The sequence below is a fragment of the Mytilus edulis genome, chromosome 1, assembly GCF_963676685.1.
Source record: "Mytilus edulis chromosome 1, xbMytEdul2.2, whole genome shotgun sequence".
NCBI lineage: Eukaryota > Metazoa > Mollusca > Bivalvia > Mytilida > Mytilidae > Mytilus > Mytilus edulis.
Genome location: NC_092344.1, coordinates 109,113,165 through 109,330,574, shown reverse-complemented (window position 1 = coordinate 109,330,574; position 217,410 = coordinate 109,113,165). Strand labels below are relative to the sequence as shown.

The 217,410-nt window shown below is 32.0% G+C and overlaps 7 protein-coding genes across 13 annotated transcripts in view; 3 read left to right on the top strand and 4 right to left on the bottom strand.

Moving 5' to 3' along the window:
• The first annotated feature begins 19,390 nt into the window (after positions 1–19,390).
• LOC139517467 (WASH complex subunit 5-like) lies at positions 19,391–75,046 on the top strand. Of its 4 annotated transcripts, none has more exons than XM_071308575.1 (28): positions 19,406–19,942; positions 22,011–22,117; positions 22,830–22,914; positions 25,711–25,811; positions 26,287–26,409; positions 26,723–26,948; positions 27,261–27,374; positions 28,227–28,369; positions 36,292–36,326; positions 40,142–40,266; positions 40,628–40,757; positions 40,896–41,008; positions 42,059–42,225; positions 42,715–42,790; positions 43,557–43,676; positions 46,405–46,536; positions 47,093–47,173; positions 48,652–48,753; positions 49,125–49,304; positions 50,822–50,946; positions 52,358–52,448; positions 53,101–53,281; positions 54,296–54,375; positions 54,733–54,836; positions 55,275–55,501; positions 73,441–73,597; positions 73,856–73,943; positions 74,798–75,046. In XM_071308575.1, the coding sequence occupies exons 1-28, from the start codon at positions 19,718–19,720 to the stop codon at positions 74,861–74,863; spliced, it is 3,504 nt and encodes a 1,167-aa protein (XP_071164676.1). In that variant the 5' UTR covers positions 19,406–19,717; the 3' UTR covers positions 74,864–75,046. The 4 variants fall into 4 exon arrangements, with proteins under 4 accessions (XP_071164667.1, XP_071164676.1, XP_071164685.1 ...); XM_071308584.1 differs by lacking the exon at positions 36,292–36,326 and adding an exon at positions 33,196–33,230; XM_071308593.1 differs by lacking the exon at positions 36,292–36,326 and adding an exon at positions 31,972–32,006.
• Positions 75,047–78,658: 3,612 nt separating this feature from the next.
• Positions 78,659–95,070, bottom strand: LOC139517561 (mitochondrial enolase superfamily member 1-like). Its single transcript, XM_071308771.1, has 16 exons — positions 94,909–95,070; positions 94,190–94,292; positions 93,339–93,454; positions 92,126–92,212; positions 90,851–90,877; positions 90,265–90,305; positions 89,900–89,931; positions 89,289–89,327; positions 88,348–88,430; positions 87,715–87,749; positions 84,570–84,657; positions 83,511–83,645; positions 82,761–82,932; positions 82,262–82,361; positions 81,677–81,758; positions 78,659–80,715 (listed from the first exon to the last, which is right to left on the bottom strand). The coding sequence occupies exons 1-16, from the start codon at positions 94,993–94,995 to the stop codon at positions 80,602–80,604; spliced, it is 1,341 nt and encodes a 446-aa protein (XP_071164872.1). The 5' UTR covers positions 94,996–95,070; the 3' UTR covers positions 78,659–80,601.
• A 3,277-nt stretch (positions 95,071–98,347) lies between these two features.
• LOC139517549 (mitochondrial enolase superfamily member 1-like) lies at positions 98,348–118,123 on the bottom strand. Of its 2 annotated transcripts, none has more exons than XM_071308754.1 (16): positions 117,979–118,123; positions 115,718–115,820; positions 113,398–113,513; positions 112,837–112,923; positions 112,118–112,144; positions 111,578–111,618; positions 110,539–110,570; positions 109,898–109,936; positions 109,054–109,136; positions 108,697–108,731; positions 107,866–107,953; positions 104,471–104,605; positions 101,743–101,914; positions 101,054–101,153; positions 100,297–100,378; positions 98,348–98,502 (listed from the first exon to the last, which is right to left on the bottom strand). In XM_071308754.1, exons 1-16 carry the CDS (start codon positions 118,063–118,065, stop codon positions 98,389–98,391), a joined length of 1,341 nt encoding a protein of 446 aa, XP_071164855.1. In that variant the 5' UTR covers positions 118,066–118,123; the 3' UTR covers positions 98,348–98,388. The 2 variants fall into 2 exon arrangements, with proteins under 2 accessions (XP_071164855.1, XP_071164863.1); XM_071308762.1 differs by lacking the exon at positions 115,718–115,820 and adding an exon at positions 114,603–114,705.
• On the top strand, positions 118,101–177,798 carry LOC139517446 (nucleoprotein TPR-like). 2 transcript variants are annotated; one of them, XM_071308493.1, is made up of 62 exons: positions 118,101–118,341; positions 126,205–126,309; positions 127,806–127,879; positions 128,203–128,299; positions 128,589–128,692; positions 128,984–129,097; positions 129,490–129,714; positions 129,866–129,953; positions 131,053–131,121; positions 131,942–132,013; positions 133,227–133,312; positions 133,969–134,061; positions 134,580–134,684; positions 134,961–135,068; positions 135,680–135,810; positions 139,676–139,777; positions 140,054–140,138; positions 141,048–141,104; positions 141,464–141,651; positions 141,818–141,896; positions 142,231–142,374; positions 143,006–143,179; positions 143,705–143,845; positions 148,187–148,297; positions 148,814–148,880; positions 149,346–149,444; positions 149,747–149,841; positions 150,273–150,315; positions 150,514–150,611; positions 150,934–151,068; positions 152,934–153,008; positions 153,297–153,374; positions 153,703–153,813; positions 155,124–155,236; positions 155,528–155,675; positions 156,141–156,278; positions 156,655–156,839; positions 157,166–157,228; positions 158,231–158,272; positions 158,733–158,774; positions 159,099–159,140; positions 159,722–159,800; positions 160,035–160,295; positions 160,734–160,932; positions 161,679–161,881; positions 162,500–162,588; positions 163,065–163,372; positions 164,671–164,872; positions 165,458–165,506; positions 166,066–166,227; positions 166,601–166,645; positions 167,433–167,516; positions 168,491–168,634; positions 169,011–169,131; positions 169,932–170,098; positions 170,612–170,706; positions 172,392–172,477; positions 172,874–172,969; positions 173,577–173,682; positions 174,110–174,165; positions 174,817–174,909; positions 176,044–177,798. In XM_071308493.1, exons 1-62 carry the CDS (start codon positions 118,185–118,187, stop codon positions 176,286–176,288), a joined length of 7,173 nt encoding a protein of 2,390 aa, XP_071164594.1. In that variant the 5' UTR covers positions 118,101–118,184; the 3' UTR covers positions 176,289–177,798. The 2 variants fall into 2 exon arrangements, with proteins under 2 accessions (XP_071164594.1, XP_071164585.1); XM_071308484.1 differs by having other exon boundaries at positions 169,008–169,131.
• Positions 177,799–181,338: 3,540 nt separating this feature from the next.
• LOC139517575 (tektin-2-like) lies at positions 181,339–186,524 on the bottom strand. The gene is made up of 6 exons (XM_071308796.1): positions 186,403–186,524; positions 185,226–185,644; positions 184,364–184,578; positions 183,455–183,677; positions 182,682–182,905; positions 181,339–181,941 (listed from the first exon to the last, which is right to left on the bottom strand). Exons 2-6 carry the CDS (start codon positions 185,637–185,639, stop codon positions 181,749–181,751), a joined length of 1,269 nt encoding a protein of 422 aa, XP_071164897.1. The 5' UTR covers positions 185,640–185,644; positions 186,403–186,524; the 3' UTR covers positions 181,339–181,748.
• A 73-nt stretch (positions 186,525–186,597) lies between these two features.
• Positions 186,598–198,219, top strand: LOC139517604 (uncharacterized). Of its 2 annotated transcripts, none has more exons than XM_071308844.1 (3): positions 186,598–186,650; positions 193,198–193,417; positions 197,769–198,219. In XM_071308844.1, exons 2-3 carry the CDS (start codon positions 193,223–193,225, stop codon positions 198,090–198,092), a joined length of 519 nt encoding a protein of 172 aa, XP_071164945.1. In that variant the 5' UTR covers positions 186,598–186,650; positions 193,198–193,222; the 3' UTR covers positions 198,093–198,219. The 2 variants fall into 2 exon arrangements, with proteins under 2 accessions (XP_071164945.1, XP_071164937.1); XM_071308836.1 differs by lacking the exon at positions 186,598–186,650 and adding an exon at positions 190,247–190,385.
• Positions 198,220–209,333: 11,114 nt separating this feature from the next.
• The window catches only part of LOC139517455 (multiple epidermal growth factor-like domains protein 6), a 16,391-nt gene continuing 8,314 nt past the window's right edge, over positions 209,334–217,410 (bottom strand). The window contains exons 3-5 of the mRNA XM_071308508.1: positions 213,872–215,674; positions 212,540–212,676; positions 209,334–211,648 (exon numbers count right to left, since the gene is read on the bottom strand). Of these exons, the coding sequence (XP_071164609.1) occupies positions 211,623–211,648; positions 212,540–212,676; positions 213,872–215,674 (1,966 nt within the window). The 3' untranslated portion in view covers positions 209,334–211,622. The remainder of the gene's footprint in view (positions 211,649–212,539; positions 212,677–213,871; positions 215,675–217,410) is intronic.

Below are 217,410 nucleotides of genomic sequence, written 5' to 3'. Positions count from 1 at the left end.
TTAGAATGTTATGGTATCCATAGAATATACTTAGAATGCTTAGAATGTTATGGTATCCATAGAATATACTTAGAAAGTTATGGTATCCATAGAATATACTTAGAATATACTTAGAATGTTATGGTATCCATAGAATATACTTAGAATGTTATGGTATCCATAGAATATACTTAGAATGTTATGGTATCCATAGAATATACTTAGAATGTTATGGTATCCATAGAATTTACTTAGAATGTTATGGTATCCATAGAATATACTTAGAATGTTATGGTATCCATAGAATATACTTAGAATGTTATGGTATCCATAGAATATACTTAGAATGTTATGGTATCCATAGAATTTACTTAGAATGTTATGGTATCCATAGAATATACTTAGAATGTTATGGTATCCATATAATATACTTAGAATGTTATGGTGTCCATAGAATTTACTTAGAATGTTATGGTATCCATAGAATTTACTTAGAATGTTATGGTATCCATAGAATATACTTAGAATGTTATGGTATCCATAGATTTTACTTATGACTTGTTGTTACGTGCATCTATATTTCATTTATATGTTGTTGGGTTTTTTTAAATATTATTATTGTCTGTGTTTGGATCACGCCTCTATTGAGCTCTTTCCAATAAATATTGAATGAATGGATAATTAGAAACATTTATGCCGTTATATACCTTGTTTTCCGTGTAATTATGATGGTCCTGACCTCTGTGCTTTGTCTTAGTTGTTGATATGTATATTTGAATAAGAAGATGTGGTATGAGTGTCAATCAGACAATTGTATAGAAAGTTAACAATTATAGGCCAAAGTACGGCCTTCAACATAGAGTATTGTCTCACACTGAACAGCAATCCTAAAGAGCCCCAAAATGACCATTGTCAAATAATTAAAAAAAGGGAAAACTAACGTGTCTAATCCATATCAAAATCAAGGAGTGAGAATCACCTATCAACAACACCAACACTACAAACAACGAAAAATAGGCTCCTGACTTAGGACAGGTGTACAGAATTACATCAACACGACAAACACCGAACAATAGGCTCCTGACTTAGGACAGGTGTACAGAATTACACCAACACGACAAACACCGAACAATAGGCTCCTGACTTAGGACAGGTGTACAGAATTACACCAACACGACAAACACCGAACAATAGGCTCCTGACTTAGGACAGGTGTACAGAATTACACCAACACGACAAACACCGAACAATAGGCTCCTGACTTAGGACAGGTGTATAGAATTACACCAACACTACAAACAACGAACAATAGGCTCCTGACTTAGGACAGGTGTACAGAATTACACCAACACGACAAACACCGAACAATAGGCTCCTGACTTAGGACAGGTGTACAGAATTACACCAACACGACAAACACCGAACAATAGGCTCCTGACTTAGGACAGGTGTACAGAATTACACCAACACTACAAACAACGAACAATAGGCTCCTGACTTAGGACAGGTGTACAGAATTACACCAACACGACAAACACCGAACAATAGGCTCCTGACTTAGGACAGGTGTACAGAATTACACCAACACGACAAACACCGAACAATAGGCTCCTGACTTAGGACAGGTGTACAGAATTACACCAACACTACAAACAACGAACAATAGGCTCCTGACTTAGGACAGGTGTACAGAATTACACCAACACGACAAACACCGAACAATAGGCTCCTGACTTAGGACAGGTGTACAAAATTACACCAACACGACAAACACCGAACAATAGGCTCCTGACTTAGGACAGGTGTACAGAATTGCACCAACATGACAAACAACGAACAATCGGCTCCTGACTTAGGACAGGTGTACAGAATTACACCAACACGACAAACAACGAACAATAGGCTCCTGACTTAGGACAGGTGTACACAATTGGTTAGTGTCCTACAAAAAGTATCAAAAGCAAATTTATCCTTCTTACGATGAATTCATTGGTAGTTCTGTTTTTTTCGATCCGGTCCTCTTACATGTACTAGTATCTATTATATCGTGATTTGAAAATAACCAAAATTTGTACATAAATGAAACTGATGGCGTTATATTAATTTTTAAACACATTTTATCAAACATGATATTATATGATGTTATACCATATTATAAATACATGTACATAAAAAAAATCCTGAAATAATTGTTTATCTATTTTTGTAATTCTGATATAATTCACAAAACTTATTTATATCTGTAATTTCACTGTCAAGTAGAAGTGGGTATAGTTATGCGACTTCACGATTCAGGAAGTGTACAGAAAATAAAAGCAATTTGTTCCATATTTGTAGCTAAATTAAAATTTAGATGAAATAGGACCTGGATTCTATTTTTATTGATAAAATTGATGTGGGAAACCACCAGTATTTAATAAAACTGTACAAAGCAAAGAATACGGAAACTAAACCAAAAAAAGAACAGCGAAGTGTCCTACATGTTAAACCATTATGAGTTGATTGGTTTGTAACTAAAATAACATTCACCGTCTTGGACTTGATAATTAACATGCGCATTTAGACGTACAGTCCATATATAGCTCTAAGAAGCAAGATCATGAAGTAATGTAAAGAGACATAGCAAGTTATAATACAATAAATGATCTAATTGTAGAAATCAATGCTTTCAAGGTTTTTTTTTTTTTTTTTAGAAAATTTGTAATGGTTGATAATGATTATTCTTAGTCGAACATCAAATGTCAAATACATTTCTTGTATATAAACAGGAAGATAACAAATTGAATATAAACTAGATTGGAAGATACTGAAAAGTTTGTCGCCCAGGATGAAGAATGTGAAACATGTTCAGATACAGAAAACTTTGGGAGGCCACGTTGGGTAGGGTTAGAAAGTGTGCCTTGCATCAGGCCATCTAAAACACATAAGGAATTTGATGCAAATGACCTTTAGCATCCAGTTGATAAGGAATTTGATGCAAATGACCTTTCGCATCCAGTTGATCCTGACACAGTCTCGAATTTAATATCTACAATCCGCCCAGGCTTGACTTTTATTTAAACATTAAGCACAGCCAATGAAACGCGACACACCCCTTTCAACATTGATTTTTCTGTCAGAAAAGTGAATAGAACCAGTAATTCATATACCTGTTAACCCCAGGGTTTCAAACCACCTGAAAGTTGCATTATATCATGAATAGGCAATATAAGGGTTATAGTAAAAGACATAATCTTCGCTTTCTTGCTTTAAATAATCTATTGGTACACAATATGTGTCAATTATATGTTGCCCTTGTGTCAATTATATGTTGCCCTTGGGTCAATTATATGTTGCCCTTGTGTCAATTATATGTTGCCCTTGTGCTTCGACACATTGAAAAATTATATCATGTATTTACAAGATTGGAATACAGTTAAAGGCGCTATATTTAAGCTCGAGCTAAATTATCTGGCTTTTTTTTCCTGATTTTTTTCTAAATCATTTGTGTTCTCGCTTGAAATGTTTTATACGATCTATGTCAATTATATGCCGGGTTTTTTTTCCTATATATTTAATCTACTCGCGAAAAAGTATCTCTACGCGTCATTATATCATCTGGTCAATTAGGTGAAAATGGACGAATGTGTTACAGAGTTGGGGCTAATAATCTGAAAAAGTGAGGAATCCAATTATATTTCATCAAGATGTTTTGTGAAAATTGCACTTGTTATATGATATATATCCAAACAAAAACACAAAAAGTTGATATATCGATGAGCTCTTGAGAAGGAACTAGTCGAAGGGAAATCTAACATTATTAATTTTTATCTTCACGTTTAGATATAATTGTGACGTCCTATTAGTAATAATTGATAATAGAATTGAAACTAATTGCATCACAGAAAAATTGTACTTTTCTGAATACTTTGAACTCATTTCCAGAAGTATGTCAGAAAGGCTGAAATTGTTCTCATTGACCAATATAGTGATTCTTTGTTATTGACACAGAAAAGGGATGAGTAAGGAAAATTAATAAAAGAATGCTCTTCAGGAGATTATAATTTATTTCATATAAGACTACTTACTTCTGGTCATTCTCTATAAGGTGGCATTTTTGTTATTGGGTATTGATAATTTTAAATATCATACACTAAAATCACATGATAACTTATAGAGAATATACTTTTTTTTTTAGGTTAATATGTCCGATTAGACAGAAAAAATTAATTGCGATTATTATAATTTAGAATTATTACATTGTTATATCGTTTAAATGTCGGTATATTTCTTCAAGTGATTACAATGTTACTTTGTCAATGATATATATAGTACGATACGAAATGCAATTAACCTTCAAGAATAAATCAAGGTTACAAGTGTTGCAAATAGCATCAGAAATTAATATTTAGTTGTGGCCTATCGGTAAACGCGAACAATTACCACCACCACGATGGATGTTCCCGAGCGTTTTACCCCGAGAAGCACAATCGCTAGACTGATTATAGAAAATAGTCATAAAATAATTATCACTCTGATATTTGAAGAAAAAAAACATTTAAAATACAACTATCCTGATTGTTTACACTTACAACGCTATTTCAGGCTGCTGTGTCGTCTTATGGCAATATTCAGCAGTGTTGCCCCTAGTGACGTCTTGTTCATGCAGAAGTAAATCAAATGTTATGACACTAATGGTGTTATATTAACAAGATGGTAATATGATTGTTTAAGGTTCTTGCAATAAAATCACATTTGCAAGTACACTTTAAGAAAAAAATGCATAAAAAACATGAACTACCAGTATCTCTATACATGTATCTCCTTCAGATAGAGGAAACGTTTTCCTTACTTTTAATATTCAGCAAATGAGCTCATAAAGTATCAAAGATACGTATGACGCACTGGTGACATTTATACTCTGTAACAAAAACTCTGTAAAAGATCCCAAATGTCCGATTTTGCCATGACACAGGTTGACACTTTCTGCAAGAAACGACTTGAGATTCGTGATTACTGATTATGTAACAATTCCAGATACTGTATCTGTATGGTTTTACACCGTTTGGAGTTTATTCAATTCACTTTTTATCAGTAATATCTGCTTTATACGTGGTGTTGACTGTACAATGATATGCTTCCATTAACAAAATGGTATATACAACACTAACATTAAATTACTGATAAAACAATACATGTTACAATATTTTTTCGTTATCGTGTATATGTTGCAAAAATTGCAATGAAAGGAAGATTTCATATTTATTGTTCTAGAAATACAGAAGCTATTGTTAGAGCAACATTTAGTAATTATTGTTAGTGCCGAAACGATATTCTGTAGGACCTGTGGGTTGTTTTAATATCGCCTACTGTATAATCTTTGGAAATTAATACATTATGCAGAAGCTATAATCAATACTTCATAAGTCATTTTCTTGTCTTCTCTTCAAAACTCTGAAAGAAAGGATTTATTAAATTTCTTGAAAAGATGAAAAACGTATCTAGAATTCTCATTGTAACAATTTAAAAATATTAAAAATCAAATTAAAAGTCGAAATTCGTAGACAATTCGACTCCTGGAGAGTGAATTTAATTTAAACAACAAAACACCAAAACGATATAAGTTATATATAACCTACACCCAGGAGCAAAGAAAATGAACCCCTTTATTATAGCATACTAAAATCATTCTTTTTATAATTTCCTCGTTTAAAACTTTTACGACCAAAAAAGATAAATGTCACATCTAAGATATAACACACATGTCACTGAATATGAGTGCATCAGCTCGATTTGGATATCATGGCAGTTTCATACTGGAATCTCTATACAAAAAATTACAACAAAAAAAAAAGATTTTCGTTCCTGGTTGTTTATTTTCCCTTTTTGGACGGTGAGGTTTATTTGGTCCCTTCGTATATTTTACAACTGGGTCGCAATCCGTGTCAGTAGGCGATTTTTAGATTTCAATGAACGCGTAATATATATAGTCTAAAGTGAAAACAACGCTCTAACCTGTGATTGCGTTGGATAAAAACCGTAATATTTATACGTGTGCACGCAAAATAAATTTCTAAGTAGAGGGATCTAATTATAAAAAAAATGGTATGATTGCCAATGTGACAACTCTCCACAAAAGACCAAATGACACAGAAATTAACAACTCAAGGTCACCTTACGGCCTTCAACAATGATCAAAGCCCATACCGCATAGTCAGCTATAAAAGGCCCCGAAATGATAATGTAAACAATTCAAACAAGAAAACTAACAGCCTAGTCTATGTACCGAAAATGAACAAAAAACAAATATGTAACACATAAACAAATGACAACCACTGAACTATAGGCTCATGACTTGAGACATGCACATAAATACAGAATGTGGCAGGGTTAAAAATGTTAGCGAGATCCCAACCTTCCCCCTAACCCGGGACAATATGGTGTAACAGTACACCATAAGAACGCACTACAAAAATCAGTTGGCTTTACTCATCAGATGGATAAAGATACAAATACTACATATACATGTGGACGTGGCCAGGTACATGTTCTTCCCAACAACAAAAAGACACAAAGTACAGATCTGAGAGTACTCGCAGTTACTGATAGCTAGTTCAAAACCACTAACAACTAATAAAAAAAATCCTGCATCTAAGTCTACATTATAAGTTCACATCCAACATCCGATGGATTTAGTGTAAAGACGTCATAAACAGTCAGAGAAAAACATGACCTTGTGCAATGCCAAGATATCTGTAAGTATCGACAGATTGTAGATACATAAATATATATATGTAGATTGTAGATACATTATAAATATATATATGTAGATTGTAGATACATTATATATATATGTAGATTGTAGATACATTATAAATATATATATGTAGATTGTAGATACATAGACAGATTGTAGATACATAAATACATAAATGTGTATATGTATATAAAAATTATATTTAGTTTGCTTTTAATTTACTGATAACAAAATCAATACTAATACCAATAAACACAACATTCAATAATCTAATTACAGTGTTGAATCGGTAACCTTTTAGAATAAGTTTATTTAAAGGATCGATAAGTTTACCAGGATCGTTTCTCAATTTCAGGGCACGTTAAACAACATTTCCGTAATAAATGAGGATGAAATCTTTATATCTTTGGACGAATTTAGTAAAGGTTTTAAGTAGTGTGTGGTAACGAATTCCCTGGCTTCATAATTTACCAGTAATACATAGATTACGTTCGCTAAAATCAACTCAGAAAAATATTGCACTGCATTTTCTCTTTATAACAATAATTTCATATTCAAGAGAAAGGTCGTAGAAAATCCGATAAGAAATGTTCGGAATAACTTTTACTTACTCCCTATACTGTTGCAACATTTAGTAGTCTCTTGATGCCTCTTACATAATACAAAGTATCGATTATTTGTATCCAAAGAAGAAGTTCAGAAGATTTATGCTCATATACTGATAATAAGAAAACTTCATATATTTCTGTTTCCTTTTATCTTAATGCAGTTTACTTTTGAGGGATATAAAAGTTTGAAGGTTTGAAATATATATTTATTATCGATATTTCATAACAACATTCATAATCATAAACATTTTAGTACCTATGGATTGTAACTATATACGTAGTGAAAAATAACGAAATACTTAGTAGAAAATTAGAATTCAAAGGACGGAACATATAAATCATCCGAGTAGTGTTTATATTAGTCATATCATTAGCATTGCTCACGTGTTTCGTAAGGATATAAGTTATTTTCCAATGAATTATGTCATTTTATATGGTTTGCAATTCGTGCATAAAATTCTAGTTAAACAGATAGATGTCATTATGTAAATATTACATAATACTTTCTTGTATATTTTTATTTTTACAAGCTGTTGATTTTCTAAGTGTGCATATTGTTAGCTTTCCTGCCGAGGGTCGGTGCATATTGTTAGCTTTCCTGTCGAGGGTCGGTGCATATTGTTAGCTTTCCTGCCGAGGGTCGGTGCATATTGTTAGCTTTCCTGCCGAGGGTCGGTGCATATTGATAGCTTTCCTGCCGAGGGTCGGTGCATATTGTTAGCTTTCCTGCCGAGGGTCTGTGTTTTTCCGGGCACTAAAACACAAACCAATCAAAGAGGGGCGAAAGATACCAAAGGGACAGTCAAACTCATTAATAGAAAAATATGACAACACCATGGCTAAAAAATTAAAAGACAAACAAACAAATAAAAATACAAAAAGACACAACATAGAAAACTAAAGACTAAGCAACACCAACAATTAATCAATTTAAATCCGCAGACTAGTAACCATGTGTAAGAAAATTGTACTATAAACATTTTAAAGTATTTTGACAGATATAAGGGTGGAGAATTGCAAGATTTCATACATATCAGCAGTGTTATTACTTTGAGCTTATTGTAAGTTTCTGGTAAAATTAAGAATGGAAATGGGGAATGTGTCAAAGAGACAACAACCCGACCATAGGACAGACAACAGCAGAAGGTCACCAATAGGTAGCATTCTTTGATTTGGAATGGGGTGGTTGTTTTTCATAACTGAAAAAAAAGGAAAATCTTTGAATATCTCAGTTGAATAGATAACGAAAACACAAGTTACAACATTGATAAATTGTTATACAGTATCAACGTTATAAACAGTACAGGCAGATAGTACGGGGCGCCGAATGGGACTCTTGTGGTTTTGTACAAAATTCAATTCTGTCATAACAAAATCATTTTTGTCTTACAAAACTATGTGCTACAGACTTGTTTTGTGAGAACTTCAATTTTGTGATGACAAAATTCATTTGTGTAGACAAAATTCATTTTTGTCATGACAAAATTCATTTTTGTAGACAAAATTCATATTTGTCATGACAAAAGTCAATTTTGTCTAAAAGGTATGCAAATATAAACATATTTGCATACAAAATTGACTTTTGTTACCTGATATGGAAATTAAATCACAAAAGTCAATTGTGTGAGGTAAGATTCAATTTTGTGAGACAAAATTGACTTTTGTGAGACAAAATTAACTTTTGTGAGACAAAATTGACTTTTGTGAGACAAAATTCAATTTTGTGAGACAAAATTCAATTTTGTCAATTTTGTTGAGACAAAAGTCAATTTTGTTAATTTTGTTGAGACAAAAGTCAATTCTGTCAATTTTGTTGAGACAAAAATCAATTTTGTTGAGACAAAAGTCAATTTTGTTAATTTTGTTGAGACAAAAGTCAATTTTGTTAATTTTGTTGAGACAAAAGTCAATTTTGTTAATTTTGTTGCGACAAAAGTCAATTTTGTCAATTTTGTTGAGACAAAAGTCAATTTTGTGACGACAAAATTCAATTTTGTAACGACAAAATTCAATTTTGTAACAACAAAATTGACTTTTAAGAGACAAAATTGACTTTCGAGAGACAAAATTGACTTTCGTGAGACAAAAATCAATTTTGTTGAGACAAAATTCAATTTTGTCAATTTTGTTGAGACAAAAGTCAATTTTGTAAATTTTGTTGAGACAAAATTCAATTTTGTTGAGACAAAAGTCAATTTTGTCAATTTTGTAGAGACAAAATTCATTTTTGTCAATTTTGTGTAACAAAAGTCGTTTTTGTATGCAAATTAGTTCACAGAAACCAAACTAAACTAATTTGAATACAAAATTGACTTTTGTCGCCCAATTTTCAAATTAGGTAACAAAATTCAAGTCTGTACGTAACAAAAATGAATTTTGTCATGACAAAAGTGACTTTTGTCCGCTGATAGATAATTTTGTATGACAAAATTTTAAATTTGTAGTATGATACAAATTTTGTTAAACTGAACTTATTTTTGTTGAACAAAAGTCACTTTTGTCCGTACAAAATTGAATTTTGAGTACAAAACCACAAGAGTCCCATTCGGCGCCCCGTAGATAGGATCTTGCTAAAAACCTTTACAGAATTACAACGAAAAAGGAATCATAGATAAGCGAATTAATTGTATAACAACACATGAAAACACCAGACACAATGATTAACACCAGTAGATACTATTTATAAACAGAAATATTCGGTCGTGTTCATGAGACCATTAGATAACACAATTACTAGTATTTGAATAAAATGTAAAAAAACCAAAATCACCAAAACACCAAAATGGTATTTTTATATAGGGCCTAGTCCCAAATGAGCCCCTATACTAAAAATCATTCCGCTTACAATAACCACGTTTAAAAATTAAGACCAAATAAGAAAAAAAGCTACATCTAAGATATGAAATGCATTTCACTGATTATGCATGCATCGGTTTCTGAAATAATTTGCACTGTTTACGTTACAGTTGAAAAGTTTGGACAGATACACATATAAAACGTTTGAAAGTACAAAACCAAAAAGGATCCAATCAGAACTTTGTCTGATGCTGTTTCAAAGTTAGTTCTAGCATAATTTCATAATTTTAAGCAATCGGAATTGATACATAAAATAGACATAAATATATCATTCAAAGCATGTCAATAACGAGGCGCATGTCAATGAGACAAAACCCTGGTGGGGATAAAGTCCACATGCAGCAATACTAACCTAGTTTCCAGTAATCATATGATTTCCGTTCGCACAACACATATTTTACATGTACCATGCGTCAAGACCAAAATATTTAGAAAGCTAAAAGTATAATCGTCAATGTACACCAACAGACGACAATAGACATTTTGTAAAAAGAAGAATATGAGGAGATAGAAAACGTTAGAATATGAAGTCAAACGTCTTTTATTAAATTAAGTTAATTTTAAAGCTTAACATTTCCTATTTACACAATAAGATTGTCTAGACAACACTGTGACACTACTTACAACTTCTATTTAAATCTACTCTATAAATAAGTGCTTGATATATAACAGAATGCGACCACCAGAATTGTTTCAGTATAATTATGTTTTAGCTCTCTGCGTTAACAACAGATGCAATCAGCTGTCACAGTGTTTGGAACGATAGAAATTAAAGTGATAAAGACGATCCGGAGAATAACAGAAAGTCAAAATTGCTTCGTGCATACAATTTTCATTACTTGTTCAATTTAACAAAAATACTATTCTGATTTAATTTACTACCCAACGAAAATTGCTTTGCTCGAAAATTTAATTAAAATGTTGCTGTTCATTTACATGTAAAACATGATTAACTTTGGGACAATGATTTACAACTATTGCATGTATAGCGTTGGTGTGGAACGCAATTATTTAACTTTAAAATCAACAGCTAATTGAGTGCTATTTTGTATACCGAAAGTGAAAAATGAAGCTACTATGAAACTAAATACTAGTACAATTTATATTTTACAAAGTGTAATGGAAATTTCCCATATATTACATCAGCATTGTTCTTTTGTCAGAATGAATTGTCTCTTCTTTTAAATGGGTATTAGATATGTTGATGATGTTCTTTCCATTAACAATCCGAACTTTTCTCCTTGGGTTCCATCAATATATCCCCCAGAACTAGAAATTAAAGAAACAACCGACACTGCTTCCTCCGCCTCATTTTTAGACTTATACCTCGAATTTGACACACAGTAACACAGTCATCTCAGTATCAGAATATATGACAACGAGACGATTTTAATTTCGAAATTATCAATATTCCCCACCTTAGTAGCAATATACAAACTTCACCTGCATATGGGATATACATTTCCCAACTTATTCGATATTCAAGAGCTTGCAACTCAACTCTGAGCAGAAAGTTGATGAACCAGTGGTATGTCAAGGAAAGTCTCGTCCTTTTTCTTAGAAAAATCATTGGAAGGTACCAAGACCTTGTTGATAAATATTCCGTATCAACTCCACAAATAATAGATGGTGGTCTTAGTGTGTATATTCTGCATACTGACGTTGTTTATCATTATAATAACGTGTTATATTGTTCTTTTATTTGTCTTTGTTCTATTATTATTAGTAATATAACTTTTACTATCTGATCGTTTTCTTGGTGATATACATTTGACGTGACTCGATCGGTACTTATGCATCCCGTCAATATTCTTTGTATTATCTATCATTATTGCTGGTGTGCTTTGTACGTGTGACTTTTTGTGTTTTTTTGGTACATATGACGTGGCTCGGTACTTTTAAACATCCCGCCATTATGTTATTGTTCTATCATAATGCCATTATGTTCTATTATAATTTTAAAAATAGTTTGACAAAATCATTTTATCTCTCTACCGGTGTGACGTTTACATTCTGACGTCAATCAACGATTACCAGAGTTGATGTGATTCTAGCCATTCAGTCACAGAACTTAACATATTTCAATCTTTTAAGGTTTGATTTAAAATGAAAAAAAAATAAGCAATGAAAGTGGTCGTTAAATTTGATATATGCTTTTTGTGCTTCTTTGTTAAATATTTTGTTTGTTTTTGTTCTGATTAAGATTGTGACACAGAGATGACTGTTGTATCCCTATTTTGACAATTTTATCTATCATGTCTGTTTTATTCACCCATCGTTGAAAATATAATGGAATTTGATGCAACTGTCATACAAGTGAGAGGTTTAGCGCTATACAACTGGGTTCAATTCACCATTTTCTACATTTGAAAATACCTGAATCAAGTCAGGAATATGGCAGTTGTTATCCATTCGTGTGATGTGTTTTATCATTTGACTTTGCCATTTGATTTGAATTTTCCTCGGAGTTCAGTATTTTTGTGATTTTACTTCCTATACCAGTTAGGGGTAAATTTACCATTGAAAAACGAGTAAAGACAATTACCTTCAGCTTATTCTTCTGATGTATCTGTTGAATTCATTATGCTCTTATTAAAATACCATAGTTATTTGGCATATTTCGAAATGTCTATTTTATAGCTTTCTAACTCTGAATTTCTCAATGATTTTACTTCAAATGGCGTTTTCCATGTTACTGTTATATCGTTACCCTGTTTCTGTTATTAAAATATTTACCACTATATTGAATGAGATATTAATAAACACCACTGTTAGACACAACGAGTCAATAAATAATGACACAAACCCGATGATGGTATTAGTGTTGAGTTTTTGTTCCTATGAAATCAAATTGTCTTACACTTTTATCTGATGTGATGTAGCGAGCCTTGTAATTTTTAATGCAACATTTTCACATTTAGTCTGGCGTTAATACCATATTAGAGGTATTCTAATTAAGTTTCAAATTTGGCTATGTTCAATCGGTCGTATATTTGTTCAAATTGGTATTTGCACGATTAAATTAAATCTGAAAAGTCGGATCCCTGATGAAGCAATATTTATTAATGACTGTTCAGGTTGTAAATCCTGTTACGTTGTTTTTACAATTTGTTCTGCATTTGGAATCAAATAAAAACAGAACAATTCAAATAACGTTGTATGCGAGTTTCGCAGACATTACTTCTTTGTGCATAATTTGTTAACCTTTAAGTACAGTGATTACTTTTTATTACAGCATAATGCCATTAACTGTGAAACGGTATAACGCTCTAAGTTGGTTTTCTTGTATAAATAGTCATAGGTCACTGGATTGCTATATATCAAACTATTATTCAATAACACTGTTCTTGCTATGAAAAGTCGACGAAATGCGACTTCACAACGACTTTGTAGAATGTAACGGTTGTGATATTATATTTGGAAGGTTGTTGATTACGTAACGCCCACCAAAGCACACCAAAGTAAATTCGATGACCATATGAGTATAACACATTATTACAATAGAAATCCATCTAGAAATATCATATTAACTGAAAAAAAAAAGAAAATGTAATGGTGATTTTAGGATAAATGGATCCTTTAAGACTTTGATTAAACATATCAATTACACGCCAAAGAGGTTCTCATTGTGGTTTGCAGCTGACATTTTACGATATCAATGTGCATGAAGAAACTGATAATCTATAAGTAGGCCTATAACACGGACGTTCATGTAAGATTCTGAAATCCCAAGAGAAAACGTCTGACGCCACAAAGCAATACTGATTGTCAATAGGTCATGTGTTGCAAGCCTTTCGGAATTGTACGTGGTTCGTCGTCTATATCTTCACCGATTCGATGTTTTTTAGACGTAACGTGCACGGTCTGGCGTACAAAACTTTAATCCTGAAATCTATGACGAGTTTCTTTGATGTCACAGAACAAGGTCCGTTTTACTGGCCAAAAAAAAGTGAAACATATTGATTTTATGTTAATTGTGGATTTCGTGGAAGTTAAATACGGAACAAATAAAGATGGTGTGTAGATTGAGAAGCTTGTCATAATTCTAAATCAGTTACATTGTCCAAAACGTGTCTATGATCGTATTCTGGTGGATATAATCATTGTTTTTTCTTGTCTCTTATTAATGAATTAGGTTTCATTGTCAAAATATATTTTACCATCGGTTTTTATGATATATTAATACTGTTGACATAAACAAGAATGAAAACAATATTTACGCTTTAGAAATGTGTCCTAACTTTGTCGTATGATCATTAAATGACGTTTTAGTGGTTTATTTCCATAGCTTGAGTCCCGCAGGATATCCTGGTTGTAGACATATTTCCATTAGAAATTGCATTTTTGCGACAATATATGCTGTGAAATGCTATAAAAATCCATTTATCTTTCTAAAACCGAACCTAGTACATTAACATATTATTGTTCACAAATTAAATAAACAAACAGCAGACTGTCATTTATCATTTTCACCCATATAAAAGACAAATATACCTTAGAGGTGATAGTTAATATATCAAAGCAGTGTCCAGTTAATAGCATGTCAAGATATAACACTAGCAAAACATGATAGTGGAATATAGCGAACCTATAATTAACGGAACCAGATCAGGCCTTAGGTCATATAACTTAATTCAGTACTTGGGAGTACATAGTTTGTGCCAGGTGCAAAGACACGTAAAACATTCCCTGCTATGCATGCATCATCCACCACACAAAGTCATTTCAAATAGTAATTCTCAATGTCAGGACTATCACCACATCGGCATTAATGTTAGATGTAAGTATTCGTGAATATGTTGGATCATACAAATGTCACATGTTAGTTGGGAATCTGAGAAACTGTTTTAAAATAATCAATCAATTATTTATGGCGACCTTGCTAGTTAGGAAAATTGTAGTTATTCTTCCTAGAATGCTCTGTTAGTGAGATAACAACAAATGAGAATATGTATATTCATAACTCGTCAACCTAGAGTCGACTTATTGTGCTTTTGGGTAGAAAGGGGATGAAAAGGGAGCTCTGGTTCGTTTATCGAAACACTGGGAAGAACCTACCACCCAGAGCACAGTATTGTACTCCGTTAAAACGAGCGTTTGTCTGTTTTGTTAGTTGTCAGCAGATATGTCTGTTATCTTCAAATTTATCTTGTTCCTGAACTGTCTTCTATTGATAGATAAATATATATTTTGATTTTAAAGTACAACTTGGTACTTATACATGAAATTCAATATATTACAATTTTAAACATGAGCAGTCAATTTACATAACATTGAGAATGCATGAAATGAGGAATGTATATTTATACCAACCAGCCTTTAGAGGCTTATAATTCACTGTCATTTATGTACGAAAAATTATATGAATTAATTTGAAATCCAATAATCTTTATTATATCTGAAGCTTAATTCTTATTAGATACAATGTAGTTTCAATATATCAGTATATCTATATTTCGATGTTAGTAACTTACATTTTGAAGGCGCCTCAGCCAAGAGAATTATAACATTCGGTTACAATAATACAAAGATCAAAGTCAAAACTAGAAAATAAGTACGAGCATGACATATAGTAAGACTTAGAATGTGTATAATGCTACTAGTATGTTGCACTTTAATGACACATGAAAGGACATAACATAATATATTCGACATTCATTTACTTGATAATGACGTCCAAGATTGACTAACTTTAAAATCACACCATCTAACTACCGATATTTACCAGTTCTTAGTGTTCTTTTACTACTTTAACCTAAAATACAGCTACAAACTAATTCTGACAAAACAGATGTGCATCTATAACGTATACTTTCTTCTTCGAAAAAAACCCCAGTTTATTAATAACCAAGTTTGTTAATAATTTGTTGATGACATCTTGTTGAACAAACATTGTTGGCTTTACGACATTAGCAAGGAAGAATATTACATTTTCCTGCACAATTACAGACGGAAACCTAATGACAATCATCACCCAAGTTTATTTTGTACATGCTTGACTCTGTGAATTTACTGATAGTCTGTGGAATTGATTTTAAGAACACGAACGTCAACAGGATTATACTCTGAATAATGATTTGTAAAATATGATCCTTTATAGAGGAAATCTTATAAATGCATTTTGATATCGTTAATATTTTGAATAATGCAAGCGTGTTGCACTGTTTTAAAGTCTAATTTATTAGATTTGTAAACCTTGTAAACTAATTTTCCAACTTAAAGTTATAATGTTTCTTTTTCCGAAAGGATGTTTCCGACTTATGTAAAGAATAATTTATTTTTGCATACTTTCTCATTCTCATCTTGATATCTATATCACTAACAGAAAGCTGAATACTAAAATTTATGGTAAAAGAGATGATTTTTCATTTCCTATCGTTAATTATCCATTTTTAGATGGTGACGTTCCCTTGTCACCATCTTACGGTGTTTATATATCTCAACTTGTACGATTCGCTCGTGTATGTAACAATGTTTTAGATTTTAACGAGAGAACTTTATGTATTACTGAAAAATTATTACACCAGGGTTTTTTGATATCACAAACTAGTCAAAACATTTACTAAATTTTATCATCGGTATAAGGACATCATTCGTAAATATAGCTCAACATGCAGACTTCTTATACGTTCAGGTATTTCACATCCAATTTTTTATGGAAATATTCTTTATAAAGCACAAAGGTGTCAGTATTCACCTCAAAAACTAACAAAACCTTTGAATAGACTTATTAAGAAGGTATATAGTTACAATACTGTTGTCAGGTCATTAAAGATTGCATATTTTGGCGTTAATATTGATTCACTTATAGGGTCTTTGCATCGGAACTAAACACATTTATTCAAAAACCAGTTGTTGGCATGACACGGGTTATGTTCTTCTCATATATGTTATGATGGCATGATACTAAACCCCTAACGGGAAGGATTGTGCCTGATGTTCATATGATGAAATCATAATCTTTCAGTCAGTTTAATTGAAGTCTGGAGCTGGCATGTCAGTTAACTGCTAGTAGTCTGTTGTTATTTATGTATTATTGTCATCTTGTTTATTTTCTTTGGTTACATCTTCTGGCATCAGACTCGGACTTCTCTTGGACTGAATTTTAATGTGCGTATTGTTTTACGTTTACTTTTCTACATTGGCTAGAGGTATAGGGGGAGGGTTGAGATCTCACAAACATATTTAACCCCGCCGCATTTTTGCGCCTGTCCCAAGTCAGGAGCCTCTGGCCTTTGTTAGTCTTGTATTATCTTAATTTTAGTTTCTTGTGTACAATTTGGAAATTAGTATGGCGTTCATTATCACGGAACTAGTATATATTTGTTTAGGGGCCAGCTGAAGGACGCCTCCGGGTGCGGGAATTTCTCGCTACATTGAAGACCTGTTGGTGACCTTCTGCTGTTGCTTTTTCTATGGTCGGGTTGTTGTCTCTTTGGCACATTCCCCATTTCCATTCTCAATTTTATTTCTCATTGTTTTCTAATTTCAGGAGAAAATAAACTAAACACAGATTTAGGTAGATTGGAAGTCAGTTTTAGTCAGTTAAAATATCTAATTGTAAATGGCTGAAAATGATTTGTCTAGATTTTAACAGCTTGAAATTAGTATTTGATGCATAATTAGTATTTATTTGTAAGACTTCATTAAATTGAAGATTTTTAAAGGAATATATCTTATATTATAGGGGCATTAACTACGGAGATTTTTTTTTCAATCATTCTTGAAAATTAAACAGTGAAATAATAATTCGCCTTAAGCAGCCAGTTTGGTTATATTAGGTCAAAATAAGCTAAGAAATATCGCTGATTAATTATTTACTTGCAAGTGAATAATTCTACCTAATTGAATCCGTATGCATGTGATCTTACATTTAACTCCTTAGCTAGCGATGGGTTACGCATTAACAAGGCTTGGTCAGCTATTAAAAGGATAAAAGGGTAAAGAATTTGTCGACGGATTCGATACAAAATCTCATTCTTATACAGCGTAAGAAAAGAGTGGTTAAAGATACCAGAGGGACATTCAAACTCATAGATAGAAAACAAACTGACAACGACATGGCTTAAAAAGAAGAAAAAAAGACAAGCAGACAAGTACACAAGACACAATCAAACAAACTAAAGACTAAGCAACACGAACCACCAAAAACTGCACTGGGGCCATTCGGATATCAGGTGCTCCGGAAGGGAAGGCAGATCCTGCTCCATATATGGCACCCATTGTGAACGTACTTCCTCGTTGTTTAACGACGATTAACATATGTTTTTAACCTATAGCATAGGTCCTATAATATGAAATCAAACAGACCCTAGAAAAATCCAATTGCACGTGTTCGCTATCAATGTATTATAGCTATATTTATGTTTATGTCAGGTTTTCGTCAGCAGTCTTCTTGATGGTTAATTATATGTCGTCTAGACTAAAGTACACACGAAATGCTGATACATATTATCGAGTCCATACATTGTAAATCATTTATTAGTTTAGACCCTTTATTATTTGGATATACGTTTTAGTAGGTTATCTATCAAATATGAGAATTTTAATAAAAGAAAAATTAAACAAAATCTTTTCAAACGATGTGAATTTGAAACAAAAATGTGATATCAGGGAAATAACTAAGATAGCATAGTATTATGTAATGTAAGTTTACATTATTTTATGTAGCCAAACCGTACGGTGACCCTATATTTTTTCATTTTTTTTCTCATAGCACATTTTCACAGCTATCTTATCATGTCAAAAATCTTTCAGGTTTTCCTATTGAGTTAGTCGTATGCTTCAATCAGATGATTAACCACAATTGTAATTATAATAACTTCATGTTAATCTAATTTTTGCATTTCAGGATTCTCTTTGAAAGTCGGAATGTGCTTATCTTTACTTGTAAGGTGACATTAAAATTCCTACTAGTATAAATCAGATTTAAATTTTTTACTAGTGGAAAATGTCAGGTTTTTCTTTTCGAGTATTGGTCATTTGATATGATTTATTTTGGTTACAGTTATTTAATATTTTTGCAGATTGTATTTTCTCCATTATTATTCTCTATAATTTAATATTTTCTATTTTCTTCTTGTATTATTTGTTGTCATTTTTACTTTGTGCTTGCTCTTTCTTTAAAAACATGGGTCACAATGTGTACATTGAATATTTGTGTCCTTTGCTGTGCGTTGTTGTATATGATTTCTGGTCGGTTATTGACTTTACTCAATTTACTAATGATAATAGGTGTCGCTGTGGCTGTTTCCGGATGTTGACTATCTGTCTGCTCTTTACACCAAAATGGACAAGGAAAGTGTGCTGTGAAGAGTAGAAACACAAGTTTCTGTTTGAGTAGACAACATTTTATATTGAAAAAATAAGTTACGGTAGCATTCAGATGCACTTACCCTGAGGATAATTGAAGTTGGTTGAGGGTTGTCACATGTTCATGAGTGCCTGGCAGAGTGGGCGTAACTTCTGATGTTTTTTTTCTGATTTGAGTTTAGATTCGACTTGTCTTTAGCACAAACTAACATTACAGAAACAAGCAATGGCTGATTTCCTTGCAGAAAATAACCAGTGTGGTCAAAATATTTTACGCCTTGTGTCAAGGGGAAATGCAATACTTGCTGAATTATTGAGACTTTCAGAAGTAATACCACCAGTTTTTAGACAGGAAAATCAACACGAAAAAGTTAAATATGCTGACATTATTAGTGATTTCAGTTACTTTAGAAATGCAGAATACTTTGACAATAAGATTGAATCCAAAGTGGTAAGATATTGGAAATAATCATTTAGGCCTACCTTGTAAATTGTTTACAAAATAAACAGATATATGCTTTATTGTATGTGACCACTTTTAATAAATTAATTCTATGCAAATCTATGACAACTCACCCCATTGCCAAATCGCTCCAGACCAACTTGCCTTACTTTTTTGGATAATTTTAGGCATTTATTAGGCCACAGCACTTGGGACAATATTACTAAAGCACCTTGAAATGAGGAACTCAAAAGTCATGTGTAAACAAAAAATCTCTGTGTAGTGATATTTGACACTTCTTATGATAAACAAATGACTGAACTTAACCATTTGTGTTAATTAAGAAAGAAGGGGAACACAGAATAAATTTGTAAAATCTATGGAGTCATTAAATGTGTTCAAAGTATTTAATTTTCATAGAAATTATTGTGTTAAAAATGGGATTTTTTACCTTGAGGAGCCGCATCACAAAAGGATACTCAGGGTTTGCTAATTTACGGAAAAAGTAATCTCACTTTGTACCCCGAAAATTTAACCACATATGTCAAAATGTCTCAGCTTCGAAACGAGCCATCACACATATCCAAGTTAACGAAATGGACTGAGCAACAGAAGAAAACGTAACTATTACCGCCTATGGAGAAACTAATACGCATCATGACCCACTTGTCTCAAATTTAAAAAATTTGAGACAAGAAATTGTTTTTCTATACAGTACATTGTATACTTTTATATAATGATCATTTACAATAGAAATTTAGCTAATCTGCAAACAATTCAATCTTCATGTCTAATATATTATGTACTGTGTTACAACTCTAGATTCTACTCAGTACTGACGAGGAAAGGTAACACTAGCCCACTAAAAGCTGAATTATTAGTTTCATCTAGGTGGCTGAGTGGTCTTGAGCTTTGGACACAGTGCAGGTAGTGTTGTCCAGATATCCCTATAGCATGACTTTGAATCCCAGCGAATTTACAGATTTAACATTGTTGTCATGGTTGTGCTAATATTTCATGTATTTAGAGTAATTAGAATAAATATGTGTTTTCAGCTGTGTATCACCTTCAATGATGATCCTATGGATGGATCTGTCATAGAGTTGTCACTTGTTTAGACTTCTTGAAAAGTTATAAAATTTGACCTAGCTGTGCATAAAATAGGGAAGAAAAGATCTGTCTGAAAATGCACTAAATACATTCAAATACATGTACATTGTATATATATATATATTTATAAATTATAAAATATCAAGTGACTGAAAAAAGCCAACTATAAATCTTAAGGGGCAATGGATCATATAATTATGATACAGCACACTACAAAATATAATATATAACAAGTCTAAAAGGGTACAACATCACCAAAAATAACAATAAAATGAGCAATAACAGATATATTATTAGTAAGATCACGATGTAAAAGAATCATACATTGTATCAATCAATTCTGATTATAAAACTAGAACAATCTTGAAATTTATACAATGAAACAGTCAAATCTGAACATAATAGAGACATGCCCGTGTACAACTCTAAAATTTATTAAACATGATGTAGGTTATATAGCTACAATGTATTTACAACAGAGACAGCAAAGATATGCTTCAAATAAAAATAGTTATGTGCAATATGAACTGGTACAACTCTAAAAAGTGAAGACAATTTTAACAGATGTTACAAAAACGATATACTAATATCTATATAAACATGTATACAGCTGACCATTTCTTCATCCAAATGGCATTTCATCATCCAAATGGCATTATGTACTAATTATTTATTGCAAAAATGTATTATACCATATCAGAGTTTGTGCCTTTATTTGAAAGGAATTGCCCTTGATTTCTTGCAAAAGTATTAGCAATAAAGGAAAAGTTTACTGACATAATTAATCTGAACACATTAACTCCAAATGGAGCTTTCGTTAGTATAAGCCATATTAATTAGGTGCAGGGGAAAATATGAAAGCATAAAAATATAGTACATGTATATGCCAATACACAGCGCCTGGTGATGTTTCATAGCTTGACCGGTTTCGGTCCGAAAAGTAAAGTTTGTTTTCTTCTTCTTTCAGGAACTTCAAGATTTGGATGAAGAATTCAGGGAAAATAACATTGAAATTCTGACAAGATTTTATCAAGCTTTTTCTAGTGTACATAAATATATAATAGATTTGACAAAGTAAGTACACCTGGATAACCATATATAAATTGGTACATGTATCCTTGATGGATGAGGTACTATGTATAATAAAAAAATATTAAACAGTTTTGAGGTTTGATATTTATCTTTGTAGTGATAAGTTACAATACAATGGAAAATAATGTTTTCATTTCTAAAAGTACTTGCAATTGGCTGTAAGTTTATATTAAATAATTTTTTATATCATGACTTTTATTTTAAAACTTTCAAAGTTCTATTTGCTTGCTCTAACACATTTACATGATTTCATTTAAGATTGAAGCTACATGTACTATCCAGGAGATAGATATAGTTTTAGGCCTGATCGAGTTCTGTCTTGAAACATAATTACATGGTTCAAATGTTTGTCCTTAAAAAGTTCTTATTCGAAGAAATCTGAACAAGTTTTTCTAATGTTTACAAGATTAGTTTAAATGTGATTTTTGTTTGTACAAAAATAATGAAATAAGCTGTAAAGAGAAACAGTTAGCATGTCTGATTAAATCATAGTAAAAATTAAGTAGTCATTTATACTTGCACTTGTAAGATTGTGTCTGATTGAATGGATTTTCTATTATTTTTACAGTATACCATATCAGAAAGGCCATTCTCCAGTGCTTTAAGTTAGAAAGTTTATAATTCAAATTGATGATACTAAATTTGATAAGATTAAAATGTTATTGATCATGCTTCTATAATTTGATTGTTATAGATTCCTGGAAGATTTAGAAGAAGGAATATACATACAACATTCATTGGAAAGTGTTTTGATTAATGATGATGGTAAACAGTTATTGGTAAGAAACCATTAGAATATAGCATTGTCTGCTGTTGTCTGCTCTATGGTCGGGTTGTTGTCGCTTTGACACATTCCCCATTTCCTTTCTCAATTTTATATATTTTGAAAAGCATTAGCAAAAGGTAGAAAGAGATAAAGACCTATTCATATTCACTACACTACTCCCATTTCAAAATACAAGTAGAATGGATAAGCTTGGGCTTATAACACAAAGAAAGTATTATTATAAATTTCCCAATGCAAGTTCTTTGATAAGGGTGAAATGGAATTTCTTATGTTTTTTGTTTTTTAATTCACATACTAGAGATTCTTTCTTTTTAACAGAATATGTCAAAGTATCTTTAACTTGAGGTTCCTGATTATGACAATCACTTGCACATCTGACTTTGGACATGTACATAAACATGTTAAGTTCCTGACTAGGCAACCGAACATGTCAGTCTCCTGACTTCTGACAGACACATAAACATGCAATGTTGTTGACTTAGAACAGATACTTGAACATTTCAATTTGGGATTCTGAGAAGGGACAAACAAATGAACATGTGAGGCTCTAGACTTATGAGTCACATGTACATGTGAGATTTTTTACTTGGAACAGGTGAAGGAAGCTCCTGACTTGTAACAGGCATATGAACATATGGCTGATCTTGTAACTTGTGAAATAAATATAAATGACTGATTGAGATTACTGTATTTGATACTCAGTCCTGTATACAATTCAATTTTGCACTGGTTGGTATATCGTCAGACTTTTGATTTCTTTAATGTGTTTCCATATATTGACACTAAAACATTCATTTATTACAAATAAGTAATCTCTAAATTAATGTTTTCCTATTTGAATAAAAGTAGTTGGCGTGAAGAATTTTGTCTCGTTCAAAAAGTCTTAGAAATATTTGATGATCAAAGATAAAGATTTTCTAACATTTGCATAGACATTGCCCTTTTGAAATTCATTATACTTTACCGGACAACTACAAATTTACTATTTGGTAATTTAGAAATGTAAACAGGGCAACATCGTAAAGGAAGAAAACAATTTCAAAGTAATGCTTTATCAATGCAAAAACATTTAAGCATTTATAGATATCTCACAAGTTACAAGATCGGTTAAATACCAAAACATATTTTTTCCAGCGATTTGTATACCATTCCTAATCCTTGTGAAAAATACAACAAAAAAAATACACAGTTTTGTTTTAAGTTTGTTATCAGTATTCTCCCTCTAAATCTTTACATGTTATACCAGGAACAATTTTGACTGGCCAAATCAGAAAAGTATATTTTCCTACATCTTATTTTATCAAATCCAAAGTTGTAGAATGAGCTTTCACAAACTAATAATCTTTCTATTATATTGTATTTTCATTATTTATCTCAAAATGTATATATGAACAAATAATACAGACATGTAAATTTGGACATCTATACACTTATAGATTAAGCCTCGGTCACACCTTACCGGATAGCTCGAACGGATGCCTAATGGATAACTTTTTTTCAATCCGCTCATGTCCGTTAGACGTCCCTTCTTATCTGTTAGACGTTCGTTCATATTCGTTGCATGTCCATTAAGCTTACGTTTTATCCGTCGACGTCCGTTCTGTCCGCTGGAAACTTTTGAGCATGTTCAAAACTTTGAACAGACGTCCAACGGATAAAATGTCCGTTGAAAGTCCATTAGGCGTTCCTTTTGAAAGGTACTCGGCCGTTTCGTTTCGGTTTTGTATCCGTTACATTTCCGTTATTCATCCGTTGCAGGTCTGGAGGATAAATTTACCAATGGACTTCTACCAGACGTTTAACAGATAAAACGGATGTTGAACAAATGAGAAACGGACTTCTACCGGACGTATTTATACGGATAAAACGGATGATGAACGGATTTGAAACGGATAAATGCTAATTGAAACTTTTGCGTCAGAAATGCCAATTATTGGTATGTCAGATTTCTTAAGGTTCATGAATTCTTAATATTCATAATCAATCTTGTAGAGTAAGTGCACGTCTTCATAATCAAGGAGCTCTTATTCAGTTCAGACACTGCCAAACCAAAACCAGTTACACAGAAACATTTGAATATTTATGCGATTTATATATACATGTATTATTATTGAAACCTTTAATTTTTCCGTATATCTTGTTCATCCGTTTTATCCGGTACGCTTCCATTAGGTGTCCGTTTTATGCGGTACTCGTCCGTTGAATGTACGGTCGACATCTGTTTTGTCCAGTACGTTTCCGTTTCTCGTACATTGCATTTCCGGTGTGTGTCTGTTATGCATTTGTTACACATCCGTTGTATTTGGTCAGTACATCAACAGACCCCCAATGGATAACAATTTTGTCAACGGACAACTTTTATTTTCATCCGTTAGGCGTCTGTTCCTGCTATCCGGTAAGGTGTGACCGAGGCTTTATATATGACAATATAAATTTTGGAAGTATATAAACATTTTCAACTGTATAACTCTGGTTTATCTATTTACCTTTGCAGTACCAGTTGCCATAAGAAAATCACAAATTTTCTCAAATATTGTTTAATAAGAATAAGGTTTGTACATCACTGTAAGGTGTCAAATCAAAATAATATAATAGCCTTTCAAAACCTCATAACTATTTTGACTGCTGTATAACATATGTTTCCTAACTGTTGACAGATACACGGAGACTAAGTATATGATACTGTATTTATATTCTTCATATGTTTACTAATGATTTCTTCAAATGATGGTTAAAAATAAGTTGCTGAAATGTTGTACATATTTTGATATTTTGGTTTTTTTTACAGTGTGAGGCTTTGTTTTTATATGGTGTAATGTTACTCATAATTGATACAAGAATAGAAGGTATTATTAGAGAAAGAATACTGGTTTCTTATTATAGATATAGGTAAGAAATTTTTAATACTGGTGGGTTGTCACTTTATGTTACAAAAATTGATATGTTTATATTATTATTACTGCCCGTGCAGATGACCATATCTTCACACCTTATTTCCTTTAATCTCATAATAAAAAAATGTTTTATATTTTGTCTCTCACTTTTAAACTGGATGCATCTTTGTATGTATCTCTTTTAAACACCTGCATGTTGTCTTTTTAGGCTTAAATTATCTTCCTTTGTTGACCTTTTCTAAATTCCTTGAACTCAGTTTTCATTTAAGAGTGAAAATATAAAAATGGTAGAAATTTGATTTTAAAATTTTATCTTTAAAAAGAATTTTGAAAATGCAAAACTGTTTGTGTTATTTTAGCTGTAAAAAAATTTAAAAGTGATCTGTTTGCTGACAAAAATATCCAAAACTGGGTCAATTTGCTTTTAAATTGAGGAAATTTCTTATACTAACAATGTTCTTCCTTTACAGTGCCCAGAAAGCTGCTGCTGGTGATTCTAACATAGATGATGTTTGTAAACTATTAAGAAGTACTGGATTCTCTAATGCACCAGGTGCTAAAAGACCTCCAAATTATCCAGAGTCATACTTTAAGTAAGTACTAAGTCATACTAAACAATAATTATATACTTTAAACTTCCCAGAATCATACTTTAATTTAGACCTGAACAACTCAGAGGCACACTGTAAATTCAGAATTAAATCTGTGCACTAATTGTAAATCTTTGCAATTGACAACAAGAAAAAATATGAGATTACTTACATATACAAATAATATCAAGCTGCCAAAAATCAACCTTATCTTAAAAAAACTCCATATTGTTGCATCTTTTGGGAAAAGTCTTAGGCATTGCTCATTTGTATTTAATTTTTTTTAGCTTACATAGCATTTTCCTATATCTTTCAGTCGAGTACATATCAACAGTGACTTTATCAACATGGTGATTGGTCGATTGAGGTCAGATGATATATATAATCAGATATCAGCCTATCCTCTACCAGAACATCGCTCTACAGCTCTGGCTACACAGGCATCCATGCTTTATGTTATTCTATATTTTGAACCTGAAATTCTACATAACCAACAAGCCAAAATGAGGGAGATAGTAGATAAACATTTCCCAGATAATTGGGTAAGAAATTATATATAGCAATGTCACCAGACTAAAGTTAAAGAAAGAACATAACATAAGTCATCTATTATATTTATCATTTATCAAACAGAATATATTATAAATGAAGCATATCTAACACAAATTTGTGTATTTGAATGTTTAAACGGGGGTAAAAGTAATATCCAGATCAAACACATTTGACATCACAAAGACATGATATGGGATTTTACAAAGAGCTACATGTAATTAGCAGAATGATACAATCACATGGAAGAAAGATAAGTCCTATACATTTTCCCAACTATTAATTTTAAATGAATTATATTACAGGTAATCAGTGTATACATGGGAATGCCAGTCAACCTGTTAGATGCCTGGTCAACATACAAAGCAGCATCAACAGCATTAAACAACACATTAGAAACGGGAAATGTCAGAGAACAGGTATGTAACTTTTTATTTAATTAAAACAGCAACAGAGTTCTGTCACCTGAATAGAAGATTTATTTTCAGATGGGAGATGTATGAATGTTTCTTTTCACTTTTTTTTAAGAATGTATAACTACAATTTGTTAAATGAACATTTTGAAATTACCTTATCCCAAAAAACAGTTTAGGATTAATGCAACAAGATTTTAATCACCAATTTAGGCATTATGTATTTCTGTCTGTGCGTCTGTTTGTTTGTTCATTCCTTATTCTTTCGTCTACCTGTCCCACTTCAGGTTGAAGATTTTAGTTAAGTTTTTGGTCAACATAGTTTTTGGTGAACTTGAAGTCCAATCAACTTGAAACTTTGTTCATATGTTCCTTATGATCAGATCTTTCTAATTTTAATGCCAAATTAGAGTTTTTAGCCCAATCATGGTCCATTGAAGAAAGAAAATGATAGTGCAAGTGAGGCATCATTGTACTATGGACACATTCTTGTTTTCTCACTTTTACTGGTTAATTAAATATCAAATTTTAAGTTGACATAGGAAAATACTACAAAAAATCTTCACCTTTAAAACCTTTCTAGAATAAGTTGAATACGATTTTATAAACATTGCCAGATGAAATTCAGGCTTCATGGAGCTACTATGATATATTAATGAAATATAATTTTGAATACTTTTATGCTTGTAGTACTACAAAATGTATATGATATATTCTAATGGTTAAATTGTTTAAATACAAATAATCATATATTGCATTGCAATAAGAAGTAGATAAGATAATAAAAATCAAGTTAATTATATGAAACAAATGCAATCAATACACAATATAAACTATGTAAATTTCTTTATTTATTAGGCTACAAAATATGCCAATAAAGTAGTGAAGCTGCACACTCCATTAGAGAAGTATCTTAAAGAAGGTGTTCTGACAGAAGAGTTCGTACTGGACAATATACCAAAGATGATGAATGTTATGAGGGACAGCAATGTTACTCTCAGGTGGCTAATGTTGCATACATCAGCTCTCTCTCCTAGTAAGTGTGTAATGAGTGGTCACGGCACCACAATGTTTTGGACGTATCGATAATAAAGGCGAGTAAACACAAAAGCGTCTTCAATGTTTCGTATGCTTTACTAGAGTCTAAGATATACAAAGAGACGTCGGCAAGTGACGACGTTGCGGGCCTATTGTTACGTAAATGGCGGTAAAATGTTTAGCAAATAAAAGAGTATAAAATACTAAACTGAAACTATAACTAATTCACAACAGACAGCAATGTTACTCTCAGATGGCCAATGTTTTATACATCAGCTCTCTCTCCTAGTAAGTGTATTATGAGGGATAGCAATGTTACTCTCTGGTGGCTAATGTTACATACATCAGCTCTCTCTCCTAGTAAGTGTATTATGAGGGACAGCAATGTTACTCTCTGGTGGCTAATGTTACATACATCAGCTCTCTCTCCTAGTTAGTGTATTATGAGGGACAGCAATGTTACTCTCTGGTGGCTAATGTTACATACATCAGCTCTCTCTCCTAGTTAGTGTATTATGAGGGACAGCAATGTTACTCTCTGGTGGCTAATGTTACATACATCAGCTCTCTCTCCTAGTAAGTGTATTATGAGGGACAGCAATGTTACTCTCCGGTGGTTGATGTTGCATACATCAGCTCTCTCTCCTAGTAAGTGTATTATGAGGGACAGCAATGTTACTCTCTGGTGGCTAATGTTACATACATCAGCTCTCTCTCCTAGTAAGTGTATTATGAGGGACAGCAATGTTACTCTCTGGTGGCTAATGTTACATACATCAGCTCTCTCTCCTAGTAAGTGTATTATGAGGGACAGCAATGTTACTCTCCGGTGGTTGATGTTGCATACATCAGCTCTCTCTCCTAGTAAGTGTATTATGAGGGACAGCAATGTTACTCTCAGATGGCCAATGTTTTATACATCAGCTCTCTCTCCTAGTAAGTGTATTATGAGGGATAGCAATGTTACTCTCAGGTGGCTAATGTTACATACATCAGCTCTCTCTCCTAGTTAGTGTATTATGAGGGACAGCAATGTTACTCTCTGGTGGCTAATGTTACATACATCAGCTCTCTCTCCTAGTAAGTGTATTATGAGGGACAGCAATGTTACTCTCCGGTGGTTGATGTTGCATACATCAGCTCTCTCTCCTAGTAAGTGTATTATGAGGGACAGCAATGTTACTCTCTGGTGGCTAATGTTACATACATCAGCTCTCTCTCCTAGTAAGTGTATTATGAGGGACAGCAATGTTACTCTCTGGTGGCTAATGTTACATACATCAGCTCTCTCTCCTAGTAAGTGTATTATGAGGGACAGCAATGTTACTCTCCGGTGGTTGATGTTGCATACATCAGCTCTCTCTCCTAGTAAGTGTATTATGAGGGACAGCAATGTTACTCTCAGATGGCCAATGTTTTATACATCAGCTCTCTCTCCTAGTAAGTGTATTATGAGGGATAGCAATGTTACTCTCAGGTGGCTAATGTTACATACATCAGCTCTCTCTCCTAGTTAGTGTATTATGAGGGATAGCAATGTTACTCTCTGGTGGCTAATGTTACATACATCAGCTCTCTCTCCTAGTAAGTGTATTATGAGGGACAGCAATGTTACTCTCAGATGGCCAATGTTTTATACATCAGCTCTCTCTCCTAGTAAGTGTATTATGAGGGATAGCAATGTTACTCTCAGGTGGCTAATGTTACATACATCAGCTCTCTCTCCTAGTTAGTGTATTATGAGGGATAGCAATGTTACTCTCTGGTGGCTAATGTTACATACATCAGCTCTCTCTCCTAGTAAGTGTATTATGAGGGATAGCAATGTTACTCTCAGGTGGCTAATGTTACATACATCAGCTCTTTCTCCTAGTAAGTGTATTATGAGGGACAGCAATGTTACTCTCTGGTGGCTAATGTTACATACCTCAGCTCTCTCTCCTAGTAAGTGTATTATGAGGGACAGCAATGTTACTCTCAGATGGCTAATGTTACATACATCAGCTCTTTCTCCTAGTTAGTGTATTATGAGGGACAGCAATGTTACTCTCCGGTGGCTAATGTTACATACATCAGCTCTCTCTCCTAGTAAGTGTATTATGAGGGATAGCAATGTTACTCTCTGGTGGCTAATGTTACATACATCAGCTCTCTCTCCTAGTAAGTGTATTATGAGGGATAGCAATGTTACTCTCAGATGGCTAATGTTACATACATCAGCTCTCTCTCCTAGTAAGTGTATTATGAGGGATAGCAATGTTACTCTCTGGTGGCTAATGTTACATACATCAGCTCTCTCTCCTAGTAAGTGTATTATGAGGGATAGCAATGTTACTCTCAGGTGGCTAATGTTACATACATCAGCTCTTTCTCCTAGTAAGTGTATTATGAGGGACAGCAATGTTACTCTCTGGTGGCTAATGTTACATACATCAGCTCTCTCTCCTAGTAAGTGTGTTATGAGGGACAGCAATGTTACTCTCCGGTGGCTAATGTTACATACATCAGCTCTCTCTCCTAGTTAGTGTGTTATGAGGGACAGCAATGTTACTCTCTGGTGGCTAATGTTACATACATCAGCTCTCTCTCCTAGTAAGTGTATTATGAGGGACAGCAATGTTACTCTCTGGTGGCTAATGTTACATACATCAGCTCTCTCTCCTAGTAAGTGTATTATGAGGGACAGCAATGTTACTCTCAGGTGGCTAATGTTACATACATCAGCTCTCTCTCCTAGTAAGTGTATTATGAGGGACAGCAATGTTACTCTCTGGTGGCTAATGTTACATACATCAGCTCTCTCTCCTAGTAAGTGTATTATGAGGGATTGCAATGTTACTCTCAGATGGCTAATGTTACATACATCAGCTCTCTCTCCTAGTTAGTGTATTATGAGGGATAGCAATGTTACTCTCAGGTGGCTAATGTTACATACATCAGCTCTCTCTCCTAGTAAGTGTATTATGAGGGATAGCAATGTTACTCTCTGGTGGCTAATGTTACATACATCAGCTCTCTCTCCTAGTAAGTGTATTATGAGGGATAGCAATGTTACTCTCAGGTGGCTAATGTTACATACATCAGCTCTCTCTCCTAGTTAGTGTATTATGAGGGATAGCAATGTTACTCTCCGGTGGCTAATGTTACATACATCAGCTCTCTCTCCTAGTAAGTGTATTATGAGGGATAGCAATGTTACTCTCAGGTGGCTAATGTTACATACATCAGCTCTCTCTCCTAGTAAGTGTGTTATGATGGATAGCAATGTTACTCTCAGGTGGCTAATGTTACATACATCAGCTCTCTCTCCTAGTAAGTGTATTATGAGGGACAGCAATGTTACTCTCCGGTGGCTAATGTTGCATACATCAGCTCTCTCTCCTAGTAAGTGTGTTATGAGGGACAGCAATGTTACTCTCCGGTGGCTAATGTTACATACATCAGCTCTCTCTCCTAGTAAGTGTGTTATGAGGGACAGCAATGTTACTCTCAGGTGGCTAATGTTGCATACATCAGCTCTCTCTCCTAGTAAGTGTGTTATGAGGGACAGCAATGTTACTCTCAGGTGGCTAATGTTACATACATCAGCTCTCTCTCCTAGTAAGTGTATTATGAGGGACAGCAATGTTACTCTCCGGTGGCTAATGTTGCATACATCAGCTCTCTCTCCTAGTAAGTGTGTTATGAGGGACAGCAATGTTACTCTCCGGTGGCTAATGTTACATACATCAGCTCTCTCTCCTAGTTAGTGTGTTATGAGGGACAGCAATGTTACTCTCAGGTGGCTAATGTTACATACATCAGCTCTCTCTCCTAGTAAGTGTATTATGAGGGACAGCAATGTTACTCTCCGGTGGCTAATGTTGCATACATCAGCTCTCTCTCCTAGTTAGTGTGTTATGAGGGACAGCAATGTTACTCTCCGGTGGCTAATGTTGCATACATCAGCTCTCTCTCCTAGTAAGTGTGTTATGAGGGACAGCAATGTTACTCTCTGGTGGCTAATGTTACATACATCAGCTCTCTCTCCTAGTAAGTGTATTATGAGGGATAGCAATGTTACTCTCAGGTGGCTAATGTTACATACATCAGCTCTCTCTCCTAGTTAGTGTGTTATGAGGGACAGCAATGTTACTCCCCGGTGGCTAATGTTACATACATCAGCTCTCTCTCCTAGTAAGTGTATTATGAGGGATAGCAATGTTACTCTCAGGTGGCTAATGTTGCATACATCAGCTCTCTCTCCTAGTAAGTGTATTATGAGGGATAGCAATGTTACTCTCAGGTGGCTAATGTTACATACATCAGCTCTCTCTCCTAGTTAGTGTATTATGAGGGATAGCAATGTTACTCTCTGGTGGCTAATGTTACATACATCAGCTCTCTCTCCTAGTTAGTGTATTATGAGGGATAGCAATGTTACTCTCAGGTGGCTAATGTTACATACATCAGCTCTCTCTCCTAGTAAGTGTATTATGAGGGATAGCAATGTTACTCTCAGGTGGCTAATGTTACATACATCAGCTCTCTCTCCTAGTTAGTGTATTATGAGGGATAGCAATGTTACTCTCTGGTGGCTAATGTTACATACATCAGCTCTCTCTCCTAGTTAGTGTATTATGAGGGACAGCAATGTTACTCTCAGGTGGCTAATGTTACATACATCAGCTCTCTCTCCTAGTAAGTGTATTATGAGGGACAGCAATGTTACTCTCAGGTGGCTAATGTTGCATACATCAGCTCTCTCTCCTAGTTAGTGTATTATGAGGGACAGCAATGTTACTCTCAGGTGGCTAATGTTACATACATCAGCTCTCTCTCCTAGTAAGTGTATTATGAGGAACAGCAATGTTACTCTCAGGTGGCTAATGTTTCATACATCAGCTCTCTCTCCTAGTAAGTGTATCATGAGGGACAGCAATGTTACTCTCTGGTGGCTACTGTTACATACATCAGCTCTCTCTCCTAGTAAGTGTATTATGAGGGACAGCAATGTTACTCTCAGGTGGTTGATGTTACATACATCAGCTCTCTCTCCTAGTAAGTGTATTATGAGGGATAGCAATGTTACTCTCAGGTGGCTAATGTTACATACATCAGCTCTTTCTCCTAGTTAGTGTATTATGAGGGACAGCAATGTTACTCTCCGGTGGCTAATGTTACATACATCAGCTCTCTCTCCTAGTTAGTGTATTATGAGGGATAGCAATGTTACTCTCAGGTGGCTAATGTTACATACATCAGCTCTTTCTCCTAGTTAGTGTATTATGAGGGACAGCAATGTTACTCTCCGGTGGCTAATGTTACATACATCAGCTCTCTCTCCTAGTTAGTGTATTATGAGGGATAGCAATGTTACTCTCAGGTGGCTAATGTTACATACATCAGCTCTCTCTCCTAGTTAGTGTATTATGAGGGACAGCAATGTTACTCTCAGGTGGCTAATGTTACATACATCAGCTCTCTCTCCTAGTAAGTGTATTATGAGGGACAGCAATGTTACTCTCAGGTGGCTAATGTTACATACATCAGCTCTCTCTCCTAGTAAGTGTATTATGAGGGACAGCAATGTTACTCTCAGGTGGCTAAAGTTACATACATCAGCTCTTTCTCCTAGTAAGTGTATTATGAGGGACAGCAATGTTACTCTCTGGTGGCTAATGTTACATACATCAGCTCTCTCTCCTAGTAAGTGTATTATGAGGGACAGCAATGTTACTCTCCGGTGGTTGATGTTGCATACATCAGCTCTCTCTCCTAGTAAGTGTATTATGAGGGACAGCAATGTTACTCTCAGATGGCTAATGTTACATACATCAGCTCTTTCTCCTAGTTAGTGTATTATGAGGGACAGCAATGTTACTCTCTGGTGGCTAATGTTACATACATCAGCTCTCTCTCCTAGTAAGTGTATTATGAGGGATAGCAATGTTACTCTCAGGTGGCTAATGTTACATACATCAGCTCTCTCTCCTAGTTAGTGTATTATGAGGGACAGCAATGTTACTCTCAGGTGGCTAATGTTACATACATCAGCTCTCTCTCCTAGTAAGTGTATTATGAGGGATAGCAATGTTACTCTCCGGTGGTTGATGTTGCATACATCAGCTCTCTCTCCTAGTTAGTGTATTATGAGGGATAGCAATGTTACTCTCAGGTGGCTAATGTTACATACATCAGCTCTCTCTCCTAGTAAGTGTATTATGATGGATAGCAATGTTACTCTCAGGTGGCTAATGTTACATACATCAGCTCTCTCTCCTAGTAAGTGTATTATGAGGGACAGCAATGTTACTCTCCGGTGGTTGATGTTGCATACATCAGCTCTCTCTCCTAGTTAGTGTATTATGAGGGACAGCAATGTTACTCTCCGGTGGTTGATGTTGCATACATCAGCTCTCTCTCCTAGTTAGTGTATTATGAGGGATAGCAATGTTACTCTCTGGTGGCTAATGTTACATACATCAGCTCTCTCTCCTAGTTAGTGTGTTATGAGGGATAGCAATGTTACTCTCAGGTGGCTAATGTTACATACATCAGCTCTCTCTCCTAGTTAGTGTATTATGAGGGACAGCAATGTTACTCTCAGGTGGCTAATGTTACATACATCAGCTCTCTCTCCTAGTTAGTGTATTATGAGGGATAGCAATGTTACTCTCAGGTGGCTAATGTTACATACATCAGCTCTCTCTCCTAGTAAGTGTATTATGAGGGACAGCAATGTTACTCTCAGGTGGCTAATGTTACATACATCAGCTCTCTCTCCTAGTAAGTGTATTATGAGGGACAGCAATGTTACTCTCAGGTGGCTAATGTTACATACATCAGCTCTCTCTCCTAGTAAGTGTATTATGAGGGATAGCAATGTTACTCTCAGGTGGCTAATGTTACATACATCAGCTCTCTCTCCTAGTTAGTGTATTATGAGGGACAGCAATGTTACTCTCAGATGGCCAATGTTTTATACATCAGCTCTCTCTCCTAGTAAGTGTGTTATGAGGGATAGCAATGTTACTCTCTGGTGGCTAATGTTACATACATCAGCTCTCTCTCCTAGTTAGTGTATTATGAGGGATAGCAATGTTACTCTCTGGTGGCTAATGTTACATACATCAGCTCTTTCTCCTAGTTAGTGTATTATGAGGGATAGCAATGTTACTCTCTGGTGGCTAATGTTACATACATCAGCTCTCTCTCCTAGTAAGTGTATTATGAGGGATAGCAATGTTACTCTCAGGTGGCTAATGTTACATACATCAGCTCTCTCTCCTAGTTAGTGTATTATGAGGGATAGCAATGTTACTCTCTGGTGGCTAATGTTACATACATCAGCTCTCTCTCCTAGTAAGTGTATTATGAGGGATAGCAATGTTACTCTCAGGTGGCTAATGTTACATACATCAGCTCTCTCTCCTAGTAAGTGTATTATGAGGGATAGCAATGTTACTCTCTGGTGGCTAATGTTACATACATCAGCTCTTTCTCCTAGTTAGTGTATTATGAGGGATAGCAATGTTACTCTCTGGTGGCTAATGTTGCATACATCAGCTCTCTCTCCTAGTAAGTGTATTATGAGGGACAGCAATGTTACTCTCAGGTGGTTGATGTTGCATACATCAGCTCTCTCTCCTAGTAAGTGTATTATGAGGGATAGCAATGTTACTCTCAGGTGGCTAATGTTACATACATCAGCTCTCTCTCCTAGTTAGTGTATTATGATGGATAGCAATGTTACTCTCAGGTGGCTAATGTTACATACATCAGCTCTCTCTCCTAGTTAGTGTATTATGAGGGACAGCAATGTTACTCTCAGATGGCCAATGTTTTATACATCAGCTCTCTCTCCTAGTAAGTGTATTATGAGGGACAGCAATGTTACTCTCAGATGGCTAATGTTACATACATCAGCTCTCTCTCCTAGTTAGTGTATTATGAGGGATAGCAATGTTACTCTCAGGTGGCTAATGTTACATACATCAGCTCTTTCTCCTAGTTAGTGTATTATGAGGGATAGCAATGTTACTCTCAGGTGGCTAATGTTACATACATCAGCTCTCTCTCCTAGTAAGTGTATTATGAGGGATAGCAATGTTACTCTCAGGTGGCTAATGTTACATACATCAGCTCTCTCTCCTAGTAAGTGTATTATGAGGGATAGCAATGTTACTCTCAGGTGGCTAATGTTACATACATCAGCTCTCTCTCCTAGTTAGTGTATTATGAGGGATAGCAATGTTACTCTCCGGTGGCTAATGTTACATACATCAGCTCTCTCTCCTAGTAAGTGTATTATGAGGGATAGCAATGTTACTCTCCGGTGGCTAATGTTACATACATCAGCTCTCTCTCCTAGTAAGTGTATTATGAGGGATAGCAATGTTACTCTCAGGTGGCTAATGTTACATACATCAGCTCTCTCTCCTAGTAAGTGTATTATGAGGGACAGCAATGTTACTCTCCGGTGGCTAATGTTGCATACATCAGCTCTCTCTCCTAGTAAGTGTGTTATGAGGGACAGCAATGTTACTCTCCGGTGGCTAATGTTACATACATCAGCTCTCTCTCCTAGTTAGTGTGTTATGAGGGACAGCAATGTTACTCTCAGGTGGCTAATGTTACATACATCAGCTCTCTCTCCTAGTAAGTGTATTATGAGGGATAGCAATGTTACTCTCAGGTGGCTAATGTTACATACATCAGCTCTCTCTCCTAGTAAGTGTATTATGAGGGACAGCAATGTTACTCTCAGGTGGCTAATGTTACATACATCAGCTCTCTCTCCTAGTAAGTGTATTATGAGGGATAGCAATGTTACTCTCAGGTGGCTAATGTTACATACATCAGCTCTCTCTCCTAGTAAGTGTATTATGAGGGATAGCAATGTTACTCTCAGGTGGCTAATGTTACATACATCAGCTCTCTCTCCTAGTAAGTGTATTATGAGGGATAGCAATGTTACTCTCAGGTGGCTAATGTTACATACATCAGCTCTCTCTCCTAGTAAGTGTATTATGAGGGATAGCAATGTTACTCTCAGGTGGCTAATGTTACATACATCAGCTCTCTCTCCTAGTAAGTGTATTATGAGGGATAGCAATGTTACTCTCAGGTGGCTAATGTTGCATACATCAGCTCTCTCTCCTAGTAAGTGTATTATGAGGGATAGCAATGTTACTCTCAGGTGGCTAATGTTACATACATCAGCTCTCTCTCCTAGTTAGTGTATTATGAGGGATAGCAATGTTACTCTCAGATGGCCAATGTTACATACATCAGCTCTCTCTCCTAGTTAGTGTATTATGAGGGATAGCAATGTTACTCTCAGGTGGCTAATGTTACATACATCAGCTCTCTCTCCTAGTAAGTGTATTATGAGGGATAGCAATGTTACTCTCTGGTGGCTAATGTTACATACATCAGCTCTCTCTCCTAGTTAGTGTATTATGAGGGACAGCAATGTTACTCTCAGGTGGCTAATGTTACATACATCAGCTCTCTCTCCTAGTAAGTGTATTATGAGGAACAGCAATGTTACTCTCTGGTGGCTAATGTTACATACATCAGCTCTCTCTCCTAGTAAGTGTATTATGAGGGACAGCAATGTTACTCTCCGGTGGTTGATGTTGCATACATCAGCTCTCTCTCCTAGTAAGTGTATTATGAGGGACAGCAATGTTACTCTCAGATGGCCAATGTTTTATACATCAGCTCTCTCTCCTAGTTAGTGTATTATGAGGGATAGCAATGTTACTCTCAGGTGGCTAATGTTACATACATCAGCTCTCTCTCCTAGTTAGTGTATTATGAGGGACAGCAATGTTACTCTCAGGTGGTTGATGTTACATACATCAGCTCTCTCTCCTAGTAAGTGTATTATGAGGGATAGCAATGTTACTCTCAGGTGGCTAATGTTACATACATCAGCTCTCTCTCCTAGTAAGTGTATTATGAGGGATAGCAATGTTACTCTCAGGTGGCTAATGTTACATACATCAGCTCTCTCTCCTAGTAAGCGTATTATGAGGGACAGCAATGTTACTCTCAGATGGCCAATGTTACATACATCAGCTCTCTCTCCTAGTAAGTGTATTATGAGGGACAGCAATGTTACTCTCTGGTGGCTAATGTTACATACATCAGCTCTCTCTCCTAGTAAGTGTATTATGAGGGACAGCAATGTTACTCTCAGGTGGCTAATGTTACATACATCAGCTCTCTCTCCTAGTAAGTGTATTATGAGGGATAGCAATGTTACTCTCAGATGGCTAATGTTACATACATCAGGTCTCTCTCCTAGTAAGTGTATTATGAGGGACAGCAATGTTACTCCCCGGTGGCTAATGTTACATACATCAGGTCTCTCTCCTAGTTAGTGTATTATGAGGAACAGCAATGTTACTCTCAGGTGGCTAATGTTACATACATCAGCTCTCTCTCCTAGTAAGTGTATTATGAGGGACAGCAATGTTACTCTCCGGTGGCTAATGTTACATACATCAGCTCTCTCTCCTAGTAAGTGTGTTATGAGGGATAGCAATGTTACTCTCAGGTGGCTAATGTTGCATACATCAGCTCTCTCTCCTAGTAAGTGTATTATGAGGGACAGCAATGTTACTCTCAGGTGGCTAATGTTACATACATCAGCTCTCTCTCCTAGTTAGTGTATTATGAGGGATAGCAATGTTACTCTCAGATGGCCAATGTTACATACATCAGCTCTCTCTCCTAGTTAGTGTATTATGAGGGATAGCAATGTTACTCTCAGGTGGCTAATGTTACATACATCAGCTCTTTCTCTTAGTTAGTGTATTATGAGGAACAGCAATGTTACTCTCTGGTGGCTAATGTTACATACATCAGCTCTCTCTCCTAGTTAGTGTATTATGAGGGATAGCAATGTTACTCTCAGATGGCCAATGTTACATACATCAGCTCTCTCTCCTAGTAAGTGTATTATGAGGAACAGCAATGTTACTCTCTGGTGGCTAATGTTACATACATCAGCTCTCTCTCCTAGTAAGTGTATTATGAGGGATAGCAATGTTACTCTCAGGTGGCTAATGTTACACACATCAGCTCTTTCTCCTAGTAAGCGTCAATAGAAAGGTTTCAGGTGCTAAAAGGGAAATAAGATAAAGCAAAATGATAAATGTAATTTGTAATGTCTCTCAAAATAAAAAAGGAGATTTGGTATGATTGCCAATGACATAACTATTCACCAAATTTAAAATAAAGCCTTAAACAATGAAAAAACCTTTATTGTATAGTCAGCTATAAAAGGCTCTGACATTAAAAATATAAAACAATTCAATTGAGAAAACAAATCAACAAATTGGTTGGGTAGTTGTAACAATAGTCAGATCTACTAGTCTGAGTGATAGTAATGTTAGTCTAAGGTGTCATTGTTAACTTATTTCAACCTTGTTTTCTAATGGTTATCAGAATAATAGGCCCAAATACACATTTTACAACAAAAATATAATTGTGTTAGCCTTATGTCTCATGAATCATGATATGTGATGAAATTATTTCACAAACTCACTTTTTTCAATTTAATCCTTTAATGACAAATATTTTATTTATAACATACACTTTGACTTTATGCACTTGAAATCTTTTAACAGATCGTTTTGTGATGTTTTATTGACTTAATGCATATTTCTGGTGTGTATTGCCTAAATTGCTGGTCTTTTAATGTTATTTCCTGAGATTACTGTACTATATATGTTTTGTAGGTGCTGATATGAATAAAAGATGCAGACAGCTGAGAGAACAAGTGTTAGCTGATGCTAAGTTTAATGCCTTAACAGTATTTAGGTTGCTGCTAAGTGTAGGACAGTTTGAATTCAAACTTAAAGAGGTATGTGTTTTCCTCCTTATTACAATTATGTCCTCTGCATAGTAATTAGATTATCAGTGTTACTTTGATAAGGTGTTATAACTTTACTAAATTTAACTTATATAAAGGGGACAAAATTATTTGGGGAGAACTTTTAATATGTTATTTGGATTCACTGGCAAGCATTCCACTTCTTCTTCTTTGTTTTTTAGATAACGATTATATTATCCAAGAAAAAGAAAGTATCATACCACATCGACATATTTTTTATAGAGAACAATTCTATAAAGCTCAGAAAAAGAAAGTATGTCCTCTAGATAGTGTTCAAACTTTAAATAAGTTTTTTTTCACAAACGTTTTTCATTCAAAATAAATCTTTTAGATGTTTAGACACATGTTGAATGAGAAAGAAAATAAATGGGATGAACACAAGAAGGAGGGAACAGAGAGAATGCAAGAACTTGGGGAAGTTTTCTCAGGGACCAAGCCACTCACAAGGGTGGAGAAAAATGGTAAGTTTTATCTATATTGAAAGAAAGAAATCCTTCTATTCATAATTTCTATGTTATAATTTGAAATATTAATCTTTAAAAAATAATACATAGATTAACAATGTTGTAATTAAATTCATCATCATTTTTGATTGATAGAAAATTTACAAGCCTGGTTCAGTGAGATGAGTAAACAGATAACATCACTGAGTTTTGATGATTCAACTTCTGCAGGCAGAAAAATAGTCCAACTTATCCAGGCTTTAGAAGAGGTAAGTCCACACTATATGGTATGTCCGTAGAAAAAAAATCCAATAAACATATATATATTATGATGTTATACCACTAATTTGGGGCCAGCCAGAAAGTACATACCAGAATGTAATAGTACTAACACAAAATAGTTCCTACGCAGGAGTGTAGCTTTGAAAATAAGTCGAATATCTATGTTTTTATGGTATTAAATAGAAGCTGAAGACTGGTGATCATTGAAGAACACTTTTTGACTCATAACTTGGAATATTAAAAAAAGTGCATCAAATTTAAAAAAGCAGATTCATTTTGCCTGTTTGTAAGATCTGCAGTACCTGTTTTTGGTACATCCCAAGTTCTGGGATTTAGTTCTTTCTTGTATGCCATTAAAGGTATGTTAGATTTTCTCAGTTCAAGAAACCATAAAGTGTGGCTTTGGCATGCAATGGTTGTCACTTTAATTGAACGTAAAACAAAAGAGAATATCTGCTTGAAATTGAGGAATTTAACATAGAAAGCTATAGGGCCATGAATTAGTGGTGTATTTCCTTATCCCCGTAAAAAGATGTGTAAAAAGAATTTGATTGGTCCTGAAATTCAAGAAAATGAAAAAAAGTAAACCATTTTGAATTTATTTTCTCTTTAAAATGTGTGTGGTAAATGTAAATATAAGCTGTTACATTGTTGCCCACTGAGTGACTCTCTTATGATTATAGAAACATAATAATGGAGGTATACCAGATTTTTGCATAAAATTGACAAAAAGGTTGACATAGGGCACAAGTTATACTCAAATTGATTTATTTAATCAGCGAATAGATAATCCTAAAATCACTTCCTTAATGAATATCTTTTTGGGCTAGGGATTTTTTCCATATTATTTCTTTGAATGTTCAAATCATGGATGGATATTATGTTGTTTTTTTTTAATTTTACTGTACATTTCTGACATTTAATTACTGTGTAAGTTATCTGTAAATAGGAAATATTTCAAACAATAACAAAAATATTTTCTTAAACTATACAGAATTGTCAAGTTATGTTTTAGCTAATATCCTTTTACTTTTTAGGTACAGGAGTTCCACCAGCTGGAGAGTAACTTACAAGTAAAACAGTTTTTAGCTGACACTAGGAAATACTTACATCAAATGATCAGGACCATTAATATTAAAGAGGAGGTGTTGATCACTATTCAGATTGTAGCTGATCTGTCCTACGCCTGGACAATCATTGATAGGTACTTAGAATAAAACTACTTACAGTAAAAGCAAATTTAGATAATCTGTGTAAAGTGTAGCTGGAAATTATTTCCCTTTTATGTGATCAGTTGTACATCAATACTCTCCCTTACATGTAGTTTAGCATTTTTGATATGTAAATCAACATTTATAGGATAATAGCATTATACTACAATATCATTCCATCATTTGTAAGGGGTAGATATCATGCTTTTAAATTTTTGCTCTCTTACATGTAGTTTGTTTTTATTCTTTTCTTAAACTTATTCTTGTTTTACTTGTATGGAAAAAAAGAGAGATATCTAAGGTTTATAAGTTTATAAAAAGAATTGGGTACTTTCTAAACTTACTTTTATTAAAAGTCCTGTTTCAGGATCTGTTTAATACCCTTTTCAAATTGTTTTACCTGTTTCAAAATGTTTTAAAACATGTTGTGCAAAACATGTGATATGTTATTTAAAGTATATAACAACATTGTTATGTTACAGTTACACAGGCTACATGCAGCAAGGAATTAAGAAAGATCCTTCTCTTGTCATCAAATTAAGAGCTACATTTTTAAAGGTAACAAATCATTTTGATATGCTGTAGTTGTTCCATTCTAATATGATGTGCTGCTTTATTCTTTTTAAACAACAACAACAAGTTGAAGTGCATTGAGGATCCAAAATTCCAAAAAGTTGTGCCAAATACAGCTAAGGTAATCTATGACTGGGATAAGAAAATCCTTAGTTTTGAGAAATTCAACGTTTTGTAAACAGGAAATTTATAAAAATGACCACATTTTTGATATTCATGTCAACACCGAAGTGTTGACTACTGGGCTGGTGATACCCTCGGGAAGGAAATGTCCACCAGCAGTGGCATTGACCAAGTGGTGTAAATAGTTATCAAAGGTACCAGGATTATAATTTAGTACGCCAGACGCGCATTTTGTCTACATTAGACTCATCAGTGACGCTCATATAAAATTATTCATAAAGCCAAACAAATAGAAAGTTGAAGAGCATTGAGGATCCAAAATTCTAAAAAGATGTGCCAAATACAGCTAAGGTAATCTATGCCTGGGATAAGAAAATCCTTAATTTTTTCGAGAAATTCAAAGGTACCAGGATTATAATTAAGTACGCCAGAGGATGAAGATTCTATAATCTTCAACCGTTTCAATCTTGAGTATATTACTCCTAGGAATATTCAAGAACTATTGATAACATATATAAAGAAAACATTTATATCATGGACCTTCCTTTGATGAAGCTTTAACCAATACAACGATTTTGACTTTGTGACAATATGAACCAAGTAAAAATGTTTACACATATAATTGCAGATGGCTTCTGCTCTGGACTTACCATTGTTAAGGATCAACCAAGCCAACAGTCCAGATTTAATGAGTGTATCCCAATATTACTCGGGAGAGTTGGTCAGCTATGTTAGAAAAGTATTACAGGTAATATACTTCTTTTAAATATAACTCACATTTTATTTTCTAAGTTTGATATATTTTATAATATCATTGATTTTAAAAGCAAGATACTGAAATATAATATCAAGGTTCAAGAATTCCTTCAAGTAATGAACTAAAGTAAACAAAAATTGACAAACGAATTTGTTTAGCATTCCATAGTTTATGACTCTGTATCTTTCAAGCAGGGTCTATCACCACTTACTATTTCCAAATTGTAAGTAAGTTTAAATGAAAATTAGAGCTGTGCTATTTGAGTGTATGGCCAGGGACCACTGCGTTAGCCAGAGTGGTCTTGTATGAAGAATAAAAACACAATTTGTACGTAATTTTGCTCATTTTCTTTCCTTCAGCTATTTCTGTAATCATATTCTTATCAGTTTAAAACAGCCCATGCTGCACTAAAGTATTTCTGAACTTTTGTAACCTGCATATGTTTAATGCCTAACATCAATATGTTTATCCAATTTATTTTTACAGATTATACCACAGACAATGTTTAGTTTACTGGCTAGAATCATAGACATTCTAAATGTATATCCAATTTATTTTTACAGATTATACCACAGACAATGTTTAGTTTACTGGCTAGAATCATAGACATTCTAAATGTATATCAAATGTATTTTTACAGATTATACCACAGACAATGTTTAGTTTACTGGCTAGAATCATAGACATGCTAAATGTATATCCAATGTATTTTTACAGATTATACCACAGACAATGTTTAGTTTACTGGCTAGAATCATAGACATGCTAAATGTATATCCAATGTATTTTTACAGATTATACCACAGACAATGTTTAGTTTACTGGCTAGAATCATAGACATGCTAAATGTATATCCAATGTATTTTTACAGATTATACCACAGACAATGTTTAGTTTACTGGCTAGAATCATAGACATGCTAAATGTATATCCAATGTATTTTAACAGATTATACCACAGACAATGTTCAGTTTACTGGCTAGAATCATAGACATACTAAATGTATATCCAATGTATTTTTACAGATTATACCACAGACAATGTTCAGTTTACTGGCTAGAATCATTGACATACTAAATGTATATCCAATGTATTTTAACAGATTATACCACAGACAATGTTCAGTTTACTGGCTAGAATCATAGACATACTAAATGTATATCCAATGTATTTTAACAGATTATACCACAGACAATGTTTAGTTTACTGGCTAGAATCATAGACATACTAAATGTATATCCAATGTATTTTTACAGATTATACCACAGACAATGTTTAGTTTACTGGCTAGAATCATAGACATGCTAAATGTATATCCAATGTATTTTAACAGATTATACCACAGACAATGTTCAGTTTACTGGCTAAAATCATAGACATACTAAATGTATATCCAATGTATTTTTACAGATTATACCACAGACAATGTTCAGTTTACTGGCTAAAATCATAGACATACTAAATGTATATCAAATGTATTTTTACAGATTATACCACAGACAATGTTCAGTTTACTGGCTAGAATCATTGACATACTAAATGTATATCCAATGTATTTTAACAGATAATACCACAGACAATGTTTAGTTTACTGGCTAGAATGATAGACATACTAAATGTATATCCAATGTATTTTAACAGATTATACCACAGACAATGTTCAGTTTACTGGCTAGAATCATAGACATACTAAATGTATATCCAATGTATTTTTACAGATTATACCACAGACAATGTTCAGTTTACTGGCTAGAATCATAGACGTACTAAATGTATATCCAATGTATTTTTACAGATTATACCACAGACAATGTTCAGTTTACTGGCTAGAATGATAGACATACTAAATGTATATCCAATGTATTTTTACAGATTATACCACAGACAATGTTCAGTTTACTGGCTAGAATTATAGACATACTAAATGTATATCCAATGTATTTTAACAGATTATACCACAGACAATGTTCAGTTTACTGGCTAGAATCATAGACGTACTAAATGTATATCCAATGTATTTTAACAGATAATACCACAGACAATGTTCAGTTTACTGGCTAGAATCATTGACATACTAAATGTATATCCAATGTATTTTAACAGATTATACCACAGACAATGTTCAGTTTACTGGCTAGAATCATAGACATACTAAATGTATATCCAATGTATTTTTACAGATTATACCACAGACAATGTTCAGTTTACTGGCTAGAATCATAAACATACTAAATGTATATCCAATGTATTTTTACAGATTATACCACAGACAATGTTCAGTTTACTGGCTAGAATCATAGACATACTAAATGTATATCCAATGTATTTTTACAGATTATACCACAGACAATGTTCAGTTTACTGGCTAGAATCATTGACATACTAAATGTATATCCAATGTATTTTAACAGATAATACCACAGACAATGTTCAGTTTACTGGCTAGAATCATTGACATACTAAATATATATCCAATGTATTTTAACAGATTATACCACAGACAATGTTCAGTTTACTGGCTAGAATCATAGACATACTAAATGTATATCCAATGTTTTTTTACAGATTATACCACAGACAATGTTCAGTTTACTGGCTAGAATCATTGACATACTAAATGTATATCCAATGTATTTTTACAGATTATACCACAGACAATGTTCAGTTTACTGGCTAGAATCATAGACATACTAAATGTATATCCAATGTATTTTTACAGATTATACCACAGACAATGTTCAGTTTACTGGCTAGAATCATAGACATGCAGACTCATCAAATTAAAGAAGTACCCACTAGACTGGAGAAAGATAAAATGAAAGAGTTTGCACAGTTAGACGAGAGATATGAGGTTAGGATTTATAATAACGAAAGAGTTTAAGTTGAATAAAACATCATATTGGTTATAAAGAAGTTTTTTTTTTTTTTAAATTTGTATATATAAAATTAAAATTAATGTTATGTATAGTTGTTTGAATAATGGTTATACAAAGATTATGAGCAAAAAAAGAAATAAGTAGATACCTAGAGCATAATCAAAAACTGAGGAAAGAGAACCAACATGTAAACAGATATATACAGATAACCAAAGACTGAGTTACACAGACAACATGAAAATCCAGGGCCAAATATTTTAACAACTCTGAAGTGCCTTCTCTGGGTCCCATGGATATCTTTTTATTGAAAAACACAAAAAATAAAATATCTCATGAGACCAAAGATACTTTAATTAAAAATACTATTTTTCAGTTATGCAAGTAACTTAATGAATTAAAAGCATAAAATAATCTGCATATTTTTTTTAACCATGTATCAATATGGTAATGGACCAGTTTCTAAAAATATCTTTACTTAAAAATTTTGATAATAATATACTTATTTCTGGAATGTTAAGCTTTATTTTATAGGTAGCAAAACTAACACATTCTATATCAGTGTTTACTGAAGGTATTCTTATGATGAAAACTACTCTGGTGGGAATTATTAAGGTAAGTAACTGTACTTAATCATTGCATTTTGATATATGCATAGTATTAGGATTAATATGATAGCAACATTAACCCAAATTTATTTGCATAAACCATGCTTGTGTAAGGCTATCTGAAGATGTTTGAAGAATAGCACTGAAAACACTGCAAAAATTGTAGATAAGAAATTAGACTGACAGTATACTTTTTGAAAGTATGAATTAAGGAATAAGATTCTGGTCTGAAAAATACAAGTCTTAGTGCAGTTAAGGAGGCTCGCGGGTACAAAAAAATCAGCAAAGAATTAAACATTTGTTTTTTCATTAAGTTGTGTTTTATTACACTATTAGTTATTACTTATTGATATGGTACCAATAAAAAAAAACAAAAAATCGATTCGGTTTGGCCCCATATGAAATTTAAAATGTTAATATCATTGTAAAAGCCCCAAATTATCTCCCATTGGTGCAAAATTGCAATTTTTTTAGCATTAGAATTGAAATATCTTTTTTAACTTATCGGTGACCTATATGTTTTATTATTGTTTTCAAATAAGCTGTACATAAACTAAATAATTGTAAAATTAAAGTGATTTCTGTAATTTAGTTCTTTTTATGCCCCACCTACGATAGTAGAGGGGCATTATGTTTTCTGGTCTGTGCGTCTGTTCATCCGTCCGTTTGTCTGTCCGTCTGTTCGTCCGTCTGTTTGTCCGTCTGTTCGTTCGTCCGTCTGTCCCGCTTCAGGTTAAAGTTTTTGGTCAAGGTAGTTTTTGATGAAGTTGAAGTCCAATCAACTTGAAACTTAGTATACATGTGCCCTATGATATGATCTTTCTAATTTAAATGCCAAATTAGAGTTTTGACCCCATTTTTACGGTTCACTGAACATAGAAAATGATAGTGCAAATTTCAGGTTAAAGTTTTTGGTCGAGGTAGTTTTTGATAAAGTAGAATTCCAATCAACTTGAAACTTAGTATACATGTTCCGTTTGATAAGATCATTCTAATTTTAATGCCAAATTAGAGAATTTATTCTAATTTCACGGTCCACTAAACATAGAAAATGATAGTGCGAGTGGGGCATCTGTGTACTGTGGACACATTCTTGTTTTATTTCGATATTACCTCTATTTCTCCTATTAGTTCAACAGAAAAAAAGGACATAAACAAATTTGTATGCTTCTTTCGGGGGCAGATTGTGAGCTTAAATTAACGGTGACCCCATATTTTTATTTTATTTTATCTATTAGGTATAGGATAAAGTTTATTTATAGAAAAAAATAGCGAAATCCTATATAAAAAATGATTTATACCCGCGAGTCCCTTAAACATATTTTCTACTATGCTAATAATTGCAACTCCTCTTTTATACATTTTATACATTTTGGTACCTGTTTAATATCTTACTGAATATTAAGAGCTGTAAGTGGTACATTATATTAATTAAAATCAGTTTGTTACTTGATATATATTTATTCGTTGTTTTTCTTTCTTCAGATTGATCCAAAACAGTTGCTAGAAGATGGGATTAGGAAGGAACTTGTACAACAAGTAGCTTTGGCTTTACATAAAGGATTGATGTTCAACCCAAAAGCCAGGGTAAATATTTTTAAGGAATGAAGTACCAAGTATTCATTCACAAAACTTTAAACCATACATGGGTTTTATTTAAGCTTTTAACAGGGAATAAAACTTGATATCATTGCTGTATTCAGTATGAGAAATGAAACGCATCTAATTTAAAAAATTTAGCATTAAAGTTGAAAAACCTCATTAAAGTATGCTGTATTAATTTGTGACTCTAAATAATATAAGGAAATGATAATAATCATATGTTGAGAAGACAAAAGTACATGCAGTGTCACACAAAGATTATTGTTTGATTTGTGATAGTTTCAGTGAGTTTTGTTTAAGTCTTATTTATCAATATTTGAATAAAATAGTTTATTGTCATAATTTTTTTCTCTCAGACCAGTGAATTGATGCCCAAGTTAGAGTCCTTGGGAGACAGAATGGATGGTTTTAGGATATCATTTGAGTATATCCAGGACTATGTTAATATCTATGGATTGAAGATTTGGCAAGAAGAAGTCTCTCGCATCATTAACTATAATGTGGAACAGGAATGTAACAGCTTTCTCAGAACTAAGGTAACCAGTCAAATATACAGAAAATATAAATGATTACAGCAGGGTTTCCCCTGGGTCAATTATTTTTTTCGTCACCTCTTTCGCCAAAACAATATATTTTTCGCCACTTAATTATTTTTTTCCCCATGTGACACAAATATATTTTGCTTTTAAATTCCCCCCCTTTTCAAACCTAAATAAGATTACTTTGCCCCATTACTGTCTAAGATTTTTCTCTCAAACTTTTCTTAGTCTGTATTGTAATGAATAAATACTAAACATTTACCTTTTAAAAAAAAGAACTTTATAGGGAAAATTGATTATATTTTGAACAACTTTAAAAGAAGGGGGCCACTTACTTTTGAAATTAAAGAAGATATAAATCCTGGAATATAAAAAAAATCTTGGTTACCTGAAAGATGTCACAGTTCTTTGGGAAAGTTTCTTCAAAAATAAAAACATACGTCCTTTTGTACGAAGTGGTTTTTATAACAAAACAAAATTTTTTTTTTTATCACTTGACATTGATCCCTCATGTAAAGTGTAGTCATAACATTGAAGGGTTATTTTCATTCGAGGGGTTGTTCCCAACCGTTTGAATAAATTTCTTCATAACGACAAGTTTCTTTTCTAGACCATCGTAAATATGTGTGTAAGTAAAACTATGCTTGAAACACTTGTGTCACTGAACTGACCTTAAAATACCCACTCAAATCAATTATCGATATCAAGTTAAATGATAAAGTTTTAAATCAGAGACCTTTCTTGCTTTTGAACATTTTTCTTCATAGCAAGTTTTCTTTTCTGGACAATCATAAAAAAAGAACGAGAGGAGTTGTCAAAATTTTGCTTCAAACACGTGCGTCGCAAAGTGGTTAATAGATCCTTTAAATGACATGTAACGGACGCCATTCAACCATATCATTTTGTCATATAATACAATCAAAACCTTTATTAATTAGTCCTTTGATGGCGATAGGCATAAAATGCAATCAGCTAATTATTGATTTTCTGTCAAAATCTCAACGAGTTCAAGGTGAATTCCAAGTATTGTCTGACCAGGTAAAGACCGAGAAATTTGAAAAAAAAGTAAAGAAACAAGATGGTTGAAAATAAATCGTTATATATATTTCTTTCGACAAATTCTTTAGCCAATAATGAATTTTAATCGTCACAATTATTATTTTTTCACAAATTGGGAAAATGGTGACCGCCAGCGGAAACCCTGGATAACAGGGAGCCCCATGCTGTTATGGATGATACTTAGTTATTAAGAAATATTTTTTGGATAACTTTGTTGTGTATTCCAACCTCCCGCAAAGTCACTGTGACCTACGTTTTATGCTACATTGACTTCAAGGTTCATATCAGAGTTCTGTGATCAAATATCAGTTACTAAGTGACTTAAAATCATATATTAAGGAGAGAATATATATTTTTGATATCATAACAGCTCCCATCCCCTGAAAAGTATGTCTCTTTAATATACATTTCATAATTCATTGACAAAAGTTTTACATTCCTGTTTTAAATAATAGGTACAAGATTGGCAGAGTATATACCAGTCTACAGCTATACCTATACCAAGATACCAACCTGTGGATGAGAGTGTCAATTTTATAGGAAGACTGGCAAGGGAGATAATTAGAATCACAGATCCCAAGTAAGTATAAACATGTCAAACATCACACTGTAGACAAGAGTGTCAACTTTATAGGAAGACTGGCAAGGGAGATAATTACAATCACAGATCCCAAGTAAGTATAAACATGTTAAACCTCACACTGTAGACGAGAATGTCAACTTTATTGGAAGACTAGCAAGGGAGATAATTAGAACCACAGATCCCAAGTAAGTATAAACATGTTAAACATCACACTGTAGACGAGAGTGTCAACTTTATAGGAAGACTGGCAAGGGAGATAATTAGAATCACAGATCCCAAGTAAGTATAAACATGTTAAACATCACACTGTAGACGAGAGTGTCAACTTTATAGGAAGACTAGCAAGGGAGATAATTAGAATCACAGATCCCAAGTAAGTATAAACATGTTAAACATCACACTGTAGACGAGAGTGTCAACTTTATAGGAAGACTAGCAAGGGAGATAATTACAATCACAGATCCCAAGTAAGTATAAACATGTTAAACATTACACTGTAGACGAGAATGTCAACTTTATAGGAAGACTGGCAAGGGAGATAATTAGAATCACAGATCCCAAGTGAGTATAAACATGTCAAACATCATACTGTAGACAAGAGTGTCAACTTTGTAGGAAGACTGGCAAGGGAGATAATTAGAACCACAGATCCCAAGTAAGTATAAACATGTTAAACCTCACACTAGACGAGAGTGTCAACTTTGTAGGAAGACTGGCAAGGAAGATAATTAGAACCACAGATCCCAAGTAAGTATAAACATGTTAAACATCACACTGTAGACGAGAGTGTCAACTTCGTAGGAAGACTAGCAAGGGAGATAATTACAATCACAGATCCCAAGTAAGTATAAACATGTTAAACATCACATTGTAGAAGAGAGTGTCAATTTTATAGGAAGACTGGCAAGGGAGATAATTAGAATCACAGATCCCAAGTAAGTATAAACATGTTAAACATCACACTGTAGACAAGAGTGTCAACTTTATAGGAAGACTGGCAAGGGAGATAATTACAATCACAGATCCCAAGTATGTATAAACATGTTAAACATCACACTGTAGACGAGAATGTCAACTTTATAGGAAGACTAGCAAGGGAGATAATTAGAATCACAGATCCTAAGTAAGTATAAACATGTTAAACATCACACTGTAGAAGAGAGTTTCAACTTTATAGGAAGACTGGCAAGGGAGATAATTAGAATCACAGAATATTCAAGGAAATAATTACAATCACAAATCGTAACATATTCATGGAGAGTAACTTTATTAGAACTTTGGTGGATAGTTGTCTAATTAGCAATCATACCCAGATTTTTTTTGTTTATGTAGGAGGCAGGTTTTTCCTGAATAAAAAAACCAGTTTGAAATGAATATGAATTTGATTTGAAAAAACTCTTTTTTCCAGACTTACATCCTATATAGATCCAATGAAGGCTTGGTATGATGTGAAGACTAAACAGGAATTAGTCAATAGAAAGTTATTCCAAAAACTTCAGGTGAGGAATATCATATGGATACCTATTTGGCACTTTCAAATCATCTTTACAAACTGTCTTCTATAACTTTAATGAATAACAATTGAAGGCAAAGTAAAACTGCTCTTCTTTGATATCTGCCCTATTTGGGTTCTTGTATGCTTAAAAACTGAAAATTTTGAAAATGGAAATATAATACAGTAATGATATTGATCTAAAATATAGATATAAATATATGAAAACAAACTTTGACATTTGCATAATTTTGTTTTGAAGTCATTTAAATATAAATCTCAAATAATATTATACATGTATAAATATATATGGGGTGTGAATAATTAGTGGCTTATAGAGCAAAGTTTTTTTCTTCTTCAATAAATCTTTGAGCAAGACAATTTAAAGTATAATGAAGTGACCAGTTAAAATCTTCGATGGTTTTATTGTATCATTACAAATGCAATATATCTTGGACGTAAAAGACACCCTTGTAGATTTCGAAAAAGAGCAGGCTAATTACAAGGCAGCACTCAAACCCACAAAGTGCAAAGGGATTAATATAAGTTGTAATAACTTTTTTCCCAACCCACTATAAAAAAATATGTTTAGACAAGTATGATCAATTTTCCACCTATCAATTGAAATTGTTTTTTATTTTATTTTAATTTTATTACAGAGATCAGTTGGTACTTTTGGATTAACAGGACTGGATCGTTTATTGTGTTTCATGATTGTTAAAGAATTACAGAATTATCAAGTCTTACTGAATAGAACCGTACTAAATCCAAAAGACAAAACTTGGCTTGATCTACTTAATAACTTTGCCAAACAACTTAACCCTGTCAAAGGTATCATAGGTAAGGAGAATATGTATGACATATTTTCATGACTGCTTGAAAAAACGTTTTTTAGTTGAGTCAAATACTCATTTATTATGAGTAATTGGATAACATTTTTGGGTAAAGATTGCATGAAATGCAATCAAAACCCTATGGTTCCTATGTGATATTTTAAAAATCTTCCAAGGTTCATCACTAATTTGGAGATACACAAAACAGAATGCATTGATCATAACATTCAATACATCCAATCTATGAACATTTTCAAAAACTATCAATAAAATGAACACTCAGATATTCAAGACACAAAATTATGTTATTCTACATAACTTTTGCAAGGTGCAGGAATCTTATATCAGTTCTAAAAATTATCAATGATGTCATCTTTAAAGTCATCTTTAAATATTGGAGTTATCTTCCTTTGTCCAGAATTGTAGTTGAATGATGCAACTGCAAGTTCTAATGATTTCTACAATGCAATATTTAATTTGACTTCCCACCGATAAACTAAAGCAATCTTAACCCTTCAGTGCTAACAGGCACTTTGTTCTGTATATTGGTTACTTGCAACATCATCATGTCTGTCAGGTAGGTTCACTTGACCTAAACCCTATTTCATGGATCAGTGATCAAAGCTAAAATTACATAATCAAGTCCCTATCTCAGATACTATAATCAATAGGTCAACTATATTTGAGGTATGGAATGATTGTAATGTGTACATATTAACCTTGCAGGTTTTATCTGGCCATGACCTCAAAAATGGTTCATTTGACAATGTTTAGTTTTTGTGGTTTTGTCTACTTCTAAGATACTATATACCACTATATTTTGTGTATGCAATGATTGTAATGTGTACATGTCTGTCTGGCATGGTTCATCATACTTTGACATCATTTTCCCTTACAACATTGATAATGTTAAGTTTATGAGAAACATTTCAGTGGTTTTTTTCGCACTCTTGTGTTTTGATATACTTTTAATGAATTGGAAATTAAAAATGATGAAAAAAATATTTCTGTTTATTTGTAGGGAATCCACAGAAGGTATATTCTACTATGATTTCCAGGTTGGGAAAATTGTGGCCTCATTTTATAGATGTTATTTTAAGAGTAAGTATGTTTAAATTAAAAAAAAAAAAATTAATTTATTTCTGAAATTTAATTTTCTTCAAATGAAATAGTTTACTGCAGATTTTTTAAAACTTTATAGATACATGTGGAAGCATACATGCCATACATTGTCATTTGTGAAGCCAGAGGAATGCAAAAAAAAAGACAAAAATGTATTTGACAGATTTCTTTAGACATGACAGTTTCATATAGTTATCCCCTTTCAATAAATCTGCAATGATAATTGGCAGAATTTTATAATTTTTTGTCATGAAAAGGGTCATCAAATCCTTTATATCAGAGTTTATTCTGTAATAAGATTTTACAGTATGATGGTTCTAGTGTTTATATATGTAGGTTGGTCAGATGCAGTTATTGAGGAGACAGATAGCTCATGAGCTTAGTACATCATGCAAATTTGATTCTAAGTTTTTAGCAAGTACATTACAAACTTTTAATGAGTAAGTATTGCCCAGTTACAAAATATGTTTCAAAACTTGGAAAAACAAAATTTGGAGGTTTTGTATCTTTATTTAAGTTGTTGTTATGGGTCAATTTTATAGATCAAGAGTCATGGTCTTGTGTAGATTGGAAATAGACATAGAATGTGGCAGATAAAAAAAGCCTGAAAGAGCCTTTCAAAATACAGAGATCCCAGTTTGCTGCCAGTTTGACAGTTCATTCTTTGTTTTACATTTAAATGATTGGGTAAATTTAGGCATTGACATATTTAAATCTTAAAACAGCTCATTGTTTAGAGCCCAAGAGTAAATGATCCAACATAAATAATCGTTTTAAAAAAAGAGTCTTTATAAAAAATACTTTTTTCAGCATTCTACACAGTTGTTGTGAAACTTAAATACCATTGTGTCAACTTTATATACTCTTTCTGTTTTCAGTGCCTTGATGTCCGACATAGAACAACATTACCAAGACCCTAGTCTACCTTACCCTAAGGAAGATAACCCTCTGATGTATGAATTAACAGCTTATCTAGAGTCGGCAGGATTCCATGATCCGTTGGCTAAAATTTACATCACAACAAAAAGACTGCCACATTTTTCCTTGTTTAATAGTTTATTTGTACTATCACACCTTCCTAAGCTAGTTTACAGCAAATCTATAAGTAAGTACCACTGTTGCTGGACATGTCTGTTTTATCTAGTTTCTGGTCCTCAGTCCCCAGGGGACTATTTATTACTAAAATGAGATATGGAGTATACATCTATAAAACTACAACCCAATGACAACAAAACTCTAAAATGTTTTAATGTAGTTTACTGTATAGGTCACTTCAATCTGTTACATTGATGTAGGAAGGGGAGATTCATTTTGGTTATTTGCAAAAATTTGTAAGTTTGTAACATGTTTAACCCCGCCACATTATGTAGGTATGTGCCTGTCCCAAGTCAGGAGCCTGTAATTCAGTGGTTGTCGTTTGTTTATGTGTTACATATTTGTTTTTTGTTAATTTTTTTGTGTAAATGGCCTGTAAGTTTTCTCGTTTGAATTTTTTTACATTGTCATATTGGGGCCTTTTATAGCTGATTATGTGGTATGAGCTTTGCTCATTGTTGAAGGCCATACAGTGACCTAAAGTTGTTATTTTTTTGGCATTTTGGTCTCTTGTGGACAGTTGTCTCATTGGCAATCATACTACATCTTTTTTTAGCTCACCTGGCCCGAAGGGCCAAGTGAGCTTTTCTCATCACTTGGCGTCCGGCGTCCGTCGTCCGTCGTCGTCGTCGTCGTCGTCGTCGTCGTCCGTCGTCGTTAACTTTTACAAACATCTTCTCCTCTGAAACTACTGGGCCAAATTAAACTAAACTTGGCCACAATCATCATTGGGGTATCTAGTTTAAAAAATGTGTGGCGTGACCTGGCCAACCAACCAAGATGGCCGCCATGGCTAAAAATAGAACATAGGGGTAAAATGCAGTTTTTGGCTTATAACTCAAAAACCAAAGCATTTAGAGCAAATCTGACATGGGGTAAAATTGTTTATCAGGTCAAAATCTATCTGCCCTCAAATTTTCAGATGAATCCGACAACCCGTTGTTGGATTGCTGCCCCTGAATTGGTAATTTTCAGGAATTTTTGCTGTTTTCGGTTATTATCTTGAATATTATTATAGATAGAGATAAACTGTAAACAGCAATAATGTTAAGCAAAGTAATATTTACAAATAAGTCAACATGACCAAAATGGTCAGTTGACCCCTTTAGGAGTTATTGACCTTTATAGTCAATTTTTAACCATTTTTCGTAAATCTTAGTAATCTTTTACAAAAATCTTCTCCTCTGAAACTACTGGGCCAAATTAATCCAAACTTGGCCACAATCATCTTTGGGGTATCTAGTTTAAAAAGTGTGTGGCGTGACCCGGCCAACCAACCAAGATGGCCGCCATGGCTAAAAATAGAACATAGGGGTAAAATGCAGTTTTTGGCTTATAACTCAAAAACCAAAGCATTTAGAGCAAATCTGAAAGGGGTAAAAGTGTTTATCAGGTCAAGATCTATCTGCCCTGAAATTTTCAGATGAATCAGACAACTGGTTGTTAGGTTGCTGCCCCTGAATTGGTAATTTTAAGGAAATTTTGCTGTTTTTGGTTATTATCTTGAATATTATTATAGATAGAGATAAACTGTAAACAGCAATAATGTTCAGCAAAGTAAGATCTACAAATAAGTCAACATGACCAAAATGGTCAATTGACCCCTTGAGGAGTCATTTCCCTTTATAATCATTTTTTACAAATTTTTCGTAAATTTTTGTAATCTTTTACAAAAATCTTCTCCTCTGAAAATATTGGGTCAAATTTAACCAAACTTAGCTACAATCATCATTAGGATATCTTGTTAAAAAAATGTGTGCTGTGACCAAGCCAACCATTCAAGATGGCCGCCATGGCTAAAAATAGAACATAGGGGTAAAATGTAGATTTTGGCTTATAACTCAAAAACCAAAGCATTTAGAGCAAATCTGACGCTTTTTAAATTGTTCATCAGGTGAAGATCTATCTGCCCTGGAATTTTCAGATGTATCGGACAACCTGTTGTTAGGTTGCTGCCCCAAAATTGGTAATTTTTAAAAGAAATTTTGCCGTTTTTGGTTATTATCTTGAATATTATTATAGATAGAGATAAACTGTAAACAGCAATAGTGTTCAGCAAAATAAGATCTAAAAATAAGTCAACATGACCAAAATGGTCAGTTGACCCCTAAAGGGGTTATTGCCCATTATAGTCAATTTTCAACAATTTTCCCTAAATTGGTAAATTTTTGTAAATTTTACAAAATATTTTCCTCTGTATCTTAAGGACCAAGTTTAGAAAATTGTAAGTATCTTAAATATTATCATAGATAGAGATAAAATGTAAACAGCAATAATGTAAGTATTTTGGTTTCTTGTTCAACAGATTCTGAAGTTTGAATGTCAATTTCGAATTCCAAAAATTATTGATATAGACTTTGTCCCCTTTCACAGGTAATATGCATGTGTCAGGGGCGGATCCAGACATTTAAAAAAAGGGTGTGTGTGTGTTCCAACTATTAGTCCCCATTCAAATGCATTGATCGTTAAAAAAAAGGGGTGTTCCAATCTCAATTCAAGGCTATGCTCCTTAAACGATATAACTCTAAAAGTTATAAATAAATCAGATTTTGAATATAATTTTCAATTTAATCCTTGAAAAGAAGTCTAGATTCCTAAAATAACTTATAAATTTATGTTTTTTTTTATTTGTCCCAAAACATTTAAATTCATTTAATTACTGCCCTTTTATGATTATTTTATTAAAATATAACTAATTTATATTCTTTTTACAATTTACATTTTTAGAGAAAAATAACTTATAAAAGGATAATTCAAAGGGAAGTAACAGTTTTTCCAATACACAAAAGTTTTTAATACACATGATACACAACGGCAGTTAGCCAGAGGTAAACATTGTTGATTACCAGTATGTTTGACACCCAAGCTGTCAAGTGAAGCCATATAATTATACATCTTCTTTCATTTACAGGTAAAATTTAATACCCTACAGTAGTCATAATAGTAGAAATTATCAAAAATGGCAGCTGAAAATTTTCATTCATGAAATATTTCATACAGAGGATTTTTTTCTCCTTAACTGGATGAGACCCCTAAAAACAGGATTATTGTACTCCTGTCGGGAGGTTCACATTCTTAGAATAAAGACCCATGTTTTCAGTGTCATTAATTTTTTGGTTTCAGTCATCATATTTATTGGACTTTGTTGTTTTTAGTTTTTTTTGTGGTAATAAGATATAGCAAAAAGAAACTCTTCAATGAAAAGTCAGAATTCTTTTTCTGGTCTTAAAGGTACAGTAAGGAGGAGTTTGCTCAAGTTTTAAACTATAATAGGGACACATAAACTGCTTTGTATTTCAGATATAATATAGATGAATATGATCAACATAGTTAAATGAAAAATTTTAATAGCTAGCATTCTAAATTTAGAATGAAAGAAGCTAGATAACAATGAACAGGTTGGGAACAAATGATCACAAATCCTCTATACGGTGATTATTCCTAAGCTAAACAATAGATTGCATGTTTTGTCACTTTTGCAGAAATCTGGTCATCCCAATTTTTAGTAAGTGCAATAATTGATGCATGTTATGCTAGAGATTATAGCCAATATAACTAAAAAATGCCATTCTGCCCTAATTTGTTTTAAATCCAATCTAAACAAAAATACCCCTCTATAGATGAATAATTGTATGCCTCTTTAAAAGAAGGGTTATCCCTCTATACAGGTATAATCGCCATATAGAGGGTTTGTTACCAACCTGATGAAAGGGAAAAAATTATACAGATTTATAAATGACAGCAAATAATATTACCTGATGAAAATAGTTTACACATTATTTTGCTGTTAATATTTATTTTACTGCGTTTTGCAGTTGAAAATATAGTAGCATACAACTAAATGTATCTAATTTGCAAACCCTTATAAATTTTGCTCTCAATACTTTACATGTTCTCAAATTATTATGTTGTCGTGAAAACATATTCTTGTTAAAGACTTACAATACACCCTATTGCTATTTGTCCGCCATTACTGGATATCACACAGGTTCCTGTAAAATGTTGACGTCATAAAACAAAATATCTGACGCCATAATGGATAAGTGATTGTTGTATGTGTCAAAAGTTCAAGCGGCCGGGTCAGCCGGGATTAGCGATAAGGTGTATGTAAAAGAGAAGGATGAAGCTAAAAAGAAGTTTTCAATGGAAATATTAAATTCATTAAAAATATTTTAACCATTTGAGTTTTGTTTGTTGGAACTTGTGTACTGATATACTTTATTTGTAATTCTACAAAATAACAATTGAAACATCTGTTATCAGACTTGCCAACTATCTTGATTTTCACGGTATCATCCTGATTTTCATACCTTTACCCGAATCCTGATATCAGGATCATAAATCAGGTCAAAATCCCAAATTATTGGTTTCCAATTTTATTTTTTTCTGGTCCATTCAAATGAATGTTTAATTTTACGTGGGGACATATAATGACAAGTTTAAGACCCTATGCTAATCAACAGTCACAACAGGTGTCATAATTTGTTATTGCATGTAATTGGATTACCTGATGGGTCAACAATCTTCACTAATTAATATTTGCTGGGACTATCATACTTTCCTTTAGTATAATATAAACCTAGTGCCCACCCGGCCAGATATTTGTAAACAGAAATTTGGTCATACAGCCTTTCATATTTAATCAATTTATCATATGAGCACAATTTGCACCATTTACCGTATGTGTAAGCCTACTCCGGTAAGAGCACCTCTGAATACAAAGAAAGATAACTCAAATTTTATTAATTTTCTCATTTTAAAACGGACTATATCAAAATCTGTTTTCATTCAGGACATATAGGTTTAGGTTTCTTTGAGTCATGATAGGTCTTTGGAGGTAGAAAATGGGGGTCTTCCCTTTGTATCCTTTTATTATTAATAGAATGCCACCAAAATTAATTATATTGCATGACGAAATATACTTATTTTACATCACACACATATTTGTTGAATATTTGGAATTGTGTGGTTAATTTATTGAGCAGTTCCAATAGTTTTTCAGTCAGACGTTTCCGATAATCAATGTATCTTGCACAATCTTGTAAAGTCTAAGATTTTATCAATTTTATAGTGAAAAACTGATCACATTTATTTCACGTTAGATATACTGTTTCCAGATTTAAATTTTAATATGCGGCAGACATTACCTGTGAATGGGGATGAAGGCTGTAATTCAAACATGATAAAAAAGAAACGGAAATACTATAATGTTCCTGATTTTATTTCCTGATTTTATTTCTGTTGTTCATGTTGTTAGGAAATTACTTGTGAAGTTATTTAAGTTATGACGTCATATTCAATGTAAACAAAGAAACGCTGTTATCAGGTTACGATTTTTTCATACCAAACAATAATTAAAAAGGAATTGGTATTGAATTCCTTCCTATATTTTACTAGACTGATAAATATATATATTTTATTGAAAGTCTGAAAACATATTTTACTAGACTGATAAATATATATATTTTATTGAAAGTCTGAAAATATGTTAATGATTTTGAGTTCATTAGCAGAATGAAAACATTCAGGAAATTTTCCTGATCATTTTTATGGCCCACAAGGAAGTTGTCGGGGCCATATAGCTTTACCCTTGTCTGAAATCCCAAAATTCTGAAATTCCGTAATTCCGAATTCCGTTAGTCCGTAATTCCGAAATTCCATCATTCCGTCATTCCGCAACAAATGAGTTTTTTTCTAAACGCCTTCAGATATTGGGCTGATTTTTGGTATGTGAGTTAACCATCATGATGTGTTACAGATCAAGTTTAAGTTTCGTTCCGCTCAGCTAATTTTTGTCGAAATTACGGGCTTTTGACTTTCATAAATTGTTGAAAATCACAGTTATACATACTTTTTTTCTAAATGCCTTCAGATATTGGGCTGATTTTTGGTATGTGAGTTAACCATGATGTGTTACAGATCAAGTCTAAGTTTCGTTCCACTCCGCTAATTTTTGTTGAAATTACGGGCTTTAGACTTTGATAAATTGTTGAAAATCACAGTTATACAGACTTTTTTTAAAATTGCCTTTAGATATTGGGCTGATTTTTGATATGTGAGTTAACCATGATGAGTTACAGATCAAGTTTAAGTTTTGTTCTGCTCTTCTAATTTTTGCCGACATTATGGTCTTTGGACTTTGATAACTTGTTGAAAATCACAGTTATACGTACTTTTCATGCCCCACCTACGATAGTAGAGGGGCATTATGTTTTCTGGTCTGTGCCTCCATTCGTTCGTCCGTCCGTCCGTCCGTCTGTTCGTTCGTCTGTGCGTCCGTTCATCCCATTTCAGGTTAAAGTTTTTGGTCAAGGTAGTTTTTGATGAAGTTGAAGACCAATCCACTTAAAACTTAGTACACATGTTCCCCATGATATGATCTTTCTAATTTTAATGCCAATTTATAGTTTTGAGCCCAATTTCATGGTCCACTGAACATAGAAAATGAAAGTGCAAAGTTCAGGTTAAAGTTTTTGATCAAGGTAGTTTTTGATGGAAGTTATAGTGACATCTACTTGAAACTTAGTACACATAGTCCCTATGATATGATCTTTCTAATTTTAAATCCAAATTAAAGTTTTGACCCCAATTTCACGGTCCACTGAACATAGAAAATTGTAGTGCGAGTGGGGCATCGGTGTACTATGGACACATTCTTGTTTTCTAAATGCCTTCAAATATTGGGCTGATTTTAAGTATGTGAGTTAACCATGATGAGTTACAGATCAAGTTTAACTTTTGTTCCGCCCTGCTAATTATTGCAGAAATTATGGGCTTTGGACTTCTGATAAATTGTTGAAAATAACAGTTATACAGACTTTTTTTCTATAAGCCTCTACATTTTGAGCTGATTTTTGATATGTGAGACTACCATCATGTTTGTGTCCATATGTGTTATTCAAATTGCAATACTGCTAAATTAAATATACACAAATGCACTAGCAATACCAATTTCTGAAATGGTCATTTCCTTATTTAACCAAAGGCTACATGTTTAGAAACTATAATTGCACTTTGATATATTATTTTATTCAAATATATGAAGCATAAATATATAGATATAGCTATAAATATGTCTGAACAAGTGACAACTCTATGGCAGAAAACACATATTATATTCATGATATATATAAAGGTACTATGTCTACCCCAATCATATTAGCTCTCATTATGTAATTGTTCATCTAGCCTTTCTTTTATCACACTATGCATTTATAACATTTTGTCCTCGTTATTGTACATTGTTTGCATATGTATTTTTAGATTTTTAAAGATGCCAAGAAGAAAAAATTGGAGGGCAGCTGAGGCTAAACGTGGTGTGAAAAACCCAAAGAAACAGAGACTGACGGACTTGACTGGGGATACTGGCCCCATTAACAGTACAGAGTTCGACCTTGACATAGGTGATACTGACACCCTCAACAACAGTAACTCAAATAACATGGGGGATACTGACCTCCACACAAATATAAACAACAGTAACTCAAATAACATGGGGGATACTGACCTCCACACAAATATAAACAACAGTAACTCAAAAAATATGGGGGATACTGACCTCCACTCAAATGCAAACAACAGTAACTTGAAACTACTTGAAAAATCTGAATTGAAAACACTTGAAATATCTGAACTGAATATACTTGAAATATCTGAATTGAATAAACTTGAAATATCTGAACTGAATATACTTGAACTATCTGATTTGAATAAACTTGAAATATCTGAATTAAATAAACATGAACTATCTGATTTGAATCAAAACAGTAACAATAACTGTGCAAAAGAATTGAATGAAAACAGTAACAATTACTGTGCAAAAGAATTGAATCAAAACAGTAACAATTACTGTGCAAAAGAAACTTGTCAAATACAAACAGATATTCTGTCAAATGAATCAAACAATAGTTATGCAAGAAAAGATTCTCATATTAATATCCAAACTGATCTGTTGCAAGACCAAAATGAACAATCTAAAAATAATTTAGAAGAAGTATCTGATTATTCTAATTCTTTTAATGCAAAATTTCTGAAATTTGGAACTTTTGACCAATATGCCACAAAATTTGCTGATCAAAGCAGGGGAAACCAATGTACTTGTAATTGCTTAGTTTTCTTGTCACTTTCTACATCAAATTTTGATTCAAACACACTGAACCTGGATTACATTTTGAATAAAGGTGATGATATTTACAGGAAGCATGTTCAAGAATTAACAACACAGGGATTATTTAAAAATATGCTTTTAAATTTTGATGAAATTCCTGTCAAAATAGAAATTCCTGAAGGGATTTTTATAATTAACAAACAAAATATTCTGTTTGGTCTAGCTTTACAGTACCAAGAGTTGACTGGATTTCTAACATTACAAGAAGCAATTCAAAATTGTATAAAACAGTCTAACAAATTTCTTATTTTGATCGGAGCCATATGTTCGGCAGTTTATTATTTTAATCATACATACTATTTTTTTGACACTCATTCTCATTCAGAATGTACACTGAATAATCCATTAGATTCCTCTGGCAAAAGTATTTTGATTGGATTTACTGACTTGCATGACCTCCTCAGTTACTTATATGCTTTTTACACAAGTTTACAAATTGATTTAGACTCTCAATTTGAAATTTTACCTGTAAGTATCAGTAGTATAGATACTGACAAAGATGTGACCAAGCAGATTAAGAATTATTTCGATGATCAGAAACTAAGGAACACAAAACAAACAAAAGTTTCCTACCAGTATATGAAGGTACCCAAATTTGTATATATGAAAAACTACATGCAAAATAGAAGAAAAAATAAAAAATTAAAGGAAAAAGAATTAAATGCAAAAAGATATTCCAGAAAAGATAAAAATTATAGAAAAACTGAAGCAGATAAAAAAAAGTCTCGGAGAGATGATTCTGATATAAGGCAGATAGAGAGAAAAAGAGAACTTTCTTCTAAAAGAGAGGCTAGAAAGAACGAAGATTTCAAAAAAACAGAACTGGCTGCTAAAAGAGAGGCTAGAAAGAATGAAGATTTCAAAAAAACAGAACTGGCTGCTAAAAGAGAGGCTAGAAAGAATGAAAATTTCAAAAAAACAGAACTGGCTGCTAAAAGAGAGGCTAGAAAGAACGAAGATTTCAAAAAAACAGAACTTGCTGCTAAAAGAGAGGCTAGAAAGAATGAAGATTTCAAAAAAACAGAACTGGCTGCTAAAAGAGAGGCTAGAAAGAATGAAAATTTCAAAAAAACAGAACTGGCTGCTAAAAGAGAGGCTAGAAAGAACGAAGATTTCAAAAAAACAGAACTGGCTGCTAAAAGAGAGGCTAGAAAAAATGAAGATTTCAAAAAAAGAGAACTTGCTGCTAAAAGAAAAGTTAGAAACGATGAAAATTATAGAAGGGCTGAAGCGGAAAGTAAGAAGTCTCAAAGAGATAATTCTGATATAAGACAGATGGAAAGACAAAGAGAACTTGCTTCTAAAAGAGAGGCTAGAAAGAATGAAGATTTCAAAACAAACGAAACAGAAAAGAAAAAAATTGCCAGACAAGATGAAGACTACAGAAAACATGAGTCTGAACGTGACTTCCACCGAAAAAAAGAATATAGGTCAAATCCAGAAAATTTAGAAAATGAGCGTTTGAAGAAACAAAGTTCCAGACAGAAAAACCTAGATATAGACAGATTTTATGAAAAGACAGTCAAAAGTACTAAAAGAAAAAACATTGATTTTACAGATCACGAAAAAGACCTAAAAAAGAAAAGAACTCAGGGTATAACCCTTGATGCTTGCATAAGAAATTTTAAAACAAAAATAAATCAAGGTCCTACATATATATGTACTTCATGTCATCAAACTTGGTTCTGTGATTCTGTAGTAAATTCTAAAACTGTCAAAACGAACACTCCTGCTAACATGACTCATTGCTTTACTAATTTTAAATCTGTACAGCACATAGAATGGATATGCCACACTTGTCTAAATGCAATTAAAAGACAAAAAATACCTCGTTTTGCAATAGCAAATAAAATGGGATTTCCTCAAAAACCAAAAGAATTAAATTTGTATCCTTTAGAAGAGAGACTATTATCATTAAGAATTCCTTTTATGCAGATTCGACAGTTGCCTAGAGGTGGACAGTTATCAGTAAAAGGCAATGTTGTAAATGTACCTGTTGAAGTTCAACCTACAATAAATTCTCTTCCACATACAATAGAGAAATCAGGTACAATATCAGTTAAATTGAAGAAAAAGCTTGAATTCAAAAAATGTGATTTTAGTGAAAATGTCAGACCATTTGCTGTCATTTGTGCATTACATTATTTAATGAGAACAAGTGACTTGTACAAGTCTTCTGGGATTGAAATAAATGATGATTGGATTACAGAAATAGCAAAAATAAATGAAGAAGAAACACAAAATGAAAACAATAGTACAGAACAAGAGGATCATCAGGATGAAAATGATTCAGTCGATGACTCCGATCATTTCAGTGAAGTAGATGAAAGTGAAACGCATGTTGGAAACACAGATACACTGTTAGATCACATTCCAGACGACAATCCACTATGTGATACAGGTTTAACTTTTGCTCCTGGTGAAGGTCAACGACCAATTAGTCTCTACAGTGATCCTGATGCAGAGTACTTATCTTTTCCAACTATATTTTGTGGTCAAAGAAGGCCAGATAATAAAGACAGGTCTGTTTCTGTTCACTATACTGATATTGTCAAATGGGAACTAAGGTCCATGGATAGGAGAGTAGCACAGTCTGTACCAAACATTTTTTTTAAGTTAAAGAAAATTCAGTTAAAAAACATAAGTGATAAGGTCAATCTTGCTCTGAGAAGGTGTCAATCAGAAGGAAAACAATGGACAGCAAAAGATGTACTGAATCCTAATACTGTGAATGATCTTGTAAGATTGGATGAAGGTTATTATATCTTTAGAAGTTTAAGAAACTCTCCAGTATACCTTGAAAAGAGGAAAAAAGATTTGTTTGCAATGATTAGACAGTTGGGTCTTCCAACGTGGTTTGGCTCTCTTTCATCTGCAGACACTAACTGGAAAGATTTGTTACGAATTCTTGGCAAATTAAATGATGGAAAAGAGTATACTGACAACGAATTGGAAGAAATGGATTGGAATCAGAAATCTAAACTTGTTCAGAAAGACCCTGTGACATGCTCTAGATATTTTGATTATCGTGTCCAACAGTTTATCAACTTGGTGTTGAAAAGTGATCATGATCCTATTGGAAAATTGACAGATTTTTTTTATAGGGTTGAATTTCAACAGAGAGGTTCACCACATATTCATATCTTAATTTGGATTGAAAATGCACCAGTATATGAAAGTGATTCAAATGAAGAAGTTGTAGCATTTATTGATAAATATGTCTCCTGTTCACTTTTAGAAAATGACAGTTTAGTCAATTTGCAAGTTCATAAACATTCAAAAACGTGCAGAAAAAAAGGTCACCCAATTTGTCGTTTTGGTTTTCCCCTTCCACCTATGAAAGCAACAGTAATTTTAGAACCTTTGGGAGAAAATGATGACATAGAAAAATACAAGGCTATATATAAAGAAATACAAAACGAAATTAATACACTTCACAATTCTGAAGATATAGACCAAATGACATATGATATGTTTTTAGATGACGTGTTACAAATGAATGATGAAAATTACATTAAGGCCATTAGAAGCAACTTGAATGGTCCAAAAGTTTTTCTCAAACGAAAACCATCTGAAGTCCGTGTTAATGGTTACATGAAAACTGTGTTGATAGCCTGGCAAGCAAATCATGATTTACAGTTTGTTTTAGATGCATTTGCATGTGCAGTGTATATTGTTTCATACATAAGTAAGTCACAAAAAGGTATGAGTGCATTACTAGACCAAGCAGCAAAAGAAGCACGACAGGGAAATTTAGACTTGAAGCATCAAGTAAGACACATTGGGAATTACTTTTCAAATTCTGTTGAAACAAGCGCACAAGAAGCAACCTACTTAACGCTACAGATGCCTTTAACAAAAGCTACAAGACAAGTTGTATTCATTAACACATCTCCACGTCACAAAAGAACTTTCCTCCTTAAGCAATCATCAGCCCTAGAAAAACTAGGCCCAGACTCTACTGAAATAGAATCAGACAATGATATTAAAAGATACTCGCGTAGACCAAAACAACTGGAGAACTGGTGTCTAGCAGACTATGTATCTGAACTTGAATTGCAGTATCCTAAAACTTCAGAGTCCTCAGATCATGAATCAGAACAGCAGGACAATAGATCTGAAAGTGAAAATGAAGAGGCAAATACAGATGTTATAGAAGAAAACAATAACAAAATTGACTTAACTCTGAAGAATGGTATTAGAATATACCAAAGAAAAACACCTAAGGTTATAAGATATGTTAAATACAATTACAAGACTGACTCTGAAAACTTCTACAGAGAACGCTTAATGTTATTTTATCCATGGAGAAATGAACTTTCAGATTTGCAATGTGGACATGAAACATTTGAAAAAATGTACTTGACTGTTGCAAGAGTATTAGAAAAAAAAGCCAAGCAATATGAGGGTAAAGTAATAGATCTAGAGAAAGCTATAGAAGAGGCAGAAAATGATTGTAATGAGAATGATCAGATAGCACCTGCCACTCAGCAAGTAGAAATGGAAGATGCTGAAATAGGCCCAACAGAATCTGAACAGTATGTTCATTTCAATCCAGATAGACCAACAGAACATAGACTGTATGATATGTCCCGTGAAGTTGGAATAGAAGCAAGAACAGTAGAATTGACAAATCATGCCAACAGAATAAGTGAGAGTGATTATTTTGCATTGATAAGATCCTTGAATAAAAAGCAGTGGGAATTTTTCCAACATGTTGTCACATGGGTTAAAACAAAACATGAACCATTTTATACATTTTTGACAGGTGGAGCAGGGTGCGGAAAATCTGTAGTTGTCAGAGCAATATTTCAAGCTTTACATAGACACTTATGTTCTATTGAAGGTGAGGACCCTGACGATATAAGAATTCTTCTTTGTGCTCCTACTGGAAAGGCAGCTTACAATATAAATGGTCTGACTATTCACAATGCTTTCCAGATACAACCAAATAAAGGACTTGACCAGTCACTGTCATGTGATGTTCTCAATACACTCAGAATGAAATACAGAAATTTGTCTCTGATTTTGATTGATGAAATTTCTATGGTTGGAAACAAAATGTTCTCTTTACTGGAGAGAAGGCTGAAAAAAATCAAGGGAAGCAACTGTTCATTTGGTGGCGTCAGTATCATAGCTATTGGTGACTTTTTCCAACTCCAACCTGTATTTGACAGCTGGATTTTCAATGATCTTAGCAAAGGATTAACAGCATTAGCCCCTAATTACTGGAAATTATTATTTTCTTTTCATGAACTTACTGAAATAATGAGACAAAAAGATGATTTAGAATTTGCTCTACTACTAAATAGGTTGAGACAAAATCAGCTGACTGAAAAAGATTTTGCAGTTTTAAGTACAAGGACTGTTTCAATCAGTGATCCAACATACAGAACTAATGCTACACATTTGTTTGTTGAAAATGCTTTAGTGGATAATTTTAATTTGCAATACATATCTAAATTATGCTCACCAAAAGTTAAAGTTAAAGCAGTTGACACAGTTTGTGGGGATTTACCAACATCTGTAAAAACAAAATTACTTAGTTCTTTACCAGAAAAACAGTCTGATACAGCCAATCTTGCAAAAGAAGTAGTACTAGCAATTGGGATGAAATATGATCTTACAGCTAATATTGAAGTCACTGATGGTCTCACAAATGGTTCAACATGTGAACTTAAATTGATTGAGTGCAAAACTACATCTTTAAGACCAAGTATCATATGGGTTAAGTTTGAAGATGCCAGAATAGGTGCTAACAATAGAAAAAAATATTCACACTTGTACGGAAAAGATGTTGAAAAAACATGGACTCCAATGTTTGACATTAAAAGATCATTTACTTATAAATATAAGACCTTTGAAAGAATTCAGTTTCCTCTTCGCCCAGCAGCCGGAAAAACAATTCATAAATCGCAAGGAGATACATTGCATGAGGTTGTTGTTAGTCTGAAATCAAAACGTAAAGGGAAAATACCACATATTCACTATGTTGCACTAAGCAGAGTAACATCTTTAACTGGATTACAGATATTAGATCTTAATCAAGAAGCAATATCTGTAGCAGATTGTGTTCGACAAGAATTACACAGACTAAGGACAGATGCAACTCTACAGTTGTGCTTTAAGCCATTGTATAACTTATCAAGTAACTATTTTAAAGTAGTTTTTCACAACTCAAGGTCATTGCATGCTCACTTTAATGATCTTAAATCAGACCCTAACATCTTGGATGCTGATGTTATTGGTATTGCTGAATCAAGACTTATTTCAACAGATGAAAATGATGATTTTCATGTACCTGGTTTTGAACCACCAGTTCGATTAGACCAAAAGCAAACAAACTTTAATACAAGACCACCTCATGGATTGGTATTATATTATCGAAATAATTGTATTCTTCACAATACAGTCACTTTCTCAACTCCATCTTTAGAGTTTGTTATAGCAGACATAATATCACCCAGCAAAGGTCTTTTTCAGGTTGTCTTTGTTTACAAAGCACCAAACTGCAAATTGCAACAACTTAAAGATACTTTCCTTGCAAACCTTCTTCCTGATGTGTATTTAAGACATCCAAAAATTATCATAATGGGAGACTTTAATATTGATTTAAATACTGGGAACACTTCTTTTTTAAAGTTCATGAGAGATTCATTTTGCTGTTCACAAATTGTGTCTAAACCTACTACATCTTATGGTACATTGTTGGACTTAATTTTTCTAAATTTTGATAGTAAGGTAAATTTTGAAACAGAAGTTCTTGATTCCTATTGGTCAGATCATAAAGTTATATATGTAGCTATTGAAACACAATGATTCAATGTCATAATTATTTTATATGCCGAAACCAGCTTTGTTTGAAACAATGAAAATTAAACCCGCTGAAAAACATGACACATTTGCGGTTGCTGAAAATGCAACCTCAAATGTGCAGGAGTGGTTTTAAAGGAAAATGGGTTTCCACTCCAACAGATTTGCCTTTTCATAAGTAGGGATAGGACTGAGTTGGCTTCAAGACTCCTGATATCCAGTTTTGCCTGTTTAGAAGAAAGCTTCTTTACAAATCTTTCTTCTTAACAAGTACACTGGATTAACGGTAGCAGAGGTAAAGAAATTTGAAAGTGTGTTACTTTGTCTTCCATAAAGCAGAAAGGCCATTGGTGATTGGTCAACCATTTTGCTATGGAAGATAAGTAGAATTCCATTCATTTCAAGTCAGTAATGATTGGAGACATCAAATTTTAGAACCTCTACTACCTGAATGCTCATTGTATCAGTGGAGAGTTGTGTGCACTTAGCATGTGAACACTCCTGATATTTACTTGTTATAAATGTATCTATATATAATTCTTGAAATATTTGTTTTGAATACAAACAAAAGCCATTGCTTTAATATAGATGTAAAAATGGAGTTTTGAAGACCACAAGTTCCATGCCTCATTTCTCTTCCTACAAAATGATTAAATTTAACTGGCTGTTTGATAAACTATGATTAAATAATCAAAATGTTTATGAATGTTGAAATCCTTGCTGTTATGTAAATATATTCATTGTAATTTTTCATATCTATAACTTGATACAATTTACAATACTTTTGTTCACTGTATACATATATGATATATAAAACATTTATCATGATTAAGTATGTACAGTTTACTTTTTGTAATGCCAAATTAATCTGTATATTTATCTCATCCAATATTCATTGACTTTTCTGTTTAAGAAATGCTCTCATGTTCATATCAGACATAATAAATCAGTTCTGTACAAAAACCACATATTTTATTATAATATAATTATTTGGAGTTCTCCAAATTGAAAAACAATCCATAAATCCAACATTTTTGATTTCTTATGATTTCAATTATGTCTTATTCTAAGTACAGGTTTATCAAAATGTGTAAATCATTAATTCATGCAAAGGGTTAAATGTTGAAAACAAAAAAAATCAAATATTGCATTAATTTGTCATTCTACTTAACTATGTGGTTGCAGTTTTGCTTATACATTTGATATATATATATAGAAGTCATTTATAAAACAGAAACTAATGAACAGTTCATGTAAACATTTGCTTCATAGAGAAAAAATTTGTGACATTTGCCTATTAGAGAAGAATTTGTGAACATTTGCTTAATAGAGCAGAAATTTGTGACATTTGCCTATTAGAGAAGAATTTGTGAACATTTGCTTAATAGAGCAGAAATTTGTGACATTTGCCTATTAGAAAAGAATTTGTGGACATTTGCTTAATAGAGCAGAAATTTGTGAACATTTGCTTCATAGAGCAGAAATATGTGAACATTTGCTTAATAGAGCAGAAATTTGTGAACATTTGCTTAATAGAGAAGAAATTTGAGAACATTTAATGACTGTTTTATAATAAGCCAATGTAAAGTGAATTCAGTAAACTAACTGCTGAAGAAAATAAGAATTATATAGATTGTTTCAGTTGTTGTTATATTAACATCATACAACAATTAATAAACGTATGGAGTAAACTTTTGAATCTTGCATTAAAGCAAAGCCACCAGAACTGATATGAATAAAGTTTAATACAGAGATACTATGGTATAACTCAGTATACCATGAATAGAAATGAAACAAAAATGACAATTACTTTGACAGATAGTTGTTAAATGCTCAAGAGAAAATAAATTATATATAGAATCTAGACTCTTTAAGTTGGAAATAACTGTTAAATATTCTTCTCGACAAGTCTTTACAAATTCACTTCAAGAATTTTTGAAGGTCAAGTTATGGAAACAATAATCATATCATAATATAATCGCTGTGTTGCTTTTTATATATACTGTTTTTACTGTCATATTTTGACTTTGAAAATGTGTTGTTATAGATATAGAATGTAAATATTGTTCTATAAGTGAACTGTTTTAATCCACATATATAAAAAAAAATGTATAAGACAATGAATATTATAATGCATTATTTGAAGTATTTCATGTGTTCAAATTTTTCATAATAAACAATTAAATTTGATGTCTTTTATTATTAAATTTGATGTCTTTTATTATTTTTCACACCCCATTTATTTTTGAAATTGATAAGAACAAAACCTCCAGTCAAGAAGAGAAAAACAAACATGGTCACAACCCTAAAAGAACAAACAAATAGCAGCTTCACACATGTTAGAACTACTATAAAGGTCGTCTCTATTTAAGCTAGCAAAAACTTCGTTCTCTGTGTCTACCTTGTTCAATTCAAGTAATACCTATTGATTTTGAATGTAGTCCTGGTATCGATGATGAGTTTATATAGAACAAATATATAGACATGTATGTCCATGAGTGAACAACACAATACTTGAAAAGTGTGTTTTAGACCTCAAAACTGAAAATAATAGACTAGTTCAAAGTAGTTAAATCACAAGAAAGATTAGATTTTGGTTCTCAAAGTTTCCTTTAACAAAAAGTATTACTGTTATTTCATGCATCAATTGTCAACAAAAATCTAAGGTGAGCGACACAGGGTCCTTGGACCCTCTAGTTTTAATCATTCCATCTTTTTAGTTTTAGAATAAAGTTGCATGTTCATTGGAAATTAAACATCAGGATGTCTACCTTTCTACTTTAAATTTAAGTAATTTATGCTCAATAAGCTGAATTGCTTACAATTGGGGAAGAAATCCATTACTGTATGTACAAACTTTTTTTTTTTTTTTTATAGTAAACTGTAATAGATATGATCAAGATCGTTCATTTGTAAAAATCAATGTTGGTCTTTTGATATTGTAATAATCTAATTATTTCTTTTTATAGGTGGTTTGACATGTAAGAAATTAACAGATCCTTTAGATGGTCCACCATTTGTGACTGGTTGTATTACACTACTGAAACAGTTTCACTCAGAAAATACGGATTCTTTCTTGGCATTACTAGGCCAGTATGTTAGATCTACGGTCAATATGCTTCCAAAGTAAGTTCCTTTATTCTTCTTATATTTTCCCATATTTTAATGAAACTTAGTAGTGAAATTTGCAGCAGTTATTTTGTAATTATGCACATGTTTAAAAGTTGTACAATTATAACTTATTAAGCAACATATTTTGTGATAGTTATTTTATAAATGGGTTAATTTCTACTATTGTTTACTTTTTGTATGTATTATTTTTCTAATGAAAAGCTATGGTGTTCTTAAAGAATTAAAAAACTTTTAAATTAAATCATATTTCAGTGTGAAGTCACCAGATTTGTCTCAGGATGCTTTGAATGTATTGGTATTCTTGGAAGATTTTATTTACTATAGTGGAATGTCAAGAAAGGTAAAACTTATTACATGTTTTTTCTGTACTCTGGTGATGTATGCCTTAATTTGAAATTATCACACTTGTTAATTATGCCTTGCCATTATACATTAGATACAAGGTGGCCTATAGCAGTTAATAGAGGAACAGAAGGACCTTTATTCATGACATTGGAATTGAATCTGGTTTTTTTAGGATTTCAGGAATTACATTTATCAAACTTAGGAATAAATGTCTACTTTTTGGGGGATTAAGGATATATAATTAATGTTATTTTTTTAGATAATTTGGGGTTCAATTTTCTAGGAATACAGGATGACACTTCCTCTTGATAGTGTTTATGTCTATAGATATTTAATCTTTAAAAAAATGTGTTACATACAAAACTGTATCTTAGAAGGTTGAGATTAAACAGAAAAAATTGACAAGAAAACTATGAATCAAAAGTTGTAGAAGTTTTCACCCTCAATATAAGAATAAGAAGATGAGTATGATTGCCATTGAGACAACTCTCCATCATAGACCAAATGACACAGACGCTAACAACTGTAGGTTCAAGCTTGTTTACACAAGCACATTAAAAGCATGCAGGCTTTTTACAACTCTGTATTTATCAATATATTAAGATATACACATGAATTTTTCGGATAAAGAAATCATGCTGCAGAAATATACAGTAAATATAAAAAAGATGTTGTTTGATTACCAATGAGACAACTCTCCACAAGGGACTAAATGACACAGAAATTAACAACTATAGTTTACTGTATGGCCTTCAACAATGAGCAAAGCCCATACAGGTAAAGAATGGTAAACATTTATATAATACTTCGATACCCTAGTTCTAATTTGTTTTTTTTCCTCTGTTACAGGTGATAGAAGCCCAAGTACCACCTTACTTATTTGATGAATGTAAAACCCAGCTGGCACAGGGATGATGGACAGATTCTGTTATTTATATGTGACATTCCAAAGAAGTGTGACTGTTTTGATGTATTGAACAAATGTAGACTGAATACATTACTGAATTGTTATTAACTGTTATCCAATGGTGCAATATATTTTTCTAACATTGTATGTAGCTTGTTATTGATAATTATAATATTATAAGGTATTTTGTACATGTTTTGTTCTTTTTCTTTAGTTTTTTGCCATATCCAGTCTATTTATTCTACCCTGTATTTCTTTTCTTTGAAGATCAGGGGTGGCCATATATTGTACATTGGGAATTACTATCTTATTTGTTTGAATGTATGTTTTTCAGTGCAAATCTTTGCCAGGTTCATAACTTTTGCACTTTTGCCATGAAAAATATAATTCATAGAATAGAGAATGAGAACAGGGAATGTGTCACAGAGACAACAACCTATCAAAGAATAGAAATTTGTCTAAGCTCACTAATGGGTCTTCAATGCAGAGGGAAAATCCAAAATCTAGAGGTGGGCTTCAGCTGGCCCCTAAATAATAAATTCAGCTAAATGAATACCACACTCAACTCAGAAACATACAAATAAACAAAAACATCTTGGGTCAGGCACTGAAAGGTGACATAATTAAACATGTTTTTTGAAATCTCAACCCCCTCCTATACCTAAACAATATTGAATAAATAAACACACAGTGAAACTCACTTCAAAAGAAGTCTGAGTCCTATGTTAGAATAGGAAGCAGGAAAAACTAATAACTAGAGGCTCTAAAGAGCCTGTGTCGCTCACCTTGGTCTATGTGAATATTAAACAATGGACACAGATGGATTCATGACAAAATTGTGTTTTGGTGATGGTGATGTGTTTGTAGATCTTACTTCACTAAACATTCTTGCTGCTTCCAATTATCTCTATCTATAGCAGTACTTTCTGTGGAAAATGTTATTGAAAATCTTCAATTTTAAGAAAATTGTTAAAAATTGACTATGAAGGGCTATAACTCCTTAGGGGGTCAATTGACTATTTTGGTCATACTGACTTATTTTTATTTCTTACTTTGATTTTTAGTTCTTACTTTGCTGTACATTATTGCTGTTTACAGTTTATCTTTATCTATAATAATATTCAAGATAATAACAAAAAACAGCAAAATTTCCTCAAAATTACCAATTTAGGGGCAGCAACCTAACAACGAAATGTCCGATTCATCTGAAAATTTCAGGGCAGATAGATCTTGACCTGATGAACAATTTTACCCCCATGTCAGATTTGCTCTAAATGCTTTGGTTTTTGAGTTATAAGCCAAAAACTGCATTTTACCCCCATGTTCTATTTTTAGCCATGGCGGCCATCTTGGTTGGTTGGGCGGGTCACCAGACACATTATTTAAACAAGATACCCAAATGATGATTATGGCCAAGTTTGGTTAAATTTGGCCCAGTAGTTTCAGAGGAGAAGATTTTTCTAAAAGATTACTAAGATTTACGGAAAATGGTTAAAAATTGACTATAAAGGGCAATAACTCCTAAACCATTTTGGTCAAGTTGACTTATTTGTGGATCTTACCTTGCTGAACATTATTGCTGTTTACAGTTTATCTTTATCTATAATAATATTCTAGATAATAACCAAAAACAGCAAAATTTCCTTAAAACTACCATTTCAGGGGCAGCAACCCAACAACGAAATGTCTGATTCATCTGAAAATTTCAGGGCAGATAGATCTTGACCTGATGAACAATTCTACCCCCATGTCAGATTTGCTCTAAATGCTTTGGTTTTTGAGTTATAAGCCAAAAACTGCATTTTACCCCTATGTTCTATTTTTAGCCATGGCGGCCATCTTGGTTGGTTGGGCGGGTCACCAGACACATTTTTTAAACAAGATACCCCAATGATGATTATGGCCAAGTTTGGTTAAATTTGGCCCAGTAGTTTCAAAGGAGAAGATTTTTTTAAAAGATTACTAAGATTTACGGAAAATGGTTAAAAATTGACTATAAAGGGCAATAACTCCTAAAGTGGTCAACTGACCATTTTGGTCATGTTGACTTATTTGTAGATCTTACTTTGCTGAACATTATTGCTGTTTACAGTTTATCTCTATCTATAATAATATTCAAGATAATAACCAAAAACAGCAAAATTTGCTTAAAATTACCATTTCAGGGGCAGCAACCCAACAACGAAATGTCCGATTCATCTGAAAATTTCAGGGCAGATAGATCTTGACCTGATGAACAATTTTACCCCTATGTCAGATTTGCTCTAAATGCTTTGGTTTTTGAGTTATATGCCAAAAACTGCATTTTACCCCTATGTTCTATTTTTAGCCATGGCGGCCATCTTGGTTGGTTGGCCGGGTCACCGGACACATTTTTTAAACTAGATACCCCAATGATGATTGTGGCCAAGTTTGGTTAAATTTGGCCCAGGAGTTTCAGAGGAGAAGATTTTTGTAAAAGTTAACGCAGGACGACGACGGACAATGACAGACGAAGACGGACGCCGGACGCCAAGTGATGAGAAAAGCTCACTTGGCCTTTCGGCCAGGTGAGCTAACATGACAATAATAAACATAAATTAACAAAGAGCTACAAGAAGTTACTGACATTACCAGCTCCAGACTTTAATTAAACTGATAGAAAGATTATGTCTTACAAAAATAAAGATGTGGTATGATTGCCAATGAACCAACCATCTTCCAAAGTTCAAATGAAGTGGATGTAAGCAATTATATTCAAAATTTACTAGTCCACCAGTAGATGGCATCAGAATCAAGGTAAAAATGTTTAGCAGCAAGTTCAAGGTCACAAACTTATTTTAACTTTTGAATTTACAGGTCAAGATAAGCCTAAAAATGTAGGGGGTAAAATGTTTTACCTTGTCTGTACGTCCTTCCGCCTGTCCATACGTCCAAAAATTGATTTCCCTTCTCTAACTTTAATTTGCATCAACCAAATGTTATGAAACCCATTACACAATGCTTATTACCACAAAAAAACCCAGGTCAAGTGTAAATTTTAACGGTGTCCCTTTTACCATTCTTGAGTTATGCCCCTTTACAAATGGAAAAATTGCTGAATTTTTCGTATCTGTTCTCTATCTTAAGTTTGTCCCCTAGGTCCGCCTATGTTCCCCATTTATTTCTTTTTTATATTTGTAAATATTAGTATGTTTAGCTGAAATAAATGTCACCCTAGAATTTGCAGGTCCATATTCCAACCTTAATAGTGGTAATAGCAAGTGATATTTATATTCTTTATATCCATCAAATTACAAAGCTAGACACTACTTTGTACTTCTTAAAAATACCTGTATTTGAGTTTACATATTAAAGTTTGTAACAGTTTGAATTTAACCATTAATGATAAGTCCATGATATTTGATATTCAAATTGTATTAGCATTTGCACATCTCTTATACATGGAGATTATTGAACCCGCCCCCTCAGTCTGGTCAATTGAATTTATAACATTTGCATAGTTAACATGTTACAGTTTGTGATTAAGTCAGTCTTAGGGGAACCACTAATGGTAAAAAGTCCATAAAATTTAGTATGCAGTTGAGTTTTCAAGTTTATTTCCATGCAGATTATATGGCCCTCACCGCTCAATCATGGTTCATTGACCTTGCAAATATTGCATATATTTCATTTTAAAGTTTATGTTCAGGTCAGTTTACAAATTAACTCAGCGATAAGGTCAATTTAAGGTTCAATTTACACACATTACCTCTTTTTCTATCCAGTGGTTCAAAAAAAAAACATGTCACTTTCAAATCTAAAATCTATCAATGAAAAACAAGACCATTAAATATTTGTTTATTTCTATAAAGATAAAAATGCATTTGTTATAAATCATAAACTGAAATGATTGTCTACAACCTTTAAATATGAGTATACTTGTATAATATCTTGGATTTTATTTATCCCTGAAAAAAAAATTAATAAAAAAATCCTCATTTTATTTTTCACCACACTACATAATCTAAATTATATTTCTAACTTACTTTAATTTTTACATTTTGAATAACCTTTATCTATTCTTGTACTAAGAGATATTTTTATTTTACACTGTATTTGCAATAAATCACACATTACATGTATTATAAAACAAAATACTAAATAAAATGATTCAAGTATTGCAACAAATCACAGCATTAGTAAGTTTTTGAGATGAATCTAAAAAAAAGTCACATTTTCTTAGAAATATTCATCTGTGATAAGAATAATTAAAAAAACTTTTTTGTTATATTGTTTTCACCTATGAAATTTTACTTCAAATTCAATTTTATCACAAAAAGATGAAAAAGGCAAGACTTATTAATGACCTTTGATAAAAGGAATTTAAATTCTGAGTAAAACTGTGAATATATGTTTAATTTAAATGAAAAGATTACTGTAAATATAATTGTCAATACAACAGTCAAATGAATATACTTAAATTAAAAAGTAGGAAACAATAAACAACTATTAAAGCATACACAAACACATAATGAACACATTTTACTGAATCAACATTGCATGTAGGTACAACCTAGTATTCATAGAAATGCAATAAATAGAGAATATCATATGGCTTTTTCAATATCGTATCCGTATCAACCCGAGACACCAATATAATCCCAAGAGCTCTGCTCGAGGAATTATATTGGTTAAGGGTTGATATGGTGTGTGATATTGAAAAAGCCATATAATATACACTTTATTTATACATATACCTCAAGTAGATGGTTTTTATGAAACATGACGTCATACAGATTATAGGTTTGACATGACGTCATACAGATTAGGGATTTGAAAGCCTTTGCAATAGTAACTGAAATCAATGACGTGACGTCATACAGATTAAAGGTGTGATAAAGCTTTTGCAACCGTGCTGACGATATCATCATGGGTGGCTGATACAGCATGCTTGCCAATGATTGTATTACACATACAATTTATCTGTACTAAGTATACAATAAGTTCCATTAATATTTTGTTTTCTGCATATAGAAAGTTTCTGTATTTGCCAAAACAATAGAAAATCTTTTTGTTTCAATCTCAAATAATGAGTAATTCAAAATATAAATTTTCTGATTAAATCTATATATATTAATCTTCATCTTACAGATTCTATTCCCTCTTATAAATTTTCTGATTATAAAGTTTGTTTATACATTGTATTAAAATAAAAATACTGAATAGAAAAATTAGAAGATCCATTGAAATGTCCATGACCATTTATTAAGACCATAAATTCTTTTGCATTTATAGTAGTTAGCTCACTTCTGTAGAAAAATAATCAGGTTACAAATAATAAAGTGTTATAAAATTATGAAGCATACAAACAGAAACAGTTGGATTTCATTTATATGGCACACTTACAAATAAAGTTGAAAAGTAAATTTTGTTATAAAAATGTTTTAAACAAGTTGATTAGAATTAAGTTTTGAGTAAATAATTAAAGTGAAAAAATATACAAATTCAACACAATTGTACATATGATTTCTTCATTCACCTGTACTACATACTCTCTAAACTTGAGTTTGATTTTTATAGAGTAATTTCGGTATTTTTTTTACAAACTGAATGATTTGCAAGCTGCAATTGTGTACCATTTTTTTAGTTGGTGGCAATATAATGTTCAAAATTGTAAATCAATACACAGTAATGTTCAAAGATCTGTGATACTCAAGTTAAGGTTAGACTCTTTTTTTCGTGAATTCTAATGATTTAGTAATGAATACAACGTCAATGACTACATTTACACATCAGGTTCAAATGTACCATCAGCAAACATTCTCTGCCATTCACTGCCACATGGATATTCAAACTGCTTAATTGTTCCTTCTTTGATACCAACCAAATACCCAGGAACCTAAAAATATAATATTAATGTATAAGTTCAAGGTCAAAGAACAGTAAATCACACCATGACACATATTAAAATTTTGCATACAACTTGCACCTTTTTTACTAAAAGTTTGTAAAAATTAAAAATCTAAAAGTGCATTCATATATTTAATTTGCTTCAACAATGACTGAATGAAAATTCCCAACTTATAAAATAAGTGCAAATCTGCATACAATTTACATTAAAATGATAAAAAAACTCAAAGCCTCATTTCTCCAAAATCAGTCCATAGATTTTTCTGTGCTAGTATAAGTGTAAAGGTCAAATATTAATGAAAGCTCAGCAAAATTTCTTACCATTTGAATAGTTTTTTGCTTGCGGTAACTGTAATCGTATAAACAAAAATGATGGTTTGCAATTAGAGAGTGAAATGCTTACAGCAGAGTAACAGTCAGAATGAAAGAATGAACAACACCCGTAATATTATAAGCCAGGCATAAAATTGTAAGTTGTTGAAATACAATTTACACCAGATGAAATTACCTTATTTCATCTGACTTCTGCTTGGGCAATTTTGTTTCAACACCTTTCAATTTTAAATTAGCTCCATGGATCTTTGGTATAACAGTTCACAGAAAGAATATTCATTGCCAAAATTTAATTTTATAAACTGAAAATCTTCAAAACTAGTTGAAAAGTTAAAGCATTAGCTTGCCATTTCTGCATGTTTACTTCTAGGAAAGATTTCTGTAAATTAAGAAATTATTGTGTGCATTTATTATTGCGATGTTTGAAGGTTGCACATAGACTAATTAATGCAACCTTCAAAAAAGCATCATACAGATATGTGTATCAAATATCAGAATGTGAGTTTTTATCATTTTGAGATGAAATAAACTTATAATTGTTATTGCCTACAGACCACACATTTGATATACATGTATACATTTGATGTGCAGCATAATAATTGAGATAATAATCTTACCGTAGGTACTACATAATTGCCATTTTTGATTTTGACAGGTGCTTCCATATGCTCATGTAAGTGGTCAGCAAATTCTATCATTCTAAAAAAAACATAATCAAAAATAAAAACACTTATTTTGTGCATGAGTGCATTTGCAAAAAAAAACCACCCAAAACCCAAACCTACCAAACTTAGTACAGAACCAGAATACATTGTAAACATCACTACCATAAATCTAGTATGAACCAAGTATGGCATAATAGTTAAATAATGATAAAACAATCAATGTAGAAAGTTCAGATTTTACACTATATTTCATATTCCTCTTCATGAAAAATGTATGAGGTTTTTAAAAAATAATTTCATGGCATATACATCATAAAAATATGGTATATTATAACTGAATTATGCATCTATCAGGAATTAAAGGTTTAATTTACATCTAAGTTCATGCCTCTATAAGAGTAAAAATCAGTTGTCACCCCTTAACTGTGTATGGGTATCATTTTTGCCCATCAATAAGGAACCATATTGATGTTAATTGTACCTTGCAGTTGCAAAATGGATTAGTTTAGTTTTCATTTTTTTTATAATCATACAAACCTATTTTCTAAAGAACAACCTGCTGATATAAAGTCAAATATTGACAAATGTTGTACTAGTTCACACAGACCTACACCACCAGCATGGGGACAAACTGGAACTGAAATAATATTTAAATAATAGTCTTATTAGCAAAAACAGTGGATACTAGTTAGGTGACTTTTGCATGATATTTTCCGGACATGAGGACCTTTGAATCTATCCACCACTAGATATTAAAATGTCTACTTAATTCGAATAATAATGTCAGAAACCAAAGCAGATTTTACATATTTTTCTGAAATAAACAGCAATGCAATATTTATTAATCTACTACATTCAAAACTAGATGATTGTAATTGTCATTGACCAGATCAGATTTGTTTTAAATATATAATTTATTCTATTAAATATCGGGTGATTGCAACTTGTAACCAACTGACAGTAACTGGTCTTTTACCAGGACAGATTTAAAAAAAAAAAATGTTTCTTTTACTTTCAACCCTTAAACAATACTAACTGTTAAATTTTGCTGCCATTAGAATAACTGCCAGGCATTCATTTACTCCACCCAATCTACAGGCATCAATCTGACAATACTGCATGGCCTTGGCCTTCAGAAACTGTTTAAACATTACTCTGTTGTGACAATGTTCTCCTGTTGCCACAGCAATACCAACAGATTTCAAACCCTAAAATAAAGAATTGAATATGTATTGTAATGAGTATCATTCCTTGCAAATTGTCTTACAATCTTTTTATCACAATAATCAAACACTGAAACAAAGAAATAGATTAATTATAAGTCTTTTTAAACATAAATGTTACTTTAGCAACCAATGGTAATTTCACAAATAGATCTTATAGTATAATGTATATACTAAGCCTGTCAAATGAATGAATAACTCAATAATTGTGTGAAAAGTATATTTAAACAAGGACTGGAAATAGCATAAAGGAAAAGGGTGTTAGGTCTGTTTTAGCCAAAGAAAATAAACTTTTTGAGACCTTCATGTACTGTAAATCTGCTCATTGAACAAGAAAACAAAGAAATTTAAAAATCAAAATGTCTACTCCTTAATATAAACATAGTTCTTATTTTATAATGTTAGATATGATTTCACAGACTGAAATAATACATCATTCAGGGATTCAACTTTTGAGGAAAAGAGGGATGGGAATCTGTTCATTTTTACTGCAGAAAAACAATCCAGGCCCAAAACATCATCAGTATTTTAGGGTTTTCCTGTTCACAATAATTTATGCTTACTTCAGCAATAGCAGCATGGCCCATAATATCATCAGGATTTGTGGGTTCCTCAATCCACAATGGTTTATATGGAGCTAACTTTTTCATCCAATCAATAGATTCCTGTACCTCCCATTTCTGATTGGCATCCACCATCTAAAAAGATATGAACATATAATTAAAATTTTTTCATATGATGATAATTTTTGAGAATATGATGCTTAGAAATACAGATTTCACCACTCCAACAAGTTTATTACAATTTTTCTCCACTCAAGGCAGCTAAATCTTAATATTTAAAGCGCAACGCTTGCCGAACGACCGGATGCACAAACCGAAAAACATAATACCCCTAAGTAGGGCATAAAAAATAAATGGATACAAATGACTTTACAAAATAGCTGTATAATATAAATGCTCTTGTTATAAAAGCTAGTTTATGTAACTTTTTTATATTTATAAACTTCAATTGCTAGGTAATTTTTATCTATTCTGAATTGTTTATAATTGGATTGGGATATCCAAAAGTTAGATAGTACATACTACTATATGGAGGATTTCATCAGAAATTGGTTATTAATAACCCTTCAAAAATATTCATGATATAAGCACTTAAATAACAAAAAGGAACTCTAACAATTAAATGAATACAAAACTTGAAACCTGTTTATTAATAGGGATGAAAAAATGACGCAGTAATAATTTCTGATAGCATGGGTTGAAGACAATTAAAATTCCCCAACTTTTTTGTTGTAAATAAAGAAAAGACAATATCAAACCAACCAAACAAAAAGCATTCTTAAATAAAAATCACACAGCTATACAAAAAAAAAGTTAATCAAAAGCATTTAACAAACAATACATTTCAAGACATATTAAATGCTGCAGGAAATATGAACTCTAAAGGAATAGAATTAAAGTATTACCATAATGCTAAGTAAAGTCTGAAAGCAAGTTTTAACATTTGTTCTATATTTTAAACATAATATGCTTATCTAATCCAAGTGTGATCATTATAAAACCTGTATCTAAGTGTATATTGATTCTGGATGTGGCTCTTTACTACTTTTTGTGACTCACCCATAATCTATCATAACCAATTGTTTCTCTGAAGATTTTGGCCCTTCTGATATCATCCTCAACATCTGCCCCAACTTTCATTTTAAATCTTTTAAAAGTAATCAAAGTAATGTCAACATTCATTTATCAATAAGAAACTTTTCTAAAAAAAGATTAAGTAATAAAAATTGTATCTTAATCATTTTTGCATTTAAAGACCAAACAGCCTATTGTTTATGCGCATCAGCTAACGCAACTTGGTAGTGACATAAAAGCTCTATGACATTGTTTCTAGCAATGAAAAAACGTCAAATTATAACGTCCTATTTCACGTTTTTCTCGGATTCCTACATGGTGTATGCTACGTAGGTACGCTACGTTTCCCAAGAAAAGCCGAGGAACTGTTATGCGTCACGCTATTTTAATATCCTGTGGAAATTTAACACAAATGGACACATAAGATACTACACTATATTTAACCTTCGTTCTAATAAAAATAATAAAATATAAATTTTGAGATCGACTTTTTGCATTTGCGCCGTTCTGCATTTCATCTTTTTTTATTCTTTCACATGCGTAGATTTTGTCTTATATTTGCGTCGATCTGCATTTCATTTTTTTTCTTCTTCACTTGCGTAGATTTTGTCTTTCGTTTGCGCCGATTGTGTACAGGTTAGGTGAAAGTTTTTTTTATGCCCGATTTATGGGCATTATGTTTTCTGGTCTGTGCGTCCGTTCGTTCGTCCTTCTGTCCCGCTTCAGGTTTAAGTTTTTGGTTACAGTTTTTGGTCAAGGTAGTTTTTGACGAAGTTGAAGTCCTATCAATTTAAAACTTAGTAAACATGTTCCTTATGCAATGATCCTTCTAATTTTAGTGTCAATTTTAATTTTTTTTTTTTAAATTGAGTATTCACATGGTTGGGCCGATAATCAATTATTCCTAAAAGTTTTGACATACTGGCAACATGTGCATGTAACTTATGTCTGGATGATTCTCGTAAAATAATGTCCGATCTTGCAATGAAGTTAAAATTTATTTATACTGCTTATTTGACAAAATCTTACAGTAAAAATAAAATGATGACAAAGGGTCGTTTTTGTTTGTCATTTGTTTCATTTCAAATTGCTTTAAGTAGAGTTGACAATCATATTGTCTAATCTCACTGAAGCTTACAGCTAATTTCCTACTGTATGTAGATCAACACTTTGGTTTGCCTGCTTGCTTTGTTTGTATAATTATATTTTGATAACGTCCAATTCAATTAAATAGCATATATACAGGTTTACATACCTATATATAAAGATGTCAATCTTAATTACAGAGCTTGAGTAAACATTTATACAAACAAAGCAAGGAAACCAACCAAAGTTTTACCCTACATGCAGTAGGAAATAAGCTGTAAGGCAAAAAATATTAATAAAACTAATACTCAGCGAATGTTAATTAAAATCAAAATTCTCGGTGTTTAAAACTGAATTGTTGTAAATTTAACTTATGACAAAAACAATTGCCCCAAGAATAACATCTTACATAAAATCGCTCCCTTTCATTTAGCTACAACTGTGACCGGAAAAATTGAAAACAAATTTCGATTTTCAATGCCGGCAACAACCTTTTCTTTGTTTTAATTTCCAAAATGAGCAATTTAGATTTATTATATTTTATCCTGTTGGAGAAATCTTACTTTGTAGTTTTCAACGGAAAATTATTTCTAAATTAATAAAGTTTTGAATCTAAAACTTTTTTATTTTATATTTACTGTCGCGTTTATTGAAAACACATGAGGTAGTAATAAAAGTATTGTATTTTAAGATAGATGTATAAGGTTTTAGAATCAAAACTTTCATTCATATATTATACCTATAATTTTAATTTCCTTATATCTTAATGATATTCTAAAATAATCACAAACTCGATGCAATAATTTCTAAACGTTCGTCTTAGTCGGGAAAAATAATGGTATAAAGAACTCCTTTCATGCTTTTGTATGTCCGTCTTTCAACAGTACTGAATTAGTTCGTTACGGCAAACTTCTGAAATTGACGAAAAAGAAACAAGCACATCTAGTCTGGTGTATTCAAATACTCTGTAACCAGTGCCATCCTTCATTTCTATTTTTATTTTCAATAATTTTGCTTATGTGGGACAGAGGACAAAAACAGACTTTCAATACAAAAGCGGCGTGAAAGGTTATTTCAAACAATTTTCCATTCCGGCGGATGGTGTTTCTGAAGGTTTATATTGTGCGGCAACAACATCATAAAGATCTGAAACTGATACATGCTTAATCTCTAGTATTACCGGATAATAAAGTAGGTGAATATAGTTGTTATTCTTGGAAATTTAAATGTGGGTTTCAAACGTCCAATTTGCGATTTCTTTTTTCAAATAGTGCGCCAGCAAGGAAAGTTTGTACTATGACTTCAGATGCAATGTTCTGAAGAAAGACAACTGTTTTCTTCAAAACGAACGAGAAAAAAACATGAAAATTACTCATAACTGTTTTGAAAGGTCAGTGAAATACACTTTTTTTAGCTTTATTTTGAAGAGTACACATGGCACTTTCCCTCTTTAAATTTTTATGAAGAAATCACTGGTAGATATTTTTTAATACTGGAAACGTTTTTCAGTTTTACATTTTATTTTTGGCGAGAATGAAATAAATCATATTTTTAAAAAAATCAAATCAATATGAGCCTTAAACTTTTGAACCTGTATTTGAAAGATACAAATCTACTGTTTAACGTGAAACAAGAATTATGCTTGTAGGTTTGATATAAAGCATTTTTTTGAGAGTTTAGATAACAAGCAAATATTATGTTAATATTCGGGAAAACACGAAACTGAGGTTGCTATAGTGACAAAAATAAGTCGGTGACCCCCAATTGTTTTCATCATATTTTGTTCCTCAAATCATGCAACACCTTCACACAAAATTTTAAGGAAAAATCACTGATAGAAATGAATAGGCTGTTTGGTCTTTAACTACACATGCAATCAACCACACATGCATTATTGTAAAATTCATATGCACTATCTATAATCAATCACACACAATATCAACAGAAAATAACACATGCATTTTCTGGAAATAGTATCAATTTAACTCTATCAGATGTACTGTACACACACACATAATAGAAGCTTTAGACATAACAATCTTACCTTTCCATTCCTTTACTGATTGCCTCACCTGCCAACTAAAACATAAATATCAAGCTATGTTAAATTCAAGCATTTCAATTTTTCAGATAGAAAAACAAAGGATATGGGGTATCCATTTATGACACAATAGCAGTTCATGCAAAGCAAAATAATTACACAAAAACACCAAAAGAACAGTGCTTTTATTGTCGTTCTTCATCTCAAAGACACTGTGAGGCCTTCAACACGAAGCAAAAAAAACCTCTCACTTCAATGAAAGTTTAAGACAGCCCCGAGCACCAGCTTGATTTCAGTTTACATTAAGTTTAAATCAAAACATAACGTGATATTCTGATTAGTTTTTAGACAACAACGATGGAATCTTTTAACAATCAAAGTAAAAACAATCATATTAACACTGGTCAAGTACTTCAAGATTAGGTGTGTTTGACTCCTGTAGTAATTGTATTCCTTCATAAATAAAAACTAGCCTCCATGATATAGTGTTGAAAGTGGTGTTAAACACCAACAATCAATCAATCAATCATACAATGGTATACCATAATATGTCCAATCTTTGACAGCCATATATAAACATAAACTTTTTTGTTTTGGAAAGAAAAGAATAGAGAAATGAAAAGAATAAAAATGTACCTTTCTGATTTTATCATCTGGGTAAAACAACCAACCACATGATGTTGTGTAAGCTGGGAAGCCTTTACTTTTCAGTTCAGCCTCTAAAACAACAGAATAACTAGATTCAGTATATGGTATACATATTGCGGAAGTAACAATAATTATGACTGATTTCACATATTGTAGAAATATTACTTATTTCATACAAAGGATTCACAAAAAAATCATATTTTGGGAATTTTCAAAAATTTCAATGCAGCCATTTAATTTAAGCAAGGTCTATTATTTGTTGTTTATGGCAGACAAATGTCTGTGCAGGACATTTTTATGTTTGCATTGAATATAACACGAATAAAAAGAAGATTAAACATCCGCAAACCGAAGTCTCAATGGGTCTCAATCATTTCATTTTTATATATGAATATCTATTTCCCATAAACCTGCAAATTTTTTTTCAGTTTTATAGTTTTATACTAATATTCTTGTCTTGTAGCAAAAAATCAACTTGTCTTTCAATTAAATGATAAGCTGGTACAAAATTTAACAGTAAATCAATCATGATTTGTGATCAAAGATATCATCATAATTGAAATGCAGTATTGTCAGTATGGGTTCCTTACAGTTCTTTGAGGCTGTGAAAAATTGTAAAGTATTGCTGTCATTTCAAATAAACTTTTGATTATGTCACCCTATTCTTGACCTGTTACATTTACTTTTCACTTTTTCTGCTGAAAATTGGGAAATTTGTTCTTTAATATTTTTATGATAGAATAATACAAAAAATAAAGTGTGCGAACTCTTTTTCGCTGAGAGAGACTGGGGAACCACACATGCGTGGCAGGAGTCGATACATCTAATAGTTTAAAGCACGAACAGGGTGTGATTTCTAATTAGGAGATGATGTCCTAATGTACATTCCAATTACGTAAATATTATGAATTAATATAAAATTAATTTACCTCTTTCAGCTTTGCCAGCTTGCCTTGATCTAAGAAGTTCTGAAAGTATATATAACTCATCTTATACTCCTGAAATAACTACAAGTCACCATTTAAAGCTGTCACCTTTAAACCAGTTAACACATTTAAAAATCTCAATGTTTTGTTGTGTTTTTTTTGGGGAGGGGGCCTATAGTTGTTAATTTCTGTGTCATTTCGTCTCTTATGTTGAGAGTTGTGTCATTGGCAACCATACCACATCTTACATTTAATTCAGTGCCTGTCATAAATTTTTAAGGATTGCAGTTTTAGAGGCCTTTTGCTTTCAAGTTTTTTTCTTCTCCATAAATAGTGTCATATCTTGTCTCTGAAATTTCTCCACAATAATGTAAAAAATCTTTTAAAGACATTAAAATTCCTTTACAAATAAATCTAAAATTGTTTCAATACTAACATTATTCAGAAGTAACTTAATCATTAAAAACTTTTAACAATCAATTATGGGTAAACAAATTTCTTCCTAAGCTAATGATTGATTGATACCTGTTTTTAAATGTATGTCCATTGGTAAATATTTCAAGCATGTTCAGGACAATCTAAGCTTCAGATATAAATAACAAATCTAATATTACCTATGGCTTCTGCTTTGGTTAATGCATCATCCCTGAAATAGAAAGATTTATTAGAAGCTATGATCAAATGTCTTTCTAACGGAAATCCAACTATACAAGCTTGAAAATTGTGCAAGCACTAAAACTACGATGCATATTTTTCATCACAAAATGAACAAAAACTTGTATGGATTCAAAAGATTGAAGTAAAGAAAGGATATATTTTGACAGTGTCAACTGCCAAGATTCCTGTTTTAGTCAGGCCTTCCACTGGCTTCCAGTATCTTTGATAAAATGAATTTTTGAGTATTAATAAGTACAGTACATAATCACTAAAATTTAGGAAAATAAGGAGTTATTTAATGACAGACCTTAAGAATACTTACATGTATCTAAAATCAATTACAGAAACAAGTTCCTCTGGTTCCTGCAAATATAAACATAAAATTGACAATGACTACCTCAACCTGAACGATTTATTTCTCATGTATTGAAATGTACAACAACAAAAATTCTCTCTGTCTTCTTTCTTAAAGATAATATTCAGAATCTTTTAATTCATTCCTTTTGAAATAACTCTAAAAAAAATAATATAAAGGGATAATAAAATAAGGTTCTGTCACTCTTGCATAATAAAACCACTTAGTAAGTTAACCCTTTTATGTGAGAATACACAATGCACAGGGTGGATGTATCCTGAAAGATACACAGTGTGCAGGGCAAGTGTATCCTACAGGATACAAAAATATTATCCCTTTAAAAGTAAGCCTCAATTTTCACTATTTACCTTTCTTAATAGTTAAAATCAATGTTTCAATTAAAATATACGATATATGAAGATATTATTTCAGTTCTTCAACAGCTTTAATTACATCTTGAAGGTAAATAAATCAAATCGGAAAATTTAATTTTCTAAAATTAGAACCTGAAACAAGTCAAAATGACATATCAAAGACTGTATGAATACATTACCATGTCCACCAGAAGTTTCCACAGTGGCTGAAAAAAAATATTTACACATAAATATTATATAAGGCTTAAGAAAAAAGATTTTGTATTATGATTAAATACAAAATAAAAGTTGAGGCAAATGTTAATTAAGGAGGCTCGCGGGTACAAAAATTTGAGCAAACAATAAAACGTTTGTTTTTTCATTACAAATTTTATTTATAACACTATTAGTTATTACTTTATGATATGGTACAAAAATCACCCAGAAAATCAATTCGGTTTGGCCCCAGATGACTTTTAAAATGTTTATATCAAATAAGCTCCAAATTATCTCCCTTTGGTGCAAAAATACCATTTTTTGCATTAAAATTGAAATAACTTTTTAAACTCATAGGTGACCTATATTTTTTATCATTGTTTTTAAATAAGATGTACATAAACTAAATAATTGTAAATTTTAAGCGATTTCTGTAATTTAGTTCTTTTTTCATTTCGATATTACTCCTATTAGTTCAACAGAAAAAAATACATTTACAAAAATGTATACTTCTTTCGGAGGCAGATTGTGAGCTTAAATGGACGTAGACCTCATTTTTTTATTTCATTTTTCTTTATATATATGATAAAGTTCATTTATAAAAAATATAGCCAAATCCTATATTAGAAAAAAAAATGATTTATGCCCGCGAGCCCCCTTAACATGGAAAAGAGAGATGACTTATTAAAACATGTCATGACAATGTTGGAAATAAACAAAACAAATTCTGTCATAAGGGAGCCATGATTTGTAAAGTAGTAGTGATGACCATTTTAAATCAAAAGGCAGCATGAAATGGTATGAGTCTGAATTTCAGGAATACTTTTAACAATACATTGTATAAAAAAAGAATTTAAAAAATTGGAAACAAAACATCATAATGCCACAAACTACTAAACAAGGACTTCTTCTTTAAGTATCACCACTTCTCTTATAAAAGAGAAATCCCTTCTCTCTCAGTAGTGTGAGCCATGTGAAAAGGGATTCCCCAAGAATAAGGATAAGGATGGATATACTGGAGTATAATATCTTGCATTGCAATAAAATTGCCTATTTAGAGTTCATTGGATGTAACAGCTCTGAAAAAGAGTCAGCAAATCAGAGACTTAATCGGCTATCTTGAATGACAATGGAGATGCCAGACACAATTTAAAAGTATCAGTTATCATAACAGTAAAATAACTATGTAAAAGAAAAAGATTTGATATATACTTAGATGAAACAGGAACCTAACAACAACAATTGACATCTATGCTTACCTTTTCTTCCATTTTAGCCCATAAGTCCCATAATGCATTTATAATGGCTGCTGTAGCTAGATGTGTCACACCTTTTTCTGGTCCTAACTGAAATTGTAAAATTGTGAATTTTTTGTTATTAGGTATTTTTTTTACTTTTGTTTTCCATCAATTTACTTCAAAAAATGAAACCAAGTTATATTATTAGCTTGCTGTTGAGTCAGATTTAAATAAGCTAGTTCATGCACACACAGTCTGCAGGACAACCCAGACATATTATTCTGATAATGAGAAGATCAGATTTTTGCCCTTACTCCTAAGTGTTTCATGCTGGCCCGAGAACAGTTATTTCGTAGTGCATTTCTTTTAGACAATAAATTCAAATTAAAAAAATCACACCTGCTCTATCTCAATTAGATTTTTACAGTGTAGTGTACTACTTATTGGACAAATAATATCAAAATTATAGAAACTTCTACCAGCTCTAACTCAAAATATTGACAATTCTGTGCTAAGGGGGTCTAAAATTCAGTTTGACAGCTTCAGTCATACTAATTTTTTGACCTTTTTAACTGAACCAAATCACCTAAAGATTCAGCACCCAAATTTTTTTAAACATGTTATTTCATCCCCTTACTTAATATTTAATGCATAAAATATCAAAAAATAAATTGGGAAAGTGTATAAAAAAATGCAAGTTATACACTGTTCACACTAGGGACTATATTCGTAGACAACGGAAACCAAAGGACAATAACTGTGTCCTTGGACCTACTTATTGGAGAAGCATCAAATAGCTCCTTTCAAGACTTTGGTCAGAATTAGACCCCACACTCAAAGTGATCACACTACCGTCAGAACACTGGGTCAGTTTAACCTTGAAAAAAGCTTTTGTTCATGTTATTCAATGTAAGGAAAGCATATAACTTTTACTGTGGATTCATTTATTTTCGTGGGTATCAATTTTTCGTGGCTTGACAAAAATTGCATTTTCGTGGATATTTGATTTAGTGGTTATGCCAATATCTGCATACAAAGCATATTGAAAGTTTATGTTTCGTTGAACATTTAAATTCGTGGTTAGCATGTACCCACGAAATCCACGAAAAATTGGTATCTGACGAATATTGATGCATCCACATTACATAAAAACTAAACATTGATGCACCTCTTTATTAAGTTGTCAGTCATAAACAGGCTTTTAATCAGTTTTAAAAAATGTCTTATGACCTACCCATCTGATTTGATCTTCACTGCATAAGGACTGCCAGTATTTTCCAAAATTTCCAAAAATATCAGCTAATCTCTGTCCAACCACCAGCTTCCTAAAGGCTTCAATTGCACAACACACTAAAATTATATTTAACAAAAATAATGAACTATAATAAATATGCTTCTTTATATGACAGAAAATTTTTATTTTTAAAGTACATTTACCTTCTTTTCCAAATGTCCTTTAATTTTTATCAAAACAAAACTAGTTTCGACTTGCTTACTAAAAATTCAGCAAGTACGTGATTTCAAATTATTTATACATTCTTTAAAGACTACACCATCATGGACAGGAGTCTCTTTAATAACTGGGTTTGGCAAACAATGTCATTAATATATAAACTGGTCAAGAATAACAAGCGACTCTTAAGATTTGATATTGAACTCAATTTAAAATGATATGCTAATATCACCTTCTAACACAAGTTACTTAGTAAGCCTATTTTTGATACTTTCCAAGATGTGTCATCAAAACCAATTTCCTTAAAATTAAACAAGTTCAAATATAGCATAGTGAAGCTTAACCTGTTTATATTGGTTCCTAACAATGGGAGAATTCAAGATGAAAATTTTAAATTTACCAAATTTTTGGAAACTACTAAAGAGATGATGTCATCTCAAGCTAAACTAAAAATCATCCTGAATCTCAATATGATCATAAGAATTATAGATTCTGTAAAAGTTCTGCCATCAACACCACAACCACTAAGACAAATCCACTGAAAGATTTCTGAAACTTTATATGATTCTATGATTTAATAATTACTGAGAACATCCATGGTAAAAAAAGAATCATGATTAAATAATTTGTACCTATTTGTGTTCCTCTACCATTCAGAAAGGTATTTCCATTTCCTTGTAACTTTGAGTCTGTTTTCAAAATAACATATGCACATGAATAATCCGGTGCTGTATGCTGCAATAAAAGACACAATTATGTATACTTTTTTAAATATGTAAGTTCTTCTATTAAAAATATTTTTTTCTCTCAACTCAAATGATTTTCTGCTAAACAACTTATAAATTGGTCTATGTGTTCATTAATTTATCAAATTCTTAAGCATTTGTCGGTAAAACATATTATTGCATTGGTAGAACTTTGCATATTTTCACATACATAATGTGCTCCTATTAAAAAAATTGATCAATCTCTACTTACAAAATACAAATATTTTGTATTAATACAGGAACATGCTGTCTGTTTTGTTTATTTAGTTGTTGTTCTGAATGAGCATGATATAATTGCCACTGTACAATAAGCAAGCTATAATCAACAGATCAATCAATAAAATTTGAACAAAATCAAAGATTTAAAATTTTGGATTTGCTAGTTCTTGCAATAATGCAGCATTTAGGAATAACAGCAACGATTTTTAGACTTTGAGTGCAAATTAATCAGTCTAACAAGTACCTACAATTTTATGGGACTTTATCTAATAGTTAGATAATAGTCCATCTGTCCAAGGTTTTAACTTTTTTTTAAAACTATTTGATTTAAAAAAAAGTTTTGACAAGTATAAAGACTGACTCACCATTGCATCAGAGCCATCTTTCTCTAATGAAGTTGGAAATCGAATGTCTTTCACAATTAAATCAGTTATCTTAGTTGGCAAGCTCATTTTATATGATATTTTTTTAGCCGGTTGGTGTTGTCTTCGTCCTATATATTGACCTCTTGATAACACTTACTCTCGTACCCTTTCAGAAAACCACTTCCCTTTGATTTACTGTAATATTGTAGATCATGTAGATGACTATATATTAAAAGACTGTTTTATAGTTTTATTTAATCACTCAAAAAGGATAATTAAAAACAGGATCATATGTTACAGTTTAAAATTGTCAAAGATTGTACAATTTATGTTATTTCGTCCTTGTTCAAGTTCGTCCTTTTTCATCTACTTCAGATTGCCTCCAGAAAAAGCTGTGACAGAGTTTAGCTTGTTATTTGTCAATAAATCATTGGAAGATATATTATAGAGGTGATATGTTCAATAGATAAGTATCTGTGGCTGTATCTTGTTTGTACTTGTGTTTTGTTCTCCATTGAATTAGAGTTATCCCTCTTTGTACATCTCCCCTTTAATGTGGTTGTTGTGGATTGCCATTTAATATTTAAGATTTCAGGTCAAAAGTATTTCACCACTCAATATAGTTGAAAATAGATGTAAATGAGTGAATCAATTTTTTTCTTAATGCTCAAAGTCTGTGATAAGAATCAATATTAGCTTTCAAGGTTAATAGTTATATTAAGGTAAGAGCATAATTTATTTGGTTGCTGTTTCATTGATTTAAATCTCACAGTTCTTTTAAAATATATTAACACTGATATTTTTTGGAATATTACTTTAGTAAGTAAGTAAGTAAGTAAGTAAATTTTATTTAGAGTCGGCATATATATACATAATAACAGAGTTTTAGGGTTTATCTAAGCTTTAACTGAATTATATAAACTTTTGATCTCATTGTCTCTGTTGATTATACATTTTACTAACCTCAGGACTTAGTGAAATATTTCAAATTGAACTTCGTAATCTTTGAACAATAAGACAAGAACATTTCCTTCTTGTTTATATTATACATATTGCTTCTTTGTGTGTTTGTTTCCAAAAGATTAGATGAAGAATAAGGTTAGCTTATGTGACAGATTTTTTTTATATTGTAACAACATAAAAATAAAATTTTGTAAGGTTTCTTGTATAACCAAAAGAACTAATACTTTTAATGTTCAGAAACTGTTTTCAGTTATAATGTTCAGAAACTGTTTTCAGTTATAATGTTCAGAAACTGTTTTCAGTTATAATGTTCAGAAACTGTTTTCAGTTATAATGTTCAGAAACTGTTTTCAGTTCAGTTATTGCTTAAAAAATCTTCAGAGGATTTTTTCTTCAGTAGTAGTAGTAGGTGTGAGCAAACAAAACTTAATAGAATCAATAGAGTTTTGAGTATTCCTATCAAATACATAAACTTTAATTGCTAGCTGCTTTGTCAGCTGGTACAAACACAAAGTGCTTAGGGTGCATGTTTGGTTTGTTTTTCAAACTTGATACTATTCTTAAGTAGAACAACTTTGTAAAAGCTACCTGTTTCGACCACGCTGACTCAATAGTAGATCTCACTTTGCTGATAATTTTTCCTGCTAAAAGATTCACTCTTTCTGCTTCGTTTCAACAACAGCAAAATATGGATTGTGATTTTTTTGAAAATTCCATAGGATATAGACCTTGACTGGTTGATTATTTTTTCAATTGAGATATTATTCCCTATTTTATTTTTTGGCAACAGGGGTTATGTTTGTAAACGGATCATATCTCTGGACACAAATTTAGAACTAGTTTCCCTTCAGAACATGTAGGCAAAGTTTAGTCTTGTTTGACTATAGGAGAATAATTTTTGTTGAAGTTTTGATGATAGAGGTTGAGGGCAAGGCTACATGACATTTCCTAAGACATATACATATACTAGTACTCTGAAAACATTACCTGACCAGTGAAATGAAAATGAGTTTATGGTTACTATACATATGTAATAGGAACTTATACTTGTCACAAGAGATCAACATAGTTCTAATTTTTTACCTGTGATTGAAAACCAATTTTTCATCTCGCATGCAGGTGTAATGAAGTCTGTAGCTTAAAAATTAAGATCAAGTAACTCTCATTTTCAAACTATAAAATCACTGCAATAAATCTACACCAATAAATATATTATTTTTTATTTTGATTTATGTAAAAATTTCATATAAAAATAAATTAGTAATTAATAACAATCAACAACAACCTCTGTATATGAGGAAAATAAAAAAAAATCCCAGAGTATAATGAAACTCCATTATTGCATAATCTTCTAATTAAATTTTCATTCACCAGATAATAAATTAAATTAATCCGAATTGTGTTAGACCTTTCAGTATAGTTACGGCTAACTCTTATCCAACCATGACACTAGCCATATCAAATTTATAAAACAATAACATACCTCTCAATGAAAAATGTTTACATGCCAAAGGAATGACAAAACAACATTAGGCATTCACTCAGAAGAATGAAAATCACTATGGCAGTTACATGGCACATAATTAATCAAAATCAGATACAAATTGCAAATGAAAAATATAAAATATAAAATAAAGTAAGTGCTGTCTGTATATGTTTTAACAGAAATTATAATCAAATAAAAGTTGACTGAATATAAAGAGATCAAACAGCCAACTTTAGTCTTTTATACTGTGAAAGTACTTTAATTTGTGGGTATCAATTTTAAGCAATATTTACATGTTCGTGGGTTTTTAAATTCGTGGATTTAAGTTTTCTAAAAAAAAATAATTGAAAAATTAAAGCCTTTGGAAACGATTGAATTCTGGATTGAAGGAAATTGCAAAGTAAACATTGACCCGTATAAATCGTAGTGATAACACTAATTTACCCATGATAAAGTGATCAACAGATTAAAGACCATTAGAGGTGTTAATTAGGCCATAAACATGTCACCTGAAGAAAACAGTAGCATAAACAAATGCTATTACCGTATCTTGAATTGTCAAATAATTCTTATCAAAATCAAGCCCAGCATGAAATTATTATTTCCCATATGTACGAGAACTATCAGGATATAAAATGAACACTTTGTCATACTAGATACAGCATATCAATACTGGAAATCTGACTTTCAATGATCAAAATTATTTTTTATGAGAATTAAAAGATCAAAAATTGTACAGTTTAGGTTATTAAAGATTAAATGGGTATAATCCTGCATGCGGTTGTAGTTCTGTGACTGCTATTAAAGTATTCTCAGATTTGGCTTAATTCAATATATTCTCTAGATCATATCAGTAGTCAAACCTACCGAAGGGGATTTTTCCATGTCTTGATTTGGTTGTTTTATTTCATTGGACACTTCAATTCGTGGATAAAGTCATCCACGAAAACCACAAAAATTGGTACCCCACAAATCAAAGTACTTTCACAGTATTACAGAAGTTAAAACTACACATGGGATTGAAATGTCAATTACACATCCGGTTCAAATGTACCATCAGCAAACATTCTCTGCCATTCACTTCCCATTGGATATTCAAACTGTTTTATTGCATCTTCTTTAACACCAACCAAATATCCTGGAACCTGAAATAATATCAAAAGATGAATTGATGAAACTTATTAACATTAGTATTATATAACTTTAATTATGTTAAAGGTAATTTAAATTCTATTAAACAAAGAATTAATGACCAATGTTTGCAAGTTCAAAATGCAAATATATTTGAATCCAAAAAGTTAGACTTTTTCAAAAGTGTCTACATAATGGGCAGAAGACCACCCTATGTTGATATATTAAAAAACAGAAGTGACAGAGCTGCAATATGTAAGATCCGTATAAGCGCTCATACACTGATGATTGAAAGAGGGAGACATCTAAATATTCCCAGAAATGAGAGATACTGCTCTGTATGTAATTCTGGTCAAATTGAAAATGAAAAACATTTTCTTTTACATTGTGAAAAATACTCAACTAAGAGGGACATATTTTACCATAAAGTTTCAAATATAATCGTTGATCCTACAAAATTTCAAAAACATGAAAATAATATAATCTTTTTATTAAATAATAATTCATACACAATCCTAAAATTAACTTCCTCTTTCATCTCAGACAGTTTGAACCTGCGTAAAGCAGAACAAACTCTATAAAATTGCTAATAATCATTGTTCATAATATTACATATTAATATTGTCATTATTTTCAATACTTAATATGTTTGACCAACTATGTAATTGATATATTTTTTTTTAATCATTTACTGTTGATGATATTGATATCGTTCGACGATATTGTTCTAAATATGCCTATTGATATTCTATGCATTATTACTATTTGTATACCAGTTGTATGGGCCATTGCCAATTATTGTAATTGTGTTTGTGCCAATAAAATATTTGTATTTGTATTTGTATTTGTATTTAGTGACAAAATTTCATATTTTTCTTGTCCATGAAGACACATATATGTATTTCTTGCAAGTAGTTGAAAATCTAAGATGTCTAGTATGCTGCATTGGTTTTTTTTTAAGAGCAACAATATACTCCAAGGCCAACCAAATATAACTAAGCTGTCATTTACAGATAAACAGGAGTAGACCTCTTTCTGAATACTTATTAATAAGCTGATCACTTGAGGAGAGAGTTAAGGTCCAGGCCATATGATAAACCATGTAAGATAAGCATATTTTCCATGCAACCAATTTACATACCCAGTTTTATTTATTTATTATGTACAGTAACTGGGGATTAGACATTCATCCTGAAAACTTAACTTGAACACCATTGTTTAAAATTAAGGTTAAAGTCATATGACACATGTACAACAAACACATATTCCATGCAACCAATTTACATACCCAATAGTTTTCACAAATTATGTATAGCAACTGAAGAGCCTAGAGGACTTAATTTCATGAAAACCTAAGCAATCCACAAACCATTTTCTGACCTATCATGTAAAGCTTCTGAGGATCAGAACACATCCTGAAGATTTAGCTATGATGACTACTGGAACTTAAGGTAACTGAAAATTAAGGTAACTGAAAATGCCAGACAGATAAACATATCTTCAATGAACAATCCAAATACATTTTTGATGTACCAAATGATGTTAAACGATTATGTATAGTTACTGAGTTACAATTAAAGTCAAGTTCAGGTTACAATGTTTGATTGACAAGGTATCAACATGAGCTACCTACTTACAAGTAAAAATTAGAAAAGAAACGATATGGATATTCAAGAGGAAGATTTTAATTGTGTTTTGTATTATCAGTTTCAAATCCACTGAATGAGAATTACATGCCTCTTGGAGCTGCTAGACTTTGAATATATTCAATAAATATGCAAAATAATTGTGGGAGCCATAATACTTACTGTAGGTACTACATAACAGCCATTTTTGATTTTAACAGGTGCTTCCATATGTTCATGTAAGTGATCAGCATATTCTAGCATTCTGAAAATATGGCACCCGAAAATATAATCAAAGAGATGTTTATTTAATCACATCCAATTAATCAATAAACTGTATCTGTGTGGTTTTAAGAAAATTAATCATAAACAAGGTATTTTCAACAACTAACTTAAACACTATGTCCTTAAATACCTAATAAAAATGTCTTTGGACAAGAGCAAAAGACATTGTCAGGTATTTATGCAAAACATATGAGTGGTGAGGGATTTCGGTAAATAATTTCAGAAAATGATATTCATCACAGAAATTTTCATTTTCTCTTATTTTTTCCTGATATTTTCTCATTTAGGTAGGTATTTTTTTGTATCTTTATGCTTTTTCCCTTAACAAAAGTCTTTGCAAAATCTATGCACATATACATTTTCTATTCTTTAATGTCTTGAAGGCAATGTAATGTCTTTTTTTTATTTGGTAGTGGTCTAAGTAGTCAAACTTCTATATCACCTAAGCCAGTTAAAACAGAGGTTGTGAGTTCGAATCCTGCACAGGGCAGGTGCAATCGACTTCAATCTTAATTGACAAGGATTGTCAGTTTTCCTACTGAAGGTCATGGTTCTCTCCTGGCACTCTGGCTTCAAAATAGCACAATAGTGTTGAAAGTGGTTTTAAACGCCAATCTATCAATTTAATAATCCTCAATAGAGAAAATATACAGACCTGTTTTTTAAAGAGCAACCAACTGATATGTAGTCAAACATGGACAAATGTTGCACCAATTCACACAGACCTACACCACCAGCATGGGGACACACAGGAACTGAAACAATGAAATATTCATAACATGTAAAAAGTTCTACTAGGGTACATAATTGACAGGAAGTCATAACACTTGAAAATGATATTACACTAGGTTGAAATCTTGAATTTTAATCACATTCAATTTCACTATTAGAATTCTTATCATACACATCCTGGATAAGTACCAATTATCAGGTTATCTGCATATTGATATTGTAAAATATCATCTGTGAGTCACAATAAGAAGCTTTTTGTGTAGAGCAGCTGATATTATGCAGACATGATAATTAATATTTTGTGTGATAAAAACAAGTGTTTTCTTTGCTTCATCAGCAAACCAGAAAATAACTTGATAAGGTCGGGCAAACTTATCAACGTCAGTTCATACATAATGAAATCTTTAATATGTTCTGGACAAAGTTATTAAGGCCTGGTCAACGACATCACAAAGCTGCATTTACTAAGAGATGAGCAGAGTGATATAGACAGTGGGATGACCTATATATAATATGTTATATGAATTGAAAAGTCCTAAAATGAATATGATTCACTTAAGCAATTCATATTGTTATCTTAACCTATCTACGTTATATGTCTTATATACTAACTGTTATATTTAGCTGCCATTAAAATAATTGCTACACATTCATTAACACCTCCCACCCTACAGGCATCAATCTGACAATACTGCATGGCCTTGGCCTTCAGAAACTGTTTAAACATTACTCTGTTTTGGCAATGTTCTCCTGTTGCCACGGCAATACCGAGAGGGTTCAATGCCTGAAACAAATGTAATGAAAAATATCAGCCTATTATGGCATGTAACAACATCAACCTCCTAAAATATTGTACATGTATAACAGTGAATTCATTTATATTGGTTACATACTAATTTTTGTGGATTTCATTGTTACCAAAGAACACTGAATTCAAAGGTTCAAGGAATTACAAATTTTCTAGAGGAATGTATGAAGAATTTGCCAAAAACATGCAATTAAATATCCACAAATATGTAAGCTTTCTTCAAACCACAAAAAAATTGGTATCCATGAAAAAAATTTGTAAGGATTTTGCGGAACCCAGTGTCTCGCCTACTTTTGCTGTTAATCACAGGCTCAACAAAGTGAGGAAAAAATCAATAAAATTATTCCTCTTGATACTATCTTTTGATTGTAAAAAGCTTCTGTCCAAGTTTGGTAAAAATCAAAGATAGTTTATGGATCCAATAAATGTTTTAAAAACTTAACTGCAGACTGTATGTAATGTTAACCGGAAGAAAAACTAAGTCCATTCATAAGTAAAATACAGAAACAGGTAAAAAAAATTAACAAAATTTCATTCTAGATACTAGCTTTTGATCATAAACAAGCTTCTGTCTAAGTTTGGTTCAAATCCAAAATAGTATAAGAAAGTTATTGAAATTTTAAAAACTTTAACCACAGAGTGAATGTGTTGTTTCCTGGCAGAAAATCTAAGTCCATTAAAAAGTAAAATACGGAAAAAGTGGAATTTTATTTTTACAAAATTTACTACTGGATACTATCTTATGGTCATAAACAAGCTTCTGTCCATGTTTGGTACAATTCCAGTATAGTTAAAGAAAGTTATTAAAATTTCAAAAACTTTAACCACAGAGTGAATGTAATGTTTCCCGGCAGAAAAACTAAGTCCATTTTTAAAAAGTAAAATACTGAAAAAATGGAATTTTATTTTTACAAAATTTTCTTCTGGATACTATCTTATAATTATAAACAAGCTTCTGTCCAAGTTTGATACAAATCAAGTATAGTTTGAGAAAGTTATTAAAATTTTAAAAACTTTAACCACAGAGTGAATGTAATGTTTCCGGGCAGAAATGTCCATTTGTAAGTAAAGTACCGAAAAACTAGAATTTCATTTTTACAAAATTTACTACTGGAAACTATCTTATGATCATAAACAAGCTTCTGACCAAGTTTGGTACAAATCCAGTATAGTTTAAGAAAGTTATTAAAATTTCAAAAACTTTAACCACAGAGTGAATATTTGTTGACACCGCCGCCGCTGCCGGACTGTATGATCGCTATGTCTCGCTTTTTCGACTAAAGTCGAAGGCTCGCCAATAAATAAATCCAAAGTATTTCAAGATTCCTCTACCCACATTTGGCTTGCATCAACAATAACAGTTATATAAGCATGGGTAATAACAGTACAGCCCATAATCATCAGAATTAGTTTTATTGTCTACCTTCAATTGTTTATTCTACTATGCAATATGCACATGAGTAACATGAGCCATTGTTTGTGTGTTCCTAAATCCACAATGGTTGATCTCTCCTTTTAAGTAATAAAATCATGGGTAATGACATTTTCAGGATTTGTGTGTTCCTCTACCCACAATGGTCTATTAATCCTTGAGCAATAGAAGTATGGCTCACTAAAGTAAAACATCATAAAGATTTCTTTGACCACACTAATCAATGTTTATCTGAGAAACAGTAGATTTGCCAATAACCTTCAATAATATCATAGGATGTGTGGATTCCTTTATCCAAAATGATTAACAAATAATTGATGCAAGCTATACTTTATTGTAGTTTTAACATGGGAAGGCATTATATTCGTGATTTTTTGTGAGGGCTAAAATAACATGAATATAATGACTACCCATGTTAAAACTACAATAAAGTATAGCTTGCATCAATTATTTCGATACTGATTAGGACAATTATGGTAATTTCTATGTCCAATGCGTATAAGTGTAGATCGTTTGTGTAGGCTATTCAAAGAACCTCAATTGTTTGTTTGTAAAGAAGCAAACGACTGGCACTGTGATTTTTCAGAGGGAGGTCAGGAGTATCTAGGTCAAATATGTAAATTTCAGAATGCAACACATTACAATCATAATAAATGAATTAGTAACAACATGTGCATCATTTAAAAGTATATAGAAGTGTTTTAAGTTAATGAAATATATTAAATGCATGCCAATTTAATAAAATTCATTATTCTGCAGTAGTCAAGATATGCATGTGCAAACAAATTTTATTGGATTTAGAGCATGGCTTTGTCCACAAAGCGAAAGAGGCACTTCATATTAGAATTTAGGCTTATCTCAGAAATAGCAGATCAGCCCATAACACAGTCAGATTTTGTTATTTCCACTATCCATAATGGTTTATATAAAAATCAGCAATCCCAACATGGCCCTAAACATCATTAGGGTCTTTGGGTTCCTCCATTCAAAATGTTTTGTACTAACTGATCAGCAATAAATGCACGACTCATAACATGGTTTGTTGGTTAGTCTATTCACAATGATTTGCGGTTACTTCAGTATAAATTATTAATGCTTACCTCAGCAATAGCAGCATGGCCCATAATATCATCAGGATTTGTGGGTTCCTCAATCCACAATGGTTTATAAGGAGCTAACTTTTTCATCCAATCAATTGATTCCTGTACCTCCCATTTCTGATTGGCATCTACCATCTAATAAAAAAAGGTTCACAATTATTCTATACTAGTGTAACATAAGGATTTGTTAACCTTATCAATACAATAACAAGAAGTTGCAGTAAAAAAATTCTTCTGAACACATTTGACTGAAATTATATTTGAAGTTTAAGAACTGCACAATAATTTAGCAATGATGAAAATTTGCCTAAAAATCCATGTAAACTTTGATTTGACCACATGTACCAGTGCAATATTTAATTAAAATTTTTAATTCATTGGTCGTGTCAGTTACTAGAAATTCAAACTGTGTATAATGCACTGTAAGTCATACAACCAGGGGAGATAACTTTTTAAAATTTCCTAACATTCTTTAGCAATATCAATATTTTACTATATCCTTTCAAATTATGTGCTAACACATTGAAATAAGATTGGTTATTTCAGAATGTTCTTGCCTTAAAGCTGAGGTACAGCTACTTACAGGAATAAATTTAAAATACAAAACATTTATAAAAAATTTCATACAAATACAAATACAAATATTTTATTGACACAAACTCATTATTATGATTAACAATAAATGATTAAATGACATATTGCATATATAATCATATTAATTGCCATATCTATAATTCCAATTTGAACATAATATAATCATGTCAAAGCCTATATGTATTTTGGATATATTTCTAAATCAAAGAGCTGAAAGCTCTGAAGAAAAATGACGCCACTGTCTCTAATATTGGGATAGTTTTTATGCAAGTCTTGATTTTCACATACCGTAATTAGTTTAACAATGCAACATGTCTCGTAAGCATATAATTGATATTCGTATATGTGTGTGTATGTGAAGTGAAGGTGGCAACTGGCTGTTTTTTAAGACAAATGAATAGGTCAAGACTACCTGAATTGTACAAATAAATACCGTAGAAAGGCTTGTATATTTCTCACTGGTACATAGTCTGAATCCGGGTCCGTTCGCGCCCACTCATGTTCGCCCCTTTCACTTTCACACCTTACATGTTCGCACCCAATCTTAATTGGTTTTGTGTTTAATAACTCTGTAAGCAAGTGTTTTCTTATAAATATAATTGTTGTCATTGTCTCAAAATAAAGTGAGACAGCATTTTTTTTTGTGTTGAATAAATCTTAATCATGTTTTAGATAGCGTATTGTTAAAAATTATAATAATCCTTTCTAAATAAAGTGGTATTTTGTCAACGTTTTATTTTGTGTTGAATAACTCTTAATCATGTTTTGTTAGTGTATTGCTATAACTTTGTTTCATTGACTTCTTTCAAAATGAAGTGAGATTCTGACTATGTTTTTTTCTGTGTGTTGAATAGATTTTATCATGTTTTGGTTATATTTTATTGTTTCGTTGTTTCAGATCAAAGGGACCAAGCTGTTAAAAACAATTATCTTTTGTGTTTTTCCTTAAAAATCTTCAATGTTTTACTCATACCAAGCTATAAATACATTCAGTATTTACACCAAAGCAATTTAAAACAACAATCATGATTTTCCAATTATTCAACTTGAATTTGAATTAAAATTGGGCGCGAATGAGTAGAGTGCAAACGGACCTTGGGTGCGAACGTGCGAGGTGCGAACGTGTAGGGTGCGAAAGTGTATTGGGCGCGAACAGACCTGATACCACATAGTCTGAACCCCCTTCTCCCACAAAATATTAAGTAAATAATCTTTTTGTTACTGTTATCAAAGGTCTAATGAAACTCAGGTAATTTCAAACATTTGTCAAAGAATTCTAGTCAAACCGGCACCTGGTTAAATTGGCACCTGGACAAATCAGCACCTGGTTAAATCGACACCTGATTTAGTCAATTCGTCACCCATGTTAAATATAAATTTTAACAGTATTTTAAGCAAAAAGAGTAAAAAATAAGTAAGGGGTTGCCAGAATTTTTTTCAGTATTTAAGCAAAAAGAGTTAAATACTAACTTTCACATTTTTGGGTGTTCATGTACATTTTGTATATATTTATTTTTCTCAACTTAATGACTTTTTTGGTGTATTTTTAATGATATATATATGAGTAGTCAAAATAATTATTACGTCTGGCAAGGCTTTTTTAATTTTATTCTGGGACACCTTTCTATGACCGCAAGGCTACGTTAATTTTTTTCTGGGACGCCTTCCTACGAACTTCATAGGAAGACATCACAGAAAAAAAATAAAATAGCCTTGCCAGACGTCATAATTATTTGGACTAATACATGAGATATTGGATATGTTTATGCATTATTTAAACCAGTTGAGCATTTTACAGGATTGTTTGTTTAATGCTTTTTAAACTTTACTGAAAAAAAACACCTTAAATTTGCTTATTATTTGGCATGAAAGTTTGATTTATTGAAAGGGACTCATAGTTTTCCATTTTATTTTAATAATTGTCTAATTGTTAAAACAACAGCTTGGGTAAGGGCTTTGTTGTTTACCTTTATACACAACAACATATTCACTATGTACTTGGTAACAGTTATTAATTAATTGAATAGAAAATATTATAACAAATATTATTGGATGCCGAATTGACGTCAAATAGGTGCCGATTTGACTAGATGCCAATTTAACCAGGTGCCGACTTGACTTGTACGTTTCAATTCCTCTGCGATCGTTTGCGGTATTTTCTTGAGAAAAACCTATTTTCCATCATCAAAGAGAAGAAGAAACTGCTTGAAAATGATTCTGGAACGCTTCATGGTTGTTAAAATAAGTTAAATTCATTCAAAAAACAATTTTAAAACTTGCGATGTTTAAACAGGAAGTTTCAAAAGCACGTGTAAAAGAAGAAATTAACCGGTGAAAGTGGAAATCCGTACATAACAGATATCACTATAGTACGACTTTGAAAGCAAAACTGTTCCATCCTTTTGTAAAACAGTCTTTAATATACCTATCACATTAATGTTTGAAGGGTCTTAAGCTTATTCAAACCATAAAAGTCGGTATGAAACACCAAAACGGAATGAACAATAACCGATTACGTTTTGTAGTTTACAAATTCTAAACTGGTTCCCGTCAAACTACAACACTTTGTTCGAGTGTAGTGGAATACAAGCAGAAACCAGTTAGTTTGTAAACTGGTTCCTGGTTGATTACTACACAATGACCTCTCATGCATAATGATAACACAAGCAAATTCCAGTTTGTATAGAAAATAGTAAATACGAAACCAAGCGCGGTAGGCAGAGAAATGTAATGAAGTTCAGGTCGTCAGTTATGGAACAATGACTGCGTCATTTTCCAAAAACAATGTTCCAATGACTCACCCATAATCGATCATATCCAATCGTTTCTCTGAAGATTTTTGCCCTTCTGATATCATCCTCAATATCTCCTCCAACTTTCATTTTAAATCTTAAATAGAAAAAAGGTAATTCCTCCTGTAGATAACTATAAACCTTTCTTTTAGATGCATAATAATGGAATTACTATCTTAATTTGTCATAATAATGGAATTACTATCTTAATTTGTCATAATAATGGAATTACTATCTTAATTTGTCATAATAATGGAATCACTATCTTAATTTGTCATAATAATGGAATTACTATCTTAATTTGTCATAATAATGGAATTACTATCTTAATTTGTCATAATAATGGAATCACTATCTTAATTTGTCATAATAATGGAATTACTATCTTAATTTGTCATAATAATGGAATCACTATCTTAATTTGTCATAATAATGGAATTACTATCTTAATTTGTCATAATAATGGAATCACTATCTTAATTTGTCATAATAATGGAATCACTATCTTAATTTGTCATAATAATGGAATTACTATCTTAATTTATCATAATAATGGAATCTTAATTTGTCATAATAATGGATTTACTATCTTAATTTGTCATAATAATGGAATTACTATCTTAATTTGTCATAATAATGGAATACTATATTAATTTGTCATTTTCATATCTCTCAAAGAAAACAACATAATCATAGTTCAGTGTACACACCTCAATACACACTTTGTTATTTTGAAATTTTAACCATTATCATAAGTGGGATATGGGATTCTGACATATCAATTAGCGGGTTGCTGGTTCATAGATCAAATCAGATCCCCTCCCCCTATAATAATCTTACCTCTCCATTCCTTGACTGATTGCTTCAGTTGCCAACTATTAAAAGAGAAACCAATATTTAATGGTTTTTAAAATATAAAAGATATTTTAATGTGTATTTCTGAAATTCTCAGTTTTCACTACTAAAAATCAATAGTTTAAACCTTTGTTTTTAAATAACAATTAATGTGATCCTATTTCAATGGTAATCCTTATCAATCATGACTTTATATTGTATTTGTTCAATTCACAGTTTATATAAAAAGAAAACACATCTTTAACCATATTTTTTAGAAGGAAAACAGTTTTATTTAAGTCTTTTTGTAAATTTGTATACAGCTAGTTTATTTTGTTTAAATGATAGAATAATGAATACTACCTTTCTGATTTTGTCATCTGGGTAATCTAACCAACCACATGATGTTGTGTACGCTGGGAAACCTGTACTTTTCAGTTCAGCCTCTAAAACAAGACTTACCGGATTAACTTTATGTCATAATAGAAGGAAATTACAGTTAACTTAACTTCATAATGCTTGCAGAGTAAAACTTTGGTATGCTTGCTTACTCTGTTTGTATAAATGCTAAATCAAGCTTTGTAATTAAGATTGACATCTTCAAACAAATATATATAGGCATATTTCAACCTCTAAATATTACATTTAAAGATTAGACATTATCCCAATAACATTGTACAATATACAAACTAGGTAAGCAAGCTAACCAAAGTCTCTGCATGCATTAGAAATTAGCTGTAATCAGTGATTAGATTTATATCTAAATTTTTGGTAATTAGTCTTATCTCATCCAAAGGATACATGTACTATATTACATGTTATAAATTTTTTGTAATTTCTCAATAACTTTTTTTGCTATCTTTGCATTGAACAGTAAGTTACAATTCAACTGAATGTACTATCTCCTTTTATATCAAATAGATATGTTTATATCACAGCTTCAAATATAAGAAAATTTGAATCACAATGAAACCTTTATTTACTGTATTCCAAGCAGAATTCATAATTTTTAGAATGGCATTTGTATTAATTTCAAGGCAGTCAACGTACCCCGGTAGCTTAAAAGTTCATAAGAAGTGGGATAAGAAATTTCAAACAATGAATGCTTGCAAATTCTGATGGACCAGAATTTCTATTATTTTAAATTGTTTAGGGCAATTGATCTCAAGATTAAGTCCACCTCATACTTTAAAAAAAACTTAATTACCTCTGTCTGCCTTTCCAGCTTGTCTTGATTTCAAAAGTTCTGAAAGTAAGATCATATTGTTATATTCAGTAAAAAAAAATACTAACTATCATGAACTCTTAAACATATTTTTATAGAAAAAAGTTACATTCTCATTAATGCATACGTACATCCAGTAATATGCTTGGTCACTTAGTATCTGAAAATTTTACTCTGATGCAAGGAAGTTACAGAAGTATGAAATATTTGTCAGATTTGCATAACTTTTTATGGTGATTGTGGCTTCTCTAGATGCATCCGTAACACCAAGTTGCATGGTTCAGACTTAAAACTTAAAGTCTATATAAAGACTGAAATATTGGTCATTTGCCTTAAAAAAGTGTCTTGTAGAACATGGACAGTTTATCAATGGTTCACCTGAACACTTATTTTTTTGCTGTAAATCAAGTTATCTGAGAAACAGCTGAGCATGTTGGTGAGTTCTGAGACATTCATGCATATTTAACACAGTTAATATTTTATGAGACCACATCAACATAAAAGTTCTTTCATTGTATCTCATCTATCAAAAATTGGCTGTAAGTTCTATCAACTTTCATATGAAAAAAAATCCTTTATCCATTCTAACTAATCTACAGAAAGAAAAATAAATTCCATCATACCTATTGCTTCTGTTTTTGTTAATGCATCCTCCCTGCAATTGAAAAGTATAACTGTAAATGTCTGAATACAAAATATTTGTAAAACAAAGGTGATTAGATACATTTTGGTTAGAATAATAGCAAAAAACGGAGTTATCTCCCTTTACTTGTTAATTTTCTAGTTTATTTCGACCAACTTATTACCAACTTTTAATTGTAAAAATGTCATGACTTAAATTAATGATAAGTTGAGTTGGTATTGGTTTGTAATGATTTCACCACTGCCTGATTCTTAGAAAGGCACCCCTACATTTGTTGTTGGAATCATCCGTAGCTATCCTACCCAAGTATGTCAATTGTAATAATTTTGCAAACCACTGATGAATTGGCAATAACCGTGTCACGTCTCCTTATATATCTTGTTTTCCGATTGGTCAAATTTATGGGAAAGTCTTAATGATTCTCAGAGTTATATAGTCATTTTTATAGGTTAAGTCAAGAGAGAGTCTGAATGACATTGACGTCATGAGAAAATTTGTATCTAAAAAAGGAAACTTGTAACTTATTAGACATACCATTAATATCATTTGTTAGGTTTTTTACACAATATCTTATACAATTTTACAAACTGGGGGATAATTTCTATTCAGACAAAAAATAACAGTTTTTTCTGAAACAGTTTTTATAATTAATCATTTACTGTGAGACATTTATTGCCAAATTTTCAGTGGTTGGCAAAATTATTACGATTGACATACTTTGGTAGGATAGCTATGGATGATTCCGACAACAAATGCAGACGTGTTATACACCATTGTAAAGATAAATCAATTTAGATTTACAATATTACAAGTTTTAGTAAGGGGTTGACAGCCTAGAAAGCGACATATAACGGAATTTCGTCACCACCTGACATTTTTCTAAAATGCAAGTTAAGTACCTGGTGTTATATTAAGGTATATAGAATAAAGAATTCTGAGACAAATGCCTGTGACATTATTACAGATAAACTGTGCAAAATAGTAACAATAGAGAAATGATTGACCCTGAGAATACTTACATGTATCTGAAATCAATGGTTGAAACAAGCTTTTCTGGTTCCTGCCAAAATAAACATTACATAGATATAATAATGTGCCTGTCCTGATAGGGATGCTGTCTCATTCAGACATTTATCACAAATCTACTTTTACTCATATCTTAACTAAAAAAGTAACTTTATTTTTAATTTTGGAGAAAAGCATTGCCTTCAAACATTTACTATATAGAGGAAATTGTCTTTATTAACTGAAAAGTGTATATTACACCTACATAAAAACTATATTTAAAATCTTAGCAACAAAACTGTTTCTCCAAATTAGTGATTTTTTAACTGAAAACTAAGTTTTTACCACAATGTTTTTTTTGGTTTTTTTTTTACTTTTCACAAAAGTGGAAAAGCCCATTCCCATAATATATATTATTCTGTGCCTAAATATAATGAAAATCAGTAAAGTTAATATTGACTTATGATACCACATAGAACTGCAGATGCAGGTGGAAGGACAGTAATTATCATAGGGCTGAATAAAAATTAGAGTATTGAGAGTATATACATTACCATGTCTGCAAGAAGTTTCCATAGTGGCTGAAAAAAATCAAATAAAAAATTAAAGTAGTTGTTAACTTTGAAAAGCAAACAAATTATCAGAAACAAGCTGTCATGGTGATTTAGAAATAGTCATATAAAAAGCTTTCATGAGGAAGAAGAAACTTAAAATATTCATAGTACATATATGAGTTCTTTGTCAAGTGTAGAGTAATAGGGGGGTCTCATTGGGGGGTTCCGATCCCGGATCCCGCTTACTGTTTTGTCAGATTCCCGTATCTCGCTTACACAATGTACGTAAGCAATTCTCATTTTTTTGTCATTTCCTGGGTCCCGCAAGACCTCATTTCCCGTTTTCACGCCACAATAATTTGACTTTCACGTGTCACGCTTACAAAAAATCTGCAATCCCGCGTCACGCTTAGACCCCAATGAGACCCACTAATAGAAATGTAATCATAATGAGTTGGAATGCATTATCTTTACTCTAATAGTAATTGCATATGATATGTAAAGTTCAAACTTATAGATTGAAAGATTAAAGAGAACAAAGCTTATCGTAGTTAAAACTTATCTAAAATGCAGTTTAAAGAAAATTATTTTTTGAGATAGTCCTTTTTGTAAAATCAGTCATACATCTGAGGAATGGGAGTATATAAACATCTATACAGTTGATTCATTTCTGATCTCAGATTGGCTAATATAACAGCAAAAAGGGGAATAGTACTCACCTTCCCTTCCATTTTGGCCCATAAATCCCATAATGCATTAACAATGGCTGCTGTAGCTAGATGTGTTACACCCTTTTCTGGGCCTAACTGAAATTAAAAAAAAAAATAACCTCACATTTATAGTTACTTGCTTTCTCTTCTATTTGGTAAATAGCTGTGTCTTGAACTTTAACTCTATAATATATCATAATCAGCTTAAACTGAATAATATAGATTTATGAAAGAAGAAATGGGGGTATATGTAAATGAGTTCACAACTTGACAATATACCAAAACTATTGAGATAACCTGATGCCTGAGGTCAACAATGTCTACCTGTAAACCATATTTCAAATAATGAATTTACTGACAAATATACACTCAATAAGAAGGGGATATTTAGGCATCACCATCCAGGAGAGGAGAAAAAACAATGAGTTAAATAATTTGAATTCCTGAACTTGTGAAGTATCATTTGTGCACCATCATGCTACTCTGTGTATCCTGATACTATACACCTCTTATATTGTTGTGCATCGAAAATGTATTATCTTTTTGATCAGTCAGTTACAGTTCACATACCCATCTGATTTGATCTTCACTACAAATAGACTGCCAGAATTGGCCAAAATTTCCAAAAATATCAGCTAATTTCTGTCCAACTACCAGCTTCTTGAAGGCTTCTACAGCACAACACACTGAAAATAAAACTTTGGTGTAATGCTTTTTATATAATGTAAAAGAATTATATTCATGAATTGCTTGTTTTCACTATATATGTTGCAAAAGAACAACCAATTAGAACACTTGGAAACTGTATTCATACTAGAATTAAAATAAAAGTACCTATATTTCATCGATGATTAGTTTTGCTTTTTAACATTTATTTATGAGTGGCTAAAAATGCCATTTAAATGTTCTATGTATCTGTCATATTTTCACATGGGGCCCTTCAGGACCAGTGAGCTAAAACTTACTTATTTATGTCTATGATTAGCTATAAACTGTACACAGAGAATGACAGCAAAGTGTGGAGAGATTGCATATATCAAAGCAGGATGTTTTTAATGGATTTGTGATTAAATATTGATTAAGGGATACACAAGTTTCAGTATTAACACAACATTCACACTTGTTGACAGAACATGCCAGCTAGTATTTCAATTTATCATAAATCAAGAACAGAAAAATAAGGCGATTTGCTTCCCATGACATCACCCAAAAATGCATAGGAAAACAAACCAAAGTTTTAATATAAATTTCAATTTTATGGTTGTACATGTTGTAGCATGAAAATGTGATTATAAACATTTGATACCTCCACACTTATAACAAAATGTGCTTCAGTCAGCAAAATTACACTGCTTTTACACCTAATACAATTATAAAACGGAGCATTTAATTCTTACATATTTAAGGTCACAGCATGGTATTCGTTGAAACTTTTGATATTATGATCACATTGATAGTAAGATTGTTTTACAAAAAACTGCAAACTTTGGTTACATAAAGAACATGGAAAAAAATTGATTTATTTGTTTTCCTGTGACATTTAGAAAGATGTCAACCTTTTCCATAAAAATAGTTTTCTAAATGGCATATTTTCACAAATCATCCTGCAGGTCAGCTGCCTAAAAAAAATGTGTTTTTAATGTACCTATGTGCGTTCCTCTACCAGCAGTAAAGGTTATACCATTTCCAGCAAAAGCAGAATCAGTAATCAGTGTTACATGGGCACATGAATAATCTGGTGCCCTGTGCTGCAATAAAGGATTTATATGCAATACCTATTTCTGTGCCTTTACCAGCAGTAAAAGTTAAACCATTTCCAGCAAATGTGGAATCAGTAATTATAGTGACATATGAACAAGATAAGTCTGGTTTTTTACACTGAAAATAAAAACATAACAATGAATTGTAAACCATATAATTCTTTTGGGGTAAACTGTTCAAAATTCTGTCCTTGGGAACATTTCAAATTCAAAGTTTTTAAGAAAGATAGGGCTAATGATCTATCGTTCAAAAGTGAAAGAATTTGTTATGTTTCTATTCAAAATATTAAAATAAAAAAAATATCATCAACTATAAACAATATAAACTATATTTTATTGTGTTGGAAGCTAATTTTTGAATTATAGAGATATATATGGCAAGCCACTTTGCTATTTATTCTTTCTTCAAGATATCTCATCAACTTTAAAAGATATCTTATATAGTTTATAAGATATCTCATATAATTTATCAGATATCTTATATAATTGTCTTTATAAGATATCTCATAAACTATATAAGATGTCTTATAAACTATATCTTATATCTTATAAATTATATAAGATATCTTATATAAAAATTGTTTATAATATATCTCATATACTTTATAAGATATCTTATAAACTTTAGAAGATATCTTATAAACTTTAGAAGATATCTTTTATAACATTAAAGATATCTTATATAACATTAAAGATATCTCATATAACATTAAAGATAGCTGATATAATATATGAGATATCTTATAAAAATGAAATTATATAAGATATCTTATATATTAAAGGAGATATCTTATATATTATAGGAGATATCTTAAAATTCGAATAAATAGTAAAACAGCTTGCCATAGATATAACCATTGTCTTTAAGGTATTTCTTTGTTTCATTCAGTGCTTTTAGAATGTAGTAAAAAATATTAATCAGATTGTATATCCCAGCTATTAAAGTTATTATCAAATATTTCAATGACTATTTTCACAATTGAAATCCATTTGAGAAAATCTAGAGTTTTTTAAATAATTTTATTTTTTTATGAAATTTGAAATGTTCTCAATGATTTCATGAAATTTGAAATGTTCTCAAGAACAGAAAAATGTCCATGACATGATAAATAGGATATCATGCTTAATACCTATGTGTGTTCCCCTGCCAACAGTGAAGGTCATCCCTCGTCCCTCTATTTCACTGTCCGTCTTTACAATTACATATGCAAGAGAATAATCTGGGGATTTATGCTGAAAATAAATAAAATTTTGGTAGTTCACCATTATATCAGTTCATGTAGGTTGTGAAGGTAAAAACAGCAAACACACATGGTTTCAATACTACTGTATCATAAATTTATACATGTCTCCTTAAAATTTTGGTGAACTCCTTTTGTTAAATCTATAATTACACTACATTTATTTCAAGTTTTAATTTATGAATGCAAATTTTGCAGTGGTTAAATCTTATTCAATTATTATGCAAATAAGACTAAATACTTCTTTCTTAAACAAATCTTAGAAGTATCTCCTTAATCATAGATGTGTAAATAATAATAACAGTCTTCTTATATTTGGGATGGGTCCTGATCCCGAAATCCTGGGCTTAAAAAAATGAAATCCTGAGGTCCCAAATTTAAATAAATTTAAATCCCGAAATTAAAAAAAAAAAGAATTCCAGGTTCCAAAAAGGGTCAATACCGAAATTCCAAGCTTAAAAACATGAAATTCCGGAGTCCTGATAAAGGTCCTATCCCCCCTCATAACTGGATATATTGGATGGCAGTAATTTACCAACTTACTTCCTATTGCTTTCAAGACAAATGATATAATAGAAGTAAACACATTTGATGTATGTATGGTTTTTTCTTTTAATTTGGGTCTAACAAATTATACATACATGTAAAGACAAACATCAATGCCCATGCTCATTTCACAAATATTATTAAATGTTTATAAATTTGTTTCAGTATCAATGATATACTGAAATCCACTTCCACCTTTAATGCACTCAGTAGAGGTTTAGGTGCATCTATTTGAGAGCTGATTTATGTTGACTTGGCACTGACCTATTTTCCTTCAGATCCAGTTGAAGAACATGACAACTCTGACAATTTAAAGACATTCCAGACTAATTTGAAAGCTTGTCACTTTAAAAACAATCTGGACAGTTTTGAAGGACTTCACCTCAAAATTTACTCTGAGTGCAGACAAACCTGTGCATCTGGAAAAGTTTTAAGGCATAGCATGCCCTAGATAACTAGATTTCAAATTCATTGTAGGATGCAGAAAGTTCATAACTTAACTGGATTTTGCAGTGCGCTTTTTTTTTGTCCCTGCAGAAGATGATAAAATTAACAAACAGTTGAGTTTTGCTTGATATGGTCCACTCCGGTACATAGTTTAAATCACCAATTATTGTCAGGTATCTATTGTCCATCAATTGTCCACGTCAAACAAAACAGCTCACTTCAATAATTACCTATGGGGACGATCTCTTTCCCAACTTAGTTTGTTTTGGTACCTTCTGGAGGAATGAAAAAAAGTGCACTTCAAAATCCTGTTAAGGTTTATGTACCCTTCTGTAGCCATTTTTGTACGAACTTTTAAAACTTCAATTGTATCAAAACTACAGATATAATGAATAATAGAGATAGGCCATTTTGTAAATATTCCAAGGGGAAACTTGATGCAAAGCATTATTTTTTAATGTTTCATTGCATTTAATAGAAAAAGAGGACTTTGTGGCAAATAAATCAAGATTTTTATAGAAAATCCACAGCCTTTATCCTTGTACTCTCATATTTGGCAATTTGATGACTGATAGATATAGGATTATTGCATGCAGTGCTAGCATTGATTTCCTTTAAACAAGTTTATAAATGTAGTTATTGGTTAAGACAAGTATAAATATGGCCAAAATCAAGTACACCTTTTAGGATGCGCTCGACTTTAGTGACTCAGCACGAGGTGTTTTGGAATTTACAGGTTACTTAGAACTTTTTGTAAAAAAAAACCACTAGCACATCATAGAAAATCAAGTGAGTGATTTATGTTTCAAATTTTATAACAAAAATCTCTGTATTAAAGGCTGTGGATTTTTTATAAAAATCTTGATTTATTTGCCACAAAGTCCTCTTTTTCTATCAAATGCAATGAAACAGTAAAAAATAATGCTTTGCATCAAGTTTCCCCTTGGAACATGTACTAAATGGCCTATCTCTATTATTTATTATATCTTTAGTTTTGATACAATTGAGGTTTGAAAAATTCGTACAAAAATGGCTACAGAAGGGTACATAAACCTTAAGTTTTTATTTTTATAAAACATAAAACATATTTGTATAAGCTACTCTGATTTTAACTATAGATGCAAAATAGATTATAAAAGATGTCATCACTAAATTACCATTGCATCAGATCCATCTTTCTCTAACGAAGTTGGAAATCGAATGTCTTTTACAATTAAATCAGTTATCTTAGTGGGAAGACCCATTGTTACAACCAGCACATAGACTTTTCAACCAAAATTAAAAGGGGGTGTGTCAGAAAAGGTAAAATCCCGAAACATCAGAGAGATTCCGAGTACAACTATTGTTTCCGTTACGAAAAAGCATGGCGGGGGATAAAGCCGTTTTAAATTTTCTTGACGTTTCTGAACAAGAATCTATCCCCTTGTCGATTAAAACAAAGTTAGAAGAGGTGTACAACAAATATCAAGACGAAAATGATGACCTGAAAGTAAAATATGAGAGACTGAGAGTAAACTCTGGTACATAAATAAGATTTTCTACATAAAAATATTGACTCGGAATGATTTCTTATGTCGCAGATTATTTGTTTAATCTGTATCTTTTATCTTTCTTTTGAAATAACCACAATGGCATTTCCCAGCTCCTTCTGTTCTCTACCATATTGATCATAATAAAAAATCCTAGTAGCCAACACATTTTGTCGACAAGTAATATAAACAAATCTAGTTTGTTAGGATAGGGCCAGCGGAGTTTTAGTCCGAGTTTACTATGACGTCCTTTATTTGCGCATATTTAGACAGTTTTCACAGTGACCCATCTATTCTGGCACATAGGGGTAAAATGTAGATTTTGGCTGATACATTTAACTCTGAAACCAAAGCATTTACTGCATATGCAACTATTCCAGTCATAATTAGGTTCGATAACTCTGTATGTGACTGGTTTAATTAGGATTTTGTAAAATGTACTGGTTACGTTACCCATGTAATGATTTCAAGAAATATATATTTCACCTTTGTTACCATCCATCCGTGGTTTCCTTTTGTTAATATTAAATATTATCATAAAATAATTTCATAAACAATCGTATAATATTAATATATATATTAGGTCTTGTCAAAACTTACATCGTGATTAGGCCACGTTGCCATGTTTATTTTCTTTGATCACAATGACTTAATTAATTAATATTTCCACAATCTAGCTTTATCCTTAATTATCATACGAGTTACAATGACGTATCATATTTAATTGCAATACAAACAGTTACATCTTATTGAATTATTTGCATTTAGAAAATAAGTGTCTACGTTTGAAAATTATTTGGTCGCCATTCTGTTATATATAACTTCGAAATTTTATCATAACAAATAGCATGTATCCAATTTAACAGAAAGAAAGAATGTTTAATTCTATGCTGCATTTAAGGTAAGACAATTTTTCGATTTTCATGGTCATGATGGTACAAATCTTCAAAAATATATATTCCCATGTCGCCCAAGCTATCAATGTACATGTAAACTGCTAACTCTTCATTTTGAGTGTGAGAGACTGTTTCTAATAAATATATTGAAAATCATGTGAAAAAAGAAATTTCTTAAGTACAAAAAGACACAGTTTGATAAGTATTTGAAATATTACTTTTTGATTTATAACTAAATGAATACTGGCATGTCGTGTCGTTGTGAACCTCCAACAGTGGCCGCCATTTTGAAAATATTGCTGAAGACTGCCAAAATATGAACTTTTCAACCAAATTTTGACGCATAAAGTTTAATACCTGAACTGATATGGTTTGTGGTTTCATTTAAATGAATATTTTGTCAATCTTTTTAGGGGTTGGGAGGATATAAGTAACAATAAATAAGTTGAGAAAATTTATTTTACAAAAGGTCCCATTGCAATTTCATCAAGTTTTAACGAAGATGTCAACGGAGGCTGTGTGGCTATGTCATCTCAATTTTTAACCGGATTTTTGTGACAAAAATGTCGGTTATTGATTTGGGGATGTACGGCGGGCGGTCGGGCGGGTGGTCGGTCGGGCGGGCGGTCGGGCGGGCGGGAATCAAATGTTGTCCGTGCATTAACTCATGAACCGTTCAACCAAAGCTTTTAAAATTTTAATATGTTGTTACTGACAACTAAATGAAGGTCAAGTTCAATAATGGCGATTTTTGGGATACGATTGCTTTTAAGCAATCTGTAGACTTCTACCGTTGACTCGGGGGCTCATTCCCTCACGTCAACCGTTTTATTCTAAACATTTAGCAACATCTCAGATTCTTATGATTGTCTTGCTTTAAAAGGTAAAAACAAGCAAAAGGATTGAACATAAACAACTTTCCTGTAATGTTCTTCTCATAATCTTCATGTTTGATTTTTCCGTTGACTTATATGCGTGTTTTTAACAACACGGAAAATCAGAATTAAGCAGTATTTATATTTAGTGTTTTTATAAATTTAGAAACACGTCAGAGGGAATTCCCCAGTTTTGATAAATGCGAGAGTTCTTTGAATTTCGATAATTCTATTTCTGTCATATAAGAACTGAAGTGGAGTTTTCTATATTTTACCGTTATGAAACTGATACTGTACTCTCATATAGAAATTGAGACTCATTCGTCTTATCATAAATTAAATAAACGTTCTTGTTCCAAATCGCAAATCGCGGGTTTGTTTATGTATTAATGCGCATGCGTATAGTTTTCTTGATTTCAAGGGGTATCAGATTGAGTGGTTGTTCTGGATTCCCCGCTTACTAATTAATTTGAAACTCATTCTATGTCTTCTATCTCTGCCTGCTACTGAGGGTTTAATATTGTTGTTGCATAATTTAAAATCATATGCATCATTTAAATTAAAATCAATGAAGTTTTACTTATAACACCCCTTTAGCCGAAATGGAGTCTTCCATATTATCGTTTCGAGTTGTCTCCCTTTCAGAAGTATTTCCCGTCAAAATCGTCTCAATTTAAACAGAGGAGTGTACGGAAGGATTCATGCCCACTGACCAAAAGGAAATTAATAATTAAAGAGTTAGAAATGGGGTTCCTCCTAGAATTAACGGTGATAAGATACGAAGTAATAGTCCGAGATTACTGGGTACAAGTCAAATCGGCACCTGGTCAAATTGGCACCCATAGAAAAAAGTCAAATCGGCACCTATTTAAAAGTCAATTCGGCATCCAATAATATTTGATATAATATATGGGACTGGGAAATGGGGTTCCTCATAGAATTAACGGTGATAAGATACGAAGTGAAAAGTCCCGAGATTACTGGGTACAAGTCAAATCGGCACCCATAGAAAAAGTCAAATCGGCACCTGGTTAAATCGGCATCTAGTCAAATCGGCACCTATTTAAAATTCAATTCGGCATCCAATAATACTTGATATAATATATGGGACTGGGACTATTTAAGTTTGTAATTTAAGTATACTAGCATAAAAGTCCCCCATGGTCCCAGCTTGTCTGGCAAATCAGCCGTTGGACATCAGAGTAATCTCGAACTATGAAGTGAAATACCTTCTCTCTCTCTCAGTGACTGCTGTGGAAAGTAAACTTGGAATTGATAGCACACAAATAAAACACAATAAGTACATTGCTCCTACACTTGTATCCGGGATTAGCTATTTTTAAAGTTGAGTGACTATTCAGATTTATATTACCTTTGCATGTGCAGTTGAATTAGTTTTGAAAATAATACTATCCAGCTGTACCAGGCCTTGCGGTCATAAAACTTTCGAGTCATTTTTTTTGTACTCATACTAAAAAGTCAACCAATGAAATTGCTTGATTTCTTGTTTCGAGCATGATTTTTGTGCTCCAAGCACTGAGCAAAGTTTTACGCCTTCAAGGCCATAGTCCAAATAATTATGACGTCTTGGAAGGCTATCATATTTTTTTTTCTTTGACGCCTTACTTCGACGTCGAAATAAAGCGTCAAAGAAAAAAAATATAATAGCCTTTCAAGACGTCATAATTATTTGGACTATGAAGGCCAGGGCTGCCAAAAATGCGTGAGACTCACGCATGTTCATGCTTTTTTGCAGCAGTATCCTTGGATCAATTTTTTCCTCTTTTTGGCCAAATCTCACGAATTTGCTTAATGAAAAGTTGGCAGAACTGCTATATATGTGTCAATGAAAACTATATGGCAATCGTATCCCTCAGAGCATTCTGCTCTTTGATGACTTTTACCGTTCAGGAGTTATGTTTCTTGAAAGATTGAAAAATGGAGTTTACAGTCGTGTCCGTGCATTTACGCATGAACTGTTCTACCTAAGCTTCCCAGATTTTAATATGTTGTTACTGATGACAAAATGGAGGTCAAATTCAATAATTATGGCGATTTTGACTTTTACCGTTCAGGAGTTATGGTTCTTGAAAGATTGAAAAATGGAGTTTCCAGTCGTGTCCGTGCATTTATGCATGAACTGTTCTACCTAAGCTTCCCAAATTTTAATATGTTGTTACTGATGATAAAATGGAGGTCAAGTTCAATAATGACGATTTTGACTTTTACCGTTCAGGAGTTATGGTTCTTGAAAGATTGAAAAATGGTGTTTCCAGTCGTGTCTGTGCATTTTCTCATGAACCATTCAACCAAAGCTTTTGAAATTTTTATATGTTGTTACTGATGGCAAATTAAAAGTCAAGTTCAATTATGACGATTTTGACTTTTACTGTTCAGGAGTTATGGTTCTTGAAAGATTGTGAAATGGCGTTTCCATTCACGTTGTTGCATTTACTCATGAACCATTCAATCTAAGCTTTTCAAATTTTAAGATGTTGATACTGATGACAAAATGGAGGTCAAATTTGATATTGACGATTTTCACTTTCACCATTCATCAGTAATGGTTCTTGTGATATTGCCAGGACACAAATAAATATTAATAAATCCGGTTTGCTGTCGTTGTGACAGCCTCTTGTCAAACTTATTTCGAAGAACGAAATCACATTTCTGAACTGAAACTTAAAATATATTTAATTGTAAAAATTTATTAACTGTAAAATGCGGGGTAGGGAGGGAAAATATACATTATAACAAAAAAGTTATGACCATTTATCTAAATACCCCGTTCACTTTCATTGAAAATCAATTGGCCATTAATGATATACAACTTAAGTGTAAAAGTTACATGATGACCGAGATAGTTGGATATGGATTTAGAGAAAATCTGACAAGGGGTTAAATTGCAAAGTAAGATCTACAAATAAGTCAATGTGACCAAATTCGTCCGTTGACCCCTGAAGGAGTTATTGCCCTTTATAGTCAATTTTTAACAACTTTCATTAATTTATTAAATTTTTGTAAATTTTTTACCATATATTTTCCTCTGTAACTAAATGGCAAAGTGTATTATAGATAGAGAAAATTGTAAGTAGCAAGACCAGGGCTCACACTACTTCAGAATTATAGGGAGAAGTGACTTCTCTTTTTGAAACTGATAGGGAGAAGTGGTGAGATTTGAAAGAGAAGTGCTCATTCGCGCGGGTGCGCTACAATGTTTGGATTTTACAATAGTATAAAGGGCCATATGTAAATAATGTTCTTTTTATGTTGTTCAATTCATATGAGTAAAAAATTACAATTAAAGTAACATTTGAAATTAAAAGGTTCTTGTGAGAAACTACCAACTAAATATCTAGCACTAAAAAAAAAAATTTTATTTAAAAAAATGTAAAGAAATTATATCAATTACAATTTAATTAAAAATTATCTTGTGTATGAAATTCAGTGTTTCTCATAAAAAAAATATAAAAGTTATTAAGCTGGGCCATAATATATTGATATTAGTATAATAGTCTCAGAGTTAAGCAACTTTAATCAATAGTTTAAAACATTCATAAAAAATATAGGGAATTATATACACCAATCAATTAGATGTAACCAGGGTTTCCGCTGGCGGTCGCCATTTTCGCAATTTGCGAAAAAATAATAATTGTGGCGATAAAAATTCGTCATTTGCGAAAGAATTTGGCGAAAGAAATATATAAACCGATTTATTTTCCTCCATCTTGTTTATTTACTTTTTTTCGAGTTTCTCGGACTTTACCCGATCAGACAATACTCGGAATTCACCTTGACCTCATTAAGATTTAGACAGAAAATCAATAATCAGCTGATTGCATTTTAAAGATATCGACAACAAAGGACTAATTAATAAAGGTGTTGATTGAATTGTTTCACAAAAGGATATGGTCAAATGGCTTCCGCTATAAATGTCACATACAGAATTTATTTACATCTTTGCGACGCACGTGTTTGAAGAATCTCTCCCTTTAAAGATAGTTTTGAAAAGAAAGCTGTTGTTGTGACGAAAATTGTTCAAAAGCAAGAAAAATATCCGATTTAAAACTTTAATCCTTTTATCCTTTGACTTTAATTAAGTCGTTTGAGTGACACATGCACGTGTTTCAAGCATAGTTGTACGTCTCAACTTTTTCATTTACGATAGTCAAGAAAAGAAAACTGCCGTTATGAAAAAATCTATCCAAAAGGCTGGGAACAACCCCTCGAATGAGAGTAACCCTTCAATGTAATGACTACACATGAAATGAGGGATCAATTTCATGTGATAAAAGCTTTTGTTTTGTTGTAAAAATTACTTCTTAGTACAAAAGGGCATAACAGGAAAAATATATTTATGTTACTTGGCGAAAAAAATAATAAAGTGGCGAAAAACATATTGTTTTGGCGAAAGAGGTGGCGAAAAAAATAATTGACCCAGGGGAAACCCTGGATGTAACCAAAAGTCTCTTAATGCGTGTGGGATGCGTAATTTTCCCCTTTGGGATCAATATTCTTCTGTCAGCTGTTCCATCCGTGCGTCCGTAGTAATTATTGTAAAAGTACGGATTTCGGTCATAGCTGGTCCTGTTCAGATCCGTAGTTTAGAAATTGGTCAATGGCGGACGAATGCAAGAAAATTTACAAAAATAAACGATGTTTGACAAGTTATTTGGAAAGGAACATGACGGTTTTAATGCAATAAATGGATTAAACATTTACTGGAGGCAACTTTTATTACGTTTAAATGAAGTAACAAACTTATTTTGCCGCCGAAATTTAGGTTGATGTACGTTTTCGAGTAACAAGCATCGGAACTTGCAAAAATGCACGAAGTGATAAAAAGTTTTTTTTTTATCAAATAACCTGAGACACACTGCGAAGACAATGCTTCAACCTCTTTTCTAAAGATAATGAATAGTTTATGTCTGAATTTCTTTAATTATCAGAAAAAAATTGATGTTTCATCAACTTGGTAAAAATTGAAAATGTCCGATGACGGAAGCGACTGAAAGCGACTTTCGTCAAGAACAGGGCGACTTGTTTTCGCTTTTGGGGGTCGGGGAAAGCGAAGTGACGGTCGGGAGGGCGACTTCTTCGCCCAAGTCGCCTGGTAGCGTGAGCCCTGAAGACTGTTCAGTAAAGTAAGATCTACAAACACATCACCATCACCAAAACAATCCATCTGTGTCCTTTGTTTAATATGCACATAGACCAAGAGCCTCTAGTTTGTTTAAGCCTCCTACTTCAAAAATTACTGAAAGCCCTGTACAATATTTTTATACTGTATTAAAAATGTATGTACCAACACAATAGGATATTTGGTCTTAAAGTTAGTTGCCCTGTTTGGCAAAGGCTAAACAAAAACTAATTTTTGAATATATAAATATATGCAATACGCTGGATTTTCTCAGTGTGTTGAAGACCCTTTGGAGGCCTTCTTCTGTTTTCTGGTATATGGACAAGTTGATGTCTCTTTGACACATTCCCCATTTCCATTCTCAATTTTAGATATATAACATATATAACCCATAAAAGATATTAAAATAACTCAATATTTATGTAGATAATGATTTCAGTCAAATATAAATCAAAGAGTGAATTATTCAATTGGAAAAAAGGGTATTATTTCATTGAATATTGCAAATGATGAAACAGAGAGGTTAAATGGGAGTGATTCTATTTTTTAAAACATTGTACAACAACAAAACAAGTTTGGTGTCCTCTAAAAGTTATCATTTAAGTTATGTGTACTTAGGGACCTAAAAAGAGCTAAATTGGAGTCATGGTCTCATTATTTATTTCAAAACTCAGAGTTTTTAGCATGTAGTTGTCTTTCTTGACTTATAAATGTGTGGTTTTTTTCTTCTGAAATTAAATAAAAATATGAGAGATTGCACACTGTATTGTGTATATAACTTTAAAAAAAATACTTGGTAATATACATATTGATTAAAAAGTTTGGAAATGGCATAATTAAAACTAAATGTTGACAAAGTGTATGATTTATTTTGTCTTGAATTTGTAAGTTTATTCATGTAGGAAATGTACATATCTTCATTTGACATACTTTGCCATTGCAGAACAGCAGTATTTTGATGTAGAAAAACAACTAGTTAGCAGTAATAATAAACTAGAATCAGAAACTTCTACAAATGCAGAGCTTAAGGACACATTGGCACAGCTGGGTAAGTACAGTAACAAAACAAAAAAAATAATATAAGGATTCACAAGGGTTTTCTTTTTTATAAATTAAATGGTTAAATCAATAGAACACTTTTGATTTTGTCCATCACCGGAAAAAACTCTTCAATTATGACGCCTTTGTGACGTCATTTACCAGATAGGGGGATCACCTGTATCCCTGCACTATTAACGTTCATCAAGCGTCTTAGTGATCGTTATTGTGCAGGATAAACTAGAAATAATGTTTGTTCTGTAGGAACTTAATCACAATCCCTTAATGACAGCTGTGCTGAAAGACAACTTTGAGAATGCAAAAAATTTGTGCAATATAGCTTTATAGTTTCCAACAACTCGCTCAACATTGAAACGGAAGAGACAATGCCCCTAAACGCAGGAATGATGTTTCACTAAAACTAGAGTTTTTGATGGAAATGCATCAAGCTCGAAAGTTGACTATTCAATATGCAGTTATGGTAAAAAATATGTTTTGGTCTGTATTTGAACAGTAAAGTGAAACTATTATATCATACAAACATAAAGATTGCTTGGAGTTTGAGAAACTATTTATTCTAGGAAAATGCCAAATATATACATGTTCACTTAATTTGATAGCTATTAAACATCAAGTTGGTTTTAACATAATATGTGCAGATCAGCAGTAATATTCTTGCAATGTAAGATGGTTATCACAAATATGTCAAGATTATAAGAATTCAATTTATTATGTATGAAGTAAATTATGAATCCTTTAAGTTGATAATAATTTTGAGGTTTAATTATGGCAACAGAACAAGCCACTATAACACCAGAAAAGATCTTGAACATTCTATAATGTGTGAATGTCTGAATATAAATGTATAATGACAAGTAATATTTGATTTTGTACATTTCTTATACTCATATCAAAACATTCATGTCATAAATATAATTGTACCTCTAGGTTATCATTTCTTATTGAAACAATTGTTTTGTGTGCTGAAATATTCAATTTGTAAAAATATACATGATATAATATTTATAAAACATGCTTTCATGTACTGTTAAACCACTGTCCCAGTTTAGGTGGAGGGTTGAAATCCCACTAACCTGTGTAACCATGCCACATTCTGTAAACATTTGCCTGTCCCAAGTCAGGAGCCTGTAATTCAGTGGTTGTCATTTGTAAATTATGCTGTTAGTTTTCTCGTTTGAATTGTTTTAAATTGTCATTTCAGGGCCTTTTATCGCTTACTATGCAGTATGGGCTTTGTTCATTGTTGAAGGGCCGTATGGTGACCTATAGTTGTTAATTTTTGTGTCAAGTGATCTCTTGTGGAGAGTTGTCTAATTGGCCTTCATACCACATCTTTTTTATATTTCATGTATATAATACAATACATTATAATGAAATTGAATTGAATGTGATGATATGAATTGTTGTACATAGTAAATGCACCATATGATGTTTTACAAAGAAACCAACTAAAAAAATGTATGTACATGTCAATTCTTTACACAGAGCAAAAATATAAAGAAGTATCAGAGAAATTCACAGAGCTTGGAGATACACAAGAAGGAAGTCTCACATCACAGGTAAATATGCTGATGGCCAAAAACTCAGATATTTGAGATCCAGATCTATATTATGGTTTTGTTTTAACTTGATTTTAAAAATATTTTATATGTAAAAAAAAAAGGTTTTTAGAAAAGATTTCTCAAAATAGTATTCCATGCTTACAATATTCATGATATTGATCAGAATTACCACAAGTACTTTTGTGTATATTTTTCGAGGCATTTTTTAATTCATAAGCTTTCTTTGAAACGCTGATAGCATATAATCAAAACAATATTTTCTGACATAAAGAAGAAAAGAAATTTGTCATGTGTTATGCATATGTTTCTATTTTAATTAGTTGCAACTTACAAGATCCAATGAACAGCTTGAAGCAGAGAAAAGAGATCTTACTGTGTTATTAGAGAAAAAGAATAAAGAATTAGACCGATTAAATGGTATATCAATTTACATTTATTAAAAAGCTATATTTATAAATTCTGACACCATTTCATGATAATAAGTTAATACTTTTTATGTCTTATTGTCTTATTGATGTTCCATATTTGGATACATTTATGATGTTGTGTCACTTGGAACAGCTTACCATATCAAATTAGTATTCGTATAATCCACAGTCATCTACAAAAAAATGATCTAGCACAAATTAGAAATAAAGCAATGTTTAAATATGTATTATAATGGTATTGTATAATATGAACAGTTGATTTTATCATTTTTTTGTAGATGAGTGGAAGGATTTCACAGAGAAGTTGTCGAAGGCTAACACAGCCAAATTTGAAGCACAAGCCAAGTTATCAGACATACAGAGTAGTATGGTTACCATAGAGGTAAAAATAGAGGTTTTATGACTCTAAAAAAAAATGCATGCGTCTAGACTTCATTATGTATTGATAGGAAAATTTATATAACATGGGTTTTTGAATTGAGCTACATGTACATGTAAGCTCATACTTATAATTATAAGTTGAAGTAAAATGTCTATGCTGAATTATCCTTTACCAAATATGTTTATCTTAGAGTTCCCCCAAAAATGTTTTAAATGATATTTAGGACATGCAGTTTAAAGCATTGTGGCACAATGTATTTTATAAAATGTTTTCTTTTTATTATTTTGCTAGTTTCAATCAAAAAGATTACAACAGGAGAATGAACAGATGAAAGGACAGATTGATTGGTTAAATAAGGAACTTGGTGAAAAAACAAAGGAATTAATGAATAACAGGAAAGAGCAGGTATTGAAATATGTGGCATACTTTTGTGCTTGGATTGTAACGCTTGTGTTTGGCCTGTAATTCATCAGCAGTTAAGTACATGTAGAAGTTTTTAAAATTGAATTTAGTTTAACAACAGTGAAGATTTTCAACATATAGACTTCTATATCTCTGAGTCATAAGAAACATAAACTCCTTTAAGGATTTATATTATCTTCAAAGTTTGAACCACTGGGCACTATATATTTGAATGAATTTTTGGATTTGATATATTGGTCAAGGATCTTTGATCTCTGCTATTATTGTATATTCACCTCTGACAATTAAACACTTATTCAAGAGTTTAGCATATGTTTTATTTTCATAGAAAATATTACCAATAATTTAGTTTAACTAAATGTCCTTTATTTCAGTCAAGTAAATTGATAGACATACAGACACAATTAGAGGAGAAGACAGAAGAATTAAGACAGTTAACATGTTCTATGGAAACTCTAAGGAAAACCAACAGTGATCAGGCTCAGAGGATAGATAAACTCATTCAGAAGTCCAAAGATGTGTGTGATTCGCAGATCCAAAGTGAGGAACAGTTTAGACAGGAGCTGGAGGCCAAGTCAAAACTGTCAGAACTTTACAGGGTAATTTTGATAAAATTACTTTGTGACAAAAATAAATTGTGTAACACCTAAAGAAATAACAAATATTAATACTAGGATTTTAATATTTGTACATGTAGTCATATAGCTAGACTAAAAAAATGATTTACATTGAATGTTTTCTCTTTTTCAGACTTCGGCAGAAGAAGCTGAAGAAAAAATAAAGGAATTAAGTAGAGCTGTAGATGAACTACAGAAATTACTGAGGGATTCTGCAAATGGTACGCTATAGTTCTTTATTTCCTCCATGATCAGTTTATAGGGTTTCAACTGTAGGTGTTGACTAAATAAACACTCCTGCACCTAGATCTTGATTATGATACCTCCGTAAAATCTCTATTTAAGATGCATATTGCATGAATTGACAAGAAACAATGCTATGCTAACTTTTGTATATAAATTTTCATAATGATCAATGGTATATCATAATGATCAATGGTACACAAAAAAATTATATGATAGAAAAAGTAATAAAAAAGATGAAAAATGAAAATATGAGTACTTGTGTTCATGAAGTTATACTAAAAAAGATATTTACACTGTTTTCAGTCTTCAGGGAATCATGGTAAAATGAAAATTTATGTCTTCTGAAGTTATTTACATTGTTCTAATTTCATTACTTGTCCCATTGTGTGCACTATGGTAGTGTTTAATCAAGGAGATCATTACACCATGTTTCTTATGTTTGATTAAATATACTAGACATTTTTAACCGGATTTTTGTGACAAAAATGTAGGTTATTGATTTGGGGATGTACGGCGGGCGGTCAGGCGGGTGCAACCAAATGTTGTCCGGGCATTTACTCATGAACAATTCAACCAAAGCTTTTAAAATTTTAATATGTTGTTACTGACAACATAATGAAGGTCAAGTTTAATAATGACGATTTTGACTTTTACTGTTCAGGAGTTATGGTTCTTGAAAGATTGAAAAATGGCATTTCCAGTCGTGTCTGTGCATTTACTCATGAACTGTTCAACCAAAGCTTTTCAAATTTTAATATGTTGTTACTGATGACAAAATGGAGGTCAAGTTCAATAATATCAATTTTGTCTTTGACCGTTCAGGAGTAATGGTTCTTGAAAGATCGGAAAATGGCGTTTCCATTAATGTTGTTGCATTTACTCATGAACCATTCAACCTAAGCTTTTCAAATTTTAATATGTTGATACTGATGACAAATTTGATATTGACGATTTTCATTTTCAAGGTTTATCAGTTATGGTTCTTGTGATATTGGCAGGACACAAATAAATGTTAATAAATCCGGTTTGCTGTCTTTGTGACAGCCTCTTGTATATTTTATTCTGTTTTTTCAGATCATACTAATATGGAAAAAGAAAAAGATAATGAGATTGAAAAACTTAATAAAGAAATAGAGGATCGAGGTAAATATAGCTTAATCTAAAAAGAAGAAAAGGAAGGACACTATTAAACTTTCATGCTGGTAGGAATTGTCTAAGTTTTAAAAATTATTTATAGGTTTGTAGATTTTTTTCTTTATCTCAACTGACCACTGGAAACTCATTTCAAATTTAATCATACAAGAATAATATCAGATTAGAACTGATGCCTATCTTAATCTAAGTATACCTTAATGTTTAACTTTTTTTAAATCTTACATTTACTGAGATTGTATTTTTAGAATGAATTTCATTATGTATAAAATTATGTATAATATCTACAATCTTATATAAGGAGATTTTGTTATTTTACAAGCATGGCTCCACTAAGGGCATGCACCTTTAAAATTACTACATCTAAAAGATTTAAATATTGAATTACATAGATTGATAACAATTTAAAACACACTGTTAAAGTTCTGACGAAACAATGTTCATGTATATGTAGAATTGAGCTAATGATATGATGATTCACTAGGCAAGTGTTGCTGAAATAAGTGTTGATAAATATGAATGACTGTATTAATTAAAAAAAGTATATAATAATAAATTAAAGATATTATATTGTCTACTAAAGAAGATTAGCATGACTGCAAACCTTCTTACCTCAACAGAAAGTTAGAAAGCATTATTGTGTCAAACAAATTTTTAGCCTTTTTTATAAGAATCACTCATTGTTCAAGGCTGTTTAGTGACCCATAGCCGTTAATTTCTGTGTCATTTGTTTTTTATTGAGAAGAGTTTGTCTCATTATCATTCATACCACATTTTCTTGTTTATATTGTCGTATTTATTTACCATGTAGAGAGTGGAATCAGGCTGTTAAAGCAAGAGTTGGTGAATGCTAATGACCTTATTGATGCAGCAAGGAAGAAAAGTAAGTATTACAGTGGAACAATCAGTTTTGTATATGTTTAATTTATAATGATGATTTTGATGTATTAGAATAGCTTAAAATGACGTAAAATATAGTTTTATCTATTTTAAGGAAAATGTAAGAAATATGTGAAATATAATACTATGATAGTCCTATTATTTTTCTTTTCCAATCTTTTCACTGCAATGCTTCAGTTATGATACTAAGTTTTAAAAATTTTAAAGATCAACTTGGATTTTTAACCGGATTTTTGTGACAAAAATGTCGGTTATTGATTTGGGGATGTACGGCGAGCGGCCGGTCGGGCGGGCGGCAATCAAATGTTGTCCGTGCATTAACTCATGAACCGTTCAACCAAAGCTTTTAAAATTTTAATATGTTGTTACTGACAACTAAATGAAGGTCAAGTTCAATAGTGGCGATTTGACTTTTACTGTTTAGGAGTTATGGTTCTTGAAAGATTGAAATATGGAGTTTCCAGTCGTGTCCGTGCATTTAATCATGAACTGTTCTACCTAAGCTTCCCAAATTTTAATATGTTGTTACTGATGACAAAATGGAGGTCAAGTTCAATAATGACGATTTTGACTTTTACCGTTCAGGAGTTATGGTTCTTGAAAGATTGAAAAATGGTGTTTCCAGTCGTGTCCGTGCATTTACGCATGAACTGTTCTACCAAAGCTTCCCAAATTTTATTATGTTGTTACTGATGACAAAATAGAGGTCAAGTTCAATAATGACGATTTTGACTTTTACCGTTCAGGAGTTATGGTTCTTGAAAGATTGAAAAATGGTGTTTCCAGTCGTGTCCGTGCATTTTCTCATGAACCATTCAACCAAAGCTTTTGAAATTTGTATATGTTATTACTGATGGCAAATTAGAGGTCAAGTTCAATAATGACAATTTTGACCTTTACCGTTCAGGAGTTATGGTTCTTCAAAGATTTTAAAATGGTGTTTCCATTCACGTTGTTGCATTTACTCATGAACCATTCAATCTAAGTTTTTCAAATTTTAAGATGTTGATACTGATGACAAAATGGAGGTCCAATTTGATATTGACGATTTTCACTTTCACCATTCATCAGTAATGGTTCTTGTGATATTGCCAGGACACAAATAAATATTAATAAATCCGGTTTGCTGTCATTGTGACAACCTCTTGTTATTATTTCTATGCAGTTATTGAACCATATTATTATTATTTTACCAGATGCCACAGACCAACAAGTGGACTCCATGTTTCCATCAGCGGCTGCCACTAGTAAATATTTAAAATCTGGCATGACATTAACACAGGTAAGATATAAGATGTGCACATAGCAGCTATTAGCTGATCTCATTACAATATAATTATGCATAAAGCTGGTACTTTACTCCTAAGATAAACATGTAGTGGCCTCCTTACAGGGTAGGATGAATATAATCACAAGAGGTATCTGTATAAGTGAAATATTTCTTGATAACACATGAGTTTTATTAGACTATTCTGTTTATCAGTGTTACATAACTTTACAGGGAGATAACTCTGTAAAAATCAGCTTATTGTTTGATTTTTTTATATATTTGTCAAAGGGTCAAAGTAAATATGTTGTCAAAATTTTATGAAAAATAAACAAGCCAAATTAATTTTAGTTAAGGTTTTTGGTACCACCTGAAATGGTTGTATTATTCATTTGTAATAATTTGATAAAAAGTAACTGCCTTCTTATGATGTTGACTTGGAAAAAAACCCCAATAGATTCTAATTACTGATCACACATTTCAATTTTTATGAATAAAATAGGCCTGAATGTGGATAAAGGTGTATCACACTTGCATAAACAAAAGTAGATACAGGATAAACATCATTGAGGTATAAATACAACCACAGGTGGTACAGGTTTTAACTGAAATAACACTCGTTCATCAATCTTGACAAGTAGTATATAAGTATTATACATTTTATATAACAGATATACAATGCATTTGTGAATGTATCTGACGAACTTATGTTAGAGAAAGAAGAAAACAAAAGACTGCAGCAATACTTGGATGATATACTTCATGTGAGTTATTCTTCTAAAGCTTTTTAAAATACAAGTGGTTGCTTTTTAGTAAGAATTTATTTCCACCCTATTCTTTAGTCTAGTTCTAGTGTTATAGTTATTAAATGATAGGTGCTCATTGGACAAGAATAAAATGTTAAAATACAGTTGAAGATATCCACATGGTTTTCAAAAATAAGTATAAACTCACATTGTACAGATAGTATGAAAAGGTTACATACAGGTGATTTTGAAAAAACACTTGAACAAGGAGTAAGATCCAACACTAAGTAAATACCAAAACATGAAACATAATGTCAAATGAATGTGCTGTTTCTGTCTTTGGAGGATCAATATTCACAGTTATAATATTTTTACAAGAATGACAAGTATGGTTATCTTTCTCAGTTGACATACCTTGATTTAGTACAAAGTTGACTTGTTTTATTAAGGATTCAATCAGTTCTTAGTGATACCATGTAAAACATTAGTGTCTGCGTAGTTATAAATTTTGAATTTGATGCTTATCTTTTGTACAGGAAATAGAAGAAAAGGCACCAGTCCTAAAGAAGCAGAAAGAGGATTATGTACAGGCTTTACAAAATATTGATCAGTTGACCAAACAGTTAGATAGTTCATTATTGGTATGTACAATATTGTACATTGTATTGACCATTTTAACATTTATATAGTTCAAAATGGTAAATACTCATTGGTCAGGTTCATTTATACATATCATCAATAGCCATGCTCAGCATTAAATCTTGATTGTTTAAGTGTAAAGAAGTGCTTACATAAGTAGGCTTTATTAAAGGGAGACATGCATTTGATTCCAAATAGGTTAATTAACGAGATTGAATTCAACATTTTGTTTTAAATTAAAAAAATAAATATTACATTATTCTGATGTTTTTTTGCAGGAAAATCAAAATTTGAGATCAGAGGCAGATGAGAGTATCAGAAAATTTAATCACATGCAGAGAGAAAATCACAAATATCAACAACAAATGTTAGATCTGTCACATCAGGTAGGCTGTGTACCATAAATCTTTGAAGGCTGTTTATAAAAACATTGTTTTCAGTCTTATGAAGAATTCTGTCATGGGATATAATTATTATACATCAAAATGATTGTTTGTAATAAATTCTTACTCCTCAATCAGTTGTGCCTGTTGAATTAGTGAATTATTAAACATTTATACATTATCAGGGCCCTGCCAAATCGTGAACACCCTATAGTAATCTGTCTGTCTGTCTGTCGGTAACAAATTGTGTCAGCTCTATATCTAGAGAACCATTATGATTTCAAAGTTTATACTTGACATGTATATTAACCAACACCAGAAGGTGTGTCAAAATTTATGAATAACTTCTAAGGTCAAAGGTCAAGGTCAAAAACTTGTTCAGTTGACAACTCCATGTCCTATAGTATCGATAGTGTCTGCTTTATTTCCCCAGAACAGTTATGATTTAATGTTCTCTGGTAAAGTTACAAATTCTTTACCACACGTTATTCACAGCAGGGCCCACAAAGATGACTCGCAACTCAATGATGTCTAGTTTTGTTAGTTTTAGTAAAATTTGACAGTTTATTTTGTCTGTTTATGATACAATGACGATATCATTTATTTACACCTAGGTTCAGTTCTTAGTGAAAGAGATAGAGGAAGTCAAAACTGGAAGAATTGTAAGGTCAGATGATGACAATGTATCATCATCAGAAATCAGTAGTTCATGTGAAGCAATATCATCTAAACTTGTCACTTTTAGGTGAGTAAGAGAAATTGTCAGTTCATCAGAGACAATACTATCTACCTAGTTACATTTGGATCATTAGTAGAACATGTCAGTTCAGTATGCTATATTATTTGAAACTAGATACTAGATTAAATATCGCATCTTGTTATATTACATCAGTTAAAAGAATGTCAGTTCCTCCATGTTGTATCATCCAAATTTTTCACATGTAGGCCATTGATCATAGAATAACTAATTGAAGATTTCAAATATAGAAAAATATTTAACAACTGGCAGAACAACACATTAATTAATTCAATCTTTCATCAATTTGTATAGAGCTAGAGTTAATAGTCAGTATTTTTCAGTCCCAATATTTTTCCCTACTTGAATTTTTGGAAAATGACGCAGTCATTGTTCCATTACTGGCGACCTGAACTTCATTACATTTCTCTGCCTACCGCGCTTGGTTTCGTATTTACTATTTTCTATACAAACTGGAATCTGCTTGTGTTATCATTAATTATGCATGAGAGGTCATTGTGTAGTAATCAGCCAGGAACCAGTTTACAAACTAACTGGTTTCTGCTTGTATTCCACTACACTTGGACAAAGTGTTGTAGTTGGACGGGAACCAGTTTAAAATTTGTAAACTACAAAACGTAATCGGTTATTGTTCATTCCGTTTTGGTGTTTCATACCGACTTTTATGGTTTAAATAAGCTTAAGACCCTTCAAACATTAATGTGATAGGTATATTAAAGACTGTTTTACAAAAGGATGGAACTGTTTTGCTTTCAAAGTCGTACTATAGTGATATCTGTTATGTACGGATTTCCACTCTCACCGGTTAATTTCTTTTTTTACACGTGCTTTTGAAACTTCCTGTTTAAACATCGCAAGTTTTAAAATTGTTTTTTGAGTGAATTTAACTTATTTTAACAATCATGAAGCGTTCCAGAATCATTTTCAAGCAGTTTCGTCTTCTCTTTGATGATGGAAAATAGGTTTTTCTCAAGAAAATACCGCAAACGATCGCAGAGGAATTGAAACGTACAAGTCAAGTCGGCACCTGGTTAAATTGGCATCTAGTCAAATCGGCACCAATTTGACGTCAATTCGGCATCCAATAATATTTGTTATAATATTTTCTATTCAATTAATTAATAACTGTTTCCAAGTACATAGTGAATATGTTGTTGTGTATTTAGGTAAACAACGAAACCAAAGTGAAATTATGTTGTTGTGTATAAAGGTAAACAACGAAGCCCTTACCCAAGCTGTTGTTTTAACAATTAGACAATTATTAAAAAAATAAAGTAAAGTTTAAAAAGCATTAAACAAACAATCCTGTAAAATGCTCAACTGGTTTAAATAATGCATAAAAATATCCAATATCTCATGTATTAGTCCAAATAATTATGACGTCTGGCAAGGCTATTTTATTTTTTTTCTGTGACGTCTTCCTACGAAGTTCGTAGGAAGGCTTTCGTAGGAAGGCGTCCCAGAAAAAAATTAACATAGCCTTGCGGTCATAGAAAGGTGTCCCAGAATAAAATTTAAAAAGCCTTGCCAGACGTAATAATTATTTTGACTACTCATATATATATCATTAAAAATACACCAAAAATGTTGAGAAAAATAAATATATACAAAATGTACAATGAACACCCAAAAATGTGAAAGTTAGTATTTAACTCTTTTTGCTTAAATACTGAAAAAAATTCTGGCAACCCCTTACTTATTTTTACTCTTTTTGCTTAAAATACTGTTAAAATATATATTTAACATGGGTGACGAATTGACTATATCAGGTGTCGATTTAACCAGGTGCTGATTTGTCCAGGTGCCAATTTAACCAGGTGCCGGTTTGACTAGAATTCTTTGACAAATGTTTGAAATTACCTGAGTTTCATTAGACCTTTGATAACAGTAACAAAAAGATTATTTACTTAATATTTTGTGGTATCAGGTCTGCTCGCGCCTAATACACTTTCGCACCTTGCAGGTTCGCACCTCGCACGTTTGCACCCAAGGTCCGTTCGCACTCTACTGATTCGCGCTCAATTTTAATTCAAATTCAAGTTGAATAATTGGAAAATCATGATTGTTGTTTTAAATTGCTTTGGTGTAAATACTTAATGTATTTATAGCTTGGTATGAGTAAAACATTGAAGATTTTAAAGGAAAAACACAAAAGATAATTGTTTTTAACAGCTTGGTCCCTTTGATCTGAAACAACGAAACAATAAAATATAGGAACCAAAATATAGCAATCCACTATTATAACCAAAACATGATAAAATCTATTCAACACACAGAAAAAAACATAGTCAGAATCTCACTTCATTTTGAAAGAAGTCAATGAAACAAAGTTATAGCAATACACTAACCAAAACATGATTAAGAGTTATTCAACACAAAATAAAACGTTGACAAAATACCACTTTAATTAGAAAGGATTATTATTATTTTTAACAATACGCTATCCAAAACATGATTAAGATTTATTCAACACAAATAAAAATGCTGTCTCACTTTATTTTGAGACAATGACAACAATTATACTTATAAGAAAACTCTTGCTTACAGAGTTATTAAACACAAAACCAATTAAGATTGGGTGCGAACATTTAGGGTGTGAAAGTGAAAGGGGGCGAACATGAGTGGGCGCGAACGGACCCGGATTCAGACTATGTACCAGTGAGAAATATACAAGCCTTTCTACGGTATTTATTTGTACAATTCAGGTAGTCTTGACCTATTCATTTGTCTTAAAAAAACAGCCAGTTGTCACCTTCACTTCACACACACACATATATACAAATATCAATTATATGCTTACGAGACATGTTGCATTGTTAAACTAATTACGGTATGTGAAAATCAAGACTTGCATAAAAACTATCCCAATATTAGAGACAGTGGCGTCATTTTTCTTCAGAGCTTTCAGCTCTTTGATTATACCCCACCTATGATAGTAGAGGGGCATTATGTTTTCTGGTCTGTGCCTCCGTTCGTCTGTACGTCCGTTCGCTTCAGGTTAAAGTTTTTGGTCAAGGTAGTTTTTGAAGAATTTTAAGTCCAATCAACTTGAAACTTAGCACACATGTTTCCCATGATATGATCTTTCTAATTTTAAAGCCAAATTATAGTTTTGACCCCAATTTCATGGTCCACTGAACAAAGAAAATGATAGTGCGAAGTTCAGGTTAATGTTTTTGGTCAAGGTAGTTTTTGATGAAGTTAAAGTTACATCAACTTGAAACTTAGTACATATGTTCCCTATGATATGATCTTTCTAATTTTAATTCCAAATTAAAGTTTTGACACCAATTTCACGGTCCACTGAACATAGAAAATGATAGTGCGAGTGGGGCATCCGTGTACTATGGACACATTCTTGTTTCTATTAGTTATACCTTCATTGACCATGGGCTGTTTAATGGAAATAAAGTTAAAAAAAAAACAAGAATCATATTTTTCTACACATACCCAATATTTGTTTTGATGCAGCTTCAATGTGTTAACAACAAACACTGTTGTAGGATGTCAGAGGAGTGGAAATATGTGTTTTTTTTTAATTAACTGGAATAACACTGTTTCATTACAACCAATGTAATAAAATAATCAATTCAACACATTTCAATTTTTTTCACTTAGGAGATCGTTTAATCATGCAGGGCTATAAAACTGTAGTTATGTTTTAATTTACTTCAAAGATGTGTTACCCTCTCTCTTTCTGACATCATGCATTTCAGCTATAATAGCTTATTTAGCAGAAAAATTGAGATTTTGTTTATTTGAATAAATGTACCACTATGACAGTAATATGAATTTTATAATAAATGAATATTATATTTATAAAATTTCAATATGTTTGTATACATGTCCACAGGGACATTGAAGATCTACAGAGACAGAATCAAAGACTTATAGCTGTGATACGAGAACTGAGTGAGAAGAAAGAAGAAGAAGAAAAACTAGCCACAGAATCAAAGTAAATTATCTGTTGTACTATGTTTTACACAGTTTATTAATTGATGGCTGTTATATGTTTTGTTTTTATTAAAGAGAGTATGGGAAAAGTTTTATTGAAATATTTCACAAGGAATTTTCTAAATTTCAAATATTTGGCAGAATACAAATGATTTAATCTTATTTTTTTGCATTTACATGGGGATAATTTCAAAAAGAATAAGATTTAAATTGTACAGATAGGTTCATGTTTTTTATATATCAGTTTCTAGAAATATCTTATTTTTTACAATTCCAGAACAAAGGAACTAAAAGATCAACTTTATATTGCACACAATGAATTGAAAGAGCTAAAGATGGCTAGAGATAGACAGCAAGAGATGGTAATTCATTATTATCAAATGTATTTTTAGAAATGATGTGTTAAAATTTTATATTATACTTTACGTTAAAATGCCATATTTTGATTGGCTGATACAAGGGTGTTAATTTACTCTATCACATAGCTGAGAGGGTGACAATTTTTTTGAATGTTACCCTCTCGTCTAGACCAAGCAAAACCGATAGTTTAAAGGACAATGCATTGACTTTATATCAAGTAATTAAATACAGTGCTAAAACTCTACGTTTTGGCTCAGATTTTATTATTGGACTGTCAAAATAAAAAAATAAAACATCTTGAATAACTTTTGTTATTTTTTTCTAACACCCGTAATGTTGCTATGTACGTGACGTCATAGAAAATACTTTTCAAATAAAATTAATCTGTAAAAGACTATAATGAAAGGACATTCAGTATAATAAATTAAATAACACATAGCTGGGAGTGCGATAGAGCAGATTGGTACCCCTCGAAAAAGCATTGTCAACCTTGGCTTCGCCGCAGTGGACAATGATTTCTTGGGGTAACAATCTGCTCTATCACCCTCTCAGCTATGTGTTATTTATATAATGAAACATAGTTAAGATAGATATATATAGGGAAAGCTCACTAAATAACTACAGACAGCATTAATACATATAGTTTTGTGTGTACTCAATAATATTTTAAGGTCTCAGTAATGGATTGGAAAAGGCAATACACAATAGCAAAGTCTATTATGCCCATTACATAAAATACATGTATAGTTCTATATGTTCTGATTGCTAATTTTAGGTCTTGATATAAAATTAAACAACAAGACACAAAACAACAAAATAAATATGACTATTATTGATATGCTAAAGATTTTGTTATTGTTATTTGTTATTATCAATTTAAAATGTAAATTTCTCATCTTATTTTTTTATAGGTTGAAGCTATTGTTAATCAGAGAGATATGTACAAAGTTCTAGCACAAGAGAGTGCAGTGAGTTTTAACTAATCCTTTATTATGGGGTTTTTCTGTACATTATTGTAGTTTACAAGATTCAAATATGATTTTGTTTCTTTTATATTGAACACTTTCCATAAAGTTTTCTTAATATAAAAAAAAAAATAAAAAAATCCTGAGTCCATGAACATTGGCTTGGTTCTTGTTGGGTCAAGGTTTAAGATAATTTTATTTGAAGAAGATCCATGTTAATCTTTGATGGAAACATTAACTGCTTATTTAGATATTTGTTGAAATTATAATCACACACAATGTGTACAAATTTAAAATTGGAATGTTATTATAGGAACAGTGCCATCCTTTTTTATGACCACCCCTATGAAATATTATTATAGGGGACATTACCACATTCCTTCATGACCACACCAAAGCCCAGTAGAAGTGTCAGTGCTAATCTTCAGAGTCCGGTAACATCAATGAGGAGTCCAGGTCTAGATAAAACTATGGAAGAAACCAAGGTTGCATTGAAACAGATGACTGAAGATTTCAGTACTTACAAGAAAGAGAGAAGTGAAAATGAAAGGTACATTACACAATCTAGAGGTTACAGTGTCAAATGAAATTCTTTAGTTTGTGAAAAGAAAAAAAAATTCCTTCATTATATCTAAGCAATTATAGAAACTGACAAATTACAATTCATGTTCATTTTACTTGATACAAATTTAATAAGATATCTTTATTTATTCCAGAATGTTAAATGAGCAGATAGATAAAACAAGACAGAATCAAGCTGACACTAGAGTACAGAATGCTAAATTAGCATCGCAGGTACTGACATAGAAAGTTAAATATCAACTATTATTCGTAAGGCTTTCTTGGATAACCATATGTTCCTTCTCTTCTTAAAAGTATTTACCTTTTATAAAAATTGACCTATTTATAAACTTTTTTTCAAGATTCATAGTATAAAGTCAAGTCTGTAATCAGCTTTAATCTTCTACATTATGCAGTTTTATCACGTGTAATCAGTAATTGTGCTTTTTCTGATTATGAGTAATCGTAATGTAAGTGATTACAATGCAAAATAAAACTATTACAATCATTATTAATTGTAGACTGTTAAAATAATGTTTTAAATGTATATATCATTAATTGTTTACAGTTAGATTTCCAGGCTGAGAGATACAAAGTTTTACTTAGTAATAATGAAGGTTATAAAAAGGAGATTGCCTCCCTTAGAGAGAAAGTACAGAAATATTCTACATCTGTAGCCAAGCATGAACAGACAGTCAATACACTTCGACAGGTCAGTATCATATAACATATACTGTATAAAAGTATGTTTTATGTAGCTTGTATGACCATCAAGAGACAGCTGAATAAAATTATTTGTGACTTTCATTTTTTATGAACATCTTTAAAGGGGAATTAAGAAATATTTTTTATAATATGCATTTCTAAAGTTACTGTGCAGCTGTTACATTATTTCAGCAGGTAATTAGATTTTGCTTTTTTTGTTCAGGCAAACCATGAATTTCTTGGCCACAGTAAATATAGAAAATCAATACCGGTAACTGGTTCTGCAACCATCAATGTTAATACCTGTTTCTTGGAATTATCAGATAACAATTATATTTTAAATCCTTCACATGACTTTTTGATCAACCTAACAGAAGCTCATACTTTTATCTCATATCTTGCAGTAAGGGTTGAGTTGGAAGATAAAAATGAAGAATTAGCTATGAAATATTATTTTTTTTACCATATATCACCAAAATAAGATGTTGAGTATCTTAAAAGACACTGCAAGCAAAAGACCCTTATCAGAAACTTAAAATGAGTTATTTCCTGACTCATTTAAATATCTGGTAGAGTAGTTTATAATATCAGTTGACACAGAACAGAAATGTTACTTATCTCTACACTTTATAATTTAGGATGCAATGTCTTCACAAGAAAATCTGGCTCGAGCTCAGGCTCAGGCCCAGAACTTTAAAATGGAGAAAGAACTTCTAAAAAGTTCAGAAGGTAGATTACTTCAGGAAATAGAGAGTCATAGAAGAGAAAGGCAATCACAGAGCATGTTAATGGCAAACTTAGAGGCTATTAAGGTAAGAATCAAAAGACTAATATGGACCAATTTCCGACTTAGCAGGCAAAAATGAGTTCAGTTTAAATGTATAAATTGAAAATGCAACTTGAAAAAAGTGTTTGCCACATTAGCAATCTGAAAGTCCAAAACTTCTTTCTGTAAACAGACATGCATTATGTAGGATGGTCTCATCCATTGGTTTATACAGAGCATTATGTAGGATGGTCTCATCCATTGGTTTATACAGAGCATTATGTAGGATGGTCTCATCCATTGGTTTATACAGAGTTATTCTCATTGTATTCCCAGCTCTGGTTTCAGTACAATAACTCTTGCCCCTGATATACTTGTATTAAAAAGAAAATATAACATGCAAATACACTGACATATAACTATAAGGCTTGTGTAATTGAATATTATCTTACATATTTGTTTTCAAAAACAGGGTTGTACTTCCAGATTTATCTTGCATTTGATAATTATATTTTCAAATACTTCAAAATTTTAAGATATACTGTACAGCATGTTCTTTCATTCTTTTCAGAATAATTTAGAAAGGTCAGAGTTTGATACAAAGACTAGATACAGTAATAAGATAGAATCTCTAGAGATGGAAGTCAATACATTAAAGAGAAAGCTGAAAGCTGAAGAAGATGAACATAGAGCACTTAATACTCTGTGGGAGGTATTTAAACTTTTTGTATTTGCCAATCAATCAAACACAGATTTATGGTCATTTATTGTTGTTTTTCTGTCCTTCCTTCCATTTATGATGTCTAACCATAACTCTGTCCTTCCTTCCATTTATAATGTCTAACCATAACTCTGTCCTTCCTTCCATTTATGATGTCTAACCATAACTCTGTCCTTCCTTCCATTTATAATGTCTAACTATAACTCTGTCCTTCCTTCCATTTATGATGTCTAACCATAACTCTGTCCTTCCTTCCATTTATAATGTCTAACCATAACTCTGTCCTTCCTTCCATTTATAATGTCTAACCATAACTCTGTCCTTCCTTCCATTTATGATGTCTAACCATAACTCTGTCCTTCCTTCCATTTATGATGTCTAACCATAACTCTGTCCTTCCTTCCATTTATGATGTCTAACCATAACTCTGTCCTTCCTTCCATTTATAATGTCTAACCATAACTCTGTCCTTCCTTCCATTTATGATGTCTAACCATAACTCTGTCCTTCCTTCCATTTATGATGTCTAACCATAACTCTGTCCTTCCTTCCATTTATAATGTCTAACCATAACTCTGTCCTTCCTTCCATTTATAATGTCTAACCATAACTCTGTCCTTCCTTCCATTTATAATGTCTAACCATAACTCTGTCCTTCCTTCCATTTATAATGTCTAACCATAACTCTGTCCTTCCTTCCATTTATAATGTCTAACTATAACTCTGTCCTTCCTTCCATTTATGATGTCTAACCATAACTCTGTCCTTCCTTCCATTTATAATGTCTAACCATAACTCTGTCCTTCCTTCCATTTATAATGTCTAACCATAACTCTGTCCTTCCTTCCATTTATAATGTCTAACCATAACTCTGTCCTTCCTTCCATTTATGATGTCTAACCATAACTCTGTCCTTCCTTCCATTTATAATGTCTAACCATAACTCTGTCCTTCCTTCCATTTATAATGTCTAACCATAACTCTGTCCTTCCTTCCATTTATAATGTCTAACCATAACTCTGTCCTTCCTTCCATTTATAATGTCTAACCATAACTCTGTCCTTCCTTCCATTTATAATGTCTAACCATAACTCTGTCCTTCCTTCCATTTATAATGTCTAACCATAACTCTGTCCTTCCTTCCATTTATAATGTCTAACTATAACTCCAGGGCTCACACTACTTCAGAATTATAGGGAGAAGTGACTTCTCTTTTTGAAACTGATAGGGAGAAGTGGTGAGATTTGAAAGAGAAGTGCTCATTGGCGCGGGTGCGCTACAATGTTTGGATTTTACAATAGTATAAAGGGCCATATGTAAATAATGTTCTTTTTATGTTGTTCAATTCATATGAGTAAAAAATTACAATTAAAGTAACATTTGTAATTAAAAGTTGTTTAAGTTTTACTAAGGTTCTTGTGAGAAACTACCAACTAAATATCTAGCACTAAAAAAAAAATTTATTTTAAAAAATGTAAAGAAATTATATCAATTACAATTTAATTAAAAATTATCTTGTGTATGACATTCAGTCTTTCTCATAAAAAAAATATAAAAGTTATTAAGCTGGGCCATAATATATTGATATTAGTATAATAGTCTCAGAGTTTAGCAACTTTAATCAATAGTTTGAAACATTCATAAAAAATATAGGGAATTATATACACCAGTCAATTAGATGTTAGCAAAAGTCTCTTAATGCGTGTGGGATGCGTAATTTTTCCCTTTGGGATCAATATTCTTCTGTCAGCTGTTCCATCCGTGCGTCCGTAGTAATTATTGTAAAAGTACGGATTTCGGTCATAGCTGGTCCGGTTCAGATCCGTAGTTTAGAAATCGGTCAATGGCGGACGAATGCAAGAAAATTTACAAAAATAAACGATGTTTGACAAGTTATTTGGAAAGGAACATGACGGTTTTAATGCAATAAATGGATTAAACATTTACTGGAGGCAACTTTTATCACGTTTAAATGAAGTAACAAACTTATTTTGCCGCCGAAATTTAGGTTGATGTACGTTTTCGAGTAACAAGCACCGGAACTTGCGAAAATGCACGAAGTGATAAAAAGTTGTATTTTTTATCAAATAACCTGATACACACTGCGAAGACAATGCTTCAACCTCTTTTCTAAAGAATTTCTTTAATTATCAGTAAAAAATTGATGTTTCATCAACTTGGTAAAAATTGAAAATGTCCGATGACGGAAGCGACTGAAAGCGACTTTCGTCAAGAACAGGGCGACTTGTTTTCGCTTTTGGGGGTCGGGGAAAGCGAAGTGACGGTCGAGAGGGCGACTTCTTCGCCCAAGTCGCCTGGTAGCGTGAGCCCTGTAACTGTCCTTCCTTCCATTTATAATGTCTAACCATAACTCTGTCCTTCCTTCCATTTATGATGTCTAACCATAACTCTGTCCTTCCTTCCATTTATGATGTCTAACCATAACTCTGTCCTTCCTTCCATTTATAATGTCTAACCATACGTCTGTCCTTCCTTCCATTTATGATGTCTAACCATAACTCTGTCCTTCCTTCCATTTATAATGTCTAACCATAACTCTGTCCTTCCTTCCATTTATGATGTCTAACCATAACTCTGTCCTTCCTTCCATTTATAATGTCTAACCATAACTCTGTCCTTCCTTCCATTTATGATGTCTAACCATAACTCTGTCCTTCCTTCCATTTATGATGTCTAACCATAACTCTGTCCTTCCTTCCATTTATAATGTCTAACCATAACTCTGTCCTTCCTTCCATTTATAATGTCTAACCATAACTCTGTCCTTCCTTCCATTTATGATGTCTAACCATAACTCTGTCCTTCCTTCCATTTATGATGTCTAACCATAACTCTGTCCTTCCTTCCATTTATAATGTCTAACCATAACTCTGTCCTTCCTTCCATTTATGATGTCTAACCATAACTCTGTCCTTCCTTCCATTTATAATGTCTAACCATAACTCTGTCCTTCCTTCCATTTATAATGTCTAACCATAACTCTGTCCTTCCTTCCATTTATAATGTCTAACCATAACTCTGTCCTTCCTTCCATTTATGATGTCTAACCATAACTCTGTCCTTCCTTCCATTTATAATGTCTAACCATAACTCTGTCCTTCCTTCCATTTATAATGTCTAACCATAACTCTGTCCTTCCTTCCATTTATAATGTCTAACCATAACTCTGTCCTTCCTTCCATTTATAATGTCTAACCATAACTCTGTCCTTCCTTCCATTTATAATGTCTAACCATAACTCTGTCCTTCCTTCCATTTATAATGTCTAACCATAACTCTGTCCTTCCTTCCATTTATAATGTCTAACCATAACTCTGTCCTTCCTTCCATTTATAATGTCTAACCATAACTCTGTCCTTCCTTCCATTTATAATGTCTAACCATAACTCTGTCCTTCCTTCCATTTATAATGTCTAACCATAACTCTGTCCTTTCTTCCATTTATAATGTCTAACCATAACTCTGTCCTTCCTTCCATTTATAATGTCTAACCATAACTCTGTCCTTCCTTCCATTTATAATGTCTAACCATAACTCTGTCCTTCCTTCCATTTATAATGTCTAACTATAACTCTGTCCTTCCTTCCATTTATAATGTCTAACCATAACTCTGTCCTTCCTTCCATTTATAATGTCTAACCATAACTCTGTCCTTCCTTCCATTTATAATGTCTAACCATAACTCAAGGTTGCTTTTACAGACTTTATAAATTTATCTTAATGATTAGCTCAATGAAGTATAAATTGATTGATTTGATTGATTTTTGGTGTTTTAACGCCACTTTTAAGCACTGCATTTAGGCTATTTCGTGGCGGCCAATTTTTATTGGTGGAGGAAGCCGGAGTGCCCCGAAAAAACCAAAGACCTTCAATAGGAAAACTGATAATCCTAGTCAATTAAGATTGGAGTCAAGTGCACCAACACGAGTGGGGTTTGAACTCACAACCTCAATGTTGACTGGTAACTACTTAGAACACTCAGCCACCGAGGCCCCTAAGTATAAATTGAGGATGAGAGTTCAAATCAGACTGCTTATTTTTGTCTTTTATGTTTTGAATTATATTTTATTGAAGACCAAAACAAGAAGAAAATGAAATGTAAAATTATATGCAAAAAGAAAATAAACATTATGAAAATTACTTTTGACAGCACAAAAACATTCTTATAGCAAAATGACTTGAGTGTGTAGGATAAAGGTAATGTCTTTGGTCAGCTGAACCATATCTTTAATTTATTCATAGTGTTAGACTGGTGTGTCAAACTTAATTCTAGTAAGGTAAATAAAAGAAATTGATAACTTTACTTTCTAGAAACAGACAAAGAGTTTGAGGTCACAGTTGGAACAGACATTAAAGGAGCAGGAAAGTTACAAAACTAAATGTACAGCTTTGGAGAAAGAAAAACAACAACTTAAACAGCAGGTTAGTTTTAGATTAATCATGTGTATGTGTAAACTTTATATGTTGAGGGCGTAGTAAAACTAATAAATGCTCTGATGGAAAACTTTTCATAAAATTGAAATACCTTAATTTATAACACAACAAAAAAGATATTTTAAGGGTTGCTGAATGGAAAGCAAACAAAAAATGTGAAAAATTTATAAATATTTTGAAACTGATACATCAGAGAATCATATTATCTCAAATTTGATTGATTTAAAAAATCAATTTTAACCTTAACCTGTATGTACTGGCCAAAATTGTATGATGAAATTTGCTGTTGGGAAAATTGATAATAGGGTTGAAGTATTCAACTACTGAAGGTATTGATTCAATAGTTTGATGTGTAGCAAATTGAATATCCTTTTTCCAAATAATCATAGCAGATATTGCTAAACTGATGGATGATAGTTAATATGTGGAGTCACAAATAATTGATTGTTGTTGAAATCTACCCAAGAATTTGTTTCCTGTACCTTTTATGTTACATATTTACAGACTGTAGACTTGGAATACAAATTGAAAACAGCTGAGCAGACTCTAGCCAATCGTGGCACTGTAGCAGGTAAGATTTAACTTTTGAAAAGTGGTTAATATTTCTATCATTTTTAGTACTGGAATAAATAGCCTTCTTTATTACAACCTATATTTTTTAGTTTTGTCCCTTGATACAGTTGGAATATAGTCTCTTGTGTATTTTTACCTGATGAATTAAATTTGTTTTCATTCAAAGCATTTTATTATTTATTATCTTAAATTTCAGGTTTTTTTTAAGAATTAAAGAGTATGTAATGATCAAAACTTTTTTAATCTAAGCTTGACATTAAGCATGAAAGCTGAAAATAGTCAGATAATCACTTAACACTATTAAAGTATGTCACTGAAGAATGCCATTGTTTCTTTCTTGTGATTAGATGAAAGGCCTTGAATTAAATGTTATCATCCTACAGCTTTATACTGCTGTGCCAAATCTCAGTAGGATATGCTTTTCCTTGTTTTACATCTTATTGAAATCATCTATTTGTTATAGGAATGCCTACAATACCATCTCTGGAGTCCAGTACTGCAGACCAGGAAACTATTAAAGACCTTAGGTTGACTATTGAACAGTGTAACCAGGAAATCAAAAGTAGGTTTTACCTATGTATTATTACTGAATAATAAGCATATCATACTTCTATCAGTTTAAACAAACCGCTGCTCATTTACATATGTATGAACATAATCATACTTTCTATCATTATATAATTAAAAGCAAAATTTTGGCTAAAATAGTAAAACTGGATTTTAGCTCAAACAGAAGAGAAAAAGAAGAATGTTAAAAAAACCAAATTCAACAAACAGTAATTAGAAAAGAATATCAAAATTGTATCAATATGACTATATTTTTGAATAATTAAAAGGTTGTAATTATATGAATAATATTTACAGACTTACAAGATCAGTTACAACATATCAGAGAACAAAAACAACAGTATATGTCTATATCAGAAGGGCTACAGAAAACTGTGGCAGAACACACTGATGTAAGTTTGTAATAAGTTTATATTAGAAGGACTACAGAAAGCTGTGGCAATACATACAATGAAAGTTTGTAGATGACATCGTCCAATTATCACATTGGTCTGTTCATTTCTCAAATCTTGACATGTACTTATGCATGTTTCATATAGGTCGTATGCAATGCTTATCAACAGTCCTAGTTAATCTACTGAACTTTGGATAAATTAGAGTTCTGGAATTGAAGTTTTGAACTTTTTAGCCTTGATTTTAATGGTTATTCTTAGGCAATATAGACTCTTTAATGGAGCTTTTTGTATTTTTCAAGGATTAGTAAAAAAGACTCATTCCAAAGAAGCCCCCAAAATTATAGACTTATCTTGTAGTTTGATACTCAAATGACAAGAGTTTTGTGTGAAAGTTTCCCATGTATTTATATGTTATTAAATATTTGCAGGTTGCCAAAGAGTTTGAGCAAAGTCGTCAACAAATTATGGAAGGTATGTTTATATATGAAATGCTGGACACACATTAAATACAAGATAAACAAAGACTATTTTATTGCAACTTGTTTGTAAATATGAAAAAATATATATAGCAAATATATAATAACAGTCAAATGAAGATATTTTCAGTGTTTGTTTTATAATTTTACCTAGTTGTCAAGTGTATTCCTATCTGTACTTTATACTTAACAGAGATGCAGAGGGCTAAACAGTTAGCAGAAAGATTGCAAAAGGAAAAACAGCAATTAATGAATGAAAATATAAGATTATCAGAGGACAGCCATACTCAGGTAGGCAACACTATAAATTTTCATCCTAAAATATCTAGCAGTAGGGTTTGTAATAGTAATTTTATTGGTAAGGATTTTTTTGGTTTCTAGTGATACTACTACTTGTGTTGATAAAAATGTCTTAAGTATGAAATGATAACCTTAAACAATTAAGGATGAATATATTAATACAGTTTTTTGTGTACACACAATAAACATATAGTGCTATTTATGAACCTAATGCTCACTAACCTAACTGAGCTCAATCCTCTCTAACTTGTTAATCAGAGAATAATTATACAATTTTGAAAAGTCATATAATAGTATATCATTTGTTGTCCAGAATGCTGACATAAGAAAGAAATTAGATGAGACACAGATTGAGTTGCAGGAATCTGTAGAAAGGAGAGAAGTGGCTATTTGTAATGAGATGGTTGCTGTAGAAGAAAGCTCTGTACAGAGTAAATTAGCTGCTGAGGTGATTAATTATCCTACTATAATGATAACATATACATGACATATTATTGTTTATAATATCACAAAAGAGAGAAAAGTACTGACCTTTGAAGACTACTTAAAGTTTTAATTGGTTAACAGTAATATTCCTATCATACAACTACAAGACCATCAGTGAGGTGTTAAAGAGAATGACTTATAAATTTTTGCCATATGCCACCTGAGCACAAAAAGGATAAATAGGGCCAAGTTATGTGAGAATGCAATATATATAGATTATTTTATAGATTCTTCATGGTGGCCCTGGTATCATCTAGAAAATTTCATATCAGACTGGACTGAGGTCTGACATGGGCTGTGGAATGATACTGATATAGACAAGGAATCTTATATTTTATCATATAGTATGGCAGCTGAAAAATTTTGATGTGAATTCTAATATGACGTGCTTCTTTAGCTTTGTAAAGAAACCATACTTTATTATCCAATAAAATTAATTTGCACATGCGTATATTGACTACGGCAGAAAAATGAATTTCGTCAAATTGGTATGCATTTAATGTATTTCCTTAAATTAAAACGCTTTCAAACAATAAAATGATACACATTTTGTTACTAATACTTTTACAATGGCAACAATGTGTTACAATTCGTAATTGACATATTTGACCTAGATACCACAACGTTCATGTTGGCTGTTCTAATTTCAAAACCCCTCCCTCTGAAAAACACGTTTCATCTCTCCCGTTAAAAAGGCATGTCATTGTATTGTATATAATAATTTCATTGAAACATATGTTCCGACGATAAAATATAAAATAAAGTATAGGTTATTATTACTGTTGTACTGAAATGACAAAATTGTTTCATATTTCTGATAAAATGGATTGACCCTAGCAGGGAATCGAACCCCATTCTCCTATAAAAATAAAATAGGCGTAATTACCAATATACCACTAAGGTTTCCAATCCATTTTACAAATGCAACAAGATTGTCGCCCAGTATTAGTTTTAATCATCATTTAATACAACATTTGAAATCGTCAGATGCACAAAGGCGTGGCTGCCCTTTGGCTTTGATCAACTTTACAAGGTGTAGCCACCGCAAGTATAAATGGATCTCTGTCAAAGGGCCCCTCCTGCCAACCAAGTCTCGAATGTCAGCACAACTTTATCAAGGAATCCTCTATCAGATATGAACATATTTACCAATGCTACAATATTAACCTGCGGAATATTTACGATTAATTTAGTAAATAAAGACCTACCCGATTCTCCTTGTGCGTCCACCGCCATTGACAACTGCCTTGAAAATGTGCGTGTCAGAAATTGACCTCAAAGGAAAAGACTGTTTTAATATAACTTTTCTGTTATATTGTGACACAAATATTGTTTTAGTTAATAAATTAATTTGTTCATTTCTGTTTCAATTTTGAATTTTAGAAATACAACTTTGCGAAATTAAACTGGTTTGAACTAGTTGGATAAAAATCGACAGGAAGGTTGATGGAAGAGCCAAAACAAATCCGGTGCACTTATACACAGTGAACATAGAAATTACCGTAATTGTCCTAATCAGAATCGAAATAATTGATGCCAGCTATACTTTATTGTAGTTTTAACATGGGTAGGCATTATATTCGTGTTATTTTAGCCCTCGCTATCGCTCTGGCAAAAATAATCACGAATATAATGCCTACCCATGTTAAAACTACAATAAAGTATAGCTGGCATCAATTATTTCTTAATTTATAATTAACCACCATAATAATAGTGGTTAATGTGGAATTTTTTATTGGATCTTAAATTTGGACAGGGACCTTATATTATATGTTTTAAGTACATAACTATGACATTTGTAATACCTTATTATTTGTTATATAACAGACCCAGGATAAGTACCAGAGAGAGTTGATATTACATGCTGCTGATGTAGAAACGCTGACCGTTGTCAAAAGACAGGTATGAATCAGTTTATCAGTACATAAATATCATAAATAGATACAATGAAACAGAATGCATTTTCATTATAACATCTAAGTTTGCATATGTCACTAGTTTCACGTAGGTGTGGAGTCAGTTCATCTGTTCATGTAATAATTTTTCAGAATGAACATGGAAATTTAAGAAATTAAATATTGCTAATAAGTTTTAAGAATTCATTTTTTCCCTCATACCTGAAATACTTGTCATTAATGAATTTCAAGAAATATAGACTGTATTTTCGTATTTCATTACACTATTTTTCAGCTTGAAGAGTTTAACACCAGACTGGCTACAGAAAGAGATATCAGAATTCAAGCAGAAAGAAAATTGGAAGAACATTTGGTAATGATAATTGATATATTTTTATTTTTATATTGGAGCATTATAGATATATTCACTTAATACAAATCTGTATTTCAGCTTTATTGCTATTAGAATTCTTGATACTTTGGAAATGCTTTTGAATTTAAAATAGAAAAACATTCACAAAATGAAATTGTGTTAATAAGAAATGAAGTTATTTTTCCCTACATCTCTGACAACATTTTGCTATTAAATTATTTTTCTTCAAAAATGTACATATGCATAAAAATGATTGAAACAAAGCTTTTTCAATTATACTTTCTTAGTATTGTTTCTGTAATGTATGTTAATGTTAATCTTTTTTCAGAGTTCCTCATCAGAGAGGGAAGGATTGATGAAAGTAGAAATAGAAAGAATAGAACAAAGAAACAGAGAATTGACTAACCAAAATAAACTGTTACATGAACAGATGGAAAAGGTAAAAACTAGGGGTGAATTACAGGGTATACTTGGTAAAATTGTCAGCATATCACATCACATAAGAGGTGCATTTAGTGTATGCTATATGTTATTCAATATTAGTACAATATATATTTTTTTACAAAAATGATATAGAATAAGACTACACAAATCTAGGGAACTATAATGGCAAATATGACAAGTCCATGTTTATATTATACAGTAAAACCTGTATGAACTGGTCAGCTACGGGACTATGAAAAAGGGCCGGTTTGGACAGTGAGCCTGTTTATTCAGGTTTCTGTTTTGACCGGAAATAAACGACTTGTGACATCCAATATATTGCATGTAAAAGTTCTGACAGATTGTAAACTACAAAAAATGTATAGACTGATAAATTAAAATACAAAACGCAATTATGTCATAACTTTGTATGATCGTTGTTTTGAATCTTCATAAAAAAATATCAAAAATTTCAGAAACTGGTTTTGCCTAGAATTAAACAGAAATAATTTCAACCGTGTTTTACATATCCTCCTATGTCAAATAGACCTCGGTAGCATCAGTCTCCAACTTGTCTATTTCACTTTCACTTTGTTTTCTATTGGCATCATAATACTCGTATTGTTTATATACCCTTCGTTGGTATGGCCGATTTGAAAGCCAGAATATTATCAAACTAAATTTCATCACGATCGAAACATTGTTGACAGTGTACACTGCACATTGATTGTTATCATCCGGGTGTTCTTTATTATCAGGGTCATTTGTTTAGAGGTTCATAACAGGGCACACAGGATTTTAGAGACACAATGTAAATTTTTTACTCCGCAATTTGAAAAAAATATTCAAGTTACAACGTAAGTTCAATCCGAGATATATTCGGCATGTCTTTTAGATTAATTAAGATGTGTATAGTGTTTTAATAAATAATACAGCTCACTCCTGTCCAATTGTAAGTTCACAGTTTAACACCTGGCCAATTGATTATCTTGAAAAGCTATATTGTATCAACAAATATGTTTTCATTGCATATCGATCATTTAAAATTAATTAGACAAACCGGTTCTGACAGGTAATAATTGATGTAATTCAGAGTATTTAGACTGCATTATAAGACCGGAATTTCTGAATAGGCAGAGTCCGGTTTACAAAGGCTATTTTAACAAAGACTTTGAAGGGAAAAAAACAGGACTTTAATTTTCGGCTGGAATGGACAGGAAACCAGTTTATTCAGGGTCCGGTTTAATCAGGTTTGACTGTACTTCAAAATGTATATGTACATGTTGTAACTTGTAATCCTTATTAGTAACAATATGTTTGTTTTAGATGAGTAAAGAGATGTTGTCAGTCCAAGCAGCAGTAACAAGGAGAGAAAGTCTAAATACATCATTTGGTGAAGAGACATCTAAGTCTTCTGAACAACTGTTAGAAGTTATAAAGTAGGATTGAGAGAAATTAACAAGATGTTTATAAATTTTTACTTTCAATTTAGGTTTTCAATGTTTGTCATTTCATAAAACTTGACAGATGTTGATGAGAATTGGTTTTGCTTTCAAATTGAATTTGAATTCCATATAAAATGCATATGACTTTCCTTTTTATTTAAATTAAAAAAAAAATAAAGCTCAGCTTTCCAAATTTTCATATGACCTATAAGAATTCAGCATTTCAAAATCATCTAGATAGAACATGTCCATGATAGATATTTAATAAAGGTGATTTATTTGTAGGTTTCTGAGAAAGGAGAAGGACATAGCTGAATCAAGGTTAGATGTAGTACAAGCCGAAACAGCCAGAATTAAACAGAGAAATGAACTCCTACATAGAGAGATAGAGGACATTAATAAAGTATTAGCAGAAGAGAGAGAACAATCACAGGTATAAATCAAATGCTTTGTTACAGATGTATATTAAACTATTGAATTATGGGTAAAAGCATTTTAGAGAAACCAGTAAAAATTGAATGTTTTTCATAGATACATCTTAACTATGGAATCATGAGTGAAAACTCACAAAATATACCAATAAAAACTTGAGGTTAAAATCACAGATACATTCTAAAATGTGGTAGTAAGAGTAAATACTGAATTTTAAATCACAGATACACTTATTGGTAAAACCTGATTGTAGCATCTATATATACACTAGTTGGTAAATATTAAACAGAAAATCATAGATAATGTATTTAAACATTGAAATGCACATGTAATAAAATTAACTTTTACAGTACATAAATTTAAAAAAAAAGAACATGATCTTGAAAGGGTTATTCATGAAATGAAAAGTGGCATTATCAGAAAAGTAGTATGATTGAAATAATAGATACTCAATAATATTTTACAGGCTAGTTTACAGACGGCAGCAAAGCATGCTGAGCTGATGAAGAAGGTGGAAAACTTGAATCTGCTGACAGATAGTAACAAACTCCTAAGGGAGGAGAAGGATAAATTACAACAGGAAATGGAAACATTAGAGGCTAAGGTAGGGATGTTTGTAATGAGATAATTGATGACACTGCAATAAGTGAAAGTAACCACTTCAGACAAAAGTTGTGAATGCATTTGTTATAAGGTGGATTGCCAGATAGACATTCTTAATGAGAGAAGGAAAGTGTTAAGGGATGTAATTAACATTTTCAGAATGAAATGCCCATAAAATCATGTTTAAAAATCTTATTTGTGTTTTCAGGGTCATCTAGTTTTAAACTTTTTTTTTTTTTATTTAGAAAGAAATCTTAAAATAAAAAGGAAAAGGTTTGTAGACATGCTTTTTGTAAAAAAAGTGTTTCTGATTCATTAGAATAAGTAATAATTGACATCAGAAGTTGTGAAGGTACAATGATAATATTTTATTTTAGGTGAATAAACTTGAAAGAGATATAAACCCAATGATGCAGACAATCAGAGATAAACAAGTTACAATAGATACTTTAGCAGCAGAGAAAAATGCACTGAAAACAGAAGTGGATAGATGGAAGGCTAGAACTAGTCATCTTATAGAACAGTCAAATAAATCTGATCCAGAAGAGAAAAAGAGATTAATGTAAGTTTTAATAATTATTTTGATGCAACATGTGTTTACTGTCTCAGTTAACATGACAAGTTGTAAATGCAGGATTTCTATTTCAATTTTGCTGGCTTCAATATAAAGACATTTCTTTTTAACTTTTAAATATTTTAATTTTCAAAATTCATTATCTTGCTTTGTATTAAACTCTACTACATTTTCTCTACTAGAAAAATAAAAGGATAAAGTTAATGCATGAACATACTATTATTTAGTAGGATTTTTAAATGAAAGATACGCTTTTAGTTCTATTTCATTTCTAAACTTACCAAAATAATTTGCACTTAAATCTTGTTTTTCAGACAGGAACGTGAAAACTTGAAAAAAGAATTATCTGGAATGACAGAAGAGAACCATAGACTAAAGTATGCACCTTTCTGTATATTTCTCAAAAATATATATTGTATAAAAAAAAACATCATGTGAAAGTGGTATTTGCCAAAAAATGTTGTTTTTAGAAGTCCAGGATAGTACAACCTGAAAACTAGTAATTTATTTACTGGCAAATACCTATTGCATACATTAAATATAATTTCACATGATATTTTCATTTTCATGGAAAACTTAACAAACTTTCTCGCTTTTGAAATGTTGTTGGTTTTGAGCCCCACTGTCACTCAAATAAATATTCAAAAGCAGATAATGTGCATCATATTAGTTTCAGTGTATTGCTATACATTTTACTGACAATTTGTTTCAGTTAATCTTCAGTTGGAGAAATATTTTCTCTAATTCTTGTATAGTTTATACTTTCCTGGCATGGATAATCAACATTGTTTGCTGAATCTCGATTCTTGATTGTTAAAAATTCTTTTTCATGCAATTTTCTTGCTTCCTTTTTATAAAGTTGTTGTAACATAAAAAAAAACGGGACCATGCCTGAAGACTTCATTTAGATAGAACAGATACTTTTTTTCAGATCATTGTTAAAGAAAGATAAAGTTTATCTATGAAGCTATGTAGTAAAAGTCAGATTCCACCACTGGCACTGTATTTCATTTTTCCCTGCACTCTGGATTTAAATTTTAGATATTTAACTGTTTCTAAAGAATAAATATCATATACCACTAAGAACATGCAGTGATGGAAATATATAAATGATAGATAATATTATATTATCAATGTTATGCTAATTTCCTTTGATAATTCTAATGGTTTGAAGTATTTTGACAGTACATTTTAAAGGAAATATCATCAGAATATCAGGGGATATTTGATTGTCATCTTTGCAGTAAGATCACTGATAATGATAAATCCTAGATATGTTGAATCTCATTTAATTTTTTGGGACGTCATGAGTAAAAATATTCAATCTTTTTAAAATATGATAACCATGAGCTAATACACTTTTACATTTTTACTTACAGAGCAGAGATTTCCAGAACAAATCAAAGTTCACAGAATATGCAGTAAGTATGTTTCAAGGCAAATTATGTTGTAGAATTAAAATAAGCCAGTTTTGTTATATATTTGCATTCACATTTACATTTACAAACACACTGAATATAAAGCTGGTGTTTTATTTAATTTATATATAAGAAGATATGGCATGAGTGCCAATAAGACAAATCTCCATTCAAGTGAAAAGTTATCAAAGTAAACCATTACAGTCTTCAACACAGAGCCTTGGTTCACACTGAACAGAAAACAATAAAGGGTCCTAAAAATGACTAGTGACTAGTGTAAAACCATTCAAACAGGGAAAACCAATGCTCTAATCTATATATATAAAAAAACAAGAAACACTTATGAACCGCATCAACAAACAACAACTACTGAACATCAAATTCCTGACTTTAGTATTGGATCATAAGTTAGTTTTGCTTCCATAAAGATTTTGCTGCTATGGTATTTTTGTTTTGTTTTCAGGACTGAGCTTGCCAAATCAAATCAGAATGTAATAAACGCACAGTAAGTATCACTTTTATGAAATTTATGTACAATAATTAGGATTCTTTTAATTTGATTTATTTTTGATAACAAAAAAAGGTAATGCAAATAGATAGAACTTATTTAGTAAAATATTTGGGAACTTGATTTTCTGGTCTTTTGTTGTTGTTTTTAGAGTCTAATAATGATAGATCTATGAAATTTTACAACTGCAATACTCTTTCATATTATAAACATATTATAAACAATTCAGTGTTATATTGGTTCACAACATACATCTCATGCTTGCTTGATTTATACACGATGTTTACAGAGTACCATCATCTCTTACATTGTATATTACAGACAGGAAATCACCTCACTAAAGACAGAAATAGAGAACCTCAAGTAAGCATTAGTTTGAACATATTTATTTATAGTGGATTGGGAAACAAGTTTTACAACTTATATTAATCCCTTTCCACTTTGCGGGTGCGAGTGCATTAATGTAAAACATATCTCACTTTCTTAGCCTATTTGTATGCAATAAAATCCAAGACTGTACTTTATAGTTTGGTAATGATACTCTTAATTGGTGATAAATATATCTAAAAAAACAATCAGAGACATGCATTTTTTTTTCATAATAGTTGGCAATTTAAAGCAGTTTTAGCTAGGTCATGTTTCTCAGCTCTTAAGCCACATCTTACTTGGGGACAGTGGTTTAACAGCACAAAATAGAACTTAAAATATATAGGTAACCTTACAGACTTCAACAATGAGCAAAATCCATACATACTGTGACAGGCAAGTACCTACATAATAAACAACTATAAGTTTTACAAGTATAATGCTTTACTGGAATTTAAGAATATTGGAATTATTGCTATAAATAGAATTCCCTTTAGAGAACAAATGAATTGCTTGACTTAATATATTTTATTAAATTAAATTTTGCAATGTTATAACTAAGAACATTTTCTTGTCAGAAAAAAATTACAAACAACAGAGCAAGATCTGCAGACCAAAACAAATGAGGACGACACTAAACAGAAAACAATAGTTCAGGTAAGTTGATGTGTTCTACTTATCATAAACCCTATCAGTGCTTTTGAATCTTTATAGTGTTTTTATCAAACATTTTAAAAAAGTAATCAAGGATTTTTTTTGATCTGCCAATATTTTTGCACTTATTCTTGATAAAGATGACGGGAGTTAAAATTTAGGTCTGTTTAAGCCAATTATGGTTTTGGCTGTCTTCTGTTTTTGCATGTCATGACATTGTATAATTTTATGGTATAGTTAAAAAAGATTGGAAGAAAGTACAAAGAGCAGACAGAAATTATTAGTAAAGAAATGGAGGATTTAAAACAGAAACTGGCATCCCAGGAGGAACAACAACCAAGTGCAGCAGCCTTAGAACAGGCTACCAGCTCATTCAGAGAACAGCTGACAAACACAGAAAAAGAGAGAGATGAACTTAAAGTGAAAGTAGAACAGAATGAAAATGAAAGTAAACAGATCAGAGAACAGGAAATGAAAATTAGGGAGAAAGTACAAGAGGTTTGTTCCTTAATTTGATAAGTATAAAGACAAATAAGTTTAATTCAAGTTAGAACGTAAAGTTTTTTTACCTTTCCATCTGTCTGTTTTCATTTGGTTGTCACCTTGATTGCACCTTTATCTTTGGTCGAATTCTCCTTAGATTATGATGAATGTTTCCGCTCATTGAAACCAAAGATGATAATGAAAATCACAAATATAGGAATAAACCATAACTGGTTGCTGTGTTTTCAAGCTTTATTTCATTTCAATTCAACAAATGTTGTATGCACAATATTTTTGAAATACCTGGCAAAGCCCATTTAGTAAATCTTGACCTTAAAATGAGGAATGCAGAGTGGTCAACTTTTGACCTAGGATAATTGGTGTAACTTTAATTGAAACTGATGTCAATTATTTTGTAAAAGTCCTAATTTAAATGTCAAATATTTTACATAGGAACTTGATAAGTTAAAGACTGACCATGCCAAAGTGAAAGAAGAAAAAGATGATCATGAGAAGAAGGTTAATCAGTCAAAACAAGTACTGCTTACAGCAAGGAAAAAGATTGGCTCACAAAATGAAGAAATTCAAAATCAAAATGCTGAACTAGAAAAGTTACGACAGAAAATAAAATCTGAGGAAGAAAGCTCAAATGGTAATTTGAAATATAAAACTGTTAATTTAGAAATTATTGTAAGCTTTATGTTAATGGGGGAAATGTGACAGTTTCAGGTTTGCAATAACAAAAACTTTAAAATTCGTTATTGATTATCCTTTACAAAATAATCACATTAGTTAGAAGTTGCTCTTTTACCAGTAATCAGTGATTCACAATAATGATTGCATGCATTAATTTCTGAATTTACAGTATTCCATTTGCTTCATAAGTATTATTTTCCTATATTGTTAATAGCAGATGTATGGTCTGATTTAATTTCCTTACTTCTTCAGGAGTGTTATAAGTGCTTTCAGCTAACCAAAGAAAATACCTTTGCCTTCATACTCAATGCAATCGGCTGTAAAAAAGACATTACATATTACTTGCTAGTTTGTTCTACCAGTTATACGGAAACAAAACATTCAGTAGAATTTATTCCAGATAATTTTTTCGTTTTGCAAATTTTATGGAATTTTAAATTCAAATTTCAGAATTAATACAATAGTTAAACCTCACATTTTGATATTTTGAAAACATATCCCACTATAATGTTCTGATTGGCATTGATTAATCTTGCATTATTGTCAATTATCTGTGATGTGCATTTTAAAATAAATGTACACATTTAATTCTGAATTATAGTGTATGTGATTCCTAAGTGTGATTCTAAAGAGAATCATTTATCAATCCATTCTTGGTTATTTTAAAGCTTTTCATAAAGTTGTTCTTATTTTATTGTACAGTAACAGAAGGAAGATTAAAGAGTCATTATGAATCAAGAATTACCTCCCTTGAAAAAGAGTTATCTGAACTGAAAGAATCTGCAGTAGCAGCAAGTCAGGTGCCTGATCTGAAAACCAACATAGATAGACTTGAAAAAGAGAAGTCTGATTTACAGAATAATATAACTGAACAAAAGTCCAAAATTGTAGAGCTTCAAAATAAGGTAACGGTTTGATGAATATTTAATATACTTTATTCCATGGTTGCCCGTTATTAATATCCCTGGTTAATCAAAATAACAGCTTGAAATACAAGTTTTGCTGTTATTCTGGTGTGTTCTATAAAACACATTGTTTTGGGTACTGATTCAGAAATATTTTGAAGAGGGGTTCTAGCGGTTTTCACCTGAAAAAGGTGGATGTTCCAGTCTAATTCGCATTAATTTTACACAGTTGAAAAGAAAAATCATAAAAAGAAGTATGTTACTTCCACATCTTCAGAACATCATCTGTGTCTGCCAAAGCAGATTATACTGTTAGCCTACTAATTTTTATGAGTAACTTATTTTGAAGACGTTCTGGAATGGAAACTCATGTTGATGTATAAATCAAGGTGAAAATGTAACACTTAGATCTTGCCTTTTATCAGTACAATAAGAATATTAGGAAATCCTGAATATAAAATATATGTCTTGACATTAGTTTGAAACGTGAACTTATGTTTTCACTAAAATAATTTGGTTTACATTAGGTGTATACACTATTATATTTAAATTAATGAATAGAAAATGATTAAATCATTAGTTAATAAAAGCTTCTAAAAATCACATACTTCATTTCAGATTCAACAGTTACAGAAACCACCTAAAGCAGTGGCACCCAAGACACAAGTGGCTAGACCATCCCCAACTGTGGCAGTAGAAGGAACTAGGTAGGAAAATATATTTCTTTTTCATGCCCCTGCTGCAGCGGATGGGTATTAAATGCTACCCTTGTTTGTCGGTACCTATATCCCAAAATTAGTGTATGTTATCTAACTTTAGTTTGCCTCAACAAAATGTTATGAAATCTAAACACAATGCTTATTACCACAAAACACAGATCAAATTTGAGTGTTGTTAAATTCTGGAGTAATGTCCCTTTATAACTTTATATGCAAGCAAGGGCATCATCTGTGTCTCATGGACACATTATTTATTTATTTATATAAGAATATAAATATGTTAACCTTATGATGCTTCTATTGTAAAGACCTGTTGACTATGCCCTTTGTTATGACTATTTGAAATGTTTAAATCACTAACTTATCAGCAATCTAGGTAAAAAAGAAAATGAACTATTGAAAAGTCAAAAATAGAAATTTCTTTTCTCAGGAATTTGTACAGATTCTTAATTTTACCTTTGCAGCCAGTCCTCAGAAGCTCCACCTCCAAAGACTACAGCACCAATTAGACCAATAGCTTCTCCTGTTGCCAGAGCCCATCCTACACCTAGTCAAACCCAGGCCAATATGAAGGCTACAGCTAGTATAAGACCTATGCCTTCTCCATTATCTGTTGCTATTACTACACCTACTGCAACTGTGATGCCAACAACTGTATCCCATCAGGAACCTCAGGAGGATGGGGTACCAGCAGCACAAATATCTCCTGTGACAACAACAACAAGGCCTACACAACAAGTCCAGAGAGTTATACCTCAGCAAGAGTTGTCAGGTGAAGTTCAAAGAATAGTACCCAGATGTTTTTTGAAGTTTTTTGTACTATTTTCATTACCGGTAGTGATATCTATAATACTAAAATTACGAGGTCCAATTTGTCAGCCGTCATCACGTAAAAACGACGAATCAAAGAATTCAACTTTATATATAACTAATATAGTACTAAGGTGTAGATTAAAAATTACACCACTCCAGGCCCTTTTGTATTCCACGTAATTAATATTGCCAATAATTAAGAAGTTCCGGGTCGAGTCCGATACCGATACCAATAGTATATTCACCTGTTACCTATTACCTTATCTGTACGTTCCGCATCTGACAGGCGCACCAACAAACGGTGTATTCAGGATTAATATGCTATATACACGGGTCATAATCACTACTAAATTGTCGAATTGTTACCTATTGTAATATTTTAATCAGAAAGACTTTCTAAGATAACAATACGAATACTAAAAATCTGGACTAAAAATAAGGCGTATAGGTACAGTTTTCAATTTGTTAGCGGGCATGACGTAAAACAGCGAATCAAAGAATTCAACTTTATTTATAACTAATATAGGACAATGCTGTTGATTAAAAAATACTCCATTCCAGGACCTTTTGTTTTCCAAATAATTAATATTACCAATAATTGATAAGTTCCAGTTCGACGGGTTCAAACAGAAAGATTTGAAAGCAGAGAAAACTGTGTATCTTATAATCGGCATGACTTTATCAGATGACAATACTAAGTAATACTAAAATAATGCTTGCGCATAGTTATATACTTTAATTCAGTCAAGGACCCGCGATATCACAGGTGTGTTCTAGTCATAATTAGTTTTTCAGGTTCAATTTTACAGAACATAAATTTATATTCTTCCATGTTAAGTAAACTTTAAAAGTTATACGTAAATGTCCTAAAGTTGTAACAAAAATTTTACCAGAATCTGTGACATCTCCCATGTATTGTTCCTTGACCTTAAAAAATGTATCTTCAAAAACAGAAATCTTTTTACTGTAATATGAATGGTCACCGTAGCAATTAAATATCTAGTATCTAAAAAGGAGATCATCATATCAAATTACTGCAATAGTGAAATATAAACTTGAACTAATGGATCAATGATAAAGTTTTGTTATAAATTTATAATAACTCTTAATGTTTCTGTCGATTAGACATCATTTGATTCCAAGCATTTTTTTTTTATCAAGTATTCTAAATTCATTACAGACAGTTATCAGTACCTTTATGGAGAAAAATTTATTAGCTGCGGTATGTTTTAATTGATTTTGTTCTTCTTGCTATAGACCAAAGTTTACCAGATTCAGAATCATCACAACCAGAGACTGTTGTTGTAGAACCCCAACAGTCGACAGTACAGCAGACGACAGTTGTCACACCCATGACTCAGACAGCCGTAGCAACTACACTGGTACAACCTACAATACAGCCATCCACATCAGCAGGAACCAGTAGAGAAGGAGCAACTAAAAGAACAAGAGAGGATAGGTTACTAAAACTATTTTGAAAAATATTTTGCCTAAGGATTTAAGATCTTAATTTTAACATTGTTTATGGGGCAGCTAACTGAATACCCTTGCCATTTAATAGATTGTGTTTTCATAGCACATTCTTAGATTGTGATAAATTAATGCCATATGATTTTGTGTGTAGCTTAATATGAAGGATTTCATGCAGCAAGCAACTTTGATTAAAGTTATTTCTGTGATTAATTTTAACTAGCAATCACGTAGTCCAGTTTTAAATAAATCACATGATGAAAATCCCATGAAATGCTGTCATTATGACCTAAATTTCACAAGCCCTTCTTGCAGTTAAATTAAATTTAACCTCCATAACAGATTTAAAAATTATTATTTCATGTTTTTTTCATTAGAGGCAAACTTTGAAAAGATGGATTTCCTGTATTTATGAGTAGGAGAGAATTTTATACATCCTAAAAAGATTTTTTTTTGGTTGAAATTGTTTCCTTTTAAAAACCTACTGATACCTTTATTCATATTTCTAAATTTTGTGCTCCACTTACATTTTAGTATTTAGTTTTTAAAATATGTTTTTTACAATCATTTTCAGTGCTGAAGAAGAAACTGAAGCTAAAAGGTCAAAGGTGATACAACATCAGGTAGGTGTTACCAGGTCAACCATGATACTGATATGTCACGGTATAGGATTAACAAACATTTATTGCAAATAATGCGACTGGATGAGTATCGCAATAATAAAAACTAACATTCTGATATCTGATGCATTAATCTATCTGTATGCATATTTGCCTAAACTCAATTCTTTAAAAATTGCAATAATAAATGCACACAAAAAATTTGAAATTTACAGTAGTTTCATATTAGATTTAGATATTTTCACAGTGTGTTTGATTAAATATATATAATACATATGGATTGCAAGTCACAGAAGAAAAAAGCACTAGAATTTTCCATTGTACATTTGTTAATTTCTGATGATTCAAAGACAAATTTAAAAAAAAAAATCTAAACCTTTTATTAACACTATTTTATTTATAAACTACTGTGGTTTCATATTTGGTGGATACCAATTTCCGTGGATAAAAAAAAAATTGTATTTTCGTGGATATTTGATACATTAAGAATTATAGGATACAGCTAGGGAATTATTAGATTATCAACAATAATTAAAATCTTTATATTTGTTTGTTTTTTCAGGAAGCTCAGGTGATACCCAGTATAGTGGTCACAGAATCATCAGACAGATTACAGGAACAGTTACCAGATTACCTAAGTGCAGAGGAAGAAACACAAACAGAGGAGCAGACGCTAACAAGTCTAGCAGATGACCAAACTCAGACATCAGAACCTGCAACACTGGTAGTTATTTAAATACATCATATTTGATAAGCACATCATTAGACTGTCATATGCCACATTTAACAATTTGTTTTATGATGCAGTTTTTGTTGATGGTTTGGGGGGATTTGTAACATTATTATAGAGCAAAAAAGTGTCCTTTTAAGGTTGAACTAGTGGGGAAGACAATTTTCTTTTTGTTATTGATGCTTTGAGAAATTTTGGAACTCTATTTTAAAACAATCACAACATCATATCATTAAGTGATTTTACATTGTGAAATATGAACAAACTAAGAGTTTAATGATGGACTTAGTTTAATATTAGCCATGTGATGAAATAGAATATTTATTTTAAACCTTGTTTTAATAACTATATTTTTTTTTCTGAACAGACCTTCACTGAAGAAGATATAGCAGGTTCACAACAGCAGTCAGATGTAAGTACCATAATTTTCTCTGTTCCTGTTCATAAACTTGTTCTTGTTCAAATACAGATGTATGCTTGTTGTCCCACACATAATGCAATTTTGGGGGACATGGAAATATTGGGCGTCTCTCTGTCCCGGTATCCCTACGTCCACCCTTACATCTGGTCTTGTTGGCGCTCTCATAGCTACAATTCTTTCCAGATTTTTATAAAACTTATTCTATAGGTTAATGTCAGCACTACCTCAGACAAATTTTATAATGTGGACCATCGATTTATGCCCCTTGGAAATATAAAATATGTGCAATGCAGGGTACATTGAAGCTCTGTTCTTTTATTCTTTTTCATTTACCATGACAAATGATTGTTTTCATTTAAAACAGACATATGCTTCTTAGTCCCCGACCCATGAAGTCGATGTTTCTGATGAGAAATATAAAAGAGGTATTCAGTTACCGTTTAACCAGGATTCATCGTCAACTGTCTGAAGGGTGAATCCTGGTAAACTGGGATTAGTTGGTGAAAGGGTTAACATGCAAACAATGTATCGACTGATGATTTATATGTTTAATTTATCAATGTTCTATCTTGATACAGTCAGATATACATGTACATAGTGAAATAAGAATACATGTTACTGTGATACGAATGTTAGATTATTTATCTATCTTGGTATTCGCTATCTGAACAATTAGTGCTTATTGTAATCTTAGTAATAGAAATATGTTTTCCTCCTCAGACTATCTGAATAAGTTGGGCAATTGTAATGTTATTAATAGTGATGTTTTCCTCCTCAGAATGTAGGCACAGCCAATGTGGAAGAGGAAGAAGCTGATGATGAAGATGGTATTATTATACTAGATGAAGATAATGAGGAAAGTGTAAGTATTATTTACCTAGTAAATAATAAGGAATAATTCTTATAAGTTTTTACTTTATCTCATTTGTCAACAGTCCCTGGTTAGAATTATGATGGTGAAAAATGTAACATTGTCTACAATAAATGTTCTGTGCATGTCACATTGTCTACAATACATGTTCTGTGCATGTCACATTGTCTACAATACATGTTCTGTGCATGTCACATTGTCTACAATACATGTTCTGTGCATGTCACATTGTCTACAATACATGTTCTGTGCATGTCACATTGTCAACAATACATGTTCTGTGCATGTCACATTGTCTACAATACATGTTCTGTGCATGTCACATTGTCAACAATACATGTTCTGTGCAGGTCACATTGTCTACAATACATGTTCTGTGCAGGTCACATTGTCTACAATACATGTTCTGTGCAGGTCACATTGTCTACACTACATGTTCTGTGCAGACCACATTGTCTACACTACATGTTCTGTGCATGTCACAATTTGTCTCATCAATACAAACAAAGCAAATGTTTTTATATGTTGATAATTTGAGAAAAAGAGCAGATAATTGTCAATGTTGCAATCATAGTCTCATGTAAACTCAACTCCTAATGTGATATTCTGAAATTGATAAAATACTACACAGTTACCAACACTACCTCAGGATGTGCATAAGATATATGATCCTGGTCCTATATGTTCAAAGGGGAAATAATGAAATTAACTTTCTTCAATATTGCAATGAGTAGTAATAGTCTCATGGAAGCCAACTCCTTAACAGTAAGAGAGATATTTATACTATTTTAGGATGTGCATACAGAAATGTACCTGTCTTACATGTATACTGGGAATCTTTAATATTCTATTAGCCTTGTTTACAGTATTGTTTCACTTTTGTGATATCCACTGTTCTGGTATAAATTAATTCTAAATTATACAGTTTGATAGTCTGAACAATTTGAACAAAATTCTAAATGCAGGGTGAAGAAGAATATGGGGATGAGAATGAGGGTGATGATGAGGATGAGGTCGAGGAAGAAGAAGTAGATATTTACGAAGATATGGACGAGTATCATGATGCTCAGGAGGGAGATGAACCAATACAGGAAGATGAATATCAAGGGGTAAAATAAAGATATCAATATATTTTACAAAATGGTTAACAAAGATGATTTCAAATGGTTCAGGGTGTGGAAATTCTAGTGTAGATGAAAAAATTGTTATAATTGTAATATCATAATGCTGAGAATGTTTAAAAGATGTCAATTCAAATATAAAGCATGGGATATTTTGTTTATTACTGTGATGCCTAGAGGTATGAACTATTACTTAGTAAAATTATTTATAGTACTTGACAGATGGAAATAAAACTTTATTAGAAGAGTTTTAGCTAAACTTTTTCTAATAGTTTTTAATCTAACTTATTAGAAAGGTTTAAATAAACTATATTGAGGGGACCCTTTTAACATATTTGTTATCTAGTTGAATTGTCTTTAGCAGGATGGTGATATGGAGGAAGAGGAGGGTTATTCTGTGGAGCAGGAAGATGACATGCAGGATGATCAGAGAGGAGATGAGGAGGAGGAGGAAGAGGATGATGATGATGCTGTAGTCGTTATAGGTCAGATGTTATACTTACTTACAATTAAGATATACTGTGGATTTGTTAATTTTTGTTGGTATCAATTTTATTGGTTTGGGGAAAACTTAATTTCATGCCATTTCTGTCTAATTTTGAATCAGTATTGTATTAGAAGTTGTGTATTCCTATTTCTTGCAGAACTAGTGGAATTGCAGGAAAATTGATATATTCATATGATATTGGATATCTCAATTTTTTTCAATCTGTGTTTTTTCCTCATTGCACCATATGGTTTAGGTTTGATTGAAATTTACAAACAAACTTACCTTAATTTCAACTCTTAAGTAACCAGTTTAAATTTTTCTGTGTTTGGTATTTTTGTCCTGTTTCTACAAATAATGAATCTACAGATTCAAAACTCTAATGCTATGTTTAAAGTCTAGCATTAAGTCAGCTGAATGGGTGAGTAATTAAAAGTGCCAACATTTTTGTCTACAAAAGTTCAATGTTAACAATACATGAATGTCTGGAAGAAGTGATTTGATCTTCACCCCATCTAAACAGTTCAGTTGTTAGATTGCAATAATGACCGAGTCGGAGTCTAAGAAACTACACATGAAAGTGTTGTATATAGATTCATTATAATGACTGTATGCCATCTGACATCTGATGTCATTTGATCTTGCTCTATTTTAGAAATCATTGTTTTATTGTTATTAAAATATTGCTGATAACAAGTGCAACCTTAAAGAACTATTTGTATACATAGGGAGGATTTTTTATTATTCAATTTTAAAAGTTAATAATGAAGCCATTACAATGTCGAACTTATTTTATAGAGAGTGATGAAGAGGATTCTAGAATGGAGGCTCAAGAAGTTGAAAACCAACCTACTACACAGGCAAATACAGTTTCTGTCCAACCAGTGATGCTACAACAACAGGCTCAACCAATCGAAAGGCAGACATCTGTCACTAGGGCACAGTTAACTCCCTTTATAATTGGGGTAAGATGACATACCTATGTTTGTTATATCAAAATATCCTCAAGAATGTACTTAGGTGAGGTTTAGGAAAATTTATGTCAGATTTTCGAACGAATTGTTTTTTTCGTTAGATACAGGAAAAAAGATTTTGCCCCATAACACCAATTTTTCTCATATAAGACTTCAATAGTTCACCTATTTTTCTTTTCATGTAAGACTTCAATAGTTCAAAAAAGGTCATATGAAAATTTAGCCAGATTCTAGATGTCTTTTTTTTCAATTTAAGACACAAATAAAACCAAGGCAAATATAAGGAAAAAGTCTGAGTCAGTCATTTCCCAGCATTTTTTAAAATCCAAATATCTCAAAAAGGAGCTAGGGTTATTATGATTGTGATAGATGACGCTATTTGAATACCAGTATTGTTTTATTGACTTTATATATTCTAAAGCCTAATCTAAATTCTGGTTATATGAACATGCAACAGATATGAGTATAAAGTAAAATAAGACAGTATTTTGATTTTGTATATAGAGCCAGGGATATGAAGATGGAGAGGATGGAATAGTACCCAGTACACCAACTTTATATATACCTATGAGAGGGGACGGATTTGCTGAAGCTATCAGGTATTAACTATTTTATTGTTATACTTCATTGGCAAACAATTTATATGTTGATCAAATGTTTAGCACTGGAAAAAAACGTGAGAATATTTTTGGAATTTAAAACCAAATATTGTAGGGTTATTCTCTGCACTCTCAATAGACCACTTTCGAGTTTGTTTGTCAATTATTCGCCCCTTGGTGACGTCATTTACTTGATAGACTGGATCGCCTGTATCATCAAGCTTCTTAGTGATCCTCATTGTGCAGGATAAACTAAAATAATATTTGTTTATTAGGTACTAATTACAATTCCCTAATGAGAGCTGTGCTGAAAGACAATTATGAGAATTCAATTTGCTGAATAATTCGTGCAATATAGCTTTATAGTTTTCCAACCACTTACTGATGGAACGGAAGTGACGACGCCCCTAAACGCACGAATGATATTCACTAAAACCAAAGTTTTTGATGGAAATGCATCAAAAACGTGTACTATAAGAGACAGTATCTTTAAGTCTTACTTAGTTTTAAAATGAATGATGTTTTGAACTTGTGAATTGCCTATGTATAAGGTGGGTCTCATTGGGGTCTAAGCGTGACGCGGGATTACCAATGTTTCGTAAGCGTGACATGTGAAAGTCAAATTATTGTGCCGTGAAAACCGGAAATGAAGTCTAGCGGGACACAGGAAATTGCAAAATAAAGGAGAATTGCTTATGTACATAGTGTAAGCGGGATACAGGAATCTGACAGAATCATAAGCGGGATCTGGGATCAGAACCCCCCAATGAGACCCCCTATTAATATTTCTTGTAACATCAAACGAATGTGATTGCCAGGAGAAAGTTAACCCTATGTTCAATGATTGTCGTTTGTTGATGTGGTTCATAAGTGTTTCTCATTTCTTGTTTTCAATATAGATTAGACAGTTGTTTTTCTGTTTTAATGATTTTACACTATTCATTTTTTGGGCCTTTCTTAGCCTGCTGTTCAGTGTGAGCCAAGGCTCCATGTTGAAGAACGTACTTTGACCAATAACTGTTTACTTTTACAAATTGTGACTTGGGTGGAGAGTTGTTTCAGGTGTAATACCACCAAATTGTGGTACATCCAGTTATAGGTCAAATGAAAATATCGCCTTGAATTTGACAGTTGTAGGTAATAAATCCTACAGTTTATTGCAGTAAAACTTTTCTGTGTCATAAACATATGTCTTAGGTATTTCAAAGCACCAGTATTTTTTTATTTGGGGTTTCTATAGAATATTTTGTAAATTTGAGGTTACATGGTTACTAAATCTTGTACACAGATAAGATAAGGGGAGACATTTGATTGGTTAACTTCCAGTGATGGTTATTTTCTTATATGTAATGAAATGTTATGTGATTTTTTTTTCTATAGTATTGGACAGGATAAAACTTTACTCATGCAAAGTATTCCTTTATTTGAAAAAAAGATAAATTCTGCACAATTTTTTGAAAAGTGCAAATTTAACAAAGACTAATAGGTTAAATCAATGGTGGTATTACACCTTTATTTGCACTCATACCACATCTTCTTATATCTATTAAAGCTTAGATTCAACTAGATGTATTGAAAAATGCAGCCACCAGGTATTAATAATTTACACCACAAAAATACTATGAAATGTTAAATTATACAAATTAGTGAATTGTAACAGCAGTATAATCTGAATTATTTTACAGTTCACCAATGGTACAGCAAAGATTTACTTTTGGATTGTCATCATCAGAGAGTCATTCAGACTTGGCTCAATTAGAATCACAAAGAGGTTGGTTTAACTTGTAATATAAATATTAAGTTCAATGTAATGGAAAAGATACACTAATATTTGATTAATAGAACAATCAGAACAAGGGTTTATTTGATGTAAAATAATAAGTTTTTGTTGTGACAATTTTTTGTTAACTGTAGATGTTTTGGTGAAAAACAATGAATGCTTGTTTAAACATGATAATAATAGATGTTAATAGATCAATTAATCAGTTAATAGTTCAGGTAAAATATTGAAAGATAAGAAATATTAGATATCAGATTTTGAGCCGTTTTTAGCATTCTAAAATGACAGGTGAACAGAAATTTGGCAAATAGATTAATTGTGTTGGAGTAAGTTAGAGTATCTGTTGTATATTTTTTATTAAGTAAGGTTTATATTTTTTATTTGCAGCGTGTGGAATGGATGATACTCGTATGGACTTATCACAGTTACAGGAGGGTAGTGGAAGAAGTGTACCTAGTACTCCACTTAGGACAACAGCTCCTGGTAGGTCTACAGTGGAATCAAATATAGTCAGCGATATTAATTTGTGTATCATAGAAGATAAAAATGTATCATGAGATATTAATTTGTGTGACCGAGAAGATAAAAATATATAATAGGATATTTTAATTTATTCCAACAGTTAATATTTCAATCAGACTAGTTCTATCATAAGTGCAATAAACATGAATCTAGGAATTACATGAACATCATGCATCAGTTTTTAAATATCAAAAAGATGGTTGCTTTACATTTGACATTAAAACATGTGGTCTGTCGTGAGCCACAAAAACAAGGAAAATTTGTAAAACATTTATAAATCTAAATTCATAGTATATTATTATAGTAAGGGTTGACAAAGGAAATGGCTATTAGGTCCAATCTAAATTGACAAGGATTATAAAATTACCTGCCTTTGGTTGGTGATTCACTCCAGCTTCCTCGCTCAATAAAAACTGTCCAAGGTAGCTAACAGTGGCATTAAAACACAGCAAAAAAACAACAATCAAAAATACACATCTCTTGTTTTCCTATGTAAAAAGGTGAATATAATCAATAAACTTTAATTCTGACTTATCTAGATGTATTCATTGATATTTATTTATTTTAGTATCAATCAGTGAGTCAGCCTTGGCAGCAGCTGCAGCAGCCAGTCAGGCAGCCACAGAATCTACTCAAGGAACAGAGGAAAGTCATTCTACACAAGATGTACCAGGGTTTGTATATTAAATATAATAAAATTAGCTGTATTTCATACTGTTCGTGCACTAGACAAGTCTTCACAAATATTCATGTCAGGGTTGTTTGGTTTAAAATATCGTTGAATTTCTGTTTAATGGGAGAAAAACAAATATCAAGAAAAAGTGTAATCTTCTGAACTGTTACGAATTTGAAATTAAACTATGAAATTGTACCCGTTACTAGTCTAGTACCAGTTACTGTTAGTAATTCACATTTTTCATTGAACATTGTCAACAGGAACTCCTTTTGGAATTATTAATGCACTGTAGTGAGGGTTACAAAAAGTTTAGTTTTAGTTAAACTAAACAGAATAAATTAAGCCATGAAATTTATCACTCTAAACTAGCTGAGATATAGCTGGACTGTCTGACTAGCCATGACATCTGTTTGTATATTTTGTAGACTTTTAGAGGAACAGACAGAGCCAGACTCTACAGACACTGGTGACAATGCTCAAGGTAATGTGATGATTAATTATTTTTTGTTCTTTCTTGTAAATTACCTATATTTATATGTTAAGCTGTTCCTGAAAAACTACATTCTGTAAATTCAGAAATAATTGCGAGATTCTTTTTATGCCCCATTTATTGGCATTATGTTTTCTGGTCTGTGCTTCCGTCCGTCTGTCCTGCTTCAGGTTTAAGTTTTTGGTCGAGGTAGTTTTTAATGAAGTTGAAATCCAATCAAATTGAAACTTAGTACACATGTTCCCTATGATATGATCTTTCTCATTTTAATACCAAATTAGAGATTTTCTCACAATTTCACGGTCCACTGAACATGGAAAATGATAGTTCGGATGGGGCATCCGTGTACTGGGGATACATTCTTGTTACTGCTAATTATGCGATTGTGTGAGAATTGGAAAAATAAAAGCACACATTTGGATATCTGATGTAATTATATGTACGCAGATTTTAATTTAATCATTCTTCACAAATTGCAATAAGAAATGAATGCTATAATTTCTGAATTAACTAGATAAATACTTCTATATGATATAGTTTATGGTAGCCCTACCACAAACTATTATTTTACTTGCATCTGGCATTAAATTTAGACAACATTCACATTATGAAGATAAGATTTATGATATTAACTACTTTTAGGAGTAGATGATACAGATGGCCAGCCAGGAACATCAGCTGACTCTGGAGAACAAGACGGAGCATCTAGAGACGACACATCTGATAGATCAGATGGTAAACGTTATTTTATACCCTTTTTAAAATGAATAAAAGATATGTTAATGAGTTAGTAATCCAACCGATACAAAAATACATCTAGAAGTCAAGGTACAGTCTTCTTCAACAAACAAGTGAATATTCTCTGTCTGTTTACTTATTTACTTAAAAAAAAAATTGTATTGACACACTGACGAACTGTAAAGTTCAAGGTAATAAAGAATTTGACTCTACCCTATATATCATGCTATAAAGTTCACACAGTTCATAAGTAAGGTGGTTGTTTTTTAGCATAACAAATTCTTTATTGTACATTTGTTGTGAGGGGTAAATTAAACAGATTATCAAAGATCAACAATGTATCTTCGGTTAATAGTAAAAACTAAGAACTAATGGCTGATGAAGATTTCATTTAAAATAGATTTTGCCTGATAAACTTTTTCAGGCATTATTTAATAAAAAAAAAAAATCCTTCTTTTTAATTAACATATATTTTAAAATCATCAACATATGTAAATAGCATCAACATATGTGCAATAAGTTAATCTAATAATTTATATGTCTAATAATATATTGAGTGAATTAATATTTAATTGAGTACAACAGTCTTTTACAGGTCAGGTAATAATTGTCTTATACATTACAATGGTGATTATGACTACTAATAATTTTTTATTCGGTAGTAATATCATATTCATGAATTTTTATGCCCCACCTACGATAGTAGAGGGGCATTATGTTTTCTGGTCTGTGCTTCCGTGCGTCCGTCCGTTCGTCCGTCTGTTCGTTCGTCCGTCTGTCCCGCTTCAGGTTAAAGTTTTTGGTCGAGGTAGTTTTTGATGAAGTTGAAGTCCAATCGACTTCAAACTTGGTACACATGTTCCCTATGATATGATCTTTCTAATTTTAATGCCAAATTAGAGATTTTACCCCAATTTCACGGTCCACTGAACATAGAAAATGATAGTGCGAGTGGGGCATTCGTGTACTGAGGACACATTCTTGTTATGATTAAAAACAATAATTGGTAGACAATAAATCTGTCTTATAATTAGTGGAAAATGTATCTGTTAAAAAAAATATAAAATGTTATGAAACAGACTTTTAAAATCATCCAGTTTGACTAAAAATAATCCATTCATTTCTCCTTAGAAAAGCCAAAGATACAGCCAATTGTATGGGAAGCTGGTGCTGCCATAAGAACACAAACAGGTCATACTGGTCCGTCATTCCGTTCACGTCCACCTCGACGAGGACAGCCTCCATATCAAGGTCATAATCAACAGAGAGGTAGAGGACAGTTTAGTCAGAGAGGCAGGAGTCCTGTTCCACGTAGTACACGAGGTGGAACTAGAGGCAGTAGAGGAGGCATGTTCAGATCTCCAAACATGTACTGATCTTAGCTATATACTGTAACTTAACTATGTTTGTCAAACCATTTAAGCATGGATGTTAAATTTTTAAAATCATCAGTGCTGATTATGCCTGAAAAATTATTATTTAGCATTATGTTATTTGAAACATCAATACATGATTAAAGGGGCACTAGCTGCTGAATTCATGGTCACCGATTTGACTCAAATTCTCATATTTTATTTATAACAATGTAAAATATTTTCCAAACCACCAAAAGTATAAAATAAACAATTTACAGGACATGGTCTCAATAAGTTGTAGCTTCGTAGCCATCTAATTAACTATCAAATTAATCGTATATGACCATATAAGCAATGTAAACATAAACATGGATATAAATAGATTAAGAAACTCATGCAATTGGATTTTTATAGGTCTGTTAAATTTTGTATTAAAAATTAATGTTTATCATCGTTTTTTACCTTTATGAGAATGATTTTGTGTGGATTGAATAAGTTAATCAAATTATTTACCTTGGTTTCACTTTCAATGTTGACATTCTTTTCCTTTAAATACCCATACACGGACAATGCATGCATTATTCTATCTTTTTCTACGGGTTAAATTGGAGTTCACTTGAATACGGATTTAATGAGGTCGAATTATTCACTTGCAAGTGAATAATTCATTATCAATGTTTATGAGCTTAATTTTACAAAATTGAACCATTTTAGCTGATAAAAATAAATTATTATTTCACTATTTCACTTTCATTAATGATTGAACAAAAACAATCATACTTTTGATTTTTTATATATCTCGTAGCTAGTGCCCCTTTAATGAAAAATATTATGACTGACACAACAATATTAATGAAACATTCTGAAACTGTTGAATTTAATAGTTTTATCATGTGCAATATAAAAAATTTGTCTTATAACAAGTGTAAAATAAAGTAAAAATTATAATTGGTACCACATTTTATTGTTTGTTTCTTGTTTTGGTAATTCAAGAGTTTTTGAAGTATATCAGAAAGGTTGTTTAAATAATAGTGCTAAGAGATTATTGATTGTTAGACATTTTTAAAGTAAATGTGAAGCATATTTCTACAGTAAAAGATGTCAACGTATAAATGTTGTCTTGACTTTAATTTGTTCCCCAGTGATCTCTAGAAATAAAAAAAAGTTGTTTTGTTAAAACGAATGATAACCTTTCATTAAAATCACATTTTATGATAAGTGGGACACAAAATAACCTAAAGCATTGAAATAAACAATGTATACATTTGCTCACAATGTTTTTTATTGGATTTTTTAACAGTCTTTGGCACTATTAATAACTTCAGGCTTGTTCTAATAATTAAACAAAAATTTAAAAATTTAATACGAGACAGAAAATGTGAATTCTGTATAATAATATTTCTGTTCATATGCTCCTTGTTGCATTTCTATGAATGATTGTGTATTTAACCATGTAAGTAGGAATGGTTTGTTATCAATATGAATGATATGTGGTAATGAATGTCATTTTGCATTAAATGATAAAATGTCATTGTTTGTTGTTATTGTGTTGCCTGACCATGTCCAGCATCTAGTGATACATGGGTGAAGATGATGATGGATGGCTGCTCAACTTCTATCGGCAAATTGGATGCATATTCCAAGAACATGTTAAATGTAATATTTATATAAAACTGCTTTGTTCTAAACAAACACAAGCGGTTATAATTTTAATGTGCTAGTTCACAAGGTAATAGTTGCAGAAAGATGTGTCCCATACCAGGGGACATAATTCTGACTTCAAGACAACCAGTCTATACTGTTTCTATGTAATGCTGCATGCTTAGTGAAAAAGTAGCAAAATCCATTATAAAAATCTTTGATTTGAACCAGTCAGGGTTCTTACCCATGTCCTTCTACACAATAGGCTACCACGAGGCCCAAAGAAACAATTGTAACACGTAGGGATAATTGTTTTTGCTAACTTTTCACCTGACAGGGTCTAGCTGTTGTAATACATAATCATCACTTCTATCTCCTTATGTTATTATCCAAATCAACTGAACAGTAGATTACCAGCAAGCTTTTGAAACAGCTTGATAGAATTCAACTTAATGTTTTTCTCAAGGGGCATATCTTTGCTAATTTTTCAATGAAGATCAAATTGCAAATTAAATCTTTTATAAGGAGAATCAGAATCATTGACAGGAAAAATGTGAACAGAAATGGAACTTAGAATTATAAAGTTTAAAACAGCTCTAAAATGAGCCAATTTACAGTAACTTGAAGCAATTTGCACCTGCTATTTCAAATTAAAATCTGAATTTTTTTTCAGGGTTTCATTTTCGAAAACATGGAGAAAAAGGGAAATTTATTATTATAAAAAGAAATTGTAATCTTGTGAAAATGCCCTAATTAAGGTGGCAGACCTTTAAAAATTGAGCATTTTACAAAACTTAGTCTGCCTTATTAAGTGTAAGTATTCTGCTATGATTTCATAGTTCACTAAAGTTAAATTGTAATAAGAAGTGCATTTTCATTTGATTCTAAGTACCAAAATTTTAAAATAACTTACTTGAAACCTGCAAATTACAAAAAATGGCTACCAAATATTTTGTTGAATAGTTAGTAAAGCACAAGAAAAATTTGTCTGTTGTTAGTAGCATTCAGAATTTGGAAGTTCATTTCATTATGAATATGGTCCTAAAAGTTAAAGCTTTAGATTTGGGGATAACAAAGTGATGATGCCTACAAGAAATTAATAAGTAAGCTCATTGTTGCAAACTAAATATAAATACCATGCTATCTGTAAAATCATGTAAATGATCAGAAGCTAGCACTATACTTAAATAATAATGTATTCAATGGATTAATTTTTTTTCAACATCCATACCTAGTCTAGAAATTATTGTAATGTTTCCAAAAAAACGCTCAAACTTTTGAAATCAATTTTATCAAAAAATTAGCTGAAACGTATGATTTTTGTCAAGCCTGCAACTTTTGTCGCTGAAATATCTACATAGGGATAGTGATTTGGACTCTGGAGGCCATGGCGGTTTTAGTTAATATTAGCTACCGGTATATATATCAGAAGGTGGAAGACCTGGAGGCTTCATACTTTATATATAGATGCCTTATATTACGAGGTTTTGGTCTGTCACATGTCCACTGTCCTTGACCTCATTTTCATGGTTCAGTGACTACTTAAAAAAAAAAAGTAAACTTTTTTTGTATTGTTAATTTCTCTCTTATTATGAGTAATGGGATAACTATACTGATATGTGTGTTCCTTTAGAGATCCTCGTGTCTGTCAGACAGTTTTCACTTGACCTCATTTCATGGATCGGCGGAACAGGGAAATTTTGGTTGTCAAGTCCATATCTCGTATACATTTATTACTGTAAGCAATAGGTCTACTATATTTAGTGTATGGAAGGATTGTAAGGTGTACATGTCCAACTAACAAGTGTCATCTGATCTTGACCTCATTTTCATGGTTCAGGTAGCACTCCACAGTTAGAAAATAAAATTAAAAATGAGCCACAAAATGTCTTATCTCCTATTCCTGGATTTCTAATACATTAACCTAACTGTTTGTGTTGTACATGTGCATATTTATGTAATCAGTATCTTCCATAGATTTGATTTTCAAAAGTTAAATGGGTGTATCCATGGCAACATTCTGCATTTATTTACAATAAAATATTGCAAAAAGGGGGGTAAACATGTCACATATCCCCCCAAAATTTGGATCAAACTAGAATTGCAATGCCCTTGAGTGATACCTTTTTAGATACTGTTCTCATAAATCTTCCTAATGATCAAATAAAAAATGGGTGTCTTTCGCCTCATTTTTTTGTGTTTTGGTATGTTTTTCTTATACTGTATGGAATTTACTATATTTGGTGTATGGAATGATTGAGAGGTGTACATGTCAAACTGGCAGGTGTCATCTAACCTCTTTTTTATGGTTCAGTGGTCAAAGTAAAGTTTTTGAATTATGGTCTTTTTTTCTAATACATGTACTACATGTTTATCCTATAGGTCACCTATATTTGGTGTATAGAAATATTTTATGATTTACATGTCAGTCTTGCAGGTTTTATTTGACCTTGACCTCATTTTCACGGTTCATTGCTGAGTGTTAAACTTATGTGTTTTGGTCTGTTTTTCCTAAACTATTAGTATCAGCAATAGGTCAACTATATTTGTTAACTTATATGAAAGGATTGTTAGCTGTTCATGTCTGCCTGGCATGGTATTTGGTCATTTTTTACTAAATCACAGTATTGAATGATTGTAAGGTGTACATGTATATCTCTTTTGGTGTATATGGCCTTGACCTCATTTTCTTTGATCATGTTAAGTTTATGTGATAGTAGTTAAGCTTTCTATTTAGGTAAGGACTAGCCACATAATATCAATGGTTTGTAAATAAGGCTAGATATTTCAGCGAGTGCACTCTTTTTATTTGAATTGTTGATAGATAGATGTTAATGGTTTTAGAAAAGATGTCGCTCAAATGTATTGAAATTCTACTTTTGACCAAATTTTTGGGGTCATTTGTGACTTTTTCAACCCACTTTTTTGCAATATTGCTTACCAAATAATACACATTTTTGCCATGGTTACGCCATAAAGGGATTATATTTCATCATCTCAACTACTTGAAATCAAATCTAAGGAAGATGCTGTTTTCAAACATATATGCGACACAATAAGTTAGCCTTATATGTAAGAATGCAAGGAAAGGAGGGGGTTTAAAAATTACGAGTGTCAATTTAAAGATTTATCTCAATCTGTGTATTGCTACCTAAGATGAATCAAACAAGAACAATACTAGGTCTGGTCCTACAAATTTGTTGACATAAAGAAATTGCATAACTTATAGATAATGGTGTGAGCTTAATACTTGATATGAGATGCTACCTTTAGTTTTCTTATTGTTTTTTAATACTGCTTTTTTTCACTAAGCCTTTGAAACATGTTTGGTTGATCAATGAAAAAAATGAATCCCTGGCTTCTTTGCATTTGTAGAACATTGAGCAACCTTGTAATAACTTTTCAAATAACTGAACAACAAGGACACAGATTTTTGATTCAAGATAAAAAACAAATTTATTGTTCATATATTACATATATATTGATTTACTTTTAAGCACTCGCATATTTTTTAATTTAAATCTTTAATCTATTGAATTGGCATGATCTTTCTGATATAATATAATAAACAGTTCATAAACTTTATAAAGTTAAAAATTGTCAGTGTTCAAAAACTAAAAGAAAGCTGATAATAAAATATATGTAAAGATGCAATCACAATGAACAAACACACATACTGTGAAAGACTAATTTGTAAGTGTAATAACAAATTTCAGATATACATAAACGATACAAGTAATGAACAAATAATGATAAAAGAAACAAATTCATAGCATGGACGGACATTTTTGAACATCTGTCAATAAATACTGTTAAAAAAACTTGGGCTCCCTTGATTGTTTATGCTAGAACTGCTGATTTTTGACGCTGCATTCCAGTAAGTGTTAAATTTCTTTCTAGTTCAGATTGTGGTTTAACTTGGAGTTTTTTACGGACATCCATACATCTATTATCAAGGTTTAATGAATTAATCTTGAGGGCTAGATCGTCATTGATTCTGTGAAGATTGTTCTCCAAACCATCAAGTGCATGTCTGAAAATAAATAAATCTCACATAAAGTATTGTTGAATATCAAAGTTCTATTTTGAATGAGTGAATTACGATTACAAGACATATAACCATGTTTTAAAAGACATAGAGTTAGGTAAGTCTAGAAAAAACAAGTGTAACTGTGAGCTACTGCTTACTGATAATACACCCGCCGCAAGTGGATAATGTCAATAGTGTAAAAATATGTAAGTGTTCGGTAAACAGGAAGTTGTCAAGTGATGAATCTGAAAACGCATCACACTGTATAGTTGACTAATATAAACCCTGAAACCAAATTTCAGAAATCCTGGCATTGTAGTTCCTGAGAAAAATGTGATGAAAATTTTCAACTTGGCCATCATGTGTAAAATGATACAAGTGTTCGGTAAACAGGAAGTTGTCGAGTGATGAATCTGAAAATGCATCACACGGTATGGCTGACTTATATAAACCCTGAAACCCAATTTCAGAAATCCTGACATTGTAGTTCCTGAGAAAAATGCAACGAAAATATTCATGGGACGGACAGAGGTAAAACAGTATACCCCCCCTTTTTCAAAGCGGGGGTATAATTAGATCAATCAAAGTATAAGGGATATGCAAGTAAATAAAATTGGTAACCAACCTTAAAAGCAAAAAAAGTTTCATGATATTTTAAACATTGTGTATTTACAAAAATACTGAATAATTTAGTTGGATACATGCACATGTAAGAATACTTAAATGTAGAAAATGAAACTTACTTTGCTTGTTTACATTTTTCTTCCAGAGCTCTCTTTGTTGCCTCCAATTGTTTAACTTCATCAGTAAGACCATACTGTGGAGCATCTCTACATAATTCTACATTTGGACGGTATGTCCTGTTCTCCAGACGTGTCTGGGCAAGTTTCATTGGTGCATCCTTAGCACGAATCTTCTCTTCAATACCTCGGATATCATTTTCAAGTTCAGCAATTTCTTCCTGTGTCTAAAAATTAATGTACAAAACTCAACTATTGTGTTACAGGAAAAAGCAAAGAAATATTTTTTAAATTCAAATAATAAAATTTGTCAGGAAAACATGCATGTTTATGGATTTTGCGTCATGTTTTCAAAAGATTATTTACCGGATTTGTAATCACATAAGCAACACGACGGGTGCCGCATGTGGAGCAGGATCTGCTTACCCTTCCGGAGCACCTGAGATCACCCCTAGTTTTTGGTGGGGTTCGTGTTGTTTATTCTTTAGTTTTCTATGTTGTGTCATGTGTACTATTGTTTTTCTGTTTGTCTTTTTCATTTTTAGCCATGGCGTTGTCAGTTTGTTTTAGATTTATGAGTTTGACTGTCCCTTTGGTATCTTTCGTCCCTCTTTTGCTACTTTCAGATATTTCAGCAACTTATGTTTCGAATTGAACTCTACATCCTATGATTCTATGAACTACATGATAAATCAGTCAGCTTTCATAATTTAACATGAACTCTTTATCATGCTAAAATTTTCTTTTTGAACAAATTAAATTACTAATACTCTTACATTTTTCTTTTGCCAATCTAGTTCATCCTTTGCTCTCTCAAACTCATGGATCCTTCTTCTGTATGCATATTCTGTTGCAATTTTCTGGGCTTCTAAATCGTTGGCAGTTTGTTGGAGTGTGTGATGGATTGCCTCACGTAGACGAGTTGATGATTTCATTTCTGCTTCAGCACGATCTTTGTTATATCTGGAGAAGTCTTCCCACTGTTGTGGAGTTGTGCTTCTACAATAAACAATGAAAATACATATAATATATCTAAGTTGGCTTTTATTGAATAAAAAGAAGTATCTAAAGTAGTAATATATGAGACTACTCAAATAGAATAGCACTTTCAAATATTATATAATAAAAGAAACTGCCATTGTCTGCATGAAAATATCTAACAGATATTTCATGTTAACTTGAAATACAGTGTATTTATACGTTTAGTATTCAACATATTCTAAGAATACCAAAATAAAAAAAGGTAATGACAGTTTTAATAGGATGCATTTAGGCTTTGAAAACAGACATCTTGAGATTAAACATTAAATTGCGAGTATTATTAAAAATTTACTAGTAAATGTAACAATGCATAATCCCATTTTTATACATGTAAAAGTGGAAAATCCACTTACTTGATCATGTGTCATCAGAAATTGTAAATGATGCAAATTGTTTATATCATGAGTGATATACATTTGTACTTTCAATTGTTAATCAAAACAATTAAAAAAAACAACATTGAATTGTTTAATAATAATTAATTGTATCAAAACTTTCAAGAACTGATACAGCAATATATCTTTTTTTCAATATGTTTCAAAAAAACATACCATATTTGATGACTTAAAAACAGCAATTTTCTACCTAAGTTTCCTATGGAAAATAAATAAGTATATGTTGTTAGGGCTGTACAATAATCTTACCCTTTTGGAACACGGAGGGAATCTGGTTTGAAACTGATGTTAGATGATCTATCTGTTAAATTATACTGGTCAATATCAATACCAAGTGCAATATTTTTATCTTGTAAATCAGCCTGTATCTGTTGACGAGCCTCTTGCAGTAAACACAATTGTTCAAATGCATCACCAATCCTTGACTGTAGTGCTTTCTTGATACCATCAATTACTTCAACTTCCTACAAAATATATTCATAATGTAATTTCTATTCATGCATTAATAATGTTTTTTTTTTTATAAATACGCAAAGCATTTATTATCAATCTTGAAAGATAACCTACATGTATATATAATATCTGGTGAAACTAAAGATCACAATGTTTTACACAATCAAGGTACAGTCCTACTAAGTTTTTAATTTGATGAATGATAAGACGTTTTACCCATATTCAATTCAATTTTATAATGAACAAGAATGTGTCCTCAGTACACGAATGCCCCACTCGCACTATCATTTTCCATGTTCAGTGGACCGTGAAATTGGGGTAAAAACTCTAATTTGGCATTAAAATTAGAAAGATCATATCATAGGGGACATGTGTACTAAGTTTGAAGTCGATTGGACTTAAACTTCATCAAAAACTACCTTGACCAAAAACTTTAACCTGAAGCGGGACAAACGGACGGACGAACGGACAGACAGACGAACGGACAGACGGACGCACAGACCAGAAAACATAATGCCCCTCTACTATCGTAGGTGGGGCATAAAAAAAAATTGTTTACATTGTATGTTCCAAACATAGAGAGTTGTCTCATTGACACTAATACTGCATCTTCTTATATCTACATGTTTGTATAACCAGGACTGTTTACTTTATTTACCTTATGTAACTGGTTTTCTACTTCATCTTGAACTACATCAATATGTTGTCTTCCTTCTCTTAATGTCAGACATTCAATTGCAACATCTGTTGGCAAATTTTTAGCTTCCAAAGATTCTTCTGTAAGTTCTTTTGCTTCTGAAAGGTCAGCAATTTCTTTATCAATATCAGCTAATGTCTTTTCTAAGATTTCTTTCCATGTCCTGATATTATCTACTCGGTCTCCAAGCCGTACATTATTGGAATGTTGATCCCATTTTGTTTGGTTATCAGTTTCATTCCTGAGAAATCTGCTTTCCTGACGAACTTGACCAGATGCATCTCTCTGCCTCTCAGCATTGGTTGAGATTGTGTAGTTACTTGTAAACCAATCTGGTGGCTGATACCGAGTTGTGGATCTTAGTTCTGTTGCCATTTTGCCTAAAATTATATAAAAATTGACATACATTATATGTAGTTGTTTAATAGGAAATTCAAATAGATCATCTATGAAGATAAACTAATAAGTTTTATTGTCTTATTAATAAATGGAAAACATCTTTTAAAGCTACTACCAGGCGCCTGTTTTTTTTTTGTCTCAAATTAAATATTTGTTCAGCAGATCACAAGATATTGTGCTAATAGACCTCACTGCTGTTTGTAAATCTATGCCACTTGACCAAGAATATGTGCGCCTCTTGAATTATTGACGTCTAACAACTATCACTTTTGAGTTTTCAATTGTTGTGTCAGATGCTTTCTGAAGTTTTACAGGAACCTTTGTGATGTCCAGTAATCGCAGAGGAATAGCAATAAGGTGTTTAAATTCATGATGAGATGTACATTCATGAATCATTTATGTAGATTGTGTAGGATACTAGATAGTGAGACTCAGTGTTAGGGTTAAGTTCTTATAACTTTACATTTTGACTATTGTTGGTATGACTTGGAAGCATTGCCTTCTTTATTTATATTAGAACCTGCATTAAGAAAAAAAGAACATCTGTATTGAAAATCGGTATACAATAAGACAGTGTTTATCTGTCAACACCAAGACGTCAAGAGCAATGAATATTGAATAAATCGATGAGTCTGGTGGTGTAAATTGAATTTTGATGTGTATGAATCAATGTCTACAAAAATATTTAACTTAACTGTCTTATTCTGAATCAAGGGACATTGTAAATTATTGAGCTTACCTAAAATCTGCTTGTCTATTGCACTCGGTTAATGTATTATGCGAATGCTTTCAGTTTCTAACCAATATGCTGTTGTTGCTAATGAAACATCAAACTAGTGTATTTGTTACGTTGTATTTAATTGGTTGAATCATTTAACAATGACCAATGAAAAATATCAATACTTCTTCTGATAAGTTGAAAGGTCAATTTCCATAGTGACGTCCACCACATCAATAATTTACCTTGCGGACAAAATATAAACAAAGGTGAATAACTCTAATTAACAATTTATTTTAGCAGACAATGTTAGTTAACGAACGAAAAAATAACACTTCCAATACTATGGCTGTAAAAAAAACAACACTTCAACAACTCACTAAAAATAGAAATAGAATAAAATAAATAAAAACAAACAAAAATACATAGAATACAGTCATAAAAGATACCCAAATACCAAGGGATAGTTGTGACCCTCCCGAAACTCATCTAAAAAAAAAATTAGAGAAAAACAAAATTTTGAAAAAAGCATTAGAGGCCATTTTTACAGATAATTCCATTTCGCTTTTTGAGTAACGAACGGGCTAAACAAATCTAGTTTTTTAAGGAAACAGGTGTTAGCGAAATAATATATCAGTTTGGCATTTTAGTCATGACTTTGCCGCAATGTTTTTTTTTGTTTGTATTTTGCCAGAAGTGCAACCACTTTTTTCTTCGGAGGAAAACCCACTTTTTTAAACAAATTGAATTTATAAAAATTAAGAACCGTTTTAGGTTTCCGAACCATGACATTGCGGTTCATATGTAGTTTATGGTCCGATTCGTGTTGGTTTTTTTTTTTTAAAGAATACTAGGGTTTAAATTTCAAAACATGTTGTTAAAAGGTCAAAATTTGAAGGACATTGGTGAGGGTGGAGTATAAGATGTAGGATCTCAATAATGATAGAAAGAATGACAAATTGTTTAGGTTCTGGTATTACAGTAACTTTTAAACATTTCAAAGGTCAATTTATATAATTAAAGAAAATTGAAAATTATTTCTTCATTTTCACACCCTCCACATAGAATTATCAAAAATACGTAATTAGCGGGCAATAGATACTCATTAATTGTATTGCCTTAAGGTAAATGATTTGTATCGGAACTAAAGACAAGACGAGACAAGATTTCTCTGAAGGCTTCGACTGTTGGACCATAGTTCTGTTCGAATTGTGACTGTTAAAGTCGAGTTTGTGAGTCCAACGAACCCCCCTTGGAAATTCCTGGCTACGGGCCTGTGGACATTCTTTAAAAACTTGTGGTAGCTTGTTCCATAGAACTATTCGATAAAAGGGATAACTAAATAAAAATAAAATTTGAAACCATATTTTGCAGTAGAAATTTGCCGAAATGTTCGGTTATATAGGGTTATTGCATGAATATTGGGGAATATTGTCCCGAGTAGAATTTTATATTGCACGAGCTTTCGAGTGCAATATATGTTCTACGAGGGACAATGTTCCCCAATATTTATGCAATAACCCTGTTATTGTATAGCAATATAATATTTGAAAGTAAAAAATGGTTTAAACTCAGATTTTGTCGTTGATGACTTCATGAATTTTGGCGATTTATTGCACTGGTGTAATATTATGTTTTATTGTTCTAGTATCTTTCGGAATAAGATTGGAGTATGTGACTTATGCGAGATTGCATTTATTTAAATTTATTCTGTGAAGTTCAACAATTTGAAAACATAATTTATTTGTATGATTATCATACACGTTTGTATTATCCTAACTAGCCCTATAGTAGGTGACACTCCTTTATATATATATATATATATATGTTAGCGGCTATAAGTGAAATTAGGCATTAAGCTTAAATCCTAGGCAATAAGCTAACGCCTAGGCATTAAGTTAGTGCCTGAAATTTTCAGGCATTAAGCTTATTTCCTGTTTGATGATGATTATTCATCCTATTGCCGAACATAATTTTAGGTAATAAGTAAACTCTGGAATTTTTGCATATTTGAAGATTTATTTTTGATATAAAGTCGATTCTTAATTATATTCCTTATCTTACATGTATAAATATACATTCATTTGATAGATCTTCAAATTTAGTATGCTTATTTAGTAATTTTAGCAGTTAAAAAAACGAGAATTAACTCATACTTTTTTCATGTTTTTGTGGTATTACAAAATATCAAAAAGATTTAAAAAGAAGTGATTGTATCCTATTAAAAAGGGGGGAGATTTTATAGAATAATTATAATATTCATTTGAAAATGTGTACCCTTCACTTGTCGAACTGGTAAAAGTAGACAAAATTAAGATATGATTTTTTTGCTCGCACCATTTTCCATTTTTTTTATTGGATAAGTAAATATTAACAAAATGATTTTAACACAAATTTCTATCAAGTTTCCATTTTTTTAAATAACATATTTTATTAATGATTTTATTTCCGGTCTCTTGTAGACAGTTGTCTCATTGGCAATCATACCACATCTTCTTCTTTTATATTTAGGATGAAACTGGTTTTTTTTGCATCGATAAAATTATATTTTTTTCTTTTGCTCATATTTAAACGTATGTTAATTGAAGTAATAAAATAAAACAGTTGAAGGTACTCAGTATTTATATGAAAGATGCACGAGAACTTTCATATATAATATCAAAATTATTTATTACCCTTTTATCTAAAACTGATAAAAAAAATTAATAATTAATCGGTTTTTAAGTTAAAGTTGTTTGATACAATTTTTTTTTTCATTTGCTATTTTCTTTTACGCCAATACTTAGGACAGCGGTTCGGACATCATAGCTAAGATAATCCTACGATAGCTTAAATGTGCATGCTGAGACATTTCGTTGGTCGGTCCTAACTTTATCATAATTACTGTCATAAGAATATCTTAAAGGACCAATCTTAGGACAGCTTCGATAAACAGGCCCAAGTTCTTATAATGTTATTATGTTACAAATATCTTTTTATCTAAATGAATAAATGTCTTTTATTTACTCGCATTTATATTTTAGGCATTAAGCTTAAAGCCTGCACTCATTTTTTAGGATTTAAGCTTAAAACCTAGGATTTAAGACTAATGCCTAACATCATTTAGGCAATAGACTTACTGCCTAGGCATTAGCTTATTGCCTAGGATTTAAGCTTAATGCCTAATTTCACTTATTGCCGCTAACACACACATATATATATATATATAAAGAAGGTGTGGTATGATTTCCAATGAGACAACTCTCCACTGGAGACTAAAATGACACAGAAATTAACTTGGCAATTATAGGTCACCGTATGTATGTTTGGCAGACAGACAGATGCCATAGCACAGTAAGTAACAAAATCACACAGGACACAAAAGTTCAAATTAATTAGTTCACATTCATTTGACGCCACTCAGATTTGAGAAGACTAAATCTTATATATGCAGAAATTCTGATGATATGTGCTATATCTATTATGGAAAATGAGAATTGATTTTAGAATTCTAAGAGGAATTTATTATATGAACAATATCTTGTCATTACTATTTAATTCCCAAACTAACTGCTAAATATCGGTTATTTCATTACCAATGAAAGCTTCTTGTTAAATTTAGATTAAATTTAAAGGTAGATTTAAGATAAAATGAACAAGGAAAGTTAAAAGTTCAACGACATGATGAAAATTGAAGGAAACAGAAATGAAAGGTTATATAAGCATACAGATATTTCCCATTAAATAAATGTGCCAAATACTTCGACAGTAATCAAGTTTAATCAGTGAAGGAATAAGGCACGGGGTGTTACGTTGAGCAGTAATGCTGATCAACCCAAGTATTTGACGGACGTATTCTGCATCGTTAGAAGGCAATACACACAAGGGAAAGTGATCATTATTTGTACAATTAGTTTTAACAGAGGAATAGGTAAAAGAGAGTTCATCTTCAAAGATAACAGTTACATGTTTGTATCTTCACGTGCTGAGGTAATTGGCATGCTTAGCAGCAAAATGTAAAGACGGTAAGTTATTATAAAATGTTTATTTTTGTATTTTCTTTATTAACTCGGCATGCTGATAAAGTTTTTATGTATCATGTATACGCGTGCCACATAAACCCAAAATTTATAAATTTATTATTTCAATGCCAAAGGATCACTACCAGTATGACTTCTACTTGAGATTTTGTATTTCTTATTTCCTTATTTCTTACAAATTTTTAGCGTTTTGTCTATGTAAATTTCATAACATTATAAAAGATCGAGTGATCCTGATGAAGATCACTTATAGAAAAATTGCTGTGCGTTCGGAAATTAATTTAAATTTATTATTTACTCTCAGACACATTATATTTTATATGTCAGAGGACAAATTACAAATCAAACAACTAATGACAGAATAGATAGGTAACTAATAACAAAAGTTTATCTAAAGATTAAAAAACTTATTAGGTACATGACGAATATATCCGGATTAATGTAGATAGTTTCTTGGTAAATAAAGATAAATTATGCAATTATTGACAGTGACATAATGACAGCATATTTTGCATTTTCCATACAGATGGATATGTTATATGATAAATTTGGAATGTATTTGGTCCGACGTGCAGTGATAGTAGTATTATAGCATACATGATTTATAGATAATGATATTCAAATCGTGGCAGACGTAATTTTTGTTACACACGAGCATAGTTGCAACGATGCCTGCTTACAATCATTATAATTTTAAAGGAAAAGTTTTATGATTTTGCGTAGTTTTTGGAGATGTTAGCGGCTTCTTGGACACGATATGAAATGAAAAACAACTAATCTGTTTTTTATGCTCCATTTATCCATAGTATTATGTTTTCTGGTCTGTGCGTCCGTTCGTCCGTCTGTTCTTCCGTCCGTTCGTTGTCCGTCCGTCCGTCCGTCTGCGTCACTTCGGGTGTATGCCAAATTAGAGTTTTTACCCCAATTTCATGGTCCACTAAACTTAGATAATGAAAGTGCAACTGGGGCATCCATTTACTATGGACACATTCTTGCTTGCATATTATAACTAACAGTTATGATGATTTAAATGAGTTTTAAAATTAACACATCAAAAATAGAGTTCAACATGTATGAAGCATCGAAAGTCATAATGTTTTTATAGGTATAAATATTTATTTTGTTATCAGTAAATTAAAAGCAAACTAAATATTACTAGTATGTTATATACATATACACATTCATGGATTTACAATCTTTCGATACCTGTAACTTGGCATTGCACAAGGTCATGTTTTTCTCTGGCTGTTTATGACGTCTTCACACTAAATCCATTGGATGTTAGATGCATGATTTGTTTTATTAGTTGTTAGTGGCTTTGAACTAGCAGTCAGATAACTACGAGTACTCTCAGATCTGTTCCTACTGTCTTTTTTTGTCGGGATGTACAAGTACCCGGCCACGTCCACTTGTATTTTTGTCCATCTGATGAGTTAAGCCTTTTTTAACTGATTTTTATAGTTCGTTCTTATGTTGTACTGTTATACCACTGTCCCAGGTTAGGGGATGGTTGGGATCCCGCTAAAATGTTTGACCCCGCCACATTATTTAAGTATGTGCCTGTCCCAAGTCAGGAGCCTGTAATTCAGTGGTTGTCGTTTGTTTATGTGTTACATTTTTGTTTTTCGTTTATTTTTTTTTAATATAAATAAGGCCGTTAGTTTTCTCGTTTGAATTGTTTTACATTGTCTTATCGGGGCCTTTTATAACTGACTATGCGGTTTGGCTTTCCATATTGTTTAAGGCCGTACGGTGACCTATAGTTGTTAATGTCTGTGTCATTTTGGTCTCTTGTGGACAGTTGTCTCATTGGCAATCATACCACATCTTCTTTTTTTTTTATATATAGCATGGATTCGCAGACATGTTAGTCCGTATCTTTTTTTGTCTATCCGAAATCAGAGGCCTGTAAATTAGTGGTTGTGGTTGGTTGGCTTGCTGTATGACCCTTTTTGTTTTACGTTAATTTTTTCGGTGTATATCGGGTAGTTTTAGCCCTTTTATTGCTCAGTTATGACATAGGGTTTGCCCACCGTAAAATGACACTGTGGTGTTAGGTTGATACATGTCTCATTGGCAAGCATAACGCATCTTCTTATTTTTATATTATAATTATGCTAGAAGTAAAAAAAAACACAGAACCAAAAATAAAATAATAAATTAATGAATAAGTCTTGAGTCTGTTTTATTATAAGAAAATATTTAATACAAAATATTAAAATAAGGACCAAATTTGGTATCGTGACAAAATCGGTTTTAGCAGGGACAGGGATATATCCCTTATTATTTGATTACTTGAGAAGTTTGACGCTAATGACAGACAATTATTCTTTTGATTCGACATAAAGAGATGTGGTATGAGTGCCAATGAGACAACTCTCTATCCAAGTCACAATTTGTAAAAGTAAACCAATATAAGTCAAAGTACGGTCTTCAACACGGAGCCTAGGCTCATACCGAACTCCATTTAAAAAAAGTACAATTTGATTGAAACGGTCACGTATATAGTCTCAACAAAAATACAAACCTGAACGAGACATTTCAGTAATTGTTCGCAAGATGGTTTATAGTCTTTCATACGCCACCACAAGACAAAGGTACAAAATAAATCTTATGTTTCATTTCTTTTTAGAAGTTAAATGATTACAAGTAGATAAAGATTGACTAAAGTAAAATAAATATAGACAGACACTATAAGTATTTTGCTGACATTTCTTATACTTCGTAATGATAATGATAAATATATTTACTAATAATTCAATTAGCCCAATTTTCTAAGTCTTCATTTGAATTTCAGATAACGTTAAAATGTAACTTGTATAATGAACAATAATATAATTCCGCTGAGACACTCTAGTTTACCAGGGGATGTTCGACTGCCTAAGCGATATGAACAACTAGAGGAAATGACCAACGAAAGGAAAGGAAGGTTATCTTCGACTAATGAAGCGGACGAAACCATGAGTGAACGTCTGGATGATTTATCTCAAGCTATGGTTTGGGTAAAACATGAACTTGTGAGTATATAAAATTGAAAATGGAAATGGGGAATGTGTCAAAGAGACAACAACCCGATCATAGAACAGACAACAGCAGAAGGTCACCAACAGGTCTTCAATGCAGCAAGAAATTCCCGCACCGGAGGCGTCCTTCAGTTGGCTCTTAAACAAATATATATACTAGTTCAGTTATAATGAACGCCATACTAAACTCCAAATTGTACACAAGAAACTAAAATTAAAAATGACACAAGACACTATCTATTTATTTGATAGATACATAGTATTGGTACTACTGTTTAAACTGGTAGGGCCTTATAGTTTGGTAGAAGTATAGTCTTAACTTCTGTTTTTGGTATAAAAAAAAAAAGATCGTTCCCAGTGTTCTCTTTGGTGTCATTACTAGATTTTACTTAGATTTTTTTTTTGAAAGCGTGGAACAGGAACCAATTTACCCTCCCATTGACTGTTGTTCACCAATCAAATTTTGGGGGCATGTTACCATAGCCTAGGCGATTGGAGCATTTAACCTCTTTTGATTTACAGTAATTTGATTTTATAAATTTGTTTTCCGTTATTTGATGTGTCTGACTTACACAATATAACACATGCAGGCAGTTTTAATATTTGCCGCTTTTCTTCTCTTCTCTTACTTGTCACTTAGAATTTTTTGAAATACTAAGGTTTTTCTACCTCAGGCATAGATTACCTTAGCTGTATTTGTCAAAACTTTTAACAATTTTGGTCCTCGGTGCTCTTCGGCTTCGTACTTTGTTTGGCCTTTTTGACTCTTTTGGATTCGAGCGTCACTGATGGGTCTTTTATGGACGAGACGTGCGTCTGGCGTATATACTAAATTTAGTCCTGGTATCTTTGATGAGTTTATTTGTTAGAAATAGCAAGAAACCACAATAAAGACAGAATCTGAAAAAAAAAATTTCATTTGTTTATCTACATCACATAACATAATTACAGTGGGGTATATGCTTTAAGTGCCTGTCAATGTTACTAAAATTGATGTGCATGTGTCTTTCTTATTGTTTTTTGTTGTTTGAAATATTGTATGTTTTCAATTTGTATGTAAATCTAATCGGCAATGTATGTTTTAATTGTCTAAATCATTGAACGTCTGTAAGAAATGGAACCACATATGTTTAACAAATATTTCTTAAAGATAGATCGAACGTTTCAAATGTTTGTGAATGAAAAGTAAAATCACACAAATACTAAACTCCGAGGGAAATTCAAATTGGAAAGTCCCTGATCAAATGGAAAAATCAAAAGCTCAAACTCCTCAAACAACTGTCATATTCCTGACTTGGTACAGCCATTTTCTTAGCTAGAAAATGGGGGATTAAACCTGGTTGTATAGCTAGTTTAACCTCTCACTTGTATGACAATTAATGAATGTAGACAGTTAAAGCTTTGGTAAGCCTAAGGTTTTTTCACCAAGCAACATTGAAAAAGAATTAAAAAGATGCACAATAAGAGTACTGCCTACGTCTATGATAGATTGGGCGTCTATTTTATTTTAATATTTTCCCCAAATTAAAAACAAACGTATCGACCGAGTATTCAACATAATTATACCCCCGCTTTGAAAAAAGGGGGGTATACTGTTTTACCTCCGTCTGTCTTTCCGTCAGTCCGTCAGTCCATCAGTCCGTCAGTCCGTCAGTCTGTCAGTCAGTCTGTCCGTCCCATGAATATTTTTCGTCACATTTTTCTCAGGAACTACACTACCAGGATTTCTGAAATTTTGTTTCAGGCTTGATATAAGTCAGCTATACTGTTTGATGCGTTTTCAGATTCATCACTCGACAACTTCCTGTTTACCGAACACTTGTATCATTTTTACACCTGATAGCCAAGTTGAAAATTTTTCGTCACATTTTTCTCAGGAACTGCACTACCAGGATTTCTGATATTTGGTTTCAGACTTGATATAAGTCAGCTATACCGTGTGATGCGTTTTCAGGTTCATCACTTGACAACTTCCTGTTTACCGAACACTTGTATTATTTTACACATGATAACCAATTTGAAAATTTTTGTCACATTTTTCTCAGGAACTACAATACAAGGATTTCTGAAATTTGGTTTCAGGGTTTATATAAGTCTGCAATACTGTGTGATGCGTTTTCAGATTCATCACTCGACAACTTCCTGTTTACCGAACACTTGTATGATTTTACATATGATAGCCAAGTTGAAAATTTTCGTCACATTTTTCTCAGGAATTGCTATACAAGGATTTCTGAAATTTGGTTTTAGGATTTATACAAGTCAGTTATACCGTGTAATGCATTTTCAGATTCACCACTCATCAACTTCCTGTTTACCGAACACTGGCATATTTTTACACTATTAAAATTATCCACTTGCGGCCGGGGCATCATCAGTGAGCAGTAGCTCGCAGTTTCACTTATTTTATATGCATGTAATAAATCAAGCCAGCGGGCTGGACAAAAACAGACAATACAAGGGTATAGCTAGGCGAACCAGTTTAATCTTGAAATGATGATCAAAAACGATTTTAAATATATCCTTAATGAAAATGTACTGGCAATGTATACATATCTAAAATATGGCTTTGGTAACGAAGTTTCATTCATAAATTATTGCGGATTTAATAGTTATTTTATTATAGTTTAAACATACTTATTTATAGTGGATTCATACCATACTCGCAAATATCTAGAAACTTAAAAAAAATCAACATTATTAAAAACTAAATACGCAAAAAGTATTTTTAATATTTGATATATCATCTATGTGACTTGTGACATTTCTTTTACACAATTATTTACATAACAGTTTTAAAATGATAATAGTGTCAAATGATTGACGTATGGCCGGTGATAGCAGGAAGTTCTGAAAGAAAACGAAGATAAAGAAGCAAAAGTTCAATACACAACAACATAGCAACTGCACATTATTCAAATCTTTAACGGTGTTATCTTTTGTTTACTTCCTGTTTTAATTGATATCCTATCAGCAAAATGTTATAATGTGTTCATTTGCAAAGCGTCTACACCTCTCTGCCATTTGTTGTTGTTAACTTGATACGTGACATTGGATCCAAAAACAAAACTTCTCAAATTCTACAAAATATAGGCTTAATATGATTTGATAGACTTATTCCACTAAAATAAAATAGAGAACATTTTCATAGACCATTGGATTTATTATTTTTGGAGTGTTAAATAACGCTTTGGATATTAAATATGACCATTTGTACGTGCTTTGATGATCCTTGCAATTCTAAGGACAGTTAAATTATGACTGTTCATCTCTCTACACTTCACTTCCGCAAATTCTTATCAAAAAGAAGCTTTCTGGTTTTATGAAATGGTCTTTTGAATGTTCTGATTGCAACTTTTTTTGCTGCAATTCGTAAAGAAAACTGTAGATGTTCTAAATATGCTTACTGTGTCAACGTATATTTGATATTTGTTCCGCCTAACAGAAGTTCCACTGGAAACTTTTTTTTTTAAAAATGTCAGAATACCTATTCCTGTTGGAACAAATATTCTATACTATTTATTCCTTTGGGAACATATACTGTAATATTTATTCCCGTGGAAATAATATTCTAGAATATCATTTCCTTTTGGAACTTATATTATGAAGGAACTTATAGTCCGTGACAACTGAAGCTGTCATCACATGACTAAAGTTGTATCTCCTTGACAACATCTAGGTACGTTCGACAATATATTTTATCGACAGTGTAAATGTTTTTCAAAAGGACACAAATTGCACCCCTTTCATAGAAGACGTGTCCTTGTATTGTTACGAATCATAGTTTATGGCCACACCAAGGAAAGTCAAGATTCTTCTAAATTTTATTAAATTGATAAAACCAATAATTTGCTTATTATACCGCTGAAATCTTCCCAGGGGAAATTTATCTAATGGATTTAATATTTATAAACAGTAGTAATTCTAGATCTAAATATTTTATTTCTACACATGATAAACTCAATAAAAACGTTGACAACAAAATGACCTTTAATATATCATGCACATACGTATTTGACTAAGGAGGTTCAAGATGTCATTATCATCAAGGAGTCCCTTATATAATGATAACTGTTTCAATTTGAGTCGACGACTTAAGCTCACGTGGCATTAAATAATACAATACACACATAACCTTCTCAGAGTCCTTTCTTATAATCTTAGCTGCTAGCGTAATGCATGATCGTATCCATCGAATTTTAAACAAAATGATGTGAATCGGTTCTACGATATAGATCTGCTATATATGCATGTAATCTAAACATACATTTATATTTTTATTTTATAATATCATATTTTATCAACAATATTTTGTTATCATCTTGATTTAAAAATGTATTTCCAGATACTGCTACGACAGCATGATATTTTATTGAAGAGACAGTTTAGTGATATTCAAGATACCATTAACTCCTTACATAGATGTAAACATAGAAGTCAGAGACACACAAGTTCAAACATGAGTCTTCACTCAAACTGTAGCAGCATTGACATTTCATTGGACAACTACGCTGTTAGAACGTCCAATAGCATTACTTTATTGAACGACGACGAATGTGATGACAATTTTGATACGGAAATGACGTTTCGACCTCGTACATCATCAATGAAAACAACGAGAGATCTAGCGGCGTTAGCTAGAAGAAGGGGAAGTAAAGATCTGATTTAAATAAATAAACTAGTCTTTAGTGATTGTTGTGTGCATCACGTTCATTTACTGACCAGTCTAAGACTTTAAAAAAAATAATTTCGCTACTCAAGCAGACACTCGGCATTTCGACATGTCGCCTGAAAGTGGGGGAAATAATTTTTGAAGATAGAGTTAAACGTCTTCCTTCGAATTTGTAAGCTTGCACGTTAAAATTCGAATCAGCGTGCTTAGTACGGCGGCTTGGTGAAAAATTGTGCACATCCTGCTACAAGCATGAAACTTGGCATAGACCTTCCTCAACTATTACTCTTTCATTTCAGATAGGGAGGCATTTGAAAAAAAGGTCTCACTTCCGGTTAAATTCAAAATGGCGGACATCGTACTTAAATCAGCCCAATATTGAAGGCTAGCATGTGAATAGGTGTTATTATCATCCTACTATCTTAATATTTGGTACAAACCTTTTTATTTTACTACTTTTGGATATACTATTTAGATTAGTGGTCTTAAAAACCCCTACTTCCGGTAAAATCAATCATGGCGGACATTGTACTAAAATAAGCTTACTTTTTAGGGAGGGTAATTGAAATGTCTTTTAACGTATTGCTACTATCATAACATTGTGCAGGAACCTTTCGTTGTTGCTTCTCATGGTTACAATGTATAAGACAGTATATGTCTTTAAAACCCTTACTTCCGGTATTATCCAAAATGGCGGACATAGAAATATCAGTTTCTTATTTTAACATTCATTTTTTTTCTAAATGTAAAGAAAATGTTTTTTTTTGTGCTGGTCATTACAGTTTTGGCTTTAGGTTATCCCCAAAACCACTAATTCTATTATGTTGTGTAGGGCCAAACAAAAAACTTAACACTTAAGGCAACAAAAAAAATCCAATATGGCGTAAATTTCAAAGATGAGTCCTCAATCCATATCTTCCATAAAGAGTTTTGGATAGACCGATTAAAACAATATAAAATAACTTAAGTACTAAAACATTTTAAAAATTACTACTATTTGGCCAAAAATACATGTTTATTCACGGTCACCCCACATGCACAGAAGGCAGTGCAAGGGAGACCCGATTTTCCCCATTAACAACGATCGCGGCATCCTTTTTTTCATCCACAAGGTACAAGCTTCTGACAAAATGATGAGGCCTCAGAGTTTTTTAAAAGGGATCCTCTTTGTTCCTTTGCCATATATTAGCGCCTAGACTTGGTACCATAAGGGCCAATTTCAGACTCGTCCCCCTAAACACCTGCCTTAGTATGTTGCACGTTTTACATGCTGGAATGACTAGACCATGTTGAGGGAATAGCCTCAATAAGCCTTCCTTTTTGCCCTTTTACAAGCGAAGAGAGAACCGTATAACAACCGGTAGAGGCATGGACCACAATAAGTGTGTGTGATCACTCATTGCCTAGTGCATTTGAAAGGCCATTGATAGATATTAGTCTATAGTGTTTTTGCCCTCCCAAACACAATCCATAATTCGTCTACCCCTATGTCACGAAATAGCGAAAAAAAAAATGACCGCATCATCAGTCTGTTCGAATCATGACTTGTTTAAATTCGTGTTTCCCTGCATCAGACACATGCACCATGATTCTAGTGTCTGCCTCTAAATGTGAACTTAGTGTTTAACTTGAAATACATCATGTGGTGGATGAGATAGAATATCCTGAGCATTTGTTGCTACAACTACCATACACATCCAAGACTTCACCCACTCGTGTTACAGTTTCAAGGTATTTTATTAAGGTAATGACATAATACCCAATCAGCATACTCGTTAGGGCGCAAATACATGTTTATTCACAATCGGAGAGCTGCTTTTCCACATTTACAAAGACTGTGATATTGTTTCTTATATCCATAATGTACAAGCTCCTGATAAGATGAAGAGGCCTCACAAAGAGTTGTCCAAAAGGGTTACCATGGTTCATATTTTTCCTTCGCCATTTATAAGCGTCTGGACTAGACCGAGTCGTGGGAATAGCCTCAGTAAGTCTTTTCTCTTCCAAAATTACATGTTTTCCTGCTTGGTTAACCCCATCTGATAAGTTTTTTTCGATCTTACAACAAAACCACGTACCGTTTTATCAATGACATTATCAAATCCATAGCTGATTTTGTTGGCTGATCAATCATCATTCGTAATGCTAAAGTCACATGTCCAAACGCCATTCATGTGACCTAAGCAGTTCCTTTTCCGGCAAACGTGTAATCTCTCAATGCCTAGTGCATTTGCAAATTCAAATGCAAACCAAAGTTCGTCTACCCCTATGTCACAGTATAGCGAAACAGCAATGACATCAGCATAGACTGTTCGAGTCATGGCTCAATTAAGTCTGTGTTTCCCTGCATCAAAGACATCCATCTTGATTCTAGTGTCAGTCTCTTCATGTAAACATGGTGATCAACTTGAAACATCATAATGTGGTGGATAACACTGAACATCCTGAGTATTTGTTGCTACAACTACCATACTCATCCAAGACTTTATCCACTCTTGTTACAGTTTTAAGGTATTTTATTAATTTTTAATTATGTTCAATGTTATCCACAACGTGATGTATTTCAAGTTTAGCATCATGTTCGCATTAAGAAGCTGACACAAGAATCAGGATGCATGTGTCTGATGCAGTGAAACACAGACTTAAGGTGGTATGGGAGTCTAAAATAAAAATGAAAGAATTTGTTCATACTTTGCCAAAACGTTGTATCTATTGATACATGTTGAAAAATATAATAAAAATGATAGTTCACCGCGCATTTTCTCAAGCTATACGACGGGACAAAATGACACATTTTGTATGGATTATACAGGAAAAAACACTATTTTGTGATTAGAAACTAAACAAAATGATAGAATTGTTAAATACTTCAGGAAAAGATAGCTTTCAGACACTGCTTTGAGAATATCAAAAGAAAAGATAGGGTCACCGTACGTTTTTTCCGGCTAAAATACTAAATAGGAAAATTCCATACAGAATCCTTCAGAAAATGCACTTTTTTAGAGTTACCTCCCCTTAAAATGCCAATTTTTGAAAAAGATAAAAACAACCAAAAATAATTTACATTTGCAAAAATATCAATATTTAGAAGTTATATTCTTATAAATTGGTACTTTTAATTGAAAATGTACATTAAACATCTGCATTCCTGCATCAAATTTTGCTAACTTGATGGAAAATCTGGACCTTTGATTCTCTGTTTTTTACAATCCAAGATGGAGGAAGACACCCATACCACCTTAACTGAGTCATGACTCGAACAGTCGTTACTGATGATGTTGTCATTACTGTTTCTCTATTCCGTGACATGGGGGTAGACGAACTATGGATTGGGTTTAGGAGGGCAATTAACTTTGGATTAATGTCAATGGCTTTAAATGAACTAGGCAATGAGTGATCTCACACACTTATTGTGATCCATGCCCTTACCGGTGGTGATACAGTTCTCTGTTTGCTTGAAAAGGGAAAAAGACTGCTTGGGAGACATTGATGGCATTTGAACATGTGACTTTAACATAAAGAATGATGATTGATCAGCCTAAATCACCGGGGTTTTAATGTAAGATCGCACAAACTTATCAGATGGAGCTAACATGGTTATCCAAGCAAGAAAATAACTATTTGCATAATGTGGAGGGCTAATTGAGGCTATTCCTTCAACTTGGTAGTCTTTTCCAGCATGCAAAACGTGCAATAAACTAAGGCGGTGTTTAGGGGGACGAGCGTGGGATTGGCTCTTATGCTACCCAGCCCAGGCGTTAATGGACGGAGAAGGGACAAAGAGGATCCCTTTTAAAAAGCTCGTTCTCATCATTTTGTCAGAAGCTTGTACATTGTGGATGAAAGAGAGGAAGCCGGGGTCGATGGTAATGTGGAAAATCGGGTCTCTCGTGCACTGCTTTGTGTGCATGTTGAAGTGATCGTGAATAAACATGTATTTTTGGCCAAATAGTAGTAATTTTTTTAAATGTTTAAGTACTATAGTGATTTTATTTTGTTTTAATCATTCTATCCAAAACTATATATCGAAAAAATGGATTAAGAATATAATTAGTGGTTTTGGGGATAACTTAAAGGGATAAGTTGAATGACCAGCAAAAAGAACAATTTGAAAAAAGTTGAATATTCAAATAATAAATTGATATTTCTATGTCCGCCATTTTAGATATTACCGAAAGTAAAGGTTTTAAAGACATGTGTCTTATACATTGCATCAATGAGAAGCACCAAAGAAAGGTTCCTGCACAATGTAATGATAGTAGCAATACGTTAAAAGACATTTCAATTACCCTCCCTAAAAAATGAGCTTATTTTAGTACAATGTCCGCTATGTTGGATTTTACCAGAAGTAGGGGTTTTTTAAGACCACTAATCTATATAATGTATCCAAAAGTAGTAAAAAACAAAGGATTGTACTAAATATTATGATAGCAGGAGGATAATAACACCTATTCACATGCTAGCCTTCAATATTGGGCTGATTTAAGTACGATGTCCGCCATTTTGAATTTAACCGGAAGTGAGACATTTTTTTCAAATGCCTCCCTATCTGAAATAAAAGAGTAATAGTTGAGGAAGGTCTATGCCAAATTTCATGCTTGTAGCAGATTGTGCACAATTCGTCTGAAATATGCTTGTAGCCGCCGGACTAGCTGGACTGTTTAAAAAATAGGATATGGACCAACAAATATATTCTTGGCGCATGTTCCAACTACATCTTTGTATTAAAATAACTTGAATTATTAAAACCAATAACATTACATCTTAAATGTTACCAGAGATGGCCGTCACACACAAACTTCGATAATTTTTTGCACAAATGTATCCCTGTGGTCAATATAATACAAAATGAATTTCTTCTTTTTTCTTCTTATTTCATCTTTTTCAAAACGACTTCTAAATATATTTCCAAAGGTAAAGTCATAGTACCCAAATTGCCACGATTATTTGATTTTTACGGACGTATTTAGCCACGGATAGAATATAGATACTGCTCATTACAGAATGCCCTGTACCAAGTAAGGAAAATGGCAATTGGTATTTTATAGTTCGTTTCTGTTTGTGTTGCATTGTCGCTTGGTTTTTTTTTTATTGTTTCGTTGTGTTCTTCTTATATTTGATGTGTTTCCCTCAGTTTTAGTTTGTTACCCGGATTTGTTTTCTCTCAATCGATTTATGACTTTCGAACAGATATATACTACTGTTGACTTTATTCGGTCGTATGGAATTCGATTCCAACCAATTTTTCTATAATCTAATTTAAATTTGTGGAACTATAAAATACATAAAGATGCATCTACAATATATGCACAGTATGGAAACTTTTGAATTGATCTGAAAAAAAAACGTAGTTGAAAAAAAAGATTAGTTAAAATAGTGTAGTTTAGGTACCCTCGCGTTATTTATGATACATCTCATTTGACTTCGGAAACTGTAAAGTCATCCATTCCAGAATAAAGGAAGAATTCCACTGTGTGGCATTTATAGTAAAAGAAAGCTCTTGCAACTGACCAAAACATCGCTAAAAGTAAGAGCAATTGTAAATATAAGCACATTTTAACCTAGAATAAAACATTTGAATAAAATGTAATATGCTGAGAATTTAAACTATTCGAGTAAGTTTAAAGCAAATAAACATTACATAAACGAATTCAAGGCAAAAACAGACATCACAAATATGTAGGAAAACATGAAATCAATAATCATGTGTAAAAAAGAAAGATACCTGTACCAATAAATAAATTCCGACATGAGACAGTGCTGTATGTACTTAATTTGCATGCATCGCAAAAACATTTTATTATTTGTCGTTACATCCTGAAATAAGCATTTCACCCGTCTGATAAAATCTTATGACCAAACATTGGTTTTTTTCTAATTTTCAACTACCTGTCTTTCCTCTGAACTGACCAGCATACTTATCACAGTATTCATTAGACCAATGATTAAGCCTCTATGTTTTCTTTGCTTTTGTCGCCTTATTAAGTTTATATATGGTTACGACGAAACTGTTATTTCTCTTGCACGCACAGTATTCCGAGCCTGCACTCAGTTCCAAATTTGAAACTAATTTCTGGCTTTATCAACAGGTTGAGTCAATTTTATTTCTAACAAATCTAGAAAGGAGTCTACAATATAGGATAGCATTAATCTGGTCTGTAAAATGCTACACCCTTGAATATTTTTATCTTGAATATTTTTATCTTGAAAAAGAAAAAGGAAAACCTAACACGGTTGAAACGGTGCGAAATGTTTCAGATGCCTAAACCATTTTGAGTTACATTTCTTGTAAAGACCAGCACTTAGTATTGATACGAAACTCGAAGTCAACTTACATATTTTACAAGTGTTTGAAGTATTGTTTACTTAAAGTAACAGTTATTAATTTGAAATCTTTCAGTTAACCAACTGTTAGTCCAAAAGATTTAAAAATAAGATGCATCATACATCATTTGTGTTAAAACGATTACTTTTTCTTTGCAAATTATGTAATACACTATAACTGCATCCTAATGCTCATATACAGCTGCTAATTAAAGGAACGAATTCAATAATGATATTAGACATGTGCTTATTGACATACCAATGGATAAATTTATTAAGGCATTGTTTTAAGTTTGATAAACTTCAAGTGTTTTGTAATCCAAAGAATACCGTTTCCATGTCGAAATGCGCATCTGGTGCAAGAAAAATTGGTACCGTTAATTTTATTCCATCTGAACATATTTCCTTCTATTTCGAAACGTAAGGTACCTAAACAAGAACTATTTTATAATGCATGAATAGATAATGCGCATCGTCGAAAGGAGGAAATTATGTCTCAGTCTAGTAAGTGAGTGCGCACTAAGGAAACAAGAGAAATTAGGGTTAAAATTTCATTTCCTGGACACATAAGAGAGTAGGAATTCTAATTACAAAACAATTTCGCTTTAAAACAGTACTCTTTGATGTCTTAAATAAAGGCAACAGTAGTATACCGCTGTTCCAAAGTCACGAATCGATTTAAAGAAAACAAATCTTGGTTACCAACAAAAACCGAGGGAAACACATCAACTGTAATAGGGAAACAACAAAACAACAGAAACAATGAAGTGCAAAAAAAAAAGACAATGCAGCACACGCAGAAACGAACTATAAGATAACAACTGCTATTTCCCTGACTTGGTAAAAGACATTTTAGGAAAAACATAATGGTTGAACCTGGTTTTGTGGCTAGCCAAACCTCGCGCTTTTATGGTGATGTTAAGTATACCACTAAAATGACATCATTACATGACAGGAATACTTAAGTGTAATTTCATTCCACCCTGTTTTTATTCTGGGTAACTGTTTTTCACTAGGGAATATTGAATGTAAATACTGTAACAAATACAGTATAAATACATGCATTATTCAGGACAGAGAAATACACAAATAAACAATACAATAGTACATTTTGTCATGCTATAAACCACAGAATAACAACGAATAAGGGTAACAAACACCACTTTAAGCTTTCTTCACAAGGAATATATTTGCTTACGTTAACACATGATCTATGAAAATAAATTCATCATAGATACCGGGACTAAATTTTATATATACGCCAGACGCGCGTTTCATCTACAAAAGACTCATCAGTGACGCTCGAATCGAAAAAAGTAAAAACAAGGCAAATAAAGTACGAAGTTGAAGAGCATTGAGATCCAAAATTCCTAAAAGTGTTGCCAAATACAATGAGGTAAAAGTAAGATGGTCCCTTCAAGACGATTGCATACAACCTGAAAACATTCCATACACCAAATATTTTTGATACTAATGGCTTAAAGTATCCGATGAGGTAAACAATTGATCACAACAATTATCTCTTATCACGGATCCATGAAATGATGATATGGTTAGGCGAATTTTGTCTTAAAGACATGTAGACCTTTCAAATACCACATACTCCTTATACTATATAATATTTATTATCTTGAGAAAAATCCAAAACATCATTAAAAGTAGAAATAACTGTAAACATGATAACATTTTAACAAAAAATGAAACACTCATAACATATGCAATTAATGAATAGAACAGAGGTTAAAGCAAATTAACATTGAATTTTTTTTTAAAAATAAAACAGAAAGCATAAGCATATAATAAAATAGGAAATCAATAATCAGGTAGAAAAAAAAGAAAGATACATTCACCAATGAATAAATTCAAACATGAGACAGCAATGTTAGTATTTAATGCATCGCAAAAACATTTCATTGTATGTCGAGACATTTTGAAATAATCATTTTTATCAATCCGATGAAATTTTATGGCAAAACTTTTATTTTCCCTAATTTATAATTAATTGTCTTTCCTCGGTTCTTACCAGCATACTTATCATAGTATTCCTTAGACCGAAAACTAAGTCTTAATATTTTCTTTGCTTCTGTCGGCTTTTCAAGTTTATATATCATTTCGATGACCCTGTCATTGCTCTTGCACACACATTATTCCGTTTGTCTTTTTATTTTAAGCAATGAGGCTGTCAGTTTATCTATGAGTTTGACTGTCCCTCTGGTATCTTTTGTCCCATTTTATTCATAACTAAGTCAACCTAGAACGCTTCTTTCAAGTTTGAAATCTATTTCTGACTTTATCAACAAGTCATTCAATCAACCTTATTACAAACAAATCTAGGGTCGAGCTCGCATTATGGGAAAACATAAACCTGGCTGTAAAAAGTTTTAAGAATAACGCATTCTTGAACGTTTCATCTTGAACGCCAAACATAAACCGTTTAAAATTGTGACAAATGCTTCAGATACCTGAATCAGTTTGAGTTACCTTTCTTTGAAAAGACTAACACTTTGTTATTGCTATATCATCTAATTGCTATTTTGATTGATATAAAACTCGCATTCAACAAACATATTTTTCATGTTTTTTAAGTATTGCATTTTTAAAGTAATAGTTGTTAATTGGAAAACTTTCAGTTTACCAACTGTTGGTTCACTAGATGTAAAGTTTAAGATACTTCATACAGTATTTGCTTTTGCTATTACTTTTCCTTCGAAAACTATTTAATGCACTATAACATCATCGTAGCTTATTAAAGAAAGGAATTTAGTTATTAGTATGATAATTCAATTCTATATACTATTTACGTCTCACCTTATGTGTAATATTATTCAATATAATTATAAAGCTATATTTTGTATACATAAGCAAATCTTTACAGATTTAATATGAAATACGATAATCAACTAAAACAACATGTATGTAAATAATAAATATTAAACATGAATGGTAAAAAAAAGTTATCAAAGGTACCAGGATGATATTTTGATACGCCAGACACGCGTTTCGTCTATATAAGACTCATCAATGACGCTCAGATTAATATAGTTATAAAGCTGAAGAACATTGAGGACCCAAAATTATACAACATAATAATTCAATTATTATTTATAATATAAAACTTCTCGGCGTTTAATAGACCAGTGCTTAATGTCATACCGATGCATACCTTATTACAATCTCTGTTATAAGTTTGCAATATAATCGTTATGTTTTCAATGTTTTTTTTCGGCCAGAAAGTACCGTCCCAATCTAAACATATTTCCATCTGTTGCGAACACATATCAACAGGAACTATCATAATTGATTCACATAAATAAATAATGCCCATCTTCGAACGGATGGAATTCTGTGTCAGTCTAGTTTGTGTGTATGGTTTAAATTATGGTTTACTATTTCGCTTTCAAATAGTACTCTTCAATGTCTGAAGCATTCTTCACAAGGAATCTATTTTTTTACGTTGCCACATGAGCTATGAAAATGAGGTAAAGGTATGAGGAAACATTAACGACGATTGTATACACCTTTAAAACATTCCATACACATCAATAGTTTATAATGGCTTAATGTAACGTCAGACATAAGGAAATTGCGGACAAAAAGCCATGTATCAGAGATGCTCTACATATTATTTTGATGCCAAAATTTGTCAGTTTACACCTGTATTTTTGTTAAATATATACGGAATAATTTTCTTTTCAGTCTGAAACATCCGAAGGCAACCAATGGGTCGTCAATGAAGCGAGAAACTCCCAGTTCATTTTTGATATTCACTTCAAGAGATTGAAAACAGAAACAGAACGCCACTTAAATGTTACGGAACTTTTACCATTAGAAATGTACTCTCGATACTAGTACCTTGTTTCAAATATCGTTGCACATTTATATTTGTCTCAGGGTCCACGTGTTAACAAAGTGTACTGCAAACAATAAACACAAGCAAATTTTGCATATTTGATAAAAAAAAAAATCAATGTTTGTACGGTACATCGATAGGCATTCTTTAAATTTTAGGGAAACAAGCTTAAGAGACTATTTCCTTGTACTGTACTACTTCCTTGTTGAAATGATGTCATTAGTACCTAGTTGTATTAGTGTTTACCCAGTGGCAACAAATGGTATAAAATGGTGATAATCTCCATGTCAGACATGTTTAGCAAGATGTAGTCTGACATTCATGACATAATTCCAAAGATTTCATAACTCATGATAACTTAATTTGTTTATATCATAATTTCTGATATCATCTACACTGTTATTCTGATAACTGGGTTTTTCTTAACCGTTAAAATGCAGAAAATAATAGTATAAGAAACATTTTATGATGTGTTGCCATTTCCTGAAATCATTTACACGCCAGCACGCCAATTAATGTTTGGAAAACTAAAAATGCTACAATGGGGACTGCTAAAACAAAAGGAGCCTAAAAAAAAAACGCGATCGAAAATCAACTTTGCATGCATGGGGTCGTTACATTCTGAATCTTTATTTTGTCATCTGAGAATGAATTAAAAAAAAATTAAACCTAAAAATTCAATTTATAGTCAAGTTAATTTAATTTTTTCTTGAACACCTTACAATATACGCATTAACACTATACTCAGAACTTGATCCAGTTAGGTAATGAAAGACAGACAAAAGATACTATGGGATAATGAAGTCGAAACGAACTGACAATGCCATGGCATAAAACGACAAAAAACAGAACATATCAAACTAAAGAAAATACGAACCCAACCAAAATACCGAGAGACAGAAACCACTATTTCAAAGTGAGGGGAAGACATTGCAATTTTCTTGATTTGTAGTTTTTCAGTGTTTCCCCACTTACTTCTGTGTTTGTCTGGACGTGATGGTGTTTCAACTTGCATCATAATTACTGGCAGTAAGATCGCATTTGCTGATTAAGTATACTAAAACTGAGTTGTAGAAAATTTTAATAAGTAAATACAAAGCTAAATTCATAAACATTGACACAAAATATGGAATATGGAAATATTAATACGTGTAAAAGAAATGTTCACATTTTAACATCATACAGGTAAGTAGAAAGTGATGTTACAAAATAAGTCGTTGTAAAAATAAGAATGCTGATTTAAATTAATTAGACAGAATAACCCTAGTGTTGGTTCTTCGTCATATTACAAGATAAAAACACTGACCCTGTGTATTCTATCAAATTTTGTTTCATTTTAAGATAATACTATATTAATAGCACTGATTCTGTAATTATTTATTGAATTTAAAGTATGATTACAGCAACCAAAAATATCAAATATAATAGTATTTCCACTAGTTGTTTGCTGCAATGGACACTTAAGCACACTTTTAAATGCTTCGAAATGGATTGACTAAGGAATGTTTCGGTGTTCTATTTTACAACGATCAGCTTATTAATTACAAACCTTCTTTTAATCTAAAAGACATTGAACTTTCATGGCATTTTTGACATGATGTATAAGGCACATATTCATGTGTATCACATATTGTTTTCAAAATACCAAATCCTATCTTTAAAGCACTAAATGGTGATGTTAGTTGAAATAAAGCTAGCCTAGTCAATTACTTCATGACACACACATTGTTCAATTGACTTCAAACTTAAACTTTCATTAACAATAAAACTCAAACAATCGGAATGTACATGGATTTCCAAAAATGTTGTCTTTTGTTTTTGGTTATATCTGTAAGAGCTAAATATTTAAAAAAAAAATCTTTTCAATCTAAAATAAATAATGAATATTCAATTACTAAAATTTCATACTTCAAATTTCTAGTCTAAATAGCAACTATTTTTTGTTATTTCCCACTGTAATTATCTAAATAAAACAAACAAAGCAAAAAATCAGCAGGATTTACAAGTCAAATGGCACTTTTAATCCAACAAAAAATCAAATAAATAAAGATAATATTATTTACATGTACAATCATAGCATTGTATAAACATTATTTATAAACAAAATGGTAAACATATAAATGACAACACCTACAAAGTAAACCTTTTCAATGTGGAGGAGAAACATCAAGCCCCGAAACAGTGGCGACGTTGCTTCGCTTTAACTCAAAAGTCAACGTAGCGTAGCAAAGAGGACGTTATACCGCTGTTTCGGAGTTTGGAGAAACATATAACTAACACAAAATCCACTTTGAGCGAAATAGAGGTGATCTTGCAGATAGACGTCCTTGCTATACATAAATCGAGTAAATACATGTAGTAAAACGAAGAAATAAGAAAAAGTAAAATGAGACAATAAGGCAAGACAAGCAATGTTAAATACAAATGACCTTTGGTAGTAATTGGTAGCAAGAAATCAACAATTTTTACAATTATTCCTATAAATATACTAAGTATTTGCAAATATAGATTTGCTTTTGTTTAATTACTTTAATTAAGAAGTATGGTTCTTAATGGAAGAAACAAAATAACCACAAAATGTTTTGTCTCATTGAATGAATATAGGTTAACCATCAAAAGGATAAAATGCACGCTATCAAAAATTTTAAACAATAGCGTTAAGCAATACATTGGTCTTCTTATAAAATAGTCAACACATGCAGAAAGCTTCAAACACAAATGTTTAAACGAAACTTTGAAAAATAATAAAATAATATCAACTAAATGATTAATAATATCAACTATAGAACCATACACTACTGATGATATAAAAGAAAATAACTTTATCAACTAATGTTAGCAGAAGGGACGATTCGGATTTCTTCCCTTTGCCCCACAAAACAGCAACGATTTCAACTACTGTTTCCTTTATATATGCAATTATATGCAATAACAAAAATAAAAAGACTGACAAAAACATTATGGTTTTACTCCTATGACAAAAAAGTAACCACAATATATTTCTAGCTCTCTCTAATGATAACGTCTTTGACGGTAAATAGTAGATAACAAAGGTTTTTCATTCCAACATAACCTTGTTTTTATCCTAAGACTACTCACTAGTCTCAGGTTTCATCCATTCAGTCTTAACACCAATGCAATTTTGCGAAAGACAGTTCATTTACAAAGACTTATACATAATGTTAAATACAATGTTCTGCAGCAGCTTTATAAGCCTGTGAACACATGTTGAAGCACTGTATTTGTGACTAGTCATCACTTTGGCACGAGTATTTTTGTGAACATAATGGATTTTTTAGTTTTGTATTGCACGTTAAAAGCGGAAGTTGTAGGCTGACTATGAATCTCTAATTCTACATTTCAGCATCCATATACCTATCTGTAAAGAATAATGAACATACATTAGTAGAAAAAAAACAGCGCAATTAAAACTCAAAATTAACAAATCACAGACAAGATTAATACATCTACGTGTCAGTGAAGTAGCACTTATGTTGTTACTCATTTTGATTTGATAATTCAGCGACAGTTTACGAGTACCCGTCATACAATGTCAAGACAGTTTATGCATTGTTCTATTACATGACACCTTTCTAGTACATTAAACGGGTAAATACTTGAAAGGATCCCATTACAAATGATCGAGGAATGCGGTTCCTGTGCTGTTATTTACCTGCCTTTACAGTTTTATATCATGTTATTTTTATGGCCTACTTCAAGATGTTAGACATTATAATGGATTTATCATGTTTTTCTGACTGTTAAAATTTAATTGAACCTTATAAATTATGTATGTAAGCAACTATACTTAGCACGGCTTGTATAACGGTGTATGTTAGATGTGTATTATCTGTATGTGATATAACTCTGTGGCTTCTCATCATCAATTTTCGACTCAGAAAGGTTGAGCCATCTATAAAACCAGGTTAAATCCACCATTTTCTACGCTATGTGGCGGATCCAGAACTTTTTGTAAAGAGGGGGCATTGACTCCAGTCATGCTTCAGTAATTCCATATATAATCAACCAAATTTTTCCCACAATGGATGGCCCCTGGATCCGCCTATGATTTATAAGCAAAATACATGTACCAAGTCAGGAATATGAAAGTTGCCCCATTCGTTTGATGTGTTTGAGCTTTTGATTTTGTCATTTTTGATTAGGGACTTTCCGTTTTGAATTTTTCGGTATTTTTGTTATTTTATTTTACTTTTTTGGTTTTATATCATACAACATGTCTCTGGTACTACATTATATTGAATATTTATACCTGTTATATGTCCGTTGTTAGCCTCTCTATTAGCAGGATGGTGGATGTTTGGTGTATGAGTACGAACTACAGTCCCCCATCTCCTTAAATGTGTTGTTGCTGTGTATTTTCCCTTTCCATCCCCTGGGTCTCTTCTACTGTAAATTACATAAAATGCATACAATTTTTCATGTATAGAATGAATTGTTGTATAATGAATAAATCCTGTATGTAACACATCCAACTTCAAAAGATTTCACATCCGTTCAACTAAAGTATTTTTTTTTTATTTTTAAGCATAAGCGTAACGTAGCTAGGTTATTCGGCTTTGTATACATTACGGTTTTTTAATACAACAAAACTATGCATAACATGCAGTATCACAATGAATTCCATCAGACAAAGTAACATAGCTGTCACATAAAAATCGCTTTATTTGTCATCGTTATACTCATATGCATGTCTTGTTTTTAATATACAACATATTTCAAAAAGAAATAATAAACAATGTGTTAGTATTAAGCTTTCAAACACCATGTTACAACTCATGCATCTTAAAGGAGCTTTACTGTCAACTTAACGCTTATTGTTGTAAGGTACGTCAGTGACCTTTAAAAGACTTCGACGCTGCTAGCAAAAATAAGCCTAATTCATCAACTTATCAATTTCTATTAAATGATGAACAGTTTCATCTTGGAAACAAAAATTGAGCAAAGAACTGAACATGTATTTTTTGTTTTATATCTAATGTGAGAGAGAAATCAAGTTGGCAGTAAAGCTCCTTAAATATCATTCATTCAACAAAATAATGACCGTCTCCTAAAAATTAAAAAAAAAAAAAAATGGAGGGAAATTGACTTACTACTTTTACTGATATAACACTGTACACTACGTGATATATATAATATCTTAGTTGTACTTATACAAGTTGCTTTTGTCATTTCTTTTCTTCTGTAAACAAGACACGGCTATTTTTTTTAAATGTGACTCTAGATAAACAACATATATGGTGCCACGTTAACCTATTCAAAGGTTATAATATTAAAACACAAATTACCATATTCATAATATGAAGGTAGAAAAAAGCAACAATAAAACAATTTGTCATTTATATGCTGTGGTCTTTCGTTAAAAAACAACCCATATCGAGCATAGTTTCCGGTACATCCTTCCCGATTACTAATAAATATATAATTGTTAACATATATATATATATATCCTGAACTAAGAAATACAAGGCTAAAACGATTACACCTACTGATTACCATTAGCTAGAGCTGTAGTATAGGTACACATACAATTATGATATATTGATATATTTGAAATTTAAAACAAAATGTGTAAATATCTTACCTGCAGGCACATGAGATGAAAACAAACACCAGCAAGAATATAACAAGTCCACAAACTGACATGACTACAATCAATACCAAACTTATGCCAGTAGGTTCTATACATGACAAACCTTTCCACCCAGATTTACATCCCAGTGGACATGTACCATTTAGAGAACAATATCCACCAATGCAATTAGAACTACAATTTTTCTCACAGAAATCGCCATATTGACCTGGGCCACAACGTATACACTTTCCATCGTCTTTCCCACAGTATAGTTCCATACAATCAGCACTGCATGTCTGTTGACATGTTTGACCATAAAGACCTTGCTTACATTTAGTGCACGATCCGGACTTCCTATCACATCCTTCACAGTATTTTGAACACATTTGATCACAGTTAACCCCGAAGTAAGTATTGCTGCAGTTGTAGCAGTCTCCAGTGTTAGTGCACATGTTCGGATGAGAATCATCGCAATATCCAATACAGTGGCATTTATCTCCGGAACGGTTTGGAACGCATGACAAACAGTCACCTGAATTTCTATTGCATCCCGTGTCATCACAATTGAAAGGACATGTTTGCAGACATTTTTGACCGTGCCAACCTTTTTCACAGTTGTAACACTCGTGTGATGCTATGTTGCAACCCGATATATCACAGTTTCCCGAACAAAAACATTTATCACCATACCAATCTGCTATACAAGACATACATTGACCGCTACGTGTGCATTCCGAATTGTCACAGTTTCGAGGACATGAATCAAGACATATTCTTCCATGGAAACCGATTTCGCATTCATGACAAATTCCAGAGGTCACGTTACAGCCTCTATCTGAACACTGACCAGAACATTGGCACGTATTTCCATACCACCCACTTTTACAACTGACACAATTTCCACTACGTAGGCAAATGTTGTCTTTACAATTTTTCGGACAAGACAGTGTACAATTTTCCCCTGACCAACCATCAGCACATGAAAAACAAATTCCGTTTTCGTCACATTCTCTAGAATCACAATGTCCAGTGCATGTACACTCAGTTCCATACCAACCAGCTTTACATTGAAGACAATGTCCGTTGTTTCTCGTGCATGCTGATAGACAATTGACTGGACATTTTTGGGTACACTGAGTACCCTGCCATCCATCTTCACATTCAAAACACTTTCCTGTATCATCACATCCACTTTTACAGTTACCTAAGCACGTGCATTTTTGTCCAAAAAAGCCTTTTATGCATCCGTCAGAACACGCACCTGTTTCGCGATCACAATTTTTAGTCGCACAATTTTTCGGGCAAGACTGATCGCAATTGTTTCCATGCCATGATGCATTACATTTCTTGCATATACCTGATGCATTGCATTCACCATTTAAACAATATCCCCTACAATTACAGAACGATCCAGACGTTTTCACTGGACATTCTAGACAATGTCCATTTTGACGTAGGCAGCCCTTCCTTGTACAAGTTGACAAACACAAATCATTGCATGATAGTCCATGATACCCAACAGCACACGTAAAGCAAGTTCCATTTGAATGACACTCCCCAGGTCCACATTGTCCCGTACATATGCATTTGGACCCATACCATCCTGCGTCACAATTAGAACAAGAACCGTCGGTTTTATTACAAATATCATTGTTACAATTTAAAGGACATGGTTCATTACAAAATTCACCATGGTAACCAAGAACGCATTGATCACATGAACCTTCATCTCTATGACAACTTCCTTTACAATTTTGAGGACATGTCTGATTGCAGTTTTCTCCAAAATATCCGAATTTACACTGATCACACCTGGAAATTAAATCATGATAATAATTAATCTATCAAAAATTAAACTAGTTTTAAAATTCTCAGTTTTATTAAATAAAGGGCTGCGCTTTAGCGCATGATACGCCAGTTGTTTGAAAGACGACGGGCATATAAAAATGGCAAAAAAGACTACAATGACAATGAGGAGCAGCAAGAAGATAACAGGGAAAGTGAAGATGGTGATCATAACTCTACTGAAAGTTATGATCTAAATGAGGAAGTAGGTGATGAAAGTAAGGATTTCATTGATGATGAAGATAAAGATTTCATTGATGATGGAGATGAGGATTTCATTGATGATGAGGATGAGGATTTCATTGATGATGAGGAGGCCTCTTCTGAGAATGAAAATGAGGATTTTTCTGATGATGAGGACAGTGATTACAGTGAAGAAGACACTGATGATTAAACCTAGTTCAGCTTTTCAATATTTAGCATAAAAAACAAATATCATTAACATTGGCATATAACATAGAAGTCTTCAATGCAATATAAGGAAAGTGATATATGATTATGGGTTTTAGTAATTCTATGGCTGATTTCCAAATTTTATAGTAGTTTGAAAGAAGGTAATTTTCTTGGGGTATATTGCTCATAGTTAGATTCTGTTGAACACAGTAAGGAATCCATACTAAATTATACAAAGATGTATGCAAAAATTGTTCAAATGGTGCTTAATATGGTGGATAATGATTATTACCTTTTTATTGTTTAGAATATTCACAAGATGATCATATTGATAAATGTTTAGGAGACTTGATTTCCTTATTATTTTCATAAAATGACACCCTTTAACATTTTTAAGGAATATTTAGTCACATGTTAGGATTTTCATGTTGTCATTTGTTCACTTATTATGTGCTATTGTAGACTAGTTATGTTTTATAACATTTTTTATTGCGCTCAACCCTTCCACCGAAACCGAACTCTATAAAAAAAGCTGCAATGCTAAGGTATCATTTGTGATTTCAATTGCAACCAATTTTAACAAGAGTAAAGCATCCTATATGCAAAAACAGTATTTGATTTTTATCCATAGCTTAGATAGTAAAAATGTTATCATAAAATGATATATGCCTCAGGGAACAGTTAGTATCTCAGGGACTGCTAATGTGCTTTCATCCTTGCAACCATTCAATAATAGTACAAACGTATGACATTCATGGAACCTATTTTTTACAAGAAATTTAATGTTTTAAATTGAACTAAAGATTTTACAAATTTTATGTTTTCATCAGATTTTATTAAGTATTATTTGTTACATCAATAGATATAAACAATTCACCAAAGTTTCATGGACATTGGTGAAAGCCTTTTTGAGTTATTGTCCGAAGTGTTAAAAATCCCCCTTTTTATGAATAAAGCCCCATAAATCCAAAACTTAAAAACTGAAATTTATAAAAATTGAATGGGAGCTTACATCAATAGATATAAACAATTCACCAAAGTTTCATGGACATTGGTGAAAGCCTTTTTGAGTTATTGTCCGAAGTGTTGAAAATCCCCCCTTTTTTATGAATAAAGCCCCATAAATCCAAAACTTAAAATCTGAAGTTAAAAAAAAACGAAAGGGAGCTTACGTCAATAGATATAAACAATTCACTTAAGTTACTTGAAATTGGTGAAAGTGTTTTTGAGTTATTGTCCGAAGTGTGGACGACGGACGGACGGACGGACGGACAACGGTATACCATAATACGTCCCGTCTAAAAGACGGG

What these genes read in the sequence shown, in the direction of transcription:
- LOC139517467 (XM_071308566.1), top strand. Translation starts at nt 19,718, where the DNA reads ATGGCTGATTTCCTTGCAGAAAATAACCAGTGTGGTCAAAATATTTTA. An exon ending in CGGGAAATGTCAGAGAACAG is followed by an intron (nt 27,375 to 28,226) that starts GTATGTAACTTT and finishes TTTATTTATTAG; the next exon opens with GCTACAAAATATGCCAATAA. An exon ending in TGTTCAACCCAAAAGCCAGG is followed by an intron (nt 48,754 to 49,124) that starts GTAAATATTTTT and finishes TTTTTCTCTCAG; the next exon opens with ACCAGTGAATTGATGCCCAA.
- LOC139517561 (XM_071308771.1), bottom strand. Translation starts at nt 94,995, where the DNA reads ATGAGCTTGCCAACTAAGATAACTGATTTAATTGTGAAAGACATTCGA. An exon ending in AAGATGGCTCTGATGCAATG is followed by an intron (nt 94,293 to 94,908) that starts GTGAGTCAGTCT and finishes CTTTTATTGCAG; the next exon opens with CATACAGCACCGGATTATTC. An exon ending in GGTTGTTCTTTAGAAAATAG is followed by an intron (nt 81,759 to 82,261) that starts GTTTGTATGATT and finishes TGTTTTTTTTAG; the next exon opens with AATGATAGAATTTGCTGACC.
- LOC139517549 (XM_071308754.1), bottom strand. Translation starts at nt 118,065, where the DNA reads ATGGGTCTTCCCACTAAGATAACTGATTTAATTGTAAAAGACATTCGA. An exon ending in ACCATTGATTTCAGATACAT is followed by an intron (nt 110,571 to 111,577) that starts GTAAGTATTCTC and finishes TTTCAATTGCAG; the next exon opens with GGAGGATGCATTAACAAAAA. An exon ending in GGTTGCTCTTTAAAAAACAG is followed by an intron (nt 100,379 to 101,053) that starts GTCTGTATATTT and finishes CCATATTTTCAG; the next exon opens with AATGCTAGAATATGCTGATC.
- LOC139517446 (XM_071308484.1), top strand. Translation starts at nt 118,185, where the DNA reads ATGGCGGGGGATAAAGCCGTTTTAAATTTTCTTGACGTTTCTGAACAA. An exon ending in GGACACATTGGCACAGCTGG is followed by an intron (nt 126,310 to 127,805) that starts GTAAGTACAGTA and finishes TTCTTTACACAG; the next exon opens with AGCAAAAATATAAAGAAGTA. An exon ending in TTGTAGAGCTTCAAAATAAG is followed by an intron (nt 161,882 to 162,499) that starts GTAACGGTTTGA and finishes ACTTCATTTCAG; the next exon opens with ATTCAACAGTTACAGAAACC.
- LOC139517575 (XM_071308796.1), bottom strand. Translation starts at nt 185,639, where the DNA reads ATGGCAACAGAACTAAGATCCACAACTCGGTATCAGCCACCAGATTGG. An exon ending in TAGAAAACCAGTTACATAAG is followed by an intron (nt 184,579 to 185,225) that starts GTAAATAAAGTA and finishes TATATTTTGTAG; the next exon opens with GAAGTTGAAGTAATTGATGG. An exon ending in TCCCTCCGTGTTCCAAAAGG is followed by an intron (nt 183,678 to 184,363) that starts GTAAGATTATTG and finishes TGTTTATTGTAG; the next exon opens with AAGCACAACTCCACAACAGT.
- LOC139517604 (XM_071308844.1), top strand. Translation starts at nt 193,223, where the DNA reads ATGAACAATAATATAATTCCGCTGAGACACTCTAGTTTACCAGGGGAT. An exon ending in TTTGGGTAAAACATGAACTT is followed by an intron (nt 193,418 to 197,768) that starts GTGAGTATATAA and finishes ATGTATTTCCAG; the next exon opens with ATACTGCTACGACAGCATGA.